The sequence below is a fragment of the Vidua macroura genome, chromosome 1 (genome assembly GCF_024509145.1).
Source record: "Vidua macroura isolate BioBank_ID:100142 chromosome 1, ASM2450914v1, whole genome shotgun sequence".
NCBI classification, from domain to species: Eukaryota; Metazoa; Chordata; class Aves; order Passeriformes; family Viduidae; genus Vidua; species Vidua macroura.
The window spans coordinates 131511407-131799764 of record NC_071571.1 but is presented as its reverse complement, the minus strand read 5'-3'; the positions used below and the strand labels follow the sequence as shown (position 1 = coordinate 131799764).

The following is a 288358-nucleotide window of genomic DNA, read 5'->3' as shown; positions in this document are numbered from 1 at the left end:
AGATTGTAACAAAAACTCAACAGCACCTCTGTTTATTTTATGTATTTGTTCTTGTTGAAGCTAAATCAATGTTATATCCCCATTGTTAGGAGTTATATCCCAATTGAAGAGAAAAGCTTGAAAGTGTTGAAGGTCGAGTTTGGATAAAGGCTCAAGTGTTTAGCATTTGTCCAATATTAAACTCGCAGAAAACAAACAAAAAAAAAACCAAAAAACCAAACAAAAAAAAAAAAAAAAAAAAAAAAAGAGTAGCAATATCTAAAGGGTCACCCCTTCTGTCCTTCCCCTGCTGGTCATGGGTTTCAGCAGTAATTCTGCCATAGAGCACGCGCTCCTCTCCCTGTGTCCTTTCCCCCTCTGCTAAGGACAGTGCTTTGCAAGGCTGGGATCTGTTTAGGATTCAGTAATCAACTCAGACCTTCTTGCCAGCAGCTCTAAAACCACACAGCCTTGAGTACCTCCTGCTGCCTTGTCTTGATAAGGTTTGCAAGCAAGGAGCAGGAGGCTTGCAAGGAACAGGTCTTGGGACATTTAAATGCTCCTGATGGAGCAGAGGAGGAGCTCCTAGAAGCTCCTATTTGTCCTGATTTCACTTTTTTTTTTTTTCTCTGAAGTAATTCTCTGTGTCTTACAGCGCTCCATCTCTTCTCTGGTACTGCACCATGAGAGTCTGACACAAGTACTGAAGCTCAGCTTCACCAAATGAGGCACATGTGATGCCTTTTCTCCTGCCTCCATGCAGGGAGTCAGCTTTGGGAGTGGCTCCCGCTCAGAGGATACCTGAGAGAAGATATGCTTCAGGCTGGATCAGCTCCAGCTGTACAGACCCTGGGGCAAGCAGAAGGGAGGAAGTGTAAACAACTGTCTTGCTGTAGAAGACCAGACAACATCACTCAGTTCTTTGGATAGTATCTCACATTAAAAGAATTGAGAAACTGCATCCATATTTCAATAAGACTCTGGTGTCATGTAGAGGATAGGTCTACAAGCATATAATGCATATCAACCCTTCTGTTCTGTATTTTCAAAGAAAAAGAAATCTGATCATTTGCCTCTTTTCTTCCATGATATCTGATTTTATAGATGTAATTTCTTTCTGTGGCTGAACCATTCTTTTTCAAACTCAGCTTCTTTGCACACATGAAATGTTTTTGATCTGATTATATTTACAGTAAAGGCAAATGCTAATTTAATATCTGTCACAAGATCTTGCAGGATTTCCCATGAGGTCTCATGATTGTCTATCAGCATGTAATTAAATAAGAGGGTCAAGTTAGTATCAGGTGTAAGTCCTAGGAAGGCAGTGATATTACATCAAGAAAGTGTTTCATCATATTGTATTCAACTCTTACTTTGCCTGACATCTTGTTATTTTAAAATTCTTTGGCTTTTTTTCTTTCCTTTTTCCAATCACCCATATGAAAGTATGTCACTTGTCACAGATTTCTTTGATATGCAGGGTGGTTTCAATTTGTTTTATTTATGTATTGGTTATCTGCTTATTTATAATTTCATCCCCAAACAGATTGATGCCTACTGCTCTCAGATTTGCACAGCAAGAGGCTTGCAATAGTATAACACATGGTGTTACAATAATGCCTAGAGCTTTAGCTAGGATTCATTACTTTTCATATGTTTCCTTGAACTTTTCCACAGAAGCCATACATTCATTCACAAAGGGAGGTTTTTTTTTTTTTTTTTTTTTGTTTCAACCATTCTCTCTTATGTCTGCCCACTCCATCAGGCTTCACCCCAGCCTGGGGTGAAAACCATCATAGGTTTTCTGGTTCTGCTTGTCATCTCTGGCATCTTCTCCATCAGTGTCCCCAGCTGTTGTGACTATCCCTGCTGGCAGCTGGACACAGACACTTAGAACAACTCAGTGCTGGCAGCCTCTGCAGCTTGAGCTCAGCCTTTTGTCTGCAGGGAGGGGCCATCTGCCCCACCCAATGCAGCTCCGTGCAGAGATACCTGCCCTGCAAGCCAGCTGCAGACAGAGTAAGTACATTGCAGTTGGACCTCTGCACAGGATGATGGTTCTGCAGAGAGGTGGGATGCTGGAGCCAAGCAAAAGGTGCTGCTAAAATGGTAGCATTTCTTTAAGAGCCTCTGCAAGAGGGCCAAGGTTTTTTTGGGTCTCTGTGTGCACTGTTGCAGCATGCTGTGTGGACAAGCTAAAGTGCTGGAGAGATTTCTTCTGCAAGAGTACATTGGTATGACACAGGTAGGTTTCTCCCATGATGGAGCTCTAAGGAGAGCCATAGGCAGCAGGCATTTAGCTGGCATGTACTGTGGCCTCATATTTCTAGCATGACTGTATCAGCAGTACAATAGCTTGTGGAAGAAGGGTAAAGATGAGTTTTCTCATCTTTGGGTTTTTATTCCATTGCAAATTTTCAGCCAAAAGTGATTTGGAAAGTGAGTATAATCTTGAAAATTAAGATTCCAGATCTGCTGAAAAAAAGGCAGCATCTGTGTGATCAAACCACAGTTTTCTATGTAAAAATATGCCAGTGGATCCCGAATCCTCACACAAAGTTATTTAGCCTGTCCCATGCTTCAATCCACTCTTGGAAAAATGGAAACTTCTCTGCTCCACAGCAAGGAGCTGTAGTCACAGCCTCCAAATATATTTCACATCCCCATGGCCCCTGGGAGCCCTCTTGGATCTTCTTCCTGCTGCATTCATCTCCATTCTGGCAGTGCCCTGAGCCCCTGCTGCCCTATCTTCCCTCCCTCTGCCCCCAAACCCATAACATTCTGACCCCTCTCCTTTCCCCATTCTCTTCCTTGCCTCTATAAAGCCAAGATTTACTTATCCCTCTCTTACTAATGGTTGCTTCATATGATCCCACCTTTGTCCAGAGCGGGTGCTTTCCTTTTATACTAGATGTGCTCTAATACATATTTCACTACAACATAACCAGTTTTTGCCTGCCAAAATCAGTTCCTATAACATAGATCTTTCCAACCAGCAGTCTGGCTGTCCTCCAGTGTGTCTGCAGGAAAGATATTCAAGGGAGAAGCTGAGGGAAGGAAGGCCTGGCAGAGGACCTAGGTTTTTCTCCTTTAAATAAAGCTGCAGAGAGCAGCGGTAGTAAGTCTGGTGTTCAAGATCCCCATAGACATTGTTAATGGGAAGAGAACTGGGAGCATCTATTGAAAAGTTTGAGAGAATTGTTAGAGAAATTAAGAGCAAGTCAGTGATTTGCATGGAGTATTTATTTTCTGGAATGGAAATTAAAGTTCTAATTGAGCATTTTATGTAATTAAAATCTTTTACATGGAAAAATGAAGTCTCTGCTACAGAGGTAATAGGAAGCACAAAAATACTTTGGATGTTCTAAAGATAGTGTAGATAATTAAATGTTCTCATGCGTCAGTTCTCTTTCCAATCTAGATTACTCACAGATCCTGCTGTGCACAATATGATTCTCCTACGAATTCCCATTTGTGATAAGTTGAGATAACCTCACTGTGTCATGGGTCTCTGTGCTTTTCTTTCTGTAAGTTGTATTCATTGGAGAGGCTGAGAGTCTCATGGTGCTGGGAGCTGCCCGAGTGAAGAGCAGGTACCTGCTTGAGAGCTTTCCTCAGCAGAGCACTTCACAACCTGTGGGATATCTGGAGAGTGGGGATGAGAACAGGGATGTATGGAGCCCAAAACCTTATCCTAGTGCTAATAACTGTGCCCAATGGGAAACAAACAAGTCTTCCAGACAATATGGGGGACAGAAAAAGATGACATTGTTGGGATTTTTTTACTGGTGCTGGTGCGTGAGAAAATACTGTGAGATGAAAGAGAACAGAAGAACCTCCTGAAGAGTTTCTAGATTGTTTCCACTTTGTCCAGCAATTCAGCTTTTCTTTAGATTCAAACATGAACATACCCTACTTGTCCTAATTGCAGGTTTGCATTTCCAGCATGATCCCCAAATAAGTGTACTGGAAACTCCTGATGGCCCACTTCTGAGCGGATTCTCTGGAGGCAGAAGGGACTCACACCTGTGTGAGAAACAAAACCTTACATGTTCAAGAGAGCATTTTTTTTCCTGGTATGTAAAATATTCTCACTTTTCCTCCCCCTGTTTCTCAAACTCATAGTAAATCACCTATTGTCAGACAAGTAAAAAAGTGAAAAATTCTCATTGAGAAGCAACGTTCAGTGTCCTCACCTTTTGAATTTACAGTTTCATTTTTTTTTTTTTCCTTGTATGCTTGAGCATCCTTGTGCAATTTTCATTTCTCTACACTCTGCTTTCTTTATTTCATGTATACAAATGCACGATTGTTGCAGAGGCCATCAGACAAACAAGGTGGTCCTTACTCAGTTAGAATCTCCATTGATTTCAATAAGCAATTTGATTAAGTGGAGAATATAGGATTTGACCCAGCCAATTTCACACAGATTAAGGGGAAAACATGCCTGAAATTGATTTATATGGAAGCAGCAAGCTCAAGTCCATTGGGCACTCATAGCCTGCAGATTAAATCCATGCTGTTTCAACAATAATATAGATTCATTAGGAGTACATGGTTCAGAAGCAGATTTGTCTTTGATAGATCTTTATAAGCTGCACAAGAAAGTTCTGCCTCTGAAAGCATTGCAATCTTTCTTGTCAGTGGGATGCAGGCTCACCAAGGTAATTGACACCACACTCTTGCCCAGCTCACTGCTGGATTAGGATAAATAATTACCCCTTTTGTGACAATTATTCTCTTTTTTCAGCACACAAACTTAATGCTGCTGCTGTCAATAGCACTATCACAAAATTGAATTATGTAGGGAAAGGCAGGACCTATGAAGGTGAGACATCTGAATTGGAGTTCAGTCCCATTTTGTTGAAGATATCATGCTGCCTAAACCTGTTCATACATTTATACAAATCTGTTTTATAATATACAGCAGAGACCACTCTGTACAGCTGCCTTCTTCTTTGAAAGCCGATTCAAAGAAGGAATCCCAGTATGACACTAATGCATAATCTTTCTTTGAAGCCTATGGAGTCAACCATCTCCTTACAGTCAATGCTTCCATGCTCTTGCTTACTTTAATATCTGCTGTCAACAGGGCACTGTAGCTTTGGTGAGAGCTGATTGGCATTCCCCTTGCACAAGGTCTCTGTGGAATACACCTCACATAGCCTATCTAACCTCCTGGCTAGGGACAAGCCCACACCGTGGACCTACACGGTGTAGCTCAGGAGCATATTCCCTGTAAACCTTCTCTCTCATCCTTGCAACAAGTGACAAATCAACTGCTCCCTTTGAAACAAGCGAAACAGTCATCCCTGACTCATGTAGCAAAGGCTTTATGGACACAAAAAGGAAGACCGTGATAAAAAAATCCTCTCAGTTGGAAAAGGCAGTTCTTATCTTCACTCCAGCAATTTTCAGCAAAATTTACGGTTTCTTTTATGTACCAAATCCTCTGTAAATGATTATATATACAAACATTGAAAATTTCCAGGTCCCAGAACACATAATATTTGCCACTTATAAAGCCTTTTTCATCTTCAAAGTACTCCTCAAGGACCAGCTAATGAATCCTCAAGTTATTCCTTTGAGGTTAAGTGATGGGCTCAAGGTCAAAGCTTGTATCAGTCTCAGAGCCAGGATTAGATATGAGCAGATTTTTGCCTCAGCATTCTTTACATAAGCCATGATCTTCATACGAGCAGTCACTCACCATTCCATAACAGAAATTCAGATATAAAAGCCTTACAAATTCTTTAAAAGAAACAAAATGGAAGTTGGGTGTTTCAGAAGTAATTTCTCATCTTTCCTCCAAATTATAACTACCCTCTGTGCTTTAAAAATAGCAGCCTGCCGTGTTTTGCAGTTTGGCAGGAATGCTTGCCCACCTGCTTTACCAGATGAGTCTGATTCTCAACAGCCTCTGCCTTTTTCTCCAGTCAAGCCATCCCCAGACCTACCTCCACATGATGATCCAGTCCCCTTCCTAGCCAGGTGCCAGCCCTAGTCCAGCACTACTTCTGCCCTGTTTCCACAGCATTAACAGTGTTCACTTGACCTCTGAACTAGATGTAGAGGAGAAAGTCTTATTAGAGAGATCCAAGAACAATATAATTACATCACTGAGTACTTTTTTATGGGTCGTGCAGAGTTAATTCAAAAAATCAGTGCAGACCGCTTATCAGTACTAATTTAACAATATATTTTCTTATCAGTAAAAATCTTGCCAAGATGTTTTTTTTTCCAGCACTAAGGCAAGTGGTGTGTAAATCAGTTTAAACATTAGAGAGGTTTAACTCCCTCAACACCTGGGCCTCATTGAAAAACAGCTCCAGTTGCACACTTCACTTTCCACTTGTGGCCTTGCAGAGATTACATAGTGTAATTTGAGTCACATGAACTCAGGAATGGAGTGCTCCCTCAATGGGTGCTCTCTCCCTGTCAGGAGGGTATCCCTGGGATCATCTATCCTGCCTGGGCAGCCTTGCAGAGCTGCACACAGCCTCTCCTACCCTCCTCTGTCTGCCTCTGTTTGCCTCCAGCTCTGCTTCATACGCAGAGGGTATGCAATCCCAGCACCCAGATGAAAATCTATCCCAGCAGCTGAGTGCTGGGTGACTCAGCCTAAATGAAAGACAAGATGGTTTTTTCCTTGTAGCCTGTGTGGAGTCACTCTGATAACATATGATTGCAATTTAAGTGGGTGGGGAGTAGGGGGGACAGAAGGGGACATCTTGCAGACAGCTTGAAATGTCCTAAAAGTTTCTGAAATAAATTCCACAGTCTCTTTTTGGCTCTTGTAAATGTTAGTCAGAGCCCAACATGTATTTATGATCCAAGGCTTACATTGCCCAGTTCACTCATATCTTCCAGATAGTGAACCAAAGCCACCTCACATTTTCTCTGTGGTGTCCTCCACTGGCAGCTTGAAACTGCTCAAGAGGTAATGAAATGAGCTTTTTTGAAAACCTGTGTGAGAAGAGTATTTTTGTTAGCCAGGGTAGAAGTACCCCAGGCAAATAAAAATAACCAGATGGTATGATACAAAAAATGGCAGCAATCCTGAGAAAGAGCAACCACTGTATAGGAATTTTCCCCATCTGCCCACCTAGTAGGCTGTACTCATGCAACTTCTTACTTTTTCTCTGTTTGAGTGAATCTGAAATGCTCTTTTCTGTGATTAACCCTCTTTGGAGAAAAGGGATTCTCCCTTTTCTCTTACATTCAGGATATTCTTATTTCAGTCCTATCCAGAAAAAAAAAAAAAAAAAAAAAAAGCATCAGAGTCCTCTACATTCATCCCATAATGTTTTTATCAAAGCACTATATCAAAGCAGAGATTAGCCCTACACCTCTCATGATTTTCAAGTCAAGTGCCAGCTGCTACTGTGTTTTGTGTGGGACCTGGTGCCCTGCATTGCATTTGGAAAACCAGGCTTTGCATCAGGCCCCTGGGGAACACTGGCTCAAATCTGGACTGGGGTGGGAGGGGCCAGCACCATGCTCTGGGACGGACTGACACAGCCCTAGGGGACATGGAAACCCTGTTCTAGGTCTCAACATGTTTGGCACTAGGTAACCCAGGTGTTTCTAGCATTTACAGTAGTCAGTTGGGACCTTCTGGATGTATTTCTGGATATAAACAGTTCAAGTCCTCCTCCCAGGTCCTTTTTTTAGACACTAAGTCCTGGTCCCAAAGACCATAAGTAGGAAAAATGTGAAGTTTTTGCATTCTCCATAAAGATGTCTAGCTGTCTTTTAAATTCATTCCACTTGTTTGCTTCAATATCTTCACCTAGCAATAATTTATTCCACTTACTACTTTTTGATTGAAATAGCTGTGCCTGAATTCCCCTTCCACTCTTAATTTCCTAGTTTTTAGACTGTCTCTTGTTTTTCCAGACTTCTCATCAGACTGAAGAGGTTATCTCATTCCAGTTGATCAAACCCTTGTACAAGTTTAATATTTCTTCAGATTTTCTTTTCTCTGATTTTTCTGACAAGAATAAATAGTTTCCTTTTGAAAAAATGTAGATTAAGTCTGATTATTCTTCCATCTCCAGAAAGGCAGAAAGCTTTGTGAGAAAGCAACCATGTCAAAATCTTGTATTTCAATCTTATGAGCACTTTATTTAGGAATACCAACAGTGTTTTAGGGATGATAAATCAAATGTTCTATATGGCAATTCTCATGTTTTTTTTACCTTGACAACTCTGGACTTTTTGAGCTGGCAGGGCAAGGTGTAGCTTTTTTCACTGCTGAAATTGTTCAAACAAATTCATGAATGACAGGGAATGATTTGGGAATAGTTATTTACTCATTGCAAAATATTTTTTTTCATGTTTGTCTCACAACCCTGCAAAAAGGTGCAGCATACAGCAGAAAATAGAAGGTTGTACATGGATGTGTTTGCAGGACTGTGTTTCACTGATTTCAGAAAGACCAGCTATAGTAACCACAGCTTTCAGAGACTTACCCATGAAGATATGTGATCAGCTTGGAGGAACAACTCATTGAATTTCTTTTGTTTCATTGGTGTCTCTCACTGAGCTTCCTATTTTCATCAAGATAGGTATTGCAATCTGAATAAAAGTTTTGGGCTAATGTCCCATGAAACTTACATGGCAGCTCCTGAGGCTGGAAGTTACTGTTTCAGCACCTTTGTGGAGTGTGGCACCTTGCCCAGCATTACTACTTTTTCTGAAGGATTTTTCATGCAGCCAGAATGGTCCAAGGTGTGGTTTGGAACTGATAGCTTCAGTTCAGGGGAACACAGGTTCCCCTTGTGTTCAGGGGAACACATGCCTCTAAAAGGAGATTTTCCAGTGGACTACAAAACCTGTGGACTGAGATGTGGCTCCTGCCTGGCTTTCATTTAATGGCTGAGTTCAAGTTCCTGAGCTGGAGAACAAGCAAATCAGTGGGGGAAAAAAACCCATTTAAAAATGTTTTGAGTGTGATGTTCTTCTCCTCTCAAATCTCTGCTTGTTATCCTGAACTGAACCTGCTCTTTAGAGACTGAGATCTGTCCCCATTGATTTTGTGCCAGGTAAGTATTGCAGGATTCCTCTTCTCCTCCCAGTAGCCTGACCATGGTGCCCCACACACCCGGCAGGATCCTGGGGAGACGCCCGGCCCTGCAATGGTGTCAAACCTCATGGCTGGTACCCAGGGGACACACAGGGGGAGAGACAAAAAGGAGTTGTAGACTGTGAAGATTGCCCTGCTGCAGGCCACAGGGCAGCGAACTGGTAACTTTGTTCTGTTGGATTGTCTCAGGATGATGTCCCACAAACACTGCCTCCTCCAGATGTTCACAGGTAACCTAGCAAATGTCATCATTTTACATCTGCATGTGCCTACTTTTCCTTACAAAATGTGACAGAGCTGATGGAAAGTGAAGAAAGCTGCTGAGGGAAAGAAGGTAGCCAAAATGCGTAATGAGGAAAGGAGGGTGGAAACACTTGAAACTGTCCTTGCCCATAGGGCCAGTCTTTGGAAAAGGAGATGAAGAAAGTGGCCAGAGGAGCACACACCAGCAAGCCTGATCCTGTGGCTCTGGAAGTCTGGCCATATTTTAGAGGGGGAGGCTGGAACTGTCCTCAAGTGGTATTCAGCTGTATTCCTGCTGCTAGTGCTGCCATGTTACTTTCTATGTATTTTTCTATGAGGTCCAGAGATAAAGGTATTAATATTAACATTAACAACAAAGAAAAAACTAGCATAATTTTCAATAAATATTTTATTCATAGTTTCCCATTAGTATCACTACAGATGGTAAAGCAGAACAGCATTTCTTTAAACATAAAGCAACCATTTCTTGCTAGCGGAAGACAGTGAAATTTCAGAGTACCAAGCTATTTTAATTAAATTTTCAGGGCTTGAGGATATAGCTAAATTAAAAGGGGAGAAAGGATTTAAGTAGGTAGTGGTTTGGTATCCAAAATACTGTGGGTTTTGTCGGGGAATGACTCTTCAGAATATAATTCTCTTTATCTTGACTGTTTATCAGTGTATCAGAGAAAGGAAAATAAGGTATTGTCAGTGCCAGATATGGAAATGAGAGCTCGGTGACTGAGTTTGCATCTCAATACATTGTTAGTTTGTCCTTCATAATGGGAGAATTCAGTACATCCTGAAAGGACACAGACTTTGAAAACTTTTTGTAAGATGCTCTTCCAAAGGCACAGAAATCCTTGAAAAATGTCACATATATATGTATATGTATATAACACACACACACACACATATATATAAACATATATATATAACACATATATAAATATATATAACATATATATATGTTTTATATATATATATGTTCAGGCTTAGAAAGAAAGAAAATATTTTCCCTCTTTCTTCTTGAATTTTCTGGTTCCTTCTTTATTTTTATAAAGAAGAAAGAACTCTTCTGTTGAAAGGAATCTTATAGCCTCCGGAAATATTTACTTAACTGCTTTGTTGTCAATAGATTGCAAAAAAGAGTGAACCACGAATATTTAACCACATAGGGATGTCCATGCCAGTTCAGATATTAATACCTGACTGAAAAAACCCCAGAAGATCAAAAAAAGGATGTTCTTTTTTCAAAGAAGAAAGTAAAGCAAGTGTGGACCAATAAGCATTAAAAAGAAGAGAGTTACTACTGAGTAAATAAAATAAAATGCCAAGAAACAAGTATTCCCTTTGAAAAAGAACATCAGAAGGAATAGAATTAGTGTTGAAAACATGCCTGACAATGCCCCAGTGACAGCAGGGAGGTGGTGATGGAGAGATGCCTGGTGCACCAGAAGCCAGTTACCCTTAAAACAGAACTTAATTGCTGTGCAGGACAGGCAAGATGTAGGAGCAGATTTTTCTGTTCCTTAGTGGCAGTGGTTTTGTCTAGTATTTCCATTTGTTTAGATTAGCACTCTGGGAAATAAGCAGTACACTGAATACTTTGTGGGGAGACATCATGGGCTCAATGCAAGATTTCAGCACTGAAAGAAAGGTTTTAACACCTACCAGGAATTATTAGCAGCAGAAGAAAAAAAAAAAAAAAAACGAAGAAGAAGTTTAAAAAAGTTAAAAACTAAGGCTTTTCTGTACCAAGATGCTTGTTAGAGGGATGCTATATCTATATCAGGGGTGCTACATATATATTAGAGATTATATATAAAAAAATCAGTAGTGAACATATGAAAAAGGGAATATCAGCGAGTCTGATTTTGGTTTGAGTTAGTTTGGTGAAAGTTTTTGAGCTAAGAAGATTTGATGAGGGAATAAAGCTGTCAATGCAGAACTATTTTGATGTGAAACATTTATATCTGGAACTGCTATTATGTTTCCCACAGCTGTTTTCCTAATGAAACTTTTCAGCTTGTGTTATGAAATACTACAAGAAACCAACCAAAGTTAAATAATTTAGGAAAAATTAGAAAATTTGGTAACAAAAGCAAATATTTCAGTTAATTTCACCAGTCCCCCAAAACACTGTTTCAGTTCAACTTAAGTAAAATATTTTTCTTCTTTTCTCTTTTTTTTTTTAATTTATACCATGAAACTTAAAAAGCCTCCAAATCCTATACCTTTAGCTGAATGTTTCTACAAGGTTTTTAAAAATATAGCTTGAAGAAAAATAGCCAGTGAATATGATCTCGAATAACTCCATGCCTGTGAAATGAGTTCACTGTGAAGTTGAACCACTATCCTCATAAAGCCATGCAGTAGTAGGGTCAGGTTGTCAACAGGGGGAAAAATGTATATCTCAAGCTACAAAAGACAAGATGAAAAATAAATAAAATAGATTCATAGATGGTGAAGGTGCAGATACAACACTGTGAATTAGCATACAATGCTAGTAAGAAGCTTGTGTTGATCCAATAAATTTTCAGACATCTAATACATGTAAATGTTAGAGCAACAAGAGAAAAGTTGAATCCTAAAACCAGAAATTAATTACCCAACTGATGAAACTCCTCCACTGCTCTGACCTACACAAACTTTCAAGCCTTCACAAGAATATAACAGATCGTCTCTGGGAAATGTACATTCCTGAAATCCAAAAAGAGTCCTGGTAGAAACCCAGACAAGAGCTGTAGACCACCATGCAGCCTGTGATGACCTCTCCTACCTCACAGGCATGGATGAGAAAGCAATTAACACTGGCACTCAACATAAGCTAATGAATAGGGGACTGTAGATGGGAAAAATACAGACACACAATATATTCCAAATCTGGCAAGGATGACCATTTTATTTGGCCAGGAGAGTGTCTGGTCAACAACTGGGACTATGTCTAGGGAGAGACATAGTCCCAGTTGTTTGAGCATGCCAGAGATGGATTGATGTAACCTGTCAAATGGTCGTGCGAAAATTGCCCCAAAGCTGTGGGTTTAAAATCAGAGAATCAGAGAATGTGCTTAGTTGTAAGGGACCCACAGGGATCACTGAGTCCAACTTCTGGCCTTGCACAGGATCACCCCAAGAGTCACACCATGTGCCTGAGAGCATTGTCCAAACACTTCTTGAACTCTGTCAGGCTGGTGCTGTGACCACTTCCCTGGGGAGGCTGTTCCAGTGTCCAGCCACCCTGTGGGTGAAAATCTCATTTTCCTAATATCCAACCTAAACCTCCTCTGACACAGCTTCCACTCCCTCAGGTCCTGTCACTGAGCACCACAGAGAGATCTGTGTCTGCCCTTCCTCTTCCTCTCCTCTTCCCCTCATGAGGAAAGAAAAGGAGGAAGTTGTAACTGCAGCGAGGTCTCCCTCAGTCTTCTCTTCCCCAGGCTGAACAGACCAGGTGCCCTCAGCCACTCCTCACATGGTGTCCCCTCAAGGCCATTCACCATCTTTATTGCCCTTCATTGCACAGTCACCAATACCTTTATGTCTCTCTTATATTGTGATGCCCAAAACTGCACACAATACTCAAGGTGAGGCTGCCCCAGCGCAGAGTAGAGCAGGACAATCCCCTCCCTTACCTGGCTGGTGATGCTGTGCCTGATGCCCCCCAGGACAGGGATGGCCCTCCTGGCTGCCAGGGCACTGCTGACTCATATCAACTTTCCACTGACCAGGACCCCCAGGTCCCTTTCTGTGGTGCCACTTTCCAGCCTCTCATTCCCCAGGATGTCTGTACATCCAGGATTGCCCCATTGCAGGTGCAGAATCCAACACATCTTTGTCAAACTTCATACAGTTAGTTAGTTAACAACCTCTGTAATTCATCAAAGTCACTTTGCAGGGCTTCTCTGTCCTTGAAGGATTCAACAGCTCCCAGTTCAGTATCATCTGCAAACTTAGTATCCCTTAAAGTCCTGCATCCAAGTTGGTAATGAAGATGTTGAAGAGAACTGGGCTGAGGATGGGGCCCTGCAGAACCCCACTAATGACAGGTCCCCAGGCTGGTGTCACCCCAGTCACTGTAACCCTTCCTGCCTGACCCCTGAGCCAGCTGTTCACCCATCGCACAATGTGTTTATCCAGCTGTGTGCTGGACATTTTCTCCAGAAGGATCCTGAGAGAGATGGTATCAAAAGCTTTATTGAAATCTAAAGAGATTACATGCAATGACTTCCCTTGATCAACTGAGTGGGTTACCTTGTCATAAAAGGAAAATAGGTTTGACAAGCAGAACCCTCCCCTCATGAAGCTGTGCTGGCTGTGCCAAACAACTGTACTGTCCTTCAGGTGTTTTTCATTACCTCCCAAAATAATCTTCTCCATAATTTTACCAGTTACTGAAGTGAGACTGACAGGCTTGCAATTTCCATCTTTATTGTCCTTCTTTTAAACTGGGACAAGATTAGCCATTTTCCAGTCAACTGGGAATGCTCAGTGCTTCTGACAGGCACTCTGATTTTGCATTGTGTGGGATGCTCTCAAGCTGTGAAGAACCAGCTGTTTCCCACCTGGGCAGGAGCTGGTCTTGGCAACCCCGGAAACAAGTGCAGTTGCTGATCCCATCACTCTGCTGACCCTTCTTTTAAGCTTTTCAGCCTCCTGCCTGAGGGAAAATGTGCACCCTCTGAGGCCAAGTTCAGGGATGTATAGTGTTTTGTGCTGATGTCTTGGGAGGATAGGAAAGAAACAAGTGTTAAGAAAAACTGAGGTTTGTTATCCAGAATTATTTTGTCTGTGTTTCACACAAGTCCTAACCTATCCTACTGAAAAAAACAAACACTGTAAACAGGCCATTAAAAAAAAAAAAGATACTTTAAAAGATTGTTCAGATGGCAATATCATACTGGAATTTGTACATAAACAAAGTACAGCTCTAGAGAAACTTAGAAATAGGGATGTCTTTCTTTTTAATAAAAGCAATCAGTATATCAGTAAATCACCTTTAATGGATTAAATTGAAAGCACAGGGAAATGCTTGACATAGCATTTTCCATTATGTACTAATTCTAAAGTCACATTATTCTTAAGAAGTAAAAAATGTGCTGCAATAAGAAGAGAAGCCCAACAGAAAAACAAACAAACAAACAAACTTGCAAAGCCAGATGGGCTGAAGGCATATTTTCAAATAAGTACAGGCAAGTTCAGACTGACAGGCACCGACCCATTGCTTGTGGGGTCTGTGACTTCAGCTTTTTGTTTTACTTCAATAGTTTAACTAGCTGCAAACTGCTTCAAACCTTAAGCTTTCACTAGGGAGTTGTAGTTCATTTTGTGAAACACACACACCAGTGCAATGTGGAACACCTCTGTAAACAGTCAGCATCTGGAAGAAGCATCACTAATGTAAAACTAGCCCTGAAGTTTCTAAACGGATCTAAGCTGAACTCTAGCTCTACCGAAGTCACAGATTTTTGTATTTGGGCTTTTATTCAATTGTTTACACTTAGCTGTACCAAGTAAAACTATTTTTATTGTCTCTATGTGAGGATTCACAGAGAAAAAAAATAACAAGTCTGTTATTTTGTAAGAGTTATTTACAGAAAAAATTTTAATATTTGACTGAAGAAGTTTTACTCCTTAAAAGTAATTGTTTGGAAAATCAAATCCATTCTTGGCTTTTGTGATGACAGCACAGAATCCACTGAGATCTTTGCCAAACTGCACGTGTATGTAATAGTCAAGGTTAGAGCTGTCTGGCACAGAGCAGGTACCCCAGTGTTTTACAGAGCACATCATCTGCACCATCTCCTCTGCAGCCTTTGTAACCACAGGCATTTCATGTACTCATCAGCCCATGCATTCTCCATTCAGCTCTGAAGCACATCTGGCACTCAGTGTGACAATGTGCCCCCTTCCACCGTGCCCTTGCCACCACTGCTGCCTGTCCCCTGGCTCCCACAGAGCCCAGCACCTGGCTGCCCTCCTTCTCTGGGCTGGGGAAAGGACATTGGGTGGGCTGATCTTCCCAGTCTGGAGGAGAAAATGCTGCAGGAGCTGCAGGAGAAGAAGTACCTGAGGTCTTTGGAACCGAAGCAGCATGCAGCCTGGACAGGCTCCTCTTCTCAGAGAGCAGAGCTTGGTCCCCAGCTCCTGAACAATGGCAAGAAACTGAGGGTGTTCGTGTTCACTCACACTGGGCCAAGATGTAACCCGTCATGCAGTGTGCTCCTTCTGGGCACCTCTACCCACTAAGAAAGAGGTGTTCATGGTCCTTTGAACTTAGCAGCACCCAACCATTTTTGCCAAATTATTTGCTATGGGGCAGTAGGCAGTGATGCCATCTTGCAGGTCCCTGGCATAGCTATAATACCAACCCCCTGAGAGGATCAGAGCAATTCCTTTGCTAGGAAGTGGTGATACTAACAGGATTCACAAGTCCATATTGTGTTCACATGGCTTTTATGGCTCTATCACCTTCAACATTCTGATGGCCCTTGTTGATCTCCATGAAACATTCATGGGTAGGATGGCTAGCAGTCACACACATTTCCCAGTTAGTTCTTAGTAACTCCTTGCCTTTATTCTAGAGCTTCCATAAAGTCCTAATCCCAGCATGGTTTTACACATGCCCTATTACTCTGGCTCACCAAGTGCTGAGACTCCTAACATGTGCTTCAGCTTTTCCATGTTCTCCTACAGCGACAGGGCAGACTGAGCATGCCAACAGCTGACTGTGTAAGGGAGGGCAGTCTGAGAGCCAGCAGCTTTACCACGGCCCATCATGTGTGAAGGGCAATGCTCGTTCTGCAGTGCCTGGCATATCAGCAGCAGGACCATGTCTTCCATGCTGTGTGTCTCCAGTGACACCCTACTCCTACCAGCCATGGGAGGGAAGGACGCAGTGGTGAGCTCTCTTCACCCTTGTTTTGGTGTTTATGAGGTCTCCATTGTCTGCACCACTCTGCAGCCTCTGCTCAGCAGGTTGGTCCATCTCTTCTTCACCTGGCATCATCATCTCCTTCCACATTGCCCCCCATTTAAAGAACTCCTTTGGGTTGGCAAGCCTGTTGACTGACCCTCAAAGTCCCTCATTCTCAAAGGGTTTTTAGAAAATAAATCCATGTAGTCAGCACCAGCTGTGCAACCAGTTGTTGAGCCACTGTGTCTATCTGCTCCTCAACACAGCCCCCAGCTCCTCTGTTAACCCTGGACTGAGTTACTGTGTGGCTGTAGACGTGCAGGTGGGGCAGGAGCATCCTCCTGGTGCCAGAGTCAGAGCTGCTCTCTTTCAGTAAATATTGGGTAATATAAAGATTACATCATTGGTGACATGGAAATCAGATTTGGATTCCCTGAGGGAGGGCCTGGACCCTTTTAAGAGGATCCATAAAAACCACGCTGCCAAGTAAATATGATGCTGCAGTAGGATCAAATGGACATAGCATTGCAAGGAGGCATCTTTTCCAGTCTGGACTTTACTCCTACATCCTCTCCTGAGGGTGCGTACTCTAGATCTTTCTCAGAGAAAATGAGTACGGTCACTTTGTAAACAGCTTTGAGGAAGAGGGATCTGAGTGTTTGGGAAGCCAGGACTTGCCTCCAGCCTTCTGTGGGTTATTTTGTTTCGCTTGGATTAATACAGCTTCAGAAATTCCGGCAGATTTGTTTCATGGTATGTATTTCCTGTATTGCCCAGTCCATACAATTTATTTCATTTAATTCTGAATTGCACAACTGAACCCAATATCCTGGTGTATGACCTACTGTGTCTGTAGAGCAGCTAATGCCCACTCTTCATGGGGCTTTAAAAATGTAACATCATAAAAACTGTAAGTGCTGCTGGCACCATTAGTAATACACAGATGAAGGTCAGAGCATCCTGTGGCAGGTCAAGCAAACATCCCTGGCTTGCTGACATGGGCATGCTCAGCATGGTTTGCTTGATCTAACTGAGTCTCTCAAAATACCATGCTCTTAGCCTCAGGCTTTAGGTTTCTTCTCCTTGCAATCAACCAAGCACTTGCCTCCAGCCTAACCCAGGTTAAGATAGTAGGGGCATAGGGTTAAATAAGGGATACATGAGGGTATAGCAGAAACGTGGGCAGGCCTGCATGCAAGGAGAATGCTGTCTGTCCTTCCCACACTCCGTGCAAAGGACAGAGCACCAAACACATCTCTTCACTGCACACCCCTATTTCTGCAGCTCAGGAAGCTTTTAGAGACAATCTTTGGGTTTTCTGCCCAAAATCCTTTAAGGATTTTGCTGAAATATCCTATTTCTTAACCATAAAATGAAAACAGAGTGTTGTTAAGGTAAATAAAATAAATGCTAGGAAATAATCAGGCATCACTATGAGGCATGCAGGAAATGAAATGGCATCTGTTCTTGGCACAATCAAGAGCTTCTAAAACATACAGTCAAACACTACCTAACACTGTGGCAGATTAACCCTATTTTATACATAGGCAACAATAGATTCAAAATTGCCCAAGCTGGTATATTTTGGTCTAGAAATCTGGGTTTGCTCCATTTTCCATTTATGCAATGATAAATCCAAATTAATGTGTACCAGGGAAAGGAAGACATGAAAGGAAAAAAAAGTGAGAAAATGCTTTCTTCTCTCCGATGTGACAAACCTAATGCAAAACCACAGGCATTGTCTTAGGACCGAATATACCTGGTGTATTGGCTTTCCTGGCTCTGAGCTGCAATCAGTGCCTATCTCATCTGAGAAAAACAGGATCCTTCCAAGCTATAAAAGAGGAGGTCTCTGAGCATGGGGATTGTGGCAGCCTCTAGCGTTCCATCCATAGCTCTCACAAGGACTGGTGCCCATATGAAAATTAGGAGCTTTCCTGTACGATGCATGCCTCCCTTGGAGCAGTGCTTAAAATACTTGTTCACAGTAGTTTCACTGTCTGAAGGCTTTCTTGCTTAGGCTTGCCTTTTTTTTTAAAATGAGGAGATACTTGTTCAAAACAAAAAAAAAAGTCCAAAGGTACAATTTTGATCTATTTTGGGTTCCTTCTTGCCTCCCCTGTCGCAGTTTTACCTTGCTGAAACTCTTCCTTTGGTGGAAGCAGCACATGATATTGGCTCAGAGAGTGGGTGGGAGCATCCCCCTGTGTGGTTGCTGCTGATTCACCCTCCTGAATCATCTACCAGTGGTGCTGCTCCTCTGCCTGTGGGAGTGATGCTGTGAGCATGGCTATCTTCATTTCAGTCTTCCTCCAGTGTGCATTTTCGGGGCCGGCACACCCTGAGTGACACAGGCTGCTCGGGGGCCTGGGAAACTGCTGCAGTTCTCAGCAGCGTGGCTCCAGAAGGGCAGTCGCATCATCTACCACCAACATCCTCCCACCAGCTCGCCTGTGAAATAGCTGGGAAGTTACCAAACACATCCAAGAAAGCCAGACAGTGAGGAGTCAAGCTTCCCACCCTGTGCTGCCTTTATGTTGCTTGAGGTCAATTATTATAAACTATCAATTTTTCAGGAATGCTATTAATTTAACTGCTGTGTAAACTGAGTTTCTGTTTCTCAGCAATTATAATGCACAAGATCTCAAGCAGTAGTAATGCCTGATTTTTTGTCTCCTTTTTCTTTTTTCCCCTCCCTTTCTTTCTAGAGTTAACAATTTCCAGCTGTGTATTCTTTGGATGTGTTTCCACACCAGCTCTTTCCATAATATCGAGCGGGCCCATTTCCAAATTCCTGATGTGCTATTTATTTACTCTGAAGCATCTGGACCCCGACATGGCCTTGTCACTGCAACGTGGCAAACTTGTGAAAAATCAGAATGGCAGCCAGTTAACAAGCTGTACTACACTGGCAAGTGGTGAGAACAGTTCAAAGGAGAGCGGAAGAGGGGGGCTGGTGGAGTGGAAATGAAAAAGGAGCAAATTTCATGTTTGGCTACACTGTGCTTTCTAAGGTTACAAATGACTAGTGGCACTCAAATTGGAAACTGGAGATTTTGCTCTTTTGTAAACAGAGCCCTAAAGACACTGAAGCTCAACAGAAGCCGCAAGGGTGGCTCTGAGATGTTAAACACCCTCTCCCCAGCTCCTGTGAAGAGCTTCAAGCTCAGGCATGATGCTGCAGGTCTTATGCAAGCTCATGCATCCTCTTAAAGATGCTTGAATAGACCACAGACCCTAGAATAAACTGAGAGAGGTATTTTAGATTTCCCTCTGAATTTCTCTGCTCAGGAAGGGGCCAGCAGAGGGATTTTCTACACCTGAGAGAAATATACCCAATGCTATCCTTCTCTAACAATCAAGTTCTGATTTTGTTTTCAAATTTGGGCTGTGAGGGGAAACATAAGCCTGCTTTGAAATGAAAACTGCAAGACTGCAGTGAAATAGATATACAGAGAGCTAAACTGCAGCACCTTGGTTAGGACTGAGGTCTTTGGCTTCCATTTAGCACAGTCTTCAAGCCAAGAACTTGCTTTGGGGTTACCGAGCTTTCAGCCATTATGTGGTCCAGGAGATTCTGCTGTTGAAGCAAGTGTCAGCATTTTTTTTAAGAAATAAAGTGAAAGTTGTATTTTAAAGACTGAAGAGTTCAAAGGCTGTTGAGGGCAGCAAGGGAGGACCACAAAGCACTGTGTTGCCTAGTTTAAGTTTAATCATGCAAATATTTGATCACCCAGACACAGAAATATTTCTCTATCTCTGTAGCTTGGCTGTCCTGTGTTCTGCCTATTGTTTACATTTTAGAGGTTATATATGATCCCACTTTAAAACTGAGGGAGAAGACCAGGCAGAAGAGATGAAAAAAATATTTAAGGAGTCTTACATGAAAACAGAAGAGATGGATGCAGGAAAAAGTGTTGATAGCACTGTTTTCTCTAAGCTAACAGTGTTCATTCCTGCATGTTAGAAGAAAGCAATATGTGACCCCTGTCACATGGCAAGACAAAATACCTTTCAGATCTGTTCTTCTTTCCATGGTCCATCACACTCTTTCAAGAGAATGTAAGTGAAGGAAGAGTAGCTATACATCCTTCTTGCAACATAGAAATCAATCTCCCTCAGGGTATTCCCTTTCCTGTGTCCGGTTTACCATTCATTTAGACAATAGGATATGCAGTAACAAAAAATTCCCAAGAACGGGAGCAGTTCCATCAAGAGCTGCTGGAAGGTAACGAATAACTTCATAGGAAATGTTTTTAGAATTTTATTCAGTGAGATTCTTCATCTTCAGATCTACCTTTTACAAAATTCTAGGGTAGCAATTTTGGTGCTAGTACATATGACAAAATTGCTGTCACTGAAAAGGTACATATAGAAGAGAAGACATAAGGCAAAGAAAGAATAGAAATAACTGGGCCACTACTGATTGTACATGTCCAAATGCAACATTAAGACACAGAAAATTTTGTCTGATTCCCCATGTTTGGGGATTTGGGATTTTTTACTTTAAAAAAAGTCATTCATCTGAATCAAAAACCATTTAGAAAGTGCCTAACTCATAAAACAGAGAGGAGAAAATTCAGATACTTCTGCTAAGCGGAGCTGATGCTGGGCCGAGCAGTTCCCATTCCCTGAGAGCTTGCTCAGTATCAGGCAAGTGCAGTCCTCTCTACTGAGCTGGGAACCAGTGTGTTGAGATTGTCTGTTGGCAAGGTGCAAGGAGAGGAAATGGTAGACGTAGTAGAGGTGATAATCCATTTAAAATTTTTTCAAGAAAAAAAGGCATTTTCCTAGCCATGAGTAGCAGAGGGTATGGAGGGTGGTTCCAGTCTCAGGTTCAGTCTGATCTGTTCCAAGTGTTGCTCTTTTCCATTATAAATACAAAGTAGAAAGCTTGCAGCCAATGTAACTGGAGACTCAAGCATAAGTACGTGTCTTTTTGCTCTTTCCTATGAGAAGGTGCCATATTCAGTCAATGGCTCCTACAGTGCCCCAACACCACCTGCCCATGTGCCACCTCCTGTAGGTCTCTGCTGCCCCCATCATGCAAATGTGGGGTCACTAATCCAAGTTGTGCACCGTGATGCCACGCCAGCCAGTGGCAGTGAGTACTGGTGCTCCCAGCCTCTCAGAACTGTTTACTCAGCAGCAAGATTAAAGTTCCTTGTCACCTCACTTCAGTATGACTATAATTTCCTGAGACCATAACATTACTGCAAAAATTAAACATGGTCTTTCCCTGAAAGCTTTAGGATACTTTGCAGAACAGCTTATCAAACTGCCTGCTCAATTCCCATGGGAAATGCAAGTATCACTTGTGGGATTGCTATACTTGGCCTTTAACTGTTACAGGACATCAGCTGTTTGGGTGTCCTTTCACTCTGACCTATTGCTGCATACAGTCGTATAGCACATCACATTATAAATAGCAAGAGACAATTATTGGTCTTTAAATCTTGAGAACTGAGCAATGCTCTGCAAAACTCATTTTGTTTTTGCCATTGGAAGGGCAATTCTGCATCAATGATCAGAGAATCACCAAGTTCGATTTTATTTAAAAGAAAAAGGGTTCTCAAAAGACAAGACCTCAGCTGAAGGTTTTGTAATCTAAGCAATTAAGCACAACCACTGCTGTTCACAACCAAAATGAGAGTTATTACTGATGACAGATTGGGCAAATATTTTATGCTGTGAGTGGTATCTATTTTGGACTGTCCACTGCATTTCTGATACATCTGATACACCATAAATTCTGAAGTCTGCTTTCAAAACAATGAACTAGAAGTACAGTGTTTCTGGGGCAGTGTGTTTTCTGCAGGTATCCCATACCACCTCTGAGTTTATTACTTCTCATGCTCTTTAGAAAATCACCCTAATAATTTCTGTTCTCTTTTTGAAAGTGAAATGATTGGCCATTACCAAACACCCAAATACACAGCAAATGTTAATCTGATTTAGAGCTGCACATATACGCTCTGCAGCTTAGTAGTCCTGCCATTATTCAGGGTCATCCCTCTACTGCAGCCAAAAGAGTAATGTCTCATTACATCAAACCATGCACATTGTGGCTGTTGGATGGACTCAGCTCAGTGATGTAATGCTGCAGGCACAGGCAATCATGAGATGCCCAGCAGTGGAAAATCTGCGTGGGGAGGTGTTGGGTTTGAGCTGTTACTGTGGTGGGTTGAAGGTGTCCATAATTCCTGCTCTTCCAGGAATATGTTCTCTAATGCCCTTTGCTCTCCAGGGAGCCTGTGTAATTGCTGTCCTTGTAGGACAACCCTTTCCAATGCCAGTGAAAGGGAATGGCTTTAAAAGCTCCACCAGGGATCCTGCCAACCCCAGGCTTCAAGGGAAAACCACTGCCCTTTCACAGGCCCTCTAGGATGTCAGGGCTGCCTGGTCTCTTGGGGAGCAATGTCGTCAGGGAGTCACCAAATGAAATGTGCATTTCCAGCAAGGCAGGATGATCCAGAAGATCAGAGACTGCTCACAGGGCAGAAGAGCAGAGACTGCTTTCAGCTTACCTGGTGTCTAAGCATGAACTGGTTTGAGGAAACCTGCCATTTCCTCTTGGGCATGCAGAAGAGCAATGCCTCTTGTTGCGACAGTCTTAATTTTCCTTTCATTGCCCATCCTGCAACTGCCACATACTCAGAAGCACCGCTTCCCTTTCCTAAAGTAAAAATTTTTTGTGCTGTTGAATTTTTTCTTTTTAAATTATGCCTCTTGGCCTTATGTCTACATTCTCCCTCCTCCTTCCAGAAACTTATAGTCTTATAGGCCATGTAAATTTTCCATAAATCAGTGGTCTTGTTATTTAAAAAAAAAAGATTGGGCAATTTTCAGTCTAGATTTTTAGGATACAGTAATATAAAATAAACTCATTAATTCTCATAAATTAGGATATTTTTCCTAAGCAAAAGTAGCTGCCACAATATACGTCATCTTCCTCTAAGTACTTTTCCTTTATTTTTTTTTCCAGAGTCTGTAGATATTAGAACCCAGCCAGCTTGTTTTGACATATTATTGGGAGCCACATTTACCCTGGAGTAATTCAGCTTAAGCAGAGGGAATTACAGGATACTGAAACTGGTCCCAGCATGTTAGATGGTTAAAATATTTCTGGTGTTGCTAGATTGTTATTGCTAGATCCCAGTGTATCTGCGTGGAAACGGCAATCCCGGGAGTGTGGCTGGCCTGAATGCCTTCGGGGTTTTTCCTGCTGCTCTGAGCTCATTAGTGGAAGAGGGAATTGAGGAAAAGTTTGTCGATCCCTTGACAAGAAAATGCAGAGCCAGTCTAATTTACGCTAATAAAAGTCTTGGTCTTCACAACCACTGATTACAGCTTCAGCTGGAGTGGAAAGATAATAAGAAGGTTCCTAGAATGTCTGCTGTAGATGAAGGGAAGTCACAAGACTAAGGTGTGTTCATGAAAGGCACAGGGTGACCTAAGGCATATAGAATTCATACTGAGGGTCTTTGGTTTTGCTACTACCTCTGCATTCAGGGAAAGAAGTCTTAGAGCTGAAGCACAAATGCATATGTTTTGCATGAAAAGCAGTAAAGATTTTGAATTCATGTGTTAAAAACACTTTCAATATTTATTAGCTCTGGACATTGATTGCTTAAAATTGATCCTATTTGGTGGTCCCAAGTCTAAATAATGATGTTACTATGCCAGCCCTACCTCTGTTATGTGAGTTGGACATTTTTTCCTGAGTAAGATATAAAGTACTGGATTCCCAAGCAAGAGAAAAGTGACTTTAATATATTTGTAATTCAGGCAAAACCAATTCCACTTTCACAGTTAAAGGATCTTATATCATGTCTGTTGAAGATGAGAGTTTAATGTAAGTTGTAAGTTACGTCTGACAATTTCTCAGAAGACAAACCAAAGCTATTTGGAAAACTGACATTCTCTCAGTGGAAATGTAAAGTGAAAAATGGCAAATGAAACATCTCTTTTTTCTTCAGGAAATTAAGAATGAATTCAAGTCAGGTGAAAAACATTTTGACTATAGGGGTTCCTTTATTTTTTCCTGAGCTGGAAGCGCTTCATGCTGTAAATGTTTAAAATTAAGCCATTGTTTTAAAAAAAAAATCCAAAGAAAATCTAAATGTTTTCACCTGAATTTGCATCTTCCAGTGGAAAAGATGAATAGATAATTATATTAAGAAAACTTTATATGCAAGAAATTTCAGCCAGCTGTAGGTGGAAGCCATAGTAGCTGCAAATAAGGGACATCTGGACTAATATGTGAAGTAGAGCTTGGGCTGGGCTTGCATGGAGCACTCTCCTCCAGCTGTCCATACTCCTTAACTCTCATGTTCAGCAGCTCCAGTTTTGGCCATGCCAACCAACAGGCTCTCTCCTGGCCCTTGCCCAGCCATGCCTCAGGGGACAGTGCCAAGCACCCCTGCCACAGCACCCCTGCCATGGGCTGGAGGGGGTAGAGCTCACTCACACAGCGAGCAGCGGCCCTTGGCCGCAGGACGGCCAGGTGGATCCAGACAGCTCCACTCAGAAGGACAGGCACAGCCCAAGGACTGCAGGGAGAGAAGAGGCTATCAGACAAAATTGGATATTGGAATTATACAAAATCAACCTGCAGGTTTCCTAGATTGACACCATTCAAGTGAGTTATTTTCATCAGAATGCTTGAGGGCAAACCACTAACACATTTCTTTCCTACAAGAGTTTTCCTGCTGGAGGTCCTCTGGAAAATGGACAAACAAAGAGGAGCCAGGCTGTGCATTCACCTTGCTGAATGTGGGGTGTTGGACTGGTTTATGGTGGTGTGTGCTCTGCCTGGGCCCAGCATGGAACTCTGGAGGGCTTTTTAGGACCTCTCTGTCCAGTGCTGAGGATGGTAATGACAGCAAAAGTGAAAGCTGAGCCATAAAAGCCGCTCCCTTTGTCAGCAGCTGTGTCCCTTATTTAGGTGGGATTTTGCGTTATTGGAGTGCAGGAGTCATTAAAACAGCTGCTGACCTGTGGAAAGAACTGGGCCAAGGATGGGAGAGGGACGAGAGAGGCCAAAGGAATATGCAGCTGCTGAGGAAGCATGGGGTGGTGCATGTGGTTGGGGAGACACACAGAGAAGAGGTCAGTCCTATGTGCTATTGCAAAGCCATTTTGCTCCTGCTGAGAAGGAAGGGGTTAAGGCAGTGGGCACGGCATGAGGAGAGGGTCCCTCCTAGGGCTGTCCCTCTCCATCTTTCACACCATCCCCTTTAGCTGACCCCACCACCCACTCAAGCAGGTAAAACCCAGGTCCATCTGAGATTCTCAAACTCCTGAGCTGCCACTGACCATTTTGGGGTGGGTCAGCAGGCTGGGTGCAGGGATGTTTGCACACCACTGCAGCCCTGCACACTGCCAGAGCAGTCTGCCACAGCTGCTGTGTGAGGAGCAGCACACTGCTCTCCTGCTCCCATTGATAGTGCTCTGCCTGCCGGCAGGCTCTTTCCTGGGGTGTTGAGAACTTTAGCCTGAAACATGAGGAGGCTATTTGTGGGGATGAACTTGAGAACAAAAAAACAGAAGCTGGTTCAATAATATAGCAGTTATCAAGGCACATTTGTACCTTCAAAGATATAAAAGGAAATTTTAAGCCATAAACTATCCTAAGGAGAAGTATCAGTATATTTTGTCTTTTATACTTCTCTTTGTCTTACTACATTTTCATCATTAAACTACAAGTGTGCACAGGAAATAGGCCTTTTTGTAAGAGATAATAATTTTTTGTTGTTTAGAAAGTCAAATACTGCTTTTGGATTAAATCTTAAGCAGGTGCCAGGGAAGCTCTTCCTAAAGCATTGTTGCTAAGTGTCATGGGAAGAGTGGAAGCTTCAGATAAGCCCTGCCTTAGCCTATTCTGGCAACAATTTAAATTTAAAGTATCACTCTGACTTGCAAGTTCTAATAATGTCAAATCAGATCTATTTATAAAATGAATTATTTATTTGATAGCCAGGAGATAACAGATGAAATACCTTAATCAGAATTACTTACTATATGTATAAAACGAAGTAATTATTAGTAGATTACAGCATAACATAAAACAATGCACTATATCAAGGTACCTGTAAAAAGAAATAGTTCTGATTAAGAGTGGAATGGAACTTACCATCAAAATGATGACAATGTATACAAATTCTGTCATTTATCCCCTGGGGAATAACTGTGAAGCATCATCCTTACTCATGGGAGAAATTCCACACATTTCCTGGAAAATGCATAGAAGGTTTCTGATTTGTGAAAGTTTGGTGTGGCTGTTATTGTTGTAAAGTGAGTGGATGTCAGTCAGAAACCCAGCTTATCTTGCCAGATCTCACTTCAACAGTAAGATGTTTACTGGCAGTTGGGAGATACCAGACCAGTGTTAACCCTGTGGCACCAAAATAATTAATTATAAGACAGATTGTCCTGTTTGAGTTGTCTGACCAGTTAGCAAACAACAGATAAGCTCTTGGTGGGGAGGGAGGGGGGTGAGGTGCCCTGCTACACTGACCTTGGTGACAAAACAGAGGAGTTGTGGACACAAGGATGTCAAGTGAATCCAGGAGATGTGTGGAGTTTTCTGCCAAAGGTATCTCCTACAGGCATTACTTCCCAAAGCTCACCCTTGTGAAGACACCCACTATTGGCAGAAGCTCAAACAACTCAGGACTGATGTTCAATTCTACCTGCAAATGAAGGAAGTGGAAGCACACATGTGAAATGCCAATGTATGCACACTGTGCTGAGGATTGGCTGTGATGCCTGGCACAGTGGGAGGGATATTGTTTGTTTTCACAGAAACACAGAATGTGCTGAGTTGGAAGGGACCCACAAGGATCATCAAGTCCAACTCCTGACCTTGCACAGGACCATTCCCCAGAGTCACACCATGTACCTCAGAGCATTGTCCAAGCACTTTTTGAACTCTGTCAGGCTTGGTGCTGTGGCCACTTCCCTGGGGAGCTGTTTCAGTGCCCAACCAACCTCTGGGTGAAGAATTTTTTCCTAGCTAAACCTCCCCTGACTTCAGGCCATTCTCTTGGGTTCTGTCACTGGCCACCACAGAGTGTCTGCTCCTCCTCTTCCCCTTATGAGGAAGTTGTAGACAGCAATGAGATCTCCCTCAGTCTCCTCTTCTCCAGGCTGAACAGGCCAAGTGACCTCAGCCACTCCCCACTCAGCTCCCCTCAAGGCCCTTCACCATCTTCGTGGCCTTCCACTGGGCCTTCTCTAACAGCTCTATGTCTTTCTTACATTGTGGTGCCCAAAACTGCACACAACACTCGAGGTGAGGCTGTCCCAGTGCAGAGCAGAGCAGGACAATCCTCTCCCTTGCCCAACTGGAGATGCTCTAGTCTTCATGGCTCACACAAAACTTCCTCTTCAGCCACTACGAGGCTCTTGCTTAGAGTTCATTAACTGTAGAGAGTAAAAAGAACAGACTGGCTAAGAAAAACAATCAATCCTTCATTCAGGAGAAGCAGAGGAAGAGATCAAGCTATGTGTACAGGCATGTTTGTGATTTGTTAGATGTAATAATATTTGCTACAACAAAAGGAAAAACACTGTCATCTTTTCAAAAGAGTGTTCTGCTAAGCATATAACACCTAGCAACTGGACACTGATTTCTCCCCACACCTTGAAACCCATCACTAGCTGGTTTTTCAGCTTTATCAACAGTTTTACCTGTTGCTAGGCAGAATTCATCTATTGCTGCTGAACCATGAACTTATATCAAGATTTGATTTGCCCTCCAATCTGAGTCCTGTAAATTATCTAATAACCCTCCTTTCCCATGTCTCAAATTAAATAGCAAGGAAAGTGTCTTTCTGTTTAAATTTTCATATTGTTCAGTATTGACTTAACACAGATAAGGCTCTCGGGTAAATTTGGGGAAATCAGCTGAGCAAAGATGTGCAAATTGTTTTTCTTGGAGAAGATAAGTGGTGAAAGATTGAAGCTATAAAGAAGCTGTACTGCTGATTATTGCCCGTATCACTGCAGAATAAAAATCTAACCAAGTAGCACGGGGCAGCATGTCAGACAGTATCTAACCACCTACAAGACATCGGCCTTTTAGCACCTGAGGAGCAGGGTGAAGTTTGCCATGCAGCTATTAGTAATCCCACCAGCCCAAGTGACATTGAAGGTAAAAGCTGGTGCTGTGAGCATGGTGTAATGTTGTCACATCCCACATGGGACACAAATATCTACTTGTACCACTGCTAGATAACAGAGCCAGGCTGCCAGACCTTCAGCTAGTCCTTGTGGGCAGCTCTGGAGAGGCAGGCAGGAGTGAAGTAGGCTGATTGGCACAGCAGTGGAGTCAGCATATAACAATCCATCTATGCTGCTATTTAAGACTGACAGAGTGCCATAGAGTGGTCAGACACAACAAGGGAGTGCCCTGTCCTGTGTGGCAACTCCAGGATGGAATCTCAAAGGCACCACTTCCTTGGGATGTTCCTGGTGCAGGAGGAGAGGACCTCTCTGTGGGCTTCCCCTCACCTCACAAGCTTCACTCTGCTCATGGGCAGGGAGAAGGAAGGAGAGTGCAGAGTAGGCTTCACACCAACCTGAGGAAGTGCCACCTTGCTCCTGGGGCCTGACACTGTCTACACTGTCTCCCCAAGTACTTTCAGAATTTTTATGGGTAAAGATGGACCCCACCATTACAGATAGCAACTGGAAGACCCTAATAGGTCTCACCAGGGTTTCAACTTGGCTGACAGACTCCAGAGTCCCTAGCTGTCAAAGGACAACCACGAGATTGCAAATTAGGGGCTATTTAGGCACTGTGAGGACATTTGTCCAAGCCCTGTCTATATTGCAGTTCCTAGTTCAATCTTTCCATTATGTGTCAGAGTCAAGTAGAAAGCTACCTCTGTTAACCAGCTTAGAGAAGGAATTTACAGCCAAAGGAGTCCTGGCTCCCTGTCAGCTTTACTCATGACACTAGATAAAGTTGTTTCTCATAAGTAGGACAGACAAAAATCATGCCTATTCAGCTCCTTTCCAGTCTCAGAACCCTCAGATTCAGCTCTTAATCAAAAGAAACATCACTTTTCTGAAGTTGTTACAGCCTTCTGTACAGGTTGCTGTGGTGTTCACATCCCTTGTGAGGAGCACATTATTCCTCCCCCTGCTCAGCCACTGCACCCATCTGCTTTGTTTAGCTGCTTTTCAACCTGGTCAGAAGTCACCAATTCCTTTTAACAGATGCCAAGAACAACTTCTTGAGCTGAGAAGGCTAACAGAAGATTTCCATTTCCCAGCACATGCAACTACCCTTTAATTACTGATCTGGGACATGACCATGGTTCCTGGAAACACCACATAGGCTTTGCAGGAAAGAGGTAGACTTGGGCAGGAGGGTTATTCCAGCAGGGACACCACTCCTTTGCAGGGGACCCCTTGAGTATCTGCAGTCAGTGAACATCATTTAGCTCTCTAGATGTGTCCTTTTAAACAGTTCTCTCTGTCTCAGATAAATGTCAGTAAACATATCATTTTTTAAAAATAAAGTAAGATTATAAAAATAGGCTTTTTTTTTTTTTGCTGTGAATGATACACATTTGTTTTCATTATTTAGAGAAATATGTTACCATTTATCTGTATTGCTGCCAGCATTCTGTGTCATCACACAAATAAAGCAGAAATAAATAGGTAGTTGACTCAAGAGAAAGATCAAGATTTTATTTATGCAGCATTCTACACGCAAGAAATAGCTTGCAATAATACAGAATTTGTTAATACACATCAGGAAAATTAAAGGAAGATTAGGTCTTTGGTAAGTATCAACATTTGGTAAGCCTAGATGTATTAGGCTATATGTCTGACACATAATCCTAGTAAATGAAATTGATTTACATCACTAGATAAATTGGAACTCCATAAAGTTGCTATTTTTAACTTCTGTAATAAATTTTATTCCATTTTAGAATTTGGTTACTTCTCTCAATTTTATTATGGATATTTGCTTTGCTGCAAATAGCATTTAGTGGCAAGGCTTATTACTAGGATTCTGTTTGCAAATGAATTCCAGTATTAGTGAAGCCCTGGGGGAAGTAAGGTGTTTGGAACATTTGAGAAATAGGATATTTGGATCATCAAGAGAGGAGGACTTCTATCAGCTCCTTCTTTCAGTTAAGTGTATGATCAGTTAGTATGATGCTGAGGTATAGGGATGCTCTTTGTGTAATCAAAATGCAGAGTACTGAGTACATATAAAGATTGCAGTATCCTTTCTTGGTCATTCAGCAGCCATGTACCATTGGACTATTTATGGTCACCAGCCGGCTTATTTTAAATTAGAAATGAGTGCACTAGAAGTCCTTTTGCTTAGAAATTCCAGTTTGAATTTTGGAATGAATAGGAGCCCCGCAATTTCCAGGGCCTGTGTTTATCAATCCAGATGTTAATGTAGCAAGTTGTCTGAGGTTAATGTCAGCAGACTGAGAAGTCACAAGGGTATCCCTTCATGTGCCTCACAAATTAGTTCTGAACTCCTCTTTCCACCCATACCCAAAAGCCAAGCGTCACTCAAGGGCCTCATAGTGAAGTGCAAGTGATAAAGCACAAAGTTGTTCTTCTTGGCTAGTGGCATTTAGGTTTACAGAAGATGTACAGAACTAACACAGACACATGTTAGCTGTACTAACCAGATGTTAGGAAGATTTGCAAGAAGCCTAAGCCTGAAGTAAAGATGTCAGAGATGTTTAGATCATGTTTGGTGTCAGGGCCTGCTTCATTCTAATGGGTTCACATAACACATCTCATACAGACAGAAACTCAAAAGATTTTGCCACCTGCCCGATAAGCTCAGCTGCAATGATGTATTTAACATCACCAGAAAGTGTCTATATTTACTGCAAGGGAGACCCTGAGGGTAATCTGAATTTTAAACTAATCTTTTTTTGTAAAGTGTTTCTGGTTAGACAGTAATTTGCACATTGGTTTGGCAGAAATCTTCACCAAGTAGAGCTGATCAATTTTGGTGCAGAAACAAGGCATGGAATTTTGAGTCACATCAGATTATCTTTCAGGGCAGTTAGAGATACTGACTTCCAGGCAGTGAGTTAAATGTGTTATTTTGCTATTCCCAGTTGAATAAAATAATGCAGCAGTATTTTAGAAACCAAAGCTATGCTTTAACAATATTTTGTATTTCTGGCACTGTGGGATACCAGGACACTACAGATTTTCCTTGGACAGCCGCTTTCAGCTTTCACAAAATACTTTACAAAAGCATTTAGAGCCAACAAATCTAGTATAATATAGGGTGTTTCCCTTCAAAAGTAAACCAATGCTTCATCTACATACTTTGACTTCAATTTAATAGCTCCTTTAAAATATATTTTTCACTTAAATCCCAGGCTAGGAGTCGGTACAAATCTTAAATGATCTAATAACACTGTTGATCTACCTTCTCATTGACATATTTTGTTTACTTTAATTATTTGAATCAGAGAATAACTACTCTCTTCAAAACACAAGAAAGGCATTTTCAAATTTAGTATCTATTTTTAAAAAACCTGTAACATCTATTACTGCATAGACACAAGTCAAGATGTTTTTAGTGGAGTAGCTCCCATGAATTTCTCCTGGTTTTCCACCCTCAAGACTCAAGTCTACAGTGAATTTCTTCCTTCTCTGTGAAATATGATGCTCTTCAGCCACTGTGCTCCTGGTACTATTTGAATTAGTTCTGACTCTCCAATGCAATTAGCCCGCAGGAATCAAAATGAAAAAGACAAACAAAATGAGTTTTGCCTCCCCTGCCTTCTTGTAAGCAAACCCAGGATTAAATTAATTACAAATTTAAATTAATTTTAATATTAAATTGAATTAATTACCTATTCTTGTAAAATGCTTCTTGCTTAGGGAAGACACTTAGATATCTGTCTTAAGTGACCCTTCTCCCTAAAAACAACAGGGGAGAAGTTGTTTCCCACTCAGACAAGGCTCATGGAAAAGGGAGCACTTTTTCAATCTTTTATTCCAGCATGATTTCTCATGCTGTAAAATTTAATTCTGTTCCAAAATTCACTACCCTTAAATTCCTCATTCAAGATGGAGATCTTGATACTAAAGTGTGCTGAGTTGACTTCTGCAAATGTTTTTAAAATAAACTCTGAACTGTGAGCTGAAGCTTTCTAGAGATCAGGTGATTTACTTCTCCACCACCACTGACTTTAACAAGATGTAGAACTTGGCCAAGACAGTTCACATGTACTGCAAGCTCTGCTGTTTCCATTAACCACAACCCAACATCTTTGCAGAAAGGGCTGTGCTCTGATTTGTTTGATTTTCTGACTCTGGGCCCACTGAAGAATCAGATGTCAGAGCTTAAAACCTGTTAAAATATATCTTGGTTTCAGAGCTTAAAAGCTGATTATCCATAACTCAGTATCTGAAAACACACTTTTTTAGCAGGAAAGAGAGGTCTGTAAAGATGACTGATGAATGATGAAAGGAATTCTATCTATATGGGTCAGATGCTTTCACAATCTCTAACTGCAATGTTCTCACCTCTGTGAGGTGGGGCGCTGAGGGCTCTGCTTTCTTACCCCGTCAGGGTAAGACTCTCACACTTAAGACTGGCACAGAGCATTAAAAAGATGGCTTTCTGCAGAAGCCTGTTGAACCAACACGCAGCTAAACAGGCCCAATGTATACTGACACAGGACTGTCCACAGCACTACACGACATCCTAGATGAGCAAACTCTTTCCAACTTGTTTCCACTGTTATTGCAACAACAGTGGTTGAAGTTCTGGCAGACAGGGATACATTTTTCCCTCTAGCAGCAACATTGTGTAATACAAGTCTTCTGGAGAATACTTGAAGGGTAGGACCAAAACAGAAGAAAACCCCACAAATAGTGGGCATGGAAAGAACTTTCCCCTCTGAGGCTGGAAGGGGTTGCTACAAAGCAGACCTTGGTGTTATCCTTTGGTAGATCATTTGATAAACCCTTCCACTTCTATTATGATGCTCAAGAGCCTGAATACAAAGTGGTCCTAGGCTTTCTTAGTGGTTATGCAGTTGTGTTAACTAGGAAATAATTTTGCACGATGACATGCAAAAATCCACCTTAATTTTATCATCACATGTCCACACTATGAAATGGATTTTGGCAGAAGGGATGTCTCAGGGATCCCAAAATGTCCTTTGCAGAATGGTTGCATCACAAGAACCTACACTCTGTGTTCAGGAGGGCCAGTTCCTAGGGTGGGTTGATCACCCACATCTGGGGTGCCAGGGGTACAGGACAGGGTAGGATTGCACAGGGCTGGTGCACCCACACCTCTCTGCACAGGCAGGGGATCCCACCCTCCCAGATGAGGAGGGGTGTGTGTACCCCCACAGCCTGGGAGGGGGTTGTGTGTGTGTGCATGTTTGCATCAGTTAGAGAAGGTAATTTAGAAAATTGTAGCTGCATGTTACCACTTGTGGCTGGACTGTGGTTATTTTTTTGTAGCTGATATTGATCTTGAATGTGTTGTTCAAGATTGCTAATTCATTACACATCATTAAAGAATCAATGCACCACTCCAACCCTGATTTGGCTTAAACTGTGTGAATTGATTGCGATTTGCTACTATGTTTAGTCAGTGAGAGCAACAACAAGCTGAATTTTGTCAAATCCTCCTCAAATTGTCTGGCTGGTGAACACTGAGAAGTTTCTGATGCATCCATGGGACCATGAGGGAGAGCACCATCTCTTTCCTCCAGCCTCAATCCTCCCTGCATGTGCCATTGCAACAGCACACCCTGAAGGCAGCACTGCAGGGTCTCACTACAAAAACACAGTTGATCCTCTGCACAGCCAAAATGTGGGCACTTCAGTCTGGGAGCAGTTGCCCGATTGCTGTGACAGCAATTAGCCCAAACACTGTTCTGCCAAAGTCACCTGTGATGACATCTTGTCCACCTTCCTTAGCCTCTCTTGATTTTTTCCATTTTGTTCCATTGTCCATTCTCTCCCATCCAGTGGAGCAGGACAGAGTGCCTGTCTGTGCCCCAGCAGAGCTGTGGCTGTGCCAGCAGCACTCTGTGTCCCCCAGCAGCACTCTGTGTCCCCCAGCAGCACTGTGTGTCCCCCAGCAGCACTCTGTGTGCCCCAGCAGCACTCTGTGTCCCCCAGCAGCACTCTGTGTGCCCCAGCAGCACTCTGTGTCCCCCAGCAGCACTGTGTGTCCCCCAGCAGCACTCTGTGTCCCCCAGCAGCACTCTGTGTGCCCCAGCAGCACTCTCTGTGCCCCAGCAGCACTCTGTGTCCCCCAGCAGCACTGTGTGTCCCCCAGCAGCACTCTCTGTGCCCCAGCAGCACTCTGTGTCCCCCAGCAGCACTCTCTGTGCCCCAGCAGCACTCTGTGTCCCCCAGCAGCACTCTGTGTGCCCCAGCAGCACTCTGTGTCCCCCAGCAGCACTCTGTGTGCCCCAGCAGCACTCTGTGTCCCCCAGCAGCACTCTCTGTGCCCCAGCAGCACTCTGTGTCCCCCAGCAGCACTCTGTGTGCCCCAGCAGCACTCTCTGTGCCCCAGCAGCACTCTCTGTGCCCCAGCAGCAATGCTGCAGATGGTTCATTTGGGACAGGGGGTGTGAATATCATCCCTACTGAGTGGTGCCTGCAGGGGGGATGCAAAGGAGTTCTCACTACAGCATCAGCATCCTGCACTGATGATAAGTTACCTGCAGTTGTTCTGCCCAGAGAAAGGGACCTTTTTATCCTATGTGCATGTATGCTTGGCAGCAACCATCTTACAGAGAAATGGGAAGCAGTTTAACTTTGATGGCTGATTTTAAGTTTTCCCACTCTACCCCATGAAAATACAGTTGGCAGCATATGTTCTCAGAGACCAGATTAGCACTGAATTCATTCAAGTCTCTCCACATGGGCAGGAAAAGGACTGGAGCTATTCTTACATTATTCATGACAAGCTTTGGCAACTCACTTGGTGTCAGCATTCACAGCTTCTGCTCTGTAGTACCTCCATTGTCCCACGTCTCCCATGTTCAGGCTCAGCACTTCCAACAGTAATAAAAGCATTTCAGGCTTCCAGTTCCATTATGAAAAGGCAGGATGAAAAGCACTAAGGCAGCCTGGACTCCAAAAGACAAAGAAGGCTTCTCCTCCATCTTTTTCTTTTGCTGATGATCCTGCACCTCCTTTTCCAGAATGCAGCTCATCCTTTTGGCAGGATAGGACATACTCTAACTTTTTCTTCACTTTTTACACTTTCTTTGTCAACTGCCATTAAGCAGTTGCCCTTTAACTTCTCTTGGGCAGGATCATGCAAGGAAAAAACTCAGGACAGGGGAAGGAATGGTGACTGAGACCTGGCAGCAGTAAGTGTGAATGCCCATTTCAAAAGTCTTTCACAGTCCTCAGTTTGTCAGTAACTCATTGTTATCCCAGATCATCTTCATTCACACCCACCGTGTATAATTCATGGATGTTACTCTTTCTGCTGACACATATATGACAATTGAAAGCTCCTCAGCTATGGAGGCATAATTCTACATCAATCTACCACCAGATGAATATGGAAGTTATTAAAAAAATTATTTATTTAGGAATGTCTTCCCTTGGCTTTCTGATACCAGCTGTATTCCTTTGAGAATAATGTGCAGGTTGACTTTTGCAGACAGGGCACATTTGTAGGCTGTCAGGAGGCTTTGGTTTCAGGTGAGATGTCCCTCTTTAGGAAAAAAGGTGTTTCCTTCTGTCTTTCCCACCTTCCCTCTGTTGGCTCTGCTGCTACGTTCATCTTCAGAGGATCTTTGTGAGGGCAATCTTCTCACTTCTCTTTTAATATCTCCTGGTCTTGAGTGATGGAGAAATATCCACACAAAATTGTATGGTTAACATTTTCAATAGCCACAAAGTAGCTGTAAAGGGCAGGTTCCCAGTGTGATGTGAGACTCCAGCATAATTTTTTAGATTATTTTGAAAGCATTTCCTTTTGTATCACAGAATTTTTCTCCAAAGCACATGATTGAATTGAACTTCAATGGCTTTTTCTGGATCCCTGTTCACCAGTTTTCCTTGTGCCACACTTGAGATGAAATAAAAGAGCTGAAGCTCCTTTAAAGTTGCAAAATGTTCTGTCTGAGATTGTTGCCCTGAGGTTTAGTGTGGAAGTAAGAAAAATGGAAAATAAAATTTTCCCTAAATCCCCACAGTCCTTTGAGCATTTGACTCTAATCCTCCTTACTCATAAGAAGTTTATTATTTGCTTAATGTTCCTCTTGCGCCCCTGAAAATAACAGAATTAAGAGGAACAGGATGATTAGTAGTCGCCTATGGAAATAATAAAGTGCACTGACAGCTCGTTCCCATCAGCACAGTGCTCAGGCCAGCTGCACAGGGAGCCCTGGGACAGGGATGCTGTAAAACCAGGAGCCCATGTCCAGCCTCACACCAAAGCTCACAGTGCAGTGATAGTGACCACTGTTGGAGACCTTGGCTCCAAATCGGACCTCAACCACACTCAACCTTTCTCATCATGGCCACAAGACTTCCAGGAGATCACCATTGCTTATTTTTGAGGAGGACCAAGGACACAAAGCCAGTGGTCCCTGAACAGAGGGCTCTAGGACCATTGGCTGTGAGGATCATTTTATTTCACTCACTGACAACTCTCCTCCAGTTTGTTCAATGGCTGTCTTAGGTCTTCATTGCAATGAAGCTAGTGGTCTGTGAAGGCAGCTGAAAACACATATTGCTTTCTTCTCTATGGCCACCAATTCCACCAGCAAGTGGAATCCAATTTTATATGTAGTGAATGTATCAGGGGGAAAAGCAAGAGCTAATAGTCTTTTATTCCTAACTGCTGTAATGCTGTTCTCTTTTTCCATATCCACTTGGAGAGAAAATTCAATTAAAACATCCTTTCCAATTTAGAAAATGATTAACATGTTAATGATTTTGCAGTTTTACAAAAGGGCAACAAGGAGAGAGAAAAGAGCTTAGCAAATCCAGCCATACTATGGTGATGAAGAGTGGGCACTGGGTTGTTTAGAAAAATCCCAGCCCTGCACCAGAGCTGCCTCCAACAGAACAGTCTCTTCCACCACCAAAGCACACCCAAACAGTGCTGGGATGGCAGGGAGGCCAGGAGGCAGATGCAGGTGAGAACAGAAAAGCATGGGGTAATTCTTATAGGCAGAGGGATAAGAAAAGCAAGCACAGTTATGTTAAACCCACAGCAGTTCAGGGAGCATCTTTCCTTCACACTGAGAAGGACAGAGATTTATTGCTCTGAATCCAGAGTCTCTGCCCTTGTTTGAAACCCATGTTAGGGCCGGGCTGCAATTTCTGGAAGCATTTTTGTGACACTTTACAGGCACAGCAGGACTCCAGCCCATTGCTGGGGGTGATAGTCCAGAGTGGACAGAGTGGAAGACTTGTTTCAGAGTACACCGACTGCATAAAAACAAGTAGGAAAAAAAGCACCATTCCAAAGACAAGTTACTGCACAGCTCCACAAAGTGCTCTGAGAGTGCCTGGTGGCCCCTTCAAGGTGACACCCTGTGAACCTGCAGTGTAAACAGGTGACAGATATCATCTCCTCCTGCATGATGGCTTTGCTCCTGCCACCCACAGCACCAAAGGGCCAGCAGTGACCTTGGGCACACCTCCATGGACAGTTACCCTGGTGGTCCTTCCAAAACATCAGGGGTTTCTCATATGCTCAAAGTACACAATGGCTAAGTAAATGATCAACGATTTCCTGATTTCGTAGAGAAAGGGTTTAAAAAATTTATTTATTTATTTACTCCTTGTTAAGTTTCCCCTTGAACACCAGTAGTGGCAGCTGTCTTTCAAAGGGTGAGCTGCCTTTTCAAAACTTTCTCCTTCACTAAATGCCCTTACTTGCACAGAAAAACATTACAGATTTGGAAATGGTGGGAGCTGGGTGTTTCCTTTTTTTTCCTGAAAGGAAATACAGTATTGTCAAACCTCAATCTAATGTCCCATTTATGCCTTCTACAGGGAAATTTAGGAGAGTAAAGCTGTCAACCAACAGCTGCTGATGAACGTCCCATACTTTGGAAGTGGGAGCAAATTGAGTGAGGATCTGCCTGTTGAAGTGCAAGAAAAAGAAAAGAAGGAAGGAAAGGAAAAAGAGAGGAAGAGATAAAAGAAAAAAAAAGAAAATAAAGAAAATTAAAAGAGAAGCTCCTGTAAAAAAAAAAATCAATCTGAAAAGCAAAGGTATTAGGATTCCTGCAGTGGCTAAGAATTCAGGATGTGCCTGCATGATGTTACTCATGATCATGGCAGCAGGACACATATTCTTGAGCATTGTTTTTGTAAGAGATGTGGGCAGAAAATCTGAGGGTCTTGACTGAACTTGCCTGGGATTTTATTTTGTCTGGTCTCTCCCTAGATTTATACAAGAGCATATTTGTACAAACCTTGGCACTTCACACTGCAGGCTACTAGTGAAAACTGGTCAATTTGGGGACCATCAAATGTAAATTAAATGGATAATTTTCTCTTGTTTAGGATTTTCTGTGAAAATGACCCACATATTTCTGATTGCAGTTTGCATAAATTGATGGCAGCTGACGGATTAGCCTAAAGGCCAGATTCAGCAAACTAAGCAAGACTGTAACGCTAAACCGTAACTGCTCTGTTAGGAGATGATATAATCCAGCAGCTTTTAAAAAACCCCAAGCTCTCCCCCTTTCACCCCGTGCCCCCTCCCAATTTGTAAGCTTTGTAAAATTGTCTCATTAGAGTATATTTTACAAGGACCTTTGGCAGCAGCATTGACTCGCAAGCTCGATTAATGTGACAGAGCATGACAATGGCTTCTCTCTGAAGTTTGCTGGACCCCACAGCTAGATCAGGACTGCACAGTTTATCTTAGGCAGATGCAGCTTCAGCACCAGCAAAACAGTTCAAAGAAGAGGGAGGTGACTCCAAAGCCACGGCTGTCTGAGAGTATTAATGGCAGCGCTTGGCTGCTCCAGCTTGCAAGCCTTCCTTCCGTGTCTCCAAAGGCTCTGCTTGGCATGGTTAAGGTTTTCCTGAAAGGCCTGACATGTTTCAAATGGAGCTTTTTCTTTTGGTTGAACAAATTGCTCAGGAAACAAAGATGACTTTTTCAACCTACTGGCTTCCAGAGTGTTGCTGAGGCTGCCTCCCCTTGTGCTGGAAGCACACAGAGGGATACAGCCCTTCCCCTGATGGGTGCATCCAGTGCTGGTGTGCAGATATGTTTGTTTTAGAGAGAAAACACATTTTGAGCAAAAGAGACTCAAAACTTGGAGATGCTTGGACAATCTGGGGAAGGAGGTCAGTATTTGGACTACTCCCTTGTAGAGAGCAAAGCACTTGGGTGTTGGGATGATGGACAACCCTGGCATACGAAGTCTTTCCTGGCTGTCCAAGATAACATCCCTGCCCTTCAGAAACCCCATGTAACTGGGATATTTCTCCCCAAAAGGGCAGACACAGGAAGGAAGAGCTGAAGAGGTCAATTTAACACCATTTAAACATGGAAAAGAGAGGTGTGCCTCCTCCCCACCAGCAGAACACCCTCTTTCCCCTTTCTCTACTAAAGGAGCTTTTCAGTTATGTAGTCCTTTGGCTGACAACATTTCTGAACAAGAAATAGCAGTGCATGCCTGGGCAATCCCCTGGGATTAATTCTGAACCACACATCTGCAGAGCATAGAGTAAAGTAGGAAAATAACTTCTGAATGTGTTGGGAATTCCCGTGGAAGCTGGAATAGCTCCACTGTGGGATTTTGAAGATGCCCCAGTTACCCCAGAGATGCAATGGCAGCCTGGCCACATTCTCCAGGTGTTTGCTGAAACAAGGAAACACCTGCCCTTTCCTGGTGTGCTCTGAGGGGCTGGTCTGATTCAGGACCAGGTCCCTCTGGTGCTGTTCAAATGAGCTGAGGTTACATAGATGGAAGAACTGCTGGGCCAAGGCTCAGGGATGGCTTAACCATGGAGCAGTAAAACAACAAGCAGAGTTGCATCTAAAGACGGAAGTTGTTTCTTCTGGCTTAAATTGCAAATGAAAATGTAGATGTTAGGTTCCTTGGGAAAATGCTTATTCTTCAAATGCTAGTGAACTCTCTGTAGTTCTAGTGAGCTTTCTGAATAAGTAATGAGAACAGAATGAAACAGAAGAGGTGTAGTTTAAAAAGAGGAATTTTCTGCCAGTAAAATATATGTGACAAATGCAAGTAAAACACAACTGAAGGGGAAATTTTTCACTATGAAAATTTTATATCAAAAGCAAATATATATCATTTCACTGGAAGAGGAGAACAAATTGTATTGGTCATAGTAGTGCTTTGTGAAATAACAGGTTGTATTGTTTATAGTTTATTCCAGGTAAAACCTTGAATCTTGAGTGAGAATTGACCTGGGCTCAGGTAGCTGTATTAAGCATTGCCCCTTCAGCTTAAAAAAGAAATACTCACATCAGATTTCCTCTCCTGTCCCAACATAACCTGATCTTTCCCTGGAAGCCTGTGCTGGCTGACAGACTTCAGGATCACTGGCATAACTCGCTCACGGTTTCTTGCTGGGAGCCAGTTCAGGGGCACACAAGGGTCTGGCATTTGTGTCAAGAGAGATAAAAGCTAGTTTGAATGATGTGAAATTGCAGGTGCTGCTCAGTCCTGCAATTCATAAGCTGAGCTGAATACTTTGACTGCCTTTCTCTGAGAACAGAGAGAAAAACGGGACAAGAGGTAATTGTGGTGTCATCTACCACAGCAATGTCACACAGGACTTTACCGTAATTTAAATCAGACTGATGTGAGGGACAGTGCTATCTTGGATTTACTGAAGTGGGTGAACGTGGGAAACCTCTGAGAGATTCCTGTAGCACTCTGCTTCACATGAATGCTTTCCTTAGAACAGGATAAACCTTCCCCTTTCTCTGACATATCATTCAGTAGAAAAACAGTCCAAACAAAACCAGCAAAGCTCCCCTCCCAAAACAAATGCCTCTCCTCTCATTGAATGGTATTTGAAAAGGGCAAAATCTTTAAATAACGAAGACAGACATCCTTCCCTTCCACCTCTTTCAGCACCCAGCAAGGCAAAGCAACCAAAGGAGCTGCTGGCCCCCTGCTGCCCTGTGTGCTGCAGGAGCCAGGAGATGCAGGGCCTCAGTGCTGTGTGGTACAGCCAGCAAGGCCACACACTGAACTCTGCAGATAAATATTGAACAGCTGTGGGTTCAGGCAGCATCATTCACCCTGCACAGTAACGGAGGCAGGGATCCAGGAAGAGGCTGCCTGTAGATGTAATGCACATAGGATGCTGCAGATGTGGAAAGAGAGAAGCTGTGGGTCCCAGTATCATCTTCTGCCTTTCCTTGATTCAGATGTTTGTCTTTTACCCTTAAAGTGCTCTGTATGTGATCTGATAACATAAAAGTTCTCTCTGGTATATCTTTGTCACTTTTAAAATAGAACATAGCACTGCTGAAAGCCCCAGTTTCATCACTGCCATTTCACATTGATATGCCGCATTTTCCTTTCTGAGCTGTGGGACCACTCTGTCCGAGCTTGTGCTGATTTCCAGACCTTATCCTATTGCATGAACCTCTGAACTAATCCTGTCCTTACCTGCTCAATATGGAAGGTCTGGACAGAGCTTTTAAGTGCCTTATTCCTTCATGTGCAAATGTTGCACTGAATGGCTCAAGCCATTTGCAAACTCCAGCTGTGGATGGGGTATGCTGGCACCACTAGGGCAAGCAAAGAGCAAAACAAACTAGGGATGGGGAAACCTTCAATCTACACTTTCCCTTTCCTGCTAGCACTTCTGCCAGTATCAGAAAGGAAATGGGCCAAAGCCTGATGATTTTTAATGTGAATGAGGCACTTTGATATTGCTGGAGAGGGAGCTGATCAGACAAGCTCAGCTATTCTTAATTCTGGCAACAACAAAGCTGAATGTTATCGACCTCTGCCTCAGGCGAGGGCAGCTTAGATCAAGCAGGAAACTAAATGTTGATGTTTCAGAGATTTCTTAGCTCTGAGGTACTCTAACACGCTGAGATATTTGTGCCACAGAATTAGACTCAATGCACTTGCTATTTTCTCACACTGTGTGAACTCCCACAAGGAGTTCCCGTGAATGCCTGCCTGAAAGCAGGCAGGGGGTGGCTGATGCTGTAACTGTCTTGAAAAGGTTGCATTGCTTTTTTACTGAATTAGTGTTAAAAGCCCAAATATGAGCTTTTTGTGGGATGCTTCAGTGAAATTAGATGTTAGAAGACATGTAAATGTATATATGCCAGGGCAGAAGCTAACTCAATCTGTCATTTATGAGCAGGCAACAGTATCACTCTGTCATCTCTGCATTGTGTCGAGTCACTGTGTGAGCCCTGAGCTGGAGTTTGGGGTTGCCAGTGAGCACAGGTCTATTTAAAGTCACTTAGGACAGCAGCTGAACAAAGGATTAATATGAGTCTGACAAAAATCATGTGTGAAAATGTATTTATTCTGTCAGAATTCATGAGTGGTAGCTATTGCTCCATTCAAGCTGAATGATAGCATTCAGCTTTCGCACTTACTCATCCTGACAGCTAACAAGATAAACATGTCAGCATGTGATTTGCCAAATATTTTCTTGTGGAATTCAGGCAGGAGTTGCCAACAGAGCTGGCTTTTAGGTGGAAGGATCAAGACATTTGAATATACACACACATGCACCATGCACAGCCAGCAAAACCCACACCCAACCTGTGAGGGACATTTCTACCACAGCAGCCAATGCCCACTGTAGCTTTGCCCACCACAACACTCTCTCCTGACCCTATAGTAAATCTCCAAAAGTCCTGTTTTTGTGGCAGAGGATAATGGCTGGGGTAAGATCAGATATTGATGCAAGTTCAACAGTTGCAGGAGCTGGGCAGTGACCATCAGGCCTTGGTATCAGTAGATGCAAAGGGCAGCACTGGCAACCCCCAAATGGGCTTTACCTTTCAGTGCAGGGTAATTCTTCCTGGAGATTGAGCTTGTGACCTTTAGCATAGTGAGTTTTATTTACAGATTGGAAAATGGCAGTGTGTCCTTTAAGATGAAAGGAATCAAAACACAAGGGAAAAAGAAAGATTTTGCAGAAGCAAAAGATCTGACTGGAGAACTATTTAGAGAAGTCTGTATAAACAGACCCGTTAGGCTGATATCTCACATTTTAGCCACGGCTTTTTGATGCCTTAAACTGGATAATGAAGGGATTTTTAGGCTTTGGACTCTCCGGTGTATCTGTCGTTTAATAATACCACACCTATTTATTTCCTCATGCATTTCCAGCTAACTCCAGTAGAAGTTTTCTCTGCCTTCCCTGTTTTATGTTCTTTCTCTGTCCTCTTACTGCTTACCAGCAGATAACAGCAACTGCTCTAACATTTTTTGTCTTTAAGATGCCCAAAAGCATTTTGCAGCCTCCTGGCCTCACCCAGAGGTCGCTTCCCATCTACGAAAGAGGATTAACTGCTATGTTGCTAATTATGGTCCCTGTGTGGTCAGTAGGGATCATGTCACACCACAGAAATGAATCCAGGCTCAGCCAGAGGCAGGTGGCTGTCGCAGAGATGTCCCTGCCAGCCAACAATTATGTATTATACCAAAGAAGAACTAGGAGGATAAATTATTATTTACTTAATCCTCAACTGTTCTCAAAGGTTGCAACCACTTCCGATTGTAAATGACCAACCCACCTTTCAGGCAGCCCAATACAGCCACCATTTTTATTGTTCACAGAACAGTGAAGGTCCCTGGCATCCCAGACATGAAATATAGTGTGGCTTTCTACCAGCAGTAAAGACTTGAGCCTCATAGCTCTGCTTTGAGGCATCTCTAGTGGAGGAAGGAGGGGCTGCACAGGAGAGGATGGAGCAGAAGAGAACACAGATCTGCTGGCCACCTGGCTGAGCTCCCCACCTGCATCTATCTCCAGTGCCTCACCCTTATTTCCCCATCAATATGTCAAGAAAAGATGAGATATCTGGGTGCTAAAATAGGTAGTGAAATAAAAATTTAATCTGTCGATATAGATTTCCTAGTTCCCAGAAATTCTTCATCAGCATTCTAGTGCAAGTTGCCTTTCAAAGGAGCTCACCCTCTGCAGAAATTGTAACAGTCCTAAGAAAACAGAGGGCTCTTGTTTCTCACTTGTACAGCTTCTCTCCAACCCATGATGTGTCCCACCCATCCTTTCAAGTGTTCACCACCCTACCCCAAAGCCACATCCCACACCCTGGCCCAGCTTTGCTGTGGCTGTGCTTCAAGGGTGTCTCTGCAGTGCCCCAGGGGCCAAACCAAGCACATTGTTTTCACCATGCTCCTGAGGGTTATGACAGGCTCTGCCTTTTCAGCCTCCCCTTTGCCTGCTGCCTGCAAGAAAAGAGCCCCTTCCATCACGACACAGGAGGCCCAGATGCTTGCTCCAGAGAAGCAATATGTGAGCTACCTCTGTGGAATTACGCCTGTACCACAAAAGGTAGGAGATGGCCAGCTCTGCTAGGTTGCCCACCTGGTCTTGATTGTGATTAAACAGAAGACAGAATGCAGACATATCCCAACAGCAGCTAGGTTTGCAGATGGACCATCCTTCTGTCATCTCTGGCTCCTGTTGAGATAGACTGGCCTTCCTTTCCCATTCTTCTGATTAACTCAAATGCCGATAAACTCCAGTGGTGACATACAACAAACAAAAAGAGCTGTCTCATCTCAAAACCAAGCATAATTAACTTGATCTTCAGTGCATGCTCAGAACAGGTGATCTCCTCTCAAAATTCCATATTTGCTCTTCTCTGGTGGACAGAATGGCCTCTGTGGGTGGCAGTAGGTTTTGGACAATTGGCATGTCCTTGCTCTACAGGTCTCGTCTTCCAGACTTCTGGTGATACAGCACTGGTGAAGCCAACATGCTGAGGAGAGAGAGGCATCTCTCATCTCCTCTTGGCCTGCTGCCAGCTGGAGAGGGCTGAGAGCTGAAACCTCAGCAGCATCTTTGGTTAGTCAATGACAACTGAAGGCTTGAGGTATGACATTATTTTGTACAGTGCAGACATTTGGGCAGACCTGCGGGAACATAAGGACAAATTCAGGCAGTGACGCGAGAGGGGTACGGATGGAGGCTGTCACCCGAGAGAGCACTAAAACTGCCTTTAAGGTCCAGGTGGAGAGGGGTGCTGCTGAGGTCCTGCTTCCACTTCACATGCCAGGAGAGACACGGGAGGGAGAGCACTGAGAAGGGTTTTTTAGGGAGGTTGGGGGCTTGGTGGTACCCAGAAGGGGCAGAGTGGACCCTGCATGCCCTCAACTGGATACAGTCTAGCTCAGCCCTCTAGGCGCAATCCCTGCTCATAAATTTACACCTGAGTTTTCTAGAACTTGGATACAAGACATCTATTTCCCAGGGCAGCTGTAGCTGAAAGCTTTGCCTCTGCTGGTGGCAGTGGTGGTGACACAAGCCTTTCTGAGGCAAAGAGGTTGTGCTCAGCACCTTTGAAGAGGATGGGAAGGCAGCTTGTGTCCCTTTCCTGTTTCACCTTTAGGATAAATCAACACTCTGGCATTTGATTTGATCTAATCATATTTCTAAAGGAATTTAGACAAGTAGGTTGTTTTCCTGAGTTAAACCTGAAAAGGGTTATAATATAAACCCTTATACCAGAAATATACCAGATATACAAGAGATGCATAAGCTGCGATGGGGATCTCTGGAAATACACCATGATGTGTACAAAGGGCACAGGCTCCTGTAAAAATCCAGGAATTAGCTTGTACCAGCATGGTCTTGGTACGACTTGAGGGTGCAGGTGTTTAGTCCCAGGACAGCTCAGCTGGGTGCAGTCTCTGCCCCAGTGTCTGCCCAGAGAGGGAATCCAAGGGAAAGAGGAGGAGAGGCTGGGCAGAGCGTTTTGACAGCAGTTTGGGATATCTTTCACCCAGTTAAAATAGACAGTGAATTGGATACTGAGCAAAGTTAACAGGAATAGCTTGAAGTTTGTTGCTGCTCAGGCACTGGAGAACCAGCCACGAGCTCCAGCTGCTCTCTGCTCAGATCCACCCCTCAGCTGAAGATACCTGGTAATTACAGGCTGCAAACAAGCAGCACACGATGACAAACAGGGAAAAGTATAGCCTATCAGGAGTAACTCAAGTCACAACTACAAATGATTGAAATGTAGTTTAAAATTCAGAGATTTGCTGTAATTCTAAATGTATTGGTAATGTACTATACTGTATTTGTAATTTTACTGTAACATAATTTAATACTAGGCTATTTTTCAATATTTCAAGACACTGTCAAAAGGGTGAGCTAAATAAAGGAAAAAAGTATAATGGAAAAATTCAAAGAAATGTAACATCTGAAAAAAAAAATCCCACTTACCAGTATATGTTAAAAAAAAAGGTCTGAAAAGGAATTTGTGAGTTGTCTCCTGAATAATATATTATAATGATATAATAATACATATTCTATATAATATATAATATATTTATTATTATTATTATTATTATTATTATTATTATTATTATTATTATTATTATTATATAGCTTAGATAATATCGAGGAGTTTTACTTTCCAACTTTCTCTTCTACTTCCTCATTATTTGAAAAGTTAGTGAGGGGAATAAAAAAGTGTGGAATCTCACAGACCAAAGATTTATGCTGTCGTCTTCAGTGTCAGAAAAAAGATGGGGGGGGAGAAAGGAAATTATATACCCCATTTAAGTGTCAAATGTGGAAACACACAAATGTTTGTTTTGGGGCATTCCCTTTCCCTTCCAAACATTAGAGGAAAATGAATTTTCTTCACAAATCCTTCTTTGGGGAAAAAAATAAAATTATTCATGCAGAAAACTTCCACTGGGTCCAGTTGTAACATCTTTGCTATTTGAACTGGTATGTAATCAAACTGCATTCTTACATCCATTTATGGATATTTATGTTATATAGAGTATGCAGCTTTGAACTGATCCATTTACATATAAGAATATGAGCTGATATCAGGTTAATTAATATTCCATTATCTTGTAGGGATATTTCACTAACAGACCATTTCAAAAAAGGGAGTATCTTGACAAATGAAACTAGAACTGGATCTTGCTGAAATTACAAATTGAAAAGGATTCATATGGGTGGAAAGTAACACAGCCCAGGAAGAGGAGATGATGAACCTCTACAATGCATGAAAATAGAGCTATTTTGCTGAAAGTCATTCCACAGCAATTTCTCTTTATAGGCATGTACTGTGTAAGTCAGGAAGTACACAGTGTGAAGCTTGCACTGCAATTTATTTTCACTCATTTCCAAAAGAGTGTTTATATCAATGGCATTTTAGATTTCTAGTCAGTATTTCTTGTGTGTTAGTTAAATAAAAAAAAAAAAGAATCCCAACAACAAGCAGCTAGTGGACATTCAACTATAGTTTCAGCTCTCAGCCTGTCTCAGCACCAGGCCTGATGTTAAGGCTAGGGTAAGGTCCCACTGGTCAATGAAATGTTTGTCCAAGTGACAAAACCAGGCTGGCTCTGGAGGTCAGGTGCATCAAATCTGCTCACTTAGAGGTTTGGCCAATTGCATTTGCAACTCCTGTTTGGATCAGGGGTTGCCTGACAGAGCAAGCACACAAAACAAAGGCCCAGGATGATAATTTGTGTTTTCTTGCTTTCACAACGTCAGTACTGCTAGTTCTGGATTTCCTGCATGGCTTTTATATATATCCACATACTTGCTGTACCAGGGAAGAGACTTACTGGTGACTCACAGGTTTCTACCTGAATTACAGCTTATTAAAATAATTAGGACTTGCAGTTTAACTCTAATTTTGAGTGCAGCTGTGGGAAGGAGATGAAAGGATGAAAGTTTATTGTTTCAAATTACTTTAACTTTCAGTGAATTTTGGTAGGAGTGCTATGAAAATACATGACTGGGTTAATTCTGCCAATATTTTTAATACCTCCCTAATGGAATTAATATGTTAGAGCTGTGGAAGACAAACAAACAACCAAACAGACAATGTTGTCAAAAGTTGGAGAGGGTAAGTGGGGACAAAAACCTTTACCAGGTCACCATGCACAGTCAGCATTCCTGACTGTGGAATAAGCCATAGCCAGTCAACCAAAAATATTCACTCTGTACACCAGATTCCAGCTAACTTCCAACATTTGACGTTATTAACACACTCTGGGTGCATTAATTAATTTACTTAATTATAATTAATACTGCTTATTCCTCCTTTGAAGAATATGGCATTCATTTGGCAGTTCCTGCCTAGATATGGGTGCATGCATTTTGATACATCTCCAATAGGATCTTCCTGTATTTCCAGCTGCTATACAGGCCAAGCAAATTTCTGCAGTATGTTCAGTTCTGCTGTACATTCAGTTCAGTTCTGCAGTTCTACTTCTTGAATGAATTAAAACCTCAAAATTGTTCTCAAACGTGTAGGCCATCCAAAAACTGAGACAAATTTGAAAACATCTGTATTCTGGGAGATTGCAATAAGGAAAGCTTCTTTGCTTAAGACTTGTAGTGATAGCTGTCAATGCAATAATTCTTAGATGATGCAGGGAGATATAGGCCTCTCTTGGTAAAGGGCAACTGGAGGCATCTGCTCTATTCTTTAGCTGAAGTGCTGTAAAAGAAACTGAAAGAAATCAAAATACTGCAATTTTTGCAGCATCTATCACCCAGTATAAGAAGAAGAAAAAATCAAGGATTTTCTTATTAAACACTCTGATCAGCTGTCATTTGCAGCCTGTTTTTTTTTTTTTTCCCCACTGGCAGTGACTTATTGTCCTTTGAGCTGATGCTTTTATGTCCCTTGATAACTTTGATATAAGAAAAAGCCAAACAGAATTTAGAAAGGAAATTCTCTTCTTCTCATTTGTATGTGAAAACCCATCCAAATGTGACGCTGGTCCAGCTGAACAGGACTGCTGCTGAAGGCTCTGCTGTGCTCTGTGGCTGGTTCTGCTCACATGGGGAGGAACAAAGACAGAAAGGCTCTTAAAGCACAGCTCTATTTACCTGAAAACAGAAATCTGTAGCTGGGAGGACTAAATGAACCAGATGAATAAACTCATTTCCATCTCCCTATTTGGACTCCTTTTCACAGCACTGTCCCCACCAGTTTGCTTCTTCCAAGAACTTCTCTGTCTGCATGGTACACTGCCTTTTACACTTGGAAAAAAGTCTGCTAGTTCAATCAAAACATCTGCTACATACTTTCAACTGCTTTCGTCCTATACATTAAAAGAAGCATAACCTTATTTTTTATTTGCTAACAAAACACTGGGGCTCGACTTTAATTTAAAAGCAATTAGTAAATTCTCAGATTATGTGATCTGATTTTTTTTAGACTTCACAGCCCCTCTTAAGTAACTGTAAGTCAGGAATGTGCCTCCAGACATATCCTTTATACATCTAATGACTTTTCTCATAGGATCAAAAACATTATATTCTTTGTAATATTAATTTGCAAGCAAAATCTGTGTTTTCCATTTAATATGTTTGATATAAACCCCCACATATTACAACATCATCTTAAAAGTACACAGTACTTTAATATACACTTTGTTAACACTGGTTTAACAGAACTAAATCGGTTTCCCTCTACGTGGTTCTCTGTAATCACCCCTTCTCCCAGCCTGCTGTGACCTGTGAAATACTTTCACACCCAGATCTTTTTATTCCAGTGGCAAATAAGCTTTATTTCTTTTAATATCATAAGAGTTGTCCTTGAAGATCATGTGTAACTGCTTTCCCATTAAAAAAACCAAAACAGTAAACAAAGATTAACCTGAAGTATGTGTTTCTACTCACTTCCCTCTCTCTCTGTACAAAATTGCAGAGGGTTGAGTCCTCTACCAATGCTGGAGAAGAAACAATGCCAAGGAATAATTTCCAGATTATAAAAAAGTAGATTGAGGTTGTCTCTCACATGAGTGCACTTTGCACTATTGCTTTACCAGCTGATCTGTCACAGTGTTGACACAGGTTATCTCAGGACTAGGGGAAGGACCCACTGCTGTCACTACACCCTCATGTGGAGCCAAAGCAGCAGCAGCAGCAGCAGCAGCAGCAGTTTTCCTCCTGGAAGACAAGTTCCCTGTCCAGAAGCACAAAAAATCCTATTTAGCAGCCCTTGTACCTTACGGCAGTCTGCCCTCAGCGCAAACAACATTTGCACACTTTCTGTGGGCTCTTGGAGAGTTTCCACTTCCAGCAATCAAGTAGGAGAGTGCAAATGCCAAACCCCTGTCTCACCATAGCTGTAGCATCCAACAGGTCACTTGGATGCTGTTGAAGTCCTGCATGCCTGGGCAACACACTTGGAAATGATCCTCTCAGAGAAATAATGTTGGAATCAACTCTTTTTGTTTCAGAAACAGCCTAGGCCATGGGCATGTACCACCAGTGGTCCTTTCTCAATGCTACCAGGGACAGTTTTGGAAGCCTTTTTGCCATAGTACAGCTGTTCCACCCTTATCAGACAGGGTTTGCTGATCAAACACGAGCACACCTGCCCACAAATGGGCAGCCAGTGCCAGGGACCATGAACACAGGTAGCAGCAAGGAACCTTAAGGGGCTTATCAGGAATAGAAATCTCACACTAACTTAAAATTTGCAGTGCAAATAAGTGCAAGATCTTGGGCAAACACGGTTTTCACTGATGTAAGCTAATCTAATTCACTTAGGTTTCAATTTCAGAGAAGTTAGTATACTTTTATACCACTTTCTGTAAGTCGGTGTAGCTTTGAGTGTTGCACTCTCTTGGTGCAAGATCCTGTGTTTAGAAGATCTAATAGAGAGTGTATTTGAATTTTGTCCTGAGTGGAGCCAGCCTACCTGTGTGCATTCAAGATCTATGTCTGAATTTATTACATTTCCAGGTTAATGTACTCTATAAAAGACATTGTAGGGTCTTCTCTATAAAACATGAAAGCATATTGAATGTAACTGACTTAGTACCTTAACTTCTATTTCATTACCAGGTTTCCTAACTCCTACGCCTTTCCATGAAACCAGGTATACCTGTAGTAACAACCTACAGTCACTGAGGGACTTTATGGTTGTTCTACCATATCTTCTTCATGAAGCCAAGAGAAACAGCACACTTGTCTATAGGGAAGTCCCAAGGGACAGACTCATCTCTGCTTTTTAAAAAAATTTCATATTTAATTTCTTATTCCAAGACATGGTCAGGATTAAAGAAGTGCTTGCAGGCTGTCACCATCCAAATCCAAAGGAATCAAGATGCTGGGGAAAAACATACAAAACCCTCTGGAAAAAGAAACTTCAAGAGCCTTGCCAAGTGCTAGTGAAACCAACACCAGAACAAAGCACCACAAAGCTGCATAAATATGTTATGGTTTATATCAAATGTTCAGAAGGCTTTACTGTAAGATGGGGATGGAGAGGAGTCTCTTGATAGAAACAGCTTCAACCTTAGAGGTTGTCTGTGTTTAAAGGTGAATAAATAGCTGTTTGAAAGAGGAAAGAAAAGTATTTTGGAGTCTTAAAATACATTTGTGTTGTCTTTGTTGTTGTTGTGTTAAATCCTTGTTTGGTTTGAGGTCTTGTTGAGCTTTGGTAGTCAGGTCTAGGAAATGGGGACAGGTTGGAAATAAAGACTTTTAACAATACAATGAAAAACAATCTGCAGTGCATTCACAGGAGTGCTTGTCTTTGTGCCAGGCCCAGTTCTTTCATTTCACATATTACAAAGGAGAGATAGTGGTGGGCTTTTCTCAAGACCAAATGAAACAATCTTTCCCTCTGCAGCCAGTTAGGGAGAAAATGCAGCTTTTTGTGAAGGGGTGCCAATAATATAGTTACTTTGAAGGAACGATTTTCAATTTCTTGTGAAAACTCTGGTTTTGAAGAAATTAGCGTGTTATAACACATTGATTTTCTTCACAGAAGTTTTGATCATCTTTTTCCCCAGACACAAAGTGATCATGATGTGAGTGCTTGAACACTTTCAGGGATGCGAGTCTGCATTATAGTACTTCTGATTTAATGACTTTCCACTGGCTTCCAGGAAACTGATGTGTTGATTTAGAAGTTCTTTTTATTAACTGCCATTAAGAGATTTTCAGAGGACTTGATACATTAGAGCTCTCTGAGATTTTTTCTGTTTATTAACTAAACCAGTATTTAAAATGCAGACTGGCTGGCTATTTAAATTGACCTGAATTTATAGATCATCACAACATTAAGGGGAAATTTGTTATAAGACATATCTTCAGGCAAATTCAGTGGTGAGAAAATATACACCTCCCTTTTTGTCTCATGGAACCACACTTTCCTTTGCCAGGAAATGTCTTACTTTATCTGTGCAGAATCTTTGCTTCAATCGTGTACAAAAATGTGCAATCATCTTCTTCTAAATATTAAAGTGTAAAAACAATTTTTGGTGAGATTCTATTCCTGTTGTTTACATTAATATATTAGAGAGCAACCTATGGCATTAGACAGCAATGTTACACACATAAAAGCCCTTTGCAGGGAAGGTAGGCATGTTTGGGTGTTTCAGAACATCCTTTATAAAGGAAGGTGAAACATGAATGCCCTTTGGCTTTTGGAAGGCTTCTCTGAATGTGATGTTGGGATACTGAATTTGCAGTGACGTAACAAAGGCAAATAGCACAGCACAGCAATTGACTGACAAGCCTTGCCTACACTCTCCACCCAGCAGTTATCCTTTCACCTGTATTCCGAGGCTGCTGCTGAGCTTCCACAGAGGCATCGACCTCAAAAGGTTGGGGAAAAAGCAAAACACTTGAGTTTGCTTTCTTTATTTCTTCAGTTAGGAATCCTTGTATGTAATACAAATAATCAACATCTGTGGTTGTATGAACATAATTTTCTCCAAGAAGACATATTCAAGGGTAAGTTTTTTGGGCATGAAATTTGTGCAAACGCATTGAATGCCAGTGCTATCAAGCTACAAGCTCCAATGAAGTTTGTAGAGAAGATTCATTGCAAAGAAAACTTGCTCAGGGGAAATCATGGGATGACCATTAGTTTCCAACTTTAAAGTAAGCTTTGATGAGACACAGCATTGACTGCATGAGACAATCCTCAGCAAAAGGAAAAGGGTGAAAAGCCCTGCTACAGCAGTGGTACACACTGCAGTTTCCAACCACAGCTTCACCCAACAATTCTTTTGTATCAGGGACTGTTGTTCCAAATTTCTCTTGAACCAGAATTCTAATAAAAGTGCACTGAGATCAGCCAGTTTTCACCTTCTTGGGTGGTGAAAGATAATGAACATTTCTACACATTTCTTCCATCCAGCTGGTCCAGGTTTGCTTTAAACCTCCAAGCCTGCCATCAGCATGGCCTACCTCTTGGTCCTGTAACAACACCTGAGACAACTACAGGGTTTCCTGGATTATGAATTTCATATTTTTATATAGATGTACTGAATACAGGCATTTTTATCTTCAGCTTCTCATTTCTTTTTTTCCATCTACCATAATATTTAAGTGATTCAGGTACTTGGCACTACATTACCTTCCTTGGGCATAGTAAGACTTTCTCATCCTCCCATTTGCACTTCTTGCCATTTTAGCCTATGCATCCCATTTCCCTAGAGATGTTTAGTTTTCTTCCATTCTAAATACAAGACAAGAATTTATTTTTAATTCCTGGAACAGCAGTATCTCAAACATACTGTATACAATGGCTGTTCCTACTTTTTAAATCACTATTTTTGCTAACATTAGTGGCTGTAATAAGAGTGAGTCCTCCCTGCTCTGATTTATTTCAGCTTTATTTATTTCAGATGTGTGGATTGTGAGCATGTATATTACTGGATTGTGAATATGTATATTACTAGGGACAGAAATTGAAACTGACTTTAACAAAAATGTATTTGGAAAAAATATTTGGGGGCAATGGGTATTTTAAAGACAGCTTGGTTTCAAAGTTCTTTCACTTAAAGTGCAAAGAAGAACTGTTTTATACAGCTAAGTGCTGTTGCAATTTCCTTTACCAAAGAGATGCCGTTTAAACCATGTATCAAATCTAGAGCCAGAGCTGACAGATGAGAAAGTGAATAATTTATATATTGTGCAGTTTGAAGACCAAGTTATCAGTAAACTGTCTTCTTTAAGCCACTGGCATTACTTCAAATTTACACCCTAATTTATACCCCAAGAAGTCTTCAGTGTTAATAATTGTATCCACTAACCAAAATTGAGAGGATAGCACATGAATTTGTAATAAACTGAACATGGAGGGGAATCCTCTGACATTTCACTAGCTTCCAACTGTTTCATGAGGGATGACTCCTAATTACTTGTACTAAAGGCTCAGTAAGTATCAGCTACAGAAGCAGAATCTGTGTGATTTGTGTAGATTTCTGTTCAGGATAATGAAGAGGGGTGGGATGTTTCCTGTTGAATTTTGTCTCAGTTGATTCCAGTAGGGCAGATTTCCCATAGCCCTAAGTGAAAGTGAATTTGAATTAAGAATGAATTAGACACTCTCTTAAAATTACTTTGCACTTAATATTAACTCTTGCTCTTTGAGAAAAAACTCCAACAAACTCAACACTTACACAAGTTTGGAATATATTGCCTGTTTTCAGACTCATGATATTACCATACAAGACAGTTTTTGTACAAGTCTTTTCTAGTTTTTCCCCATAATGTTATTTTCTAGACGTCTCTTTGCAGAACTTTGAAGGGAAGCAGCTACAATTTTATCTGCAGAGAGTTTTTTAATTAACAGAAAACATCCCCAAAATCCAAGGTTTCGTTGATCTTGAGGTCAAAAATCCACCAAATTTTGATGTCTTTTCCACTCCAAATTGTGAATCAGTCACAGTGAAGATGGACCACAATTGTATTCATATTTCAGCCAAGCTGCAATGTTATTCATCAGAAAGGTTAATTCACCTATGGAGCATAAATTAGAAAATCCCCAAATCTCAGCTGGTTTTGTCTGTGAGTGAATTTAAAAGACATCTCATTAGAACAAAACAGTGGCCCACACTTCTGGCTGCATCCAGGCTAGGAAATAGATGTTTTTGGGGGGGTTTCAGTGTGTAACAAATTAAGTCCACGCAGAAGGCATACCTTTAGGGTGTGCCAAGACCACCCAGCAAGATGGTTACCACAGCAGAATTAGAACTTGGGAGTTCCTGGTTTATTGTCTTAAGTTAAAACCACTAAACTGAGCTTATTCAAAGGGGGGAAAAAAAGTGGCCAGAAAGTAAACTTTTACAACATGGTAGTAAAGTTGGAACTTGTTAGAATATTTGAGATTAATAGGAGGATTTTTGTCAAAATCAGGCTAACTTTGGGAAAATGAAAATGTCTAATATAACTGCTTTCTCTGTTAAACTCTGCAGAAAACCGCAACACCATATGCTCACATTTGCAAATATTTTTGAAGAAATTCCTACTGAGTTGACCAATGCTTATCTGGAGCTTCAATCTTTGTTTCTTGATATTTTAAGCCAGTGTAAATCAAAGGACCCCTGGGAACTCTTTTTATAGTTATTTTAAGCTAAGGTGATTTTTTTTTCCCATAGAGGAATCTAAAAGTATAAGTTAAAAAACCCCAGGTACTAATTTTACTTTTGTCAGTTTATTACAATAAAGTGACACCAGTCTTCCAAAGCTTTAGTTTGTCACCAGAATGTTTCTGCAAATACTATAAGCCACTTACACTTCTGTTTTAAAGGATCACTCGCTACTGTGTGAATAAACACTATGCAATAAGCAATGTTGCTACATTTGTGATTTCCCTGAAGTTTGCCAAATTCTGATGTCTCATATAATCTTACGCCTCAAACTGACTGAGTAGCAGCCAGTCTAACTGTTGCAGAATCACAGAGCAGTAATATTCTCCCCCTCCATCACTTCACAGATGAGGGAGGGAGGAATAAATTTTTTGTTGACACCTAATAGAGCACACACAGCAAATGTTTACTCAGCTCTTCTGCTTTGAAGATATTGTCAAGCACTCTGCTGACAGCCATTACTGTTCCTGCTTGTTTAGACACAGCTCTGAAATGCAGAGATATGGAACATGAAAAGTATTAGACTTCGGTGATTCCACAGTGTGATGACAATGTTGTATATTACAAACACATTTCAAATCCAAGTCAAAAAGATATACAAGTACTGCAGCTTGGGAGGCAAAGAAGACCACAAGCTCTTCCTGAACTTTGAGAATTTGGAGAGCAAAAAAAAGTACTTACGTCCAAATGGTCCACAAGTATGAAAACTCCCCTCATTCTAGTTCTATGGGAGCATGGATGCACAGGTCCTCTGCATCCAGGGGATGAGCAGAAAGATTCTCTACGACAATCCCACATTCTTGGTATAGAAAAAGGTCAACCACACCCCTGGACTCTTGTCAGTGATCTTCAGTTCTCCTTCCTCCAAGTGAAGCCTGGAGGGATCACACATCCTACAGAACCACACGGGCTCAGAGGGTGGCTGAGCCACCAACAGCTGGTTCATTAGTTGCTTGTCATATGAAGATGTGGTGGCAAGAACAGCTGTGCCACACACTTCTTGCAGAACATTCCTAATAAATGCTTCTGGCCCTCACCCCATAAATTCAGGTTCTGGGAATATGGCACCCCCAGTGTTATCAAATATGCAGGGATGGACAACTCCCTAACCAGAGGGTCTCTGGAGGGGCAGCCTCTACTGACGCCAGCAAGCACTGTTGGAATTTTGTTCAACAGGGAAAGCTATGCAAATCCTCTCTAATTTCTCCTATGAGTTCTATGCAAGCACACTATGTGGAACACCTGAAATGAGATTTTGCTGTATTGAAAGTAAAAGTTTATACTTCTTTCTATCACATCTATCACATGTTTCCTTCTAACAACTTGGAAATTAATCCTCTCTTCATATTTAAAAGTTAGTTCTTGTTGATAAATGTTGACTTAAGTTACATTTTTCGTAACTTAGGCTGTGGTTTAATACATGTGGTACTTATACAGAGACTACTGAATTACTTCATTTATTATCTTCTCATACCTATAAAGAGACTACTGTTTGTGAGAAGAAAGAAGAGTGTTCCAACAACTGCACATGCTGAAACTTAAGTTCAGCTGTTAACAAACTAAAGGCATTTGTGCATTAACCCCCCCCCCACAGTTTCATTGTTTTAGAAAGGTCTAACAAGACCAACATTTTAAGCAATTTCTTCTGCTGCTCATACTTATCCTTCCAATAGGCTTGCTACATAGCCAGGGCAGTCCTGCTTGGAGGGTCAGCAATACCAAAGCCAAGCTGAATTCCCAATAGAGCTGCATCCTGTTTACATTGAGAAAAAGGAATATAGGAATTCACAATGTGAATAATGTGTGTTTGCATCTCAGCATTTCATGTTTAGGCTTCAGGCTACGTTACAGAGGCTTAAAATACCTTCTATGCAGGACTCAGCACTGGGAATCACTGCTGAAGACAATCAAGCATTTTCATGTGGGTATTTATAGCTTTCTCTACTTCTACAATGAACAATTTGGAGGGGTAAAGCATTAACATTTAACTTTCCATGGTTAAATGTCTCACAACTCCCTTTCTAGCAATTCCTCTTGTTAAACTCATCTTCCTGATGAGCTAAAGCTCAATAATAGCCATGGAAAGATCAGCACGACACTTCATTAAAAGCTATAAATATTTTGTTATCTGCTCTTGAATAATCATTAGCCTCTGCATTATGTCTCATATTAAAATTTGTGAAACCTTTCTGTCCCAGTGACAGAAATTTAAAGCAAAATAAAAAATGAAGAAGTGTAAAAGAATTGTGAAATTTGCTTCTAAGTACGAGCAATTATATGAATTCTCTGCAGCTGTATTACTGACATAATATCTCTAGAAGAAGCAAATATATATAGACAATTTAGAATAAGCAAAATATATTGCATAATCATACTCACAAAGCTGAAGCTGACATATTCCAGAGATTATAACTTGAGTCACAAAGAACCTCAGTGAAATCAGTTTTGAAGACTTTCCCAATAGTTCAGTCTGCATACATTGCCTATAACCAGTGGAAAGTGTCATTTTTGCACAAAATTTTACACTTCAGCTTCAAAGTTTTCTCAGTGGTATAAAAAGAAAGTAGCAACTCATTTATGGGCAGCACAGATTGGCTGAAGCAGAAACTAAACTATACTTAGCTTTAGGACTGACTGGCTGCATGACTGTTGGGAAATCATTTAACCTATTCCCTTTTCCCAAACTGCCCCAGTGTGTGGCCCCTGATTCTGTGAAATATTTAGTATATGTGTGACAGTTCAATGTAGTGAAATTATACATATAGATGGCATTTTGTGAGATCATTTTGCACACATAATTGTCCCACATCATTCCCAGATGCAAAGTTCCACTGATTTAAAATTGATATGCCTGATGTCCAAAGTCTATTTTGAAATGGCAGTATCTGAAGGAGGAATATTTCATTTTGTTTTTCATGTCAAATAGTGAATGCAAATAATGTGAATAATGCAAGTATTGCAAATGCAATCAGTAATTACTAAAAGACACATTCTACAGGTGAACTCTCATGTAGCTGGAAGGTATTAACGTTTTATTCCTCTCCTCCAGCTGAACCTCACCTCTGCTATGAAAGCAGATTTTACTTGCAGCATGTCTTTTAACACAGTGTTGTTAAATCAGGCTATACCACCAGCACCAAACACCACTACCAACATTTAACAGTGGAACTGAGGGAGCTTTAGGTAGTGTTCCCCAACTCACACAGCAAAGCAGAGTCAAACATTGGTACTTAAAACCACAGTTCCTGAGTCAGTATAACCTTGCTCTTTTTGTGGCTTTTGTGGTCCCTCTTCCAGATATTCCCTCTTTAGGTTTCATAAGCCTGATTTTCACATAGTTATGGAGACAACCACGACTGGTGATAAAAATTCACTGCATTGATCACAAAGCTCTGTCTGCCAGTAACAGAAGTCAGTGATAATGGCAAATGTTGGCCCTGGTGGAGCTCTCTACTGTGTGCTTATGTGCAATTGAGTCATCTCAATTGCATTGCACAGTTCCTGAACCCTAATGCACAAAATACAGAGATTTTTTCAGTCAGTTAGTCATTCCTAATATCTATGACAAAGTGCAAGGGCTGAGAAATAAAGGAAAATATGAAAAACCCTCCAGAAGACATAAACTTAACATATACTACAGGAGGTTGATCTGTCCTGCAGTGAAATCAAACTGCAAGCTGGACACAGAGTTGGATATAAGGTCATCATCAAGGCCCCTCCTCCAAGTGCAAACACGATTATCAAGAAGAGAGGCATCTGAAACCTTAAACAGGTGCTAGCATAATGTACTTATTAACATTTGCAACTGCAAATCACAGGCCCACAGCTGGCCATACCTTTGTGCAAAAAAAGCTGGAGTTTCCAGAAATAACGACCATTAAAAAGTCCACAGTGTGTGTGGGCAGTGCTTCCATGTATTTGCAGTAGACAGAAGACTACAAAAGGTGTAATTTCCTTTCTATTATACATATCTATTATATCTATTCCTTTTTGTTATATATGATCAGTGTCTCCTAACATTTAGTGCAAAAGAAGGGAAAAAATCTCTCCCAGAATGTCTTGAGTTTTCCCATTCAAGAGCTGCAATGCATCATTAACTTCTATGCAGAAAACATTGTTCACTCCAACCAGCAATTAGTGGCAACATTTCTATCCTGTGCAGTGATGAGATTTTTATGCTAATCATTACACAGCAGTAAATTAATCATTTGGGCACATTTAGATGGTATGTATATTTCATGAGACAGATATAGATATCAAGATCAGTTTGATATTTACTTATGGTAAATGGAAGTGTCTCAAATTGCTATGGGGGAAGCATACTAACTAAATACACAGCCAAGGATGTTTGTAATGGAGGAGCAGAATCAGCACTGCTTCAACTCTCTCTCTGTTTTTAATTATTTTAAGGGAGCTAAAAGTCTAGAACAGAATCATTCAAAGAGACAGTGAAATGTCAGTATTGTCTTGGCACAATGAAGAACAAAAGCAAACCTACCCTACAATTCTTCTTTTATTACCTGGTAAAATTACTTACATTACATTATGCAGTATTGAAAACAGATTTTTCATCAGCATTTGTACTATAGTCTAGTCAGGTAAATGAATTATGTATTGGCCTCAGACCTCTGTAACTATGTCTAAAAGCTTTGAGTTGTAGCTGAAAGGAAGACTACCCAGAGGCCTCCCTTCTCAGCAGATGCAAGAGATTTATAATACCTTGAGGAAAATTACTATTTGAAATTTAAATTTTTGACATCTATTTAAATGCTAGTGCTGATTTTTCAGCTCTCACCTCACAGATCTTTGCAGGGAAAACCTCAAATGTTTATTGGAGGGAAATATACCCATGTTCCCCTTGACCTAGAATATTATCAAATTACTTATCATAAGCACAGATTTATGGCAGGTGACCCTCACAATAATAGTAATATAAATAATGTCCTAAGCTACTACTTTCTCAATTAAAAGTTGAGAAAGATTCTCAAAGACTAATGGCATGTGAGTGGAAGGAAAAGTTATGTTGGCCTACCTGGATCACCTCAGAAGTGCTCTTGAGTTGAAAATTGACCAAGTGATCCATGTTTAATGGCCACTAATTGGAATAACATAATTGCTACACTGAGCAGTGGTAAAGATAAGCTCTTGCACAGATGGTGCAAAAACCCACTGGGAAAGAAAAGAAATTTATTAGCATCTCCTCATTTATGGAAAGTTTTGAGAGAGGTACATCTGAACAGGCAGATTACCAGGAGAGTACTGTGAACAGATGAATTTTTAGGTCTGAGAACTAATACACATCAGAAAAAATAGACTGAATCAGAGACGATGTCTTATTTTAATGAAATCTGGTTTTACAAGTAAAAAAAAAAAATTTGCTTTTCAATTTCAAAAATCAAATATTTTTATTTTCATTATTTCTATAAAAATAACATGGTAGTTTTGATTTTTGAACATTTTTTTTTCCAAAATCAGTGCTTCTCTCTAGAGCTGTGTATCTGAACCTGACATGAAGGTTACATTTTCTTCAGGGGCATCATGGTCTTAATTTTTACAGTCTATCTTACATAGTTGTGTTCCTTTTAGCCTGGGAATGGTTAATTTTCTTACTCAGGAGCTGACAAGCACATCTTGACATGTGCTGTGGTGCCATGTGCATACTTGTAGTGTTATTCTCCTCTCTGCAGAGGAGTATTCTTGACTCCAGAGATTTTCCGTTTGACTTGAGGCAACGGAGAAAAACACAAATAAACACCATTTCCAAGAGAGCACAGGTTAAGATTTGCAACAATATAGGTAACGTCACACAACACCCTTCTGAATTTCTGATGTACAAAGCCTCATACCCTGAGGGAAAACAATATGGAACAATAATCCAGGAAACAGCCAGTCACATTGTGTGAAGGACAAAAGGCTGGATTTGGAGACAGCTGAGGATCTGTCAGTGGTGAGCACCTCCAAGTATGCTCTTGTCAAGCAAAAAGAAACACAGGCATCACGCCTTGAAAGCAGAGGAAATCTTTGCTAACTTTATTTCAACATTATTTCTTTAAAAAGACAAGAGCAGCGTATCTCCAGGCAGCTTTTATGCTCTTAAAATGATTTGGAAGGAATATTGAAATAGTTAATAACTTTGATGGAAAACAGCTATAATGACAGTAAACAGATACCATGATTATGAATTCTATAAAAATGAATTGCTCATGATTCAGCTATTGCTCAACAGCAGAACTGATTAACAGCACTAGGGACTGCCTGCTATTTGGTATAATGCTCCACGTTTGTAACATTAGTTGTTTGGTGCTGACTACATTGCAGCAGTTATTCACACACTAAGTTTGCTTGTTGTAAAATTTAAAATCACAAACAAGGATCACGTCACAAGGAAATGAGCAGAAATCATGTGCCTTAAAATATTCCCCAAGACCGGTTATGCCTGAAACTCATCTCAATATTCATAATCTCAGTAAAGCATGTAAAAACCCCAACCCCCAAGTCAACAAAGCATATAAGAATCAAATTCCCAGGTTAATCCCTCCATCAAAGTAAATTTGTACCAGCATCCTCTAACCCAGCTTCAGCATGGGAGACCATCCCTGCAAGCGAGGGGCAGCTAGGAATGGCTTCAGAATTCTGAATCAAAATCTGCTCTTACATTTTCTTTGGATATCAGCTGGCAAGTATTGAAGGTCACAAATCACAGCTGTGTGTTGTTTCTGAAACATGGCATTTTGTAGAAAAACTGCCACACGAAATTCTCTGCCTGTCACAATGGTGAGTCTTCCATGAGAAAGAAAAAGACACACATGACTTTCCATGAGGAGATGCCCAAAAAAACACAGGAAAGCTGGGAATCCTCTGTTGGCTTTATATCCTCTGTGTCCTGGTTTATCTGAGTCTTTGGTGAACCTCTCATAAGACCTAAAAATGGACCTGACTGAAGCTATTATATTATTTTAGCATTTTGACTATAATTTGACCATTCTACGATATATTACCATTAAAAAAGACAAGATTATTTTGCCCTATAACCTGAAAACTTCTAGAAACTACAGTACTGCCTTAAAACAGTGAAAAGAAAGAGCTGTTTAGCTAATAGTACATAATTCCAATGCACAGAATGAAAGACAGAAACAAAATCAGTAAACGTGTACACAAAATCAATACACTATTCTGATGCAAAAAAATTTATTTGGTATATTTTTCCTTCTGCACAAGATCACTGTGCATTCAAATGGTTATTACATCATAGTCAAAGAGGTATCATATCTTCATCTGAAATATAAGAACTACTTAAAGGAATACATTTAAGTGAAAATCATAAATGGAAGAGACCAAAACAGCAAAAAGAAGCAGGAATGCATAAAAGAGAGTGTGTTTTGAGGAAAACAGATATAATAATAAAGCAGAAAACCAAGGGTAGCAGAATTTATTACAGCTACAATCCACATACATTAGTGGACTTGCAATCTTTACTGAAGAATAGAAATCTTCTTTCTTGCTGTTTTATTACCTTGGCAACATATCCTCCATGTCAGCAATTACATAGGAGACAACAGTCCAAACAGCAGCACAGAGATTCATCTGGTTTGGATCCTGAACTGTCATCGTGTCCCCTTGAGAATGATGAAACCAGAAGTATTTATTGTTGTCATTATACAAGCTGGCACCTACAGAGAAAAATGGGCAAAGTTCCATTATAGGAATACAAATATTTAAAGAGGAATATAAACTTTAATCTGTTTCTTGGCTGTTAATGATTAAAGCCACATGCAACTGTATAAAATTCATAATACATTTGAAATAAAATAACTGTACAGAGCCATACCATGTGCAGTTTGTAGGTTTTAGGTTAATTGCCTTGTGTGAGCATGAGACAGCAAAAATTCACACTGGGGAAAAGCCAAGCTTCCCCTGGGAGACTCGTTTCCTCAGCAACAGTATGCATCCATTTTCTTCTGGAACGAACAGAGTTCAAGCAGGAAAATCCCTACAGTAACTCCACCGCAGCGCTTCCCCTGTTCTCCACTGATGAGTTACAACTGATTTATGAATTCTTTCCTTGCTCTTACTTGTGTTGAGGAACACTTAGGAATTTGCTTCTGCTTTTGAGCCCCTCTATATCACAAGGATGTGTTGTTCCAGAACAAATTTCCAGATAATCTGGGGTATCCCAGGTAGCCCAGGACTACATTTCTCTTACAGTCAGGAGTCCTCATCAGCTGGGCCAGAAGCAAGTTGAGTGAAATCACAATTCTTTCCATTCAGGAACAACTGATTCCCTCTGGGACCACATAGGCAGGGAAAGGACTACTTTTCCCCAAGCCAGGTGGGTTCAGGGAGCACAAATAAAGCTTGCAAGGCCTCTCTCAAAGCCAAGATGAGCTGTAGAAACTGACACCCAACTAGGAGCTGCAGCAGAGATGCTGGCAGAGGATTATTATCCTGGCTATTCTCTGCTCCAGTACCCATTGACCCTCTCTAACTCCCTATTCCCTTGAATCTCCTTCTTTCCTAATTCATTATCTCTGCCTCCCCTCCAGTTTTATCAGCCTCCATCAGCTTTGTCATAATGTCAACAATAATTCCAACATTAACAGAATTCCACATCAAATTTTGATAATCAGTAAATTGGATATTTTCCCCCACCACACTCATTCACTGCTTGCAATTCCTTTGCCTTGATTCCTTTATCCTGCTCCCTGACCAGAGCTAGGAGGTGCACAGCTCCCTGGGAAGGACTCACTTAGCAGAAGACCCACTCCTTTCTTGATTAACAAACCCAGAGAACTGTGTGAATTCACAAGTAAGAGCTATGGGCTCCAGGCAGAAACACAGACTGGGGATAGTCCTGCCATGCCAAGTAAGAAGGAAAAAAACCCAGGACTGTTTGACTATAAAGATGACATACATAAATTATTGATATATTTATTTACATGCAGTAGAAATCAGTATCAGATGACGATAAACTCATGTGTGCTTGTAAGACCTACTGTTACGATTTTTCTTGGTTTTCCTGAGATGCCTGAAGCCTTTGAAGAGAACGAAAGCAAAATTTCCCACAGCACAACGGTACATTCCTATAATACATATCTTTTGATCACTGAAACAATCATTCAGAACAGAGTCCAGCTCTCCCTGTGGGTAACAGGCATGTTTCTCTTGCTGTCATGGAGACTGACTTGGTTGGCTCAGTTGACTGCTATTTTAGAGAGATGGAATAGAAAGTTAATGCATTTCAATTCCATCCAAGGTGAAGATCCTTTCATAAGACACATGATAAGCAGAAAGACCAAATGCTACAGCATAAGGTTATACAGTATTGTGACTGATTTCATTTTAAGAAGCTCATCTTGTTCTTAAATGACCTGTTTGCTCCTGACTTGAAGCATTGCAATCCCACAGAAGTCACTGGGTAGGTTACAGGTGCTGAATTATGTTCTAATAATTTTAGCATTAAATTTATGTCAAGTCATAGTCACTTTTAAAATTTTCTTCTGAATCCTCTTAAATATATGCAATCATAAAAGGATTGAACAATGATAAATTCTTTAACTGATGGACTTCTGCACTACAGACACATTAACACAAGTTAAGCTGTAGAGGCAACTCCATTGCTGGTTTTGAACAATTCTGTAAGACTCAAGACAAAAATTGCCCAGATTTTATAGTAGAAATTTCACTAATCAGAGTAACTATGGATTTATAGAATGATGTTTCATTCCTGTGAGTGGAACAAAAACTAACACACTTTGCTTTGTCATGTTTAACTCTCTGAAACACTGGAAAATATTTTTTTTTCTCTGAATTTATTTTATAAATCAGAAAATTGCCAACTTTGACATCAAGCAATTGCTGTGCAAGAAAATCAAAAGGTTTTCAAACTGGCCATGCTGTCTCTGTCATGTTGTGGGCTAGCATTGAAGCCAGTGACCTGCAAACATCTTGAGACACTAAGGAAAAGACCCTAAGAAAGCAGTTTTATCCTGTGTAATTAGAAACTAAAGTGAAAATTCATGTTCTTGGCTTTGAGCACAAGAAGAGTTTACAGCTGAGGGCCTCACCGAAACCTCTGGACACGAAGCACTCTGGGGCACAGATATGACTGCAAGCAATTTTCATTGCAAGGAAGTCTCCTGCTTCACACTTGAGACTCCTCCATGCTGGTGTCAGCTGCCTGCAGACATTTCTGCTGCCAGAGGTTGCCAGGCTGCAGTGAGACACTGACGAGTGCCCCCTCACCAGTAAATGCATCCAGGGCTGAGAGCAGCCCTTGCAGATGCCCATGAAGAGGGAAGTTCTGCAGGGCCCTGCAGACTGCAGTCAGGCTGGGTTACCTCAATAAAGTCCATGGGGACCTTCAGCCTCTTTTCTAAAAATCTAACAGAAGAAGCAATGCTGTGAGCATAATTTGGTGGTGTTGTTGTTATGTAACATTTGTCTCAGGAACAACAGTCAATAATAAATGGGGGCTTATTTTTACCAAGCTAGGAGTCAAGTAACAGAGATGAGGAGCCATGGCTCACAGACCTATAAATTATTCACCCATGTCCATGCTAGCCACCTAGAAAGGGAACAGCATACAGCCTTGAAAGAGTCCATAAGCTTTAATTAAGTACTTAAAAACCCTCAGTTGGGTGGTGTTATGTAGGTGTGTACCACATATCTAAGTCTGATTTCCAGGTGGAACCAATGCTTGAAAACTAAACCAAGAGATGGGCTAGGTGCTACACTGTCACATTTCATGCACTTTGCTCTTATTCCTGCATTTGCAGAGCAGTCATAAAGAAAAAAAGGCAATGTTTGCCAAACAACCCTTTTTAATTGTCCTTTTTCAGTCTGTTAACTTTTACAGTGATGCAAGTCACATGAGGAACACTGCTAACCAAAAAGGGGACCAGTGAGGAAATGCTTCTAGCTGGATATAATATGTGCTGTGGCATGAAAAGAGGGAAAGTTAAAAACTGCTGCCAAAAATGCCATACGTATTACTTGAATGCATCAAAGATACTGGAAATTAAAAACTGAAGAAAATAAATCATTTAGAGCATCAATAAATAATGCAAAGATAATTCATAGCACCATTACAAGGTGACAGAAAACGCTCTTTAGCACAACTTAGTTACCTAATTTAATGCATGATACTGCATCAGCAGCTATCAAGTGCTACTGGTGATCCCCCAGGGTCAAACTCTAGGACAAACTGCCCAGAGAGGCTGCAGAGCTTCCATCTTTTGAGATATTCAAAGCCTGACAGAACATGGTCCTCAGCAACCTGGTGCAGCTGACCCTGCTTAAGCAGGGGAGTTGGACTAAGCAAGCTTAAGGGGTGCCTGCCAAACTCAGCCATCCTGTGTCACTCTAACCCATGGTGCCTTGGGTCTTTCAGACATCTCTCAGAATTCACACAACATTAAAACAAATTCTTCAGTTCAAGTTCATTCCTGTCTTGAACTCATTTGATGAGCTCTCTGCATAAACAGCTATGTCATACTTGGTTTGATGCACTGCATAAGGCAGGTAAAAGCAGCTGCTTTGGTAATTCATACTGACCATGTGTTTTTAGTAATCAGCTATGTAAGACTGTCTTGATGAAAATACATACACATATTGAGGAATTCTGAAAAACAGTCCATTCCTTCTAGCTTCTGATCTCAGCATGAAATGCCCAATGCAAACACTCAGCAGCTGATGATAAGGACATATCAAACACCAATTCTTCACACATTAATAAAATGACAAAGGTCTTATTGCCAGCTTAAGAAGATGAGATGCTGCTATTGAGGTAAAAGGATGCATGAACCACAAAAAGAATGATGGGCATGTCAATGATGACCACTGCCTCTTCTCACGCTCTGTCAGGCACTACTGCCTTCATAAGCACTGCTGTCATAAGTCATAACTAGAATGAAACTCTATTGCCAGATATTTAAGTACTCAAATTACTGTCATTTGTGCAAAAAAAAAAAAAAAAAAAAAAAAAGACTGAAAAAGCAGATAAGGATTATCAGAATGAATACAAAGGCAGTTTCCATAAAACTGTGTTCCATAAACCACAGGTATCTTCAAGGGGGAATGCAGTAACTTCAGAGTAATTTTACATCTTAAAACATTTTGCATTACACTCCTCCCTACAGTTTCTTTCTTTTCTTTTTATACCCCAAACAGCATTCAATTGCCAAAGGAAGTCACATGTGAGTTGTGGAGTCAGTACATGTTTGCTACAGAGTCCCACCAATAGCTTCCCAGTTGCCTTTGCTTTCAAGTAAACTTCACAGCTATGTATGCTATGAATCTTTCAGATAAAATGGGAAAATCCCCACTGTTTCTATAACCTCTCTTGGGTGTCCTGGGTCTTCAGTATTACAGCTAGATCTCTGGGACACTGACCTCTGCATGAACGTTGCCTTATACAGTGAAGTTAATATGCTAATGATTTATAAAAAAGTGTGTAACTTTTCCAGGTTTCATTTTATATCAGTCCCTAGAGGACCTGACAGAACTGCCACTCCATTATTTTATGTGGTATATACACACCTCTCCAAAGAGAAAAGACTCCAGCTCAGAACACACACTCTAAACGGACAAGAGGGACTGAAGGATGAAAGGGGCATGCAGAGATGAAACAACAGATTCATTTTCTCACAGCAGCTGAGAAAGGAATAGATGCCAGACATCTGAGCTGAGGCCAGTGTCCTGTTGAGTAAGCTGTACTACCTCCTAAGAGCAAAGTTGGAAATGCCTTACTTAACAAGGCATAATTTGCTCAATGTTTCCGAAAGTTTACAAATAGAAAGGGGTTATAAGGGTTATAACACACGCTTCACTTGCATCTTCCAAGTACCTGTTTGAGCTTCACCTTCGTGTCAAGACAAATTTACATGCAATCAAAGGTATTGATTGCTTCAAGTAAGATGTCAAGATATCAGATGCCTGATATGAAACCTTATTTTTATTTCTGCAGTGATTTCCCTGGCTATAAAAGATGGATTCCTTTTTTTTCCTATTTATTAAATACTGCTTTTGTTTCCTGCTTTTTCTTTAAGAAACAGGAGAAATGCTTTTACTTAATTTTCAAGTTTATTCTAATCTCAGACCTTTTTCATGCCAATGACACTATTCAGGAATGTACTAAAAGTCTATAATGCCTTAAAAATAAAGCAAATCCTGACAAAATATACTTTTTCTTTTCTTTTACATCATGTACTCAAATATAATGAAATAAGAGGCAAAGGGACATATCACAATCTCCTATGCAGTTAAAAACTGGTATGCACCAGGAAAGCATAAACACAGAAGTTAAGAGCCTTCTATTCCTCACACACAGTAATAGAATCAATAGCCTCTCCTTTCTCATAACTGGAGCATTTCTGTCTCACACATGTTGAAAGGTCAAAACTTCAGGGCAGAAGTAAGAAGACACACGGCTTTTCCTTCAAAGGAGATGTGCCAAAGACCTACAAAAGGAAAAACAGATGAAAGAAAGGAAGAGGAACAATTTCTTATTTTATTTTTATTTTCATTTTGTGCCTTTCTAAAACCCAGCAAAATCACAAATCTCAAGTGGTCAGGGAGTAAATCTGCTGCAATGGCAGCTGCGTTTAGGATGGGCTGGCTGGAATGCTCCATTGGTACCTCAACATCTCTTTTGCTGCAAGCCCTGTAGAGTGCTTGACTGCTTGTTTTAGGTGTTGGACAGATTGTTTAGTGTGCTGTCCTTGCCTAACCTCAGTCTGCAGAACTACTATTGTAATGAAAACCCAATTATTGTGGGCATCTCTTGCATGTATTTTGGTGGTCATATTAACCTCTTCCTTTGTGGGATAACCTGTAGCTGACAGCTGGCTTTAATGCCAATTATTTCATTATCCATTTTCAAGTCAGCAGAGGCAATGGAGAATGCTAATGCTGTTTAGTGGGGCACTGACAGCATTAGTTTTCTTGTCACTTAGTCTCAAATGATAAAATTACAGGCTAAGTTGCTTGAATTTCATGGCTACCAACACTGAAATAGTTTCCAGTACAGAGCTTATAAATAACATCAGAAGTCCTGCTGTTTCACCTCCTGAGTCACTCTCTCTAAAGTCTTTAAAATTCATGATTCAAACAACAAGACAGAGGGAAAGCTTTCAGGTGGTTGTTTCAGTGACTAATTAAATGAGGCTACAGTATAAGGGAGACAATATGAAGTTTGCATTACTTCTTGTTTTGCTTAATGCATTTCAGAATGAATCCTGTGGATACACTAAACGGACTAAATTACAGCTCAGGATTATCACAGTTACTTTTGCAATGCATTAACCTTTCACTTAGTGCATCAGAGGACCAGTGACAGCGGGGTATCCAACCTAAACTTGCATGAAATGCTGTGAAATGAGGTGCCAGGGAAGGAAGCAGTTCTACTTCATAGAGCACAGGCTGACTAGACTCTAAAATAATATCCTAAACAGCCCTTGACTGGGAAAAAACCCACAAAACCCCAAACAAATCTTCAACAGTAAAAAGCACTGGAAGTTCTTCCTCCATTCATCCAACCTCTGTCTTAAATTGTCACGGTTCTTTTTTTAATAAAAAAGAGAGAAGGGTAAGTCTCCCTAGCTGGTGCTGCCTAAACAAGACCCATTGCAGGTTCACTCTCTGGGATGGAGAGATCCTCCACAGGCCCACTCATCACTAACTTTTGGACCTGTTTACACTTCTGCTCACAGCTCCCTGTGGCAATGCATGGTGTGCCTGAGCACTTCCTGTGGGTTCAGTACAGTTCTCACTTAGTGAGCTGTAGCACCAGCACCCTCCATTTTTTCATTCAGCTTTCTACCACTGGTGGCTTAATACAGTTTAATCACACCTAACTCAGCTGCTTTTTCCAAGCTGAAAAATCCTCCTCTTGCAGAAACTATTCAGTATCTCTGAGGATGCAGGCTTCTGGTGACTCTTCTCCCTTTCCTAACTGTGTTTCACCATTCTTGAGACGAGAAGCCCAGTACTGCCTGCAAACAGCAGCATGTGAATGGACTCGTGACTACAGCACACCATGACACATCTCCTAAGGATGCTTTCTGCTTTTTCTCCCTTCCTTCCTCAGCTGCATGAAACAGTGTTTTTCACCTTCCCTGGGTATTGACTTGACACTTTCAAACAATTACCCACAGATTCCCAGATCATTCTTCTTGAAGATAACATAGATCCTGTGGCTCTGTATCCATAGTTCCTATACTGCATCACTCTGCATTTATTGACACAAAAATGTCACTGCTTGTTGTATTCTTTAGCTATTTTCTACTATAATATTACTGTCACATTTTCACAGTCAGTTTTAGTTTTGATATGAAATATTTGAAGCAAACTTTGCTAACTTGCTATTCTCGCTGTTCACTTCCTTTGCAGCTAATATGGAGTTTTGTGAACATCCAAAGTGACAAAAAAAAAAAAAAAAAAAAAGAAAAGAAAAAAAAAGAAAAAAAAAAAAAAGAAGAAGAGTGACTGGGCAGCCTAATGAAGACTTTCTCCATTAAGAAGACTGACAATTTATTTCTACCTTTTAAAAATCAGATATTTACCACAAAGGAGGTAAACCTCTCACCTCACAGTATCTTCTTCCTCTATAGTCTTTGTCTAGGGGCTTTTGAAGACTCAGCTATACTTCACTGACCAGATCCAGCTACAAAAATGGTTAAAAACTTCTGAAAATGCCTTGTTAGACTGGTGAGGCATGACTTCTTTCTTCCAACATGGACTCTTGAATTACTTTTGTATTTTGTGTTCTGTCTCTGTGACCACCCTGGCTAACTAAAACACAGATCCCTGTTTAGGAGATTGCCTACTTACAGCATATAAATTCAGAAGGATTATGTACCTTTATTATATACCTGTTTATGTTTGTAGATAGTGTGTATATTTTAATATAATTTACTTAATTTGTGATTTCTTTAAAACTATGTATATAACTATGTATGTTATGCAGAAACTACTTAAAAAGTTGATAGTTGTAAAAATGATTGTTGGATTTATAAATCCCTTGTATTTTGCATTCTCTTTCAAACACTCTAAGTGGAATGAAAGTCACTGCAAAATCAGCAGTTTCTCTAATTTAGAATTCTTTTTCATGTGTTTGTTTATGTCTCAGCTCAGTAAAGCAGTTAAATATTGAGAATGTGATTTATTTTAATGCCATTAAGCTTTAAATGTCACACAAAAGGGTCAGGTGAATACTGGGACCCATTTGAACCATCTTTTCCTGATCAAATGCATTTCTGTGTTTCTATACACTCTGTATAACTGCACCATGTAGCTGACATTATAAGGTTGCTTATAAACCCAAACTATTGAAGCACTTTCTTCAATGTTCTCCGCTAGCCAAAGAGCCTCCTGCTAACACCCAGGGCTAGACCCTTGTTCCACCCTGTTCCAACAACTTCCAAAATCACCCCAGAAATGTTGTGGAAAGAGACACCCCCTAGACTGTTTAAAAGTCACATATGGGAAGAGAGAACCATGAAAATGACCCATTTGTCAAGATTTTGAGTAGCATTTCTGTTTGCAGTAATTGTCTGCATTCATTTGCATTTTCAATCCATTCAAGAAGCTTCCTTGTATTTTACAAGAAATGGAGCTATTTCCTAAACCAAACTCACAAACCAGTTTAAAGCAAGCCTTTAGGCCTGCTTTTCCAGGGGATGCTGGAGACAGAGAGGAAACACACAGGTTCTCATTTGCTGTAGCCTTCGCTTCTAGATATGATTACAGCTGGATGCTTAATCACAAAGCTCCTGTAGGAGCCTTCCTACCAAGTAGTCCACTACTAGAAATGCCAATGGTGATAGGACCCAACCAAGCAGAGCTCCCTTCTGCCCAGATGGTGGTGAAAAGAGCCCTTTAATGAGCATTCTTCTGCTTAAATAATTATGAAAAAAAATCCCAAACCACAAAACCAGTCACCTAATTAAAGTAAAACACATCCTAAGCACCCTACAAGTCTGTTGTATTTTATATCACAGAAATCAAAACTGCATTTCTTCAACCACACCCACAGGATGAGCAATGGTTTCATTGTCTGTATTTTTGCACCCCACTGAGACTATCAAACTATTCAAGTTCATGGTGGATTTTAGATGTAGGATCATTATACAAAACTGGAAGAATATACTATGCCTACAACAATAAAATATCCTTTAACATATCTGTGGTTACTTGCGTAATGCATACTTGAGTTTTAAACTAGTAAGTTATTTCATAACATGTTAGATGCTCCAGATATTGGTGTTGAAATATCTTTTTCATTTGATCTCCAAACCAGCGTATATTTAGCTAGTTCATTAGTAACAGAAATGCTGAGAAGTGCTTGAAACAAAGTTCAAAGCTTATTGCAAGATTCAGGACTATCCAAATGCGGGAGTTTTCAGTCTTTAGGGTTGGGGTTCAGAAAGCCACAAAAGCCTACAGGTCCAGGGACCTGTAAGAACCCTACTTTCTGGGGTTGCAGAAGGCATGTGAAATGGAGCATAGCACTGCACCAACACTGCTCCCTTCACACCTTTCTTAGCTGGCCCACCCATAATGCAGGGCACCTCAGCTGCAAGCAATGATTGGGATTAGGGTTCAGAGAACCCCAAAAAACCTTTCTGCTCTAGTCTAAAATCATGTTATCCAATGGGTGATGAACATAAACTAGGAGGAATGATTATTTATTCAATATTTTAAGCAACAGATTGCATATTTTTGTCAGTAAAACTACAAAAGAACAACACACACAAAAAAAGAAAGCTAAAAATAATTAAGGTAAAGTGAAGACACCTGCTGCAACACTGTTCTTCACAATCTCAAAATCTCTCTGTTTTAATGTTCCATGAAATTACATGGGGCTTCATTAGGAAAAGAAAGGTGAAAATTAAAGAATTTCTGTCCTTTAAAGTAAGGAAGTAGAGAAATTGCTCACACCTAATCTGACTCTGCAGTGTATCACTACTTGTATGTGGGCTCTGGCTAATCCACAGAGCAGAACTAATCCTAGAAGAAGACAAAGCAAATAAAGCAATGACCCTAACTAGCACAACTCTTCCAGCCTGTGAATTTGAGTTGCTGTGATAGCTATCTTGCCACAGAGCAAATGCACTTGTCAAAATGCTATTATATTAAGAGCAAAAAGAAAAAAAAAAAAAGCATATAAGCTCAGTAAGAACACTAAGAGAAACTGACAATTAATTTTAAGTTGAAAGTTTAACCTGTTTGCTTTTGCTGAATGATCCTCAGTCACATCAGTAAATGCAAATAGCATTTGTCTTAAACGCAGGCTTACTGCATTCTATGTTCTACTATGCTGCTTTCTTATGAAGTTTACTTTACTTTGGTTTCGTTCAAATTAAACCTATATGGTTGAAGGTCTCATTTAAAACATGGAAAGCAAAGACTGATTGGGTGAAAGTGTACAGAAATAGAACAAGGCACTATTGAGTCCAGCTGCCATGAGTGCCAAGCTGTTGAGTACATCTTTGAAAATCCTCCTCCATCACAATCATAATTTTGCACAAATCAGGGACCAATATATATTTTTTCTTCATTTGTTAATAAGAACCTGCAAAGGCCTATTTAAAATTATATACTTTTACAGAAATTTTTAAGCAACTCCAAAAGACACGTTTTACATATGATGCAACAAATGCAGATAATTTGATAACAGTGACCAAACTCTACACACTAAAAAGCAAATACACCTCTATTAGTTTAAATACTACCCACCAATCTTCTGATCTATTATGTCTATGCTAAAACTTAAAGCAACGTTTATAGCTGTATAAATGGAAATAATTTCAAATTGGATTTAGTCAAAGAAATCAAGCACAAACACACTCTTCTAAAATTGTTTACGTTGCCACATTCAAATACCACCTATAGACTAGTGCAAAGGGACAAAAAGACCCAGTGATGATGATTGTTAGCAGCCCAAAGCAAAATTATTATCAAATGATTAGAATTATTTTAATAGAGAGAAGCTATAATTTAATACATTCATTTAAAAAACCCTTAATCTCTGCATTGCTATGCTTGCTTTCCACAGGACAAAGACATGCTCCCCAAATGCAAGTTTTCATCACCAGAATACCATTATACTATTGGTTCCTTGGTTCCTTTCAAATATATAAATTGAAGACTCTTTTTACAGAGTATATACATAAAAATAAATATTAACTTATATATATATATACATATATATCTACCAACCTACACATAATTAAAAACCTTTCAGGAGCCAAATGCACACTTGCAAAACAGAATGGCATGCTATATTTTCAAAGGACTGCAACAAATACTCAGTCAAACTGGGATTATAAACCTTACCTAAAAATAATCTGAATGAAAAATTTTTACACTCTGGACAATATTTATTTCACTTTGACATCCTCCCTTTACTTTTACATCCTCACTTTAAAACTAACAGGCATCTGATAGTAAAAAAAAAAAAAAAAAAAAAAAAAGACAGGAGGATTTTTCTTGCTTTAAGGGCCATCGTTGCAAAATAATTGTGCATGCTTATTGGTTGAATAGATTCCATTTCCCACTTCTAAAAGAGAAAGAAAAAAAGAAGAAAAACTGGTTCGTCTCATTAGTCCTGGGTAGTCTAACCTTAGCCTTAGCTATTATCAGATTCGTCAGAAAAGGTGAAGAAAAAGCACAACTTTTTGGAAATGCAGCCACTGAAATTAGAAAGCATTCAGTGAAGAAGAGAATATTTGCCCTGTCACATATTCCTTTCAGGGTCAAAAAGCACACAAGTGAGAATTTTAGTAACTCATTCCAGGTAAGTACAGTCAAGCTGTTTCCAGGCTGACAGGCTGCCATTACATCTCACCACTGCCAGCAGGGTTCACTGCTGTGACTCTAAAGGTGGCTCTAGGTTTGGAAAAATAGGGTGTAGTAGAGAAGTCAACAATAACTAGTTAATAATTAGATTCTTGTGCTGTGTATCGAGAGCCCAAGGCTTATGTGGAATTAGATGAGGCACCTGGAGTGTCTTTACCACTGTCTATTTCAGCAAATGGAGTGGCCAAATATTCAATCCTTGAAACAGCAGAAGAGCAACCACACTTTTCCCTATCTCAATGAATTTAAAACACAATGCAAATCAAAAGAAAAAAATAAGGATCTGAAAAAAGTCAACAAAAGGCAAGGAATAATGCTATTGCCGATAGGAACATGGATTCAGCATTTACAATTTTTTTTTTTTCCCTGCAAAAATGATGCTCTACACCTAAAACTGGGGGGCAGATGTTTTTGCCCAGGTAAATGTAATGAGGACTGGAGCCAAGGGCCAAGCCACAACTCGCAGAGCTCAGGGAGGTGAAACCAAAAGAGGTCTGGCTGGGGAGGACTGACACAAGCCATGGGCAAAGCAGTGATCCTGCCCATTTCCACAGATGCAGGAGACCTGGCTCAGCAAGCAGGAGATCTCATACCTGTTAAATTGTTACAGTGTTTCTTAGAACTCTCTTAGCTCAGGCTCCAGGAACCACAGGCAGTCCCTTCCCTCTTGCTCTCTAATTAGACACCTGAAGTAATTATTCGAATTAAGAGGTAATGAAATTGTCACTGGGTTGAGAATACTGAATGAAAAAGTTTTTAATCTCAGATAATGTTGTCAAAAACAGAGGACTATGTCTCAAAAACATTATACCCTTAACAAATTTCCTGGCAGCTATTTGTCTGACTGAAAGAGAGAAGCTGCATGGAAAATATACAGAAAGCAAATGACATTTTTAACTGTGCAGTGATCCCTTCTTCCCCCCAAGCATTCTGAAATAAAAGACATAAATGCTGAGTGCTTGGAGGCTTCAACAGCATCTAATGCATGTGCTTTTAATGATGACTACACAAGAATATCTGCCCTAAAATGTAGCCAGCAGTGTTGGCGGACAAGAAAAGTACCCACAGTAATTAGGAACTATAGGAAGAAGCAGGCAGACTAATTAAGCTTGCACAATGCTTCCCGTTTAGCAAATCTTAGGGATTTAAAATTAAAGATATAATTTGGGCTGTTTTCAAGATTAAGATGTTTAAAACTTGTTGATTAGTTTTAGCTGCACAACGAAATCTGTTTCTTAGTTGAAGTCAGAAGGGCTAAAATTGTTCAGGCCAAGAAAACAAGCTGCTGCAGTAGGATGTTGAAGCCCTGAAGTGATCAGCCTGTGATCCTCACAGTGCAACTCAGCAAGAGAGTGAGAGCTGCCTTGTCCAACCCAATCTCTTTCATGTTGTTGGTGGTTCCAAGCTCAAGAGAAATGGTGACTGGAGCACTAATACCAATTTCAAGGCTGGCAGTGGCAGTTCTTTGCAAATATCTTAGGAACCTCCTGCATGGGGAAAAAAACCCACCCCAAGAACTAATCAAGGCTTTGCCAAAACAAGGAATTTTGGCTATTAGTGATCATCTATTTCTGCAACCTTTGAACAGTGACAACAAAATGAGGGATCAGAATAGAGTGTGTGAGTGCACAGAGCACCCCACAAGACTGTGCCTCTTTCTCCAGCAGCTGCTACAGATGGAAGCGCCTGGGTCAGGCTGCAAGATGCATCAGTCAATGCCTGGGTGCAATAAAAATCACAACTGCCCAGTCTTCAGCAATGTTTGTCTACAGACTTCCTTCAGTGACACCTGTAGCACATACAGCAGCCCTTAATTCTGCTCGGCAATATGAATGAAAAGACAATTGGTTAACAAGTGTCTTTTAGTATTTTTTAAATATGTTTCAAACCCATATAGGTTATCTCAGAGTCTCTGTAATTTGGAAATGAAGGGCTGCTGCTGCAATGTCTCATCTGCCCACAGATTCAGCTAGCACTTTTAGAGCACAGAACAGAAATAATGCACAAGGAGTCAATAACAGTAATTGTAACATTAACACTTCCTGCTTGTCTCTGGCTTAAATCTGAAAATCAACTAAAAGATGCTTTTGTTTAAGAGTAGTTATTGTAGAAAGCTGAAAGTCCAAGACCTTCCACAGCTCTACACCTGTCATTTCACTTTGCCTCTTACACTTTTCCTTTCCCATCTGCCATACACTGCCTTTCTGCTTGAACCAAGCAGGAAGATGCAGGCACCCAGCTGCAGCATGAGAGCATTGGATTTACATTATACAAAGGCTCAAAGGAAAGACTTCATCACAATTTACATGTAGCTCTTTAACTAATTCATCTAACACTTTAAGTAATTCACAGAACATTCCTGCACCTAAAAAGGTACTGAGTGTAATATTTATTGTCAGCCTGGTTACCCAGTTATTTAGCAGTGCTTAGACTCTATGCAGACTAGCACTACACAGAACAGAAAACCAGATGAACTGGGGAAAACCTCAAAGATTCAGTCAGCCTATTTCTCTCTCTCTGGTAGAAGACAGTGTTTCGAGAAAAAAATGGGGTCTCATCCTTCAGTACATCTGTCCAGCCATCAACAGATTAAGGACTTTCTGAGTAGGAGCTTGCCTTCATATCTCTGTGGTGGGCAGCCTTTGCTGGACCTTTCTCCCATGCAGTATTCCATCCTCATTAAATGTATGTTTGATCTTGATCTTCAAAATATCTTGTGATGCTGATTTCCTCCATTCAGTTATATCCTGTCCAGAGAAGTGTGTCTTCAAGCTGGTTAGCAATGATGCTCTGATCCTCTGGTTATACTAAAAGGTGAATAGTTACTCTCCACCATATAATAGTGCTGCTTTTATATATATATATATCTCATATAGTTTTACTTTTTTTTTTCTCCCCAGAGATTATAATCATTTAGTTAGTGGATTCTACCTTAAATGAAATGGTCAATCTGATAAAACCTGGAACTAGCCTGGTTCCTGTCTGCAGTCTAGACAGCAGCTTGTATAGGATAAAGATGGGTTTCCTTTGACTAAACTAATAATTTGTAACCTATATTATCTTGCTGCAGTGATACATGATGCAAAAACTGCAGCTTCCTGGAATCCATAGGAGAGGCAGACCATGAAAGGCAGAACTAGGAAGCAATGGGCTTTCCATTCTGTAGCAAATAACACAATTCTGCTTTTCTCTTTTCCCAACTCAAATGCAAATAAAAGGCACACAAAACTTTTCTCATAAAGTGAAATAAAACAGCAAAAACAGATACCCCAATCATGTGTATTTTCTTGACTCAATACATACATGAAATAAAATCTTAAAAATTCATATTTATCATTACTCTATATTTTATCTAAATGCTTAATCTTAGGGAAATAGTCCCAATTCTGTTATTTTCTATTCTAATTTCATCAAAATAGATCTTGTTTATATAAATGAACACACCTCAGTATCTTTTTGCTTGAACAAAAAAGCGAATCTACTGAGTGAAACTACTTCTGCAATGCATTCTATCTGTGAAGAAGCCCCAAAACACACACCTAGGATCAATGCCTTTAATGTCAGGAACCAAAGCTCTGTGATCTCCAGATGTTACCAGATGTTACCAGAATATAGGATGGTCCAGAACCTTGGTGTACATAATGGCTCCCTTTGAACTAACCTTCTGATCCTATAAAATATGTATAAAAGCTCAAAGTTCTGTTAATCACTAAGGACACCAGAACTGAAAAAGGAAATTATGTATATTGGAAGGTTGATCTAAATGGCATGAAAAATATACTCAGAGAGTAAAAAATGGAAGGATCTTTAGATAGGGGCATCATATGGGTCTAAGATTATTTTCTATTTTCATTATAGACCAAAGCAATGGAGTAAAATCTTCCTACACTATGAGATGGCACTTACCAGGGACATGCGGCAGTGGCATGGAGAGCATGATGAGAATTTGTTAAGGGATGTTCACCAATGAGATACTTGAAAAGACAACTCAGGATAATGATCAAGAGGTGCAAGCATAAACTACTACACCAAGGAAGGAAAAAATCAACTTCACATAAAAACCTGCTGCAAGTGGAAAGAAGTAACCATGTCTTTGGGTTCACAATGAAAAGAAATGAGAGTTAAAGCTCTTAAATTGCAGCAGGAATAGGTTAGATAGGAGAAAAACCTTATTAAGCACTAAGAATAGCAATGGGACAGGCCATCTGGTCTATAATGTTTCCATTACAGTAAGTTTTCAAGTTCAGCTTAAACAAATGTGAAAGAAATGACAGAGACATTGGGCAAGACCATGCTGGCATCAAGAATATTTAGAGGTTCTCTAGAAACCTCCTTCCCAGCTCTGTGGCTCTTTGAAATCTCATCTTTCATGGCTTTCTGAAATAGCTGCTGAACAGACTATAGATCTTCTTTTTCTGGCAACTGGCTTGACCCATGGCTTCAGCCAAGTTTGGCCTGCAAGGCAGAGGGAAATTCAGGATCACTATTCCAAGTGAACCCTGCAAAGAGCAAGTAGACACAAAATTTCTGGAGTAACCTTGCTCTATTTTATGAACAAGAGCTTTACATCAGAAAAATGTCCCAGTTCTAAATATTTCACATTAACTGCAATTAATATGTGTGTGGAAAACAGTGCTAGAAGTTATTCCTCTAGCAGTTATCCATTTAAGGAATGTAAGGCAAAAAAAAAATCTTGAAAGTCACTTCTGTGACTTCAGTGATAGCTTTGGTTTTTGTTTCTTCACATGTCTCTGATCAGAGATGGACAATTGAGCACTGTCCTTTCTCAGCCAGCTCCCATCAACTCCCATTGTGCTTTGGTTGTTGTTGCTGTGGGTTTGCATTCGGGAGGAAACAGGCAGGCAATTGAGACAATCCTTGTTTAGGTAAAACCACCCTGCTTTAGAATTCTTCATAATAACTTTTGTACTCAGCGGATTTAAGTTTTTCTGTCTTCTATCTCTGATTAACAACTCTAAGTTGTTTTCAGTATCTTTCAGGAGGTGAGGTACTTGTGCATATCCCCAAAGGAAGTTGAGATAGCTGTAAAATACCACCGCTCTAAATTCCCGTGTCTTTGCTTGTAGGATAGAATATCTACCCATTGAGAAATCAAGCTGCTCAACTTCTTTCTCTTCCACAATGCCACATTAATGGTTTTCAACTGCTTCCAATTTTAAATCCATAAACATTTTCTAACACAGATTATCCCAACTGACAACAACTGGATAATCAAGCCCACTGACAACAAACTTGTGCTCTTAGTAGGAGATGAGGTTGTACATTTTTAGGAGTAATCCACAATCCCTCAGGAGTCTGGAGAGCAGAGTCTGAAAATCCCTCGCTCTCTTTACTTCAGCATTCTTTAAAAATAACAGCAACAACTACAAAAATTCTTCTGTCCCAGAAAGTCATTGCTTGTGTTTAATGTAATTAATAGAACTGAACTGCAAAAGGAAAAGTGCCTTTTTTCTGGTGGATTTCCAAGGCCCGACATGACAATTGAGACAGAGCTCTGTCATAAGGACTGAAAACAGCTGAGAGCTGTGAACAGACTGGCCCTGATGTAGTAAATCTTAATTAGGTTTTCTGCCTCTTTGCATGACGAATTCCAATAAACTGCTTCTCTTGTTGAGATTCATGCTTTGTTCTTGCAGACATATTTGTTTATGTGCCCCTAAAATACATATATAGGAAGCTTATGCTTCCACCTAGGCTGCTCTTTTCTTTACACTCATTGACAACATTTGCTCAGGTGAAGCTCTTGTGCTAAATAGCTGCATGGTCTGATGATTCCAGCAAAAGATGGACCAGCTTAATTAGGAAGGTAATGATGACTCCTTCCTCTTTATTGCACCCTATAAACAGAAGGTAACTCACAAGCAGCTCTTGGGTAACTGCTATCATTAGGGAAACTGAGGAACTATAAATTTGTCAGTGATTATGGCAGATGATGTCAGAGACAGAACAATAACCCTGTACCTTCTCTCCTATGCAGCCCTTGATCCTTTCTTGAGGATTTGCCAATACAAAATACAAATGTATATTCAGTTTCTTTCACACTTAAGTATTTTTTTGTGGTCTTAATCGACCATATCTGAATTGACTGAAATTGTTACATTAAAAAACATATAATATCACTGGAAAGGGATTTCTGGGAAAAATAAATTGGTATTCAATAAATTGTGCTCTTCAGAAATTCATTAGCACCATAGGCCCAATCTGTAGAATGAGTTTTGAAGACAAACACTTAGAAAGGTTCCAATTCTGTGGTTTATAAATGTTAACAATGTCCTGGAAAAGCTGCCACTGGAATAATTTTGAACCTGCTCTTTTGAGGAAAATGTCTTTATAAATTATTTCTGAGTTTTGTACTCACTCAGTTTGGACTACTATCAAAAGCATTCTTCAAAGATCTCAGACATTTACACCTAAAATGTCACCTGCAAATGAAAGTGTGTTGTGTTTGCTGCTTCAGGAAGGAACAAGTTTTCTGATTAATATATAAAACTCTGTCACTAAAAGTATTCAGATCCTGAATCAAAATCATACTTGGTTCAAATCTCCAGTGTGCTCTGCACAGTCAGCTGAGATGTTTCTACAGCCTCCTTTCCATGTAAAACTTGTGGAACTTTGGGGAGAAAACTGCTGTTGAAGTGCTATATTATTTGCTATATTAGCTATAATAAGCAATGAAAGAATACTAAGAAAGTAATTTCTGTAGCTTAAAATTAAAAACTCTCAGGTCTCTGCATGGCAGAAGAATTGGAAAGACAGGTGAAGAGGCACTGCTCATGGTATAGCAAAATGAAGTTAGGGATTACTTAGCCAAATAGGGCAAATAAAAATCAGTGTTGCTGAACGCATTGCTTGGGGGAGCTGGCCAATGCCACTGGGAAGTTGATATCTATCATCTAGGAAAAGTTGTGGCAATTAGGGGAAGAACCCAATGATTGAAAAAAGGCAAATGTTATGCCTGTTATAAAATCCAAAGCAGCAAGATCCAGCATCATGTCCAGAGGCGGCCACTAAGTTGATTGGAGGGATGGAACATCTCTCCTATCCTTTCACCTCTAAAGGCTGAAAGAATTGGGATTGTTCAGCCTGGAATAGAGAAACCTTTGGGGTGACAAAATAGTGGCCTTCCAGTACCTGAATGTAGCCTACAAAAAAGATGGAGTGGGACTTTTTACTAGAGCATGTAGTGAGAGGACAAGGGGGAACAGATTCAAACTGAAATTAAGTCTAGATTAGATGTTGGGAAGCAATTCTTTATTGTGAGGGTGGTGAAGCACTGGCACAGACTGCCCAGAGAAGTTGTGGATGCCCCATCCCTGGAAGTGTTCCAGGGCTCAGAGCAACCTGACCTTGTAAGAAGTGTCCCTGACCACGGCATAAGGGTTGAAACTAGATGATCTTTGAGGTCCTTTTCAACACAAACCATTCTATAATCCTGTAATGATTCTATGAACTATAAACTAGAAAAACTCAGTTCCCAGGAATATTATGGACTGGAGGAGTGGAATAAAGTGGGTGGAAAACAGCCTGGATGTCTGGGCCCAAAGGGTTGCCATCGACAGTTTGAGGTGGCCGGTTATGAGTGGTGTGACACTCAGGGGTCCCTGCCAGGTCATCACCCTTTGCATTCGCAGCAACGATCCAGATGACAGGGGTGGCCTGTGTCTTCCTAAAATCTATGAAAGGAGCAGGTGTGTATGCTGGAATGCAGAGTTGCTGCTCAGAGAGCTCAAAATCCAGAAGTGGCCTGACATGGACTTCAGAAAACTTGTCAAAGACAAAACCAAAGTCCTGTATTGGAAGAGGACAAACCATGGCCACAGAACTGGAGGGATGTGCACCAGCAGTACTGCAGAACAGGAGCTGCTGTGCAAGAGGCAACAGCAAAACCTTGTGGCGATGAGGTAATGTAGGGGCCTCTTTGGAAACAGGGCAGCCAACGGGTCCAAGGAAGTGATATTTTCTGAATATTACACTGGTTGCGACTCCAGAACAAGAAAGGTGCGAACAAACTGGCCAGAGGAGACTTAATCACCCTGGCTGGCTGATCAGCTTGTTTTCATCATTCTTCATCATTCCAATATAGCAATTACATCAGCTGTGTTCTGATGTAGTTTTAAACTTGACTCCAAACCAATGGAAACCTTAAATAGTTGAGGATGAAGCAAGCCCTGAAGAATCCTATTAGAAACACTCATCATATGATTTCATATAGGAAAGTACTTGGAGAGCTGCAAGCCAGACCTTAATACATTTAACTTCTGTCCCTCCCATCAAGAGTAGTATATATGTGGTCTTCCTGGAATGCTACTGAATGCTTTATTTTTATTCAGCTTTTAATACTGATGCCATTACAATTTGTTTTCCAGGAATGAAATCTATGAATCCACAGATATTTTGCTGTTGTTACTAACAACCATTGTAGGTCATTATACATCTGGTAAGAAGTCTCACAACGTTTCCATACTATCAATGTGTCTTATTTTTCATACAGTTAAATTTCTAAATGCAAAAAAAAAAAATAAATAATTTGTGGAGAGAATCTTATGTTACTTCCTCACTTTTTTCCATTGGCAAACATCTCCAAATTCCATACAGAACTCCGACTAAATTCTCTTTTTTTATTATTATTTTTTCTTTCTGTTTACTTCATTATTTGCATAAGCTTCACCAAAGCCAAGGACAGTTCTAGGAATAAGGCTTGACTGACTTGTACTTCCGAAATGACTATTTAACATGTTAACACTGAGCTCTGTGTGTTAATGTGGAACACTTGTTTTTTTAGGATCAACAAATGGCAAATACTTCCATCTGAAAAAGAATATTCCCACCCACAGAAACAGAATTCAGCTTTCCTAAGCAGCAAACAATAGAGAATTAAGATGTCTCTCAGAGGCACAGCCAGAATAAAAACAACCACACCCCACATTCGAATGAGATCCTCAGTTGGATATTTTCAATGTTTCTTTTCTGAGACAAAGTATATTCTGATACTAAAAGGTGAACCAGAGAAGCAAATTTATTGATATTTTTTGAGATGTTTAGGAACTGCATAAGCTTCCAGGAAGAACCTATTTATTAAAAGGGTCATTTATGCCAATCCATCTTATGTAGGTTTTTGAAGAGTAATCATCTAAAAGGAAACGAAAGAAGAAATATAAACTTAGTGATATTCAAAGGAAGAAGAGTGACAAAATAAGAGAAAGAAGTACACTAGCCAAGAAGTGCAAGAACCATTAGAATTTATGATTTTATTTTAAACAACCCAATTTAAATTTTCATTACTAGATTCATTACTAAATTAATTATTAATACTTATATAATATTAGTACAGGGTTGAAAGCACTGGAACAGTTTCACTTCTAGGATCCTAAAAGCAATCAGAATGTCACTGTTTCAAACTAATTTATGGTAACATTAGTACAAGATTATTTTAAAGCTGCCTTGCCGAAGTTTATTAAAAAAAAAATTTTAAGAGCCACGGAATACCAGCTACTTAACCCATGCACTGTAATTCTTTACTTGTGACCACCAAGAAAACTTTGCCAAATAAAATGCATCACAGATACTGAAGAGAATACCTAGAAATAAAATAAGAAATTCAGCAATGTGTTTAGAAGTTCAGCAATGTGTGATAGCATTTTGCAATATTTTTGGTTTCACAGTTCAAATTTCCTCTGGGATCGGCAAGTTAATGATAGTTCTATTTTTGTAACTGTAATTAATATTATCTAAATGTTGTACAAATGAAACACGAGAGTTTATGATGTTCAAAAATCTAGTCTGAAAGGGGTGAGGCTTAAATGAGAAAGAAGCATTTCATTATGAAAATGCTTGTAATATTTACTGGCAGATTCATAGTTACTTAAAGGCCAGCAAAACCCATTACCATCAGACGTTCTGAGTAACACACAGCAGAGAATTTCTATCTACTGCATCAAGCCCATCTCTCCTGTTTGAATTACCCTGTACTTTTTGAAGGACATTTAAGTCTTGTTTTACACATTCAAAATGACAGAGAATTCACCAAGTTTGCAACGTTCTTCTAGAGCTCGCTAACGTTATTGGAAGAAGGGGTTTGCTTTCAACCACTTTGACTTTGTTTAGACTCAAATAGCCTGAATTGCTAATGAGAAATATAATACAAAAGCCCTCTTAAAACTACCAGGAAAATTTGCATTCAGGCACTGTGCCTAATTGCCCGACTCCATCCTTCTCACCAAGAGTATTATCCAGATGTATTTTTGCATGGTCTGTGTCTAGTCTATGCAAAACAAAAAATCCCTTGCAAAGCTAATGCTTCCTGTTAATGATTAGATGTAGACAATACTCCATTGTGCCAAAACAAGACTAGTCCAAGCAGAGCAAAGGTGGAAGGAACTGTAAAGTATTGTCAAATTTGTCTGGTAGTCTAATAGCACAACTTATAAGAAAACATCATAAGTTACAAACTATTCCTTTCATTAAATGATTATTCACAAAGACTTTATTAATTTTATTAAAAATAAAAAAGGTCATATGAAAGGCTAATATAACTGAGATATTATGTTAAACTATGTGCCTTTTAAGGAATTGACCTTCATAAAAAGTTGCAGCATATTAAATTTATTTAATTACTCCAGAGTAATTCTAATTTCTAAAGCCCATTTTATTGCAACAATGATAAATTAGAGAATAGATGAATTATTTTACAGATTAATACACACAGTTCTTTCTGCAATCAAGATTTTAAATGGGTCTAATAGCCTCAGCACTTACAGTAGGTTCCTAAAGTGCCAAGCAATTATAATTGTTCTCTTAGCATACTGGTTTAATTTAATACCACCCAAGTTGCAAATGATTTGGCTTTTGCAGTGGAACACACTCATTCACCATGATGATAAATATGAATTTATGAATAATAAAATAAGATATCTAAAAGGAAAGGAGTGCTGGAAAAAGCAGTACCATATTGCTAATTATCAGACAAAAGTTCTGGTATATCTCAGACTTACTGAGATCAAGACTGAGGCAAGACATGCATGTACACCATGTACACCTCATTTCCACATACAAATAGTAGTTATGTTGGCACTGTGCTCAACAGACGTCCAGAGCAGTGGGAACTTAGCAAATATAAAAATGTAGCACCTATGGAGTACCTAAAATTACCTAGGTACTTATCATACTGTCCGAAAAGTTTAGTTCTGTGAGTAGTGTCCAGGAGTTTTGTCCAGCTTTTTGCTTCTTGAGGAGACATTTGCCTTGAGTTTGTCACTTTGTCAAATACCTGGAGCCCAATATGTGATTTCCTGCGCTAAATATCTCAAATTGCAAGTGACACAAATGCTACCTAGTAAAGGGAAGTTTAATGCCTACTGTTCACTCCCTTCCCTCATGTTGTAGGAAGGTTTTTGTCAAGTGCAACACCCCTTACCCCTGCAGCATCAAGTCCAAGGCTTTTCAGCATTGGCTTATGAAGCCCTAGACTGTACATCTGATATTTCTTCTGGGTTTATTCTTTTGGAAATAAAGAGAAGCTTAGAAACTGGATCCAAAGAGCCTGCCCAAGCCTGTGGGCAGTACAAAACAGGTAATCTGACAGGCAGCATTTCAAGCATCGCAGTGGAGAATCACTTCCAAACAGTGACACAGCCAAGAATGAACAGAGGTTATTCACTTACAATTTGGGAAAAAGAGTTTGCTCACTTTTTCACGTCCAGCTGGCAACCTCAAGTCAAGGAGTTTTCCTGTTATGCTGCTTTCTCAGACATGTCCCTGGCTGACACTGAGCAGAGGAGCAGGCTTGGCACCAGCATGCCAGCAGGCTTGCACCTGAGCCTGGTGCTATGGGGAAGATGGGGACAGGGGCAAGAGAGGGCAGCATGCTCCAGAAAAGGAGTAGATTTAACCTCTTACATAATACAAAAGGAAATAATCCAAGTCAAAATCTGGCATCTCAGGCCAAAATACAGCATATTTTAGATGAAGGTAATAAAAAAGCACTATGAAAATATAAAAATGAGAGAAATTATATATTATAGTCTTTATTTGCCACACCTGAATGACTAATAGATTGGGTAAGCAATTAATTTTTGATTTCTGAAGAAACATTAAAATTAAGTGGACTACTGGTTTATTAATTTCTGAAAGAACAATTCTTCCTCTTATGCAGTGTAACAAAAAAATCAAGTCACTGTGGAGACAGAGAAACACAGCCAACCATCAAGGTTCAAAGTGACAGTGTAAAAGGAGTTTCACCTTTAGGCCACTGGTTGATTTTTAAAAGAGCAATTGAAACCTGACTTTGGGGAGTTGTTTGATGTCCTGGGTCAGCTTGATCTCAAACACAGCTCAGTTCCTAACAAAGTGTTCCCATCATAAGCACTGCAGCAACAGATAACCACCCTGACAAGCAGAAAGGAGCATCCTTGAACCAGCTTTCCTGGAAATAATGTGTCACAAAAGCCATTCTTCTGCAAATATACGAAAGCACCCATTTTCATCTTCCCAAACACCTAAAGCTGAAGTTATGTTTACTGGATCCTGTAATGCAAATAAAAACACTTCATCCCCCTTCTCAGATTCTGAAGGCTGGCAGGGAAAGCGGATCCAGACCCAGGGCTGTTACCTTAGGAACTGCTCTAAATCACATTTAAAGCATTTTGGTCATCATCAAGTATCTGTGATCATCAGACACTTCACTTTTTCAACAAGAATATCCTAGCACTGGTTTAGCAGGGCTTGCTTAATTGCTTTTTAGCCCTTTCAGACACTGAGGAAAGCTGTTGTGAAAAAGTATGTTAACAAACCAAACAAATAAAGCCAACCAACCTATCTTCCCACCTATATCTGCAAATTCTAGCCAAACTTAATTTGGGATTTAGTGTTGCAAAGGAACAGCTTTATGTGCCACTATCTGGATATATCCCTAATAAAAAAAAATATGGAATTGAACACTTTAAAAGAAAGATGAGGGAGATAATCGCATAATTATTAAATGAGCAGTCTTAGAATCAATGGTCATCTCAAACTGTAAAACCACATCATAAAATACAACACCACAACCTCCCCCCTTCTTCTGATTTATGCTTTATGAAAAAGCAAAACAAATGTTATACAAATATTTTCAGTAGCTGAAAACTGGCTATCAGTACAAAACTACAACTACAGGCATTCCTCACTGCTGGGCTGAACTGTTCTCAAAACAATCCAATGTAAAGGCCACTGACAAATATTTCTAACATTCTGCAGTCACAAAGAACCAGAGCACTGTGTTTGGTGCAGATCACATTGCTTGTGCTTTAGAGGTATAATTTAGGCTTCAGTCTATGGTTTGCTAAGGACTGTGAACTCATGGCCTCTCTCATCCTAAAATCTCAGAATAATCACTGCTGTTAGTAGCATTTCATTGCATGTCCATCAAAACTAAACATGCTCAAAATAGCAGAGATTAAGAAGCTACAGTCTCTTTGCCTATCTCAGCTATGAACAGTTCTGAAAAATACATGTAGTGTTGCCCTCTGTGGATCTTTCAGACCAAAAGATGTAGGAGGAGGAGAATATTAATAGCATCTAATAAGGTGAATCCTGGAATCTATTTCACACAGAAAAGAGAAAATATGTCAGAAACCATTCTTATTGTTCAAGAAGTACACCATATTTTCTCTCCCTGTTGCAGAAACAAAGTCACCAGTATAGTTTCAAGAAAATATTTTTTTAAAAATTGATGAAGTGTCAACACTTGACTGCTTGTTTAAATTGAACGTAATTATAAAAGCTGTTACAGAGTGTTCAATTTGTTTCAATGTTATTATATATCATAAAGGCTCATTCAAGCAGGGAGAATACTGCAGACAAGGCATGAAGATTAGAAGATGTCTTAGACTTCTCCCTGGAACAGCATGAAATACAATCTAAAGCAGCCAAAATTCTTTTAGTGGAGCTAATTTCTTTTCACTGCGGCTTTATGAAGAAAAGAATTAGTGTTCCTTTATGCTGCAAGAACACTTTGCTATGTGCTTAACAGGAAGTTAAATGAACCAAAGCTACAGATAGAAAAAAAAAAAAAATCCACCATCAATTAATGTGACAAATTCTTAATAGGAAAACAAATCAGATTCATTTAAAAACTGAGGTCTTGGTTCCGCTTTATTCATGTTTTCCCAGGGTTGAGCTTATATTCCCAAGGTTTATATTTTTCATAGTTTATGCTTTCTGAGGAGTACAGATGTCCATGGGAGATGGCTTTTTCCTGCATTGCTCCTGCTGAGTGGCCCAAAGACTAATCAGGAGGACCATGGCACGCTATAGCTGCTTATGCTCCAGGTGCACCACAGCTGATGAGAAGTGGTGTGCAAGAGCTCAATATTCACCACCATCACAAGCACCACTCACATTATCAACTGAAAACAAGGCATTTAAATGCTAATTTTTTCTGTCTTCTTCCATAATTTGTCACATTCAGATGGGAAGCACAAGGCAAGTCCCCAAGGACCCCCTGGAATGCTCCCAGCACCTTACCTAGGAAATAATTCTGATACCTTTGCATTTTCTAAATATAGGCTGAGTGGTGACTACAACACAGATATGTTGGTCTGAAATTCTAACAGACATATTTTTCACAGGCACTTCCAGGCTGTGGAGGATAATGCATGGCCATAGCCTCTCAGTAATGCTTACAGTCTCTCAAATCAACTCAGCACACCATTGTCACAGCTGCATGAGATGGTACTGAACCGATTCCACTTCACCCAAAGAGCAGGACAGAAGCTGAATTCCTAACTGTTTAATAATATCCATTCATCCATACTTCTTGCCCAGTATAGATATTTTGGTTTCAAAATTAGATATCCATACATTTATTGAAGCAGTCAACTTTATGGTATCTCTGTATACCCTAACTGAGTGAGAAGTGAGGGGATCTGACCATAAATAAGAATAATATATTCCATTATTCACTCTCTTCCACAAGGTAAAAAACATCAGTAAATTAAATATTAAAAGATTCTAAGTGTATAGTAGCAAGTAGTAAAACTAGCATAAGAAATGAGCCAGCCTACTTAGCCATAAAACACAGGAGAAAAAGAACCTTAAAATTTAAAACTGATCATAACTTTTTTAACACCACTGTTATGAAACTTTTCTTTCTACTATTGTTCAAGTGGAAATTCACTAAGGCTTCACTCAGGCTGGCTCCGGTTGGGATTCTTGTGCTCTGAAAGCCTCTGTGCCAGTGTGGGGGTCTCCTGCATAGGGGTGCTGCCAGTGGTGGATCTCTCTCACAGCTTACAAGTTTCTTTGCCAACAAGCTGCTCCTCACTTGGAGCCAGATCAATCCTCAAAATGAACCCCTAAACTACTTCAAACTTTTCAGAATTTTACCCCTTTATCACACCTTAATGACTCATAGCTTAAATGTCACATCTCAAAAACATTGTTTCTCCAACATATAAAACAGAGATAAAAAGCCCTGAATTTCAAAGTAAAACTAGTAATAATTTTAAAATATTTCTTCTGTATTGGAGAATTCCCCTCTGCCTTGGTTTACTATTTATAAACCACCAGTCTGGGATTAATTATTATAAATCCTTAAAGCCGAAAAGAAGATTTTAGGCATTTTATTCTACATATAATCTGTACCATTATTAAACTGCAGCTCAAATGCACTTTATGTTGGTCACCTTTTAAAATTTATACATTTTACCTATAGTAAATTTTACTCCCTGGCAGAAAGAATTTCTTAATACTTTGAAAATATCAGACCACCCATGTGATGTGGCAGTGCTCAGTGGGAGCAGTGCCCCTGCCAGGCTCCAGGGACACTCACCAGGCACCCCGTCTCTCATCCAGTAAGCAATGTCTGTTCCATCTGCGGTGTCATAAACATCTGTAGCATTGATGGGCTGCAGCAGAGTCATGATCTCTTTCACGATGTCCCGGGCTTCAGCACTGCCAGAAAAACCCAGTCCAGATGGCTTGAAGGTGCCCTCATCAGACTCCATAACGATATCAAAATTGGAGATATTTTCCTAAACATGTAAGAAAAGAAGATATTGTGCTGTGGTTGTTATTTTAGCTGGTATCATATACTGGATTCTAGATGTCATTGTGAGCATACCACAACAAATTTGTTTTCAGAAGCAGAGAAATGCTTCCTGTGAAAATGTGTACGTAAGCATAAATGAAGGGACCTATCTTTCTGTATGGAAATGGCTGAAACAATTCAAATTATATTGAGGCACCAATATTCTGTAGGACCCACAACATGACTGGTCTGCTGTTCTCAAATACTTGCTTTCAGACTTCTGAAGTGCCACCTAGAAAGGTAAGCCATCACCACCTTATTGCAGTTTTCATTTGCATTTCATTTCATCCCTTTCTTCTCAGACTTGAGACTCTGGAATTCTGTTGCAATGGAGAGGGTATGAGGTCCTTTGGCTTTAAAATTAGAGGCATCCAAAGCCTTCATAGACTGTGAGGAACAGTCTATTTAAAAGCCAGCTGCTGCCTGTTCAGAAACAAGTTATTTTCAATATAGCATATAGACAATTCTGACCGATTGAAGGATTGAAATGCCAAGGTTTTCCCCCAGACCTGAAGGAATAATATCTATTTTAAGGAAAATTTGTGCTTCCAAGGTAAATCCTCACAAGAAACATGAAAGGTAAGATTTTGTGTACAAGTAGCATAATAATATTTGCTTTTAGTGTGTATTTGGAAGAATCTTTTAAGCTAAAAGAATAAAAATTAGCAATTTATTTACTTATCATATTTTCTTAGATTGCTCGGTTACAAAGGTCTAATTGGAATTAAATACATAGGAATTTTACATGAATGAAGATCTCATTAAAAAATGAGATCTGGAGAGGCACATAACTTTTTAGAGAGAGTTTATGCTCAGGTCAGGCAGAACAAAAGCTATACTTCAGACCTCCTTGAATGTGACTAAGAGAACCTACTGCAGGTTTTACTCCTATGCCCAGATCTCACGCCTGAATTTTATGGCTGCCATGGGTTATTTATTACAAGGAAATCATTACAAGGGATATGTGATAGCAGCAACTAACAGATCCATGTCACTACCAGCATATATAAGCTTACAGTTCAGTAAACAATTCTTTTACATTTTTCTGTATATAAACCAAAATATGTAATACAGGTGGCTGTAAATAATTCACATAAGCGTTCACATATCCTTTATAGAATTTGCTAAGAACTATTTAATACTTTCCCAAAACTTTTTTCTTTTGAGTGAAACAATTCTAACAGAGCAGAGCTATTGTATCCACCCATTTAACTACTGGAAATCAATGTGCAAATAACCAGTCTTGTCACCTCATTGGCAATCACCATTTTTAGACAGTGAAAAATATCTTCAGTTTGTGAAAGATTAAATGTAAATAATTAGGCTACATATAGTGTGTAGGACTATCATCAAATGCTATCCTGACGTTATGAGCTTCAATATGAATCATGACTTACAGACTGTCTGAATACAGTGGGAGAGAAGCAGGCCAAGAAAAGCACACTGCAGGCTAAAACAGACCAGTGATGCTCCACAGATACAACAGAAAGTATGTCTCAAAATGTAAATCTTCTTTATCATATGCCCAAGGAGGAAGACTTAATAAAGACAACACACATTTCAGTGTGCTGCTGAATTTCCAGTGAAAGCTAACTTTAGTATAGTGAGCCCTACATAAATATGATGCTATGGTACTCAGCTTCTTCGGTTGAGTTTCCAAAGCAGGATTTCTGTCCATTTTTAGAGTAGCTGAAATGAGGAAAGCAATATGTCCAGGGGAAGGGCAGTGAAGTGAGAAGAGTGAGCATGGGAACAACATGGACACCTAAAAGAAATCTCTCTTATCACTCAAAACAACAGAATCCCTAAGTACAAGAAATTCATAAACTGCTACTATTGCAGAATTGCTGTGCTCTTCAGTTGTGTTTTCTCACATAAATGTTTGCATGTGATTTTAATATGAAATTGAGTAAACAAACCACCCACAATACATTACACCATATTGTTGTTCTGTAAGAAAGCTATTCAGTTCTGAGAATGTGCTGGAGAGGCATGAAAACAGGACACCCTAGGAAGAGAAACTGACTTCACTGAGGAACAAAAAAGAAACAGGTCACAGCTACTTGGAATATTATGTGTCCTTGAGAAAGCTTTTTCCCTATTTGGTCCACTAGAAGATAGGATTACTTATAAAACTACTCACCATCAAATTTGAAAGTTGCAGTCTTAAAAAAAGTTAGATTGGTTTCCCTGTTCCCATTTTTGTACATCTACATTGGCATTTCTACATACACAGAGAGGAACACATGCTGGAAAACATGCTTAAAATATACTGCTTAAAAATAGTGAAGATGCTTTGTCATCATTTGCCATCTATGATGCAGGAATAACTGCCATTAACAAAGTGAGGTGAAACCATACATTCCCCTTGACTAATTCAAAGGAACCAACAAACCAGAAAGATTTAAAAAAATAATTGCAGGTTCAGCTGCTTCCTTCAGTCATTCTCCTAGTGAATGTACCATCTAAATAAGCATTTTAAACTCAGCATGTAATTTTTTTCAGAAAGTAATCTCATCTGCTGCATCTTGATATTGTGCCACTTCTCTTGGTATGTACCAGAAAATTAAAACTTCTCTGTGTAACCTGCTGCCTAATTCTCTGAACATCAAAAGAGACTTTTATCCTTTGCCTTCTTATGACTCGGTTGCAGAGGAGGTCATCTGTCTTTATTATCTCACCTTTAGCTCTTCAATTGAATTTTTAAATGAAACATTACAATAAAGACTGCATGGGAAAATTGGCTCTCTATAGCTTGCTATTCTCATTGAATATACAATTAGGCACAATCCTTACCAATGCTTCTCCTATTTTAAGTTTTTAATTTTAATTCATTTTATTTCTGTTTTATTTATAAACAATCTATTTTTCCTGCAAAACTAAGCAGAACTAAAAATATAAGTACTTTTCATCTCTAAGGCAAAAACCTGATAACATGAAATCACAGAATCACAGAATGGACAAGGTTGGAAAGGAGCACAGAGGATCATCTGGTCCAACCTCCCTGCTCAAGCAGGGCCATCCCAGAGCACATGGCACAGGATTGTGTCCAGATGCTTCTGGAATATCTCTAGTGAAGGAGACTCCACAGCCTCTCTTAGAAATCTGTTCCACGACACCTGCACAAGTAAAGAAGTTCTTCCCCATGTTCAGGTGGAACTTCCTGTGCATCAGTTTTTGCCCATTGCCTCTTGTCCTATTCCTTGGCACCACTGAGAAGAGCCTGGCTCTATCCTCTTGATACCCTCCCTTCACATACTTACAGACACTTATGAGATCCTTTCTCAGTTGTCTTCTCACATTATCTTTTTCACCCTCTGTGTGCTCCAGGAGCTTCACATCTCTCTTGTACTGTGGAGCCCAGAACTAGATGCTGTGTTCCAGTTGTAGCCTCACCAGGTCTGCATAGAAGGGCAGGATCACCTCCCTCAACCTACTGCCAGTGCTCATCCTAGTGCAGCCCAGGATACCTTTGGCCTTCTTAGAGCACATTGTTAGCTCATGGACAGCTTGCTGTCTATCAGGTCCCTCAGGTCCTTCTCCATGAAGCTCTTTTCCAGCAGGTTGGTTCCCAGCCTGTACTGGTACATGGTGCAGGACCCTGCCTTCACCTTTGTTGAATTTCAGATTGTTCTTCTCTGGAATCTCTCCAGCCTTCCAAGGCCATTCTGAAGGGCTGCACAGCATCTGGGGTATCGGCCGCTCCTCCCAGCTTTGTGTTGTCAGGGAACTTGCTGAGGAGGCCTCTGCCCCTTCACCCAAGTTATTGATGAAAAGTTAAACAATAGTGGGACCAGTACTGAACCTTGGGGGACACCACCTGTGACAGGCCTCCAAACAGACCCTGTGCCACTGATTACTGTCCCACCCTCTGGGGTCTGTCATTTAGCTTGTAATTACAGTAAACTCTTTCCACTAAGAAAGCAAACCCTTGTAATATATATGACTGGTACGTCTGTTGGTAGGAAACATCTTTCTTCTAGGCTAGTCACTGGCAATCTTAAGCAGGTATACCTCACAGTAGTTACTTATTCAGTCAAAATCCCAATTGTTAATTCTTACAAGATGTTAAACTAGACTGCAACATCTCATGACTAATCCACTGAGTCACAGATGGCAATCCCTCTTACTCACCTTAAGCAGGGACCTGAAAGTTTAATGCAGGGAACAACTATCCTAAAAGCCTTCAGTACTTTGGGGCTGCTTAAAATAGAGTATTACTTGTCCAACAGCTCATTTACTGGTTTTCTTTTTTTTGTTTCACTGAGAAGAATCACCACTTTACAGGAAAAATACCAAAGTCTGTAATGACAAAGCACTTGACTAATGGTACATTTGTTCCAGTGATAAAGAACATCAGTTAATCTGACATTGTGTTTTCAGCTTTCTGTTATTGATTTACACTTAACTTTAAGAAACAACAGCACTTGTATTCCAGTATTTGTCCCAGAGCAGTCGGGAAACAAGTATAGCATGGCAACCATGTTGTAGAATTCACAGGGAAGTGGTGGTCATCCCACTTGCAGTACTAAAAAAAGGTTTAAATCAGCATCCAGATTTTTTAGGCTGGCAACTAAGACTACAGGAAAGACAAGAAAAAACCCTGGAAATGCCTAAGTGCATGTGACAGCTAGAAAAGAAAAAAAAAAGCAAAATAAATAACATCCTCTAAGTATTCAATAATATATAAACATGATGTAGTGTAATTTTGAGTTGCTGTTTAGTATGAAGGTAATTTAATGAAGCAAAACAGGATAAATTGAAACTAGAGCAAAAACACCACAACAGCTGTTAGGAAGAAGAGATATGCCAGCATCAAGGCATAATAAGCACCAGCCACAAGTGTGATCATACCATTTACACTCTTTTTGAATGAAGACAGGGAAAATCGGGAACACTGTGAGTTATTCATTTTTGTAAATTATCCCATCATTAAATGGGAGAAAGCTGATGTAAAGCTTAAGATTTAGAAGAACAATTTTTCCTAGATGACAAGGTACGAAAAAGGCTCATCCTTTTGTTACAAGATAAAATATTCTTCTGCCACATTTTATGGGAAAGCAGTATGTAAAAAAGTCTACAGGTTTAGGAGTTTGTCCTGTAGGACAGTTACAAGTTCTGACCTCTGAGAAGCCAATGACAAAAGTCCCAGTAACTTCAACAGCCCTGGAGCAATTTGGTCAGGTACTTATTAGCACTTCACTCTGTAAAACCATGCTACTGCCACGTCTTGCTTTGTACAATACTGCGACTGTTTCCTCTACGATGATTTGCCAGCACTCGCAGAGATGACCTGGGATGTAAGTTCCCTGGGATGATAGACAAGAGAAAGCAGAGAGCTCTGAACATGGCAGCAGGCTGAGTAAGGTATGCCTGAAGTCTTGTCTTGGGAGGTTTTTTTCTTTGACAAATGGGCATATCAAAGAGAAGTTCTCTTCCTGGAAAACATTCCATAACTTTAGACCTTTTACTGCTCAAATGCAAAGGTATCAAAACAATGTCTATGGCTCTGAATGACTATTCCCACCACTGTCCTTTTTTGATAAGATTTAGGTTTTCACTAGAAAATAGGCAGCAATGCCAAAATTAAAAATTGTGGTTTACATCTTTGTTTGAAAGATGTAAACCACATTACTCTTTCAGGAAGCAAATGAGTATTTCTGCGACTTTAAATAAAAGATAAGTGAAAACAAATTTGCATCACCTTAGAAATCATCACAGCACATACATAATTTTGTACATCTTTCACAGCTGCAGGGAGTTTTGATAGGAGGAAGCCAACTTTCTTACAACTGAACATCCCAATGGACAAAGGACTTGTGGATGGGTGAATCTGCCTGAAGCATGTGCTGGAAGCAGTGATCCTCAGAAGATTCTCTATCAGAATCTATACCAGACTCAACTGGCAGCTCTGCTGAGAGAAAGAGAAGAAAGATGCACAGACAAAGAAGATTGCAAGATGCACATGGAAGGTTTGCTTGAGAGAAAAAAAGAAAGATGCACAGAGAAAAGTTTTTCTAACACTAGACATGTATGAATTTTATCTACATGGAATGAAGATTAGATATCCGGGAGACACACTGATTAGATATCCGGGAGACACACTGTCATGACTGATTTGGGGTCTTCCATCATTCAGGCAGTGTAAGGAATAAACTTGGATTTGTGTTTTAGCAAAATCTGTATTTCTCTGCAGCTTTCACAAGAAAGTTTATTCCTAAATACTAGGGAATTAGGAATTCCCACGGACCTAGAACTGGTGTAAAAGATAATACTGTAGCTATGCAATCCTTACTGTGCTTAATACAATCAGTGGTGCTACTGCTTATTGTGATGCTGGAGAACACAATGTGATTACTTTCTTTCTTTCCCTTTGCAAATGGACATTTCATTCTTTCTGCATTTCTTTCCCTTTGCAATGAAAGGAATCAACAGGACATCAGCGACCTAAAAATGCAGCAGTAATTTTACATAATTTTTGATTACGGAGAATATTGCCTGAGGAAAGTCAAAAGGCTAACAGTCAACACATTTTCCTGGCATAAAAAAATTCCCAATTAAGTCCTTTATATGCTTGATTCAAATCAGATAAAAATTCATGTCTTCCATTTCACCAGAATACTTGGTACTTCAGGATCTAAAGTCTTCTGAAAACTATGGTTTTAAGGAGACAATATTTTCTGGAGAAGAATAATTTCACCTGAAAGTATCAGTATTTTTTTGATATTTGCTTCTTAGAGAAAGCAACTCATTAGCAAATCACAGTAGAAATCTTGTGTGATCATCAACGAAGTGTACTTAAACTAGCATGAAATATATACCAGCATTTCAGAAAGTCCTGTTTTCAGCAGACACAGTTTGAGCAAAATGTCAGATCTTGGTAATAAATACAAAAAAAGAAGCCATAGTAAACACTGGTGATTTAATTTTTTAAATGTAGTTAAACCTTTACTAAAAAGTTAAAATACTGTATGGTATTTGCACCAAAAATTGAGGTAAGTACTGTAAATATCATTAATATAAGAATACCAACATTCAGAAATATTGAGAATGCCTTCTGTAATGGGGTTTGAATTGAATTAATAATATATTAATGTCTCCAGTGATCACAACCGAGTTACTAAAGTAAATTTGAACGTGGCCTAGGATCTCGTGGTCTTCTCATTAGAAAATATATTTGCTTTCCCAAGAGATTGTACGCAATACTTCTATTCCAAAATAAATATTATCAGTCATTCATAGTCCCTTAATTCAGCTGGGTAAATAACTGTAACCTTGTTTCATGGTACACAGACCTTTCACAGAATCTAGTCCAAAGCAATGAAAAGGAGGGCAGAAACTTAATTACATATATTTCTTTCTCCCTTCATGAAGACAGCATAAGAGTAAACACACAAAAATCTTAACTCTGGCTGAGGGCACTTAGGTATCATTAGTAAAGGTCGTAGCAGAATCTGTACTGAAGAGTTGCATCATGAGGCCTTCTAGAATTATGTTCCATTAGTTCTTCAATTTGACTTGTGTGAGAAAGTAGTGTTGTGATGTTTCATGATTCTGAAGCTGTTTGCTGTATTGTCTGTACAGAAAAGCCCTACTCAGCAATTGGGTCACACAACACTAAGCACTGGAAGAGGACTTCAGATGTAGTGTCAAACTCCAAGCTCTGCAGTCTGATTTGAACTTAAATCCTTTAATTTCACTGCTCTTTATCAAGATAAGTATCTTTAACATTAAGGAAAATCAACTATTTTTCTAGTTGGGGATTAAATTTAATTATTGGCTGACAGCTAAAAGCAGTGAGCACTTCAACAAGAATCTCCTTGGAAAGCAACGCTGCTGGTAGTTCCCCTGAGAGGCTTCTACCCCATGATCAAGACTGAGCAGGTGCTCTGGTGGTGTCCTGTTGGGTGGCAGGTACCCTTGCACTAATGGAGGCACTGAAACTGCTGGAATATACAGGGCTTTCAACTCTTGGAAATGGCTTAGAAAAACATGCAAAGAAAACAATGGACAAGGACCATGTGATGCTCCCCAGAAAAATATTTGATAAACCAAAAGCATGGTTGTGTGAGTAATGTATGTCTGTATTTCTGTATGTATGTATGTATGTATGTAATGTCTGAACTTCACCTGACTGCAGTTAGGCAAATATGCTTTTCCTAAGCACATATTTACTGAATACTATCAGAAACAGGAGACAGCACTAGACTGTCTAGAGCACTAGAGCTTTTGATCAACAAATATGGCAGCTCTTACATTCTCATAAAGCTCTGAACAGCTTTTAATATTTTTTCACTAGTTTTAATAATCAGAAATTATAATACTGGGATCTAGAGAAAAACTTGAGTATTATAAATAATGCTGTTACACAGGGATACATGTTAATTATTGGCACCATAGTAAAACCACTATGCTGCTATCTCAGTTGTTTCTGCAGTAACTTATTCACTTTCTAGCAGTGACAACCTACAATGATGGATGAGGAAGAAGGACCTGAACTTAAACTGAAAGAAATAATAAATAAGTGACAAAAATAAGAGCATCTGTACTTGTCCAGTACTATATTGTCTTCATTTCTTCTCCCTTGCCACATTTCCACTGACATGAGGAGGTAATTTACTATGCCAAGGAAATCCATGTCTGCCTGTGCTGAATTACTGCATTCATATTTCTACTTGTTTGTAGCGAACTAAACTCATAAGTCCATCTATGTAGATGACTCATACAGGCTGTCTTTCATTTTACAAGGCATCTTTAAATACCACTCTTATTTAACTTGTACTCATTACCATCAGCAAGCAATGTGTGTGCCATACTATCCTAATTGCCAGAAATTTGAGCAAGTAAATCATTAAAAGGTTAAGTTATTTTTCATGCTAAATTTAATGTACAGTATTAATCAACTTTATTCCATTATTATGAGTAATGCAACGTCCTATAGTCAAATCGATTTATAATTATGCCAGATCACATGGCAGGGGGGAAACAAGAACAACAAACAACAGACGGATGTCATTTCTGCTTAAATTCTCCATGTAAATTACAAACTGTTAAGTCAGACAGGGCTTTCTTTGCAGAGCACAACATCCAGATGGAATCTCACCAGCAGAGCAAGAACTGAGACACATCTTTGTCTCAACATTTTAAAAGCAAAGTAACCAAATATTTTGCAAGCAACACCCAGCCTGCTTTGTATTTCCCTATTTGATCCTTAGGTCTGCTTTTTGGTGTTATTTCTGAATAAAAATCTTTGAGACAGCAGTGAAACAAAGCCATTTTGGCAAAAGATAAGACATGATGAGACAATTTCATGTGTTGCTGACATCACTACCATAGGATGGATCTTATTGTCTAACATGGACATCTACAGAGGTAAATCTTCAGATACATTTCTGATGAGTGGTGTGCACAGAGCATCCTTCCAGCTCCTCCAAAATGCAGTTCTGTACATAAGAAGCATCTCTTTCATGTGCTACTTATTCCAGAATATTTTATTCTAGTTTAATCCTGATGAATATCAGAGTACCAGTGGTAAATCCAGAGTCCTTAACATATACTAAACTGCAACCTGTCGCCTCCCTGAAGCTGAGAAAGCAAGCTTTTGGGTACCTCTTCCAAAATAAATGACAGAGCTGAGTTATCCCTGTAATTTGGAGATACAAGGAGGTACAACATTATGCATGGGTAGTTAAATACACTTCTTAGCAATATGAAACTAGTTAGTGGGAAATATTTGATTGTTCATCAATTAGTCAGAAAACTCTAACTGCTCTAAACCTATCTCTGACAACTCCATTGCAGGTGCAAGTTGATCTAACTTGGTTCATCACAATGAATTTGATTCAAAGTGAGGTTCCCATTTATTTGTTCTGATAGGTTGCTTAGCATTAAAAATGCTCTTAAGAATTGCTTGCAAGTCTGCTATCATGCTGTTGCAGAAAAGGTAACTTCCTAGACACATCTGCATTCACCTTGTCTCCGCCTTATACTACGAAGTTATACTACTTAATTAGGGAGAAGAATAAAATATTACTTTAGGATAGTTATACAGGTATAAACTATTCTGTATATTCTATTATACAGGTATAATTATGCAAGCATAATTTTTCCGTGGAGAAAACACCCAAACACACACATATTCCAAAGACTCATCTCCACAACAGTTTTGGCAACTGCACTTTATCTCATGATGCATTTTGAAACGGCAGCTGTTGGCAGGAGAGATAGATGTTATATTTTTATCCTCACAGCCGTAAGTCATAGAGTTTGTGTGTTCTTTGCATCACCAGAAATCAACATTTTAGGATGTTCCAGATCCCACAAAACTTACAATTGGTAAGTACATTATAGACTACACACTATCAAGATCAGGTAGAAAATACTTTTCTTTGTATTATTTCATGTTTTACATTGTAAAATATTATGGGAAAATGCAATGAAGCAGAAATACATAAGGCAAACAAAATTTATTTATATTGCAAACATATGTGGACCATTCATCATTCATTCTCAGAAGGCTAGCTATGTTTGAAAGCTATGGCAGATATCATGAAATATCTGTTTCAGAACACTTTTCTGACAAAGTATCTTAGGTCAAGCGGAACACACACATGTGTGGTTGCATGGCTTATTGTTAAATGTAAGATTAGGTTTACATTTATGATTAAACCCAGAAAATATACTTTCAGGCAGAACTGGAATCACCGGTTTTGGTGAACTATTAAGCTGAACATCTTGACAAAAATAGTAGTCAAGTCATAAGACTGGGGAGAAAAGTGCTGTCAAGAAAATGGTGAAAAGACATATTTACCTTGTGCAACTGATAGTATTGCTTGGCACCTACTCCTCCTTGCTCCTCTCCTGTCCATAGCACCAAGCGCAGTGTCCTTTTTGGACGAAGTCCTAAAACACAGGTTTTAATATTATTTTTTAGTATTAAATACAGATATATTTTGAGTATTTTTTGCATTGGTCTCCAGCCTCCAATGGATGAAAATCCTGAATGTCCACAAACCAAACACAACCTATATCAAGTGTGGGTTTTTCTGTGAAAGATTGGGGTGTGGGGAGAGAGCCCACATGAGGAAGAAGTGAGCAGGTGAGGTGCTGCTCCCAGTTGCAGTAGCACAAGAGAAGTATATTTCAGGGATTTGTCATGGTTAATTTATTGCAATTAATTGAAAATGAGCTGCTGGATTTTTATGAGAAATGTTTATCCATTTCAAGAGCTGAGGGGCTATGAATATTATTTTGCTTTTTATCAGAGAAATGAAAAGCAGCAATCTGTACTTTGGAATCTGAAAGAGTCAGCTGCTAAATGTATGCACAACTTTCTGAAACAAGGCGAACATGAAGCCATTTTCTATTTTGTTATGGTAGCTCAATCAGAAAGATAAGTTCTCAAATAAATTTTGAAGCCATTTTTGCCATGGCAGAACTGATCAGATAGAAGGTGCTTCCCTCTATTTATTTGGTTGTTTCTATTCATAAATTAATACATTGAGAGAATGTATTAACTGTTCTCTGTGCAGGGGAATGCTAATTATGTTAGAGAAAAAAAAAAGAAAAAACATGAGAAGATTATCACAAGTGATAAAGTACCACACACACTTTTGTGCTGAAGAGAAATAATATCAGTATCACTGCCAAAACTTATTTCCTAACTGCCAATAGACTTGACCTTCATTAATTTTTTTCTTTTGACACAATGAACATGATATAAACATTTCTTCTTGAAACTACATGCTAGCAATCCTCAGAACTGAAGGCAGAATATAGAAAGTATACCCCAAATCTGAATAAAAGAGCTTGGATTTTCCAGTATTTCATAAAGAAGGGCAAACAAGTTAAAGGTGTGTTTTCTGAATGTTGATCTGTTGACTGTAAACAGAAAGGTTGTCAAACTTCATTACTTTAAAGACAACCTACTGCACACCTCCCAGTGGATTCCCTGCTCTCCTAAATCACAACAGTAAAGGATTAGCCTCCTTTACTTTTCAAATTAGTCAGATGGCTTATGAGGTAAAATTGAGATAATAAAATAGCTCTCAGTTTGAAGTCAGAAAGATTTAAGCTCAAAATAACCCAAAATGTGTCAGCAACTTGGTTAGAAGAGAGAGCTGTGAAAAGAAAAAGTGCTAGTATAAAACATAGAGGCCAGTGCTGTGGTATGGTTCCAGCAGCATTGCAGTTTAAATGGAAAAAGGAAGTTTATTTGTCATATCACAAAATGCAAAGTGAAGGCCAATCTCCAGCCCACCCCACCAAGCCTGTGAGCGTAGCTTTGGTAGGAAATGCTTAAGACAGGGAAGCAGCATCTTCTGGCACCTCCCAGGAAAAAATCAAGGTGCTTTAGTCTGCCACTGCTGCCCTAAGGGGGACTTGGGCCAGTGATCAGAGGGTCCTCATGGTTGGCTCAGATGGGCTGTAGCCTCAGCTCCTGCTCTCCAGGGGCTGGGATGATCTCAGCTCATTTGTGGAACAGACATTTGAGAGTCTTATGGCCCCCTCCCTGCCCATCATTGCATCTCTCCATTGAAGCTGGGGAAATAAAATAGCCCTGCTGAGCTTTGGTCTTTCCAGTCTGGGACGTGGTGTATCAGCTCATGGATTCCTGTCAGCAAATTCATTTGTGTGTTCTACTGAAATTAAATGGGCAACTTTTAAAAAATAAAAATACATAAGCTATGGAGGTAGTTACTTTAAATACAAAGTCTACAGAGGAAAATTTAATTTTCTCGTTATCTTAATCTGAAAGCGATAAGTATTTATCTACCTGGTATTAAAAACAGAGCTAATCTGACCAAAGAACAGCAAACAAATCCAGTATTCAGAAGTAAAATTGCTAAGAATATTCTCAATGCATGTTTTTATTAGAAAAAAAACCGAAGTACTATATTCAAGTTACAAAAGTTTTTCAAAGTAAGTTTAACTACTTTGGTTTCCTTCTTAATAACTACTGGTTCCTAAGCAAGGTATCATCTTCACAAAATCAGAAGTCTTTCAGATTGCAGTCTAAATATGTACTGAAAAGACATAAAATAGCAATTGGTCTAAAAGACTATATTTTCTGATGAGTGCAACATATAGAGGGGTGGGTAGGCAATTTTAAAATGAAGGAAAACTGTTACACAAACAAAATTGCACCTCTTTCCTTGTTATCTGAATAAATGATTTATTACATAGAATTAAAAATAAAGAGACTATCAGAAGAAAAAAACCTAGAGAAGAATTTCCAAATCTCCAATATTTTAGAAAAATGTATTATCTTTTTTTTCTCCCTTCTACCTTGCCCTTGACTGAAATAAAATCATAGTTTACCACAAAGGTGCATTTTGGTGATCAGTTTCTATATCCTTATGGTTTATCTCAAGCATAAAAGATACTATGGGCATGTGGAATCACAAGTTAAAGAATGAAATAAAAACATCAATATGGTCGATCTGTGACTAAAGATACATCTGTAGCAAGCACAGCAGGACACCTACTCTATTACACTCTCAGTGTTGGAGTGGCTGCTGTCCTTTCCTTCTCCTTGGGTACCACAAACACTTCTGTCATACCAATGTGCAGGTCTTATTTACTCTTTTTTCTGCTTGTTTTAAATCATCATAGATTGCTCACATTCACAGATAGCAGCAACACCTGAATTTTATGTCCTACATGTCTTGCTCATGCTTGACAGAATTGAGACATTCCCACACAGCAAAACTGAAATGTAACATTTTGTACATGCAGAGACAAATTATAATGGCCTGTCACATGTAAAGCAAAAAACAAAAAAAAAAAAACAAAAAAAACCAAAACAAACCAAACCAACCAAACAAACAAAAAACACCAAAAACACCCCCCCCCAAAAAAAACCCAAAAAAACCACCACCAAAAAAAAACCAACCCACTTCATTCTCAATATAGCCCACAAGTCAGGAAGGAGAACTTGAATCATCTTTTTAGAATCAAAATTGAGATCAGTACTATAACTGCAAAATTTCCTTCAGTAACTATTTTCCTACTTTATAAACATAAATCCTTACTGATGGGGAGGATCACAAAGATAAAATATTTTCTAAGAAGACAGTGTGTAGATGGTTAACAGGCTTCTTCAATGTCATTTCAAGACTGACCAGCTTACAAAAACATAAAAAGCATTCCACCTTTGTAAAAATAGAAATTTTCCCTGCAAATCAAGGCACTGGGATCACACACAAGCAAATCAAATAGGTGTTCAACTTATATGAGGCATACAAGCAAACTGCAAATGGATGTGAGTAGATTAACAGGGGTCAACCTCAGCTCACCCCTCACAGCTGCTTGCTCACTCCCCCACCAATGGGACAAGGAGAAAATCAGGAGGATAAGAGCTAAAAAACTCGTGTATTGAGATAAAGACAATATAATAGGGAAAGCAAAAGCTGTACACACAAGCAAAGCAAAACAAGGAAGTGATGCATTCCCAAGACCCTGCATAAATGGCCTAGAAAAGCCTTGATCTGAGCATAAAGTAGAATAAACTGCACTGCCAATTGAGGGAGGTGATTCTGCCCCTCTACTTGCCCTGGTGAGACCTCACCTGGAGTACTGCAACCAGCTCTGAAGTCCTCAGCCCAGAGAAGACATGGGCATGTTTAAGCGGGTCCAGGGGAGGGTCACAAAGATGATCAGATGGATGGAACTTCTCTCCTATGAGGAAAGGCTGAGACTAGAGAAGGCTCCACGGAGACCTTAGAGGAGCCTTCCAGTAACTGAAAGGAATCAACAGGAAATGGGGACAGACTTTTTAGCAGGGCCTGTGGCAATAAGGACAAGGAACAATGGTTTTAAACTAAAGGAGGGTAGATTCAATTAGATCTAAGGAAGATACATTTTCTACAGTGAGGACAGTGAAACTGCGTCACAGGTTGCCCAGAGAAATTGTAGATGCCCCATGCCTGGAGAAATTCAAGGTCAGATACAACAGGGCTCTTAGCAACCTGATCAAGTTGAAGCAGTTCCTGCTCATTACTGGGGGTTGGACTAAATTACCTTTAATGATTTTTTTCAAGCCAAACTATTCTCTATATTCTCTTACTTCTAATACACCCTAAGTCACTAATGTATTTGCTTTAGGAGTTACTAGGGAGAGGTATATACAGATATATCATCCTCAAGCATTGTCCTCTGCTGCACTGAACATACATAAGCTATGGCCTTTTCTGCATTTTTACCCTGTGGCTTGGAATTTCTTTAAAACACAAAATTATTTATAAGTATTTATACAAAATCATCAAGATACATAATGATGTTGCTGACATTCTTTAAATTCTTATTACACTCCCTACCTTTTTCAAGTTTGGAGCTGATTAGACATAGGAGATTTACTGAGTGTCGTTAATTGAGATATTTCTATCATGCCTGCACTTCTCATAAAATACCTGGAACTTCCATTTCTGCCACAGCATAAAATAAAAATAAAACCAGTACTCTACATTTTGCTAAAAAAAAATAAGAACTCATCATCAAAAACAGTGGTACAATCTGCTAATACCTGATTTATGTATCCTGTAGTATGGGCAAGGAAGAGAAAAAGCTCTTACTGCTAGAAACATGTTTCCCTGCCCAATTTCAAAGAATATGCATACAGAAATAAACTGTAATCAATAGGATGATAGTAATAATACAGTTAATTGAAGACTTTTCCTCTGAAGACCTAGAAGAAATCTCCATTCTAAACCAGAAGGACTTTGGCTTTCACTCTTAAAAACACAGTCCTCTACAGTTTAAACAACTGATCTCACTACGTGTGCAGAAAAGTGCCCGTGTACTCATTTATTTAAGAATAAATTGTTTTTTTAATTGAGTGACAAATAATGATTTCACAGAGAAAATCATAGAATCATAGGGACATTTCACTAGGTCAGTTTTTCTCAGAGCTCCATCCAGCCTGGCCTTAAACACTTGCAGAGACAGGGCAATAGCAACTTCTCTGTGCAACCTGTGCCAGTGCCTCACCACCTTTACCACCTCATCCAAGGAATTTGGATTCCTTCCAAATATCTAATCTAAACCTCCTCTCTAAGTTTGAAGCCATTGCCCCTTTCCCTGTCACTACATGCTCTACTAAATAGACTCTCCTCATCTTTCTTGTGCGCTTCCTTCAGGTACTGGAAGGCCACAATCAGGTCATCCCTAAGCCTTCTCTTCTCCAGGCTGAACAATTGCAATTCTCTCAGCCTTTCCTCATAGGAGAGGTGCTCTGTTCTTGTAATCATCTTCATGGCCCTCCTCTGCACTCATCCCAGCAGGTCCACATCCTTCTTATCCTGGGTCCTCAGAGCTGGATGCAGCACAGGTGGGGTCTCACAAGGGGAGACCAGAGAGGCAGAATCCTTGCTCTCACCCTACTGGCCACGTTGTTTTGGATGCAGCCCAGGATGTATTTGGCTTTCTGGGCTATAAGTGCACATTGCCGGGTCATGTCCACCGTCTCACCAATCAGTACCCTCAAGTTCTTCTTTGTAGAGCTTCAAAGTTAAAAGCTTCCAAAAACAAGGCAGAAAACAGCTGAAAAAAAATCCTTTTAGTACTACTTAAACCTTGATTATAACATATTTCTAATTCTCTAGTGAAGCTCAAATTAGACATGGGAAATAGCTTTTAGCCTTGGAAACTGTCTTTCTTTTCTTTTTAAACCAGTCTAATGCAGTGCAATCTCCTTGATTTTTGTCTGTTGATAGCTTCTTTTTGTGGCACTGAGGACAAAGCACTGCAAAAAAATAGCACTGGAAAGCAAGTAAACCTCAGAGAATCGAAAGTCTGGAGTGAAGAGAGATGAGGTCTGGAGCAGAAGAGATGAAGCATTGCAGGAAGAAGACAGAAAATGGTCAGGTCTGGGGCTGGGGAGGGGGAAATCAAAGTGGAGCGATGAGCCAAGCCGGATACTGCAGCTCAGATACTGCAGCTCAGTCTCGCCTAGGGCTGTCAGCTTGCTCAGAAATATGTTTTGGGGGTTGAGAGGACACGACTGCCACTGGCACAGACTGTGAGCAGCTGTTTGGACAGATTCTTCAAAAAGGGCACAGGGGCCAGGCAGTGTCCAAGGTGAGTCAGCCTAGGGAAAGAATTGATTTGCAGAGCACCAGCAGCCTTAACAGCAGTGCGGCAAGATGCTGAGATTACACAAGCAATTTTCTTTTCCTGTTTTTAGGGAGGCTGATGATCTTATGAGAGAAGGGTAGATTTGCAGAAGAGTGGAGAAGGGAGATGCAAGAGGTTTTAGATAGATTTATTTTTAAAAAGCAATGCAATATCCAAGAGGAAATGTCAAGGAAGGAGCTGGGTATACAAGACCGGAGGGGAAATCAGTGAATGATCTGCAAGTCTAGTAACTAAAAATAACATGGATTAAGCCTTTTGACTGGGGATGCGAGGGAGAGAAGAGAGAAGCCAAGCCCAGAGCCTGGTGCTTATGGGCTGCAAGTCAGGCAGCAACAGTGCCAGAGAGAAGGTTTCTCTGTGGACACCCTCCTGCCACCTGGCAGCACACCTGAGGGGCACTTCAGAGGAAAAGTACTGCCAAATGTGCTTGTCTGCACATGGGGTTTTAAACGAAGAACTGTTTCGTGTAGTGTCATGAAGCCATTACAAGTCATGTACCAAAAAAAAAAGCGGGAAAAAGAAAAAAAGGAGAAGAAAAGTAAACACAAACTTGCCTGCGTAAAAAAGCCAAGCGCAGAGTCAGCAGAGAACTCCTCCACCCCATGCCTTGCTCTGGTCCTGTAAATGTGTTCTCCAAGTCCCACAAAAGGAAGAAGACACTGTCCACCCTTAAAACACACTTTATTCCTCTTCAGGAACACATTCTTCCTTAAAGGTATTTGTGATCTCATCAAATTGTGGAGCAGAACAGGCAATGTGGGACCCACTCCCACACTCTCTGGGATTACAAATATCAGACATGGTTTGATCTTAATGAGAGGTGGGTCTGTATTCTGCCTCAGCTGCCCTGCTCTTTGGATTAGAAAAACAAATCTGTTAGGCTATTCTGAGAGCTGATGAGTCAGAAAATGAAGCAGACACACTTCTGTCTCCATACTGAAAACTTATACCTTAAAAAAAAAGGACAGTAAGGACAAGATGCCCCGTACTTCATTTGGGAAGGAGTTCAGCACTTCACCATGTCAACCATGTTAGAGGCTTGAAAAACAAAACCAGTAACACACAACAGCTAGCACTGTCAGGTTTCTAAGATTTTTATAGATAATCAAAGCTCAGATTTTTTCTTGAATTTTCTGGGTAAATTAAAGCTTGCATAGAAGCAGCAGTCTACAAGACAGAGAGCAAAATTGCTATGGAGGGCTGTATATCTAAATTTACCACCAGATTAGCAACCTTTTATGTTTGCACTTGCCTCTCTGCTAGGTGAACACAGTATGAAAATTGAAGATTTAAGTATTGTTAAATATGCACTCAACCAAATGTTAAAACGAAGGAATAAATGCATTTGTAGTGTAACAGCATATGCAGATATTTCATACCAAGAAGATTTAATAGAATTGAAAACATGAAGGTCAGAATAATACACTCAGCCTTGGGAAAGTGAAAATAATGTAAGAACAAGAAGTTAATATCAGGCATATTTGATTAAAGAAAAAAACCCAGGAACTGTAAAAGTAGTCATTTAATTATGTTTCACAACATATCTCCTAGACAGCAAACAATTACACCACCACAAGAAATTCAGAAAAGTGTTTAACAAAATATTTTGCAAGCACCTTAAAATTGCATTTATATGACTTCAATTGAACTGGCAGAAAAGGAATTACTCTGGTAATCATATTTTTAATAAAACATATCTTTAGTCCTCCTATATTAGCCAGTGAATTTGGACTGAAGAAATGTAACTTCACACAAAGACTACAGAGAACTGTACAAAAATCTGTCTAATGGTTTTCCAGTTGCATTAGTCATGGGTATAATTCAGATGAGAACCTTACAATTTCAATTTAAAATAAGTTTTAAGGGGGGAAGACTGTCTAATCAACTCCTTATGAGTAATAATAACTCAGTACCTTAAAATTTTTACATGCATTGTTTTAAAAACATTTCTGTAGTTTTCTGTATCTTTTTCCTATAAAGCAGTAATTTGGTCGTGCCAGATCCATGTCTATAGGAAATCTGATTTATGAAGCCCCAGTTCAGCTTAATGCTGGCAAGTAGGCAAAGAAGAGAAATGGCACCTATCATCTATCACCATACATTTCTCCCTTTTTCATGTTTCATCACCGTCTAGGAATGCAGGAAAGCTGTGTAAAAGGTGTGATGACTGGGATTAGATTTTGTCAACAATCATTCTTCCTTCATCAAGCTACTCTAGCAGCTATCTAGCTCTATCACCATCCTACCCTGGCTGTGAAAGAGCAAAATGTTCCCTGTTCATCTACTTGACTGCTGGTATTCCCTGGCTCTGGCAGCTCCCCACAGCAAGTGTTTTCTTACATGGAAGAACAGGACACTCAGAAGCACTTTGAGGCACCTTCCAAGCAGACACTTCCTGGTCTGAGGCAGCATCCAGACATGACTGACCATGGGCTCAATGCACAACACAACAGCACGAGCAGGGAACTGTGCACTCTGCATCACAGCCCACCACTGTGGTGGTCTTTGGAGTGTAGCCTTTCCTGGAGTCTGCACCGACTACTTCGGTGGAAGCAGGGCAGATAGCATTCACTGGCAACTCCTTGCATTGGCTGCAGTTAAAGTAATTGAAGAGAAAAAGGTTGTCATTTGACAAATTCACAGCTCAGCCATTGACTTCTGAAGATGTCTCCAGATTGAGCAGTAGCTCGTGGACAGGTATGCACCTCTGGGCTTGGCAGGGCACCAAGAGCTGGCTAGCAATGAAGCAAGAGAGACCCAAACACAGTCAGGAAAGGGTAGAAAACACATTTCTTGAACAAGGAAAGAGAGCTTGTGGGTAAATGTTGCTGAAAGAAACCTGGGATGTGAACAGAGAACCTGTTCACTGTTTGATTCCTCCTGTGCTAGCAGAGATGGGACTCTGAAAATAAACTAGACTGTAGTGTCAAGTAACATACTGATCAGTTTCTATTCTCAACGGGAAAAAAATTGATTCCAGATGTTTAAATGAAAAAAAAAAAAAAAAGACATAACAATTATAATTTTTCAAGTTTTTGAGAAGAAAGCACTGAAATTCATCTACCAAAATCAACTGGATTTCTAACACCAGTAGGCTCCCTACTGCTGTTAGGAGACTTAAAATACTATATTTGGAAACCTGACACTGCCATACAACCAGCTTCTATAGATCTTTCTCTATTATTGTCATTATTCAGTTCCTTCAAGCTTCCCTTAGGGATGGAAGGCCCACATTTCCAGCACTAGAGGTGGCTTTGGCAGGGCTGGAGGAAGGCAGAACACCTGCAGCCTCAGCTGGGAAATGCCCCTCAGCCAAGCAATGTGGGAGCACAGCTGGATTAGGAGCAAAGGGGCAGCACCAGAAAAAGCTCTGAAACCACTGGATACATACTAGCTGCTTCTTGCTCAAATACCCTGTACAGAAGCATAACTCCTTAGCAAGAAGAGCTGCAGACTTGAAATGTTGGGAAAGGAGGACAAATATCTCCTTCACAGAAACTGACAACCAACATCCAAAGCAAGATCAAGTTCTGCAAACTGTCCAACCAAAGACAAAATATGGCAGCAAAATAAATTTTGTGGGATTATATGGTGATGTTCTATGTGTAGCTGATTATTTAGTCTTTTATGTCACCCGGAAAAGCAGCTTCTTTTGTAAACCTTGTGTGAGAGACGGACACGAGAAGCTGTGTTTCAAACGACAGCATTTTGGCACTAATCGGACCAACACGAAAATGCTGAGGCAAATGACATTGGCCAGCTCCAGAGATGCTCTTTTCTGCACATAAACTAACAAACTAACAAAAGTTTAGAATTATAAATGGAACCTGAAAACAAGTTGGGTTTGAGATTTCTAGGCTGTAATTAGCAACACAGCTGTTCTGTAAAACTAGAAAACTGCAATTTGCTTGAGTGCTGTCTCTCCTACAGCTTCCAAAGGCCCTCATCACACTACACTGCACCTTATGCAACACCCCATGGATTCTCTCAGCTTACTGATGGGAACCTGTTAGCCTTTCCTCTCTAAACACCTCCAGTGTCTTCCCATCATCTCCTAATTACCCCAAATAATGCTCTCAATACTGCCATGGAGATATTTGCAATCTATCACACAGAGTTTGCAGACAAATTAAAAGGAAAGAGACTGGTGATTACCACAGTGCTACATGTGCTCTGGTAACCAGGTGTTTGCCATCTTTAAGAAAGCAATAAAAATGCCTTCTTCCTGCCTCTCCTCAGGTGGGACATAAATGCACTTGCCCATCTCTCCTCAGTCACTCATTTGAAGAGTATATCAGAACTTCCTTTTCTAAATATTTTTATGCCTCCATCAAAATTAGTTAAAATAGATCAAAAGATTGAAGCCTGCAGAGGGCTGGGCAGGGCAGCTGCTGCTGCCAGACATCGCAGAAGACAAACTGCACATTGCACAAGTTTACTGCCACGGAAACTCTGCCTGCAAGTGTAGAAGGGGAATTTCTTAAGCATCAGAAATCCTCAGCTAATCACAACAGCCTTGGCTTCCCTGAAGGAAAGGGAGTTTACCAGTTCAGACCAGTTCACAAACTGCCTCAGCAACTCCAAAAATGTCTTTATTCCCAGTAAACGGAATAAGGAGTAATAACTAGCTAAAATGTTCATGTTTCTTCACAAAAACAATTTCTGTGGAAACCTTTCCAGTTCTTCCTCTTTTAAGCACATCAGCCATGAAGCAGCTTGCCACAGATTTTGCCTATCAGTGGCATATGTAAGCTTCAAGAATTTAATTCATGCTTTTCTTTCCTTTGTGCTTCATTAAACTTCATTATTAAGGGTGAGAAAAGACCCCTTTAAACACCAATAGTCAATATGACCATTAGTTAGTGATTTTTTCTGAGATTAGCTACCAGCAAAACAAGCAGCCATGAGAGTTTAGCTGATACAGAGCACTTGATATGGATGCACTAAGGAAAATGCTTCTTTTTACTTTGGTCAGGACGTGTCTACAGCCAGCATGGGCACCAACAGGTGCACAGGCTGGTACTGACGTTTAATTATACGCTGCTGAAGGGGATGTTTTGAGAGTGAAGTTGCAACTGCACAGGAAACATAGCAAGATTCACCTTGTTGAAATGTAGCCATGTAGAAGTTGAAATTTGCTCTGAATTTGTTGCCTGTGCTTCCTCCCTGAAGAAGAATGAGAGGGAATGGCACCACCAGCAGGTACCCCCTTCCCATCACCCCACTGTGGAAGACGAGCAGAGAGCTATTACAGCTGTTAGATGCAAAGTATTCAGACAGACTGAAACGTTCCACTTGTTAGCTCTTCTACTTTCCAGAGTTAACTGAATGGTTATAACTTTAAACAGTGTTCAAAAACTACAGCAGATCACAATCGGCCCTGTACTTTTAAGGTACTACTCTTCTGAAATGTATACATGGGATTTTACGTCAATAAAATACTTTCATTCCACTCTCTGCTAATATAATGCAAAACAGTTTCAATTCAGTCTGACTTTCATGTAGTTGCCTTTCCCTCAAAAAGAAACAAAATTCATATGAAGTCAAAATGGAAATGAAAAAAAAAATGCTACCAAATATTTGAAGTCTTGAAGACTAAGTCCAGATTGCAGTGGACTGGTATATGTCCTTGTAGGGAGCGCGTAATTATTATGATGTCTGAAAATCTAGAAAACCCAAAACCAAAACAAAACTAAAAGAAAAAAATATACCAATATGGCACAGAAATTGCCACCTCAATTAAAAAAAATAAAAGCTAACACTGAATATTCTGGAAATATGAGCAAGTATAAAGGCCAATACATTAAGTAGCTGATTTACTTAGAAATAAAAGCAAGAACTATTAAAAAATTTACTGGAGGCAAGACAACAAAACATGGTACTGCTTAAATAAAATCAGACCATCTTAAACCATAATTTTAATGATTTTTCAATTAATTTCATGTATTTGGTCCTAAGCCAATAGCTATTAAATGGTTTTGGGAGGAGGCTATGTTCAAAGTCTGGAATTGCATTTAAACTATAATATTCTTCAAGTATTACATGAAATTTTCAGAATCCAAATTAACAGGCATAATTTGTGTCTTGTCCATAAGCCATGTCCAAGGGTCACAGTGATATCATGATGAAATTCTATTAGACCATCACTGAAAACCCTGCTTTAATAGTGTAATAGTATTTTGCTTTCATTAACACAAAGGACCATGGTAGAGGTAGTGGAGTTATTTCTTACTACACAATATAAGTTAATATTCTAGAAATCATATTTCAGAATGCTCATTTCAGCTTGAGGATCATATCACCACAGCTGTAAGACCAGTTATACTCTCGTAAATACTGACATAGTTTTATGGCTACACAATGCACCATGGCTTTAAGACTCCCTGGACACAGTAAAAAATTTCTACACATGCATAGAGTCAACTGAGTTGTCTTATCTCCATTTCAAATGTATTTGGTGGACTAGTGTGAGACTAAATTTATCAGGGTCCAAAATAACATCAAAGTAAGTCTCCACAGTGCAAAACACAATGTTCATTCAAAACACAATCTATGGAACTGATTTTAAATAAAAGTCATTAATTTGTTTCTCATACAATCTTCACATCTTTTTATTTTGCTGACCTTTTTTTTTTCCTTTTCTTTCTTTTTTTATGTCAGATTTTAAATGCTTAAGATATTAAATCTGCATTAACCAATCTACTATGGAATGCCCCTTGGTTACCTACAGCTATGAAGACCCAGAAGCCCTCTCCCAGCCTTGTGCTCCTGCAGAACACTGGTACAAAGAGAAGAGCATAACACAACAGCTGCCCAGAACAGAGGGCATCAGCAAAGGCTCCAGCACTTCCCAGCTGAGAGAACAGCATGTCACCACAGGTTGCACAGCAAACACATAGGCTACTACCAGAGGAAATCAAATATTTAAACAAGAAGAAAGTGATGCATTTCAGTCATGCATGAAGGGAAACCCAGTGAATAAAAATTATACAATGCCACCATTAACTTGCCCTTAAGAAACACACAACAGTTTATTTTGAATGGAATAGAGTACCAAACACAACAGAATAACTTTCTTTTCCTTGAACGTGGAGGAAACACAGCCAATTCTTCCAAGCATAAAAAAAAAAAAAAATTAAAAAACACTACAAGAAGGAGTACACTTGTATTCTTAGTAGAAGAATCCTAATTAGTTTGCTTTTAAAAGACCAAAAATTTAAACAGACACACTTTGTTTTAGCTACAGATTGATAATCCAATCATTCCAAAACTGGGAAATTGAGAGATTAGAGGTTCAAACAATGCAAAATAAAGGAATAGGAACTCACAGGGATGTCTAATGTTCATGACTGCAGTATGCAAGCAGCTAATCACATGACAGAGCTTGTCTAAAAGAGCTCTTCAAGAAAGACTGAGATTGTTCAAGTGCACAAATCCTTTCACTGGTAAGCAGGGAAAGATATTTTATTGTTTAAAGGCTGCCAGGGCAGGAGCAGCAGCTGATTTTAATTTCTAATGAATACGCTGGGCATTCCTCTTGACCACAGGTTACATTTGTGGAAAAAGGGAATAAGGAGGAAAAATAGATTCCATTTGATGAAGGAGGAAAAGCATCCTTGGATATCAACTCAACAATCTAAAAAGTCTGTTTCAAACTAGATTTGAGGGATATAGTGACAAAATTAATATCTGTGCTCAGGGACATGGATAAAATAGAAAATCCAGTTTAGACATCATACAAAATGTCCTGGAAATGTAATGCATTAAAAATATTTTAAAATTAAAGACTTACCCAGATCCTTAATGAGTGATAATGCTTCCCATGATATAAATGCTCCACCACCATCATCCATAGCTCCCTGCCCAACGTCCCAGCTGTCCAGATGTCCACTGACCAATACAACCTGGAAAAGCAGTTATGAGAAAACATATCTGCATGAAAACATTGAATCAGAAAATTCTGTTTAGCATTTAAGCATTTAAATGATTTTGTCACAAAGTTGGCATTTTAGTTTAGAACGGGAGAAAAGAAATATTTCAAATAAAATTAAAAATTGTTCTCTAGTTGCTGAATATTAATCTGGGATTCTACTACTTTAAACCACTGTCTAAGTGAAACTAGATAAGCTGTGAGAAATGTTTAAATGAAAGGTCTTATCTCATACATTATGAAAGTGCATACTTTCCAGAGATGCAGGACTACTACACTGCTGACTGGTGACATTTTCTTTCATATTCCATCTGTTTAAGCCCTTAGGCATAAATTTGATTAATCCTATTTTTGGGTGCATAAGGAAAAAATATTAACTTAGACTGAAGCACTCCCAGAGGTTTTTGTTTTATTATATATCTATGGTACTTGTCACAGAGGACCTCTAATTTATTACAGGATCCCCTATGTGCTAATTTATTACAGGATCCCCTATGTGCTACAATGACAAGATATTTTATAGTTCATTAATCATAAGGATATTTTAAAACATGGTAGCAAGTCCCAGATGGGTTTTCTGCAAAGAAAATTTTATGACTACAGTATGGGCATCTCCAGAAACATCTACTTGCAGATCTGAACCCTTCAAATATTGACAAGTAGCATCAGACAAATACCACCAGTGTGACAGTTCCCCAGCTAGGCCTTGAGCTAAAGGGTTGATGGATCTATGGTTACAAGGGAAAGGTCAAGGAGGGACAAAGACTCTGAGCCAAGCAGGCAGTGTGGTAAAATGGTGCAACAGCAGAAAACCAAGAGCAGGATGTGTTCAACCTATGACAATTCAGAGTAAGAAAAAACTGAAGGAGACCCTGGAGCATCCAGGGTCAGAACTGGCCATACACAAAAGGATGCTTCTCACTCTCTGGTTAGCTGATATCAAACAAGTCTCAGAGCTGTAGGATCCAGAAAAATGTAAAAAATATTAATTCTTTCTGCCACCTTCTTCTCCCTAAGGGATAAGGATCTCCTGGCATATCATCTTATCTACCATTCATCACTGGACAACTAGTCTAGCACCGTAAATGAGAACATAATGTGTTTTTCCTGTTATAACTCCTGGAGGGCAAGAGTCTAGGCTGTAAAGTATGCAGTAAGCATTGCAAGGAAGTAACTTGGAGCCCAAACATGAAGATCTCTATTTTCTTCTTCATGTCAGATAAATCTAAGTATGTTTTCACTGGCTATTAAAATTAATGGACTATCATGGCAAAATAAAAAGTATCAAGTACTCATCATACATCAATGTTTTTTCATCTAACCAAGCACACACTCCGGTAACATAACTGAAATACCCATGGTATTAAACAAAGGCCATGAGAAAGTAATAATCATACCCATTGAACTGCCATGGGTCCAACCAGAATGTACCAAACCCCTTTAAATTTAGAAAATAGACTGTGAGATCTTTATAAATGTGTGTGTTACAAGAAACAGAACAGTCATGCCTTAGAAGCAGAAAAAGCTTGTGATCAAAATGTGAAGAACAGCTTACTCTTTCCTTCTCACGTCTCAACTCCCTTTTCTGGTTATCCAGCATTAACATGTGTTTGCTTTCCAGCACAGACTCATTTTCTTGGTAGAAAATAGACATGCTGCAATCTTTATTCCAAAACGTCCCCTCCTTCAAAAGTGCTTAAACTTGGATGGATGGCCCCTCTGTAGAAGCCTCAGAATTTCTCAGGGGTATTCCTGTGATTTTGTGATTTAATGTCATGACCCTCAAAGGGCCAACAGGAAAGATTGCAAACAGCATATTTTCCAAGGACACTGCCCTTCAGTAGAAGTACTTAATAGCAACATAGCTTGAAACCAGATCATCTGAGAAAAGCAATACCAGTTTTGGAGGTAGAAATGTTCCCAAAATGAGAGCAGAGAAGAGAAATGCTCACTGTGGCTGTTCTTTTTGCTTTCTTCTATGGGAGGACTATGCACATGTTCACACTTGCTGGTAGTGAGGGCAATGCATGAATGAATTCCGCTCTGTGTTCGCTCCTGGTTGTGCAGCCCCACTGCAACCTGTCTATGCAGGAGAGAGCTCAAACACCACCACACTTTGCAGCCAGCTGATGCAGACTCAGTACAGTCCACTCAATAAGGAATCCACAAATAATAATAATTTTTTAAAAAGAACAGAAAAGGCTCTGAGTGAAAACCCAATTGTCTGTGGTATAAAGGACGTCTATCTCAGCTTCAAAATCACCATGTGGTTTCTTTGTTCTTAAAGCAAAAATTGGTTTTAAGAAAATAACTATTTTGTCTCCTGGGAAACAGAGCTTCAGGATGAAATGAATTATTTAGAACAAGTTTGTAAACTCATTGAGAGACAACCAAGTTCACAATAGGATGCCTTTTCTTTAGCAGTGAAAGAATACATCACTAATGCTGTTCCCTGGGAGCAATCTCAACAGTGTCTGAGAGGGAATTACTACTAATTTCTGTGGAACAACACATATTGCAACAGCAGGAAATTCTGAATCAGAAAAAGGTGGTGTAATCTCATTTGGAGTTACAGACTCCAATTGTAAAGCTTCTTCACCAACTCCAGAACATTACACCAAAACAGATCAAGGTTCAAGTGGATTGAGAAAGTCAGTTAATTTTATGGATGAACTTCAACTTAAATTTACTGAAGCTGTTGCCAAGAGCAATTACATAAATACAAACATTGTACCTCTATGTGAAAGTTTCTTCAAAACAGTTGTTTTTTTCAAACTATCATGTTTTTGTAGCAGCTACTGAATGTTTCACTGATCATGCTGATAGCCATAGACGTTCTTAAAATAAGACACAGTTATAAAATAACAAAACCCACTGTGTTTATTTTGATCTTTAAGTAGATGGAATGTGTCTCAGCAATGAATGGAAATATTACTGAAATTCAGTTTAAACCACTATATTCTTTAAAGTAATATTATAAAATAATAGCATTATAATACTCTGTATAGATGGGCTAGTAACAAAGGCAGTTAAAGCTATCAAGGACGTATGATTATTGCATTTTCCACATTGCTTTCAAAGCTGTTATGTGATTCTCAACTCCAAATCTACACAGACATTAATAATTTATACAAAACAACCCTATAGAAATGCCAGAAGAACACAAGCACTGCACTGCAAAGCAATGCTTGTAAGTATCTGTAAGTATATGTACTTGTTTTAAATATGCAGAGAAACCACAAACAACTGTACAGGACAGTACAAATATAGCAATACATATTTGCTAAATTGACTAAAAATAAATTTGGAATAAGACAGCTTGCATGTAACCTTACAACTTTCTTATTCTATTTCCTTCTGCATCAGCATGATCATCTCTATAGGATGCCTTTAGGTCATATGCAGCATTTCAATCAAGCATATTGAAATATTAAAAAAAAATTCTAAACACAAGAAAATTAGGAAGAGGAACCACACATTCACATACATGTGCATATGTCATCCTTTTCTAAGCAGGATGGTTTATGCCACTAAAAAATAATCTCCCATACCATATGTAGTCACACAGACCAATTGCATTTGTCATGCAACTTCATAAAATGCAGGTGAACTACCTTCTGCTTGACTAAAAGGAATTTTAAGAAATGCCTATCCCATTTTTAGTTAAACTCAAAGCAAAGGCTTCTTTATATGCAACCTTAGAGATCATAAATATTAAACATTAGGAAAGAACTCTAAGCAATATTTATAATCACTTAATCTAGAATAACATTTGTACTAAGTTTTGAAAACCACCATGCAGAATTATTTCATGTACCTGAGACAGATGTATATCAGGTAATGCAAGAGTAATGGAAGAATAATTAAGCCATCATTCATCTTTGCCCTTCATGGATGAAGAAGGCTTTATGGATGGAGGTTTGGGTTCACAGAATAGGGTCTTTATTTATAGGAATCTGCCTATCAACACATTTCTCTTAAAAAAGCATGCTAATAACTTTTATTATGCAAAACACTGAAAAATATTTTTCTTTACATCTTCCTCCAGCAGACAGTGAAGATAAGGAGCACCTTAACGTACAAGAGGACAGAAAACTTAAACAAGTATTACATACACAAATAATCACAGAACCACAGAATCATGGAATCACAGAACCAATTAGTTTGGAAAAGACCTTTGAGATCACCAAGTTCAACCTATGGCCAAATTCAACCTTGTCAACTAGACCATGACACTAAATGCCACATACAGTCTTTTCTTAGGCACCTCCAGGGACAGTAACTCCACCACCTCCCTGAAGAAGCCCATTCCAATGTCCAATCACACCTTCTGTGTGTGAAAGGAAAAAACTTCTTCCTAACGTCCAACCTAAATATCCCCCTGTGCAGCAGACTGTGTTATATTGTTGTTGCTGGTTGCCTGGGAGAAGAGACAGAGCCTTACCTGCCTACACCCTCCTTTCAGGCCACTGTAGAGAATAAGGGCTCCCTCAAACCTCCCCTTCTCCAGGCTAAACAACCCCAGATCCCTCAGCCACTCATCATGGGACTTGTGCTCCAGACCCTTTACCAGCCTTGTTATTCTTCTCTGGACATGCTCCAGCACCTCAACATCCTCCCTAAACTGAGGGGCCCAGAACCGGACACAGCACTCAAGGTGTGGCCTCAGCAGTGCCCAGTACAGGGGAAGAACGACTTCCCTGGTCCTGTTGGCCACACTTCTGCTGATACAGGCCAGGATGCCCTTGGCTGCCTTGGCCACCTGGGCACTCACTGGCTCATGCTCAGCCTGTTGTCAGTCAGTACCCCCAGGTTCCTTCCTGCCTGGCCCCTGTCCAGCCACTCTGTCCCCAGCTGGTAGTGCTGCATGGGGTATGACCAAGAACTAAACAGGATATTAGAACCAGATCAAGCAGCTTTAGTCACGACACATTCAAATCCCAAGCATCTGTATGCCAAAACAACAAGCTTAAACAGTGAAATCCTCTAGACTGTAACTCGAGTTCTTTTCAACTCTTCATGTACATTTTCAGTTAAATAATGCTAGAAGTTACTTGTTTCCTCAGGCAACAAAGGTTTACAGTGTTCTCATCCAGTTCACGATTACCTGGAAACCCATGAAAAACATTTCTATTCAAATTGTTGTGGTTCGCTTTCTCCAGTTTGCTTCCAAGTAAGTCCATCTGAAATTCTAAGTACCAAGACAAGGTCTTACATTATTTAACTAGATATTTTCCTTGCATGAACCCCCTGCCAGTGCCAGTATTTGTGCAATACTAACCTTAAACGTATAAACAGCATATAAAATTGATTTGTCTTTGGACCAAAATCAGAGGATAACAGAAGTCAGATAAGAATTAGGATCCCCTATTTAATCCAATTTAAAAATTGCCTATAATTTCTCCCCTTCCCCAGATACTCATTACTCATTTTTATTCTCACAAACACTCCACAATTTCCTATTCTCTCCAGTCCCAACAAAATTTATGGCACTAAATAAACCATGACTAAAAAACTCAATCCCAGCTTCTCAGACAGAGGAGACCAGCACCAAATTCAGGCCTGTGCTCCTAAGCATAAGGGAGTACACTTTTAGTAATTTACACATTTGGATAGCATTACAGCTATGAACAACCAGATGGCTTCAGTTTATAAGGACTTAGAGATTTTCTTCATTTCACTGTGTTAACAGCACGAGAATAAAAGAAAAAAGAAAGGCAGCATATCATGTACCTAACTAGTGGGCAAATAAAACAGCTGGCAGGACTAAATTTAAGCCCATCATGCTTAACTTGCTTTCAAAACTATGATTAAATAAAGTCTTCATATACACAGATTTGCAAATATAGAGTAGTAAATATGGCATGGTAATTTTAGGATGCATTAGTATCATCCACAGTAGTAGCTTCCAAATATATTTGGGAAAATGGCAACACCAAGCAACATGCATTTCTACTCCTTACCCACACAGCAAAGCTGGCACCGGTATTCGCAGCATCCTTCCTTAAAGTACTTCTTAATCTGCAGACTATATTTCCTTTCCCCCTTCTTATGGGGGGAAAGGAAATATATAGATTTTTTTGCCCTGACTCATTCTCTTCCCACTCCACCTCAAACCTTTCTCTCTTCAAGTCACACAGCAAAACAAATGCAAATTACGAGTTATCAACTCTTCCTACTTGGTATTTTGTGTCCAGGCAAACCAACATTCCTCAAGTTTTAAAATATTTATAATAGTTATTTAATTTGTATCATGCAGCAAGGTTCTGTAAATCAGTCCCTTGGCTTTTCCACCAAAGGCCCTCTGAAAGCTAAACAATCTGAATCTGTAATCCTCTGTGCTGTAGCACCACACTGACTGCAGCAAACACATCACACATCATCTTCCATTCTGGAATCCAACCCAGCTCTTCCAACAGTAGGATAAATACTTGATGAAAACTTCTCAAGCACTGCATTATAAAGATAGCTCTTTAAACAGTTCTTGCTGGGACACTGTGTTTCGTATACATTATCATTATTCAAGCTCAGCATTACAATATTTGAGGAAGACAGGATGACAAAGCTGAGTGCCCATCAACAACACAAAGCACTGAGTACTGTAACATAGTACATATGGCATGGGATTAGAGTTAAACTAACATGCAAAGTAAGATATACACATAATGCATATATTTGAATATAAACTCTCCTGTATTTTAAGATGTGTGGGGCTTTGCTACCAGAAGAAAAATACTTTGTCCAGTAATGCTTAAACACAAGCCTACTCTATTGTGTTTAATTTTATCAACTTCAACAGTTAAATTCAAGCATAGAGCTGTATCAGAGATATTCAGTTGTAAAAAAACCCCATAATTTATTAAAACTCTTTATGACAATCTACTCTGGCCATTCCCCAAATAGTTGTTTTGGGCTACAAAGAATTGTGTGTTTATGTACTTGCCTTTAAGAAAACACTTACTGCCCCCAGTTAAACTGCAATTAGATTAAATCATGCCCTACATGTAAATCAGGCACATTACCACATTTAGTGAATTTTATTTTGTATATATAAGGACATTTCTTCAAATTAGTTTTTAGCTTTGGTGTCCAAATATATGACTCCACTGTACAGCTCCTTTTATTAGATTTTATGCACATTAGGAATGGTTTTTAAATAATCAGACTAGCTGTCTCAACTAATTTATAGTCCTAAAGATATAGTGAAGTTCAGAAGGAAAAAAAAAAGATTAAAACAACAACTGTCTTTTCTACTTAATATGCAGTGTATTAAGACTTAATTTCCAGGCTTCTGATTAAATGACAGATCTGCACATGAAACAGAAGTGACTCACTTAGTTACACAAGAATCCAACCCTATTATTGCTAAAAATCTGATTAACCTCCAAAGAGCCCCTGTGTCATAACATACAGTAAACTCTTTAAAGTTGAGTCTCTGCTTTGTAGAAGTGATTGAAACTAAAGTGTTCTTGGAAAGTACTGCAATCAAACCTTCCTGTTTGAAGTGAATCTCAAAACCACTGAGTAGTTAATAACTACTAGTAGTAAATGAGCTGGTATCATTTATACTATGTATGACAGTGAAGAAGAAAATTAGTCTGAAAATAAATTATAACTGATAAGGGAACTGTAGTGAAGGTAACAAGACATATAAACTATATGAGCATTCAAAAGATAACCAAGTATTGAAATGACTACCATTTTCATATTAAATGTTGGATTTTAAGACTTAGCATTTCCATATTTAAGTCATCCAGCATCTTTTATTTCCTATTTCCTGAGCTGTAACATTTCAGAAATAATACCACTTTTCATAGTACTCTATTTTGAAAATAAGGATTTTAAATTCCATATTTCAACCGACTTCTAGAGGTTTTAACAGGAAAAATTATAACAGTAATGCCCTCTAAACAAAATTAGGTATCACTGAAATATCACTCACCTTTGTATAAAGAAGATGTTGTAGCAGCTTTTTTTCTAGTTCAAATATCAGCAAAGAATCTCTGCAATACCCCTGTAGGAAAGCTAAAATGGCATCTGAGTTGATGTGAAAAGAGAAGCTCTCTTTTTTCCACACTTGTCAAAGGAAGACTTCCCTTATACATATAGTAAATAATTTTTATGATCTAGAGTATTTATATTTATATATTTTTCACTTTAGGGATATAAAGGATTCTATATTATTGCAGATCTAGCAACATCCCCAAATGTTCTATCTTTAAAATTCCCTTTTTCAGATATCAAAACTAATCTCAGCTAAAATAAACACTAATGTCCAATGCTACTTTTTGAAGCATTTACAAAGCCTACTTGTACACAGTGATACTAGGCATTACTAGCAAGCTTCCCTTTTAAAACTGTAAAAATAATAGATTTTTCTCCAGAAAAAATAACAAATATTGTTTCCTCTCAAGAACACTACAGGACCTCTTAATAAATAAGAACCTTGCCTCACTAGCACTGCTTTAGAGCATTGTGATGATCTAAAATGTCCTGAAAGCCATCCTGAGTAGCTATCTCTCAACTGCCCTCAAGAAAATAGACTTTACACATCTCCCAAGAAGAATGCTGATGGAAGCAAGTCAAAACAAACCTTAATGGCTGTAGGAACAGCAGAGCACTGTAAGAGACGAGGCTTAAAAACTAGCACTTATGTCCCCATGCCAGACAGCAGGCATTGGAGAAAACTCGAGGTTGGAACTTCTGATTGTGCATTGATTTCTGATTGTGCATTGACTTCTGATTGTGCATTGACTTCCACATCCTGCCTGCAGCAGGATCAACTTGTATCTGATCAGTTAGAGTTTTCTCCAGTCAAGTTTTGAAATTTCTCACATAAAAAATCCTATCACTTCTCTGGAAAAACTGTTTCAGTGTTTACCCTGAGGAAAATATTTTTTTCTAATACCCCTTATAACACAAGCTTTTTAAAAAATGTGCCCTACTGGGCCATTATGGCAGCATTCAAAGTCAAACTGGATTTTGAATGCTGTCAGCTGACAAGCCTGCCCTGTGAGCCACACCTCCAGATGCTTTTATTATTCATCACCACCAACTGAACACAATGGAAATGAAATTTTTGCATCTTACCACACTGTGGTCCCTCACCATTACACATACTAAAAGGAGTGCTGATAATGTAATCTGTTCTCCCAGAAGTGTCCCACTTCTACAGTCACAATGACTTATCAGAACTAGCAATGCCTCTTGTCCTTGTTTCTTTATAGTGGATAGTGGCTCCAGGCCTTTCTGCTGTGATAGCAAAGACTTCCTCCTCGCACATGTTCACAGTCTGTGAAAGACTTTTCTGATCCTTCCCTCTTACTCCACAAATCCTCACATAGGTTAGGTTCTTGCCATTTCCTCCATGCCCAAAGGATTTCATTGTCTAGTATACTAAAACACTCAATTAGTCTTTCATTTGATTACTATAACCCTTTTTTTTTAATGGCTCATCCTACATTCCTGCACAAGTTTTCTCAGAATTTTGCTGAGATTATCCTCTTATTAGTTACAGGGGTTTTTATAAGATTCTCATTATTCATTACTGATTTTTTTTAATCTGCATGTAACATTTTTTCTTTCCTATACACATTGTTTCTAAGCTGTACAATAAATGTCTCAATGCAGCACTAACTTCAGGCATTCCCAGAACTGCAGGAAACCACCGTGGAATAAATCCATGAGGAAGATGCTCTGTTAGACTTCGTAATTATGAACAAGGAAGAACTGATTGGGAATTCAGTGAAGGTCTGCAGTAAACATAAAATGGTGGGACTCAGGATCCTGAGAAGAAGAGGAAAGGCAAATGGCAGGATGTGAGCTCTGGGCTTGGGGAAAGGAATGTTTAGCCTGTTCAAGGACCTGTTTGTAAGAATCCTATGGGAGACAGAGCTGGAGAGAGAAAAGAGTCCAGGAGAGCTGGCTGCTTTTCAAAGATCATGCTGGGGACCAGCTGGAAAGCAGCTTGGCAGAGAAAGGAGCTCTGGGTCCTGGTGGACAACTAATTGACCATGAGCCAGCAGTGTGCCTGCACCATAAACAAGGCCAATGGCACCCAAGCTGCATCAGGGAGAGTGCTGCTTGCAGGTTAAGGAGGTTAAAAAAACAAAAGCAGGTTAAACAGGTTAAAAAACAAAAACTCTTCAACAACATCTTTTCAGTGTTAGAGAATTATGGCATTACTTTCTGGCCATGTTGTTCTGGCTAAGATGTGCAATAGAAATAATTTCATCCACACATTGCCCAGGTTGTGCAGTGAAGAACATTCCATCACACATGGTTCTTTACTAGATTTTTCACATATTTATACATACAAACCCAAAGCAATTCTTTGGTTCAATGTTCATTGGTCCCAAATTACACTGTTCTTAATATTTGGGTTCCTATTATTGATCCCTTCGCCTTTGATGATAATTTGGTCCTCATTCTTTGGTGCTTTTATCGATTTTTTCCCAGACCAAGTGTCTCCAACACACCAGGGGATGATGTTCAAGGGTAATCTTTGTTAAGGGTCACTTATTTCTTGTGCATCTTCTGGCAGCTCCCAGTCCATTGAGGTATTAAGCTCATCAGGCCTCACCCAGGGAAGGGAGTCTTTGGAAAAGAAACTTCAATACCCTTCACCCTGAGCAAAGAGGAACAAACTTCTGACTGAAGTTAGTTAAAAAAAAATTAAAATTGTATCATTTCCAACAAAGGGGACAGAGAGCTGGGATTGGAGAAGAGAAGGCTTCAGGATCTCAACAAAGTGTATAGATTCTTCATGGCAGATGTAAAGAAGAGGGAGACAGACTCTTGTCAGTAGTGCCCACTTACAGAACAGGAGGCACCATGCAGAAACTGAAATAGAAGAAATTCCGCTTAAAAATAAGAAAAAAGCATTTTTGGCTACAAGGGTTGTAGAACATTGAAACCTCTGTCCAGAGAGTCTGTGGGGTCTCTGTCCTTGAAGATGTACAAGACCCAAGCCCTACACAACCAGCTCCAGTTGACATGGCTTTGAGCACAGGGTCAGGCTATGTGATCTCCAGAGGTCACTTTTTGTAATTATGACGCTGAATCCCGGAAGACTAATTCATATTTTCTTCTGGATCTATATATAATTCACATTTCTTTTGGCTCAGAAAATTTCATTGGAGATACAAAAAGCAGAACACAACTTGGGAATCAATTCTACCAAAGCCCACTATGTCCTTCAAGATCCAGACAGATAAAGTAAAACTGTAATCTTCAATATAGTATTTCACCAGCACAAGACAAAAGACCTCTTTTCTACTTAGGGTAGTGAAAATCATGGTAAAAATTAAAGTTGGTATGAAATCCATTTTATTAAATAATTTGCAATTAATTTCTAAAAGTCTTATGAAGTGATTAATGAATCCACAGAAACAGAACATTATTTGGCTTGCAACATGAAAGAAAATATCTTACACTGACCATAAAAATAATTACTTTATATATTGTATGAAACATGTCTTCAAAGTATCAACATAACTTTCAAATTATAAGTCTTCTTTCACCAAAAGTAGTCCCTTCAGTTTCTTTTTGTTTCTGATTGTTAAAACAGCACTTCTACTGAAGCTTGTGGACTTAAAAAAATAATTATTTCTCACTTCTACATTCAAATTAGTTCATTATATTGTATTGATCTCTTTGTTGGTAAAATGGGACTAAGCAACTGTTTTTATGTAGGAATAGAGTGAAGATTGACATTTATTCTTATATTTATGACAGCTTCCATGGAAAATACTAAGAAATAGACTTGAAACCCCTGTCTTATGTAGAAATTATTGGAACTGTATGTCTTCACACAAGCAAGAATTCAGTCCACAATTTCTAGTACCTACCAAAGTCACATTCACAAAGACACAGCTAAGCACTTGCAAGTAACACTAGCAGATTTCCCTACTCAATTCCATTAGTGTATCTCAAAAAAACAGAGTTTTGATACAAAGCAACAGCACATACTACATGTCTATCTGTCCCTAATTTCTTTGTTTATATACTCTTGTGAAACTTAAAGTATGTTTGACACAAGTTTTCACCAAGATAGACAAGAGGCTGATTTTCAAACTCAAACAATGTCTGCAAAAGACCAGATGAGACAACTGTTGTCAGGATGATTTCCAGGGTGGAATTTCTGCTCTAAGTTAAAAGAGATTTGCTTTATTGGAAGCAGTAACTCAAAGGCTCTGGAATGCATTTGGAGTGCAGGGGACTTTGGTAAACCTAAGTGCAAAATATAGATGTGGCAAAGCAGGAAAAAAGAGTGCCAATATGCACTCCAGGATGCTTGGCCTACTCCAAGGCTGAAAGACAGTTCAAGTGCATTAGTTGCCTGGGCTCTCTATGTCTGCTGCCTGTTAGCATCTTTTAATGCATGAACAGATGTGTCCAGAGAAGGGCAACAGAGCTGCTGAAGGGTCTGGAGCAGAAGTCTTATGAGGCGCAGCTGAGGGAACTAGGGTAGTTTAGCCTGGAGAAAAAGCAGCTCCGGGGAAACATTATCAGTCTCTACAACTACCCAAAAGGAGGTTGTAGCCAGGTGGAGGTTGGCCTCCTCTCCCAGGCAGTAGTAATAGGACAAGAAAAACAGCTTCACCTCGTGCCAGGGGAGATTCAGACTGGATAGTAAGAAAATTTTATTCACCAAAAGGGTTGTCAAGCACTGAAACATGTTATCCAGGGAACTGGTGGAATCAGCATCCATGGATGTATTTAAAAGGAATGTAGATGTGCCTCGGGACATGGTTCAGTGGTGGACTTGGCAATACCAGGTAAATAGTTGGACTCAAAGATACTGAAAGTGTTTCCAACCTAAATGATTCTATGATTTGATAATTCTATGCCAGACACAAACCAATGCTTTCCCAACACAGAATGGAAAGCAGATGGATAACTTAGAGCCCTGCAGAAATGTGAAAAACAAGTCAACTGCACTAAGAGAAAGGGAGGAGATACACAGGTTCCTTGTTCTACTCTTTTCCAAAATCACAGTGTGATTACCACAGATGGGGGACCACAAAATGGAAGTTATCTCACTTGGAATTGGTTCAGCATATGTGAAACATTTGATATTCATTAGAAGGAATATGTAGAGTGATTACAGCATTTCCCCAAAAAGTGGGAAAGCTGTCCTCATGGTCACACTCTGGGATCAAACTGAGCTGTGCTTTGTACATGGACTCCACCTCCTTCCTCTCTATCAGGTGCCTAAGGAATGGCTGCAGGTTGGTATCATCTTTGACATTTTCAGAGGCACAAATTTCTTCATGTCCTCTATAGCATGAGCTTGTGAACTTTTTGGGCTTGTGAATTTTTTTTTCCCCATATCCAGCTACAGAGAGGAAATCAGAAAGAAGAACATCCGAAACACCCGCTAGATCCAGGTTATACAGACAGGTTTGTGTGATGTGGGTTTCCGTCTACTTGGACTTAACATCAAATTTATGTCCCTAGGCCACTTAAAATCTGTCAGTACTAACTAATACTCCTGTCACTTCACCTTAGATTTAAATCCCTGACCTTCATCTGAAAGGTGGTGTGTCTCATTGCCAATGTCACCTCCCTGCAGTTTCTCTTCCTATGGCTGCAAGCTGAAATAACTTATTTATCTAACTATCCCTGTACTCCCCAGTTTCACACATGACAGAGGAAGGTGTGCTTACAGAAATTCTGACATCTACATAGCACTGGCTAACCAGATGGCAAGCACCACAAACTGCTATTAGACATTAGTCTATCCTCTAAGATAAGTATCAAAAAGACCCTACATTCAGTCAGTCTCCACAATCCTGACATTGAATGCAATAAAATAGATATTTAATGAAACCTTTTGTCATACTAAAATTATTACTGCTGTTCTATTTGTACTTCATATCTCCTTGTGTTGGAATGAATTTAATTTCTCCTTCAGGCACTGTTCTCAGAGGCTCCTATTCTAATTTTATTAGGTTTTGCATCTCTAACTTTCAAAATTAAACTCAATGGTTATCAGAGTAGTACCCAAAACTGATTATATGTCCTGAATTAATAAGCTTGAAAGGCATGTTTAGTTGAGATTTTATCAGGCTGTACCTGCTTAAATATTTTAATAGTTGAATGTTAAAAGAAACTTATTCTATCCTTTAAATAAACTTCTGGCAAGATTGCTCAGAGAGAAATAGAGATGAAAAGAACAAGATTCTCCTAATGCATCCACTCCAGTTCTTGTTATCAGACATAACTGCGTGAAAAATCTGGTTAGTAGTTTTTATTATTTGAGTGGATTCAGCTATTTTTATTTCTCCCTATTAGTGTTAATAACACAACAATTTCAGAATAACTGACAGGAATCTGTAGCTATCTCTGAACTTTTCTCCTCCCACTGATGTCTTACACAGTTTACTACTCACTTTCCAAGCCATTCTTGGATGCTTCATACCTGTTGAAAGAAAAAAATATGTTTGAATGTCTGGCCAGCATTTCTTTTGTCCATCATGTTCTTCTCAAGAGACTGAAGTCTTCAGGAGACAGTTCAGTTTTTACCACATAAGACAGGGACAGACCAAAGGGAATGTGAGTCACCAATTTGTTCAAAGGTGACGACATTGCAATTATGGCTTTTAAAAAATGTCGATACCAAGGTAAGGTCAGAACAGCAATGAAACTTAAACATTTATTTAATTGATCTTCAAGAGTAAGTAAAAGTATTCACCTGGATTTTGCATTCTACAAATGAAACAAAATGCAAATTAACTTGTTCTATTACTAGGAATGAAAAAAGGACAAAATGATTCTGCTAGCGGGTGCAACTCCTGCCATAGTGAAATATGTGTCAAATATCCTTTTGGAAAAAGCTACTCCAAAAAACGGATCCTCTGCAATTCCAACATCCCCAAAACACATAAGTTGCATGATTACTTTCTGAAGCTACCTACATTCATAAAACTCAGACTGTAGCTGCAGATTTCACTTAAGTAATTAACTTCTACTCTTCCCAGCCACAGGACATTCAATACTAATCTATCCTAATTACACCATTGTAATTGCAGCAGAGACATACATAAGGAAGATAGACACAGAACTGAAATATTTCTAGGACTTTGCCTACAAACTTTGCAATTTAACAACCAACCTTACACTTCCTATTCCACAACTGATTCAGTTATTATACATGTTCCAATAAACACGCTTTTCAAAAAATGCTTACTAATATTTAATTTTTTTATAAATACACAAGGAAAGAAGTTAGTAGAGACTGTAAAGAAGTCAAATGAGGTAAAGAGAAAGCTGCAGATAAAAAGTTTCCAGGATTCTGCAGAAAGGGTTGACTCTGATTCAAGTATGTCAAAAGAACACGACTTGTTGCCAGTATCATCAAAACAGCATAGGTTTGAGGTGAAGAGATTGATATAACTGCTCCCTGGGAACAGATATGTCTGTTGCTGGTGTTGTTGCAACATGTTCTTTGTTCTATGCATATCACCAGTGAAAGTACAAATGAGTACACACATGAACATCTACAAAAAAAGTGTGCTAGACTTCCACAACAATGATCTCTACTGAGCTACAGCAGATTCTTGTACTAAGGACACAATATCTTCAAATTGTCCCAAGGAAACACTGAGAAATAAAACCAGGATGGAAAACCAGGCTATAAATATGTTAGAGAAAAACTTTTAAGTGGTTATGAGAGACCTGAGTTTCCTCTGGAAAGAACAACAAAGCACAATAAAAGCTCAAGGTACACTGAACAAAAACTGTACTGGCAAAGGGTGGGTATTAAACAGACTTTTCATGTAATAACAAAAGTTTCACTAGAGAATGCCAAAGAGTTTCCATCACCAGATTATCTTGGCAACACCACACACCATCCACGTGTGATGTGCCCCTGGGGAAGGCAGTGCGGGGATGCCGTGGGAAACCGCGGTCGTTTAGAACAGGGTATTCCTCCAGAGTTTTCTGCTTCCCCATGCAGATGAGCACATGTCTATCACTTGTCAGTTCATGTTTGTCATCTCCCCAAGTTCTAGAAAGTTCCCTGTTCTCGTTACTCCCATTGGTTCTCTATGTAGACCACTCCTTCCCTTCTCCCTCATTGGCTCAGTTTATGTCACCCCATCCCTTCTCCTCCCCTGCACCCTTTTCCCATTGGGCAATTTGTACCCCAGCCACTCCTCTCCCTCCCCCATTATATACCCTGGCCCCTCTTTCCCCGGTCGCTCTTGTAGCCTGCTTCCCCTGCGTGTGGTTGCCTCCCAGCTTCTACTGCTGCCTCCTTTGTCCTTCGATTTACCCTTAATAAACCCACGTGGATTACAGCAGAGCAAGAGTCCTCCTGTCTATTGGTGGAGCTATATTATTCTATCTGGGCACCTGTTGATCAGCCAGCAGTGGGTCACCCTGCAGGACTCGGTCTGGGGCAGTCCACACATCCTTACCATAGCTGCCATTACAGCATCTGGAGACCTTCCAGACGATATATCTTGATCATCAGTTGCACCTGTAGGTATACACTGGTTTCCAAAAGCCCAAGTACCTGGTTGTAACTGAAATTTCCCTCCCATCTTCCCCATTCCAAATTTTTAAACTTCAGGGTGGGATCTGGACCCCAGCACAGCTGACAGGAATGAGAGGTCAGTCTTCTTCAGTGGATCACTTTGGCTACCAAATCAAAAGAGAGAGCATTTATCTTCTAAAGAGGTTTCTTTCCTCTCCCACTACTCATCTCAGGCTGAATCAGAGTAACTTTAACTAAAAGACAGGAAAATGAATAATCAAATAAAGGACAGAGGGGAGAGGGCAACTTAAATTAGCAACCTGAGAGAATAAAAATGCAGAACTTCTATCACATTCCTGCAAAAATATTCCATCACTCAGTTTCAGTCTTTTATCCTGCCTCTCCAATATTCAGCTCAAATTTCCTCTCAGTTTATCCAGGCAAAGAGCCTATTTATTGACAACTCGACCACCGTGGAGGACACAGAGAAGAAAACCAGAAAACACTTCATAAAGCACTGTTCATATTTAGAACTTTGTAACAAGCCATACATCTTCAGCTAAGACGTGTGTGTATTCTAATCAGAAAATGTAACATTTCAATTATCCTTAAATGTCCCACAAGTTATTAAATTTTTAGCTTTCAGAATCTTATCTCAGATCATGAAAGACTCAAATCAACAACAACTTATATACAAAATGAGATGCACATGTTCTTCAATATGAGGAAATGCATGTAGATACAAAATACAACAGAGTGTTACAATATGAAAGTGCATTTCACATGACATTTGTAGCAAATTTCTTTTCTGAAGTAACATTTTGGAACCCAGAATTACATGAAAACCAGAGAACTACATTTTTCCTATACTTAAGGGGAAATATTGATGGTGGTATTATCTAGGCTAGTAATTGCAAATGTGATAAAGTAAAATGAAAAATTCAGCCTCAATGATTCTGCATTTTGTTTTTGCAGTGTTTGCCTTCCTCCTAAATCCAGGACACTATACACAACTTTTCATAAAAAAACAATTTACTAGAAGTTAAATCATATTTCTTGACTCCAGACTATTATAAATTTTAAAGGTATTTTCTTCATTACAATCAAACATAGCAAGAAAACTGTTTTTCCATTGGTCTCAGTAGGAGGGAAATTACTAAGTGTATTACTATCACATCAGGAGTATTTAACAGTGATCATATCTGGTTGAAATTCTATTGAACATATACCTGCATTTTGTTTAGAGATGGGAACAAAAGACCTTTTGAACACAAATGTTTTTAATCCAGACAGCACGTGATGGAAGAGACATTTAAAGAAATTAATATGTGAGCCAATTCTCCCTTCCACGTACTCTGTAGGGTCTGGAGTATATTCTGAGGGATGGGGGGAGTGGTTATGTGTGGTTTTGCTGGGGGTTTTTTGTTGGGTTGGGGGGGGTTGTTTGTTTTGTTTGCTTTGGTTTGGTTTTAGGTTGTTTTTTTTAAAACCTACAGCCAAGGACTATTTAATTTCACTTAGTTTCTCAGAATTCATCCCAAAACCTCAACAACTTCCATGGTGTTTCTTGACACGTCCGGCACCCCTACGTTTTCCCTTATTCATCCTATGACAGCGTAAAATTGCTTGCTGATTAAATAGCACTCTTTGCATGTTACACTAGTTTGGTGCAATATGGAGTTTGACCTGTTCCTAAAAAGCTCTTCCTTCTCAAAATGCAGATGCTTACCAAAATAGACTGCAAGTTTTGCCAGAGAAACATGAGTCTCTACAGAGAATAATTGCAAGCAACATTCTGTAGGTAGGAAGTCGATAAACAAAGAACATGGTCTGATGTTTGGGGTTTTTTTTCTGCAAGGGTCACATTCTATTAATTGGGTTGCAATTTTTTTTTATTATTGTTTGTATATACTTTAAAAATGTACTATTTTCAGTATCAGGGGCTTTGGCAGTGCATCCATTATAAATGAAAGTACTAGTTTGTTTCATTAGTTGGAACATGTTAAACACAGGCACAAAGAAACCATTTTGTATGCCTGGTGGTTTGATTGGAAGTTCCTCCTCTCCCAGTGCTTGCTGGAAGTATACATCTGACACTGAGTACTAGCCACACACCTAAATTGTGTGATGGATGGCATGTTAAATAACATCTCCTGCAGAAGAAAAAAAAAAAAACAAAAAACCAAATTTTGACAGATTTTTAAAAATAAACAAATAAAAGAATAAAGGCAGCAGAGGACAGTGCTAACAGATTAAAAAATAAAATTTGAGCAATAGATGTACAATAACCTCAAGCATTTTTCTTTTGACTAGCGTAGCTGAAGGTGGGAGCCCCTTAAATTTTATTAAAGGAAAAGTATATAGCACAAGTGGTGTACAATGCACTCAGGACATCAGCGCAAGTAATAACATTCATATCAACAGAGCAGGAAAGCAGAGAAGGAGACAGCTTTTTTACTCATGGCTTTTACAGAAGGGAGGTACAAGGAAACTCTGACCCTGTGTGAAAGCCTTTGAAGCTGTATATAAGCCTTCTCTACAGCAGCCAAGAAACAATTTGTTGGATCTTGTGTAAACACTTACAGCTAATGCACTTTAAATACAGTTTTGATTAGTCTGGCTGCACCCTTCTGAAACAAGCAATATTTATAGTATATATTATTTCTTTTGGTTTATATAATGTGTTCCATGCATCAATTTCTCATGTAAATAGCCAGCACTTAGGACCAATGTCTAGCAAATGTCCTCAAATTTTCAGTACTCTCATGATGTAACCCTTCTTAGACAGCAGAAAGTCAATTAATCTCTCTTTTCCCTGAGAGGTTTAGATGTGAATATAACCAGATCGCCTTGATCCCCAAGCTGGACAATGTGTCTTTAAAATAATTTTGTTGTAGCTTTCACATAATTCAGCAAAATGTACCAGTTTGGATAAGTCACTGTTAACATCACCCTAAAGGCAAAATAATTTGTCCTGTTAGATTTTACTACACCATGAAGTATTTGAAGGAGCTCTAAAAGCAGGTCCCTAAAATACATATTGGGAAAAGATGGATTATTTCAGAAGGTAGAAGTCATCATCTCCAGAGAACTGCTGTAAACCGTCCAGGCTAGTTTCAATTTCCATCAAAACAGAAGTGATCAAAACATTGGATGAGCAAGAGAAAAACATACTAAACTACACATTTTGAATACCAAAGCAGTATCAAAGATGTACAAGGCTGCAAATGCAAGGCCAGCAGAAGTTCAGCCAGTTCCAAAGTGTCTTACAAAGACAACTGCAATGACTGTGCTCCCAACAGCTGTGTAACTTCTGATACTGCCACCTTTGGCTCATTCACTATCGGCTACATAAATGGGCAATTATCAAATGTAAATCATCATTCTTTCACATGCTGCATATGCAGATATTCTAGAAAGTAATTTGTTTCTCTTTCATGCTTTTCTCCCAAACTTTCCAGTCCATGGAAACAATCATACACTAAATAAATGAAAACATCTCTATTAGTTCTGACATGCTTCCGTCATGTTCACTAAATGGAGATAAACCCAAACCACCGGCTGTAAGAAAAAGAGAAAAATCAGCTTTGAGAACAAGCAACAGTTCCCAACATCAAGCCTGATTTAATAACGACAGCCCACAATTCTGTTTGGACTGGGCATGTCTCAAGGCCTCTCCAGTAACAAGACATCTGGGCAAAGGGGATTTTTTCATACACTGGAATTTGTTATGCCTTTAAAGTAGAATTTAATTTAATAAGCAAGTGGAACTAACAAAAACACACTAAAAACTAGAGGTAGAAGAGATGGAATATGACATCAAACTTCTCTTTGTCAGTATTTTGCAGCATTTGAAACATTTAAACATAAACCAAGCAAACTCAGGGAGTTAAGTGATCAGCCATTCTGTAGACAGATAAATGTCATGATCAGGAATCTTTTCATGATATTCGATCTAATATTCCCTGCTTAGATTATCCCTAGCAATTATTCTTGTTATGTGCAGTCATTTTTCTTCTCTCCCACCAACCCACTTACAGAAACAATTATTCTACAATCATTTTTTCCTGTCATTTCCTATCCTATGCCTACATTTTGTGTTCTTTCCACTGAATTCCTTTAAAGTGATAAATACTATTCCTTTGCAGGCCTGAAAATTGGAAGCTAAAGATGGACTTCCAGATGAAGTCCCATCTAAGATACAAAGAATGGCAACAAATCCTTGCCATTTCATTATGTGGTGGTGTGGCAGCTCAAGTCAATTCAACGTCAGAAAACCTCTGTATTAGTCTGAGAAAAGAAGTAATGGAAAAGAACTACCTGTTCTTGAAAATGTTAGTAATAGAAATGGCTGAAAAATTACTACATTTGGAGAATTTAAATCTATATGCAACCATCAAGAACAAACTATCTGAAGAGGAGCAGATGAGAAGCACATGAGAAGGCCAGCTGGCAGACACCTCTAGGACCCAGAACAGCCTGCAAGAAATGCTGGCTTTTAGAATAGCTTTCCATTTCACAAGAGCTGAATAGTTAGAGATTGTCAAATATATTATCTGACATTTCTTATTTCTCTCCCTCTGTCAGGATTTTAAAAAACTGGGGTCTTCTGTCTCTTACTATCCTGTGAAGTCATTCTTTTTATTTCCCTGTGCACATACCATGATTCACACCTCCCTCCATCCCTTTCATTACCTCCCCTTTTGTAACCTCCTTTTTTCTGACAATCCTAATTCCACAGTTAAACATGACAGAGTAAAGGATTTCTCTTTCTACTGCCCAACCATGTCACTCCCCATGCCTCAAAATCCTCTTAGTGAGTTTAATCCCTCAGCTTCCCCCACTTTGTCAAACAGCCTTCTGTACTTGCTCTGAACTTCTGTAACTTTTATTTTAAAATCTGTTTTAAAAACTTCTAAACTTTTTACAAAGCAGTATTTTAATCGCTCCCTATGTGTCATCCACTTCTTGAATCGCTAGTTTCAGTGGTAAAATCTTTGGTAGGGTAACTACCCTATTATTCTGTTTAAGTGTCCTGAAAAGCTGGAATACTATGGACACAACTACAGCTATCTGCATACAGCAAAAATTAGGAGGGCAATCATATTCTTTGTTCTAGATGAGAACAAAGCTCAGTCTCCTTTTCTTATTACTGGACTGTAAATTTGGCAAGTACCAAATATTCCCACAGGGGGTAACTTCATAACTGTATCTGGATTTCAAGATTAAGAAAATGCACCCTAGACTTTTCAGGTCTGTAAAATTCTACCCTAGTACCACTACAAATGGTACCTTTTCAGCAACATCAACTAAAATCAAAGCAACAAACCCATTTCATGCATTTCTCTAGAACATCTAATTAGCTTCAGACTACCAGTTCTTATTGCAAGGTGCTCAGTGACCTGGACCTAAAAACTGACAAGGATGACAAAATGCTGCAGGCAGTGCTGTGTCACAGCTGCAGCTACTGTGGCAGAGGAACGAACAGAACAGTCAAGGTCACAGGTGGTGTCACCACCAACATTCAGTGTGGTGAAACACACTGTATTGGTTAAAATGCAACTAACTTCTGACTCCTTAAACAAGATTAAATTTGCACAAGTTAACAGGACCACTTTCAGAAAAAATACTTCCTCCAATAAAATGAGTTCAAGTGCCTGACCCAGCAAATGCAAAGAGGTTTTGGTTGTCACATTTGATTTTGAAGTAGCAATGAGTATAAAGCTTTTTTGTTATTTGCTGCTGTAACTAACACACTATAAACATTTATCATAATGAACAGGCAAATAAAGTGTCAATGTCACCTATGAGCTCTGTTCAAAGTATTTTCTGTTCCAAAAAAATTTGCATAAGCTAAAAAATATTCACTGCCAAGTGAATTTCCAAAAGATACAGTTTTGAATGAGAGAGAGAACACAGTAATTTCACATAGATACATTTATATCTTGTGTGTAGAGTCAGAGCTGGCATCCATCACATCTTTAACTTGCAGATTCTTCCCATCCTCTCCTTCAGGCCTGCTGTTGGATAAATATCAAATTTTCAAGTGTTTTCTCAAGAACATTTTACCCCATCTAATATAGCTATGGCAAGTGTTTAAACCTACTTTGAATCCTGCAGGACTCACGGTATTAATATTTTCCAGCTATAAACACTGTAATTTAGTTGAATGCGATTCCTCAATATTGCTTAAGTCTGTTTCCATTTCATCACATGTACAACTGATCTGATATTAATGATAAAATTATAAAGACATTTACCTGCTTTATCTCCTGAAATCTCTTTAGCAAAGATTATACAGTGGCAGCTCCTCATAAATTTCACTTGCCATTATACAGCCTATTTAACTAGTTCAATTGAGTGTTTCTTAAGTTCATAATCAAAGAATTAATGATGTGTAGCTCAACAGTGAGAATTCTGAGCTGGTAGCATTTATTGTATCAGCCCAATTTTTAACTACTTTAACAACGTTGAACCATAGTTCATTCCTATTCTCTTCCCCTAAGTCTCCTTAAGTAACTTTACAAACACAACCTGCTAAAGAAAGGTTGGAGATGAGGTGAAGTTTCCTCGTCCTCAGTGGTTATTTGTAAGGATATTTGCTAATAATTCTGAAGTAAAGTTATATTCCATCATAGTTCCTTTCAGATACTGAGAAAATTGAAAAACAAGATAAGGGTTTTTTTTCCCCCCAAAATGATTGTGCTTTGCCCACTTTATATCATGGCATCTACATTTCTGTCACTTTGTTTTAATTCTTTATAAACAATTTGTAGAAGCAGTGCAGTTCCCATGATCAGATTTTTAGATATAAGTATGATCTTTGCCCCCTGCTTAAGCCCTTCATTATACAAACTGTAATCTTCTCACCCAATTTTTAAAGCATGATTATTGTTCATTATAAGACTTAACAGAAAGAAGCCAGTATGGTTCAGATGATAAAGTTTCTGCATGGAGGGCACAGTGAAAGCTAAACCAGATTCTTCTGCTTGTTGTTTGCTTATAAAAATATCACACTTAATTAAGGGGCTTTTAAAAAATTTCTGACTGAGCAGATTATTGGCAAAAACAAATCAGGCACCAGTCAAAACAAATAATCCCTTTGATTTACTCCTCTGACGACTCTAACTGGTTGAGTGTAACTCATTCTTGAAAGAATTTTGCTCCCCAGATCCCACACTGTGAGTGGCTTTCAGCCCTGTTAACAAAGTGAAGTGGTCTCTGGTTTTCACAGGGAGGCTCAGTGATGTGGAGAACTTTGGCAGGGCTACAAAGGCTCAGCAGAATGGAGGCAGTCTAAACAGATACGGCTGTTTGGTTTCTGTGCCGGAACTGCTGAACACAGAAGTAAACTGTGTGAACTATGAACCCTGCTCGCTCGCTCCAAGTACCACCAAAAGCACAGCTCATGATAAAGTCTGCTTTCTACTGACAAAAACATGCTCAAAAATCACTTTAAACAACAGGCCTGTATAAATGTTAAGCATTCTGTACATACAAAAGAGCTTAGCTGAGATGGCTAAAAGCCTAGAGGAAACCTAACCTTGTGTGATGAGTACAAAGGACACAAACCAAGTTAGGAAAATAAACCACAGAATGCCTCGTGTTCTGCCTGGAAAATATGGCAGAACTGATATTCTAGCCTAGGCACGCCTAGTAAGAATCTTGAAACACTTGACCTACACCCTTGTCAGAGAAACTTTACACTTTAATTCTGCAAGGAAAAATAAATAAGGATGCTTTAAAACCATTGTGATGTTCCAGGTGTAAGACTGCCATGTTGCTTCCTCAGCATCTACCTCAGTTTTCCCAACTTCATGGAAATACTGTCAATACCATGGAATTCTAGGAAATAAAACTAGGGCAGACTGGGTATAACTACAGTGGTGCAAGTGGGTCTTGAGCAACTCCACTTGGCTTCATTCTCCCCACTGCTCAGCTTCACAGGGTGCAGGTTCCACTTCACTAAGTTCTTCCTACAGACTTGCTGTCACAGCACAACAAGGTAGGCAGGACCATACTACAAGCATTCCAATAGTAAAACCACATTGAAAAATAGAAGGGGATTTATTTCTCCAGCACAATCACTTGTGGCATCTTAGTAAATATAGTGCTCCACAATATTTGAATTCTGTATGATATTCCAAGTGTCCCCTGTCTAACCTACAGTAAAATTATTTATTCCATTAAAAAAGGGTGCATTAGCTAGTCAAGTACTGAAAGCACTGTTCAAAATATTTAATTTCTCTGTGAAAACCCTTTTTGTTGTTGCATGACTTTTTACTTATTTAGATGCAGCTAATTATTCACTCCAAGATACTAAACCAGTCATTCATTAATCACTCCATCTAGTCTAGGAACGGCTGGACAAAACACACTCAATAACAGTCACAAACTCTTTTATCCTTGAGAAATTTTCCTTGGATACACAGAAATCCATTTACAGTATGTAGAAATTAGCTAGTGAAAGGATTATTACAATTTCTTTTATCTTCAGAAGAGTTATGGTTTCTGAGTGCAGCCTCACTGGGAAGCTCTTTCACATACACTTTCAAACAAGACAATAAATCAAATTTATCAAATCTACTTTCAGTTACAGGATTTTCATCCTTGTAAGACATAGCAAAAAGCTGAAAACAGTGTCACACGTTTCAAAAGACATGTCTATACAGTTAAATATTGAGAATATGTTCAAGTAATGCAGAATTATGCTGAAAAGTACACTTACATGGCATGGGTAACCACTGAGACAGCAAATGGAGCAAAAATATGCCCTAAGAAAGAGCAAGTGAACCTGCTGGATTTGGTCATTGCACTTTATCCTTCAAACAGCTTCTTGAATAAATAGCTGTATAAGTCTTAATCAAAATGGAGATCCTAAATAAAATTTCAGATATTATATATAATTTAAAAAAATCTCTACTAAGAAGCTCAGATGGATTATAATTTCAAGGAAAAGTGAGTTGTTCTTATGTTATTGTTTTATAAGTATGTGCTCTGGTCCATTCCCAGCTCTGACAACATTCACTAAATATCTTCCTGATTAGATTGCCAAGAACAATGTAACCCCATACCCAAGTATGTCAGATATATATTATTTGTGCACTGTCACACCCAGAAACAAAGCATCTTACACAGCATAAATTTCTTCCAAAGTTCTCCAAGTCTTCTAGGAATAAGCAGGTTTTAGTGGATAAAAACATTCATATTGCAGCACAGAACATTTATTTCTAGCCAAAGATTTTTCTCAAAGTATGCAAGTCAGGCTGTAAAACAAAACTTTCAGCAAAAAAGAGGATTCAACATATGCTCCTTTTTTTTTTAAATACAAATAAATTTAGAAGACGTTTTCCTTGGTATCTAAGATCCCCTTCATGATTGTACCATGAATGTAAAAATAGAAATCTCTGAGTCCTCTTTTCCCTTTTCCTGAGACTAAGAAATAACTTAATTCACTCATATGACTGCTTGGTTGGGACATGGATGATGCCAGCAGAAGGGGAAGTTAAAATCCTGTGAATGATATGAAGTCTGATTTTTTTTTTTTTCCCCTTGGGAGAATCCACTTCATCAACTGTATTCATTTCTTCTGGTAGTTGTCTCCTACTGGCAGACAATCTAATTGTAGAAATTTTGACCAGTAAATTTAAAAATGGACACTGGAGTCATGTAGAGCATTAAAGTAGCAACATCAAATCTTGACTCTGTTCAGCAGAAAACTACTGAAGTCAGCAGTACACTGAGATGGGAGCTTAGCACACAGGCTGCTCCTATTTGGTATTTGCTGAATCTTTGAAAAGCTGTTTAACGTCCAGCAAAAGAAAGGGAGAAAGAAAAAAAAAAAAAAATACAAATCAGCATGAGTCATGGATCTGGCCTACTTTATCTTTGAGCAAACTAAGCTTAAGCCAGTGTTTACTAGCATCATGAATATTTGGGCATCTGCAAGGACTATGAAATCCAAGAGAATCCCCAGGCAAAGGAATGACTTCATCCAAGAGCAGAACTTGCATTCTTGGACTGGCAGCTTGGGTTTCTCTTTCTTGACTGGTCCTGTGTGTGAGCCCTTGCAGGGAGAGCTGCTCTGGGCTGTTTCCCACCATGGACATACATTTCTCTATATGAGGAAGTTCAAATGCCAGAATACCACCCAGTGTAGCTGTGATCGGTTGACATAGTAGTCATATACTGTTTGTCCTAAAATCTATTTCAAACAGACAAAACCATGCATGGGAATGTCTTCTAAAAAGTTTTGTTTATTTTTTTTCTGAAGAAACAGTGTTTACAGTTGGACATGCTGTATAGATACATGCTGTATCTCTATAGCAGAGAAAGTGAGGTCAAAGAAGGTTGCCTTTCTCTGGAACAAAAGGTCAATGAATGCCTTATTTCCTGAGCAATTTATTTCTACAGGCTTGGACCAACTTTTAGAAGTAACATTTCCTACAACAGCTTTGTCAGAAGGTGGTCCGTCATGCAAGAAAAGAATACCTACTGACTGTCAAGTTTTCATTCCATGTTTTTAGGTAGCATAGGCCCATAAAATTCAAGAGCAGTAAAGAAGAATCAAGATCTTAAATACAACCAAATAAAATTTACCAATATATTTACCAATTTACCATATCTTCAGTAGAAGACATAAGTACCAGGTTTGTGGGTTTCTCAGCATGTCTTTTTGTCCCATTAGAACTCTCCTCAGCCAAGTTCACCTTCACCTACCTGTTCCTCATTTCTGAACTGATCTCATCTAAACACCAGACCAATGAAATCTTGGTCCTATTACAGTTGAAATCCATGGTGAGGAAGAAAGAAAATGTAGACTTGTCTCATTGACATGTTATTGGTGCCTAAGTTTATGTTTTCTTAACAGTTCACCCCACAATTCTCTGAGGTTGCTGAAAAGCAGGAAGAGAGAGCTGAACAACAGGAGTTTCATCACCACTCATGGGGATTGCTTGAAAGAGGACTAGAAGCATTTTGACAGAGAGGTCAGGAAGCCATGAATGTTGTCTCTTTTTTGACCATTAACTTTGAAACACAGGCATCTTATCTTCTGACCTGGACACTGACCATGCCAATTCTAGAAGGCTAAATTCCACCAGACAAGCTTACAGCAGCCTTTGAGTAGTACCTCCATGGTTTTGCTTGTGAATGAGAGATTCAGACAGAATAGTAGTTGGCACATTCAGTTTCTTTGGAGTTACTTTAATGCGTAAATACCCAAAAGTAGAAACTTTTTTCTTAATACCTCTTTCCCCCATTTCCTTTCAAGGCATAAATTGGAAGTGAGTAGGACCTACAATCCCTTGTAGGTCATATTGAACTCGGACAGCAGTTAACATTTGTAATCAAAATACACAAAACTTCACTCATAATACTAGCACTGTATGGATTACATCAAGTGGTCAACTGCAGATGAAAAATCTCTTCAGCAACACCCAGTGAAAGCTCCCAGCCTCCAACTGCCTTTCCCCAGGACCTGGCCTTGCAAAGTCAGCATTCCCCAGGCCAAACCAGCTGGGGGAGTTGGGGAAAACACGTTCACCACATGTGCAGGCACTCAGCAGAGGAAGAGCAGAGCAGGCGCACAGTTAAAGCATCACAAAAATAAATAAGGATGACAGCAAGAAACACAACGGGTATTTCAGCACACCTCTTCATTCAAAAATGTGCTCCTGGCCCACAGAATGACCCCATTCATGGCTGAGCTGAGCCAAAGTGCCACAAGGGTCACAGTCTTGTGACCTGCACAACACTTCCTTCCTCTTCCCAAAACTGCAGCCTGCCTGCCAGCTGACTCATTTTGTCGGCCACCAATAAGGTTTCCATCATTTGGTACTCTGCAGGCCACAGTGTGAGAATCTGGCTGTAGCATACAGCTAAACAATTCCTGCATTTAATTTCAAACAAATGGGAGAAGGACGACAGACAATCCACACCACTTCAAAAAGGGACTGCAGTAAGCCAGATGGTGTGGATTACATCTTGGGGAAGGCTGCTGGTTTATGATGATAGGATGTGAGGCAAAGAGAGGTAGAAATCTGGCATCCCACCAATGCAATGCAGTGCAATATCTGCTATGTGAGTAGTGTTTTAGTGGTAAAAGTTGTAACTCAAGGTCCAAGACTGAAGCAGGAGATCACATAATGATATCTTGAATTCACATTTGCTTAGGATTTGTAAATTTGTGATAGTTGAATTACCTACAAAGTGGTTTCATTATTCACAATTAAATATTTTGTGTCATTTATTATGCCTGTGAAAAAAGTGATGTAGAATTATTTCATTCCTTTGTTCACAGTTTGAGTCAATTTTGCTATTTATGCTACCATTTCTCCCTTTTATTCTTTTCAAAAAGCATTAAAACAAAGAGTGAAAAGATCCTTTTTCCAAGGTTTAAAGAAGATTGTCAAAAACATTTTATATGTATCACATTTTAAAATATTGATCTTATTTATGAATACACACATTCAATCAATTCCAATTTCAACTGCAGAACAAAATCATTAAGCATGCATGTTTGTTAAACCTGTGCCAGAAATAATTTGATTTTCTTCTAGAGGCAAAGGTTTAATAAACACTGGAGAGAAAATGAAGAGAGCTCTGAAAAAATAGTAGTTCTTCACTGGACTGTCTAGAGAACCTTAGATAAATTGAGGTTTCTTAATTACTAATTCAGTAGGTCAGATTTAGAGCAATTGCACATTTTGATAATTGTTTCAGAAAAATAACTTCTGTGAAATATCATCTGACAGAGTTTCTATCTGCACCTGGTTCATCAACGAAAAAGGAGAGAAAGATGTCTTTTATTCTACACCACGAGAGATGCATGGTTTGAGTTACATGATAGAAAAGACACAACATTATCAGAGTCACTACAGTCATATCCCAAGTCTGCATTCATGTTTATGTTGCATCCATAAAGCAACATGCTGTATTCATTGAACACAACACAGATAATCCTTTGATCTCTGGTTCTGCTTGTTTCAACAGCCCAATTTTAAATTGGTATTAGCAATTATGATTCATATTACAATCAAATATGTGGTTTCAGATAAGGAAAAAGAAAAAAAAATAGGTTTTCTGCTTCAAAGATTCAAGAATAGATTATAAAGTGCTCAAAGAAGGAAAATGAAGTTATTGAAACCATGCTAGTATCATTTTGTACCAGCCTGAGAGAAGAAATCTTTATCTATTCCTAAAAAATATACATTTAAATGCAAATGAAGACAAAGAAGATCTGTTCAAACCACTAAAATTGTATTTATAGGAATTAATACCGTTTCTATGCCACTAGATTTTAACAGCTAAAATTACTGCAAGCTAGCTGCTTGTTCTTCAACATTTTAGTGGCTTTCAGAGATCATCTTAATTAAATGCCTTAAATGATCCTCAGTTAAGCAGGGGAACGTTTGGTTGGAATTTTCTTTTTGTTTTACCTTTAAACATACACAGCCTTTCCCAATTAAAGAAAAATTTCTTAGTAGAAACCAAAGATAGGAAGTCTCTGCTTTTCAACACAAACTTGTATTCCTTTACCCTTTACCAACATTGAATTCAATAGCAAATTATTTAATTTGACAGACATGCAAATTCTGTATTTTCCCAACTATGTATTACTGTCTGAAACTTAAACAACTAAGATTTGTGCTTTGTGATGTTGCAGAATTCTATGCTGAAAGGTCACTAAAAGATTTTTAAATGGGCTACACAGATAATTGGAAAACAAAGCCATCTCTTTCATGCAGAGGCTTTTGAAACAAACAGCAGCAATTACATCATGCCTGACCAGATGCTCTCTTAGGAACTTATGCACTCATGAAAGATTGTCTAGATGTCTCCACTTGTCTCTGTACAAACATGTTCTTCAAGTGTGACTCTTCAATTCCCCAAGTTGTGAATGCGTCTAAAGCATGCTTTCTTACAGGGCAGAGCACACCTTCCAAGGAAAAGCTGGATATAATCTCATCATACAATTTGTGCCATGCTTGCTAAATTGTAAGTACATTAGAACTGCTTTCAGTGAATAGGGGCAAGGATTTTGTATGAGGCACTTTGCCAGGGGCACATTGTACATTACATTTCTGCTTCCTAAAGATAAACAGATCCCATTTCATCCTGATGAGTATGAGTGATTCCTATGAATTTGCCAGGACTACTCTGAATTGCTGTTTTCTTTTTCAGAGTACTTAGTACTTTCATGTTTCTGACCCTGGCAACACCTGTAATCACATTCCCTCACCATGGTCCAGTCACCAGCAGATTCAAAAGGTCACAATGAAGTGTGACTGTGAACTTAGCTCAAGTTGTTCTTAATTCACTGAAAATCCTATTAGAGATTAAAGAAAATTGAAGTAATTTGTGTCCTAACCATTGCTGACTTGGAGCATTCTGAAAGCATTCTCAAGCATTCTGAAAGGCTTGCTGGGTATTTTGAAGGAGCAACAAGGGCTGTTATGTTGATCCCTAGAAGGACATTGTGTGCATAACAAAGTCCACAGACAAAAGAATATAAAGTTTATGTATTTTCATATAATCTAGAATATTATCCTTACCAATTTTGTTGAAATTTAACCAATCAAAGACATCTTATTTATATTTCTTTATATGTAGTTGTATCTCTTTCCTGAAACTAATAATTTAAATTAGTCTAGGCAATTTTAACTTAAACTGCCAGATTCATCAATGAAAGAGTAAATGTATCATACTTAGTGGATAAGGGTGCAATCCAATTATTTTGTTGAACTTATTTGAAGGAAATTACTGGAAAGTAATTAGCGAGAAAAGAACATCAGACTTGGGTTTGCTATAAATAGGGTTATTAACTATAGCCTATTTATATGCACAGCTGCAGTCTTCCAGGAGGACCCGCAGAACAACTTGCAGAACGTGCTAAGAGATGGTCAAATAAAGTATCATCTGAACATTAATTCCAGCTAAGTGAACAGATCCCTGGAGCACTTTAACATATAAACTAAGGTCAGTGGACTTCAGTCGGAAGTGAAGAATATAAATCCAAGACTTCAGGTTCACAATGCCAAGAAACAAAGTCATACAAGCAGAAGAGACCACAAGCTGTATTATCTGCTTGTAAGATAAGACAGAGAGGAACATACTTGACAACAGTTAAAGATACAGTTTTTCTTCCTTCACAAAGAATAATGTGACCTCAGGTCCTCTTCCTAATTATTTGAAAGGTGAAAGAAGAGGATGGAGGACATCACATTTCAGACCTAAGTAATTTTCTCTTAACAAGAAACTGGATGACTGAGATTTCCCATTTGGAATGGTAGAATATGCTCTACTCTGCCAAGCAGCATGCCACAGAAGGCAGTGTCCTGAAACTATCTTATGTATATATATACATACATCTTACAGCAACAAATTCCTTGACAGTGAAAGATTATTATTTCATGAAATACCTTCTCACACAAGCAGCATATTAAACTTGGCACACAAAGAGGATGAGAAAAATCTTTGTCCAGCTGACGTCACTGAAAGTAAAAACGAAGCACGATGATCATAAGGCCAGGTGCACAATTAAAAAAATAAAGCCCGCAATTACAGAAGTAATGCGACAACATTAATATAATACCCCACATTAAAATATTTAGAATACACAGAGAATTCTATCTCTATTTCCTTATATGCACACTAGGGCAAAAAAGCCCACTGATGTGGTGTAATTTCTAATGCAATATAGTTTTCCGACTATTTCATCTTACATCATGATATTATTCCATTCACCCTCTACCTGGTAATATCTGATTAAATGAGTTGGAATACAGGTTTTTTTCCTGTATACCAGGACATTGTAAACTGTTTTTGAGACTAATATTTCATAATGATGGTTGTAAATTCAAACACTGGGAAAGAATTCAGATGTCAAGGAATTATGTAACTACCAGAAGAATACACATTTTAGTATATTTTTGTTCAAATCTGTAAATTAGTCTATGGGACAAATGACAGATTAAAACCTTATGTGAAAAGCCAATGCAGACTGTGAGGAACATGCTTTTCAGCATGTACAAAGAAGCAAATCTACAAAGCCTGTAGTACAAAATACATTTTCTGTTAAAGACCGTGTAACATCCTTTTTTTCCTTTGCAACTTCAGTAAAAAAAAAAGGGATCTCAGTTCTAAACACATAAATCAGTTTACATTTGTGACAAATACTATTGAAAAGAGTCAAGAGGATTTTTGTCCAAAATTCCATTTACCTCTTACAATGAATTAGAATTATATTTGTGTAAAATGAAATTCTAGATAACTTACATATTATATAATGATATATTGCTATAAGTACTGACAACAATTGAGAAACTTTATGAACAAAACTCATTCTTTGATTTAAGATCTATGCCTGCCAGAGTCACAAAATCTTTAACATTTTAATAACAAGCATTTCTGACAGATTTTACTGGTATTATGTGTTTTATATGGTATTTTGCTTTGCCAAACCATAGTAAATATGTTCGTACCATTGCAACTACATTTACATTAATGCTAGAGTGTCAAATTTCGAGACCTTTAATGTCTCAGAAGCCTGGAGGCCTTCTTCTAGACCAAAGTATAAACTACATGACAATAGAAAAAGAATTTTTAAAAGCTTTTAAAAAGAAAAAGAACAAATGATAGTAACATTTTAAGCACGTACTTTGTTAGTAAACCAAGGTCTTGAGAACAATTCCATTAAAGACCACACCAATTGTGTCAGCTTATTGTTTACAACACCCCGCCCCAGACCCAGATCTCACGAAGCAGCAATGTGATGCCTAAAACCCTACAAGTCTACCCACAATTCAGGAGCTGGTTCCATGTTTCACCAGCTCTCTCTGTCCACCAAAACTATGAATTCTGCTACACATTCCACTGCATCCTTGAGTAACCATCTCAGTTGCTGCAATCACACAGTTCTTAGAGTAACAACTCTGCTGTCGGTATCTCAATGTGATTAGCAGACCAAGTTCTTTCACCTCAGTCTAAACCTGACCATTTCTAATTTCACTTCTTTTAGCATTTCTCCTTTCATTCCATCAACAATGTTAGCTCTGTCCACTAGGTAAAAATCTCACAGTCAGATCTTCCACCTTGGTCCTGCATGTGGGAATCTGAATCTGTGTTGAAGAGCCCTCAATATCCATTAAACTTGCATGGAAAATATGTACTTTTTAAACATGACATTAATGAAAAGATAAGGTCTTGGTAGTCCTCCTTTGGTTGTACAAGGTAAAGCACATAGTCTGCAGCTAACAAATACAAACATACAAGTACAGGTATTTGAAAACCCCTGTAGAAAACAGTTGTTTTGAGACTAACCCTTGAACTTGGCACTAGTCTTTCCGGCATCTACTTATTCATAATGAAAAGAAAAATATTGTTTCTTTTTTCCTTCCTCCTCAATATTGTGGTGTTTCTTACTTCAAGCCTCAGGCAAGTTTTACATCTGCCAAACCAGGACTACCCTTTAGACATTCTTGCATATCAGAATACAAGAAAGATGCAGTGTAATTTTAGAAGATAACTTTTACAATGTGGAGGAAAAGAGCTTTCACAATCATTTGTAAATCCTATGTGTATTTGTAAATTATTACTGAAATAAAATCCCACAGTATTTCTTTAAACTGCTGTGTGGGAGTAGAGACAAAAGAACGGATGGAAAGAAAAAATATTATAGCGTATCTGTTTATACTCACACCAACAAAAGGACTACAAAACTGCATGCTCTAATGAATTTGCTGGCCAACAGAACAAGCACTTTAAATGTTACTTTTTAATTTCTAGTGTCAGAATTTAGTTGGTTACAGTTTAGAACACAGTTAGAACACAGTTTAGAATACAGTTTAAAACACAATGAAACACTCTGAAAAGTAGTGCCCAGAGCAAAGGTCCAGCAAGTAGCTTTGGGCAGAAACCAGTCTAGATTCAAATAAAGAAAGGAGCTGGGGTGGCAGCCAGCTGTCATGTACAGGTGATATCTATGACCATGCTCAGGTGGAGGGCAGGAAGCTCACTGGCTAAACTTACATCAGGAGAATAAAAATGGAACATATATAGCAGGGTGACAGCATCATTCAAATCTTAAAAACTCCACTTGACTCTAGTGAGGAAGGTCACCTAGATGTCCTCATCCCTTGTCACTATCACCCTGGTGCTGCAGTGACCTAGGACATTACCAGTTTTATGCCAGTGAGCTGAGACTCTGAAGGTGCTGCTCCCTGTGGAGCAGGCATTGATGGTTACTACAGCTAATACATTTTTCCTTCATATTGCAATGGTTTATGTGCAGTGACAGCAACTGTGCCTCAGCTGGCAAGAGGAGAACCCTTTCCAAGAGTTGCTGGTTTGCCCAGACCTAGTGGAGCACATCACTTAGTCCTCCTCTGGTATCACCAACTGGGACACAGAGCAGCTTTGGGTGCTTTCAAGATCACCAGAGACTGCTACCACTCTGACCATCTCCCCCACTCTCACCTGCCCACATAGAGACATGCTCTGGTTATTTGGAAAACACATGAACTTCATAAAGGCCACAATACGTTGGTGAATCTGAACTGATTCCTTCAAGAAAAATTGTATCAGGAAAATAATTTTTTAAAATATCTAAGTTGTTTTGAATCTTTCTTCCACATATAAACATTCACTTGTTCCACCAGTATTTCAGACACCCAGCTCTAAGTAAGTAGAATGTTTTTCAACTGTTGCCACTAAACAACATCAACCCTGCATGTACAAACGAAATTTAAGCTATAGCTATTGCATAGCCAGATACTGAAGTTTCTAAAAACTCAATTACATTAGGGTGCATCAGCCATTTAATCAATAGGGAAACTATTGCCAAATTTTCCCTAGCAGAATCAAATGCTTTCAGTCAGCTCTTGGGTTTTAAATAAGTGATTCAAGTTTTAGAATATTTGCCATGATTTACACCACAAAATCCAGCATACACTTTAGTCTTAAAACCTGATTGGCCTTCTGCTAGTTAAAATAACTAAATAAACAAACAAATAAATAAATAAAATTATCATGTTACAAAGAAAGTATTTCCTCCATATCAGTTTCATATTAATTTGGCTGTTTTCATCATGACAAGACCTCTGGTTTAGAACAAATGAAAGCAATATTGCCACTCCCACAAGGCACAGGATAAAAGACAACCTCCATTTAATAGTACAAAAGCCAGCTATTAGTAAAACATACACACACAGAGGTACTACCTATTTCAGCAAATATCAACAAAAATACATCAAAGAAAATACATTTCCTAACAATGCCAATGTTCTTTTTTCACCCTTTCTCTTGTTTCATTTTTACCATTTGTTTTTCTACTTCTCTTGCCCATCAGTTCACTGTCATGAAGTAATGGGCTGGCACTCTCAAAACTTTCAAAACCAAATCTCTATAATAATCTTCTAATTCTTTCAAATTCACTTAATTTTTAGCAGCAACGGGGATCAGCTTACAGTCAAAGGAGAGAGGCTCACAGAATTGTATTTAGAAACCCTTCAACATTTTGGAATGAATAGCAAAACAATACACATGAAGAAAATGTGATAATGGAGCCATAACATGATGGCATCAGGCTCTTAAAATATTTCTCCTCAAAGCTCTATTGTATGCATGATTTACTTTGAGCATAGGGATATCTGGAAGCCACATCAAAGACCTAATGGATAGACATTTTGTTAACATATGTAGAACTGATGCCAGGCCATAAAACAACACTGCACTGAGTATTACACATCTTCAGAAAAGTCTGGTTGTTTTGTGTTGATTTTTTTCCTTGAGGTTGGGATGGATTTTTGGTCTACAAATTATTTCTTCCGTTATGTGCATGAATGCCTAACAGGCTCAGAAGCCTGGATAATTTTTATGTTCTCTTGTTCCCTGGATCTTTGCCCAGTATCACAAAATCTGAGACAGGGATGATCTTTGAAACTGGGAAAAGAAGAAGAATGAAAAAATAAATAAGCATCTATGTCCTTTGCAGAACAGGTTCTGTTACATCAATCACAGACTGGTAAATAACCTCACAATCTATGCTACTATATTAGCATCACTGTTTCTCAGGTCATCCCTAGGACTGATACTTTCAAAGTGCTGATCAAACTTTGCTTTAAGCCACAGTGAATTTTTCAATGGTCTTTCATGTCCTTGGTGTTCAAAATGGAGACAATTTTCAAATTGTACATACTGCAGATATGGCATTCCATAAAACCAGGAGGCCAAAAAGCTTTGTAAGAGTGAATTCCTGGAACAGCTCTCCAGGATTCTGAAAAGGCCACTTATAAGCTCCTCTGTTTCTGCTCTGAAGTATTTATCCTGGATCACAGAATAATGAGCAGCCATTAAATTTATGTACTTTGTAGGGCACTTAGGAAACAGTTTTTCCATCACTTAGTAACTGTAGGATAAGTAAAACAGCGCTGCACACCAAGAAACACACAGTACGAAAAGACACTGAAAGTCAAGATTGTAGAAGAGTTATAACTTTATCCACTTTGATACCTTTTCAGTTAATCACATATTTTGTGGTTCCATGTTTGGCACATTTGGTACATTGAAGCCAGATTAACAACAAACAGCTGCTATTTATAGCATTTCCCCAGAGATGGGAACGGTTGCTGCTGCACTTTAAGACCAATCATGTTACATCTGTATTAAAATGAGAAGATAAACATGTTTTACTGCCAACTCTGCCTGAATTTCAAATGAAAACCACATTAGTAAACTTGTGAATTTCTCAGTCAGTCAGTCTCCAGTGTCAGCTTACATAGTTTAAATAAAACATCTCACCAGCACACAATACAGCACAAAAGGATGCTAGCTGCATGGGCCTAGGTGCAAAAAGTTCTCAAATACTCCTCCAAGATAAAAGGCAGGAATGGACTGCAAATGTCTCTAACCTGCAATAGCCTGGACCTCAGCAGGTTCTGCTACCATACCTTTGTCATTTCAAAAACTCTTTGGCTCAGTTGTCAGCAGTCATACAGGCTTAAATATGTTAAGTCCCACAACCCACAGCTTTTCTACTCTCACTGCTGTCCTAAGCACCATGAGAATGGGATCCCAAGCTCAGAAAGGTTGCCAGGACATCAAGTCATAGCATGTTTGGTCCCACTGTTTCCCATTTGTTTATATGAAGAAAAGGTGGATCTTGAATTCATTATCTCATAGGCACAGGCTCAGCTCCTTTAGGCACCTACAGGTTAATCAGGCCTCAGCAGGCACTAAACAAGGACCTTAACTCTCACGAGGATGGTGGATGTCTCTGCTCTGACCACACACAATCTGATCACCTGCTGTGACATAGGAATTCCTGAGTCTTGTCTGGGGTGAACAGTCCTTTCCAAACTTAGAAGGAATAATACAATTATAAAGAGAACAGAGACACTGGTGAGACATGACAAAATCCATTTCCTTTTTCTGTTCAGATGCTTTCTACACCACCTGAAAACTTACTACTGCAAAGTTGCAGCTTGCTGTAGGTTTCACTTCTTTTTAGCTGGAACAATTGCTTACTGCCTGCTGGCCAGCCAAACAGAAAGGATAAAGCAGGAAGGAAACCTGAAGTATCAGTGGGTGAATTTTTCAGAATTACTTGCACATAGAGTACAGAGATGCCTCAAAAAGACACAGGACATCTGCGCTCATGTCACATCATCACCTCTGAAGATGAATGCAGCCCTGAGAGCTTGATGCTTCAAAAAGCAGTAGTAATAACATTTCTTTTACTGCTTTAGGTTACTTGGAAATGCAAATGTATTGAAGTTAAGCATAGGTACCTAAAATAAGGTTCACAACTCAAACAATTCTGAGTAGCCATTTTGATGATTTCAACATTTCTTGTGGCAGCAATGACTTTCAGAACACTAAGTCTAAAATACAGGAAACTTTTAAGAAAATATATTAAAATATGTCAACTACTATTTTTCTGTTTTCCTTAACATTTTTCTAGTTTTATCCCCCAAATCCCAATTGCTATATGCAAGAATACACATAAAGCACTTGGAGAAATGATTGAAAAAGGAGGAACAGCACTGGATATGATGCAAAAGTGGTCAAATTAAAAAAAAATTAACAAAACATAACAAAAAACAAAGCAAAACAAAGAATAACCCCCCAAAAAACTTTAAACCGGTACGAAAAAATTAAATTATTCTATCCTTTAATGTATTTTAATAATTAATATTGTTTGTAATATAAACTTGTCAGATATATTATTTCAGTTCATGGTGATCATTTTGATAAATATGTTGAAATCACATGGAATGAGTAAATGAATTATTTGTAAATCAAGTAGTATATTAAATCCTGGTCAATATATAGATTAACACAATTATACCTAAATGTGTAGTTACATCTTGAGCTGAATCACATTTCACCAGTCTTCACACACTTTCTTCAGTGTCCTACAGCAATCCTCATTTTCAACTACATTTCAGGGGTTTAAGTTACAATTTGCAGCAATACCTGTGACCAGTTATGTTTCACAGGTTTCAACCTAATTTTAAACTGTTTTCCTTTACACCTTTGTAGGAGCAATACCGCCCACTGTTGATTTCTATCCCAGAGTCGAGATCCAGATTTGGGTTTGTTTCAATTCAAAACTTAAACTGAAATTTTGGCCTATGGAAATGGCATCTTTCTATTCCCATGGATTTGTACTGCATTTTGAAACACTTTGGCATAGAGGGCCTTGTAAGAGTTTGGATCTGCAATGTATTTTATTGCCTAAATAGCGAGATGGTTCCCATTTTTACCAGAGTAACGCAATGGAATGAGCATGGTGAAGCACCCATTAAGGCTCCAACAGGAACTGAGTACTAAAAAACCAAAACATTCACTTGTTTTATTTTCCTGTTTCTTGGTTACATTTTTGAAGTGTGTCCACTACCACTCCCATTATCATCAGCAGGGGGCTTGTAAATAAGCCTTTACCCAGTGTTTAAAAAAATGAGCTTGTCAGTGGAAGTAGTGAAGAGATCCCAATCCACTTCATTACTTAAAGAAACAGAGCAGGACAGCAAAGTGAAAATCAAGTCCAGGCAAGCACCTTAACATATCTTTGAAGTCTACATTTGAACACTTCATAATTGAAATGTCAAATTTTGAAGTACACCAAACATAATTCAAGAAAGACAGCCTATTAACTGGTTAGAAACATTGTTAAAAATGCAGATTACATAAAATTAAATTAAATGCACCCTAATTACAAAGTTGGAACATTTAACTTGGTAAACATGTGTTTCACAAAGCTAGACTCACAGGTGATGTTATGTAAACCAATCAACCATCAGGGTAGTTACTCTTTCCCTGCCCAGTGATCAAGCTGCTGAAACTGTACACTCACTGAGGATCTCTGACACGACAAGCCAGAGCTACTGAACTGTCATCACAGAAAAGATAAAATCTCTTAAACAGATAAAATCTCTTGCCTGGTTTAAAGGTCAGAGATAGACATTCTTCTTCTCCATTGAAGCCATAAAAAGTACAGTGTTTAAAAAAGCATTGTGGCTCAGTAGGTACTCTAGCAGCAATTTCTAGTGCTGCTGTAATTGTGGCCACATCAACATTTTCACAATAAAACATACTGCCTGAAAGGTAATTCCATGTTTTAAGCTGACACAGAAGACTTTGTACCAGGCACAAATCCTTCAGCACCATGAATTTGGTTTGTATGATTTTTAGCTAAGAAGTCGGAAGAAAAGAGAAAGCAAGAAGAAAAGTCTTACAAATGGAAGACAGCAATGTAAAATTATGAAATGTTCAAACAGAATTGGTGGTGCAGACAGTTTATTCCAACCATACGTACCTGCTAAACATAGCCATGAAACCTGTTACCTGTAAACGATTGAAAAGCTAAGATGTCTAAAATATAGAAGAGCATGTGAATGAAAGTTACTTGTTTTAGGGATTTCTTCAAAAGGGATGATTTGTTTTTTTTATTGTTTCTTCCAAATTTTTAAAGAAAAAATGAGGGGTTTTTGTATATTTTCACCCACCTGATCTGGGTACTTGCTTCCAACTATCTCTGCCACAGTGTTAAAGGACAGAGAGTCTGGATAAGTCTTAGCTCCCATCCTCAGGTGCACAACAATCTTAGTGCCACGGAGAGACATTCGTGACATCATTTCAGCATCTTCCACAGTGATGCAAGCAGTGGGAATTTGGGGTACATCAGGCTGGTAACTCTGCCCCCCAGTATGTGGACTGTTAAAAAAACCAACAAAACACAGTGTTAACAACTCAGCTCTGTAATTTTTTTAGTGTTACTGTAGAATTATTAAAAAGAATGACCATCATGACCATCCCTGCCATACTCTCAAAAGGGACATAGCTACAATTTTTAATAAACCTTTTGACAAAATATATCAAGTGTTTTTACACTAATCAGAATATCTGACTGTTACTATTATATATGTCTAGAATTCTATTAATTGTCAGCTCTATTTAGGTCATTGCCATGCTTTGATATCACACTCCATTCACTCCTTTACCAGAAAGAAAAGCAATGAAAAGTCTAAATGAACAGGGAACAGGTTGCCATAAATGCTTTTTTTTTTCCTGTGCCAAGTAATGAAGTTAAAATTGACTATTAAATTTTAATTCTATTTTCCAAATAACAGAATTGCAGAACAGATGAGGTTGGCAGGAACCCCTGGAGATCATCTGGGCCAACCACCCTGCTTGAGGGGCCACCCAAAACCAGATGCCCAGAACCATGCATGAAAATCTTCACCTGTGAGCCTTCTCACAGCAGCAGACACACTTTTCTACAAATTTAAACGAACAATAAAAAATTTAAATTGGGTTATTTTTAAGTCTTCTAAACTGGAAAAAAAAAACACATTTAATTTCTGGAGGATATATGTTAAGGAGGAAATTAGAAAACTACTTTGTACAGCTATATATTACGTAAAATGTGAGAGATTATTCAGTTCTATTTATTGAGAAGAATAATCCTTTCTCAACAATAGCAAGTCATATTGTAATCAGTAACATAACCTGCAGAGTAGATATGCATAAATATTAATTTCACATGGAAATACTTGAAACATAGTACAGTTACAGAGGTCTTACAGGAGCTTCTTCAGAGATCTATTAAGTGACAACAGTTCAGGAAATTATTGCTCCCGATTGTTTACAGCTGAACCTCAATCAAAGGCCAGTGTCTCTTTCCATCGGCTTTGCAGGTCAGGTGACCCATGGCTCACCTTTGAAATAACATTTAACCTGAAACTCAGCATTTCCTGAGCCATGTAATACTCCCTGAGTGGGATAAACTCATGTAGACTTATAAGTTGAGATCTTTTTTTCTTTTTTTTTTTTTCCTTTATTTGTCAGAAAAAAAAAAAGGCACCCCTCATTCCCACTTTTAAACTGTGATAACTTGCTGCATATGTTTAATATTTCTTTGAGTGTTTGGGGATAAATCCAGCATGTTAACCAAAAGACTTTCCAAACAATGTAAAATAAACAGACTGAAAAAAAAAAAAAAGGAGAGATGACAGTTTCATGTACTAATGTTAAAAAACCCCAAACCCTACATTCAACAACTGAGCAGAAACTGTTTGTTTCTGGTTATTTTAAATGAATGTTTTTGCCTGTATCTTCTGGCAAGTTTGTCTTAATACTAACATCGTGTACATGCTGAATTGCTGTAATTCAAGTTTTATCACTGATTTCAAGGTCCTTGTTATTTCTCAGATGCTCAACAAAAGAAACCCCTAAAACTGTATTTGTTTCTCCAATTTAAGCATCAAGGATATTTATTGCAGCTGCTCCATCCTGATGTTCCACCACAATTGTGCATAAGGCTTCTGACAACTCACTATGATCCACACATGCCTACAGCTAGCCCAAAAAATAAACCTTGAAGTTACCTGGAAGTGCCATTTGTATACTTAAACTGCCACTCTGCCAAGATTACAAAGGTAAACCCTACTACCCAAATTAAGCCATATTGACATGGGCTGGCAGAGCCAGCAACAGCTCAGATGATACCAGGATCTGACAGGAATGGACAACTGCCCAAATTATTTCTACAAAAAGAGAAATGGACCCTAAGCATGACCAGTACAAAGACACAAAGCAATACCACAGTACTGTAGATTCCTAATGCTGCAAGATGAACTCGCATAGAGAACATTTGTGGCAGACAATAAGCATCTTGGGATGCACCTGATGAAAGTTTACAGGCATGCAAAACATTCCATAGAGTATATCATCTACATAACAAATTGTTTAATAAAGTGCTAAAGAGTACATAAAAAGAAAAAAAAATCTAAGCAAAGCAAATTAAGTGCCTTTTAAGAAGAGCTAACCAAGAACTGGAAGGGCTATTGGCCATATGGCAAGACCTGAGCAAGAACTAACAAAAAAGAAATTACTAGCAGACTCTGTGTAACAGATCGAGAGAAGCATTCCTGAGTTTGGCTCAAAACTGGGCAAACAGGATGTAGTTCGGTAAAATCAGGAGAAAGAATTTTTTGGGGGGCAGGGGAGGGCTGGGAAGCAGGGGGGATGACAAGAAAGGTGTTTTTTTTTTTCATTGACCCTGAACAAACATGATTTTGGAACTATTATTTCAAAGAAGAAGGATCTTATTTAAAAAAAAAAAAATCTCTCTTGCATTTACCATTCCTTGCACTTTGAAAAGAAAATAAAAGGAAAGCATCACATAATACCAGCTATAGAGATCACAAAGAACCCTGACTGAATCAGCATTCAACTTAAAAACATTGGTACCTACAGGTAAGCAAGGTGCACCTCTGGCATTTCCCACTAACACCTGGGAGTTACATTAGTGTCTGCTTCAAACACATACTCTCTGAAAACTGCTGTTATCCAACAAACCCTAAATTAATTCTGCTAAACTTTAAGGGCAGTTAGGCTTTTTAATATATGATACCCCAGTTCAATACCACAATTTGGTGTTCAGAAGAGATGGTAAGTAGTTTTTTATTTTTTATTTACTTAACAAAAGCACCTGTTTTGATTTTAGATCTACTGAATCACCTCTCATCCATATTTAAACTATTAATTGAAAGCATATTAATGTTACTACAAATTCAGAGTCATTTGGTCCTGACATTCTTGTTCAACAGCTGACAAAATTCAGATAAAGTGGTTGAGTTTTGCTTTTGATAAATCCCTAGATTTCACATCTTGGAAAGTATTTAAGAGAAGTGTCATGGTATGAATAAAAGCAGAGAAAAGGCTCAAAAAACCCCCCGCATTTTCTCTGTTAAAGGTACATGTAAAATGGCTAGTAAGAAGCAGATGTTGCTTGTATCTTACACTAAAGTGTAAAGGGAGAATAAAAAAATTCAAAAAGCAGATAGTTTCTCTTCTGAGTAAAACAATCAAATGTGGAGAAACTAAAAAATGTGGATGAAAAGATGTGCTGCTGGTGTCAGGTCAGTTCTAAATCTTCTTGCTGTGGTAGCTGACCTCTCATGCTCTATTACTTTGTTCCTGCACTTCCAACCCCTATTTCTAAGATAAGGTAAAATGCCCAGGGAAAAGTAAATTGTGTAAGAACCAGTGCTTCAAGCTAAACTGGATGCTCTGATAGAAAACAGATCTCAAGTTGAAGCCTTAGAAAACGATAGCAATCTCCTAAGGGGAGAAGTAAGCATGACATTACAAGAACTCTAACACAGCTAAAAGGAAAAATAACCCAACCAATCAAAACTTGATTATACAAAAGCTTAGAAAGATTTATTTCAGCCATAATGTGTATGCACATACCCTCAGTGCACCATTCTTCACATTAACCTAGAAAAGCAATCTTTTGGAGTTGGGAAATACAAAAGCAATGTTGTCTAAAAATTGCCAGTGTTGTCTAAGTTTGCTCATTCAGACAAACACAATGCAAGACTCCAATTACATATGTGACCACCTATTTTCTACAGGACACGTGTAAAATTCACTGTATGAGCCACATGTAAACCAAAAATTCATATCAGATCAGCTAGTTTGTTAATATTGACTTAAATCATAAAATACATTCCTGGGTAGAGCCATGACTACATTAATCACTAGTTATACCCACAGCAAGTCCACAGTCTTAACTCGGTAACAGGCTCACATCTTCCACATACTTTGCTTTTGTTTTTTCACTTATATATTCCACATATCACAGAAAATCCCCTCATCACATGCAAAGCTTTACATTTTAAAGGGGGTGATGGAACATACTGCAGCAAAACAGGAGGAAAACTACAGATCTTGTTCTCACCGTTATCTACAGAGAGGAACTATTCAGGCGTGCCGCACTCCTGTAACTTTCTCTGCATCACGAGCAGCATGGCAAAGCCTGAACTCCACGCAAGTAAATCCCCTTTTCCAGCACCACAAACTCCTTACAAAACAAAAGTTGCCCTTGTTTGCACTCCTGCTGTGCATGATCTTCCAAGACTCTCACCATTATCTGCATAGAGAGGTCAACTGTAATTGCAATTAGTCAAAATGTCAGAAGTATTGTTAATCTTCTCAGAAGAATTAGGTCGATAAAAATAAAATCAAGACTATTTCCCATTTACAACCACTTGGCAAAACCTAAAAGAAATAAATTCAGCCTAATTTTGTGTTTCTGTCATCATTTGTCCCAAGACTCACTTGCTTTGTTTGCTTCTTATATTGGATTTGTTGGTTCACAGTAAGTTGAAAAGATATCAAGACTGTCAAATTCAAAACCAAATAGGAATACACACAGAAAACTTTAAGAAACTGCAGAGTAAAAATACTATGTAAATATGGAATTAAATAGTATAAATAAATAATGGATTGTAGGAAAGGCTCCAGAAGCTACTAGCCTTACCAAGGAAAGTTCCCTTTGAAGAACACAGCATTATTCTCTTACCACATGGACTCCAATTAAATTAACATTTATAAAACTGCATTTAGTGACTGCTAGACACTCAATAAAATTAGGCTTTACCAAACAAGAATAATAGCTTTGCCATAATTACATATGTCCTAGGTTACAGACTATAACTTACACATACCTGTTTGTATTTCACTTTAATATTCAGTAACATAAGCACCAAGAGAATTCCTCAATAAGTACAGAATCTTTTAAAAATAGCATGGATTAGATATGGTTTGCCAAACAAGAAGCAGAAAACAACTCTGAATAGTAAAATGACCAAATAAAGTTCGATGCATTCTACCCTGGGATTATCCAACTGCTGGGAAAGTAGAACAGCTTTCCAAGAATCTGTAGAAAATGAAAGTTTACATCAGCTGCTCTTCAACTGAAAAAGAAACTTGCTGGATCTTACAGACATGAGGATGATCCTCCAGCAGCTGACATCTTGAGGGAACTATTTAAGTCATACACCTGTTTGGCCTTCTTCTGCTCAGTATGAATCGCCAAGCTCTGTCCTTCTGTTTACATCCCTGCCTTGTGAGAATGCAGCTGCCTGCTGCACGCCACAATAGGTGCATTAGGAGAGGGCTCCTGGAGTGAACACCACTGGCAACCCAAATTGCCAGCAGCTGCAAGGATTCTGGCTTCATAGGCTTTGTTTGTGATTTTTTTTTTGTTGAATTCCTAGCTTCTCAGCCTTGAGCACAAGTCTTATTTATATCTTCAGTGACCCCCTCAATCACCAGGGACCAATGCGCAAAGAGAACAAATTCTAAAAAGCTCACTGATAACAGATGTTATATTTTACACCTACAGGAAGGATATAAATAAATCCAAACAAACAAACAAAAAAGAAATCAAGACTCAAAACAACAACCCCCCCCCATTTTCTTTATTTGGAAAGCAGCAAACCAGACAAAGAAGCAACAGAAGGCTAGCAATACAAAAGCAAACTAAGAGCTAGAATACTGACCTGCTCTTCATACCATCTCCATTTAATGACATTTTCATTATTATAATTACCTCTTACATCAAAATTATCGAGCACAAATAGGTGTGAAGAGGCATTAGAGCTTTCAGGGTACCATATCAGTCCTTCAAGTCTCTGATTTATTAGAGATAGGGAGTAGCAGAAAGGGTCAAGCTCTCCCACACACAGGCATATACATACACAGCAGAAACGTAAGTCAGCCCTGGCACTGAACAGAATACATCATGGGGCAGCAGAGGGAGATCCCTCCTCCTTTCCAAGGATGGTCATGGTAAAGGGTAACACACAGCCAACACTCAGCTGAAGGAAAAGAGTAGGAATAGAGGATGTTTGTCTTACCACCATAAAACTTCTTCCTTTTAATCAGCTGACCCCTGAGGTAAATAGAGGCGAGCAAGGTCTGAAAGGAGACAGAAGGAAGTCTCAGATTCACAGAAGCCCATATGGATGGTGTTTTTCTTCTTTCCTTCCTTCTCCACGCAATACACCATTCAGAGCAGTCTGTTCTTTGGACACTGTCCTCCACAAAAACCAAATCAATCTTAAATTCATATGCATTTAGGAACATCTCCCTTCTACAAGCTGTGGCATGCAAACAAAGCCTCATGGAGATACACTTTTAAAGTGCAAAAAATAAGAGTATCAACAGGAATATAAACGTAGTCAAGGAAAAAGCCATAAGGTAGAAATGGCAGTGACAGAGGGTAAAAATGTTTCTCAAGTCAGCAGGAGACAAAACGTCTATGTACCAAAGGCAACTATGTGGATGGATTAAAGAGGAGAACTTTTAAAAATAAAAAAAAAAAACAACTAGGCAGTAGAATAACATAGTTATTATCATCTCAGATAATAAAATAAAATAAATAATAAAATTCCAAGAATAAAATAGAAGCGAGGGATTGGAGAAATCTAGTTATCTTTTCTTCTGTTTTTAAGTACAAGCTTTTCCACTGAAACACTTCCATTAACCTCAACAGAAGGGGGTGGGACAACAAGGGAGAAGATTTTAAAACCTAACTGGATATGAAAAGAAAGTGAAGGGACTGGCTGGATTCAATTTCAAGGAATGAGCAAAAAAAAGCCACTGCAAGACACTTGTCCAAGTGAGCCACAATATTTTCAGAAGAAAACTGAAACTCTGAACAATCTTCACTACATAAACGCTTCTTTCACTCCCATGGTTCTAATTACTATAGAATACTAAACGTCTTTTTGATGTTCTGTTAAACAATTTAATACTTTACCATTCAAATAAAAAGGAGAATAAAAAATATGTTGGTGAAAATAATACAGGGGAGAGTATCATTTATTTTTTCTCTCAACTGAGAAATTTTAGTACTGTCACTTGAAAGGGACTGCTTTAACTACACCTGATCATTATGTAAGCATAGTGGAGTTACTTAAATTATTTACTGGAAATTGTACTTGTTTCAAATCTAACTTGTCTATAAACAGATAGTGAATTTTACAGAACAAACTGAAATGTGTGCAATTCATAACTATTTATCAAAGAGTTTAAAACAATTGTTCCGTAAGTGCAGCCCAAAGATCACCTGCAGTTGGCAAAGCCGCCTTTGTACACCCAGCTCTCAAAGTGGGCTTTTAATAATTTAATCTACATGAAGCTAAATTTTCACTGGCTTGCAGCTGAATCTTGTGATGTAGCCCACACGCTGATTAATACCAGTATTAACAAAACTCCTGTTTTAAGGACAGTGCTTGCTCGCTGATCTAACCACAGAACTCTTCACCTGCAATGAACAGTTGATGGTTGATGTGACCCAGGATACACTGCAAATCACAGGGCAGCACTTCTTCCTGCCAGAGCTATGAAACTGTTGAGCAGCTTTGCTGCAAAAATGCTGCTAAAACAACTCCTCCTTGGAAGTTCATGATTTGAAATAGAACTGTCTAGGACCATCCTTATGAAACCATGACAGCTGGACTGTCCAGCATACAAGTTTTGCTCCCTGTTAACTTTTGTAATGGCCAGAAAAACTCATGTGGAGGTGGAAATAATAATGCATTCATGGCTAAAATTTCTGCTGCAAACATATTTGGACTAAAACTAAACAAAACTAAAAGCTTCAGATACCTTATGTGGGAGGTCCTAGAGGACTGAATGGAACTCTCAGGAAATTTCCATGGACAAACATCACCTACAAGGCTAATGCTTTCCAATGGTGTTCTCCAAATCCCTGTCATCTTATTGCAATTGCCTGGATTCTGGCATCCTTTCACTAACTGTTAAGCCAGTCCCTAAGTAAAGTCAAAATACTGGAGGAATAAAAAATACTACTCTATATGGGAAGGGTTAAAGGAATCCATCACTGATTGTCACTCAGAAGTACCATACAAAGATTTGCATGACTGAAACCTAATTTTAGACACTGAAAAACAGTTACACTTACAAAAACATAAGCTGCAGCTGCACTTGTTATTTCAAGTAGCTCTGCTGAAGTTTTCTCATGGGTCTGTCTATTCATGTTGCATTTCTGACAAGACTGAAATGTTAGCATTCTCTCAGACACTGCAGCACACCCTTTCTGTTTTCCTAGATTGTCAGCATTATAGACTTAGTAAAAGAAGAGGGGAAAAAAATCCCCACAGTTTTGTGGAGTTACAGCCTTGAATGGTCTCTCAGATGAACTTGACTGCCCAGGACTTTGGCTGCATGTGGACAGTGCTGAGTCCCTTCTCAAGGTCTTTGAGCTTGAGCACAAATGTTCATTCCTCTAATGCCCTTTATGGAGATACAAAGCATGTACTCAAGTTGCCTGGTCCCTTCACGTAATTTCTGGCACTGCAGTGTTCCCCCAACAGCAACTGCAATTTTCTCAAAACTCCAGACTGGGAGCCCTGAAAATTTTTCTTTCCTTCAATAGAGACTGGAGATAGAGATACTCAGAGGGAGACATAAACTGTCCTCAAAGAAGGATCACAAACTGCTTCCTGAGGAGGTGCGTGCAATACACAGATTACAGAAGAACAACTAAAACCTCCTTACATCTCTCCTGGGAATTCACTCTTTCCAAAACTCAGATTTCTGGCAAAATTACAATTGAATCCCAGAACCTGATTTCTAAAGTTCATGTTGTCCTTGAGGATATGGAACTGTTACTAAGAAAAAGCCTTTTACTTTTTTGAAATTACAGCTCATCATGCTCTTTTCAGTGGATTTAATTCTCTCCTGGTGAGTTAATACTGAATTGAACTCAAATCCTTTGAGTTACAGTCAACAAATTATTTTTAAACGTTTACATTTGAAAATACGATATTCCTGCATAATGAACTGTATTCTCTGCCATTCACCTCCTGCCAGAGCCTTCCCACAGATCTGAATCTCAATCTAGCAGAATTCAACAATCAACCTCATAAAAACCCCCATGGTTATACAATGGATTATTTATCAGCAGTAGTCACCCACTGTTACGTGGTGATACAACCATCACTTGGTTTTGGCATGTGCAAATTGTTGCAGAATCTACTACTGACTACTTAAGCACAGTTTAGAAGAGTTGACTTTTATTGTTGTCCTCTTTACAGTAATCAGTGTACAAATGCTATCCTAAATTAACATTCAAGAAATATTAATATTGTTTATAAACAGGGAATGAGAGATAATACTGTGACCTGCTCAAGATCCCACAGGGGCACATGGCAGAATGATGAATGGAACCTCAGAACGCCTGGGTTTAATTGAGTCACTTTATTACTCTCCCTCATCTGACAAAAATATCCTTTCGTTCTTCAGTGCACAACTGTCTAGAATCAATCTGGATTTTTCAGAGCTAAACAGTACTAAGTTTCAATATTTCTTGTTGAGGTGTTTTTGTGTGCTCACAGTCACAAGCAAATTAATGTGAAGAAATCCAAACAGAAATATGTCAGAAGTGATGTGGTTCCTCCTTTCTGTTCTTTATTCTTAGAAGAAAAGTTCTTATTTTACATTCACAATAGATTAAAAAGCCATGAAGTGCAGTCAAAGCTTAATCCTGCTTAATAATAATAATAATGAACAGAAGCAGATAAAAAACAGTCCCTCTCTGTTTCACAGGATATTTGCAGTATTCACATTAGACAGCCAAGGCAGAAGTACTGTGGATAGTGACCAGGAAATAAAGGCAAGGTGAAACAGTTTAGCAGAAGTCACAGACTACTCACCTAACCAGCTAAAGGAAACTATCTATAAATACCAAACAAAAGCCAGATTTGAAAAGCGAAGTTGGAAGAGAACAAAGTTACAGCTTTAGGTTTGTACCATCATCCTAAATATAGAAACAAAAGGAGAGAAAGTATAAGATGCCTGAAGGAGTGGACAACAGGCAAGTAATCAAAGCTGGCATCACTGGCAGAGCAGAGAGAGGAGCTGGCACCTCTCATTTAATAAACCAGATGGAGAAGGATTTCCACCATTTAGCTGTACCCTGGAGGCACTACAAAAGCATTAGTATTTGATGCAACAAGATGGACACAATAAGAGAAATGCAGGTGACTGATTGGATTTGAAGGGGAAAACAAATCTGGAGAAAAGGATTAAAGTAATTGAAATGGTTACACTTCTGAAGCACAATACATTGCTTCTATAGGGAAGAACTCATTTTTACTGTTGGCCATCAACACCAGTCTACATCTAGAAAACAATTCTAACAACAGCCGTGGAACAATTGGCTCTGACCTCCTAAAAACACAACTCAAAATTTGTGTGCCACAAACAAGGGCTTTCATCACACAAATAGGTCTAGCTAATCATACTTAAATGTCTGACATACACTGTAGTAAAGATAACAGCAGGGTGAGGCCATCCTATGGGAAGACAACATCTAATGAAAGAACGTAGAAATACCCTACGATATGGACAAGCCACAAGTAAGACTGTGGGAAGTGGAAGAAATAGCAGAAAGAAGGGGCCACCTGCCCTCCTAAAAAGCAGTGCAAGCACTCTTGTAAAGAGAAATCATAATATGTTGGAATAAGCCATACATATTTGATCACATGTTTAAGCAAACAAGGCAAAACAAAACGAGGAATTAGCATTTCCAAATCATCTGCATGTCTGGGGTGTTGACCAGAGAGATTAACTGTGTTAACAGTTGACTAGCAATCAAATATATTTTAAAATTGGCACCTATATTTGGTTGCTTGTTTGTTTTACATAAGTAAAAAAGCTATATATCGAAGTAAGATTTTATGTTGTATATATGCATATAAATCCAACCAAAGTCCCTGCAAAAACCTGTGCTCACTTTTGGAAATCAGCAGTAAACCTTGAAAAGAATGAAAGAGTACTTCAAGGGCTTTAGAGCAGATACAACATGTTCCTAAATAAAACTTCAATATATATATATAAGCTGAAATGGTTTTGCAATATGTAGATAAATTTTAGTAACATCATCAAATTAAGAATAATACCAAACAGATTCAGAAAAAGGATCTTGAGTAATACAGGCAGTAGAAACAATACTCAGTGGGAAAAAGGAACTGGAAAACCATGAAAAAATGAAAAAAGACATGAAAAAAAAATGGATAGGCAGGTGAATCTATGTAATAGACCTCTGTACAAGCTGTTACAGCATTGTCTGGACTAAAATTTAAAGTGAGGTGCTGTGTACCTTGAATGTAATCCCAGAATACATGAAGAAACAGAGGCTTTACCTTTTTTTTTTTTTTTTTAATGAAAAAAAGAGAATATTAGGTTAGGGCACCCCTAACACCAATTCTGTAGCATTCTGGCACAAACATTCTGGGACTATTTAATCTTTTCCAGTTGTCCAGGGCCAAATGCTCATGTGCTCTGGATATTAACACTCCAGATAAAGTGTCCACAGTTACTGCACTCTTACAGAAGAAACACAGAGAATTATAGAGAAACAAAATAACAGTCCACATACTTCTCAGATCTTATCAGCAGCTGAAAATAAATACACATAGTGAGAAACACATTCACTGGCACTGTATTAGTTGGATCCCTCTCTGTAATCGTTATCTGCCTTTGTGTTGTCAGGTTTTCCTTCAATCCTCCACAAATATGGTCACCACAGACTAGTGAGACCCTTGTTGCTGTAATCAAGGAAACCAGCTATTGTGAGGACATTAAAACCTGAAGTGATAGGTCAAGACATTATAATCATGTCAGAGTGTTCTGAACTTACTAACAGTTTTCATAGGCACCACAACTCATACAGACTCAGAAGAGGTTGGCAGCACTGAAGAAAGATGGAGCTGATTAGGGAGAAACAGGAAATCATGGGAAATTGCTGAAGTTCCTGGTACTCAACCCACAACAAGCACAGCTGTAACTCCTTATAGACAAGAAAGCCAAAACTTGGAAGTTTATACACTGAACATCTTTATATACATGAACCAGTAATGCAAAGATGGAATAAAACCTAATAACTTCAGAATACTACCAAACCTAATCAGTGGGTGCTCATGGTACTCAAACAAGATCAGAGTTAACTGTGACATGGGTGGCGATCCAGACCCCAGCTTAATGTATGACTCAGTAATGTTAGGAAAGTCCAGAAGACAAGAAAAAAAAAAAAAAAAAAAAAAAAAAGGAATTCTATATTGCTGAAGGTTTGCCTTGGGAAGTTATTGGTGAGGCAGCCAGGATTTCAATTGAGCTGTTATCCTCAGAGCATCTTTTTAGATAACGGATTCTATCAAAAGAGATCTTACTAGCCCTTACCTCTACCAAGTTAGAGGACATTGCTTGTATGACTAGACACTAAATGGATGAAACTCTTCACAATTACATGAACATATTCCTGAACAGGAGGAGTCAAAACTAGGAGGAGGTAGTGAAAGCTCTTGTTAGTCTCATCACCATTTTAGTGACTTTGTAAGAAAACAAATATGCCAGGTGTATGAAATTACACAGAGATTGCAGATGTCACATCAGGCCACATCTACTGGAAACAAAAAAAAAAACAACCAAAACCCAGTTATACAGTTCAAAGAAAAAAGAGGAAAAAAGTTTGGTAAAAGCCAAAGAGAGATTGGGACTGAAGAAATATATACAGATTTCTCACTATTTATGAAGTTACCTGAAATTTGATTCCCTAATCACTGTGCAAATAGCAAGAATCCATTGCACAATACAATAATCTCCTAAAACATAGGCTGCATGTCTTCTAATGACTTCTTCTAAGTCTCTTTTTGGCAGCTAGGCTTTGCCCAAAAGTGAGCATTAAAACTGCACTGCAGAATTCAGTCTGGCATATTGGCCTGAAGGGAATATAGGAAGCAAAGTAAAAATTAACAAATTGTCAGTCAACAAAATTTACAGACATCCTGGAGTCTGGAGTGCAGAGCAAATCCCACAGCACACCACCAATTCATATCTCTGAGGGCAGAAAGACAACACTCACGGTGCTGTAAAACATAACTAGAATCTTTCCACGAGCTCCCCAGACACTTAAAAAACATAGGCTGCTCTTATTTTCTCTTGTTAGACCCCAAATAAGGGTTTTATCCTTGCTTCCTGCTCTCCTGGTAGAACAGGAGACAATACTGCTGTATCCCATTGCCACAGGATATTGCTTTAGGACAATCTCCCATTGAGATCTTTCTTATGATCAATTCCTGTTCCTAGTCTAATCCAGTAAGTAAAAAGTGATCACAAATAATCAATGGCACTTCCTGATTTCTTCAGTCATGCTACATCACTACTCTTGCATCTCTACAATCATCACACTGCTTCCTGCTGCTCTTAGGCTTTGTGCATTCCTCAAGCCGGTGCAAAGCTTGGGGAATGGGAAGATGCTGCCTACTCAGCATGCCACCGCTTCCCCTCTATGGACAGCAGAATGGGTCACAAGAAAGATTCCTAAGATGACAGCAAAGAAATTGGTGTATATATATATATATATACACACATATATATATATATATTCATAGTGGAAGGAAGGGCAGAACAGGAGGGAAAGGAGCCTTCAGGGCTCAGGACACAATAGGAAGATCCAGTTTCAAAGACAAAACCTTCATTTTAAGGGCCAGGTGCATCTCTTCGCTATTAAAACCAAAACCAAACAACGAAACCAACCCACTAAACAAAAGCCAACCAAAAAGCAAAATAAATACTAGTAAAAGTACTGTATCATCCCAGAATTCAGAAAACATGGCAGGGCAAGAAAAGGAAACTGAATCTGTCACTACTGATGTGAATAAGCCCTTATTTTTCTTGGACATGGAGTTTTAGGGAAAGGAAGATTATCTCCTTAGCAAGCAATTCTTGTGTCTGGAACCAAAGGCAGCAGACCAAGCATTGGAAGAGGTGATGTGGTAAGAAGTCCCTGTGAAAGCACCTGAGAGCTGAAAAATTGCACTAATGCACACACATTGTCAGCAAGATTGAGAAGGGCATGACCTGTCTAAGAAGCCATAAGGAATACAATGGAAAACAATTTATATACAAAAAAGTATACATGACTATACATGGTAGGAGAAAATAAATTAAGTGAGATTACAGAAAGGGGAAATTAAGATAATGGAAATGAAAAAGACATGGTTTTCAAATTCACATACATTCCATGAGATGAGGTACTAGCCTTGTGCCATATGTAATGACAAGGATCATCAACGCAACCTCAGTCATAAATCTTGAGTTGCACCATGCCATTAATGACCTCAGCTTTCATCCAGACAAAGTTTTTGATTAGAGCTACTGGAGCTTCACAAGCTGATGGTGTGTCCTGGCCACCTGTAGCAAAGAAAAACTGAAGGAAAACACTTACTTCAGGTAAGTATAAGATGCTGAATTTAGTCCAAAAAGAAAAGAACTTGACCAAATATGTGTCCTTGTTAAGAGTCTCTAGATTGTGTCAAAGTACTACTTGGCCTATTTTGGCATTGTAATATGTTGCCTGTTGAATTTCTTGCATATCGGACAGATTGCTCTAAGCGTCTAAAAAACCATAATAATAGGGCTCTTGGCATTTACCCTGAGGATTCTTGGGAACTTCCTTTTTGAGTTCTCAGAAAAGCACTCAATTTTGCTTCTTTCTTGAGCCCTTAAAGGAGTTATTATTACAAGATACAGTGTTATGACATTATCTAATCTGTGGTTCTTGAAGAACAGAAGGATTTACTAAAAGTTTTAGATTCATACAAGTACATGTACAAGTACAAGTACACTGCAGAATAAATACTGCAATAGCTAAAGGACACCTTTTTATTTACAAAATGTTTCAAAAATGTACAGCTAGGAAACAAAAAACCCCAAAGACTTATGGCTAGCTTATCACAGTCAAATAATTTCAGGAGCCTTACAGCTAAACACTTCATTTTTCCTATCTTCTTTGATTATTTAATGAACAAAACAACTACTGTGAAAAAGCAAGCCTATTGTAACAGAAAATAATTTTGTCATCACTATTTCTTCAGTAACACTGCCTGTTGTAGCATGGGACTGGTCATCCAGATTACTGCTCAACTTCAACCATACCTTGTAAACTGAGTATTTTCACTGTAAAACACATCCACTATGAACTGGGAACACCCATTAGTTGGTTTTACACTACAGTAAGGGTATGTATCATTAATCTCAGCACAGTTAAGTTATTAAAGCAGAAAAAAAAAAGTACCCAGATTTCTACAAAAGGTCAAATATTATAGACATTGTTGAATTATTACAATAATACATGCTATTTGGGAAGGTTCATTAAAAATAGTTCTGTTACCCTTAACTCCTAAAACCTATGTTTAAATATATCACCACCAAATTGCCAGTGCTTCAGAAAGTTGTTACTGGGAAAAGGAGCCTACAAGAAAGATGGAGAGAAACTTTTTACAAGGGTCTGTAGTGGTAGTACAAGGGGGAATGGCTTCAAACTGATAGAAAGAATGGGTGCTGAAGTCTTCACAAAAGACTCACTGGATGCGGGTCTTCACTAATGATAGCAGAAATAGGATGTCAATGTCTTCAGGAATTACTAGGTCTGAAGAACCAACCAGAATGGCTGTGGCAATCTCTAGAAGAAATGGGTGTTAATGTCTTAGAAATGGGTCTTAATGTCTCTATGAAAATCAAGCCACCGAATTTGTTACAGAACCCAGACAATTAACTTCAGGGTAATAGGAGAAATGAGTCCATACGAATCTACTGCAGAGCCCACATGGTCTGAACTTCTGATGGATCTGCAAAACCCAGACATCCTTACAACCTTTAGGGGAAAATGACGATACATGTTTTTGGGGGAATATGTGGTAGGGCAGTTTGGGAAGGCCGTACCTTCATCAGTGTGGAAAGGAAGATGCCAACGTGTGGTTAGGAGTTTAGGATAAAAGGAGGCTGTGTCCTCCAAAACCTCAAGAGAAACCCCACGGGGGAATGGCCTAGTGAACTCTCTCCCTTCATTAGAATAAAGTTGCAGGATTGCTCTGCCTCCTTTATGGACGCTGACATTTCACAGCATGGCTTTTCTGAAAAAAACTTTAAGAGAATAGGTTTAGATTAGACATTAGGAACAAATCCTCCACTGTGATGGTGCTGAGGCACTGAAAAAGGTTGCCTAGAAAAGTTGTGGATGCTCCATCCCTGGCAGTGTTCAAGGCCAGGTTGGATGTGGCTTTGGGCAACTTGGTCCCTTACACCAATTAGCTATTAATTACAGTTACCTTCTCCTACATAAAAAACCCCACTCTTACATTCTCTTCTCAATAAAGAGAAGAGAAATAAAAAAAACAAGAGAATAATTTAACACAAGAGGCAGACAATGCCAAGAGACACAACAGCTGCATAACATTGCAATACCATGTAACTACTGTCATCTCTTCATAGGTCAAGGAAGACGTGGTTGCAAATTTTATTTCCTATTCACTTAGCAATGCTGTTCAAAATGAATGAATCAACTCCTTGAAACTCAACAGCAAATACTTGTCACCAGTGAGTGTCATGACTCCTTGTACAAACACATCAATAAGTTTTCCTGAGTATAATGATATTCATCCCTTCCTGCCCTTATTAAGAATTGGGACGCTTGTGTTTCATTACTCCACAGTTATACTACCACACCTTAAAGAAAAATAAACTATCCCCAGGCCAAAGATTCCCTTTATAATTTTGCCTTGACAATCTGGCAGCCACTTGCCATTTCTGGAACAAGGAACAGCCATCAAGTTACCAGCAAAAGAACAGTGATTTAACTCATGTTGTGATTTCACCAATTCCACCTTGTAAGTAAGCTGAAATAATGAGCCCTAATAAGCCCATCAAGGATGTTGATGACAGTACCTAGTTTTAACCTATCAATATTACTCATATTGCAAGATCACCTAGAAATCACACCACAAAGTTGGTTTACATTGTTCCAGCAAATAGTGTAACTAAATAACAATAAGCAGTCCCCTGTTGAAAAGCAGTTGAAAAATTTGAAAAACAAACAAACAAACAAACAAAACTCCTTAAACAAAGAAATGAAATAAAGAAATCTATCCACCAGACTTGATATAGTTTAGGAAAATTTGTGAAATTACACCTTTCATTTACCTGAAACTGGGATAGTGCAGTGTGAGAAGGAGGATACTTCCTTCTAAGATGTTTCCAGGATATTATGGAAAATTCCACAATCCCATTATCATTTATTCATATTACCAGTGAACATGTAAACACACAGGCCAAAGAAGTAAAGGCTCTGGTTAACAACGCAGCAGCATACAAACTGCAAAAATGCAAGGTTTACTTTCACAACATTTAGAAACCTTTTATTAGCTTTTTACCTTTCATCTCTCACCCTTCTAACACACTACTCCTGCAGCAAGGCAGTATTTCCCACCAGACAATTAAAAAGGCAAGTGACTTGAACAAAGAGTGCCCCAGGCACTGACAGGTAAGAAGCACCACATCCAGCACATGGTCCATCCAGCACATCACACTGCTAGGACAGACAAGGAGACACTACACTGATGATTAGAGGAAAACACAGGAGAATGAATGGAGATAAGAAAATCCATCCTGCTTATAGCAATACCTACTTGTTAAAAATAAGAGAAATAGATCTAGTAATCACTAAGTAATCAAAGGGAGGGACTGGACCTGAGTACCTTCTGTATTATAGAAAAAAATTCATTAACCAGTCCATTCCATATTAAAAAAAAACCTTAAGTGAAGGTAAATGAAGGGAGTACAGAAAGTACACTGTAAAAAAATGCTTCATGGCAGCATCTACATTTGAAATTACTTTTGGGAATGACACTTCTGCTCCCAGTATCAATACTTCTAAATAAATATGCATTTGGCATCTATTTCCATACAGTTTTCAAATTGCTGTAATGCCAGTTCCTTCAATCTCCACCTCTGTTTCCTCACCTCTAAGCATTTCATTCCATATTAAATGCATTTCCATAAATACTGTAGCAAACAGAAGATACAGTAACTTTCAATTGAACAATTCTGCATAGCACCGTAACTACAGACAGGACACAGATAATTTTCTGGTTTTCAGAAAATCAACACATTATAGATTACAATATTCTTTGATGATACCAGCTAAGGCTATTTCAAAACCATATATTTTTTTTGTAAAACTGTTTCTGAAACACATTCCACTATCTGTTCATCATTATGAGCTTTATTAGAAAATTCCAAGTATTAGAAAATACATTGTAAACATCACATTTGCTGGACACCAAGAAATACACTGGTAATAGTTTGGACAGTATCTGAATTCAAGCTCTTCATATTTCAGAAAGCATTTTTAACAGGTAATTTTGACTTCTTTAGGGCAATGTTGAGCATTTCCATGGTTCAACCCCAGCTGGCAACTAAGTACTGTGCAGCTGCTTGCTCATTATTTCCCTGAGTGTGATGGGAAGAAGGCTCAGAAAAAGAAATATAAAAACTCATGGGTTGAAGACTGTTAAGAACAGTTAAACAGTATGGGAAAAATCAGAGTGAAATATAATAATAAAAAGTATCATTTTAATTACAAAAAAAAAAAAAAAAAAAAAAAAAAAAAAACAAACAAACAAAAACCTAACAACAGCAAATAAGTAAATCCAAGAAGAACAAGTGGTGCATAATGCAATTGCTCACCACCCTCTGACTGATGCCCAGCCGGTTCCCAAGACGTGGTTGGCTCCTTCTAGCCAAGCTCCCCTCCTCCCTCCTCCCCCACGGTTTTCATACTTGAACATGACATCCTGTGGTGTGGAATATCCCTTTGGTCAGTGTAGGTCAGTTGTCCTAGCTGTGGTCCCTCACAGCTTCTTGTGCAGCTCCTCATTCACGGAGCATGAGACACTGGAAATCCTTGACTTAGGGTAAGCACTGCTTAGCAACAACCAAACCATCAGTGTGTTATCAATGCTTTTCTCATGCTGAATCCAAACCAGAGCACTGTACCAGTTGCTAAGAAGAAAATGAACTCTATCCCAGCTGAAACCAGGACAAGCTTATAAAAATGCTACCAAGCAACTACAGAGGCAGCAGAACTGTTCTCTGCGTGTGTTCCAATACAGTTAGTTGGCTTTACTGACTTTTCTGACTCTCTGAAGCATTACAAATGGAAAAGCTTGCACACTTCTCATATTGCTGACGTGTGACCACTCATGTTCTCTCTACAGAAGTGGATTCAAGCATGCCTCCAAATGCCTCCAAGTCACTTCCCAGTTCCAGCCTCAAGAAAGACCCAAACCTATATCATGCTTTCCACCAACCAGCCTGGACTTCTGCAGAAAGAAAACCTAGGAGCAGAGTTCAAAAAGAAACCATGGTGTTACCTAAACAGAACACAAGTCCAGGTTGTGTTGTGGCACACATTCGGGGACAGGTTAGCTACTGCCAATGACTCCTCTGTGGGTAAAGACATACTGGGAGGGCAACTAGGGGGAGGAATAAACAATCTGTATTGCTTTAAACATGTACTTGACTAAGAAATAATGTTAAAAAATATAGCACCTCTCTTGTATAAACTGGGTATCTTTCATATTGTCTTATGTAAATGATTTTATTAACAGAGCTCTACAGTTCAAGCAGTCAAGCTTTGTGTCTGGCATCACTTATGCCCTGCCAGTCCTGCTCAGGCTGCAGCTCAGGGACAGGATGGTGGGCAGGTAGATGGGCCTGTCCTGATCCAGTCCTCAGTCCAGCTCTGCTGCCTGGGCCTGCCTGACCAGAACTTCCATCAGAGCCAGCAGGCTCCTACACAAAGATCACTGCAGACATTAAGGTCACCAATAACACTTTAAGATTTCAGAAATACTGTGTTAAAGGACACTGTGCATCTGTCAGCCTTCCACTATATGGCTGAACCCTTCTCCATTTCCTCTCTATGCCTCAACTAGTCTTTTTCACAATAGATAAGCATTTAAGTGTAAGCTTTCAGAGTTGGAAAAACTCCCAGATAAAAAAGGAATTCTGTTACCAACCAAAACCAAAAATATATAATTTCAGTAACATAACACTACAGTGATAAACAAATAATGTACTAAGAAATCAAAATATATTTACATTTTTTAAAAAATCGTTATTTCCACATACCTTACTTAAAAAGCAGTGTGAGAATTACAAACCCTGCTGCTAAAGTGTTCTAAATTATGTTCAAACAGACTACTCCTTCATCTAGTACAAGTCAGTCTAATGCTAGGAAAATTAACAATACTTTGAAAACTGTAAATGTATATTCTAGTCAAACACATAAAATGACCAGTTCATATTATCACTGATAGCCTGTTGTCACCAAAGACATTTGGTTTTGGTTCAGAATATTTATGGCAGCCTTGAGCATGTAGAAAGTTCTTTAAAACAAATATTATACAAAACTTGGATCAAGAACAAAAAAAAAAAAAAAAAAAAAGAAAAGAAAACATTCTAAAAGAATGACAAAACACAGGGGAAAAGAACTTTTGTGAAGCCAATAGTTTCAAAACCAAACACCCACTCATAACTGGCATTGTTTAAGTCATGGAGAACAAAAATTCCTGCCCAGAAATCTCATGTCAGCTAACATTGAAATGTGAGTTGCAGGAAGAAAAGAGAAAAATGCTTACCTGTGAATAGAAAAAGAAGCAATAGACCTAATGAGGGATGCCACTGCTCCAACTTTAGCAGCTTCCACTGCTCCCTGTAACCTGTATTGCACAGTTTCACCATAACTGATGAAAGGTTCATTGTAGACGACAATCTTCCCCTTGGCCTCCTGAGCTCGTCTGTGCAGTTCATCAAATGAGGCCACAACTATGACTTCTGCTGTAATTCCTGAAAGAAAGCATTACAGTGGTTTTAGCAATGCTTTCCTATAGCTCTCCTATGGCCACTTCTAACAGACAGAAAAGCATGGACTGTACAGAACTCAGGAAATCAGCATTAGTTTTTTTCCTCAGAAAGAAAGACTATGTGAAATGCTTCCTCAGGGACCAGTACTAAATAGATGTGATAGAACCCTGATCAAGTACACACACCTCTGTAAACCATCCTATCAGTAGTATTAAAATGCAACTTGAAGGGTAAGAAGGATACATGGGGGAATTTTGCTCTCTGCATATGCTTTAATGCCTTATTGTAATCATTTATAGTACAAAAACATTTGCAAAAGCTGCCTATGGGATTAATTAAAAAAAGATAGTAATCATTTCATGGAAATGTTTTGATATGTTGCTAAACAACTTAGCTTAACATAAGACAGCTGGAAGCCCATATTTTTAGACTGTAACTCCTACAAAATTATTTTATCCATAAATGAAATTAAATTAAAGCTGTGCAGTGTCAACAAATTTTGCAATGTACTTATTAAAAAAAATAATAATAATACCATCTTCATATTTAAGTCAGGAGAATATAACAGTTCTATTGGATCTCTTTCTGGGAGTTTTTCCAGGAATCCACATTTCCCTGTTCATGATACAGAAAACACAAGTAGGTTCCTGTGCAGGACTATTCACACATGGTAAGTTAGATCCCACCCAGATCTTTGTTTTGAATAGTTGGAATAGTTTTAAATTGCTGTATTATCTTACTTGAAAAAACAAAGCATGTTATAGATAAGCCAGAGGATCCTTCTAACTTTTAAGGACATTAATTGAGGAACTATATTTCACAGCATGTGAGAAGTAATTCATTAAAATTGCTACAATGCTGAAAATTCAATTTTGTTGACTGGTTACAGAGATAAGTAAAGACTGCTTAACAACATGCAGTACTTTGCTTCTAAAGTACTTTGCTAAGTACTTTGCTTCTAAATATAGAAGTAATGGGTGTCCAAAATTTTAGTGTTGCACATTTCACGTAATAGTCACAAAATTCATCAATGGAAACTGAAACTAATAACAAATCCTCTAGCAAGGATTTGTCAGAATAAAGTGAAACTATCATGTTTTTAAGAATAAAATTATTCTCCTTGAAAAAGTCCTTTTCCAGTTGGTTGGTTGTTGATTTTTTGTGCGTGAAATAAGAATGATTTAGAGGATTTCAAAGACTTGTATTTAAAATCACAGTAAACGAGAAAGACTCTTAGAAAAATAGGAAGGTAATGTCTCCCAGCATCAGTGTGCCCAGGCTTGTGGCTTTCTTAAGATGAAACTACACTTCAAAACCTTAAAGAAACCATTCCACAGAAGTTTGATTTCATTAGAATGTACCATTAAGAGTTCAACAGACATTTACTGCTACAACAAAAGTGAGTTTTAGCTACAAAAATAACATAGTGTGAGAAGCATCAAAATTTTAAATATTCAGATTATTACCTTAACCTGGCAATGTTTTAGAGAGGAAAACCAAAGAATCACCTTCACATATTACTCATGCTGTTGCCAGGCAGGTGAGCATACTAGCAGACTCCAGCTGCTTGTAATTAATGGCAGGTTCAGCCACCTAGCTAAGGAACATCCCAGCAACAGGATAATTCTGGGTATGAAACCATGCAAGTGGAAATAAAGCCAGGTATCTGCAAAATTTCATTTTCCACTAGAGAAGTTGTGATCTCAGTAGGTTGATATTACTGCAATCTCTATTTCATATTCTCTCTCCCCAGTGCTCCACTTGGATCGTGCAGCAGGCACTGGAAGGACACATGTCTTGGTGACTGTTCATCAAGGGAAGCAAGGAGTTAACTCTTCTGGGCATGACTGCATACATGAACAAACACCAACTCTAAAAAGCTTTTTAAGAAAGCTACAGACAGCTAGTAAGTATCTATAATTCCTAAGAAATATGATGGTGAATTAAATTTATGGCCCTTCCTAGATGACAGGCATCAGGAGTCTGTACAGTGAGAATTACTGGAAATTTGTGCTAAGGGAAAGCTAAGGGAAAGAACACAGATTTGCAAATTCTAGCTTCGTATCTCTACCCTTGAATGTCCCCTAAGAAGCTAAATAAAGCCATCCTTTGATAAAATGAAAAAAACAAACGTTCTCTCTGCAAGTTTTACTTAATGGCAGCATGGTATACATAAAACATGAATTACAGTGCTATCCATAACAATGTAAAACTTCACTTTTGTGTAGCTTCTGACTAATTCAATTACTCATTTGCATTTTAGTGCCATTTTATACCGTTTCAAATTCTTCGACTGAAGTTACAAGAGCAATGTTTATCTTAAACAAATATGTGGACACACATACACAAACCACCCTTAAACCTTTTGTGAAAAACGAGAAAGAAAACAAAAACCCCAACAGTTTACCTGTTTAAGGAGAATGAGTTATTCCCTTTAGAAATTGGAAATGTCTCACCTTACTAAACCTTTAAACAAATTAATAGAAATCTACCCTAACATCTCCTACCAATTCAGAGCCTCATGGCTCTGCTTCCCATGTTGAAAGATATTGTCTCTTACACCTATTGGCTCTGAGTTACTGAACAGAATTCTTCAGAAACCCAGTGTAAGGAAGGAGACAGATTGCCTGCTTACTTAAGCAAGATATAAAGATTATAACACACACAGCCCAAGAGATGAATACAGAGTATTTGGGGAATTAGTGAAGTAAAAGGCATGAATCATAGAAAGCAGAATTACAAACATGATAAACTTGGCTGAATGTATAAAGCTGAAGACTATTTATTTGATCTCATTACATGAAACATATTGTTGGGTTGGGCGAGTGCGCAAAGGAATCTAGGTAGTACTATGGGCTTCCTCTCATGTCTCATATTAAACAGCAAATTGTACCCTATTCTTTCTGAGAATTAAGGTATAGGAAGGGTGTTCATGTTCATAAAAGCACCCATAAATCAGCTGTGTGTAACACTGCTGTATAGAAGAAGTCTGATTCCTGGCACAAACAAAATTCTGTCAGAAGAGTCGCCTCCTCACAGCTGTTTACCTGCCAGCAATGATGCAAGGAGCAGATTAGTTCGAAGGGGATTCCTCACAAGATAACTTCTCCCGAAGATTAACTGCAGCTAATACTTAAGTCATTTTAGTATCTAGAGATATGTATCTGTCTGTGTTATTAACAGGTTTCAGTGAAGAGAAAGAAAAAAAAAGGAAAATCCCTATTATCAGATTTTAGAAACTGGTGGATCTTTATTAAAACATCAATGAAATTTCATACAGAATACATTTTTATTTATCACTATCCCAAAAACACTCTATTCACAAACACACAGAAATTAATCAAGTTAGTTACAATCTATTACTATATTAAAAGGATTTAGTAAACCCAGAAGGAAATATTATTTGCATATTGTTTAATCTTATTGGACACCAATTTCCTTATTACTTAAGTATGGCCTTACTTTCTTCTTTTGTTCCCCGTCACATTTCTGTCATCCAGGTAACAGAATCAGTACCTTAGAGATCCAGTTACAAAGCCAAATGCAGTCATCATTAATTTGACAATAAATTCTTTTCAATAGCAGCAAGCAAACAACTCACTCCTGTGGACCTCCTAAACTTCATTTACTTCACACTAAAGTAAGAATTATGCTTTCTTCTACAAATCACACTATGGAACAGTGATGCTACTGATCCACCTGCACTGTAGCTGCCACTGTCAAATAAATAAGCTGATGGGCAAGGCAATTTTTGCTTAAAACAACTAAAATACAGTAATTCTAAGCCTAGACAAGATAAAGCTGGAAAAGAAGTATCATCACAAAAAGTCAACAACACATCTAATTGTTCTGACAACAGTGGAAATTTTGAAACTGGAGATGCATCTGAAACATGTCCTGGCCTCTGTAGTCATGAGAGCAAGAAGGAGACAGGATGTTACTTCCCTGTTCATCAGAACCAGGCATCAGGATATCGGAACAGGAAATCAAGACAGTTCTTCATGGTAGAGCAGGGGCAACAACACACCACAACCACAGTGCCTGACACCCATGTGTTGATTGCAGCCCTGCCTCACAGACCAGCCATGTCAGGCCACCCTCATGCCTCATCTCCTGCAATATCCCAGATTTCTCTGTTTCTACTTCAGCTCTCCCCACGAAGCTCATTTAGCCCAGAAGCTGCTGCATCAAGACACAGCAGTGTATCCTATGCTGACCCTGAACGCATGCAAGCAGTAGCCCCAAGCTTTTCTTACCTTAGTCTGGCTATTCCCATTGTCCTTCAGACTTGATCAACTCTCCAGATTAAAAGTAACATGCCCCTGTTTCTTTCAGACATAGCCCACAAGCACTGTCTTGTGCCTATTTGCAAGATAGCTTCTTTCACAGAGCCTAGAATTTTTTTGCATGGGTCATATGATACAAAGGCAAGTATGTATGTCTGGAGATAAGGTAGTTGTTGGGACAGGTCAAAGAAAAGAAGGTCTTGGGGAGTGGAGGGGAAAAAAATGAATATATTATTCAAAGATTAGATTAGGGACCTGGCATTAAATCCTTTTTTAAGTTCAACGTCCTCTAAAATAATTTTCCTCCTCAACTTCTAGCATACCTCTCTTAGAAACATGTTGCTTTCTAACACTCTCCAGGAATTCATTAATCTTTCCTGCAATGATCCACAAACTTCAACTAGATTTTTAGAAAAACAGACCCAAATTCTTTGTCTCTAATGACTTCATCCAAATAAGGCTTTGTGTCAGGCTGAAGCAAATGAAAGATTAATATCATCACTCCTTCTTTTTTATCACTCAAAAATGATTAGCAGGTACTGAAAATCTGAAATATTCTAACACTTAGAAACACATTTGCTCTGTCCATACATATAAATACGTACTAATATAATAATTAAAATATGAATAAAATACTAAATATTTTAAGGGAACTGTGAAATGAAGGAGAGGGTTTTGTCAGGAAGAAGGATTTTGTAAAATATGAACAATACTTCTATAAAATGTGACCTTCCTACTCTGTGGAACAGCAAAGAGAATTACTTCATGAAAATAAAATTGCATAGGACAGTTATAAAAAAGGATATGAAGCTATTCAGCTCTGATGCTTTGCACTGAGACTAAACATATTGTACTATTCCTTAAGAACACAGAGAAAATATACACTATATAATAGTTAAGTTTTTGACAAATAGGACTTAAAATTTCCAGCAAGTACTGGATCTCTTTCTAACAGTTTGGTTTCAATGACATGTAGCTTACTGTGCAGCACAAATCCTAGGAGAAAACGGGTTTGTCCCAACCCCCAGTACAAAGCCTTGGATGCCAAAAGAGTGGGGCAACAGGTTAGGATCTCCCAGGAGCAGCCCTGGACAGAGAACAGGTTTGCTATGCAATGTGTAGGGAGAATCAGACACCCAAAACCAAGATCCACAAAAATCAGTTTCTGAGAACACAGGTGCTCAAGGCAGGAAATGCTGAGGACAACCATTCTCTCCTTAATGAGTCAAAGGTGCCAGTCACAGCTGGCTATCCCTTGGGATGAAGGTAACGTTGCCATCCAGCTGTGTCTGCATTCCCCACACATGCAGAAAATCCTATTCAAATCTTGCCTTCAATAGCTTCAGCCTGGCCTTAACATCCTTGAGGTAACCACCCTCAACTCAGTGACACTGCAAAAGGACAAGACCAGAAAATTCACCACTGGCAATCCACACAGTTCACCTGAAGACTGGTTAAAGTAGCAACTGGAACCCATGTTCTCCCCAGACAGCATGTTCACCTCAAAACCATGCAGATACTTCTACTCCCTAAATCTTTGAAATGCTACTGCACTAACTATTAGCCCAGATGCTGGGCAACTGAACACCACAGTATCTGAAGTCCTTCACAGATGTCACCTTTTATGTTCCAGGAAAACCAGTAGCATAATTACCATACCATAAGCAGTGCTACTCTAAGTAACAATATACAATCCAGGTATGCAATACTAAGGCTCATGGTCTCAAGATGTCCATCAACAGCTCCTCACACATGAAAGAAGAGGAATCCAGTGATGAGAGGAGAGCTTTGCTGCACACTGGGCTCTCATGCCTACGACACTCTCCAACCCCTGTTCTCAGCACTGAACCCCTCATCAAAGGGGTACCCAAGTCCCTCCAGAAGCATCACTTTTCTTCCAGGAGATCAGTGGTCATCCAAGATGCTGGCAACTTAAGGGTAAATCCTCTGATACACATTGAAAATAACTTTTTTTTGTTGGCCTTTTGTTTATCTAGCTGAATTCCCTAATCCACTTCATCACTGAGATAAAAAAGAGGATGGTCAACACTGGGGACAAAATGCATCAACCAGTACTGGAGCCAGACCACTTCTTTCAGCAACACTCCTGATTTAATAAAATGGTGGATAGACAGCAACAGCCCACACCAAGAACTTCAAGACAACATGCATTATCCCCATTTTATACATAACAGGCTGGAACTACTTTCATGTTATCTAATTGCAAAGCTACTATCACCTTCTGTAAGAGCGCAGCTGGACCAAATGTTGACAGTTAAACAAAGAAAAGACCATGATTTGAACACAAAAACTAGGAAAAGGTCTGCCAGTGCATCATCTTCATATTTATATTATTTCAGTTTTTCTGCAACCAACAGTACATAAAAAAACAGTGAGTGTTCCTTTTTTTTAAGGAGACATTTCAGGGCAGGCGGCTCTGAAGTTGGTTCTGCTTGTCAGTATTTCTTTAAAATTAAAGGGAACTGTCACCCATCAGGGTAAAAAAAGTGCATTTTAAAACACATGCAAAAAAATGAACTCTTTGATACTTTATGGTCAAACATCTGCTAAACTACCACTTTCCTTCAATTACGGGATTCTCAAAGCCACAATTATATTTGGGGGATATAATCAGTACCACCAGAAATCAACACAGTCTCTCTCTCTCTCTATATATATATCTATGTTTTGCCAATGTTGAAACACTGAAAATGAGACAAGGACATTGACTAAATATGGTAAATCTCCAGTTTTCCAGCTCCCAAAACTGAGCCCTTTCTATCATTCAATCCTGTTTGCTACCTAGGAATCCACTTCTTCAAGGTGATGACTATTTTCAGGCCCTGCTGATTTCTGGAAATCCAGGTCACTCTGTTTCATGTTTCTTCTCTCCCTGTCACTAAAGTGGGCAGTGAAGTTACTCCCTTCTTGTAAAGAGATCAAAGGATGTGAAAACTTTCTCTTTGACCCAACATCTTCATATCTTGGAATACACTTGGAGAGGGAGAATGTTGGAGGTTTTTCCTCTTCAATAGAAAAATCTAACCTTTTCTGTGCTCTCCTTTTTTACTGTGTAAATCAGATGGAATCCATGAACTTGACACCTTGGCATATTTCCCAGTCACAAAGAAGAAAGTAGGATTTTATCCACAAGATCACAAGGTACTGAAAAGCCTCCTGCGCATTATCCAACTGTTCCATATCTGAGCCAAAGTGGGCAAATCTCATAAAATCAAATAAATGAGAAAAGCTCTGTGCACATCCCAATAGGGTTTCCATGCCACAGGCATGAGATAGAAAACCTGCAGGAAGAGACACTCCTGGTATCCTGGACTCAATGGACTGGCTTGGACTTCGTAGCTAAAAATACTGCTACTATTTAGGGCTTCCTGTTCCTGCCCTGAAGGATTGAGGATTTTTTCTACACTCGCACGGTGTATGCTGAAATGGAAAGTAACCAACCTCAGCATGTGCTCTAGCCATTGGGTCATTCTTAGGAAACACTGATTTGAATTTCCATGGACAGATGGGAAATTAAACCCTGAATTTCCAACATCCAAAGCTAGGTGTCCTGGTTTAGGGCAAATTTGGGAGGAAACCTCTAAATGGGGTCCCTCTAGATAGCAAATTCAAGTGGCCCCTCCTCCAGCTGGTTCAGGAAAAGATTTCCTTGGAGAAAAGTGGAAAAAAACTGTTTATTTAACAAGCAAAGTAATCACAAGCATAAAAAAGGAATAATATTAAACAATAAAACCTCTTGCTGTTCTGAAGAGATGGCAAATTCAGAAAGTCCTTGTCATGGGGTGCAACTTGGCTCGCTCAGTCTCTAATCAGTCCCTCCTGCACTGGAGAATGCTGTGTCCTGGGCCCTGGTGGGCCACAGGTGTGAGCTCCCAGTGTTTTTCTGGGTTTTCAGTCCAGAGGAGGTTTGAACAGTTCCAAGAAGAAGAAAAACCACAGTCCAGGGAACTTCTCTGCCTCAGCTAGCAAAAAAAAAAACCAAAAACAAAAAGCAAAGAAGAGCTCTCTTGCACTGTCTGTCCATGCTGCAGACAACACAGTCCAGGAGCAGGAATGCAGAGGAGTGAGTGCAGTTTCTGAAAACAAACTGTGCACTTCTTTTTCCCCTTCTTTGCTCTCAGAACCAGTCTTAAAGGTGCAGAACTCAATATCCAGCACAAACAGAACAGGCAATTTGGGATACAAGCATCAAGAAGTCACCCCAGGACACCTGGTTTCTAATTGCTGTTAGGCTCTTGCCATGTTAATGAAGAGCCCTCCAGAGCACTTGCTTGGGGTGCTGAGCTTCAAGAGGGGCTCTGAGAGAATCAAAGGCCACCAAGTTTTAAGCTTCTGCCAATGTCTCCTATTTTCTTAGCTTCTCGGGTCACAAGCCTGGAGCCAAATCATGGGAAGAGAGGAATACAGGACATAACTGAAACAATGAAAAAGCAAGAAATGGTCTCCTGTACCTCCTGCTGGGATGGGGGAGTCAGCCTCTCTCATCTTAACCCCATTCCTAGACCTTAAAATACAAGAAGTCCAACTCTGTCTCTAACAGGCATCAGTAGTGTCAAGGAAGGGATCTGTTTGGGCTGTACCAAGACAGTGGTTTGTAAACTGAGGGGTCTGAAACATATCCTGACAGGAATACTGACTTAAAATATGTACTAACTATCAAGCTAACAGCAAACAACTTCAGGAATCATCTGCACAGTCCACTTTAGAGGCAAAGAATCATCATAGAGCCAACATCTGAAGGATAGTCTTGAGCCTTTAAAACATCCCTCTGCCAAAGCTCAGCACAGCAGCAGTAGATCTCCCCAGTTTGATCCCATGTAACAACAGTGCTGTAACAACAGGATAACTGGCATCAGGCATCTCATATTGAGTTGCATTATGTTGATTACAGGAAGAGTCATACCCCCACAACTTCGTGGCTAGAACAAGATGTATCAGAACTGCCGATAATCCCTCAATGAGGGGAATTGATCAACTATTTCTGATGTCATTTAGGGCAGCCTCCTATCCCTTTTTCTTAGGAATAAGGCACTGTGACAATCCTCAGAAGTGATAAGGCAGTGGTTTTAATAATCTAACTATACATTTTTTTATTCCATGCTTGGTATGAGTGAGTTTTAGGACAGGCACTTTTCTCAACAGCAGGCCTTCCAATTCTCTTGCCCGCAGAGGCTGGTGACGAGCAGCTCTTACGAGACATTTCCGTCAGCCAGGAGGATGGTTCAGTGATCAGAAGAACAAGAGCCAAGTGCTCACCAGGGACCAGCTACCCCACACAACCTTCCCAAGCACAAAAACCTGTCACAGTTTGCACAGAGCAAGATGAGACCAGCAGAAATCAGAACAGGCACAAATGGTAGGAGAGTCAGATGGTAAGTAATTTAATCAAAATAATTCCATGAATTCTGAGAAATGACTCACTCTTTTGTGAGAGATCTCATTGCCATAAAGTCTTCTAGTACCAATACATATACCTCTTCAGAAACATGGCAGATAGAGGAAAGTAAAATTGTAGGAAAGAATAATGCTGGTTTTGAACCAGCACTGGATAACACAATCACATCTTTCAAGATATAGGATCTTTACAGATGAAAAAGAAGGACATAATTAGCCTGAGTATTTTTAACATGTAAATTCAGTATATCACTAAAAAAAAAGGCAAATCTAGGAGTAAAACCAGGCAAGTGCAAATAACTACACAAGTAAGAAAGAAGTGAAAAACAGACTTTTTGGGATGTAAAGATGTTTGCCAAAATTAAATTGCAGGTTCTTTTTTCAGGTTCAGCAACACTTGCTAAACACCAAAAAAGACCTTTTAATTTTAGCTTACTTTTTAGGAAGCTTGGAATAGGACTGGAAAGAATACAAAATAAGTTGTAGGCTTAAAATTTGCTCTAAATTTTTTCTTATCAAAGCACTAAATCTTGAACATATAATGGGACAAATAGTAATGATTTTAGTTGCTTTGCATTTTAGGCATGTGTTTACCTCAATATGACAGAACTATCTCAGATAAAATTCATAGCAGCAATTTTGCAAACCAAGTATAATTTATTCCAAGCATATCTGAAATTACCCAGTTTTATTTGTTGCATTTTGATGAGCTATATATTTTTTTCTAAACATTACAGTTTTATATGTTGTTTCACTTCAAATAGAAAGCTCGCCATCACAAAAATTTACAATTCATAAAAGAATTATGAGTATCATGTTACCTTTTATTTCCTAAACTGAATTTATTTTCTCATAAAGGAATACAAATGCTTTTGAAGTGGTCTAGGAATAAGTATTGTTTTTTATGGAGAGCAGTCACAGAAGAAGGTTCTCATCTGGCCTTTAAATAACAATCCTCAAAGCCTCACATCAATAAGTACAAATAGAAAATCTTATAAATCATTTTGTTTGTAGGCAATCTAATATTTTGGGGTTTAAAAGAGCAGGATCTTGTTAAGCACAGCTAATGGTTATTCTTGCTCCTTAGTAACATATCATACATGATTATCTAAAAGGCAACACACAGCTCAGTGACAGGTAAGTGACCAAGTGAGCATGTAAGCAATGTGAACAGTAAGTTCCAAGCTGAGCATGAGACAGGGAAGGACACACAGATACCGACTGCTATGTTTAGTGAGGGGCTTGAACGCTCCAAGTTCAGCTCCTTTTCCTGCTGTCTTGTTTTTTACTGGAGAGAAGGGCTGAGCCTGGCAAAATAGGGCACATGAAGAGAAGGAGATATCATGTGTCAACTTGGCACCCCATGGAGAACTTCTTTCCTACCAACCACAATGGAGGACCATAATATTTGCAAATGACGTTCAGCAGTGTTTAAAAAAAAGGGTATAAATTGAATGGAAAGTTCAGGAATCAACTCTAATTTTACAAGTCTGTTCAACCAAACTGTATTAATATAAACTGCACCAGTCACAACCATGCCATATAGAAAAGTCCCAGGAAAATAGCACCTTGTCTTGCAGGCCTATTACACCAAGAAGAAAACCACAGTTTGACCACTGAGAGAAGTTATTAGGGGTACAATACAGTTTGTGTTAAAAGGCAAGTCACATGTAATTCCAAAAGGAAGAGTTACCTTCTGGAGGAGTTGCAATACTGTTCCCAAGTCCCAAAATAGCAATGCTGTGATTCCTTGGTTCCAGCATCACTGCAAATTCTTCTCCTCTTTCCCAGTGTGGTACTTTCACAGGCTCTAGATGCACATTTTCCAGCCCATCTTTCTGTAGGGCACTGAACATATATTTGATGGCTGCCTCTAAGTTTTTTGAACCACTGAGTCTAGGTCCTATGGTATCAGCAAAAATGGCTAATCTATCATAGGATCTGTTCTGAGCCTTTCCATGAACAGCAAGATCAATAATAGCCTTAGCAATATTAGTATAGCCAGATATCTCATTTTTAATGTCTTCAAATGACTTCAAGGAACGTCCATCTCTTCTCAAAGATTTCCCAGCATACTGGTGTAGTAAATTCATGAGAAATATTACTAATAAGAGCTTCATTTTTTCTCCTTCTTTTCCACAGATGGCCTGTTGGAGAGGCAAAAAGAAAAAAAAAGTTTAAAAAATTATACACCTATCAGCAATACTTTTAGTTATTTGGATTGGCAGACAGAAATGAAATGAAAAGAAATTAGTTTATCATGAAAATGCTTTGATCAGAACTAGCAGGAAAGTAAGCTCAACTTGAAGACAGAGTTTTTGAAGAAAATGAAAAAGATACTCAGACCACTGGACACAATCTTTGTGGTCTTTAGAAATATCCTTGGAATGCTGCATCTCTTCAAGTAAACACATTATTCAATGAATCAAAACCCAGGGCTGCTCCCATGCAGGAGGAGTTTTGCATCTCCTTTCTCATAGGAGCAGGACTTTTCAGAAGTGCCAAATCAAATGTCTTTAGACAAAAACTTTTCTTATACCACTCATGAACAAAAGTTCTTCCTGATCTCCATCTTCATAATCAGAAAAGTACTTTCTATTGTACTAAAAATATTTAAGATTTAGATCCAATGCCTCCAGTGTCCTGGTTTTGGCTAAGATAGAGATAATTTTCTACTTAGTAAGTGATATGGTGCTCTGGTTTGGATTCAGTATGAGTATAAAATTGATAACACACTGATGTTTTGGTTGGTGCTAAGCAGTGCTTACCCTAAGTCAAGGACTTTGCAGTGTCTCATGCTCCGTGAATGAGGAGCTGCACAAGAAGCTGAGAGGGAGCACAGCCAGGACAACTGACCTACACTGACCAAAGGGATATTCCACACCAAGCTGAGTACACAAACTGGGGGGATGGACTAGAAGGGCCTAATCACTTCTCAGGGAAAGGCTGGGCATTGATCAGCAGGCGGTGAGCAACTGGATTGTGCACCACTTGTTTTTCTTGGCTTTAAAAAAAAATATTATCATTATTATGATAACATTTTACTTCTTTTCATCTACTAAACTGTTCTTATCTGAACCCACGAGTTTTTGTACCTGCATTGGTTTGGCATGGCCTGCTTTTTCACACTGGGGGGCCACGAAGATGTCTCCTCTGAGAAGCTGCTGGAAGCTTCCCACTATGTCCAGCAGAGTCAGCGGCTGATGGCTCTGAAGATGGACATGCTGCTGGCCAAAGCTGGGCCAAAGAGACAGGTTGGTAACGCCTCTGTGATCACATGCTTAAGAAGAAAATCCAAACAAAGTCACAAGTTTTTTGCTCCTAATCAGAGAAGGAAGTGAGAACATGTGAGGGAAACAACATGTCAACACCAAGGTCAGTGGAGAAGGAGGGGAGGAGGTGCTCCAGGCACTGGAGCCGAGATTGCTCTGCAGGCCATGGTGAGGACCAAGGTGAAGCAGCTGTGCCCCTGCAGCCCGTGGGGATCCGAGAGGGATGCAGAGATCCACCCACAGCCCGTGGGGATTATGAGGGATGCAGAGATCCACCCACAGCCTGTGGGGATCCACGGGGGATGCAGAGATCAACCCACAGCCCGTGGGGATCATGAGGGATGCAGAGATCCACCCACAGCCCGTGGGGATCCACGGGGGATGCAGAGATCCACCCGCAGCCCATGGGGATCCATGAGGGATGCAGAGATCCACCTGCAGCCCATGGGGATCCATGAGGGATGCAGAGATCCACCCGCAGCCTGTGGGGAGGTGCTCATGCCAGAGCGGGTGGATGCCTGGAGGAGGCTGTGATCCAGTGGAAGACCCAGTGGAGAGTGCAGGCCCCTGCTTCAGGCTGGAGCAGCCTGTCCTTGCAGGACTGCACCCCATGGAAAGAGACCCACACCACAGCAGTTTTGGGAGGACTGTGTGCTCGTGGGAGTGACTCATGCTGCAGCAGGTGAGGTTTGGCACTCTTGGGAGTGCACCCACGTCAGAGAAGTTCACGGAGAACTGTCTCCCATGGGAGGGACCCCACAGCCTCACAGGGGAAGGACTCCTCTCCCTGAGCAGCAGAAGAAAATCTCAGTGATGAACTGACCAAAACCCCCATATCCTGCCTCCCTGTGCTGTCTGTGGGAAGGGGCAACCCACAACATTTATGAGAGCTTCTGATCAGCTCCCAAAAAGGGGAGATAATCCACCAGGCATGCACCATAAGATGCCATCTGAAACAGCCACCAGGCATGCACCCATAAGATGCCATGTGAAACACTGGCTGTGCAATGCAGAAATAAGACACAGAAAGAGTTAAAGTACTAACCACATTTCTAGGATCCATGAAACATCAGAATTCAGAAACAAACAAATGAACTAAAACACCCCAATACCCACAAAAAACCACTCACACAATCATTTTGGAGTCACCAAGCCTATTTCATATGACAACCAACACAAACTGCCAGCATTCCATAGACCTTTATGAGTCTTTTCACAAACAGCAATTTAAACAATAGCTTTAGCAATAGAGGAATACTAAGGCATTCCTTAACTATTCAAATGTCCCCTAAGCTTGAGATCAAGGAAGTAATAAGTTCTTCACAGTGAAGCATCATTTTTGCAAAACGACAAAAAATCATTATTGATTTCATCTGTGAACAATAAATCTATCACAGAGATTTCTCTGAGACAGACAGGGCAAAGGTTTTACACAACCAGGAGCAGAAGATTTGGGTTATCTCAGGACACTGCCTGAGAACTGCAAAATGCCTTTTATAGTTGAGTTACTGTTTATTTGTGGTTATACTACACAGAGAGTATTGGTGTGTTTTTATTGCTATGCTCTGCACTTTCTTCATGTACTTTCCCTTAACCTGTTAATTACATACTCTTAGACATCCTCTTCTAGAGACATCAGTCATTTTCTCAGGATGACCACGCTTGTTCTCTGATTTTGCGAAGTTCATCACGCACAAAGAAGCCAGCAAGAAAATGGATAAGTGCTTAAGTGGATTAAGTTTTTGAAACTAAGCCTACAGACAATAATTCTGTAGATTTAGTTTCAAAAACTTAATGTTTGGAGATTTGTTTGTTTAAGGGTTTGCAAAATCTACCAGAAAAAGCAGATACACTTAGCTGTTACACAGAAGACACAGAGGGATTTTCTAAATAGCACTGGCCACCTCAAAGAGCCCCCAGCTACCAACTTCATGCATTTTTTTCAATGGACAGATGCAATTGCAGTTATCACATTTCCCTTAACTAAGAAATGCTTTCTTTGTTCTTCCTAGCCTCATTCAAAACCAGCAGCATCCTCACTCCAAAAGCTGCCCCAGGGGGTCTGCATTTAAGAGATATACTTCTTCCAGGAATTTCCCACTAAACGCTGGGAACAGACATGTTTCCACAACTTTTGTGGATGTAACATACTTCTGTGTTGCACAGCATTTCACTGCCTCCAGTGCATTGTAAGAGGAATATAACTGAATTCAAACCCTGGTTAAGAACAAAAAAAAGGAATGTAATTTATTGTGCTTTCCTTGAACACTCCAGCATAATCTGTTCAAAAGCAGCTATCTGAAATATTTCCCTGCTGGGTAAAATAACATCATACTCAGACTGCAATACAGGAATCACTGTACTGCTAGTCCAGGGAAAGAATCACACATCTGTTTTCCCAGTCTCTGCAACTTTATCACCCCAGTGAATCATCTAGCAAAGGAGATTACTTATTTTTCCACATCAAACTAGTTAAGACTCAGCAAATGAACCTCACTATGCCAACCAAATTAATGAAAAATAACAGGGCAGTCAAAATTGTTCAATGTGTTTCATTGTTCATGAAGCAGAAAGAGGGCATCCAGCCATAGTAGTACCTGGATCCATACAGAAGGGAAGGAATGCTCTGAATATAGTTCACAGAAAGAGAGGTTTTTCCCTGCAAAATCCTAGCAGAACATTTAAAAGGGAAAGTCTGGAGTGAGGAAGACCAATTTAGGTAGCACTTAAACCGTACATATCCATGGGGCCTCATGGGTTGCACCCAAAAATGTTGAGAGCTGGTGTCATTGTGAGGCCACTCTTGCCACGTCACTCCTGTCTTTGAGAAGGGCAAGAAATAAAATGAACTACAATAAGAACTATGGACCAGTCAACCTCACACCAAGCTCTGGCAAGCGGACAGGAGAAAAATCCTGAAAATTACTTCCACACATATGAAGGACAAGAAGGTGACTCAGAATACCATGATTTACAAAGGGGAAATTGCATAATCAACATGATCGCCATCTAGGACAAAATTACTGGCTTGGTAGATGAGGACAGAGCAGTGGATTTGTTTCCCTTTTACATTAGTAAGGCAGTTGACAGTCTCCATAAAGGTCTCAGGGAAGCTGATGAAGTACAGGCTGGATGAGCAGACGGTGAGGTGGATTGAAAAATCAACTGAACAACCAAGCTCAGAGGATTCTAAGTGACACCTTGTTGGCAGGTGGTAGCTAGTGGTGATCCCTAAAAGTCCATACCTGGTCCGGAACTCTTATAAAGCTCCATTAATAATCTGGATGCTTGGACAGAGTGTGGACTCTGATGATAGGAAGGTTGGGAGGAGTGGCTGTGTACTTGATGGCTGTATGAGGAGGCAGACAGGAACCTACAAAATTCAACAAGTCCTGCATCTGGGGAAGACTAACCCCCATGCACTAAGACAGGCTGGGCATACCCAGCTGGAAAGAAGTTGGCAGAGAATAAGTCAGCAAAACCTCATGTTGGCAAAGAGCAACAGCCTGATGGGCTGCACATCAGGAGTGTTGCCAGCAGGCAGAGGGATGTGATCTTTCCCCTCTAGTCAGCATTAGACAAGCCATACCTGGGTTATTTCTTCCTTCCTGGGCTTCCCAGTATGAGAGAGATGTAGACATGCTGGAGAGTGCAACAAAGGGCCACAAAGATGACTGAGGAACTGGAGTATCCAGTATCCCTATTAGGAGAGGCTGAGAGAGCTTTAACTTTTCAGTCTGGAGAAGATATTACTTTCTTCTCCAAAAGAAGAGGGAAGGATTCATCAGTGGATAGAAATACCTGATGGGAGGGAACAAAGACAGAGCCAGGCTCTTTTTCCAGTGGTACCCACCAACACAACAAGAGTCAATGGAAACAAACTGAAATACATGAAATTCCACCTGAACACAAGAATGCACCATTTTGGTTTTTTTGTTTTGTTTTTTTTAAGTGAGAGTAGTCAAACACTGGCAAACACTGACTCTTCCAGTCAAACACTGGAAGAGGTTGCCCAGAGAGGTTGTGAAGTGTCCGTTCAGGGACATATTCCAAACCTGTCTAGGCATGGGCCTGGACAACCTGATGCAACTGACCCTGCTTAAAAAGGCACTTTGGACTACAGCTCAAAAGATGTCTTTCAAACTAGATGTGTGATTTGGAGTATGAAAGGAGACCAGAGACACAAGCTGAAAGGCTTTTAAAAAATCAAGGGAGAAAGGTTCTAGGTATGTAGAAGAAAAAGATAAACTGAAGGCAAAAAATAAGTATTTTCCATCTCAAATTAGTATGAAAGAATGAAATGTACAGCACAATACAATACAAGTAGTGCAGAGGGTGTCAGAAGATACATTTATTAGTGGTTACTTTAAGGACACTTCTTATAGTCTCGCCAACTTGTCTGTACCTAACTGCTGTCTTTGATGCTAAAGTGCAAGCTCATTGGGATTTCCATCTTTTAATGGTGCCCTTATATAAAAGAAGAGCACATCCAAACTTTAATCAGGCTAACTGGCATTTCCACCATTAAAAACATTACAATATAAATTACCTAAATGTTACAGATGGAAAAGAATAAGAGGAGAGGAAAAAAGAATCAGATGAGAGATTGATTACTGTCTACAGCAATCAGATAACAGAAAGAGGAGCAGAGGGCATAAAACTAGGATAAACAAAACTAGAGCACTGCTTCTTCTCCAGTGTGGCAAGGTTTTCCCAAAACCCCAGTTGAAAATACAGACAAAAGGATACAGAAAGTTCACAGAAGTCATGGTTATGGGAAACGAGGAATGAAAACAATAAACTGAGGCTATTAACCACTTAATTGCTAGAGATCTGCTATATCTGCACAGTATCTATCAGTTTCCTAACCACCGTTTGATTTTCCTTCAGGGACTGGAGGAAATCTTGAAATCACACAGTGGTTTTGATGACATGAGAATAGACTGAAAAGCCCCAGGGTAACAAACTAACATGCTGCAGAGTGATGTCTGATACATTTAATAGCACTGGAAAAAAGTTTGTTGTGACAGCTGTGGAGTAGGATAGCTGGGAGGCTAGGTGAACTTGCAAAATGAGGCGGAGATTTCTGCCTAAAAATAAAGTCATAGAGTTCTTCCATCACTTATAAAGATAAGGAGGAGGGGTGGATGGGGGGGTGGGGGAAATACAAGCTTTATGATCTTGAAGAGTGAAGCAGACATTCCTCAAAGACTGCTTTTTCAGCATTGTAATAATTCCTCATCTGGAAGAACATTTGATCAGTTGGAAAATCTTGGGTTTGGGAACACACACAGTTGAAGCTATCATTTACATTACAAAGCCCTTAAAATCAGCCTTTTGAATTGTAAAACTAAGGTAAAGAAGAGTACAACACAACAAGGATATAAAGTTTTGGATAATGTTATTACTTGGACCAAAAAGTCTAAAATACCAAAGGAAACACCTGAGCTGTTTTACTTTTACCAACTTCAGAAGAACTATTTTGATTTTCTACAGCTGAAGATACATACTGAAATCCATGACCTATGACCATATAGGCTCTAGTAGTGATACTGACTTACGTACACATAATAGGAAGTGAAAAGTTTCAAGAACTCTATAAAGATTAAGACTGAGAAAGTCCAAACATTCCAGGAGACACTGCAGCCATAGCTCCCCATTTGGCAGAAGTTCATACCCTATTTATAGTCAGTATGGGGGAAGTACTACAGCTTAACATAGGAAGGAAGCAGCAAAAGGAGCCACTCTTCCCTCCTTCACCTCCAAGCCTCAGAATAGTAGTAACAGGCTACCTTGATATATTCTTATTCCATAGCTGCTGCTAAAATGGATGGCAATAATCCTGAAGAATCACACCATAATCATGTGCTGGATACTGTATCCAGCATACTGTATCCAAATTCTGTATCAGCAAAACCACAGAAATGATCAGCCAGCTACTTCTCTAAGAGTTGGTGTGGTCCAGACAAAAATTAAGAATAACAAAAAAACCCCACAAGCACTGAACAATGCCTCAGCCACACAATAGCTGATATTATTCTTCTTAATAAGCATGGAGTATATTATCTTTGCAGAAGCAAAAGACAGGATTCAGTGGGATTTTTAGATGAGAATTGAAGAGAACAGAAATACTTAATGAATGACAATGGAACAATGACACCAAAATACAGTGTTGTTCATATTACATTAAATGCCAAAATATACAGCTAAAGCAAACTGATAATGTTGAAAGACAACTGAGGGGAAGGGGAGGGAATAATTTTGGACAAATAAATCAACACATACAAGAATAGGGCCACAATTATACTACCTGGTATTTTTATGCTCAACTTCATTCAAATCCACTATTGGCCTTGTGTAAAAAGCAAGACAGGTATCTTGTACTGTTTCATAAAATTCATAAACTACTGAGACACAAACTCTTCAGAATTGCATATTTTTGTGTCAGCCTTTCCTACAGGTGAAAAGGGCTCCCTTTTCAAGGAAGCGACACAACCACAGAAATCTTCTCTCACAACCTCTTCAGTACTTATGCTTAAACTTCTTGCACTTAAATTCTAAGCTAAGTTTCTTTTTGAAAACATGTTCAACAAGACATCTTACATTCTGTGTTAAGTGAAATCATTCCCACAAATTGGATGTTAAATATTTTCCTTCTGAGTTTTTACTGAAAGACTAGCAGACTGCATCCAGCCAAATGATGAAACCTACCTCCCTACCAGGAGGAAGCCTATGACAGAAGGTATGAGCCATGAGCAAATGATCAATCCACACCTCTGGATAGCAAGAGCTGCTAAAATTGATGGACAGATATTGTAACAGGAGCAAACCAAGTTTTGTTAGCGACAGTCAGTACCAGGCCGTTACTGTCAAAGGTTGGTCTGCCTCTCCTGTGAAAGCCAAAAGGAATCCCACTGCCATGCATCTGGCACTTCCAAGTACTTCTTGATGTGCCTCCAAGCAGCATTCCAGAAGAAGGCTGTTCAGTCCTACAGAACACGTGTGTGCTCTAGATTTTTGCCAGAAAATCTAAATACTTTGAGTTTCTCCTTCCAACAATTAAATCTCAGTTTTAAAGGCACATTACACTACTAAGGGTCAGGACATTTGCCAAACTGAAGCACTGAATTAAGCACCTTACTTACTAATTATCTAATGTGTAACAGGAGTGCAAAAGACCAACTTTTCTACTGAATTTTAACAAAAATTGCACCAGATATTTGCAGCTACATATATATGATATGGCACCTCAAAATTAGGAACTTTTAAGTTAAATTCTTAGCATTTTCATATACGACAAGAATAATATGCATCTACAACTACCCATCTACAAAGCAGTTTTTGCTTTGCATATGGAACAAAATTTTTCATTTTATGTCAGCAGGTTCAGAGAAAAGTTATGCACATTAAACACCTTAAAGAAAAAGACAAAAAAAGAGCAATACCAACATTTTCAAAAGTATCCAACCATTTTAGCTACTTCACTTCATACATCTACAATCCCAGTGTACAAACTATAAGTAGCATCATAATTCCAAATTAAGTCAATAATCATTCAGCAATGCCGAATATAAGATATTTAAGAACATTAATAAACAAAATTTCCAGATTAAAATAAAGGTAACTTTTTTGAGTATTTCATTTGTCATATTTTTTCATACAGTCTTTCTCTACAGTCACAAGAAAAGTTCCTCATCCTGCTACAGTAAAAAGCAATCAACTGGTTTTGTGAAGCTCAGAAGTCTGCTCAACATATTGCTAGATTTGTTAAGAACTTTTACTTTAGCATTTCTCCTCCTTATTGTCAGATACACCTACTGAATCTTCCCTTTCCAAAGCAACAAAAATTTGCAAATGAAACTATACAAAGAAGTGAAGGATCAAGAATTGCTCATTACAGTTGACAGAAAAACTATGATGCAGACATTTCTTTACTTATATTAATGGAGGGAAAAGATATTCATTTCAATGAGATATATTATGAAGTATGTAATTTATGATTTCATCATGTTCACTAGAGCATAATACTGGTACTCAAATATCACACTGTATTCCAACATATCAACATCAGAAACAAGATGCTACAGTTCAGTGGCAATGTACAATTGCGGCCACCATCCAACTGCAGAATGCAATGAAATGTGAAAAAAAAAAAAAAAAAAGAAAGAAAAAATCTTAAAAAGCTTGAATGTAACAGACTGCTAGCAAGATAAATATACTTTACTTAAAAAGCTTGAGAGAAATCTGGGTTTTGGCCAATTTTGAGAAATAAATTAGCAAAACCAGACCTCTTTCTGATGTGGAAGGAAGCTCCAGCACCACTTTTTCATCAAAGCTACTCCCCAGTGCAGCACACATTTGATCATGAAGCACTACACTTACCATGCATAAGGCAGATCTGATTCTGTATTTAACTTCTAATTACTTTTTACTACCATTTAAAAGACAAAAATCATTTTGCTATTGCAGGATAAAAAAGCCATCTTAGGACAACTGACATCTATCAGTATTAATTTATTTTTAATTTTTTTTTTATTTTTATTTTGAGCAATGTTCAACACATCCCTGTTATCATCAGGGTCCCCCATGCTACTCACTGCACAGACATGCTGACAGACACATCTTACAACTACAGACAAAATGAACCAACAACTGGAAGAGGAGGGACCCAGAAGTGACACCTCCAAGTGCTTCAGTTGCCACATGAAAGACATTAGCATAACCTCTCAGCCCCTTTCTTCTGACACTACCAAGAGCAGATGATCAAAAGCTTGCTGCACTGAAGCAAATGGTCACGTTACAAAATGTCAACTGGCAATCAAAGTAAAAAAAAGAAAAAACAAACAAACAAAAAACAAACCACCAACAAAAATCACAAACAACCACCTCCCCCAAAATATGCCATAGAGTAAACACACTAATTGTATAGAGGGGAGAATGACAGAATGTGATTGACCCTCTCTGCAAATGTTAAGACATCTCCTTAACTTTGCACATGATTCTGATACTCCTCCTGAACAATAATACTCAGAGATTAGATTGTACCAAGAAAGTATGAGAAGAAACCAAACAGACAGCAGTTTCCTCTTAGATCTTAAATACTTCTGCACAGTTCAGATTGCATAAGGCAAAGCAAAGACACAGGTGCCAGCTCCCAGACTCCAAAGTACCTGCCTTTGAGAAAACCAACCCATCAGCACTGACAAGAAGGTTCACGTAAGTGACTGCACCTGAGCTCAGGAAGCATACAGGGACTTCAGCTAGAGTCCAGTGAGCCCACAGCTTCACTTCCATATCCCCATTGCTCCTCCTATTCCTTCTGCTGCTGCAGGTGACAGCCACAAACTCCTCCTGGCTTTGCTGGACAAGTTATGGCTGGTACGCAACAAAAAGTGAAACTATTTTGACACTCTTTAAATTTATATTTATATAAATGCTATAAAAATGAGCAGAGACCTCAGGGAATTAAGACATCTCTGGCTTTGGTTCTTCCTCCAAAATAGCCTTCTGCAAGCACAAGTTTTGGGAATATGGCCTTAAACTGTTTCTAGTCACAAGACCAACCACTGAGGAGACAAAAGCTTGAAGAAACAAAGCACTTGGCGCAGTCTGATTTAGCTATAAATGTTGGTTTTCAAACCCACACAATTGCTCTGTCATAACTACATCAAATTCAGAGGGTTTTATCCACAGCATGAAAAAAGCAACTATCAAACATCTGGGACTCTGACTGTTACTAGTGTGCGTTAAAAATGAAGCCTCTGCATCCTTCAGTAAATCCAGATGTTGCAAATGTCAGTCTCTTGATTAATTAAAAGCAATTCCAAGTTAAAATGGAACCAGCACTGGAGGATCATTTACACTTGGTTTCGATTTTATCACATACATCAGCTTGCAAGCAGAGGCAATTGATGAAAATAGAGTTCACATGAAGTTACTAATGCTCCTTCATTCAAAAGCATCTTTGACTTCTTCATGAGGTGCTGATCCTTTCAGGACGATGATTTCACCACGTGTGACTACACTTATGTTTTGGTTCTGTTCCCCTATGACAACTTTCCAGTTATTCCCTGAAACAGATCTGATGGCAACAATAACCCTACACCCCTTAATCCATGTTTACCAAAAAGTCATACTTATTGAGCACAAAATACTTAGATATAAACACCTTGAGAGAAAGTAAGGTCATCAAGAAGCCTACATTCCTCAACTTTACCATCTTATTTAATTCCTGGATTAAGGCCTTTTTTACAGCAGTTACCTTCTGCTTTCAGAAGAGCAGCTGAGTTTACACAGTTACCCACAGTTGCAGTGATGCTTGCAGCAAACAGCCCAGCTGTTATTGCACCACAGCTGAAAATGTTTTCCAGGGAAAATACTTAACTTTCATCCTTCCTATATCACTTGTCTGTAGGGACAGGCAATGTAAGACAGCATGTTTCATTTTGATCATTTTGGGAGGTAACATTAGACAGGTCCTTACTCTAATTTTTATTTATCTAATACACATCTGTTTTTCTTATTTAGAGTTCACATACTGATAAGCTCCCAACAGTTATTTTTATGTAAGGTTCCTATATGCTCCCATTCCTGTCTTCAGCTCTTCAATTGCTCTTGTTCTGGATTTTCAGGAAAGTCACTACAGAATCATAGAATGGTTTGGGTTGGAAGACATGTTCAAAGTCAGTCCAAGCCCCCTGCAACAAGCAGGGTCACCTTCAACTAGATCAGGTTGCTCAGAGCCAAACCCAACCTGACCTTGACTGTCCCCAGGAATGGGGCATCTACCACCTCTCTGGACAACCTGTGCTAGAATTTCATCACCCTCAGTATAAAAAATTTCTCCCTTACTTCTAGTCAAACTCTACTCTCTTTTAGTTTAAAACCATTACCCCTTGTCCTATCACAAGATGCCCTGTTAAAAAGTCTCTCTCCATATCTCTTATAAGCCTCTTTCATTGCCAGATTTCCTTGAACAGTCCAAACCTGTACAACTACCAAAGAGCCTAGTACAATCCATCTGTATTGGATACATTGCATTTGGCTATGCCAGGTCTTCTAACAACTGCAGAGTATACTAGAGAGCACTGCAAAGCAAAATATATCTGCTGACTTGGGTGGCATTGGTTGCTGGAGACAAGCACCATCTGCCCTCATTCAGTTACTCTCTGAAGGGCAGCCACAGACACATTCCTGCTTACTACCCCTCTTTCTGCAAGATTTCTTTTCAGCTATAAGACATAAGTCCAAAATGAAGCACAAATCACAGACTCTAGCTGATGGAGCAACCTGTAGTAAAATCAGTGTATCTGTATTTTACCAACTTGGACTGAATGGGACACAGATTTGGATCAGTAGCGGCTTAAGTACACCGAGATCCCAGATACAGTTGTTCTGCCCTTCAAATTGACATTCACTTGCACCAGAACCTTGTCCATTCGATCAGCAGCTGAGAACCAATCCACATAAAGCAATTTTGCTTTGTTTGCAGTAATTAGTAATGAGCATTAGTACTGGGAGGTTACTGCCAAAGAGACAATAAAGGAAGACTGCACTGCAGAAGTTCCTGTGTTCTGAGGAGCAGACAGCCCTGCTCTTTCACAGCCACCTGGGTGAGAATGGCTAACCAAAGGCCACTTGGGTGGCTGAGGTGGAAAACTCTGCAGCAGCTGCAGGTAAAATGGACATGGGCAGTAACTCAGAGCCTGCATAGAATTTTCCAAGCCTATTCCTGAGACTTTTTTCTACTGAAAACCCTCTAGAGATTCCTAACTCAACACCTATTTCAAGACAACCAAACTGAACAAGTAATTAAAACCAAGTTGACCTTGTTTTCCTTCTTGGGTATCTCACAGTGCATTGCTGAGGCAGAAATTGCTCTGTGTATTTTTCAACAGCACTGAACAGATTACCTGAGATTAATATTGCATTTGTCTGCTTTACCTAGTTGTCATAGGAGAAAATATTAATAGCCCACTGCAGTAATATACAGAATCATTCTTAAAGATTGATCATATGATCAATCTCAAATAAATTAGAAGCTTAAAATTCTTTCTGCTTCCAAAGCAATAAAGATTTTCATTAAACTAAAACTCCAAGAAGTGTTTCATAGTCTGCCACAAAAGAGGACTTGTGTTTTGTACAAGAGAACATGACCAGAGAGAGACCTAGAAGATCAGCCTTGTGATTCAGAACAGTATAAACCAACAGAATCAGAAACACTAATCTCAAAACATGTGCAGAGTAGAAGGGGAAACCATTTAAGACAAATCAAATTTAAGTTCTGGTCTGCAAATGTTACAGATAAAATAGTGGATGCTTTCCCAATGGAACCTATTGGCTCAGATCATATTTTAAGACCTCAAAAAAGAACATTTCTTTCTCAAATTACTATTGGCACGTGCATAATATTATATAAGCCCCTTTTTCTGGGGCTACTCGAAACACAAAATTCCTTTTGACTCACTTGCCTTAGGTAAATTGACAGTCAAGTGCCTCCTCTGAAAAAAAAACTAACAAAAAATTAAAGGCACAGTGTATCAATGTACATGCAGCAGATGAAAGCTAGAAAAATTCAGGGAGGACATTAGAGTGGTTTCATTCCCTTTCATACAGTGTATTCGAGCAGGAAATGTAATTTCACTACATTTAAGTAAAAGATCGGTCACCTTAATCAGCAACTTGAGAAAAAAAAAAAAGAAAGAAGAAAACCCAAACACATAGACAACAACAGATTTAAACCCAGAACTGTTTTCTCATATCAGTACTAAAACAGGGTTTAAGTGTGACAACAATTCTCAGTTGGACAAGATGATGAGTCTGTGGGGTCAGAAATCAGGCTGAGGCAAATCCTGAGCCTGTAGAAACTCTCACCGTTGTACTGAATGCAAGATGGTCACTCAGGCAAGTTTAAAATAATCTTAGTTGTTTATTACTCCTATGATGTAAGGAATGTCTATGATAGGTGACCTGAGATTAACCTCCTCTTACTATAACATAATGATCATTGATTTAAAATTTATCTTAGAGAATTTGACAAAATATATTTGATATATTTTCTTTTTTAAACAGCATTAGTATTCTCTTAAAGTGAGGTTGTAAGATCACAATCCTTTTGCCATACCTCTGTTTGCAATGTAGTACAATAAAACATTTTGCCAAAAGACATAAATTCTTAGAGATGTATTTTAATCTACATGTCTATTAATTAGACCCTTCTATCAAGTCTCTCTTAGCAGCAGCAGCACCAAAGGGATTTCTACATTTTTCTCTCATCCACTGTGGGGAAAATTCATAGAAGAGACTTATGTTAATTAGACCTAAAGAGACTGATAAAATATTACTATTATTAATACCAGTACAGAAAAAAAAAAAAGAAAGAATCCAAATGAGCCAGGTGTCTGAATATTCTTCATTAAATATAAAAAAATAGGTAGGTACGTAGGTAGATAGACAGACAGACAGATAAATTAAAAGCAAACTTCCCCACCATTGGTCCACTGTCTCTATCTCAATATCAGAAATCAAGTCTCTTGTAAGATCAAGGTACCCAAATTACCATTTTTTAAAAAAGGCTGACATTCTTTACAGGCTAACAAGGTTAAAATTTTTCTCAAGCTCACGTTTTTCTTACAATTTTCTCTTGTACTGTAAAACTGAAACAAAAAAGAGCAAAGCATTCTTCAAAGATTCTGGCAAAAATACTGACTTAATCGAGTAATTGGCATTTAAGAGATTACAAATCTGAGCTAAAACTTCACTACTGCCATCACAGTGAAAATATAAGTGACTTGGGGTCAGCTGAAGAAAGAATTTACATTTATTTCACTACTTTGAGATTATTGCAGACATTTGGTAACAAAAAAGTAAAAGATTACTGCAATGCAGTTTTTGACAGATAATATTTCCTGTCGAGACAGAACAGAAAGAACTGTAGAGCTTCAAGATTGTAATCATTTTGTACATTTCTACCCACAAAGTACTTCTTTAGGCAAAATATTTCACCCCTGCAGCTGCTACCTCTTAGATGTACTGCCACCCTTCATCTTCATCCTCCCACAATCGGGAAGAAAGGAAGAAATGACAAGACAAAGTTTCCAACCTTAAAACAAGAAAGTTTTATACAATATAGCAAGAATAGATAAAAGAATCCCATGTGCATTATGAGTTTCTGCAATTATATCAAGATATTTTAAGTTGCTTCCTTTCTCAAATCAGCATTAAAGACACACAGGCATTTGCAAAACTGCGTCATAAAACAAATACAGATTTATATGAGCTTTTGCTAACAGATGTCTCCCAACAGGGGTCAATGACAGGTTGTTCTTCCCCAGCCCAGATTTGCAATCTGCTCTTATCTGATTCAGTATCTTATTGTTTCGCCGTTCAAAAGAATTATATGTATTTTAAACACCAAGAAACAAGATCAGGTAAGACAAAGGCTTTGTATGAATCTCTGAAGCTGTGGTGGCTTTGATCCAAGTTTACCTGCACAGCCTTCATCTGAAAGACAGAAGTTTGAGTAAAGTAAAACTGACTGCAAGGGACAATAGATAGATGCTATTCAAGATAAGGTGGATATGTCTAAGGGAAATAGACAAAATTTACAAGGAAACAAGGGATGTAAGACCTCGCATGCATATGGCAGGCTTTGCGGGGTTTCTTTGAGGAAATAAGAGTTTGAGATTTTATTAAAAACAATAATCCAACAGAAGGAGCAGCAGATAAGAGTGGAAGGTGATTATAAGGCTGACATGAGAAAGATTTCTAATAAAAGCTTCCATCCCTGCAAAAAAATTAACCAGAACAAAATCAAGGCCAGCTTTTGTCACCCTAACTTAAATCTTATGAATTTTCACAAGCTAAAATAGAGAGATACATTACAGATAGGTGAAGATACAAGCAGTTATTCCATTTCCACACAAGGAATCTGCTTACAGCCATCCCAAGTATTGCTTTGTAAGATGAAACACTCGCACATTCCCCTTTAGTCAATAGATTACAACACTCCTACAACAGTTCTAGAGAACTACCTCCAGAAACAATTAGTAAAAACCAATCTAATTTTGAATAGAGCAAAAACAGAGCAAAAATTTGAAAATTAAGGCTCATTTAACAAGACATTAGGATTTTAGGTGCCTTTGTGCATGGCACTATCTAGGCACTTTTGGTGCTCATGCAGCACTTAGGAAAGTCAGGTCCTCAAAATATTGCAGTTTGGAGGAAAAAAACAAGTAATTAATACACAAACTGAATTCTTGTGTTTGTATCTTGAATTTGTTCTTTTGTAGTTTTGAGCACATGTACAACTTGGCAGATTTAACCACTATATTCAAAAGGTTTCTTTGCATCTAATGCTTCCTTAGTCAAATCTGATTCAGCCTACAGAACTTGTATGTTTTTCGTGTTTATTTATATGTTTTTTAAAATATTTTTATATACTATTTTCACAATACTTATATATTTTTTAGCTTTCAGTCAGTGACTGTTGTCAGCTTTGCTCACTTCAGGATCACAGCAGAGCATCATGCTTTGTCTAACACAGACTATTCATCCCCCAAGCACTGTGTGACTGCCAACTTTGAGTCCATATTTGTTTTTAAATTAAGAGGAACAAGTGGGTGAGCAAGGATTTTGTTTCACAAAATCACAAAATCAATTAGGCTGGAAAAGACCTCTGAGATCTCTGAGTCTCTGACCAAACACCACCACATCAACTAGACAAAGTGCCATGTCCAGACTTTCCTTAAACACCTCTGGGGATGGTAATTCCACCACTTCCTGGGCAGTCCATTCCAATGTCTAATCACTCTTTCTGTGACATTCCTCCAAATGTCCAACTTAAAACACCCTTGACACAGTTTAGGCTATGTTAACTTGTCCTGTTACTTATTACATGTGAAAAAAGACTGACCCCCATGTGGCTACAATCTCCTTTCAGGCAGTTGTAGAAAACGATAAGGTCCCCATGAGCCTTCTTTTCTCCAGGCTAAACACCCCCAGCTCCCTCAGCCGCTCCTCACAAGACTTGTGCTGCAGACCCTTCCCCAGCTCCGCCGCCCTCCTCTGCACACACTCCAGCCCCTCAATGTCTTTCTTGTACTGAGGAGCCCAGAACTGGATGCAGTACTTGATGTGCACCCTAATCAGTGCCGAGTCCAGGGGGACAACCACTGCCCTGGTCCTGCTGGCCACACTATTGCTGATACAGGCCAGGATGCCATTGGCTTTCTTGGCCACCTGGGCTCACTACTGGCTCACGTTCAGCCAGCGGTAGACAAGCACCTCCAGATCCTTTTCCGCTGTTGTCACGCGATGGAACCTCCATGCTCCCGAAATACGACCGTGCTGGTGTCAGTCACCCCTCCAGCAAAGGGCGAGCAGCAGATACAGCGAGGCGGTCCCGACCCCCGCTGCCAGGCTGGGGGCTCCAGCCCACCGACCCGGCCAGGGCCGGCAGCACCGGGGCTGCGGCCCAGCGGGCGAAGGCCCCATTGCGGGAGGGATGGGGAAAGGCAGCACACGCTGCACGGCTCTAACGCAAGACAAGGAGCCGGGGCTGAGCCCAGCCGGGAGCCGGGAATGGCGGCGAAGTGCCCTCCTCCGGAGCAGAAGCCTCCCGAAAAAGCGCTACAGCCCGGCGGAGGAGCGCCGGCAGCCCGGGGGGATGCCCTGTGCGGAGGAGGGGGAGGAAAAGGAGGAGGATGAGGCGGTGGGCAGAGCAAGCACGCACCTTCCCTGCGCAGATCGGGCGGCGGCGCCGGCACAGCCCCGACCCCCGACCGGCCGCGGACGGGCAAGGAGGAGCCGCCGCAGGGTGGGAGGGGCCGGGCCGCTGCCCGGGACCCGCCGGCAGCCCCGGGCCCGGCGCCTCGTAGCCCGCCCCGAGGCCAGGCGGGCCCGGCCCGGCTGCTGCCGCCCAGCTCCGGGGGCCTGGAAAACATGATTCCTCACCACCGGGCTTCCCAGGGAGCTGAGGCCTTCCGTGCGAGGGGCCGTGAGGGTGGTGAGGCGTTGGACGAAGCTGCCTCCCAAAGAAGTTGTGGATGCCCCGTCCCTGGAAATACTCAACGCCAGCTGGGATGGGGCAGTGGGCAACGTGATCCACTGGAAGGTGTCCTTACCCATGGCAGGAGATTGGAACGAGACAGTTTTTAAGGCCTCTTCCAACCCAAACCATTTTATGATGCTGTGATGATTCTATAATTGAGCCTTTATAGGGAATGTGTGATACTGGTGCAAGAGCACATGGAAAATGGATGAAGCAGGAGGAGCCTTTCGTCCTGGCTGCACAGTGGCAGCGTCCTTCTCAGTATTTCAGAACATGGCAGTTCTTGCTTATGTAGTTCATTGATGTTTTCTGGCTGTCTAAGAGCCTTTCCTGCCTTCAGATTCCTGGGGAACTGAGGCAGGGCCACTGCTCCTCAGATGGTGGCCGCCTGCAGAAGTAACATTGCACTCATTTAAATAAAGGTGTGCTTATAAAACACTTAGGTAAATGAGTGCAATTTCTTCTGTAGATAAGATCTTAAAATACAAACATGGGTCTTAATCTGCAAACACTTGAATTAAAGCTCTCATTTTATTCTGTTTAAGTCAATGGGACTACCCAGGTGCTTAGAGGTAAGGGGTTTTAGGATCAAAGCCCTTGGTGCATTTCCAAAAAACTGCTCTAGCAGGAAGACATTGAAGAATTTCCCTCTAATATTCAACACTGTATTCCAGTATTAATGAACTTTCTGCCTCAGTGAAATGACTGTTACACTAATGAGCTTCATGGGTGTGTACCTTGAGGAGGGGTTTGAAACACATTATTATAAGATAATGGCTGTTCCTGCCAACCTGACTCCTCCACCTCTGTATTTGAGGTGACTCATTTGTATTTTTTCACTTGTACTTTTTCAGTACAGCATCTGAACAGTATGTTTTTGCAGCTGGAACTTTGTCCTCTGCAATACAGATCAGGGACCGCTCTGGTGGGATGAAACAACATATGTTGTAAACTGCCACAGTCCTTAAGAGTTTTGTTCCATTGAGGGTAACAAAACAACTGCTTCAACAAAACTGTTACACAAGGAAAAGGCTGTCAGATATCTTCCTGTCTGGCTCCTTCTTTGCTGCACATTCTGGATATTCTTTACATACAGTATCCTATAAGCCGTAAGCTTCCATCTAGTACTGTACCTCTGCAAAGAGATTATACAGTGATTAATGTGATAAATATATCACTGAAAGTCATGCAAGAAAATATTCTATCCTCAGAGTTTGGCTGTTACACCCACAACACCTTGAACTGCCAATGTACAGCCTTCCTTTTCACTTTCAGCAAGAGAGAACATAGGACATGTCTTCATGAACAAGCTTGTGTAGGACTGTACTTGCAGTATATACATTTAGGATTTTGTTCGATTCATGAGAGTGATTTCTTTTCATTTGCTGCCTTAACAATTAAATCACATCACCCAACTGGTTTCCCATTATTTTTTTCCTTAATTAGCTTCCTTTGTTAATCCTTCTATACCAAGAAGTTGAGAGTCAGGCCATCTTTTTTATCTCCTTCATCAAATACTCAGAAGGATGGAGGTACTTGTTGTAGCTGTCATTAATCCCAGGTTAGAGGGTAGAGAACTCACTGCTTTAGTCTTCTGCTGTCCTTGCCAGAGGAGTGACAAAAGCAAGTTAAGAGGCATAACAGCAAAACCTAGAGCTCCACCCCTCTTCAGCCAGCAACATGCACAAATCTGTTTACAGGTTTCAGACACATCAATACCCATTTAGCCTCGGGAAAGGTATTTCCCTTATACCCACCTCTTACATGATTTTCTCTATTTTGCTTTATTCACTAAATACATAGATTTGTTTACAACCTCAGGACTTTCAGATTGCTTGGTTTTCCCTACTCAGGACTGTAATTGTAAATCTGGGAGAGTCTGGAGCTGAGGAGTCTTGTGATCAGTTTCCCAACTTTATAGGCTACTATGCTGGACAAAATCCCAGCCCCACCATCCAGAAATCATCTTTGTTATCCACCTTGCATACTCTTGAACTCACAAAGACTATCAGGTGCTCGAAGGTCTCTGTATGGATGCATCTTTACAAGACTGCTGTGTTTATACTGCTAGAAACAGTGTCAGAGTCAAGAAATTATTAGTAAAGAAAGGGATTGGATATATATGAATGTCAATAATAATCAGAATTATCTGATTGTAACTTGGTGTTTCAAGGAATAAGCTGGTACCCAGCTTCTGGAAAGGGGAATTCAACCTAAAATGAGGACATATGACACTACTTACTGTTGGATTTTTTCACCTCCTGTTATACAGCATATGAAGCAAATGGTGGAGTGTGCTGTTAGGCACAAAACACTCACTGCCTGAGCAGCTCCTGAATATCCTCTGATGGAAATTGCTTGGTACGAGGTTTCTCCCTGCAAAGAAGGGGAAGTGGCATGATGCTTCTTTGCTGTGCTTTGGTTTTCCATTCCATTTAGACTGCATGGCTTTTGGAGCAAGAACTCCTTTGGTTGTCCTCCAAACTTTATTGAAGTCTCTAAAATGTGACGATATTAAAATAATAAGAAGAAATCACAAGCATATTCACATACTAATTATTATGCAAAGTAGGGAGGGGGAGGGAAGAAAGTATGAGATTCCTTTGAAAAGCTACCAGCACAGGACCAAATACAAAAGTGTTTGAAGTGGAAGCACACTGTACCAGACTGAAGAATTACCAGTATACCAGTTACACTTGTTTAGGGTTATGCTCTCAATTTTCATTTTATGACATTTATTTTCTTTAGTATAGCATTTTTTATTTTTTTTGACTCAGTCTCCTAAAAGTGTCCTCTAGGTCCACAATGGATTTTAGTACCACTACAAGATGTTTTCTTGTAAAGTTTTCTTTAAAGTTTTTCTCTGTTGCTTTGCACTGTAGGCAGGTAAAAATGGACTGCTAATTAATGCAAACTTCAGCTTTTATTTCCTCTTTTTTTTTATTTTTTCAGTTAAAGGAGCTGGAAAGAATTACTCATAAGTTTCAAAGAATAATTTTTCTTCAGTTCTTTGTAGAAGGAAGTATTTAAGCTTGATCCTGACTTATATGTCTCCATTTATGCAGCCTAGCAGCAAATAAATATATTCTAGTAATGCACAGAACGGGGTAAAAAAGCAGGGACATTGTGAAAGAAAAACAGCGAGCACCTCAAAACATGTATTTTTCTACACAGGTCTGTTCGCTTTTCTGCTGCTGTGTCAGAGACTTGCTTATTTCAGGTATCAAGATCATAGCATCAGGCGAGAACATCTGCCAACAGTGGTTTGGTAGGGAGTCCTTGCTTGGGATGCATTGTAGCTGCAGCCTGGCCAGTACAATGCAGGTTCACAGTCAGAAGTCAGCCTTAGTTGCCTCAAGTTTCTCTGCATTGCTGATATAAGCCAACAAAAGTTGATACAAGCCAACAAAATGAGCCTTCTCCTGCCAAAGTGAAGCCTCCTCTCTGAATAACACCAGCCAAAATAGCCAGCAGCAAAATGCCACTGTATGCCACTGCTCCTGGCAACTGCAAGCCCTTCTGCTGTTACAGCCTCTTGCAGCGAGACACACAGCATTTCCAAAAAGCCATGGTGAACATAAAAATGTCTGCAACTCATGACCCCACAAAAGTTCTGGCAGCAAAACTTGCTACTAAAGACACAGTCTGGCAGGGTGATTTCTCCTGCAGACTACTACATGTTTTCTTACCGGGGCAATGGGTTTGCCATTCCACAGACAGGATTTTGGTAAAAATTGGTGGAACATGTTCCCACTTGAATCTCCTTATAAAGTGTGTGACTTGTGCTGCCATGGAAGGAAAATAGAGCGTGGGCACCTGATATAAAACCAGACGTACAAGGAGCCCTGTTCATTCCTGCAGATTTTCAGTTTTCAGGTAGCAATTGGTCCAGCAGTATACAAAGGTATTTTAATGTCTGACATCAATTATCCCATATTTGCATTAAAAATACATTAATACTGCGCTAAAGAGCTTTCCTTACAATGCAGCAATTAAATTACAGTTTCTCTCAAGAACTCTCTTCCCTAGAGCTAGGTACCTTCATTCTTCTCAGTATTTTAGTGGGGATAAAACTCAGGTTCAAATTTCTCAAAATCCAAATTTGACTTATTCCATCCATATTTGTCCCAGACAAGTTTAAATCCATGGATAGTTTTAAAAATGCAGATAAAATACATGCTTTATTTCTGGACTTGGCCTGAATTGAACTTTATTGAACAGACCCCTGTGCCCATCACTGGAGGTGTTTAAGGCCAGGATGGGGCTCTGAGAACCTGGTCTAGTGGAAGAGGTCCCTACCTAGGGCAGGGGGGTTGGAACAGATAATCTTTAAGGTCCCTTCTAACCCAAATCATCCCATGATTCTATGAACACATAGTGTTCATACAGGATGTGAACATAAACATCTAACAGGCAGATGGGAGGCTGAGCAGAAGTGCGACTTCTCTCAGTAAGTTTCAGCCAGCCATTTTACTGGGAAGGGAAATGTTCTTGAGTGGCACATACTAGACAGATGGACAGAAACTCAATGCTAAAATAGCTTGTTATCATCTGAACAGGCCCAAAAGTGAGGGTACTTTATTTTGTGACAGGTTTTGAGCACGGACACAACTCAATGTATGGATTCATGCCTTGAGACCTACCTTCACCAATATCTCATTCTAGGTTTAACTACAAGACTCTGAACAGGCTATTCAAGTCACACATTAATCATTTAAACTTAAAAAAAAATGCGAGTCTGCAAGAGAGTAAATGTGTTACTTCCAAAACTAACTAAAATTTTGGAGTCCTGATCCTCTACGGTATATATTTAGAAGGTGGTGTGATTCCTATTCAGATTTGCAGTCTGTCTGACCATGGTTTGAAAGTTTTGATAAATATACTGAAAAGTGCAAAGTTTATAAACTGACAGATTGTCTAAAAGAACATATTGCTTCTTTAAGAACAGGTACAGCATTTCTTAGAAGAGCCAGAGGTGAACAAGTCTATGGAATTTCAGAATCTACATTAAAAGTCCTATTAGGAAAGGCTGAAGTAAAATTCCACTTGGCTTTTAGTGGCTGAAAGTGTGTGATAAAAAGCACAGACTGGATAGGAAAAATTTGATTTCTATTGCTAGAGCTGTTACAAAAATCAAACCATGAACTGGGAGAAGTCACATGGCTGGGCACCTGTAACTGATTTTTGAGATGATAAAAGAAAACTTAACTTTAGACACTTTGACAGCTCTTCTGTGGGTATAATTTATTTTCAGGGTTTTTTGTTTGTTTGTTTGTTTTTTTGTTTTTTGTTTTTTTTTTATAAAACCACTTAGAAGCTGAGAAAGAGGAAAGCTTGTACTTCTACTTCTGGTAAAAAAAGAAGACAAGATTGAGAGTTGCTGGTTCTAAAGTATTAACAGACATTGTGATTGGAATTACTCAATTCAGTAACTAGCAGAAATGCTTCTGTGTAATAAATAAGTTAAAATAATTGCACAATTTGCTTTATAGTAAAAAGTTTTGCTTATCTTTGTTCTGATAGACCTAAAGTATTTTATTTTATAAGAAATGCTAATTTCATGTATTCATAATGAATTCTCAATTTACATTGAAAAGCAAGTTGAAACAAATAAAAGCTATAGACTGAATTAGCTATTAAATAAATATTTACAATTTTAACATAATGGAAACACTAAAATATAAAAAAATGGAAGTTAAGCCTTGTAATGGTGTAAGTATGAAAATAGTCTGTACTACTGCAGAGTAAAATTTAGTGTAAAGATTAAATAAATTGTGTATTAACAAGCCATCTTGTTTACCAGCCAATAAAAATTAATTTTCTTTAGGAAAATATATGAGCAAATGCAAAACAGGGTGAAAGCTGATGATTTAAAGACAAGTTTCTAGCTGCTGGTTTGATTGTAGTCAATAATTTAAGCTTACAGTGATTCTCAGGGAAGGTTTTCCTGCGGAATGGAGCTCAGATCATGAAGATTCACTAGAACTGCTCCTGAAGTCTCGGCTCGCTAGCCTGGCAGTGAGGCAATGCAGCAAAGCAGGGTCCTTCATTCAGGCTTTTTGGTCTGAGCAGGAGTGAGCCATTCCCTCTGCCATCTGAGAGTTTTCCCAAGTCAGCATTAACTCATCTGGCACTGTGGGCTGGTCCAGAAGAAAGCACATGCTCTGCTTCTATTCCTTTCATAAGAGACTCTTGTGTTAGCTCTGTGGTATTGAAAATTATAGGGATGAATGATGAAAACTGCACTTTGGGCTGTTTTACATTCTTTCAGTACCATTTAGTGTGATGGTTGTTGACTTCTCCCTGCTGCTATACTTAGAAAGGGGAGTAGGAAGGAGATGAGTGTTAGTATTATGGGTTATGACACAAAAACATCAAAAAGAAAGTCTGTTCTCATTTCTCTTTGGTATCCTTTGGGGACCTGCAGTGTTTAGAAAAAGCTCCTATTCCACCACAGGAACGTAGGAAAATGGGTACCAAACTTTGTTTACACTCTAGTACTACATATGGCCATACAAGGTGGGTGGGTAACTAGGACACAGAGCTTTTTCCTCCACTGAGCTTAGTTTCCCACCACTAGATAAACTTCAAGTAGGTTGCCTGGTGAAATTATTGTTCCTTATACGTCAGCGTTGGATTAAACATAGAAAAATATCAGAAGCTTCCTCTCCATTCATCAAATAAAAATCCATGGGAAAAAAAACCTGTATAATGCCCCAGAAGAAATCTAAATTAATTAAAGTTACCCCCTACAGAGAACATGGGCTCTATTTATTTCCAACAAACTATTACAGGTTTTGCAACATTTTTCTGAAAGTTTTTCACAAACATTCCTACTTCCTCTCATTCCAGGCCAGGGCTGAACTGCCAGGATGGAGAAATTCTTTGGACCTGACCTTTAGGCATGAGACACAGAGGCGCTTAGGCCCAGTAAAACGACAGCATTTTACAGATCTATTACATCTGCAGATTTAAAGCTGCAATGTGAGTTAAAAAACTAAAGAGTTGTGCAAACTGTGCCACCAAAAGATGCATCAAAAGAGTCCAATGTAGTGAAAGCATGACGTCTTCCGAGCATGGGAAAGAAATGGAAAGTTGCTTCAATAGGCAACAGCATGTCTCAACTGCAAAGTCCCTGTTGCACATCTCATCCTTTTCTTCCCACCTCCCACGGACACAACCCAGAGCCTTCCATGTGCAGCGCAGCACCCCAGCCTCTGGCTCCTGTCAGCCTCCCATCACCTCGTGGTTGCACAGGGTCAAACCTGCAGGTCCTTCACCTGCTTTGCTGTAGCCAGAATTCCAGGGTAGAGCCACCAGCAGAAGCTGTGATTGGGAACATATCTGATGTGCTGGGAAGCTGTGTGCATCCAGGAGCGTCTCTCAGGGTATTACACCAGCACCTGCTCACTCTCCTGCCTATAGATTCTCTTTGTGAAGGACAATTTCAGTGCAATGGTAACAACTCAAGAAAACAAAATGCCTTGTAACTTTCAGTGGAAAACAGGAGCTGTCAGGACAGTTTCTCTTCCTGCCTTCTTTCCACTCACCCCCAATTAATGTCTGCAGTTCTAAAGGAGCCCTGTCCCCTCCCCCTCATTCCCACTATAAACTAAAACTCAAGATACTGCAGGTACACAGAGGGATTTTCAAATTTCCACCCACATAAGCAGCTACTTGGCACATCTGATGCACATGTGAAATTAGTTCACAGGGGCCAGGGCAGGCACCCACATCTCCATTTCTAGCTCTACTGAGCTTCAATTTTATCATTTATTTGATTTCAAAGCAAAAAATACATAACTTACTTAACTTCACAGAGGAAGAAACCTCAGCAAAACATCTTTCTTCCCCTGGCAGCGTTGGGTTACGGCTCCCCCACTCCCACCCACGCAGCTGAACCCAGTGCCTGGTCAGCCTGAGAGCTGTGAGGAAATCATATGCACATGTCAGCATCCCCTCTCCTGCTCCAGCCACAAACCATCCCAGAACCAGAAGACATGCCAGGAAATGGTGTACTAGCTGTGTCTTTTCTCAGGTGAACTGTACAGCAAAGCTGTGTTCGCTCAGCCTGATGAAAGTTTTGGAAAGGCAATACTCTAAAGGTTCCCAGCACGGAGTTTTCACACCAAAGTTCAGAGCTCTGGGATACACAGCCAAGAGCTTATGTGTAACAAAATTAATATTAATGCTCATTAAATGTGGACAACAAATATTTCCTTAATGGAAATTATGCCAGTCTGATAAAGCAAGTGCTATTAACAAATATAACTGATTGCAAGTCTAAAAAAAATTTGCTATATTATTTCCATCTATAAGAATAATAGTTTCCACAGAGAGCTTTCCTCCTTGGATTCCTCCTCCCTTCTCACTTGCTTACTTAAACAAAATAGATGAATACTCAGCATAATACCATCATCTGCCTCACTCCAATAGTTTTTATTTAATGTTTATCTGGATACTTGTTTCCTTACAAAAGTTTCCTGTATTCCATATGTTGCTGAAGAATAGTATCTGTCATTTAAGACTGCACTTCACAATCATTTCCATACATAGCTTTAAGTAAAAAAAAAAGGAACAACTAGTCAAAGTTACAAATATGCTAGTGTCTTGTTAGGAGATGCAAGAGAAAAAATTTTTATTTTAATTTATCCTATTTCAGTGAAGTGCAATGCTCAAAGTGAAGAAAAAACTAACTTTGCAGCTTGTAAACATGAGCTACAATTCACTAATAAAGCTGGCAAGCAGAGGAGCCATGTACTCAGCTTCTGAAGTTATTTTGCCATGAATAAAGCAGAGGCAAGAGCCTTCTTTCACATAAGCTTTACGCTAGTTGTATTTGGCTTCTTTTACTAAGAATCTAAGAGGAATTAACAATTTATAACCCAGGGTAAATCAAAGCAAAATGACATTTTGATAAACACTAGAGCTTATCAATCACAAGGAGACACTGTATCAGATTGCTGAGGAATTCCAGAGATGCTAGAGTGGTTCTGGCAGAGCAGAGCCAAGGGTCTCTAGGAAAAGCCACGGCTAGCTGAGGGCAGGTGGCGCAGCACCACAGCCTGGCACCGAGAGTGCCTGCTGCCCAGCAACATCCACGAGTAGCCAGAGTATTGCTAGAAACACATCCAGGAAGCAGAGAACAAAAGGGAAAGGAAACTGAAGACCAACTCGTGCTAGGAAGCCTCAGCATAAGAGACACACGTTGGGCTGCCAATTTCTTCTGAACAGCATTGCTGGGAGTCAAGTGTCTGCATCAGACTGGATTTCAGACTGATGAAAACTGAACTTATGTTTATAACCAAGATGATAGCTCTGTTAGAATTTTTCCCTAATAATAAGGTTTGGCACTGAAAACAGAAAGGCAAAGAGATCATGAGATGATAAATCCTATTAACACGCCTACTGCATGTTCAAAAGTTTCAGGTTTTTGTTAGGGAAGGTGGGAAGACTGCAACATTTCAGGTCTACATACACAGCTGAAGCATTAAACCTCTTCTGCATATAACAGAGTAGATAATGAATATGCAGGAAAAAAAAAGGCGAATGGTGAAATAAAGCTGAAAATTTACCTTTGCTTCTGTTTGTAAACAGATGCAGGAGGAACCAGACAAGCATAGTATTTGGTAGTCTGCATAATTACAACAGATGTCTATGTTGGATAAAGTGGCCTGTACAGCAGATACAGAGGCAGTCTAACATACATAAATAAAATCAAAACAGCTACTTATTATCAATTTGCTTATGAAGAAAGAGAAGACAGTTTATCTGGTGTTTAATATTTATAGCTCTACTTACAGCAATATTCATTGCACCCTTGAAAGAAATTCAGATCTACTACCTTAAGCAAAATGGGCTTCAAAAAACTAGATGTCAGACTATACAAATAAAGTATTAGTTTAGGCATAGTAGACTTTATTTTGGCACTTTAACAAATGCTTTATTTTACAGCAGTGGCACAGCATTTGCCAGAAATTTTCTTTTCTTGGCACAGTTATTTCAAGCAGTTATTTTACTAATTGAAGTTCACTAAATATTGCACAAGATATACCTGTTAAATTCTTACCCTGTTTTTACTTGCTGAACTTGTATGGCTTTGAAAAACTTGCCAGTTAAGTATAAGTAAAAAGCAATATATTAAATATTTTAGCACAGGATAGCATTTGTTGGTTCCTAAATGACCACTGAACTTGGGACAGCAACAAGTACAAGTTGCACAACTCTTATCTGAAGAGCTACCAGATCTTATTTACAATACATTGCCATTTCTAAAGAGCACTTCCGCTTGACATCCTGAATGCCTGTATTTTGGGAATCTCAAAAATAAAAAACTAGGAGGTCAACAGAGCAGAAGACGAAGCCATTTGTCTGTTACAAAGCATAATATAAGGAGGCAGACTGTCGCCTTCTCCCTGTGTCCCTCTATCCAGCACCTAAGGACTAAGCAACAGACACTTCTCTCTTCTACCTCGAATATTTCTTTCTTCTCTTATGAAGATATTCCACTTGTCTCAACTCTTCTGCTGGAGTCTGAGCAGAATAAACCAAAATTCTTCAAAAGGACAGGGAAAAAACAAACACGAGCAACAAATCAAAAACAAATACACACAGTAAATGAACTGGGGAACTCCTTTGAATTTTACAGTAGGGAAAACAACATTTGCAGGAAGAACAGGCCTGTGTCAACACTGCCATTAAGCATAATGCAAAAGTCGAATGTCTCACAGCTAATACACCAGATGCAAGACTTAAAACATTCCCACTTCTGTCTGCCACCTTAGCAATAAATCTGGTGTGAGGATCACCCTGATCAACAGCCTTTCCTTTTTGGTCTGGATTTTTAAGATCTACTAGATGTACTCTGTGACATTAAAACATAAGCAAACAGACATAAAATGAAAAAACATACAAAAGTATATCACAATAGAATTCTCAGTATTAGGCCACATGATTTATTCAGTAGTGTTTATGTTCCCAAATTACAATTATGTCTATCCATGTAAGACTACAAAAGTTACCATTAGAATTGTCTGTGCTTATAAAATACCAACATTTTCTTTTACTGTTATATACTCATTAACACCAGTCTGCAACGAGTCACGTGTAATCATAGGCACTTCAAAGGCTTTAAAGACGTTTACAACTTAAATGCATTTTTAAAGAACAAAAATTTAAACCTCTACTTGTACCTTCATATTGCAAATAATTAACAAATACAGTGGCCATAGAAATCTGCAGCAACTTCTCAAAATACTGTTAGAGTCTTTGGGTTTGCTTAGGTTTGTCAGTAGCTTACTACAAATCTTCCTTACAGGAGATTTGTTTAGTAAGAATACGACTATACAGTTTGTAGTAATAATCCAATTTTACACATTAATTTGCTGTTACAAATCTCACGGAAGCTACAGGTATGCTGAGAAACAATGGAAAGTGTAAAATTGATATTCTGACACTTAAATTTATACGAAGTGGAGGTTGAAGTTTACATAGCTGAAAAATTACATTTACACTAAAAGTTACTGTTATCTGAATTATCTGAAGACAAATTGCACCATGACAACTACAAAAAGGCATTTTTTGGAAACAGATAAATTAATGAAATAAAAACTAACTTGTAAGATCAATCTGAGACATGCTGACCAAAATTAAACAACTTTCATTGAGCCATAGGATAAAACAATAATTTTCATTATTTTATATTTATGCATAAAGTTTTAAAAATCATTCAGTGAACATCAATGGTTTTATAAAATAATGCTTTGCCACTGTTATTCACAGAACACTGCAAATGTTAAGGTTTAATTTTACATTTTTAAACGAATATGTGAAAAGTTTTAAATACAATGGGGTTTTATCATAAAGGTGCCATAACGGCTCTTTAATGAAAAAAAAAACTTCATTATTCTATGCAAAAGCTTTATTTAAAAAAGTTCAGTGATCTCATAAATAGAGACACTAAATAGGAATTTTATGCATAAAACTCCTTAGTTGGTGCCTTTTGATAAGCAGCACAGGATGGTTTACGTTCACCAAGGTCGTAACTGCCTTCATCCTTCTTTCTCATGCGATACACCAGCAGCAGGATAAGGAAGATTGCAAAAAGAAAACCAATAACTCCGCCAGCAATAACAGCTGTAATCAAAGAAACAGAGATTCACAATATGCCAGTAAAACAAGCACACTTCTTTTTCATCTCACACAATAAGTTTGCTATTATTTTCAAATTGCAGAAAAGGGCTCCCATTATGCAACTGTCTTCATTATTAGTATCCTGAAATATACTGTCAGAAAGCTTGTTTGCATTCATGAAGGCAATCATTTAAAATGACATTCCACTTACAAGTCAGAGATTCAACAACCCAGTTTTAAAAGAGTTATTAAAGTTTTTTTCAAAACCTTAACTAAGAAGACCACTAGTACTGCCAGAGCATAAAGCTGTCTTTCAAACTCATTTTTCAACAGTTACATTTTCAACATTAAAAGATTTTGTTACCCTAGCTAAGAAATGGGCTTTTACTTTTCTGTGTCAGTTTTCACTCTGACTCTACGCTGAAATAAACTTCCTGTTGATCAATAATAGGAGAGAACACTTCACACATTTATGAGTGTCAACTCCCAACCAGACTTCAAGAGGAAACCCACATGCTTCCAGTGATGTGGATTTAAGGTTATTTCACATTTTGATGCTCACAGGAAGATGTGGTCCAAAACTATGTGACTTTCAGGGCTCCCAACTCCCTTTCCAAATACATGGGGGGAAAGTATACCTATAAACATTGTCCTTAGGCCAAAAAAAATCTCACAAGTAGTGAAAACATTGATGGCCATTGTGCACTTCCCTGGGTTATGCATAGATATAGACCCTCTTTATCTTAAGGGATTTCTCTGCCCTAATGGATTGTGCCTCTCCGTCCCTTTCCATCCACCCATGAGCTCCTCCCAAGCAGCGTTCATCTGCACCAGAATGACCAGACAGCAATGTGCTCTTGGGAGGTGAGAAATACATTTCTTCATTACAAACATCAATCAAATTCCAACTCCTTTTCTAAGCTGTAAAAGCTCCAGATACTCAGCCGGCAATGTTCAACCTGTGGGTATCAAATCAATTAGCAACAGACTTCACTATTAAGTATTTCCCCAAGATGCCAAATTTATTCTCATCAAATCAACCACTGGCTACCCACTATGAATGTGCTTAGTACTAATGTGTTTAACAGTATGAATCTGACAAGAAAACTCAGATGTTGAGCTTGCATTATTTGATACAGATCCTCTCTGTTTTCTGTTTTATTTCTGGTGAGATAGACCTTGGCAAACACTGCCTCACCTGCCAGAACTTCTGTTCTCTGGAAGAGGTTTTCTGAATGCTTCTGAGTGAACACGTCAGTGTCATCCCCTGGCTCATCGCTCTTTTTCTTGGCATCCATCTCAGGCCTTTCCTCTTTATCAATTTCTTCAGGTGACTGTGACACAAAAAAGAAAACTTAGCATTGCTTACAGAGAGGGCAGACCAGAAGTTGGCACAGTCACTGCCTGCCGTGGGCAGTCACGTAGTTGTGGCTCCGCGCACATACTGCACAATACCAACACAACACATAGGAAGCTTTTAGAGCACAGAAAGCTGGTCTAGACATTGTAATTGGGTCTATTTGTTGTCATCATGTCAGAATTAAAAACACTGCCCATAAGTTTAAAACCTCTGAAAGTACATTTAGCAAACAGCTCTTAATATTCCCTGTGTTTATCAGAATAACAGCCTCTGAAAGAAATAAGAACTCTGAAAATAACAAATCAGATAATGTTATATGCAGAACATCTTTAAGAGTAACTTAGACAGTATCATCTATGGCGGTAGAAGAAAATACTAAAATACTAAACTGAACCTGCAGAGTGTTCAAACTACAGCCAAACCATACAGCATTCTCGTTTGAGAAGGAAAGTTTCACGAAGAATTTTTGAGTAACTCTTTGAGAAATATAAAAAATGTACAGCTCAGACTCAAAGGTATCATGATACATTATTTTACATCTCTCCTTTCATGTGAAATCCAGACGTTGCCATACAGACTTTCTAGTAGGAATGAAAACAAACAGCTCTGTAGTCATTTAGTAGGCTGTAGAAGTAAGTGAGGTTTAGGGGTGCTTTTTAATCCATATAAATAGAAGACTTAACATCAAACCATCAAGAATGTACAGTGGAATCATTTTAAATGGACTTGCTCTCCAGCCACGCACCTTTGTTTGTGCAGGCACCTTGGTCTGCATTTTCACTGTGGTGGTCTCAGCCCTGGATGCATCACTAGTTGTCAGTAACTTTGGAACTGTTCTGGATGTTGTTATCACTGCACTATCCTCATCTTCCTCGGCACCTGGAGACAAAATGTAACACTTCATTGACCTGTGAAATCCTTTCAGACAAATTACATTTTTTGTTATGACACCGCCAAGGTAGAGATGGTTGCACAGCCCACCCTCGGCAAGGGGCCTAGATGACAATGCCTACTAAGATAAAGATGTGCAAACAGTGTGCAAACAGTGCACCCAAACTGTCAGGGGGATACTTGCCCCAAGGGATCCCATGAAAAAGGAAGGGAGTGCATCAGCTGCTCTAAGTAGGAACCAGGAAATTACCATTACACTTTTCAAACAGAAGAACCCTTCCTGAAAAGAGGTATGAAAAAAGCTTTAACACTTGCAATAGGGGCAGAAAGTCTGCAGTGAAAGCAGCAGCCATCAGGCCTGTGTGACATGGGCAGACCCCAGTGCCATGGGTTCTGATGAGGTCCCACGGCATCAGGAGCCCTGCTGGAGCTTGGCAGTGCCACTCCCCACCCTCTGGTTACCCTCAGCAGCTACCTCCAGCTTTCCCAGAGCCACCGTGGATGGGACATTCCCAGAACACCCACCCTGGGGTGCAGAGTCTCCTCCTGGGTGTGGCAGGAGGTGCTGGTGGGGCTCCAGGCTCATATGGGGGTACCCAAGTCTCCAACAGCAAGGGTGTGTGGACAGAGGGTCCTGTACACTCAGATAAGGGGAGCTTACACACCCGTGGCCTGTGAGACGGGTGGCTGTGTGCACATGACACACACTGGATCAGTTACAGAAAGTGATTTAGAAATTTATAGTTGCTTGTTACCATTTTATAAATGGTAGTATTGTGGTTGTCTGTTGTACTGTTGATATTAAGCCTGAAGGTATAGTTCAACGACTGCTAGTTAATTACATACCATAAATAAATCAATACACTTCTTTATCCTTACTTAAACCATATGAACTGAACAGTTTTTGCCTGTCACATACTGCTTCAACAGAATTTCTCTTCTACAGCACATCTGTTGAATTCTAAAAACTAAGCAGTTTCTATCTACAGGAAGATTACTACTTCTTTATGTTTCAGTCACTAGGAATTCACATGGTTTTAAACTCCACATCATTCAGAAGCCCTTTTCTTTTGAACTGAGTAAGAGGACAAAAAACTCCCTAAAGATTACCTTAAATTTAATTTCCTCCACATTCAAAGCCCTGCTGAAGTATGAAGGCTCCTTTAGAATAAGGTAATGGACATGTCTAATAAATATCCTTTAGTGATAATGAAAGGAAGAAGACACAGGAAAGAGACTAAATTATTAGCAAGGCCTGAAAGAGGAAAAAAGAATTGACCCATTCTTGGACCACTCCTTAGGAATCTCAATGTGTTCTGCTCATTACAGGCACCGGTTACCCAAGTAACCCTTGGGTAATAAATCTAGCAAACGTGCATAAGAATAGTTCCTAACAAATAAAACGCTCCTAGAACAGAGTAGTATGAGTCACTCATTCCAAACTGATTTTTTCATTTGTTTTTTTAAAGAAAGAAGACAGGCTGAAAATATGAGCACAATAATGATGTTTTGAAGTCATGATCAAGAATTACATATATTTGGCATTTAAAAGAGGAGCCTTAACAAGACAACAACTAAAACAATCTCTGTATGGTAGAAAAGAAAATTTAGAATCATTAAAAAAAGACACTGGCACAGAATAGTACTGGGAAAAAAACTTTCAGAGATACCAAAATTACAACACAAGTTCTAGAATGAAGACCTCACAACAAGAATCAGGTATTTTCCTGAAATGCAACTCAAAGATCAAAAAATCAACATCCTGTTTCAAAACAGAGGTGTGGAAAGGCATCCAGCAGGAAAATTTTTCTGGCTCTGATTCAAGAGTTTTCTTTGAGAAATAATCGCTCACTGGATAGCTAAACCTACTTTATCTTCTGAAGTTCCTCCATATTACACAAAGCTTTCACAGGCAAGGAAATTAAAATTGATTATCAGATTAGAGATCTTATAAAACATATCTTCAGAGTACAAAAATGTATTTTCTTCTTTTCATGAAATGAAAAGTCCTACTTAATCACAACTGCTCCTCCAAATCCTTAAATGCCACCTTTGCTTCAGGCAATAGTTGTGTCTGCCAGATGTAATGGAGAGCATTACAGTCTGAATCTCTTTGGCTAAGAAGGATGCAGATCCACGTTCTCTCAAAAAATAGGCAACTAATCTAATCCCTGGATTAGTCACTAGATTTGCACCACAGGTACCCAGCTCTTCTTCCACACAGCCTCGGGGGAATTCTGACAATCCCTAAAAAGTTGAAGCAGCTATCATTTAGGCCTGATTTGGGTACTGGTTAAGACACATCCCCCATAGTTCCTGCCTTCTGATTAGCTTTATCTAAACAGGTCTCTGCTTGGCATGGAATAGATCTAAACAAGGAAAAGACACTTCCCTTGCTGAACTGACAGTAGTAGTATTTTTGGAATTACCTGTAAATAGGACTGAGAGACCAAAAAAAAACACTCACTAGTCCTCTCCAGAATACAACATCAACATTTCACACAGTATCATGTTCCCTAAAAAGCACAAAAACCAGCATCACCAAATCCAAATAAGATTGGAAAGAAAAAGCCTACAGTGTCCTGAGTACGACTTCCAAGTAGGTTGTTAAGAGGAATACTGTGAAACAGTTGGAGTATAAGAACTTACTTCTTCCTCTGGAAAATATCCCTGTTTCTATAGCTGGTTTCTGGATTTGGTCAGTTTGGGGTATGGTGCTGTCTATTCACTGCCTCAAGTCCCTCTTACTGAGGGCACCATAAAAACCCTGCAGTAATTAAACCCACAGCCATCTCTGTGGCAGAGCTGAAAGCTCTTGACCATCACACACCATCTTTTATCCACTGTAACTTCTTCAGGATGTCCAACTGCTGTCTTCAGAGTGGTCAAAATAGCTCTAAACTGTGCTGTAGTATTGGAAATACCTAATATAACCCTCAGTGACATGTCTATTAGCCACCCTTGGATGACAGGAATGTGAATACTTTTTAACACTCTTAGTGCTTGAGGAAACTTGTCAGGAAATCAAGATTGTGCCACCTTAGATTACTGCACAGAAGTAGAAATTACTGTATAGATAGTAGTATTTTTTGTAGAAAAAAGCCCACAGTAGTTAGCACTCTGACTTGCAAAGCAGGCAGTGATTAACACCTCCTATCAAAAAAATCCAATCACTTCACCCTATCTTTTGGCATCCTACTTGTCTGCTGCTGGGAATACCACCATCATAAGCAAATTTGTGATAAGGTGGGCACACACATAACCATCTCTTTCACACCCTTCATCTCTATCAGCAATGTGACACACACCAAAATTATATATTTTTAGCTGATTTATCTCACATCCATTCACTGAACAGTCCCCAAAGCAACCCTTAATCAACATAGTGTTAGGCACTCAGAGATGGCACTGTGAACATAATTCTATGCCCTGCCAGGGAACTGCAGCTGAAATAAATTGAGACAGGGCAAAGATGTCACATCTCTGACAGCTCTCACACAAGGAAGAAAAAAAACCAAGAAACCAACAAAATTTGGAGTATTAAAAGGAATAGTCCTAACTATACTGAAGTATAAGATTCTGTCCAGCACATCAAAAATACACTTTCAAACAGTATCATACTAGATTTCTATGTCAGAAGACCTGGAGAAGCAGGCAGTCAGTGTCATGAAGCATGCCTGGGGCTGGTTTAGCAGGTGGACAGAGGAAGTTCTTGCTCCAAGACAATCTGAAAAGCACTTATGAGTGGGACCATAGCAAATGGAAAATGAATCCTTGCTGTGTTGCCTGCACCATGGCAGGGGAAGCACACCATGAGAGGGGTGCCTGCTGGGCCTGCTGCCACGGATCACCCAGTGTCAGCGCTGGACCGTGCTGGCTCCCGGGCAGCACCTGGGAGAGCACCCGTGTCCCGCAGCTTCCCCAGCACCATGACCATGACACACGGTCCCCCAGCCACCCCCAGCCACATCACCCCTGTCCCTGAGCCCCACACCCTGCTGCCACAGGACTCCCAAACTGTCTGCTGGCCTTGGAGTGCAGCGTCAGCTTCCCTCTTGGTCAAGAGCCAAAGCAGATCTGCTCTTGTGTTTCTCGAAAAAGCTCCATCCCCAGCACAACTTTTCTCCCAGAACAGTCACAATGTCAGAATACACACAGTTCATCCTGAGCCAGTGTTCTCAACTCAAGCTGCTATTGACTGAGAAATGTTAGGCTGGGGAAGAGAAGAAGGGGAAGGAAAAATTTGCTTGATTTTCTGATATATATTACCATGAGTAATTTTAGAGAAGACACAAGAACAAGATAGAAAGTTTTTCAAAGAACTTGTAGGTAAATCTAACAGAGATGGTATCATTCCTTCACATAATGGGTAGCCATGCTGCTTAGCAGCTACTTTCATTTATCTCTAAGACCAAGGCTCTATTAAAATCTTTTATGCCAGATGAAAAAGTAGCAATAGTTGTAAAAGCATTTCAAGTTGTATATAGGCTGGAAAACTATTTCTACTTTTTATTATTATGTTACATAAAACACCAGTGCTAAAAAGAGTGATGATAGACTGAGGCATCTCCTTAGAAATGGAGACTACAAGAAGGAAACAATAAACAAATTAAATCACTATGGATATTCTACTGTTGATATAGGACAATCAGAAGGCAGGCATGGCTTCTCTGGAAATTCCTGACCCATGGATTCAGATTCAACACTTGGGCAAATGCACAACAGTAGCTGAATGTACACACACACACAAAAAAAAAAAAAAAGGCTGTGGTAGGGAAAGAAAAAACCAGAACACCATCACCTTTGCTACTCCTTACAAAAAGCCCTCAGCCAATTTCTAGTTTGAAATGTGTCATGCCTACAGTGACATTTGTCCATGTTAATGCTGTTTGAAGACCTGCAAGGGCATTAATGGTGGTGCTGACAATTCCTGTTTATCTCCATAGGCCTGGTGGCAGCTAACAATTTTCACAGCAAAGAAAGGAGTCAGCAATGTTGTCATCTTGGATCTGTTTGCTTGGACTATGATTGCTACATAGCAAGAAAACCACTCTTCAGTGGGAAGGCTCTTCCTGCTAGAAACATTACATTACTTCACTGAGTATAAAATAAAAGAGAGACTGACCACAATATGAGAAACACTGACCAATGGTACATCTGCAGGACACTTTCTACAGAAAACAGAGAGCAGTAAGTATAGCTGGAGTAGGGTGGAAAGGATGCTACTTTGCTTCCCTGAACTAAAGACCTTCTGCTTGGTTCAAAAATATTAGTTCTGGGTATACTCTTTGCAGGGGCATCCAGCTTGTCTCAGTCTACAAGGACACATTCTCTGTTTTCTTGCAGGAAAGAAACCGAGACTGCCAGAGAAAGCAGAAGTGCACTCTATCTTCCACCCATTGCTGAAGGCTGAGAACAGGAAAAGAAAGGAGAAAGACTGTTGGTGAAGTCTAGAGGTAGTTTATGTCTTTTTGGCTTCACTTTTATCACAGAATCACAGAATTGTTAGGCTTGGAAAGGATCTCTGGAGATCGTCCAGTCCAACCCCTCTCACAAGGCAGGGTAATCTATAGCAAATTACAAAGGAATGTGTCCATGTGGGATTTGAATGTCTCCAAGGAGGGACACTCTACCACCTCCCTGGGCAGCCTGTGCCAGTGCTCTTCTTCCTTCAGTGTCAAGAATTTCTTCCTCCTGTTGAGGTGTTCTAGTTTATGGCCATTGCTCCTTGTCCTGACACTGGGCAGCATTGAAAAGAGTCTGGTACTATCCTCTTGGCACCTGCCTTTGAGGTATAGTCACCTATAGTTGATGAGATCCCTTCTCAGGCCCAGCCCCCTCAGTCTCTCCTCAGATGCTCCAGACCCCTCATCATTTTGTGCCCCTTTGCTGACCCTCTCCTGTACTGAGGAGCACAGAACTGGACACAGCAGTCCAGATGTGGCCTCACTAGGGCCGAGCAGAGGGGCAGGATCACCTCCCTCGACCTGCTGGCCACACTTTTCCTGATGCACCCCAGGATACCACTGGCACTCCTGGCCACAGGGACACTGCTGGCTCATGGCCAGCTTGTCACCCACCAAAACTCCCTGGTCCTTCTCTACAGAGCTGGGTCAATCCCCAGCCTGTGGTGGTACTTGGAGTTATTCCTCCCTGGGTGCAGGATCCTACACTTCCTTTGTTGAATCCTGGGTTAATAAGATCTGAAGCCAGTTCTAGTGTAGCCTTTTTCACTTCAAAAGCAGGTCTTAATTTTGAATCTTCCACATTAGAAACAGCCAGACACCACAGAGGGATGGAAAAAAACTACACTAGACCATTCTTCATACAACTATTTATTGTCAACCTATTGCCTTTTCTGAAACTTACAAAGTCACCAGCATCTGAAGACACGACAGAATGGGATGCTGACTGAAAGCCCATTTTTCTGGAGATCAGAATAGCCCTTAGACAGTCCTGGGAACTGAATGAAATCACTGATTCATTAATGTATTTTTTTCAAATGAAGTATTAAATTTCTCCTCAAACAGGTCTACATCAAGGAGGTCCAGTTAAGCCTCTGATCACCCTGGGATGTTAAATTATCCCAACAGAGGACTCCTAAACACAGGACATCACCCAGGTATGAATGATGACGGGCCTGGATTTGCCTGGCAACACAATCTGCAGATATCTGCAGAAAAGAAAAACAAAAATCCATCTGAAATACCTCATGTGTACCTTACAGGCAACACAGACAATGCACCAGAAGAAGGGCTCATCCTTTGAAAGTACACAGATTATATATAAGCATCAAGACATAGTTTAAAAAAAAGTAGAATAACAAATATGTAGGTAACACACTGGGAAAATAAATGGGATTTCCACAACAGCTCAGCAAATACAACAAAAAGGAAATGTCTTTTCCAGAACTACCATAAAATCCTGCATTTAACTTTTAACATTTGGAGTCTCCAAGCAAGTCTAGAAGATACTCCTCAAAGAGACTTTCTAAGAGACATTATTAAGGAGGTTTCACCAACACTTTTTTTTTTGAACAATTTTGAGCTAGCTACATGTCTCTAATGAGTGTTTAAGTCTGAGAACTCAGTATGTTGTATTTAAGAATTTCTTTATTCTTTATATGGATGTAATTTCCTCAGAGAAAACTCAGTTTTGGCAGTATCTAGATTTCTAAATGTAAAAGAACAACAAGAAAAGAGGAATGGACACCATGTTTACATGAACCTGACTGCATATAAGAAAAAAAAAGAAAGTTGCTGCTATGTTTTCTTACAGAGTGCTAAATTAGTATTATGCCATGGGAGAACTAAGCCTTCTCTAATCCTTATTTTGAAACCCCAGGGAGATCTACACAGAAATCAGAGCGAATGGACAGACCCAGCAGAGAGAAAATAATGCAATGAAACGATGCAACTAAGGAGTAAGAGAAAAGAGCAGAAAGTTAATACTCAAAACCCAGACCACAGAGGTGCCCAGTGCCCAGCCAAGCACTCACAATATCCACTGGAAGTATCATTTCCAGCTTATAAAGCAAAACTGCACAGATTTCCCTCAAATAATTGCATTACTTCTTACACTTTGAAAAATCAATTTGTGACATGTTGTCTCACCTGAACCTGACCCAGAAGAATAATCATCATCATCAACTGGATAGACGCCTGATGCTTCTTCAACAGAGCTGTTGTCAAGGTATAAATCTTTATCAGAGGTCAATTCTGCTCTCTGGAAAACAGATAAGAGGGAATGGTTAAAAAGATACCAGTTCTCCAGCAGTCTCTTCATCTTCAGTTCTATTTTCTAAGTTGATGGTGGCAAACTGAAGTTTGTACTTTCAGTTTATGCCACACATTCATCTAAGTTGTTAAAGAAATTTGTAAAAAATTACAGCAGAGCAAAAAAAAAAAAAAAAATCCAAGGCTGCACAATGAAAACCACACTTCATCTCATTAAATGCATGAATGAATAAATAGGATTTGCAAATATACTCTGCAGAGCTTCTGTAACAAGAAGCAAATCCCAGGACTGAAGCCCTCTTTCAGGATCTCAAATATACAAAACTATAGACTGTCACATGAAGTCTGTTCATTTGATCTCAGATGAGAAGGAGCAAAAGCATGTATCAGAAACTATCTCAGAGTTTAATCAAGCCAATCCTCACTAAACTCTCTAATAGTAGTTAGAATGAACAACTACAAATGTTTCCAAGACAGTGCTATTGATTAAGGATTATGACATTTCCAGCCAGATCAAACAGCATCATGCTCCAATTCCTAAATGAACACATCTCTCCTAAAATTTAACTGCATCTTAAACAGGCTAAAAATCTGGTTTCTTGTGACTATCACCACATTTCTACATCTGCAGGTATTTCCCCATTAAAGAGAGATTCTTTTTAAACGAGCTCAAAATAGAACAAGGTATAAACCACCTTTTAAATTGACAATTCAGGCTTAGAAAGACTAAGAATTGTCTTCCTCTGCCTCAGCTTGCCCTTTCTTAACAGAGAATAAACAGAGCCAGTTATCCTGGATGGCTGAGAAGATAACCTGCCACTATTACTCCTATTACTTTAACCAGCACTTCTGTCAACGCCTGTTTGTCATGAATTTTGAAGAAAATATGAAAGTTATAAATGGAATTTCAAGTAAAAAAACCCTAAATAACAAAACGCTACACCAAAATTCATCATATAAGCACTCAAATTCTGCTGCTCTGAGTCCCAAAGTTTTCTGATTTACTTATTACTGCATGGCACTGATTGTCCCTTTTATTCCACCCAACATTCACCGTAACTTTCCTAAAGGAGTACCAAACTGTGAAGGGGATAAGTCCTGTATGCAAAGACTCCTCTCTGACTTCTCAATTACTGTTGAAGACATTTGTGATTTCTTTTGACGATTTTTTTTCTGGCAACGGATTCCTGTTTAAAGCTGCTTCACAGCAAAACGCTGTTCTTCAGTTTGATCGAAAATAAAAAATTATTCTTTATGAAAAGCAGAAAGGCCATCCTGATTATTAGTGTATTTCAGAGTAAAAGATCTTTGCATGGGGGGTACCTAACACCTCTCTGAACAGCTCTGAACTAAAACAGTATTAGCCCTGTAGTTCTCCTCTGCAGAGGAAAAGAAAACCTATGTGATTCTTGGTCAAAGTCTACTCTTATGGCCACTCTTACGTGGGGGATATATAGGGGGAAAAAAAGTGCCTTGTTATTAAAATAAGCTTAAAAAGACCTGCTCTGATTCTTCTGCTGTTAGTTCACATGGTCTGCCTGAAACTAGCTGCAGTCCAAAGCAGAAATTCAAGATGTTGTCTGGTCACTATCAAACAACTTAATTCCTTTAAAAGATGTCTCCAAGGGAAGTCATTAAGTACCTTAGTAGGTGTATAGGTGGTATTGTAATTAAGACACAGCTGAGACTGTTTCCGTATAGGAAAACAACTCCCTGTCACAGGACAAATATCCTGCCCTTGATCCAGCTGCCACAATGGACCAAGCCACTTCACCCTATTTTGCTTTCAGACACAATCATGGTACAAAACAGACCACTCCTCGATATCAGGCAGGAAAAAACAAAACTCTTTTAAAAGGACATGCAGGTGGTTGGCTGTCAGTATATAAAAGGCATACAATATCTAAAAGGTATCAGAGACAGTGAATGTTACCCAATGCTAAGCTGGGAAAAAAACCTGAATATCTACATGCAGGAATTTCCCAACAATCGAAGTTGCTTTTGGTAAGAAGCGAGGAACAGCCTAAGTTTGCAAAAGTAAGGGAATGAAAACTAGTCTTCATGAGAACAGAAGCATCACATAGCCATGCCCAGAATTTTTAGTGTTCAGTAAAAATATGAACTTATCAATAAATTTATTCCCTAGACCATTTCCAGCTTTTGTCTTTATCAGAAGCAAACTGTGTCAGGAGGATTCAAAAAAACAAACACCCACTTCTCCTTCCCCACTCAAACAACCACCCTGCTTTCTTGCTCTTTCCAGCCTCAGAGAACCCAGAAAAGACAGAAATGACTTGTGACAGTTCTTCTAACAACTTGGTTTCTGTAAGACAGATGAGCAGCTAACCCAACCCAGCCCAAGCTGCAAGTGCCTGGTCAGCCAGGCTCCCCACCATCATATTCACTCCCTTTCTTTCAATGAATTACGTCTCTTCAGCTGCCAAAAGCTTTCATTTCTCACTATGCTGAGATGTTCTCAGGATTTAAACCAGCTGAACACAGAGGAACAGAAATGCAAGAGAAGCCTGGGCAGCTCTCAGCAGGAATTTGAGCATCTGTCATATTTTACTCTGAGGATGCAAAGAATACAATGTGAAACATTATTTAATATCTAGTACTGTGGATGGCACAACTCCATCAGAATGAGCAAAGTATTGCCCACAGTCTTATAGAACCAGCACAGTATTTACTATAGGGAGAAATACATGGTTCAGTGACTTCCAAATGCATTCAGATCAACCATCAAGCTCCACCTAAGGAAGATGCTTTGCAGCCTCTGTGACCAGAGCCCCTTGCCACAGCTCAGCCTGTTTCAGTACAAATTATTCTTGTCTGGTGGAACTCAGGCAGGACACAAGCATCCTCTCAAATCAAAGGCAAAGGAAGCATATTCTAGCTTAAAAATCTCCAAGCATCTACACAGATAAATGCATTCACTGCACTGTCTTTGCAAGCTGGCTAAACTCAGGGTAGAAGCACCCTCTCTACACCCACAGCTTGCACCTTTTATCCCAGTTGCTCAGAAACACATAGATGCCTCAGGCCACTTGGAATTAAAACTGCCTTAAGGCTCAGAATAAGAAGAAAAGCCCAACAGTTAACAAAAAACCCCACAGCCATTAAAAAGAATTCTATGAAGATTAAGCTTAGAAAAATGAGAGCAAAATAATGAAAATAAAGTAATACCTTATGGTGTTAAGTCAGTACCAAGCACTGAAGCCATGATTTACAATTCTACATTAAGCTATGTTAAAATAAACTTGATTTAGTGTTTGCTCTAGAAATGTTTTCTCACTTGTCAGCTGGGAATCCACGGGGGTCCATGGACAACTTCCAGGATGTTCACAAAAGACAAGTTGGAAAAACAAATCTGTTGTCAGTAGGCTTGGACACAGAAAGGTCTGTACTAGCATTTCAATATATTTAGAGGAGGAAAAATAAAAAAAGTTAGCAAATTCTAGTTCCATAAAACTATTTTTAGGTATTATGAAGACCAAATATTTCAGTGACTACTTCCTGTGGCTAACAATTGAAATGAGAGCACTCATGTCACTTTTATGTAACAGCCTTATTTTCAGACCTATTAAAACGGCAGGAACACCAGGCAAGGATGTCTCTGTTATCAGCCCTTTAATCTGGCCCTGAAGCCACAAAACTGCTCGTTACCTTTTGATAGAGATTGCATTCTCCTCTATCATTGTTATCCCACTTACATTTTTATTCCAAGAATAAAATGCTGCAAAATCCTGTGACCTAAATACTTCACATGCTGCATGCCAATGATCACTGATTCCTTCCTGGTTATTGACTACACTGGCATAAATCTAAATCTCATGGAAGTAGTATAGATTAGCACCCATTAAGAACTAGATAAAAGATATTTCCATACCAATAATATGTTGAATTTCAAATCTAAATGTCTTTATTTTACTATATTTTACATTTACAGTAATTTTTAATTTAATAAACTGGAATCATCCAGGACATATTAAAAAAAACAACCAACCAAACAAACAAACAAAAAAACCCAACAAACCCCAAACCCCTCATTTTGACACTGAGAGAGGAAACAAAGCAAAAAAACCCTTTTTCCTTTCTCATAATCTCATAAAAGACATAAATCACTCATCAAAATTACAATGAGGAAAAACTGAAAACAATCATCAGACAATGGGAGGCTTGGAATGGATAGCATATTTCATTTGAAAAAAATACAAAGTGCCTTGTTATAGCCAATCCCATTTCCAGTGCTGCTATTACTGTCAGTCCTCCCATTCCATGGGGGTGGTTTAAAACATTAAAGACTTTTATGCCATGTGGATGAAGCCAGGAAAGCTGGTGTAAGCAGCAATGAAGGAGTAATGGCTGTCGTGGCTGTTGAAACTCAGACACTGGAGCAATGAGTAGCTGACACGTGGAAGGAAACACTTTATTATTTACAGATGAACTCAAATTTTTGTACTCTGTATTTGGTTATATGCATGGGACAGAGAATTTGAGGTTTGCAGCTGTGCTACTTAATGATACTTTGCCTCCCTTTTTCCCCAGATGGAATTCTTTTCGATATAACCCACTTAGTATGCAGAGAACCAGAGACTAATATTTTAAGAGTGATATTGTATTACAAATGTCTAAGCCAGAAGTCTCTGAAAACTTGCAAGCATTACAGCTGTTGATTAAGCAGAGTTCTTCCATGTAAGAAGGAGAAAGAAAACAGATTTTCTCTTCTATTAACCCACAGTGGAGTTTCATATACGCTTGTATAAAAGCATGCTCAGCTGGTGGGTCTGAGTTCGCCAAAGTGCTGTACTCTCCACATACTACATGTTTGGAAAGCTAACGATGTGAATTCATTCATCTAAAGCCTGAGAGTCATTGCAGAGGTTCCCACTGAAGGCTGGAGAAAAGGCAGTTGTGTGAAAAAGCTGTATTTCCCTCTAGGCTTCCTGCAAAAGGCACTATCATCTGCCACGCAACAGGATTTAGTCCTAACAGACCTCAGCACTGCTGACCTTGAAGCTGACAGGTGTCTTCCTATCATTGTTTGCCAGTTCTTTGCTTTCCTTCATCACACTAGGAAAGGTGAAACTGTCCCATTAAGAGTTTGTTAACCTTGTCCAGGAATGAGAGGCATGATTTTAAACAAAACAAAACAACAACAGAAGTACAAAACTTCAAAATCAGATTTCCACCTCAAAACATTAGGTTTTCCCAGAGAAACATGCCAACCAGAAGAGCATCCACTTTCCACTTTGCATTGTATTACTGGTTCTCAGAGATGAGCCTCTCCTGGCTCCTTCAGTCTGCAATTACCTATGCTGCCCACATGTATCCAGCTACAAACATGTAATTTTGATGGAGCATTTTATGTTACAAGGTACGTTTACCACTAATTGTCCTCATACAGATGTCTGCCTTTCCTTTCACTGGTATGCCCTACGGTTGGCCACAGTAGAAGAGAAGTAGTCCCCGTTATTTCCTTCCAAGGTGACATTGCCCACTTTTAAGGACTCACAGGACAAAGTCTTCCCAGCAAACCCCGCCTCAGGGTTTGCACTGTGCCAACCACAGTAGAGTTGTCAGTGGAAGTGCTGGTATGTATGGCTGTGGGATTTTCTAGGAAATAAGACACTAATAATTGGTGACGCCCTTTAAGCACAATATTCTAAGGACTCCCAACTTTTTTCCTTGGAGGAACCATCCTGCTTGCACAATGCTGATATTAGTGGAGCAGGTACTGGCTGCAGGAGAGCTGCCCTGCGCCACAGTCTGTGTCATTGCGATCACAGCCAAAATAGCCTTTCCGTAACAACAGGCCCCAGATTGAATTTTCCAAGTTTGAGAGCAAGGATTTTATATAGAAGACAATATCTGTATTCTCATTTCCCCCAAATCATTCTGACAGTTACCATGTCCTAGTTTTACATTGAAATGGCTTTAAACCCTTGACAATCCATGTGCCTGGCTCCACACCCAATGTGAAACCTTGCAATGGGAACTGCCTGGATTTGCAAAAGTCAGCCCCTCCTCCACTGCTGCCTTTGGCCAATTAAATAACAAGCCTTGACTGCCCTGACTCATTCTGGAGAGCTCGTTTCCACAGGTATTTTTTAAATCTTAGAGGACATTTGTTGTCCTTCCTCAGGTAGGAGTGGAAGAGCAAACTGGCTTTGTATGGGTGTCCCAACTAGTGTAGTGTTTGCCTCAAGCGATGGTGTTGGTGCCCGCAGTGGCGCTGTCATCCTGTACAGTGCAGAGCAGAGCCACTACTACGGCTGGAGCACCCGCCAGAAAGATTATTCACGCTCCTTGTACCTCATGTATAACTTCCTGATCCTGCACAAAACTATAGCTTTAGGCCTCCAATCTCTCACGACAGATAAAGAAAGGGTTTGACCGTTCATGGCTGTTGAGGAAAGGCAGAAAGCCCAAAATAAACACAAGTACTGCAAACTGCTTCTACTACTGCTAGTGTTCAACAATAGAGAAGTCGACCAGAAGAGCTGATTTACAGAGATTGCCTCATGTCAGAGCCAAGAGTCTAAATATGCTGGCTTTAAGGATGCACACAATCTGTTATGCCAGACTAATTACCAAAACAGAGGCGTGTTTGACAGGGATGGCATTAATAAAACAACTCTTGCTGGTGTCAGGAATTTCAGCAGTCTATGTCATGGCTCACACTGAAAAAAAACACACCACATCCAAGGAGACACCAACAAGCCACCACCATGTCAGCTACTGTTCACTTATGGCCATACACTGAAGAAATTACAGTGCTGCAGTTGATAGGTTTAAGTACACACTCTTCACAAAGCCACAGAAACTCATGTGCCTGTTTTCTAACAGTCATCTGTGCCTTTAGAAATATTCCCTAATGTGCAATTACATGCTGTATGGTACACTGTGTGGTAACAGAACTTCAAATGGTAACAGGAAATCTTGTTTAACTTTAAATGTTTTTTATCCCATTATAAAGACTCACAGATCTGTGCAGTGGGTCTTTGGTCTGCTTACAGCTTTGGAGCTGAAACTTGTCCTATCTTGAGGAGAAAGATAAATGTCTTCTGAAGTTCTGGACCGTTTGTGATAAATTCCAGTGGGGAAAACCTCTCTTTCCATTTATTTTCACAGTGTCTGATCTCCAGCTGTGTATCATTTATCTGCTAGATGCACAACAAAACAGAACTTTAGTCCTTACCCAGAAACTTTTGCCCATGGTGGGACACAGGTTGCTGTATAAAGATGCAGGAGGGAGATGAGCAAGAATAACAGTAAGACAAGGTGGAGTTTTCTGTCCTTACTCGAATACCAACAGCATGATCTGTGATGAAGGACAGATCAAACTTCCTCCACGGTCTATATACCAATTGCCCTACAGCCTGCCTAGGCTATTAAATAAGGCTCAAGCTCATGAGTAGTATTAAAGGACTGCTAACTGAATGAGACCATAGTTACACCACTCCAAAGATATATTCATCATCTACCCTGAGAAAGTTACCTGTATCTTCATTCAGATACAATTTTCTGCAAAAAACAACCCTTACCTCTGTAGATCTTTGCCATCACTACAATACACTGAAGAGCAGTTCTACACAGGTTACAGGTTAGGACCAAGAGACCTTCCAAATTCCATGACCACATAAAAACTTACTCCAACTTCAAAATGGTTACTTAGAAGTTATAGAGGGGCTCACCAAATCTGATGTCAATTGAGTCAAACAGTACTGCTGTGCTGCTTATGTGAACCCCACCTGATGTTCTCTAATTCCATACCATATGGTCTCTTCTTGTATGTGAAACCCAGAAATGAACACTGCAGTTGTCTCTTTCACCTTGAAAACCTCAAGACTGCTTAACAGTCAATCGAAGTACACATGAATTCAGTTTCCCATGTAGAAGAAGTAGTTTAGTATCAAAGTTTCTCTGGGTATCCCCAAATTACAAGATTCAAAGCCCTTCCAAGCTTTCACGCCAAGCCATCAATCAGTCCAAAGAACTGCCTCTGACGTAGGTACAATACAACAGGGAAACTATTTTAAAGGGGCTACAGCTAGATCAGCTTCCAAAGTGCTACTCCAGACTGAAATATTGAAGGGCAATATACAGGCAAAACAGCATCAGAAGCCAGCAATGTGCATCACAGATTGATTAATCTCAATTAGCACAGCAATTTCCTACACATTTTCCAAGAAGCATCCATTGGTTTCCCTAAAAATAGGATCAAAATCACCATGCAAATTGTTGTCACAGCTCAAAATGCTAATCAGTTTTTTAAGGACATGTCAGCCCATGTGCAGACAGGTTAAATTTAAGGTACAGCTATGACTGAGAAGCTAAATCCACTCCTTTGAAAATGCTGAATGAAGAGGTCAGCCTGTCTCTGAACCACCAGTCACAAGTCTGACAGTAACAGGAGAAGCAGGTAGCTTTTGGTGTAGAGGTCGTAACTGCAAGTACCTGCCCCAGTCAGTGCTTTTAAGTCTAATGCATACTGGCTCTTCCATGCACACCTCCTCTCTCCTTTCATGCTTTACTGATCCTTTTTGCTAATCAATCAGAAGAACTAACACTTACATTTCCCTCCCTCCTCCTGAGAGTGTGGATGAATGATTAAAGCTGCCAGGGTAACCTCTTTGGCATGCATGCCAATAACTCCCCACCTAATAGCCTTTCCCCTGCCTCACTGCCCTGGCCCACTGGTGATTACTGCAATCCCTTGAAGTGGTCAAATTGCAGGGCAGACCCCATGGAAACCTATTTGGAGTTGTTCTAGTTCATACCAAAGAATAATGTTTTTAATACAGATTGTTCTTTTTAAAGCCCTACAAAAGCAGCTGTAATCAATCGTAGTGGGAGCACTGCAAATCTCCAGCAGGTTTCAGAAGCCCCATATTGATTCCTTTCCAGTCCATGGATTTCAGCAAAATAACCCCACATGAGGAACTGAGAGTCAACTAACATGTAACCACTTAAATTAAGATGTCTTTGCCATTGGTAGCAAGAATTAGCAATAAACGGTCTCAATCAGTTACATTCCTTCTGCATAAATAGGAAAGTTATATATAAAACAACTATATTATTGTGGTTACATTAATCAGCAATTAAATACTGCTAGCAAATGTTATGTACAGCAACTGAAGTTTGTCAGAGATGAGGAGGAATCAGACTTCACGGTTCAAGGAGTGAGCATTTCCAGTTCTGTAATGCATAATCTGTTATTCATAGGGCCTTCATCATTTAACAACAAGGTCTGTGGCTACCTCAGTGGACACTCCTGTTTGTCACCTGCAGCCACCAGCACTCCTGGTGACATCCCACAAGCACAAAAATGATGACTGGTAGATCTACAATCTGCTTATCTTTCTAAAATTGTGTGCAGTTGTAGCAATTAGCTGCAGGAACGTCCCTCCCTCCCACAAATATGTGCAACCTATTTCAGAAGAGAAACTCCACTAAAGTAAGAGAAATCCTGGATTCTCTAGAACGGAGAGGAATGCCGGTGGTAGCACATTTATATCCCAGGCTTGCCAGATTCTTAGTTAAGGAAACTAGAGCTCAAATAAGCTGGAAGTATGCTTAAATGGAACACCTTTGTACCAGGTCTCTCAGGTCCACTGTAGTGAACCAGCTTTAGCAGACTGGGCACTCAACACAAGAACAATTAATCACTCTTTAAACAAATATACAAAAACACCCAAATCTTCAGGTGCTAGTAGAGAAGGTACTCCGCTCAAAAGTGGTACTGTATAATGGTGCAAAATGCAAACTGAACTGCAGATCAATGTGAATTTTGCATTAGCCAGAATATGCTGGATATGCTGACTTCCTTCTCCAGTCCAGGAAAACAATCACTTCATTTATTTAGGTAACTACTTCCAGCTTGTTAAGTGGTGGCTGGAAGCACAGAGGTAGAGGATTACCTTGTCCTAGGTCAAAAGCACTGGTAAATTCAAAACTTGGTTAAATTAGGCCACAGTCTCTGCTGCCAGATGGATAAATTGTATCACTGGTACTCTTTCCACTGGTATAGGCTTCTCAGACACCAACAGCAAACGCAGGCAACATTGAGACACCAGGCACATTCATGTGAGATACCTCTTTGTATCCTAGATCCCCAAACAGAAAGACAACAAAGATTATTTTATTGTTATTTCCAGGTGTCAGCTCATCTCACTGGTTTCCAAGATTAAATTGTTGGATTCAGCACTCTGATCCCATCTTACTTAACTGATTTTTTGCTACAAAGGCTTGATTTTCATATCCTCTTTGATGCCTACAAAGATAAGAAATGAGTTTACTTCACATGGGATAAAACACCATTCTAATAACTTCCACTATAAAAGCAGTTGAGTGAAATCAGAGATGGGTTGGCTTGTACAAGCCATGTGGCTTCAGAAGCAGTTTTCTGTCTGGTATGGTGCCCTTCAGGCACGACTCCTCTCCTTCCATCACCAGTGAGAAGGAACCGGTGCAGCACCGACACAAGCCCACCTGGCTCCCCAGCCAAAGACAGCACACAGGTTGTGCTGGGGGACACACAGCATCCTGCCAGCAATGCCAGACAAATTCCTAGCCAGCTGGGGCTGAGGCAAGAAAGAAGGATTTTCTCTCCTACCCTCCCTCTGTCTTTGACTTTCCTGACGGCTCTCTGGGGCTTGCAGTGCAGCATCAGACTGGACAAGGGAACCATGGGACAAATTCTTCTGAAGACATACACAGCTCAGAGCCGTGTTCAGAAACTAGATGGATATACTGAACAGAACCACTAAAAGAGAATTTTAACTGTATAGTTAGGAATTTCTCCCCACACGGTTGCCCATATCAACTGCACAGCAAGACAAACCAAGGCAGAGCCTTGGTGAGGCAATCTGCTGGGAACCTCCATACTGCACTTCCACACTGTAACAATTAACAAGCATTCTTATTCCTGAGAAGAAGCAGCAAATGTGTCTGCTCTTAAAAACCCCTACAAATGTAGATGGACATGGAAAGCATCAGGCTGAAACTGTGCTGTGAAAGGTACACTAAAATAAAAGGGCTACTCCACAAGCAGTGGAAGGGCTGACACTGGATTTCCTACACAGGTTCCCTTTCCTGCTTCTTTCCCTTGTGCTACTGCCTCCCTATGAGTTGTGCACATGGCAGAACATGGATTTAAAAACTCTGAAGATATAGGAATTTTTCAAAACTAAACTTTCAACTGGAATTACATAAGGGACCATTTTCAAACAGCACATAATTTTTTGGTTTAAGCATGGTTAAGAAAGATGTTGATTTAATTGAAGTTTTATTGACAACAATCTCTCCCAGTTCTCATAAGCAACTACTTTTAATAGAACTGAAATAAGCTTCATATTGATTACCTTCAGCTGATGTTTAAAAAATAATGCTATATAAAATGAGCACCAAAAGAATTAATACATTTGTAATGAAGGTAAGGATAAATTACACTGTATTTGACAAATCTACTTCCCTTGATTCAATGGAAAGCAAGCCAACTAAGTTGTTTGACAGCATTTTTAACAGTCATAGATCTGACTGAAGAGTAAAATACAACAAAGACTCTTTAACAGTATTAAGTATCTTCTAACAAAGAAGAATTCTATCTTTCTTTCCAGCATTCATACTTTAAATCAAGAGTTCTGCTGGAGGGAACAAAGATTTCTGTATTTCTACAGCCAAATCTCAAATCTTCATATATCTGTCCCAGCACCATCAATACAAGGTTAGCACCACTCTACAGTCTTCACTGCCTTATCAACCGTCTACAGCTTTTAAAAATCTATATGCCTACAAAACCTCCGGGAGCTGTTACACATTGGGGATTTCACAGCATTATTGACCTGAGCAGCCTCTTTATCCTCAGTAAGTTATTTTAAGCAACTTTCTGCCAGCAAGCAAGTCTCTTTGTTAGGCTTTGTCTGTACGATTGCTAATGCACTGCTTACAGTACAGCACAAAACAGGGAGCAACTAAGCAGAAACCAGAATGAGGTCTGTCAAATTCTCTTTTTATTTATTTTTTCCTCCACTTTCCTGTTATGTTTCTAATACCCTACAGATCACCAGCCTGCTGCCAGGAATTCTTCCTTGCACCTGAGCCACACCCTAAAGGGGGCAATGTGAATCCACAAGAGACAAGACAGACTGAATCCATGTGCTTTTGGGACCATGCTCTCTAACTTGCACACTTTCTTTTGCCTTGTTTGTATATATATATATATATATATATATATATATATATATATACACAGTGGAGAAACAGAACCTGGCAAGTGTATTTACCTACTGAGTAAGAAAATACATCACCTGGCTTGGGAAGTGAGGAAGAGAACAATAAAGAGAGGTACATTTCTCATACTTGGAACTCCCACCCTGAACACTCTGCTCAATTCTTAAGCCCCTTATCAGACAAAGGTCTCCAGCCTGAGGATAAGATTTCTTTGGCATGGTAGGAAAAGCAAATCTCAATCTGATACATATCTGCATACATCAAAAAGCAATCTCAAGGTCTTCCACAGGCTCGTGCCTGGAGGTGTCAACAGAGAAGGCCAGTGCTAGCACAGCAGTCTTCCTTGGATGTAACTTATGAACAGCCACAGTTGAGCAGTCACATCCATGCTGCTTCTACTTTTCTACCGACAAAAATATTTACGAGGCGATCCTCTTTGAGGGAGTAGCTCTTACTTGTACTTTTACTCTGAAGCTTTTTATCGTGAAAGCTTGTGTGCCCAGTGACCCACACTATCCCTTGCTGTCATCAGAACTACTAGGACCTAAGTTGTTTTAATCCGAGGGCACATCATAAAATCTACTAAACTGACAGCCCACACAGACACAGAGGAGATTTAGATTTGATGCCCTGTATCATACTTGAAGACTAGACTCTCAGCTGAGGACCAAGATACACAGTGGAAGCTGCCCAGGGGAGAAGGGTAAAAGAAAGAGATTTCTGTGTATTAGATCAACTTTCCTATTTCCTTGTTAAACCTGTACCTTGTAGAGAGAATGGAAAGAATGGACGTTCAAATTTTAAGTTATAAATTCTGTAATGCTTGCAAGTACCATAAAAACAGTTTTTAACCAATGTCCTATGTAAGTAACTAATTCAGCACTGGTATCTTTCTGCTACTTAACATGGTTAAAGCTTGGCAAAAATAGCAGACAAAACAAGAAAGTAACCTGTCGATCCTGTGTTATTCTAGATAAAGGGCAGACATATTCCAATTATCTGCACCTTATTTCCAACAGTTCTGCTTCAAAAATACAGCACATAATCAGCTCCATATAGCTGTCAATCAAATGGACGAACTCCCTTCAGTATTCTTTGCAGATATGTCTAAAGCAATTGCACTTTGCAAGGGTATCCCAAGATTAATAACAAAACTTTAATTCAAATCACACATTTTTCTCTGCAAGCAATAAAAAAGGTAGCTACACTGATGGCATTAGAAAGCCTCTTAGTTCCTGTTTCTGTTTGCTTCAGGAAAAGTGTCACTCAGCACTTAGAAATGGAACAAAGAAAAAGGGGTTTCATCAGTCTAAGTGTTATGGATGTCAGCTGCTTAACAGACCTGACCTTGCACAAACCTGCTCACCTCCCTGGATTCTATGAGCTTAAAAAAAATCCAAGGACAAAGAGGGAAGGTGTAAAAACTCTGCTTAGGGAGACCATACAGCAAGACATTCAGACCACTCCAAGACAATGCAGAATAGTTTTGCAACATTACTAGCACAAACATGCATATGTACATCTAAGAAAACAGAGGTCAAGAACTGCATTTCAAATTACAGCAATGCAACACAAAGCAACCTTTAAACAGAAGCATTTATACAGCTAGAAGTATAGAATGCTCATATAATGCTATTTTAGTAGAAAACGTACAGGAGTGATGAAGAATAAACCTGTCCTCACAGGGCAGGGCATGAAGTATGTAAATCAGGTTTCCTCATACACATACATGAGCAAATTAGATCAAGAAGTTATTGATAAATACAATTCTTCAAACAACACAAATGGAAGCAGCTTTTTATAGCAAGTTGAGGAAGAAGAACATAAGTAGGCAATTGCAACACGTTACATGATGGAAGGCAGCATTTGATTATTTGCTTTGACAAGACAGAAGAGATCAGAAGAACACTTTCCTATGCCTTTCTCAGGGACAACAACTGAAGAAGGGCAGACGATGACCAAGCAGCATTTGAGAACTGAGAATGTGAAGGTAACTTCTGCTGAAAATTAAAGTCATGTCATTTCATTCAACTTCATAATGACATGATAAACAAGGACCACTAGGCAGAGGAACAGAATAGCTACTGTTACTTGATAAAGGAGAGTCATCAACCCATTTCATTTAAGAAACATGAGTCTGTGCTGGACACATCCCACATAAAGTAATGATACTTATCCAGTGAAATACATAGCTGCACTTCACTTGCAGAAAAAATTGTCTTATCAAGATATGCTGACACCTCTCGAGTTTGCTGTGCTGAAACTGCTCATCTCACAGCCTGACAGAGCACAGCCCCCTCTGGAGACCAAAGCCCCAGCCCAGCTCCTGACAGGGACTGTTCTTCCTCCACTAATTACACGTGCACACACACAGGCCCACGCAGCAATCCCCTGGGAAGCCTCTAATAGGCTGGGAGAGCCGATTACTACTGAGGCTTACAGCTCAGATGTGTGCAACTGAAAGGCTTAACAAGCCTCCATTTCATTCTTTTTAAGTTAGTTTGAAGGGGGGAAAATGAATGGTTATGAAGAACATCACCAAAAAGTGTCATAAAACACAGCACAAAGCAGTGGGATAATGCCTCAGGTCTCACTTTCTGGAATGAGGTCCATGTCAGAAGCCTCAATGCCTCCCAGAAAGGCAGAACTTGCTCTTTATTTTCTCCCCAAACACCATGTCCTTCATGAGGTGGTTTACAATTTTAAAAAGAAAGACCAAGCCATGCTCTGCAGATCTAATATTATCAAAATCTGCTTTGGAGGTCACTCCCTTTTCTACGGCAGGCCTGCACTTTCTGCCCTGTAGAAAGGAGAGGAAAAGGTCCATCCCACCTTACCCCTGCCCACAGTACCAGCAGCTACTGGCCATACCACAGTAATGCTGCTACTGCTCCTCACATGCACCATCTCAAGCAGCCACCAGATTCAGGCAGGCAGCAAATGGCACCAGGAGCCAAAGGCGTCCCTTCAGGCAAGCTGCAGCCTGCTTTCACACAAAATTTCAGTAGCATTTTCTTCATTACTTCCCCAGCAGGGCCAGTTTGAAGTGGCACAACATTTGCATTCAGAGAGAAAAAAACTCATTTTGTCATCAGAAAGCTGTGGAGAGATTTCCAGCAAGCTATCTTCGGGCACATGCCCACTGGACACTAAATTGTCCCCACTTGCTTTGTGGCAGCTCCAACACAAGCCCAACAAGGCACTGGCCAGCCACCGGGACTTGCTTTTCTGAAACCCCATTTTGTGAAGATGGGAGAGGGCCGTGTTGTTCCCCTCTCTGTGCTCATTACAGCCACATTTCAGAGGTAACAAAAAATGGAAAGCACTTGGGTTGGGAACAGCCAAAAGCTGTCCTTTGGCACTTGCTGAAAAAAGGGATAAAAGTGGCACTTAAAAGATCTGACCACAAAACCTCAGTACATACAGACCGCATAGAGAGGGAGGGGTGCAACAGTACTGCTTTTTCTGTCTGTTCTCTTTTAAAATCAATACATGAGATTTAAATAAAGGTATAATTTAGAATACCTCACACCACTGCTCTATCTTACAGTATCTTAGGAAATTAACTTAATGTCCACTACTGATGTACAAACAAGATCTATAGTATCCTATATATCTTGGGATATCCCATTATCAATTTATAATCAGCCCTATCATCTATAAATTAAAGTTCATGTCACTGAAAGAGGTGCTAGAAGGAGCGAGCTTCTCCCTGACTTTCAAGCCTCCTCCACTGAATCACACAGCTGAAGGTTCCATTTTGTTGGAGAAGGCTGTCATTCACAACATTATGCAGCACTGAAGGAGCCAAACAGATTAAATGGACATCTGCATTTCCAATCTGCTATAAAAGTGGTTTAATACCAAGCAGTGTTTAAACAGTAAAACTGTCTGCAATTTCTGCTCTATAATCTGTGAGTAATCAATCAATTTCAATGCTGAGCTTCCATTACTGTTTCTCTGCAAGTAGATGGAAAAATTTCCAGGGCACATACTTCTTATTTATACCCCAACACTAAAGAGGAATTAAACACAGATTCAGTCTGCATTCACAGTGATCCTGGCACACGTCAAGTCTCAGGCTTGTATTTTCAAAGCAAAGCACAGAAAGTACCATGAAACATCCAGTTATGGCAGCTATTTGGCATTTTACTTCCCCTCTGAATGCACCACTGCAATAAATACCCTAAGGACTTGCCAAAACAAAACAGAGTAACCCATCAGAGCCCTCATCCTCCTACTCATTGAAACCTCAGCACCTCGGAGGAGAGGTGCTCAGAGAAAGCACAGGATGCAGCTGTGGTCCCATGACACCAATGGAGTCTGGCTGCTCCCAGCTTGGGAAGCCATCCCAAGCAACAGCATCAAACTCAACATCTTTCTCAGACTTGCTGCTTGATGTTGTAACGACTGTGGGATTATGACTGTGGTGCTGGGGATTCAAAGGCTTACTTCTTTTAACAATACAATCTGTGTTGACAAATTTTGCTTATAATATAAGTGTCCCTTGCTCTAGGGAGCTACACAGACACTATGCAGAAAAGCCATGCAGAGCAGCAACTGACCTCCCTGCTCAAGAAAACTGAAGGTGTTTACATTTAAAGAGAGGAAGACCAAGAAGGAGACACGGGCACTCTGACCCAGGTACAGGATTCAGGTTGGAGTGAGGCCAGAGCTAAAGACAGGTATCTCCCAGAGGCTCAGTGTAGCTTGTGACAGGGTCACACCTGGATTACACTGCTGCCTTAGCTGCATGTGAGCAGGCCCAGGCCATCCCTCCTATGCAAGAGATGGCTTCCAGAGTGGATTAATGCTCAGCTTTTCCACCTTCCTTAATTCTGTTGTGCACAGGTTGCTGCAGAGTTCTCTCTGACATGGTATATAAAACGTGACTAACATCACCGCCTGTTCAACCCTTTGATACCAAAAAGGTGACACCTTCACTCCTGCCCCAATGACAGGCTTCACATGACAGAGACCCTTGCTTTTAATGAAGTGGTCATACAGGTTGTCCCACACTGAAGTGAAACAGTTCTCCCTAACAGGGATATCAGTGGCTGAATTCACACGTCTCAGCTGATAACTTGTTTAAAAAGCACAGCCTGCCCCATGTATTTATTCATCAATAAATTCTGAGTGTTTAGCAAGAGCCCAGCGTGGTGTGCTGGACCAGGAGCTCAGAAGATGGGCACTGCTCCTCACTCAGCTCTGCTGTTGCCTGCAGTCACCAAACCTCAATGGTGTCTCCTACACGGGATGGGGGTTTCAGCCAGCTTCATGGGAAGTTCCACAGCCTGAAACGTAACATAAGCCCTGGATGAAACCTAATGTATTTTTCCAGTGTCATCTGCATCTACTCCTACTCGCTGTGTCCCTCTGCTTGGTACAGGGAGACAAAGGATCAAAGCAAGTCCTTGAAGAGTCACATACACATGCCTTTCCCTCTCAATACCTATGTACAATTAGGTTTAATCACTGCAGATAGAGTTCACTTGAAATTTTCAATCCACTGGCCTCATGCTGGTTTATCCAATTCAGAGCTTTGGCACTCTCAGATGAGACTGAGGAGGTAGAAAGACATAGTGACTGTATTTCAAGCACCTAATTTTACTTCTATGCAGAGCAGCTAAATTTAGGACTAAAAGGTCCTTTTACACACCAATGGAGAGAGGCATACTCCAGCAGGGTGTTCACAGTTCCGATTTTCTGTTTGACTTCAGACTCCTCAGTTAACAGTTGAACAGTCTTTTCAACACATGATAAGCAAGGGAGTCAAACTCTGACTGAATTAGCATGTATGACATCAGGTTCCAGTAGGTCTGAGTGAGTTTTGGAATAATGATAGAGAGGCACATTACAAAACCAGCAGATTATCTGCATCTTCCAAGGGAACAATTACTGTGACAGCAGCACATTTACAAGACCCTGAAAAAACCTCAGTATCTCAGAGACACCATGATATGTGCTGAAGAAAAACCCAAACCCCATGACTTGGGGCTCCAGACACATACTTGTGCAACTGATGGTTTCAGTAAGAGACCTCTGTTCATTTGCAATGACACAGTATAACCCAACCAAGTAGGTGACTTGTCCCTGGGCTGGAACAGCAAGTACTCATTTCTCTGGACAGTTTATAAGGAAGGGGAAAAATAGCAACCACAGCATAATTTCTAACTGCAGAGTTCTTCCAGCAAGAAGCAGCTGTATTTCTCTGGCCACGTATAACAGCAGTTATTCCAGTTATATAAGCACCTGGATGTCACTGTCATGAAACTAAATGTGCAGACTTGGCTGTATAGAAAACCAATTCTGCTGGATAATTAGCACAGCATTATATGCCAAAAAAACTTCTTCCAGGTAAACTTTTTACCTTTTCCTCTGCTTCTTGTTGTCACTTGTTGACAGATATTAAAATTATGTTGTTTCACACTTGGAGAACTATAACTCTCCTCCAGTTCTTAATTTTACTATGTACAGTCATGAAATCAATAGTAACACAGATCCATTCTAAACGCCATCCAGCATGTAGACGAGAAGGCACGCTGAAAATAATGCTTTAGAAACAAGATTTTTCATGTGCCACTTTGAGGAAAGGAAGCCAAAGGAGTAGCTGCATTGTGACACAGTCACTGAAATCCTCAAGACACACAACTATTCAGACTTATGCTATCCCAGAAGGATGTAATGGTTTGTAAAATCTACAGACTCTATTTTACTGTACCTTCTCATGCACAATGAGAATGAAGTATAATCTACTAAGGTTTAAAATTAAACGTCCTGTATCTATCATGCCATGGGACAGAAACCAGTCAAACCAGCTCAAAATTCACAGTTCTCTTCTATGTAAAAGAGCCTTGTATCAGTTACAGAATAGCAGAAAAGCTGACCTAAAGCCAACCTCTAAAAGGAAGTTGTGACTGTGTTAAAAAGTGCCTGAAGTTTCTTGTAATTATGCACACCTATTCTACCTGCAGACAATAAGAACTTACTCCTTCAGTGTAAGACAGCACTCCAGTTCCTATTCCTGTGCCACCTTCTTCACTTTAGACCCAGGCTATCGATAAATGCCCAGACAGTACGAAAATCCCCTAAGGATACCTGCATATAATGCATTTACAAACAACGGTGTCCTGGTCAGCACAGATGAAATTACCTTACAGTGGCTTAGAAAACCTTCCAAAAGGGACAAACTGTCCTAATGTAATAGGAGGCTGTGGGAACAAACAAGGCCAGAACAAAACAAGACAATTATACAAAAGCAACTTCCCAAAAAATCTGAGAGGCAATTACAGGATACTGGCGTGCTTCCTGGCCCCAAGCTGAAGTACCATCGCTGTTCATCAGCGACAGGGGAAAAGGAAAAGAGAAAAGCACAAACAAGCATGGAAAATTTAAAATCCATTCCTGGAGAGCCCAAGCTGCCCACAGGGCCAGGCTTGAAGTGGGGAATTCAGAGACAAATACTTTTAGGCAGGTATTTGTATTGAGCTCCATGACCAAAATCCTATTTAAATCACTGGAAATCTTGTAGTTGTGGCCAGGGGAGTCCTGTTGAGCTTCCTAAACACAGGCACCTAGCACTGCTTGAGATGCCTCAGGCACACTGTCGTGTTCCCAGTTCCTGCTTCAGATGGACAAGGGGCTCCTGCAGGTCCCACTGCACCTTCCAGGACTACAACTAGACCATGCAAACCTCCCAGTGCCAGAAGCTATCTCAAGTGTCACAAAAAGGTTTAAGATTATTTGTCTTCTGTGCCCCGTGCTGGGAGGGCTGGATTAGCAGGCAGAAGGAGGAGGCTGTCTCTGAACTGGGTACTGGTCTGTGGCATACAAGACAAAAGACCCTGCATGAAGTTGTGCAGATGTCTGAAACACTTCTGGAATGCTCAGCTTTGCAACATAAACAAAGTTCAGCTTATCACCACTCAGTGGCAGGACCCCTGCACTGTAAGGCAAGCTTTGGAGAGCCAAATCCCCACCTGCTCCTCACAGCAGCAAACATCCATCTAAGCTTCTGCATCCTGTGTGTGCAAGATGATGATACAGGATTACAAGACTTATGCTCAGATTTTTTTCCCCATCATGGTGTTTTTTTTAACTAAAAATGCAAGGCACAGGAAGTTTCCAAACTTTCAAAGCTAATTTAAGTAATCTGTTGCTTCAAGAAGTTAAAAGAACAGTAATGTCTTTGTAACACAAATCTATTAGACAATTTCTTTAACTAGTATAAAACCAAGAACCCAAATCTTTGCCCTCCTTCCCACAACTTCTGTTTACTTAAACCAGTTATCCTTGCTTCTGTTAGAATCTGCAAGAGAGCCCTGAGAATCTGCAGTATCTCCTGCACCAGTGAGGGGACACATCTGAGTTCTTCCAGTGGAGCTTTTCCATAGATCACTAAGTTCCCCTCATCCCCTGTTGCCTCCAACACATCCATGGCAGAGGCTGTGGGCATGCAGGCTGCTGCATCAGCCACAGCTTCTTGCAGAAGGAACAAGCCTCTTCCCCTTTGCCATAATGAAAAAAATGTTAGGAAAGACTTGAAGGCTGCAATCCCAAATTGGATCTTGCATAAAATAAGCAGCTGAAGACAGCAAAGAGAAGCGTTACCAGTTGCCTGAATTAAAATATCTGTACAATGGGAAACTCTTCTACTTGCAGAGTTTCCCACTGTACAGATCATTAGCCATACTTACACAAACATCAGCAAAAAAATCTTGGTGAATATCTCATTCTTTCTTTAAGGCCAGAAAGACAGGTCCAGGCAGAATTTGCCCAGACTGATGCCTTGTTACTGATGTTTCTGTCTTGGCTGGATTAAGCCAGAAACTGGCCAGACAGGGGAGTCGATAGCTCTCCCTTCCTCATCAAGGTAGTGATGAAAGCTCCAAATAAGGCTTCCAAAATAAATCCTACTATGACATTTTTAGGGCGTCGGCACACCCCAAAACCGCACAAACCAACAAGAGGGCTTTTGTTCTCTTGACTGAAGTCCAAGCATTTCAGAGCACTCCACTAAAGATCAACCAGAAAGGCTACCTATTTCCTTCCTTCCCAGGCTCTCAAAAACACTAGCAATGGTATTTTTCGTCAACCATAAATCAGGCTGTCTACTAACACACTGCAGCATGGTATGTAGAATTTAATTTGTACAGGCAGTCAAAAAAAAAAAAAAAAAAAGGGAAAAAAAAGTCTGTATACCATACCTCATTCACTTCTACTAAAAAAATAGACATTTTGCTTTATTGCAATAATTCCAAAAGGGATAAAAGGACAATTTTAGATTAAAAAAAACCCCAAAACCTATATATATATACACACACAAAAGAACCATTCAAAATCCCGTTCACGAAGCCCAGCCATCACCAGAAAAGGACAAGTCCCAGATTTTAATTCCTTTAGGTTTGAATCTGTGATTAAATTAAACATATGAGCAATTAACATTTGTGAAAGTATTATATAAGCTTTACTGCATATACAATTAGGAAGCCTGGACAGCTTCCTACAAAACAGCCATTCCCACAGGGGCTTTTAATTTCTTTTCAATACAAGTACCTCTTGTGATGAAAAAAAACAATACACAAACTCTTCACAATAGCCTGAGGATCACAGCACAGGCTGGGGTACATGGGAAGGAACAGAGGAATTTTTTTAATCTTTATTTAAAAATTTAGAAAACTTGCTATACTTGTAAATTTCTTTGAGTTTCCTATGAAGTGTGGCTGCTGCAATAATAGTCCAAGGTATCTAAAAGTTGCAAGCAAGCTGCTTGCTCTATGTTTTGTCCTTTATAGGCAGAAAACACATTCCAAGTTTAAACCTGCTCAGTGAACTCTATTATCTGGGCCTAAAATTTTTCCTGTGTAAAGCAAGACATCATCTAAATGTTTCTACTGTTTTCAAATACACAAGCAGGATTTGCTTGTTTGTGTCTTCCTGATATTGCCTTGAACCAGCAACATTAAATCAAATATCTCTTACTTAAGGAAGGAATGAGCATCATTTTCAAAATTGATCCAGCATAAGTACTACACACAAATTTAGACTGAGTTATTTGGGGTAACTTTCTCAAACAGCAAAATCTTAAGGCTGCTTCCAGCAACAGGAAAAAAATCACCTTCATTTTGTTGGAACTACTGACTGAGAGATGTCCCCTCTTCAGCACCTGTAATGAAACCCACTGTGCTGGTTTTGGCTGGGATAGAACTTGTTTTCTTCACAGTGGTTAGTATGGGACTGTGTTTTGAGTTGGTGCTGAACGCAGGGTTGACAATATAGCTCTACATTTTAAAGAATCTAGTTTTTGTTATTGCTGAGCAGGGCTTAAACACAGAGCCAAGGCCCTTTCTGCTTTTCATACTGCCACAGTGGCAGGGGGCTGGGGTTGTACGGGAGGCTGGGAGGAGACACAGCCAGGACAGGTGACCCAAACTGACCAGAGCTATTCCACAACATGACATCAGGGTCAGTAAATAAAGTGGGGAGAAGGAGGAAAAGGGAAATATTTGGAATGATGGAAATGCCATCCATTTGTCTTCCTAAGTCACCGTCACACCTGATGGGGCCCTGCTCTCCTGGGGATGGCTGCCCATAGGAAGTAGTGAATTAATTCCTCGTTTAGCTTTGCTTGTGTGCACAGCTTTTGCTTTCCCTATTAAACTGTCTTCATTTCAAGCCATGAATTTTCCAGCTTTTACCCTTCAGCTTCTCTTCTTTCCCTGATCTCACTTGGCAGTTGGTTGCTGGATGGGGTTAAACCATGACACCCCACTTTGTGTGTCCTGAATCCAAAGCACAGATAATATTACTGCCCTTGGACAGGTAGCCTTAAATTATGGGAACTTGTTCCTGACAAGCACTGACAAGAGGAAAAAAAAGGAAAGTTCAGGCTTTAGCATATTCCTCTAAGGCAATAGATTGTGGAAACACTGAAGCCAAACCTGAGGGATTTTTTTTTTTCCCTCAGAAATAATTAAATCACATGAGGAAAAAAAATAGAGCAGAGGTAGCATACAAACCTATCTTTTATATCAGACACTAATGGGAAAGAATACAAAACCAAATAAGTTTAGGAAAACATTAACCTTAATTACACTGTGAAAATCCATAGCTGGTAAAACAATCATCCACATCTAATACCTACTTATTATGTGCCTTAAGTAAAACTGAGTACGTAGCCCAAGAGAACCCCTGCTTAAAAATTAAACATATATAAACTGAAGCACAATAAGCCTCCACATTTTAAAGCCGTGCTCTTAAGAACAGTCATGAAACAACAGTTGTACTACAGCATCTCATCTGAGATTGTGTTTAGAAAGAGATGCCATTAGAGGAACAAATTATTAGAAGAGAATGCAGCAATTCCTGCCAAGCTGTTTGATAGAAACCAGGCACCTATATAACCTAATCTGAACAACTTCCCGTTACCAATACCACTTCCTAAAAGGAAGGCATTAAGGCTGAAGAGCTCTCACAGCAGCTACCACAATTCACTACACAGAGCAAAGCAATCTAGCAGAATTCCTTTTCTAAAAAGTAAAATGGTCATCCTGAGATGTCTTTCCAAATCAGAATTATTTAATGCTTCTTAACAGAGAAGGACTTGTAGCATACTATAGAATTTGCAAGTAATTTAGTTGTTTACTTTTTACAGGCACTCAAATGGGACTTGTTATCCAGCCCTCCTCCTTCTACCTTAGCTCTTGGTCATGCTGAAGGCAACAGTGCTGTCACTTATGGTTTAGATAAAGAGACCTCAGTGCTCACTCAGTGCTGTGGCGAGAAATACTCTTGAAACAGCGTGGATCTGTACTTCCATCTCTTTGCAATCTCATTGAAGACTACAGCTTTCTTTTACACAGTTGAAGTATCAAGTTCTAGCAAGGAGGCTGTAACACTGAGCTCTCAGTACTCACCTCTCTTGAAACTCAGATTACCAGGAAAAAAATGCTCCCCTCTTATTAGCCTTTTATAATGAAATAGCTATTCAGAGATTCCTGAAATACCTGCAATTCTTTTCATTCACTAGGAAGAAACTCATATAAAGCTTAATGAATTGCAGAAACATTATACGCTAACAAAGGCAAGATGCTTCAAGAAACAGGAGGAATGCTCATTCTGCATTGCACAACAATGAAAAAAATATAGAAAGAAGCAATGCTAAAAGAAGTATATTTTATAAAAAGTTCCCACAAAATATATATGGGGGATATAGAAAAAGAAAACGGATTTATAATACATACACTTACTAGAACTGAGTAGTTTGAATTATTGGAAGAGAATGAAAAATAGAAGACATGGGTAAAATATTGTTGTTTCCATATAAACCTGTAATAAACGATAAATTATACCTTCCTTGTCAAGCTCTTCAAAAGGCCAGTAAAGCAGAGTGAGCTGACATGCTAACAGAAATCCCTCACTACAGATTACACTGTACTCACACAACACTTTTTTTTTGGAGGTGTATTCCTATGGCATAATTGGGACGAGAGAGGTCCACAACTGAAGCTTCACTTGGAAAAGGCAAGGTGGAAAAACTTCCTCTGACTGTTTTGCTTTGCTTAGCATTATTCCAGCAGGTGTCTCAGACTCTAAAGGACAAATAGAGGTCATACCAACAGCTGGCACCAGGCAAGCCACCACACCAATACAATTTGGAAACCTGCTTCTCCAAGAGTCACACCAGAAGCATGGCTGCTGGAATTCCTCAAATAAAGCAGATCTACCAAAAACAAAAATCATTTTGCCACGTACCCTACACCAGTTACTTCTACTTCCAAGACACCACCCTCCCTGTGTTGCTGGTGAGGCAGCCTCAGGAGCAGCCCAGCCCTCCTTTGCCAAGGACAGACCCACCCATAGGAGCAGCAGGCATGGCAGTGACAAAAATTGAGAGACAAGAAAGGAAGGAAAGGATATACTAGGGCAGGTGAAATAAAGGGGTAATTCCCCAGTATAGCTTCTCTTCAATAGAGTACCTCAAATTTTACAGTAGCAAAAGCAACCTAGTAGCAAAGATGAATGATAAAAAGGTTGAGCAACTGCAAAAACAAAATATGATGAATCAAACAGTGACTGCAGAAAGGCAGCATTTCATTGCTAATACACCCCAAGAGGATAAATCGTGGTGAAAGTCCTATTACATGAAAATTCAGCCACCTGGGAATTCAAACAGTTAGCAGCCAGATCTTTTTTTAATAACATTCATCTGTCATCAGGCCTAACAGCAGAGAGGGAAGGATTTGACAAAGCCAAATCCTCTGAAACAGAGCAGGACTACAGGCTTCTGAAGTACAACCTTACTGCACTCACTCTGTGTGGGTGTGGGTGTGTGCCTACAAATCCTGCCAGCTCCCCAGACCAGGGGCAAAACAACCGGCTCCAGAGGAACACGCGAGTGAGCGCAGCTTCAAGCAAACCCTTGACTTCAATGAACTATAACTCATCTGTGCCTGATCTACATGGGACAAGGCACCAAAGCTTCTCTGGTAGGAAACAGGAGAACCAGAAATATCAACAACTTTCAGGGACAGTGACTATGTAAAAGCAGAATTAGGGTCTTAGTCCCTGTGTCACATGTGACACAGATTTGGAGGACCCACTCTGCAATGCTGCTGAGGTTCATGTGCACCAGTACCTACAGCTGGTGTGAGCTGGCCAACTCAATCCTAGACCAAAGTCTTCAGCTGCAGATTCCCAGATGCCACAGTGAGACTCCAGCCCTTGCAAACATCCACTGATCTTGCCCCAAAGAGTAACCTTAAGCAAGAGCAAGGCAGTGGCCATCCAAAAGCCTGGGCAGCAGTACCAGAGACAGGGGAGAGGCTGTGGGTTTATCCCTACATTGCTTAGTAGTTTGAGTTTGGGGCAGGGGTGAGGATCTGCAAAGAGAGAAGAGCAGACAATTGCTAGTTATCAAGAAAAGCATGACTGCTTTACAAATACTTAGCTAGGAGAGCTTGGAATGGAAAGTATTACGAACTGAAACGGGAATATGACACGTTTTAATTCAGTCACACACAGGAATGGCGAGTTAACAGAGTTACACAGCCAATCACAACCGCCGGTTTCCTTCATGGGAAGACAGAAGAAACTTCCTTTCTTCCAATGAAGATTTGTTAAGACTCACGAACTTCTGTCATTCTGATTTCCCCTCTCAAGGGCTGACCAAAGTAAATAAGCACTTGTACAGCACTTTCTTCTGGAGTTACTCATCTTGTCCAGTGAGATAATTCCATGTTCGTCTGCAGTGATCTGCATCCCCCATCTCCGCTGCATTCCTTAATTTTATTGCTGAACACAGCATGTAAACTGCCTTCAGTATAGAAAATTTACTTTTGATAGGAAGCAACAGTTCCCAGGACAAACTTGAAAGCAGCCAGCTGCCTGTTCTCTGCATTTTTCAGCTCCTCCTGCTCAGCCTGCTCCTCTCAACACAACTCTTTGTGACTTCAATTTACTTCCATCTTTTCACTGACACAACACTGAATAGAGCAACCAGTGCAGTGTTACTCTAAGTGGTCACACCACTCCATGCTTATACTGAATTTTGTACCATTCTCTCTTCCATCCAGAGCACTAAAATTGCTTATATTATTTTGTAAGTTCATAAATAAACTAAGCAGCAGACAACAGCATGCTCTGGCCTGTCTTGGATCAATCCAAAACTGTGAAAACACTTCATGGAGCAATTTAATAGACCCAACAAACCCTCCAAGGAACATATTTGGTCAGTTTTGGCCCTGTACCCTGCTATCACTTTTGGATTTTGCACCTGTGACTCTGAACTTGGACCTTTATCAGATGCCTGCACTCATGTCTCACTTTATGCACAACAAGAGTCCCACCAGGGACTCCATCTGGGCTTGCTCAATGTGCTTGACTTAGAAGCATGTGCTTTAAGTCATAGATTGCATCTGATTTGTTTGGGTTTTTTTTTTAATTTTTAATTCATGCTGAAATAAACTGCTCCGAAAAGACAAGTTCTCTTTATTTTTTCTTTTATTTACTTATTTACAACTCCAAAATACCTCAGGACACCATACAAGTAAGTGCTTGTACTTTAAACCGCTAAGATCTTTTTATTTAGCATCAACAATTGAGCAGTCCTAAAAATGAGATACACGCAAGAGAAACAAAAGAATAACATCTGGGATCCATCTAACCTGAAAATCACCACCAGCCTCGCCCAACAGTACCTACTGCACACATCCAGCATGAGGCCCAGCAGGAGCCACCTGTCACAACACAAAGGCCATCATAGTTACACAAAGTTTTATTTAAAGGTCAACAATCATCAGAAGCTGAAGAGATACAAGTGAGGTGATGGATCAACCAGTATTTAGTGTTATGCAACCAAAAGACTTTTCTTCAGCAGTATCTAGTCATAAATAGAGACTGGGATTTTCCTAAATCCCAGCAAAATAAAGACCAGCATCCAGCAGAGCAAAGCTTGTGCATTAATAGATGTGGACTCCAGCACAAGGAATCACTGTGATTTCAACCTCTCTCCCTTGATGACTGAAATCCTCAAGCATCCTAATTTATCTTGGCTTCTGTTACTGATGCCATGTGGCCAAGCCATGGCCCCGGCCCACAGGCAGTGCTTATCCCACATGGCCATCACATGCCAATGGCAGGGCCACCCAGACCCTGTGGCATGGGAGGAGGAAAGGCTCAGGGACCACGGAGCACTGTGGGGCTCCCAGCCACATGCCCAGCTCACCTGCTCAGCTCACCTGCTCCCCTGCAAGAACACAGCTGGCAGCAGAACCATGAGCCTCCAAGCCACCCCAGCCCTCCTCCACCTCTGTAAAGGTGACAAGGGGGCTTGGGGCATGAGCCCCAGGGGAAGCTGGTGGCAGGGCTCAGGCAAGAGGGCTGTCCACCCCACTGTGGGCACTGGGGATGTACCTGGGAAATTAGGATGGTCACAATTCTCTGAATGCCCTTTTGCCAGTTCAGACATCAACTTAATTTGGGGGTTAATTTCATTTAGCCACAACCATGAAACAGTCAATACTTATTTGCATCTATCAAAGTTATCAGTGGATACCAAGTATGACCAAAGCACTTTCCTTTCCCATATAAATGAATTTCTGCTAAATCTACATCCTGTGTGCACACAGAGATATAGCTACAGGAAAAATGGCTTGGAAGAAAAGTGAAGAGAGCTGTGAGCTTAGAAGGAACTTTTTTTTTTTTTTTTTAATAATCACTTTGGTGAAGTCTATTTAAAATAAATCTCTTTTGAAAGGCATTGTAGTGAAGTTCTGCGTGCTTGTCACCATACACTTTTACAGGACATACTTCAAAGCATTTCCTTTCTTTGCTGAGATGCCACCTAAACTTCGATCTTTTTCTGTCACGCCGTATTTATTTTTGTTGCTCACTGTTTATTCCTCTATAAATCAAAGTACTGGAGAAATAGATGTGCATGTATTTATTATCAAAACAACAGGTCAGCTATCTTTGTCATGCTTTCACTCTAAGAAAAACAACATCATTCCATATGCTGCTTCCTACCTGAGGTTATTCCATCCTTCAGTATCTTTAAGAAATAAAAGCTCTAGCTTTTTATTTTTTTTCTTTTTCCCCTCTGGAATAAAGTCTCCAAATCCTACAACACAAACTTCACTGAAGCCAATGGCATTTGCTCAGGTACAACCGACAGTAAAAGCAATACTAAGTATCCCAATGGAAATTAGCAAATGCTCCAGTAAATTTTGCTCAGGAGCAGATAAGATGAAAGATGCTATTAACATGAGCTACTTTATGCTGCACTGCTCTAATATTCAACACTGAGCACCATCTTGATCCCAATTCTTCAGTAATTAGACTAACACTGATGTGATGGAGGGGGAGAAACAAATACTGGTTTGTGGGAAAGAGGGAAGGAAGAAATAAAGTCATCATACAGCAGTATATAGCTTAAAAAACTGCTTTTTCCTATACAGATTCAGAACATAATCACGTTTTACAAAGCCTGAACCAACATATTTTCATCCAGAGGATACCAGAAAGTCAAAGCTTACTCATTTCTACAACTCTTCTCTTTGCATTCAACCAAGACATCATCAGGTTAGGTTTCCCCATAACTTAACTGGCTGCAAGGTTGACCTGTGATTCCCCAAAAGCAGAGGAGTTTCTGACTGCCCAGGTGACCCTGCCAGGCTGCCCATACCGTCCTTAGGGCACCTTTCTCACTGTGCACAAGACAGAAGAGTCTGGGGACAGGCACACACAACCACAGGCACCACGGCCCCAGTGCTGCTGTTCACCCACAGCGTGCTCAGGAAGGAGCCACTGCCGTTTGCTGCATTGCATGAATGCCTGCAAGCTACCAGATGAATTATGCATTTCGGATCACACCGGTTTCTATTTTCATGGTGCTGAGATGGCCAAGTGCAGCTGGAGGTCTGGACTCTATTTTTTTCCAAGCAGAAGACTTAAAATACTTCAAGCTTGCTGCCTGAGGGTGGGAAAGCAGCTTATGCTGTAAAACAAGAACCTTCTCACATTGTTATGAGAGGTTCTAATTTAATGTAACTGGGGTACAATTTTAAGCGGGTGGTTTGGTTTAAATATTAACTCTGGTGGTACATAAGGCTTTATTCAAAGGGCAAGTTCAGCTGCAAAGTGACAGTCACAGTTTACAAACTAAGTCTAATGCAGCAGAGAACTACCTTGTAATTAGGCCATTGAAAGTTACTTTTAATCCTCAAAGTTTCATATGCTGCAGTCTCTTTAAAAAAAAAAAAGAAATAAAACCTCACACAGAACACACTGACTGAAAAGGAAATTAATAAAATAAGAAGCACTGACTTTTTTATATAGTAAAAGTATATAACTAAATTTGTCTCCATAATCTGGGCAGATCATGCTGATGCTTGGAAATCCCTGAACTGCTGGGCAATTGTACATTTGTAAAAGTAAAGTCCCTACCTTGTTTTGACTCCTCAAGGCAAGTCTGCAGCAAACTGCCACTTAATGCATAAGCAAAATACCACTTACCAATCATTTCTTTTCAAAAGACCCAGCAACACATCCCAAGCTGTTGTTTGAGGCTAGATTGCTACACGTTTGCTGATCATGGTAAAATCAGTTCAAATTTTGGGGCTGATCTTTTCTTTTGCTTTGTCTGTACCTAGTCTGTTATTTTTTTAAGAAACAAACCAATACAATTCTGGGCAATTCCTTTCAGTTCCCCTTTGTTCTGCCTTATAAATGGAGTTTTGCCTTTGCCATCAAACAGCCATAACACATACATATGAATTACTCTTTTCCTGTCTTGTAGAAAATCCTGCCTGCTCCAGCCTGAACTCTGTATGCATTCATACATTCTGGATGTTCTGGAAATGGTACCTCTAGAACACCCAGACATCCTCTAACACTAAAGCTGAACAGCAATCCCAAAGAGACTAATGGTTCACTTCAGTACTGCTTTCCTACTTCCCTTTCCACAAAGACTCTCTGGTCCTAAAAAGACACCTATCAATTCTGGATGTTTAAGCTTCAGAGGTGAATCTACCGACATTTAAAAACACATTTTAAAAAGAAAAATGTGTTCAGAAACTCAGTTGTGTGATATGCATAATATTCACCTAAATTCATTAGTAAAACCCAAAGCACTGCTTGCGTAGATGATCCATTTCAATCCTCCCTGAGAAACAAATAAATTTATATCTCTAAAAGGATTTGTCTTGGAGAACTAGCCCCTTTCTGAGTGCTGGGAAGTGCCAGTACCCACATCTCCATCCAGACCCACTGACAAGCACTGAAAAGGGACATTCCAACAGCAAGCAAAAAGCAGCAGGTGGGAAAGACATTGCCTCATGTAGATCTGGGCAGGGAGGGCAGGGAGAGAGATGCCTTCCCAGCTGAAGCTGCCTCCTGGATAACCTCATTCATCAGGCATGAATGACTGATATTTAGCAGCTAATAAATATTTATTAGGTAAGAGCTAAGTAAGTTTTAATATCTCATTTAAAATATTAGCTAATTTTCACCATGTAAGTAAGAATTTATAACCATATGCACTGTAATGCATAGATTTCAACTTGGTTAATTCATATGTTGAAAGCCCTGAATAATAGATTTTCAAAGATAAAACTGATAAGATACAGGTAGTATACTTCTTACACGAGCATAACAAATTAGTAACTGATTTGCTGTTGCTGCAGAAGGAGCTAGAAATTCCTTAGATTATGCTTAAGTATTGCCATGACAGCCATATCAGTTTATATGCATTTCTCAGTTCAGACATTTGTGGTATTGTGGTATTGTGGTATTTTTTTCCATCCAAGCAATCAGCTCTAACTTGCCAGTCTGTCCCATTTCTTCTCTTCCTGAAGGTGGTCCTCTGTTTTCACAGAGGTACACAAGAACATCCCCATTTCCCTGGGTCATCCTCTGCAGTCCCACAAACAAATCCACCATCACCATCGCTCTCATCTCTCACATTACTTGCAACACTATCATGCTTCCCTGATGAAGGAAGGGTTTGGAGGAGGTGAGCAGCTCAGGGACTGGTGACAAGTCAGCTCTTTCACCTTCTGGCACATGTACTGGGAATGACAATGCCATGTACCTGTTCATTTTCCATCAGTGCTTGGCTCCTGGACAGAGTAGAGTGAGTAAATGACTGTAGTCACATCCTCCATGGAACAAAAACAAACAAACAAGCAAACAAAAAAAAACCCAACAAAAGTAGCAGGAATCAAAAGTTACAGTACATGGATTTTCTTCAAGATTTTCCCTTCTTTTCAGGGAAAGCTGCCTCTCTCCTATCTACTGTTGCAGCCACTTCCAAAACATGCATAATCTTCTGGAATGGCATTAATTAACAGTTGTGAGCAGTCACAGAATGGTTTCCAGCATGTAAAGTCACACCGTGGCTCTTATCCTTCCATGTGTCTCTCCATCTGACTTTCTCAGTGCCCTCTGTACACACAAGAGATCAGCAGCAGTAACACAGCATTACACTGTGGTAAGCACATTTCTCTCTCTCTCAGGATTTTTTATTGAGGTGCACAGAGAGAAATGAAAGAGAAAACAATTTTTATTTCTGTTCTTTGTTTTTCTCTTGTGGAATGTGTTTAGAGAATTGTTTACCCTGAGTGAGTGCTTGGTTGGATCATGGTGGATTGTTTGGTCCTGACAGCCAGTCGGATCCACCTGTGTCTGGGCTCTGGAGAACAAGGTCACAAGTTGTGAGTTAGTTAGATATGATAGTTAGAGAAAGTAGCATGCAATATTTAGTATCCTCTTTTATATAGCATATTAATGTATTATAACATAATTATAATAAAGAAATCATTCAGCCTTCTGAAATGGAGTTAGACATCATCATTCTTCCCATTGGGTTCGCCAACATCTACAACATTACACCATCTCCTCTAAAAAATCTTTAGCAGGGTTTGACACTTTTTATTAGTTGAGGGAAGATCTCTCCACATTGGAAATACAAACACACAAACCAGCTCTGTTAGCAGGAGTCAGCTGAGAGGTAAAAGTGAATAGAAGATGATACCTTTTTCTCACAGAAAGTGCTGAGACACCATCACTGGAGTTCCAGGCTACTTCCCCCCTAATTTATGCTAATTTTATTAGAAATCCAGCATATTTATTTACTATGCATCAATCCAGCCATTATCACAGAATTAAAAAGTAATTTGAAGTTAATGAAGTATGGAGGAAAAATACTTGGATTTGATATCTGTGGTATTTCCAAGACTGCCTGGAAGTGCAATCACAGTGAGGAGGGTATGACATAGTAACTACATATTTACTTGTTTGACCATTACGCTGCCAAGAGACACACTGTCCTTTTGGAAAATGTTATCCATTTCACAACTTTCCCAAAAATACACTTTCTTATGCTTTTCTGAACACCCTAGCATACAAACACAAGCATCAAAAATACAAGAAAACTAAGAGTCACAGACTGCCAAGTTTCTTAATCACAGGCTTCTTCTCCCAGCATTAGAAAAAAATAAATCCTACTGTACTTCGCATGCCAGTGTATTATTTTAAATAAGTAGAAGGCCTGAAAGAAAGTCTCTCTTCATTTCCCAAATCCTAAGAGAAAATGGAGGAGTTATTTTCAGAGCATGTACTCAATGACCATCCATGAAGCCTGTTCATTTTGGTCATCCTGCACCACACCTAATGAACACACTGCCTTCTTCTGATGCATCTTACATTGCCTGCAGGAGAGGATTAAAAATAATTACGGAAAAAGGAAAAAAAAAAAAGCCTTAAAAATCTTACTAAAACAACTCAAATTTCCTTGGTTTGTTCCTCCTCCATTGGAAGATGTCTTCTCATGCAATAAGTCAGACTTACAGTTTCAGATTCTGCTTACATTTTAAAGCAAAAAAGTTTCAAGAATTTGGATAACAGGGACATGTGGGGTCTCTGCTGCACAGGCAGGAACTTGGTACACCCCACCCATCCTCCTGCAAAGGTTAAATAGTTCCCCAGGAACGCCTGGATGCATCAGCGTTCTGCTGATGGGGAATTTGCTATTGGGGCACCTTGTACTCCAGATTTTCTATGAGCAAAAATTATGAAGTACAAAACTTGTTTGTCAGATCTTCATGCTCTCTCACTACTGAGCAGTTTCTCCACTTCAAAATTAATGTCTTCCAAGAGTCTCTGCAGAGCATAGGCTTCATTCAAGTTAGGTGTGAGTGAGAAAAGATAAAAGGATCAACTAGGTGCTTTGAAACAGCTCAACAGCTGAAACCCAGAAAACACTAAGTTCATGCTCTGCCAATAACTTAACTCTGATCCCTTTTCTTTGTCCTGACTGGAGTATCAGCACTGCTCAGTGCATACTCTAAACTCTGGAAACATTCGATGTAATTGACCACAAATGAAGTAACACAGATGTGCTTTTCCGTAAGCTGGAGTCTCTTTGGTCAGGGGAAAGTGGGTTTTCAGTCACACTGGCAGTGCAGAGGACCAGGAGGGCTGCATGGAGGGAGCAAGCAAGGAGTCTCCTGCTAACTCTGCAGCTGGAGGCTGCCCAGCTTCCCTCCTGTTACAGCTAGCTATTAAACTATACTCAGTGAAACTCCTTAGTGCACTTTTTCAGACCTGTGCGAGTCAAGTTTGACTCAAGATGATTTTCTCAGAGTCCTTTACTCCTCCTTCTTGCCTTTCCTAACCTGAGAGGGGATGTGGCAGTTGGATGTTACAGCTAAAGCTATGCTTTCTGTACAGTGCAGTTCAGCAATTAGAAGATTATTCTTGGCTTTATCCCCTGCAAATTTTAAGTCTCTTATTCCTGCTGTCTCTACAGATTCAGGCTTCCCAGTTCAATCTCCTGTCTTCTCATGGAGACCCTTCCTCAGTTGCCATAGAAAGGGTCCCTCTGCCTCAAAGGAAACCACAGCTTACGGCCCTCTCTGACTGATCTCAGAATAAGCCTCTGGCAGGCCAAACACGAATTCTTTTTGAAAGGGTGAATATTAAGAAAAGGCTTTGTACCAGATAATTATTCCCAAAACTTTACCCAGGACCAGCATATTCTAATAGTCTCATTTATCCCGTTCTTTCACATAAACTTCTTCCCTACCCAGGCCTGCCCTTCATTAATGGAAATAAACTGCCCCCAAACCTCAGCAAACTATTTTTGTGGGTTTGTTTTTTTTTTTTTTTTTTTCCTGTGGGTAAGACACCCACATGAGTTTTTGTTTTAAAAAAAAATAAACTGGTATTATTCAAAGGGAGGTTAAAATAGAACTCAGAGAGGACTCTCCTGAGCCTGCTCCTCAAACAAGGCTTCTCCTGTACAGCCCATCAAGGCTATTTCAAGAAGCACCTCCCATTTTTCACCCCTGAGTATGTCAAAGTGTGTCAGCTTAAGAAGCCAAAGAAAGAAATGGTTACTTAAGGGCAAGTGCAAATACCTTGAAGGGGTGGGAGTGAGCCAGGGTTGGGTTAACAGGTTGCTCACTGCACAGGGTATGGAGAGGTGTGCATCCACACAGCAGTTGCTGAGCCACAGATAATCCCAGCCCTCCCTGTGCCAGGCTCCATATCTCCAGAGGGAGCACAAGCACCTGGGGAGAAACCATTTCCCTCCCTGCACTGCAGGCCTTGAGCATGGTCATTAGTTCACGCACACCTTCGCACTCCTGGGGGAGCAACACTCAACATTTTCCCCTCTGGTATCCATGGAGAGAGATTAGCACTCCTGTATTTCATTAGCCAAGAGTACTAAGTAATCCACCAACTTGTGGAAAGAGTAAAAACACTGAGGTTAATGTATTTGGTGAGGCTCTGTTGAATGGTTGGGGTATTTTATTTCAGTATAGCATAAGGAAAGCAGCTGTCACCTTGATTATAGTGCCCTCAGTAATCTGACACTTCAGTTAGTCTCCCAACTTCAGACAGCTCCCCCTCCGTTTCAGTGAACACAGTTACTGATGACTTAAGCAGACAAATGGTGATTTACACAAAGTAAGTTTTGAAGTGAGGCTGTAGATCAGAGGAGGAGCAATTTGCACCCATCATTCCCATCCTTCCACAGTCAGAAGGGAGAACACGGGAGTCTTCCAAGAAAATCCGAAGAACAGAGAGAAATGCCAAGCTGCAACATTTGGCTCAACACACTCACTTTCCAAAAAGCAAAGGGGATGAGGGACGCAGTGCTCAAATGATCCATGTCTGCTTAAACGCTTGGTTTGCGTGCTCCAGTGCTGTCGAACGGACACAGCTGATGAGTCAAAGATGGAATTAGCATCCCTGATACAGCAACTCTTTTCCAGCCCAAACCAGTCACCTCCAGGCTTCTCCTTTAATTAAGGTCTGGCCAAGACATGTCAGCAGTCCAGCATCCCCTTCCTGCCAACAGCTCTGCCAATACGTTGGTCACTCACAACCAACTCCTCCCCACTCCCTCTTTTTCATTGCTGTGAGCTGAGTGAGCAGAAGGATTCCTGAGAGTGGGCAAAGGCCCAGAGCTGGCCCAGATTTTCATCTACCTTTTCTTCTGCTCTTGGATCTTGTACTTGCAACATGAGACTGAAGAGCAGTGCCAATGCTAACAGTTACCTTTTGTGCCTGATAGCACAAAAGCAGCAGGAGGGAAAGAAAAAATCAGTCTAATGAGGTTGGAAGCACAAGAGATTGCAAAGAAAAAGAGCAAATAAATAACTTAAGGTATAAATTACAGTTAAGTGCACTACAGTTACCATGTACTGTGCAGTATTGTTCAGAAATATCACCAGCACAAGTTAGAACACCCCACACACTGAACAAAAAGCAACACTTCTGGTAGGAAACTGGTAGTCTTACACCACCACTGTGGTGATAATGGCATGAGAAATTGCACAAGTGACAGGTCAGACAGAATTTAAAAGCCTTCAGTTTGTGTTGCTCTGTTAGTTTTTATCTTCTGACAGAAACAGTCTAACACGGACAATAACACAGAGCACTGCCCATCCCTGCAGTACACTCTATTTTGCCACTCTTGAAAAATAAACTTTTTTTCTCCCCATTTTCTTTTGAAGACAAAAGTCCATTAAGACATGTCTTACATCTGCTTTGATTTATCCAGAGGAAAGTCAAAGCACTTACACTTTATGCTTTAACTGATAAATTTACATAGCTCCATGGACAATGCCTTATAATTTAATCATTTATTTGCCTTGAAAAGAAAGCAAACTTTTATTTATAAGCTGCTTTACATTTTACAGGTTTTCACTAAAATAGAAGTTCAGCATAATATGAAGCCTTTACTCACAGGTACAGAGACAGCACTGAACTTCAATTAATCACAAAAAATAAAAAATTAATCCAGCAAATAAAAAGAAGCCTTAAAGAAAGCTAACTGACAACTGCAAAACACAGGAGGACATGTCTCTGATAAACTGAATGTCTTTTCTGTTAAGCTGAGCACTCTATTTACCACCTGGCCTGCAAGGGTTGCTTTTATTCAAAAGCTCTGCAGTAAAATACATGCACGTGTAGAGGATGAAGACTTTATCATTGAAAACTTCTGCAAGAAATTAGGGGAATGAGAAAGACTCACACACTTGTGCAGCAAAATTAGGTCAGGACGCCTTTGAACGGCTCCATTTGAAGGCTGTGCCAGACTTCACATCAAATACTTTTTAGTGCATTAGACCCAACGGCTTAAGAGATGAACTTCTATACTGCTGATAATTATTACTGGTATTATGCATTGCTGCTTCCCTTTCCACCTGTGGATAATTATAAATAGCCTAGATTTTCCAATCCCTGACATATGCCACTTGGTTAATAGCACTTCCAAAACCTATCCTTTATAACCACAGGTCACACATTTCAAATATGACAACCATGTAACTCTACAGAGATTGCTAAATCATGACTTACCCCACACATCCTCTTATCTAAATGTTCCCTGAATATACAGAGATGGCTAAATGGCATTAGCATCCCAGTAATTAATGATGTGAAGCTGCAAAGTGCCAAGCTAGTGATTCAAATGCCAACCTGCCTCTGCCCTCCTGTGCCTAGGTACAGCCCTGGACTGTGCAACCAGAGAGTATCACTGCCAATGGCTCCATCACCTCCTGATGGGGCTGGTGCTCTCCCCTCCATGCCAGTTCTTGCTCTTGATGGCCTTCAGGGCTATCTGCAAATAAAACACAGTCCAGTAGCCAAGCTGGGAAGGAAAAGGCCAAGGAAATGTCCCCAGACATATCAGGCAGTTAATTATACACCGCTTCCCTGCTCAGCTTTACTGTTCACACTCTGAGGAATAGGCAATGGAGCCCACCAGACCCATATCCAGTAATGTTTGTGCAAATTTTCATTAAAAAATCAATTTAAAACTAACCTACAACAATGCCCAAATCTCAAGACTATTACATCACATCATTCAGAATTTTAAGTCTTTAAAAATTCAGACTTTTCCTCAGGTTTTTTAAGCTCTTAAAATTCACAGCTGAATTCACTCTAGCAAGCTTGGTCCTTGGAAGGGTTGTTAAGATACACCGAAACATCCTACTCCAGTTTCCTACTGCTCCTTTTGCTCTCCTGTTAGGTGACACTACTAATTGTACAGCTGCTACAGCTAGCTGCCAGAGACTGCTCTAAGGAGGTTTCCCAATTAGATTAGCTGAATTGAAAAATGAGAGAGAGAGAGAGATTAGCTTTTTCTGTGCATCTCTAGGAAGCCATAGAGAAATCCCCAAAAATACTCTTGCTAATCCTCCCTTAGGACCCCTCATCTCTGATTACAAATACAGAAATGCCATGTGAGCAACTTTACTATGTGGGAACTGTGCCAGCTCTGACTGTCTGTACAGCAACAACCTTCATGACAAGTCATCCTACCTACTTTTTTTAAGAATGACAGTGTCTGCCACAAGTTCTCCTCAGTCCTCATCAGGCTCCTCAAGTCAAATACATTTACCCATGTAGACCAGAGGAGGCAAGCCTCAGATGTTAGGTGAAACTAGAAGAAATGGCAAAGAAGCAACACAGAGACTGTTGTCTGTACATTACAGAACCACCAATTTTCTTTCCCTACAGTAAGGGGATTTTTTGTCATAACCTAAAGCTTCCAAATTCTTTCAGTGCAGATAGAGAAGGTCAGAGGAAAAAACTCAGAAATTAAATACTGACTGGCACATGAAGTCAGCAAAATCACAAAATATTCAGAAACCCAGAAGACTTCTTTAACCCACAGACAACATTAAAGTATAAAGAAAAGTATAAGAAAATCTACATCACGATTAAGTTTATGCCACTAGGCAGAAGACCAATTCAAGGTGTCCACCAGAGGAGGCCTACATCAAGGTGCCAAGTCACCAGCTTTTGGTTAAACAGGAGAGAGATGGTCAAGCAACATTAGTGTAAGCACAAAACCCAAACCAGCCAAGCATAGAGCAAGTTTTTCAGACTGTGAATTATTGTAAGAACAAAAACAAAAGAGAAGAAAGGTAATTTCCCTTTTCTAATGCCCTACAGTTGCGAAACAGACAAGAAGTGGCATTTTCATGGCAGCAATACTGTTAAGAGTACTGTCTCAAACCATTTTGAATCAAATGCTCTGTGTTACCAGGAGCTCAGAAGTTCCCTCCATCAGGGAAAGTCAATGGCATGGGCACATGACTGCCTCTCCACTGTAGCAGAAAGGCTATTTATTACTGAGCCTGAGCCCCACCAAAGGCAGAGATCACCCCTGCAGACACAGCCGTGCTCTTCAACAGGGCACGGCTGGCTGGGCTGAACAGCCCAGAGAAAAACATCTGTAATAGGCAGTATGACCAGAGACAATGAGTTAACTAAACTTCAAGGTCCTGTCTCCTCCAGAACCTGCAGACTTTAAGGAGGCAAGTCTGTTTTTACCAGGTGGCCAGGGAACTTACTTTCTTCACCCTCAAACACTGCACAGTCAGACCATCAAGCAATACTGAAATGTCAAAACATTATCCAAACACAAATCATGAGTCTTCATTATTTAAGGCTGTGAAATAATGTATCTCTTTATAGTCAGTTATCAAACTTGTTCCTTCCAACACCTTCATGGCATTCCTCCCCTCTGCACACCAATGGATGCTCTGTGCTTCAGGAAGGACCACAGCTCCTACCTGAATTCAGAGCAAAAAACATCGCATGGTTTGCCAGAGGGCTTGGTCACTGCCAAACTCTCTGGAAATTTCTGGAGACATCTGTCATGCTTCCATGCAGCAGACAGACATGTCCACTGAAATATTTTGGTCAAAAGCCATAAAAAGGCAAATTCAGTTGCAACACAGAGAGAGAATTTCTGCTGAGCCAGGAGTCCATTCAGGTCACAGCAGCTCTAGTGGGACCTCCCAGCCTAGTCAGGTCGGGTACAGACCTATGCTAACCACTGTTCCCAGTTTTTCTCCTTAGACCCAAGTTTTTCCAACTCAGTCACATTTTTCAGTGATGACCATGCCTGTCCCCTTACCAGGGCTTTGAGGGCAGAGAAAAGGCTGTGCTGGAGAATCAAACCAAAAGCACCTATGGGAGCTACCAAGGATCAAATCATAAACATGGGGGAAAATTTATGAAACTGCTGTATTAAATTACAAGTAAAGCAACAAGAAAAAAAAATTAAAACAACACCTTTTGTTTAAGACTTTTCTTCCTGGTAAGTAAAGTCAGAGAGGCTGCCCCTTTCACACTAATTCAGGCCAAGAAAATTATTAACACAATTTTGAGAGAAATTTTGTTCTGTTTATTTAACTGGGAAGCATGTTCTCCAAGGCATTTCTTGTCCTGACACTTGAAAGACACACACACTACAGAATAAAAAAAATAAAATATATGTAAAATAGAGCTCCATATAGAATAAAGTTCTATATAAAACACATGAACACACAAGGTTTCAAAGACCTTTCAAGCTAGAACTCCAACATCTGGAGAGAGATCAGTGTTGAATGCTCTGTGGAAGACAGTCTCTGTGAACACATAATTTCAAAAGTAACCCAAGAGGTTTTATTTCATGACATCGTAGATATCACATAAAAAAAATAAAAATCAGCCTTCATGGATGAGAAATAATCCAAGAGCACATGTCTGGAAAATCATGAACAGCTTCACCAAAGACAAGAATTTAGAATATACACATGGCACTTTAATAACTTTTCCCGTCTATCTCCAGGACTAGCCATTTTTCTTGTTACACCACAGAGAAGGAGATTCGTGAGTTGCAGATGCTACATATGCTTAAGCTACCAATTATTCTAAAGCATTAATCTTCTAACTTTGGACACTGCCTCAGCAGTTCCTGAGAACTTTACACCTTCTCTCAATGACATTTACACAAGCCCGTAACTAACACAACCAAATTCCACACATGCTGTTCATGGATGCTCCTTCTTCTTGCTGGACAAACACTTTCCTTTGTGATTGCACTGCCACCACCAGCAAGTACCAAGTGCCTCTGAGCTCCTAAATGGGAGAAGATTCAGTCCACAGACAGGACAGGACCTAAAGGTTTTCCAATCTGCCTTCCACAAAAATTGTCAGAATCTTGCTTCTCAGCAGCATTATCTCATGCACATCCTTGCTGTAGGAATTATACATTATTATTTTTTTATTTTTATTATTATTATTATTATTATTTACAGGACTAAGACGTATCTGTTTTCATTTATGCAATGTCACAAATCTGTATTCAACGGAAGCTCAATTTCTGGCTGTCCCAAAGATGGTGTGTTTCCTTTACTGTGAACTACCTTCACCTTTCCGCTTTGCTTCCCTTGCAGGTCTTCATTTTGAATTATAACAACACCACTAACGTCACACCTCAGTGACTACGTATTAGAACATGGAACAGCACTTGAAAAGGATTTGAATGGAAAGCCTTTGTGGATGCTTTCACGTGGTAATCAGTTTAAGTGGCGTACTGATTCTGGACTCTCTGCATCCAGAGTAAGCACAAATAAATAACCTGGAAAAGGAAGAATCTGTCTCCTGGACATTGCTCATCTCCACAGCCTGCAATGTACACCATATATCCAAACCAATTTCTAGCCTTCTCCTGCAGACCCCAGTCTAAAAAGCAAACAGGATTCAGCTCTTAAAACCAAAAGATACCATGTGGGCGGGATTTGGCTGTACCTTTCAGGCACTGTGTCCAGCTAGCTACTCCTGCAGGTACTGAAGAATTAACACAGCTGGAATTAATACAGCTCAGCCCAGAGAAAGAGGAAAGCTTGCTTCTACTTGTATAGTTAATGGGAGGACAGAAGCAGACATACAAGAAGAGATCCTGTCAAAGGTGGGAGAGGGAAGACCTGGTTAGGTTATTCATTCATGTGGCAGCAAGTATGATATATTTTTTTGTTCTCTATTGAAGCATCCTTAGTCTTGAGGCTACACTGGTCGTGCACCCAACTGTTCCCTGGGAAGTACTTCATCTCCCAGTCTGTGTTACTTTAGCAGCACTCTTTCCTACATCTCTGTGAGAGTCAGTCCACTCAGTCCACACAGACAGTCACACTTCTGAAATACACTTCAAATAACAGGGATGGGTGACCTCACACTGATCTCAAAGGTGACAAGTGACTTCCATTATTGTGGAAGCACCTCTAGAGAAAATTATTCTTTATTATGGCTAATCAAATGGGAACAAAACATGTCTGACAACATAATATTTAAATACAGACAATATATTCTGGTTGTTAATCACAATGCTGGCTTCTGAACATTTTGATTCTGTGCCTCTGGATTATATATACAGGCTATTTGACATTCTGTAAGTCTCTTTGTCTCCTAACTATTAATAAAAGTACAATGTATTTATCTTCACCCTCACAACTCAAACACAGACAAACAGGTTTTTATTTGAACTTCCCCAAATCAATTCACCTTGGGAACAAAACAATTTAGCTGAGAAGGTAGATTTCTGGAGAAGTTGTTTATATATAAACTAAAAATAGTGATTTAAGATGGAGCGGCCAGGTCAGGCTTTAGTTAAGCACAGCTTATAGGTACTACACTCTAATAGCCTATCTATGGACAAGACCAATTTCTGCAGATTCATCACCACCCTATTAGTCATTATTTCACTTTAAATGAAACTCCTGCTTGAGACATCAACAAAAATAATTTGCTCAGCACAAATGCACTTGTTGCAAATGGCTGTTAAATGCTACATTTTCTCCCACTGCAATCAGTATTCCAGTACTTCTAAGGATTACACATATTCTGTTTTTCTGCCTAAATATCTAGTATGCTTTTGAAAGCATCCCCCAGGGCTGAGCTAATCAAGAAAACAACATACATACAGAGAACTGTCATTATTAGAGGGTCAAACACCAATGCAGTCTGTACTCCAGAGCTTGCAAATTATAGTTCAATGTGAGCAGGAGAAATAATGTTCCCAAATCACTGAATAGTGTCATGTAACCTATGAATAAATTACTAGTCCTGAAAAGATTATAGATAGCAATTTATTATCATCTTGTAAGCTTGAACTGAAGATAACCAAACAACAAGCTGTTCACAGAACAGCCTCCAGTAATTCTCTCATGCTTCCTACAACACCGATGGCAAAGTGACTTGAATGTGGACCAAATCACTTGCTCATGACTTGTTCATCCTCTCTCAAGTGCAGCAGCATAGAGAGCATCTTTATGATTCAGATTCAAGTAGGGTCTTATATGAGGCCTCAAATAAGCTTGCCTATCTCAAACACAACATTTATGTTAAAAATCATAGTCTGTCAAATCTATTCAGAAGACAAAAGAGCACTTCTCCATAACTAGACAAGAGCTCTTTGTTCAGCCATTGAGCCTTACTAAAGCCTGCAATTCTTTGACATAAGCAAGATGTTTAAATTGCTCAATAGCAAAAGTCAATTTGGTGAGAAAATATAATTAATAAATGCCATCCATATGCCTATGCTTGACATTTTATAAAGACAACTCGCCACAAAGAGCAGTGCAAATGCAGAACTCTGCAAATGACTGGCTCCTCTGCAGGCTCTTCTCCAAGCCCAAGAAGCACTGCCAAAATGCCACGTTCCCTACCAAGGATGGCAGGCAGCTCTCCACCATCCACCTCACCCTCCCAGACACATTAGATCATTGCTGCGTGTTTGACATGTGACTTCTCATAACCTGCACCCCTACAAGTCAAGAAATTAGGCCTTTATCTTGTCATCCTGTGATTACACTTAATTTAGGACTACAGAAACTTAGACCCATCCAATCTCCAAGCAAATTCCAGACTTACTGCACACTCTCCAAAGTCCACCATCTTTATTCCATTAGCTACAGGAACTGTCTCAAACCTACCACAGAGGTGTTATCTGCCCAAGAACCACAATCCCAGCACTCAGCTTCAAACCCTAAGATATTTGTCCTGACTTGTCCCTGAAGATGATGCTCTCATCTACTTCCTTGATAAGGATCTAGGAAAAAAATGCAGAGAAAACATCTCTGCACTTCAGGCCTCAATACTAAGTCAGTTCCAATGCAGACCTCAGGGCTAAGATATTACAAAGAGGAACTTCAGTGTTTCATCTGGGGTCAAGATTCATCTGTTCTTTAATTTTTAAACAATAATCTAACCTGAGACAGAAACCCATTTCCAGAAAGTGGCTCCTGAGAACACCCATCTAAGGGGTGGCTGTAATACCCTAGATTGGTGGCAAGCCCCAGAATTTCCAGTGCATGGCAGTGCAGGCAGAACCCAGAAGTTCAGTCAGAGCAAGGGAAGCAGACATAGCAGAATCCAGGTGTTGCCACACCACAAAAAGCAATGGATGAACAGTTATTAATTCTACAGTGAGAAGAAAAGGTACATGTGAGTTGGAGGTGGGTAGAAATAAATGAAGACTGAAAAGACTTCCTCCCTTCATTGGAACTTATTTGACAAAGCAAATATAACACAGACAGGAGAGACACACACAGCATATAAATCTAAATATCAGCTATTTCTTCAGCCCTTCTTTTCCTCTAATTACTATCTCTGAAGTCTAACTGCCTTTTTCAAAAAAACAGTCCTTCTCTCCAACACACTATCAATTTTCCAAATTCCAAAACCAAAGTAACCATTAGAAACAAATGTAGGAAAATTACAGCATCATGGTTCTCAAATACTAAATACTTTTGAAAAGTATACCAAATATCACCCTCGGATCATCTTCCAATGATTATATTTATGCCAACAACTCAGTGGTCAGATGCTTACACAAGAAACCAAAAGACCACTCATGTGATGCCCCAACGCTCTGTTTCACTGAAAGTCCCAAATCCAGCCCCACATTCATGATGGGAAGCAGTCTCCAGACTCCAGAAGCTTCCCGGGGAGAGATGGACTCAACCTTCTGTGAGGAGAGCAGCACCATAACACTGCAGTATGCAGCACAACCTGCTAGCCAGCAAAGTCTTGGGCGTGCAGAGAGGATCTGACTGTCACACAAGCTCTGGAAAACCATTTGTCCCACTGCTGCAAACTAGAACGAAACGGAAACGTTTATTAGCCTCTTCTGAATGGGAGCTGACAACTACAGCTGGATACTTGGCACTGCTCTCTGGTGCTATTAAAATCAGCAAAAGCTGGCTCCCAACATCATCAGGACTGGGCTCAGGGGCTCAACCTTTTAAAAGGTGCATCAGGCCTCTCACTCAGTTTTCCTTTTCTTTCCAACAGTTTTATGTCACTGTCTTTCCTTCTCTTATAAGCAAACCAAGAAACTTTCAAGGTAGCTAGAAAGCACATTTTTTGCCATTCAGCCAAGCCTGTGTGAATCCCCCATGTCTTTCGAGACCCACATAGGTTACCAGAACCCACTGTAATCTGACATCTCACTGCACACTGCGCTGATGGCAGCAAACCACTCCTTAAGCCCCAGCTGCAATCCACCAGCTTTGGTGTGGGTAACACTCGCCACCATGTGCAGGCTGGCACTAACAGGTTGGGCTCCCTCTCACGCTCTCCATCACAGCCCTGTCCCGAAGCAGCTGCTCCCCCGGGGGAGCTGGCATGGCACAGCAGAGCACAGCTGTGCTGCGACAGCCCACATCACGGCACACAAAGCACGCACCCAGCACTGACAAACCACTCCCGTCGTCGTTCGGTGGCAGGTCTCACTTCCAGGACATTCTTAACACAGTGCTAGAATCTCCTTGGCCCACCTCAATAAAAGTGTAGGTTGGTTATGCAGACCAAACACAGGGAATTCATTGCTTTAAGAAACAAAATCTGCTGCAGCTTTCTGCTCCTCTGCTCAGAAGACTCACGGATAATTTATTTCATCAGAAACAAGATTTTTACCTTATGGTTTTGTCTAAATAATAATAATAATAAATAGTAGAATCTAAAAACATGAAGAAATTTAGAGCTAAATCCATTTGATAGTGGTCTGGAGAGCTGGGAGGGTTTTTTTAAGCATCCATATAAAATTCCTCTTATGACAAGGACAGACTTCTGCAGTGAACACAGATTTGGCATCTGTCTTTTCCCAGAGACTGGTCTACAAAATCCTATCTTAAGGGACCATGAAGCTGCTGCCAGGCGCAGTTAAAGGAAAAAGAAGGGAGGTGAAAGAAAAGGAAAAAGACCAACCTCCTTTTACTTTTTCAGTCCCTCCACAACTTTCTGGCAGCAGTAAGGGTGCTGCAGCAGAGCCAGGCAGGCTCCCCCCACCTCGCTCTCCCCACTGTCCCCTGAACTGCACCGCATGGGATATGCCCCAAAAACCCACCTCACACTGCTACAGTCTGTTCATCCTAAGGCAAAAACCCATCAAACTTAATACTCTGCTAATTACTGTGGCAGTTTAATAGCTACTCCACCATCAGAGAACTTCATACTAACAGCATTTCTATAAAATTAAAGGATATTGTAGCTCATTAGCCAAGGGTGTTTCTGCAGCACAGTTATACTTAGCGGAAACAAAGGTCAGTGTTCTACCCAACCCTTTTTTAATCCGTTTTTAAGAAAGTGTTTTGCCATTGTACCCTTAGAAATCCCTAATGGTGAGCCAGATTTTATGAAGGCTGTGACTTGGCTAATTTATACAACAGCTAGAGAACTTCAAAAGTTAACCCAGGCTAGTGACGTTATTTAGTTCAGTGAAGCGGCTCATTTTAATTGGATTAAATTGTAATTTTTTTTTTTAATTTCATATTGAAACCTCAATTTATCATTTCCTAATATTTGCCCAAACACTGCATCACTGTCATTTGCATACCCCTTTCCCCAAGACAATCTCAGATCCACAGATGGAAAAGACCAAAACCCTCTGGCCGGTCCTCGCCGGCTCCTGCCACGAAAGGGTGGGAGGTTCGCCGGAGAGAGGCTTTCCCAGAGGTACAAATCCCAGCAACAGAGATAATTGCATTAAGCAGCGGGCCCGGTTAGCGAATACACTCTTGGCACGGAAAAAGTGTAAACAGCAGCATTATCCCGAGCACCTCGCGAGCTACATGGGGAAGGGCCGGCCGGGTGCGCAGCAGGCTCGGGCTCCGCGGAGCCGGCACCGGGGGCTGGCCGGGAGGCGCGCAAGGCGATCTGTCTGAGGGGTCTGGGAGGTCCTGAGCAGCGCAGCCAGGAGTTGCTGCCTTTTTTCTCTTTTTAGCCACGGGCCGTGAGGAGTGGATTTTGCAAGGGACGCTCCCGCCTCACCGCCCGTGAAGCCGGGGGAAGCGGCGATGTCCTCGGGCGGCCGCTCGGACACGGGGCTGCCCGGCGGCTCCCGGCGCTGGTGCGGGACGGGGTACAAGCCCCCGCTCCCGGACCCAGCCCCGCGCCGCGGCCCCTCGGGCGCCCCGCGGCCGCCGGGCAGCCGCCCCTCCTCCGGAGAGGCAGGGAGAGAGGCACCGGGGGGGCTCCGGGGCCGGCTGGCGGCTGGGTCATCGCGGCAAACTTCGGCCGAGGTTCGCTGGAGGGCGGCAGGGTGCTCCGCTGCGGTAGGGTGGTCCTCTCGGCTTCGTGGGGATGTTTGAGATTTTGTTGTTTTTTGGAGGTTTCTTCGGGTTTGTTTTTTTTTTGTTTTTTTTTTTTGCGGGGGGGGAAAGGGGGGTCTCTCTTTTCTTGGTGGGTAGGACGGAATGGTGCCTGCCATTTGCAGACCGCTCAACTATCAACAGATGCCCCCCCGAGCCAGCCCAGTGCCCCGCGGACGGCGATGCAACGGGGCAAGCCTCGGGCTGCGCGCCCCGCGCTTGGCTGCCGCAACCGAGGCGGCCGCCCTCGTCCCGTCCCGTCCCGTCCCCTCCCGTCCCGTCCCCTCTGCCCCGGCACTCACCGGCTGCCCGGAGGCGCAGGCCACGAAGCTGACGGTGAGCGCCAGCCACACGCCCCGCATTATTCCCGCGGAGCCGGCGCGGCGGCCGCCGGGGGCCGGGCACAAAGGAGAAACCGGGGCCGGCGGCGCTCGGCAGCGCCCGAGGGGCGCGGGGCAGGGCCGGTGGCGCCCCGGATCCGGCCCGCCGCGCTCCTGCCGCTGGGCTCCGCGCTCCGCTCTGGCGGGCCCGGTGCTCCGGCGCTGGGGCGCGCGGGCTGCAGGCTGCGCGCTGCCGGCTCCGCCGCCCTCCCTCCGCCCCGAGTGCGCGGCGGCGGCGCCGCGGCTCCCAGTTAAACCCCGCAGAAATTCCTGCAGGATTACAACACAGATTGGCAGCTCCCCCAGCCAGTGGAAAGAAGCAGCGCGCCGCCACCGCCGGCTCTCGCCCCTCGCAAATTCAAGCAACTTTCCCCCCCTCCCTCCTCCGCCCTCTCCTCCGCCCTCGTCTCCCCTCCCTCGTTCTCCCCCCCAGTGGAAAACATGAGCAGCGCCGCGGACCGACTGGACCGACTATGAGAAGGCTGGCCCCGTATAAAATCGGGGACTTGGAAAGGCTCCCCCTAAGCAAGAGAAATCCGGCCGCGGCCGCATGTTTTTAGCGCTGTGCTGCCGGGGTTCGCACAGCTGCTCCGCGCCACCCTCCCCGGGAAGCCTCGGTGGCAGCTCCAAGTGTCAGAAAAAAAAGCAAAATGGAGGGGTCAAAAATCACGGGAAGCGGGGCTATCCCGAAAATTCCAGCTCATTGTGAATCCCTTAGCTTTTTGCCTCAGGTTTCTTTTTTTTTTAGAGTTTTCGCCCCCAACAAGAATACTAGAAACTTTAAAGGGTGAGGGGCAACAAAGTCAGAAAGGGCTGCGATTAGTAGCTAGTTACATAGATCCAGAAGCTATGTCTTCAAAATAAATATTGCAGGAATTGACAGCACCAAGAATGTGTGCTCCAGAAGCCAAAACAAGAAGTCTTGCTACAACTAGTCCGTGGTATTTCTCAACTGGGGAAAATGGTGCTTTTGCAGAGCTCAGGAGCCTCAGCCCGATCCACTTGTATATGCCAGCATGTTTCCACCACTGAACGTGTACACACATGATACCAGTCATTGGACATGGAAAAGGAGCAATAACCAGGAAAGCAAAATATATCAGTCTCACTTGCAAACTACGACTGGTGATTTAAGTCAGAAGGTAGCAAACAGTGTTTTATAGCCTGAATCAAATTGGTCACAAGGACCATAATGGTCTCTTTTGTTTGAGCAAAATCTATCTCTCTCAGAGGACCCGGGTCCTGGAGAGGGCAAGAAAAGCCCAGGGAGAAACACTGGGGAGATGTTTTTTTCCCGGGCGGATGTTTTTCCATGCCCTTCACTTTGCTTACCCTGTGCTCTGTGAAGAACTTTGGCCAACAGGTTGGCCAACAGGTTGGCTTTGGCCCCAACCGCCTCCAGTTCCCAGTCTGGTTGCCTTCCTATCAAAATAGGCATGCCATGTAAGAAAATAAAATAATCTGGCACAAGCAATCTCTCACCCCACTCATCACTTTCCCAGCCTCTCCCAGGCAAACACATCCCTGGCGATCCCTGTGCAGTGTGGGCGCAATGGCTGAGTCTGTGCTGGGAAACGGCAGGACCCTTCTCCTCAGAGAGGGGGCTGGCCATGCCTGGGTTGCTCTGACTGTGTGCTCCCAGGAATGTGATTACTCTCAGCAGTTACCACACTTGCTACTTCTACATCCACCTTCTGGACATGCCATGTCATTGATTTTTTTAGGCTGCATTCCCCACTGCAATCCTACCAGATTTTCAGTGGTCTGCTCCTTGTTGGTGTCACACACACAGATTGTTTGATGTAGTCCTTATATTAAACAGATTGTTTAATATAATCTTTCTCCTTCAAAGTATGTTGCAAATACTTAAGACCTAATTCTGTGTATCCTCTTCCTTTGTAGGCAGCCAGATTTCAATTCAACTAAGAAACAATTTCAGCACTGTTTGATGTGGGTGAGTGAAGTACAGTGAAGCAAAGGGAGTAAAACTCCGCTTGGGCAAAATCTGTAGGACCTCACATAGGACCGCATGGGGTCTTTACAGGCAGCCCAGTGTGCAGGGAAGGGAGAGATGAAGAGGTTGCAACTTGCAACAGAAGAAACAGAAAAAGCATTCCTTAACAGTAGGAAAACAGAACGCCACATTTGAAAGAAATAACATAAAAGAGCAAATGTGAAGACAAAGATGCTGCATACGAGAAGCGTCCTAAGGGTCATCAGACACCAAGGGGCAGGTGATTTACTACATGAGGCTATTTCTTTTAGCATTCTTGAACATTTTTTTAGCATTCTTTAACAGTCATGTCTTTTAACTTACAAACCAAACTCAGCTTTACTTCCATGTTACAATGCATGATTATCAGGGTTTTACATACTTGGCAGAATCTATCACAGATCAAAATACCATCTGCAACAAGCAAAGAGAAGGCCTTCCTTAGGCAAAGATGATGGCAACAAATGGGCTCCTCATGGGCCAGCACTGTACTTTTGGGCAGTGCCCTTGAAGGATCTGTGGCTAAGACCTGCAAAACCTCCAGATCATTAAGCCTCTGTGGGGATGATGTCTGATACCAATATGAAGGTCGACACAACACATTAATGGTAGAAGGAGCAGAACTAAAGACCAGAAGCCAGACAGATGATTTGAAAAGATAGAAATGAGCATGAGGATTAAAAAATAGAAAACTATTAACCCTTGTATTTCACAGAAATTACAAAATATTGTCCTGTATCTCACTTACTCCCTCCCCACTCTCCTGAGTCTTCTGTCTGAGAGCACCATGCAGCATTAAGAGCATGTCCACATGTGGTCCCATGGAGAAGCAGCTGCAGGCCTGCGCATTTCTTACACAGACTGTCAGGCAGTGTTCACCGTGTTGCCTTTGTGTCACCCTGGCTCCCCCCAGCCCTCCAGGGCACAGACCACCCAGTCACCACACTAACATTGAGTCAAACCAGGCAGGAGTGGGATTCAGGTGAGATTAAGGGACAAACTTCACCAAAGGCCTTTTTTTTTTTTTTTTCCAAATATGTTATATGCTGGAAGGACGCAAAGATCTCAAGTGTAATGTGTGCTGTGGGGTTATCAATTGCAGAAGACTCAAATGTCCACCAAATTTGAAAATTCAGTTTTCAGTCTCTCCTAAGGGGAGAGTTACTGGAATTTTAGGGAAGAGTCATAGTTAGAAATACATGGGAACTGTGCAAAAAGCAAGTTGGGAAATCTTGGGAATAAGTTTCCAGCCTATGGCTGCCAAGGCACCATTGAGGATGAATGTGCATCACAATTTTCTGAGCGCTTCCCAAGCATTCATTTTTTCATGGCCAATCCTGCAGGTGACTTGCATAACCAGCAGGGCTAAGGAAAGAGATTTACCTGTGGAGGAGAGTTCCTAATCATGCCATTTCTCCATGAAGATTTGTTTGGTAATACAAGTTGTGGTTGAGAACATTTGACCAAAAGCACAGCCCTGGGCCTCACACTGCAGTGGGTGACAAGGTGGTGTTCACCAGAGCTGTTCATTATGTAAATGGCTGATTTGTTGTATTTGTTGTATTTGACTGGTTGTATTTGTGCCCAGGATGGGGTAGCCTTGGCATCACATTCAAAGATCATAAGAGGTTGTAAATTTTCTCAACTTATTCAAAGAGAGACTGAACCTGTGAAAAGGAAAAATACAGCTGACCTTAAATCTGTTTGAAACCACACTGACAATGACCTGAAAAAAACTTGGTAAAATATGTTGGTAGGACAGTTTAAAGAAATTTATTACCATATCCCCAAACTTCCAAATTTTATGCTTCTAATTTAAGAACAATAGAACTGCTCATCTCTTCTATAAAAATATTTTAAAGTAATATTCTTCTATCTAGTATTTTTAAATGCAGTTGTGTTCATTTTTGTAGTATAATCTGAATTCAGGGATGTGGTAAAATGGGACTGGTACTCATGGGGTCATTGAACCACAGGAGAGGTGCCAGCAATTTTTGGTAACACGTCAATGAATGATTCTTTTCTGTATCAGTTCTTAACAGTGTAATTACATGAACATGCATCCTTTCTCAACAGGCTCTTGTTCTAAAGGGTGGCTCTTCTGAGCATCCCCAAAATACCTTAGGACATGCTTGCTTCTCCTTGATCCAGAGGCCTCTTTTGCTATGCAGTTTCTGAATCACAGACATATGCAGGTTATTTAATATTTATGGTATCTATAGTTTTATTTGGGTTAGATATGAAGTTCAAAACATGTCTGCACAAAACCAGGCATCCCTGATAGCTGAAACAACAAGGCAGCAGGAGCTAAGGGCATTGCTGAGCAACCAATGCTTGTTGTGTCTGCTGTGGCACCTCTGGGGCTGCACAGCTGGACTGTATGGGGTTCATAATGATAGGCTTTATGTGAATGTAGCAGAAAGTCTGAGCATGGCCTGCAACAGCTGACAACAGAAACATGCAGCTGACAAAACTTTATTTTGTTCATTTTTCATAGACAAGTAGAGTGGTAGGGAGACATAATAAGAAAATAAAAGGCTGGCATTAAAGGCAGAGCACAAGCAGCAGCCTCCTACGAGATGGTGGGTTGGGTGAAACAGTCCAGAAGTAGCCTGCACATGGGACTGGTTTGTGTTTGTCACTCTGCAACAAAGGGAGTGAGTATCCACACAAAGAGCCGGAGATGTGCACCTGGGCTGGGGGCTTTGCTCCAATGGGGGATGCTCCAAGGGCGGATGTGCAGGGCAGCAGGGGGATATGGAGTCACCTGTGCTCACTGAGAATGGTGTTAGCCAGCTTTCCAGGAGAGCTTCTTTCAGAAAGTCCCAACCCCTACCTAGAGGGGAATGTCTGAACCAGTCATTAATGCAGATTCAAAGATGGCCTTTACACCTGGCATTAAAGTCCAGCTTTGGCAGCACTCCTGGAGTAGGGCTCATGCCCTGCCATTCAGCAACTCGCTGAATCTTTTAAAAGTAAATATCCCAAGTGCCCATGGTAAATATCCCATGCCCCAAGTGCCTTGCTGATTTAAGAATCTCTTTTCCAGGGTAGGTGCCTACCAAGAACCATAAGTAAAGTGAATGACACAATGCTGACAGCTAGAACTACTAAAAATTATAAAACTTGGCCAAAACCCACTTCTGTCCTGGGTTACAGAAGTTTTGTCTTTGGACATTAAATGCAGTAAGAGACTTAGTGTCACTTTGTGCTGGCCTCCTGAACAGGGTGAAATTTACCACTTTGACAATTCTAGCCAAGGCTATTGCACTTTTTTTTTTTTTCCAATTAGGACAAAATGTACCTTTAAAATAGAAAAGGTATTTCTTTATCTCTGAAAGTTCTATTTAGAGCCATGGCTCAGTATTTGCCTGAGACATTTGCCTACCTGAAAGTGTCTCATATGTGATGATCTCTGCAAATGAAATGTGTTGTTGATTTAGTTTATTATCACAAAAGATGATATCATAGTTAAGGTTTGTGTGCAGTACATCAGGAGAAAAATACAGAAGGGTTGAATTGAAATAGATTTTAATAGTGCAAGGTATACTGCTCAGTTAATGAAAGTCAGACATATATTTGGCTGCTGTTGCTAACTGAATAATACAAGTAATTACAGAAGCATCTATTCAATTCCTGATGAACATGAGTAATTTCCATTATCTTAAAATGTGTGGGAGTTATGAATTAGAGGTGCAGTGATTGCCCAACACTTTTTCATTATTATATCTTGTTGTCAGTTGCTTATACATTTGCCAAAGTTTAATGCAGCAAGCTGAAATTTCCTATACTGGGTATCAGCCTCCAGCTGACTTTGTTTGTTTCATTTTATTTTTGTTTTGCAAATTTTATCAAGAATGATTCATCTGTTTCCAAGAGCAAGGTTAGGAGAAAGTATGTTATTTTGTCTATAGTAATACACATTCCCTCCAAAATTTCCCTAAGAAGTTTTACCTCCATGCATGGAAAGAAAGCACAAAATTTTGGCAAAAGAAGTCAAACAAACACCAGAAATTTTCTTTTCAACACATTTAGGAAATTATTCCCAGCTTTGGACCATGTCTAAGCATTAATTTTTTTGCAGTTTGTACATGCTCAGTAGAGACTTGTTAAATTCTGACATCTCGGCCAGACATGTTCCAGCTCAGAGCTATAGAAATCTTTCTGTGCTTGGTCTCCAAATAAAAGGACTGTAGAATTCCCCTTGGCACTTGTGAGACAAGGTCTGCTGTGTATGCCTGTGCAACAAGTGGAATGAGAGGGGAATTTGGTTTACTCATGGAGGAATTAAGAGAGGTTCAGTGGTTGTAAGAGTTGGAGACTGAAGAAGAAGAAGAAGAGGGGGGATGTAGGGGGGATATGGGGAGGGAGAAGGACAGGAGTGAGGGTAAAGGAGACATTGGCACAGAGGGGCAAATGTCAGGACATCAGGCCCATGGTAGGTGATACCCATGGGGGCAGCAAGGGAGGAAAGCAGGACCATGCAGTGTCTGGGGTGGCTGGGAGCAGAAGGGAAGGATACAGTCCTGACCAAGACAAGATGATAACTTCCATCATTGAATAACTGCGTTCTCCTCCAGACCCTGAAATTACACTGCCAGACGTAAGGCACCATCTTCCTCTGCTGTTAGCAAATAGCAAAGGGAAGATGTCTGTCAGCCCCAATGCTCTTCATTGGCTGATCAGTATGAATAATAGGCTTTGTAGCGAGAGATAATGTTGTCAGTAAGATCCATGCAGCAGTAAGATCCATGCAGTACTTTGTTGCAGAAATTTAAGGCTATGGACACAGTGACACTCACGACTATAATTAAAGATGGTATCAAAAAGCATTAGTTGCAAGAACAACCTTAATTTTGATTTTTCTCAACTTCAAGCACTTTGTTTCGTAGCGTAAATGTTTTTATAGCAAAAATTTTCTTCATGTTGTTCTCAATATATAATGCCCAACATGTCCCACTGAACTAATTTCTGTTGCCTGGCCCTGGAAATCTGTACCCATATGAGTAATGCTTGCACACATGAAAAAATCACCAAAATTAGCTGACACCACTTTATCACCTCCTAGTTTAAGAGAGTAAACAGATCCTGAAGTACTTGCCCATTTAATTCACTGAGCATACTAAAGTTAGTCCAGATTTGTGTGTAATTAATGAAAGTATTTTAAAACAGTATCTGCTACCTCTTGCCTGCTCCTACTTTGTTGTTCAGATATAAACATATTTTAAATAAACATATATTCCAACAGCAAGTGAGCATCTGTCTATGTCAAGCCTTATCACAGCTATATGGTTTTTCGCATTTCTGTTTCTCTCTCTGTTTATGTTGCCTTTACCTTCTCAGGATGGAACTGGATCCACAGCCAAAAGAATGAAATAAAGATGTGTACAGGTTGTGCATGTTTCAGCATATTTATTCCAACTTCAGGATATACATCCTGTGAGCATCAAAACAAATTAGTCTACAGTACAAGGAGAGTCTATAGTCTGTCTGTTTTCAAGAGAAAATGCAGCTGGACTTTTCATGCTAGAGAAAAAGCTTAATTTTCCTGCAGCAAGCTTTTATTTTTTGAGTCTAATTGCAAACTCCTCAGGTATGTATAAAAAGCTGTTTATTAGGGGTGAAATGAAGTAATAACCACTGTCCCTCAGAGCTTGTAGAACAGTCTCCAGGGAAGTCTGGTACCGGGGTGAGAAGAACCACCACCTACTGCCATGAGATGGAGCAGTTTGGGGCTTCTCCTGGCTGGAGTATCCCTCATTTCAAGCTTCTTAAATCAGGGTAGTTAGTACACACGTTCTCAATAATGACCAGCTTTCTAAGATAGTAAAATGGCAATTATGCAGGGCTGCAAGCAAAGGATAGATTCTGAATGAGAGAAAATTAGTTCAAAGCATGTGATTAAATAGTGGTAGGCTTAAGGTCTTAATTCTCAACTCCCACTATGTGAAGCAGGAGTAACTCATTAGTAGTCAGTGAAGCTACAGAGATGTAAAAGAGCATTGCAGGAGAATCAGGCCATTGTTCTCTGCAAAACTCACTGATAAGATATTAATTACTAAAGAGAAAATGCCATCAAAGTATTTGAAATGCTTTGCAGAGTTCAGGAGACAAACTCATTAAATGCTATGTCATACAGGGAATTAGTTCCAAATTTGTGAATGTGGAGAAGGCAAATGCTGCACTACAGATAAATGAAAGATCATCTTGAAAGCCTTCTTCAGAAGACCACTTGTTTTTGGAGCGGGAGCCAACCCCACACATTACATCCAGAGATGTGAAACAATTCCAGATAAAATAAATCACCCTGAACCTTGGTCCATCTCACATACTGAATGCCAGCCAACTGCAATTGTTTAAGGTTTGTAGAAGTTCACTGGACTCTGTTTCCTGCCCAACCTGTGTCCCCTTCCTCCCCTCCACACATAGCTCTCATCTTAGGTCAAGTAAATCTTGGAAGCAGAAAAATTAAACATCATGTGGGGTCTTTCTAACTGAACACCCAGTTAAGGCACAAGAAATCTCTGGGGAAAATCCCACCTCCAGGGATATGATAAAATCTATGGTAAAATTTTCATTTGATCTCTCCAAGGACAAGATTTTATGCTTATCCTCAGGATAATCCTCAGATTGTTTTTCAGACCCTAATTGCTGAGATAGGGTGACCAAGGATTTGAAGATTCTGAAAAACCCTGAGGAGTTACCCCTCGATTAAATCCACCATGTGAGGAGATGAAGTGTATTAGTATACAAGAAGGAGCAGCAGAGGAGTTATGAAATGACCATGTCACAGGGCACAGTGCTGTGAGCCTCAGCCACCACTTGTGCTGTGTCCTGCTGGCAGACCCTGGATGCTGAGGTTCTCAGTCCAACATCATGGTTGTCTTGAAAGCACATTTCTCTCCCAGGCTATTTGCTCCAGGCGTGGGCAAAAGCCCTATGGCAAGATGCTGGGAGTGAGGCTTCTCAGGATCAAGATCCACATCTGGCTGTGTGATGCAACAAGTGAAGCAGGACAAGATGTACTTGCCACATGAGACAGGGGCAAGGTGAAGATGCCATGGTAATATGTCCCGAATATATAACCTGTGTGCAACACTGTCCTGGGATCTGATGGGGTGATTACATTCCTGTCATGAGATCTGTGTGGAGGACAGAGCCCTTTGAATGTCCCTTACATCCAGCTCTTTCTTGTCATTATTGTTCAAACCCAGCCACTCAAAGCAGAAGGTTCACACTCTGCCATTGACGTCATGATGTACTGATCACACTTTGGGACTGGTGGCGGGAGCTCAAAAGGATTATTCACAATCCCTCGAGCTGCCAAAGAGGCTGTCCACTGCAGAGCAGCAGGAGTGGTTCCCTGGCTCATGGGAAGATGCATCTGCCAGGACAGCAATGTCCTCAGCTGAGGGCCATGTCTGCCAGGACAGCTATGTCCTCAGCTGCAGGACTTGCCTTGTCATTGCCATCCAGTCCTGGGCACCTGCAGTCCAAATTTCTGAGTGACAACAAGCATAACAGGTATATAGCCATTGTCAAAGTGGTGATGAGAACACAGTTTTACTCCTTAAAAGAGAGCTAACTTGTGCATCGGCCAGCGACTGCTCTGATTATGTCTCTCAGTGAATGGTGCCGCTGCCTCACAGACATAATTTCCATCTTGAGTGGCACAGTGGAACTCTTGCCCTTCCCTTGCACTCTGGGATGGATGCTCTCCCGCTACCAGATAGTTCAGACTAATCTTTGAGTATCCATGGAGCAGTGCAGCTGCCAATCCTGTGGTATAATTCCAGGCAATTTTGCGG

At 39.9% G+C, this 288358-nt stretch overlaps 2 protein-coding genes and 1 long non-coding RNA gene across 3 annotated transcripts; 1 reads left to right on the top strand and 2 right to left on the bottom strand.

The window, feature by feature from the left end:
- Positions 1-62960: 62960 nt before the first annotated feature.
- CPQ (carboxypeptidase Q) lies at positions 62961-208458 on the bottom strand. Its single transcript, XM_053991471.1, has 8 exons — positions 208072-208458; positions 189761-190214; positions 178141-178348; positions 157285-157492; positions 116656-116767; positions 102541-102632; positions 91473-91674; positions 62961-63459 (listed from the first exon to the last, which is right to left on the bottom strand). The coding sequence occupies exons 2-8, from the start codon at positions 190185-190187 to the stop codon at positions 63299-63301; spliced, it is 1410 nt and encodes a 469-aa protein (XP_053847446.1). The 5' UTR covers positions 190188-190214; positions 208072-208458; the 3' UTR covers positions 62961-63298.
- Positions 91595-97828, top strand: LOC128815083 (uncharacterized). The gene is made up of 3 exons (XR_008439544.1): positions 91595-91682; positions 91901-91970; positions 97482-97828. It is a non-coding gene; the product is annotated as an uncharacterized LOC128815083 (long non-coding RNA).
- Positions 208459-218279: 9821 nt separating the features above from the next.
- SDC2 (syndecan 2) lies at positions 218280-278762 on the bottom strand. The gene is made up of 5 exons (XM_053984611.1): positions 278480-278762; positions 230386-230497; positions 222627-222760; positions 221720-221855; positions 218280-220524 (listed from the first exon to the last, which is right to left on the bottom strand). Exons 1-5 carry the CDS (start codon positions 278537-278539, stop codon positions 220361-220363), a joined length of 606 nt encoding a protein of 201 aa, XP_053840586.1. The 5' UTR covers positions 278540-278762; the 3' UTR covers positions 218280-220360.
- Positions 278763-288358: the final 9596 nt, after the last annotated feature.

Coding starts and splice junctions, on each gene's coding strand:
- SDC2 (XM_053984611.1), bottom strand. CDS start 278,539: ATGCGGGGCGTGTGGCTGGCGCTCACCGTCAGCTTCGTGGCCTGCGCC. Junction 222,761..230,385: donor TTCTTCTGGGTCAGGTTCAG/GTGAGACAACAT, acceptor TTTTGTCTCCAG/GTGCCGAGGAAGATGAGGAT. Junction 220,525..221,719: donor GAGAACAGAAGTTCTGGCAG/GTGAGGCAGTGT, acceptor CTTTGATTACAG/CTGTTATTGCTGGCGGAGTT.
- CPQ (XM_053991471.1), bottom strand. CDS start 190,187: ATGAAGCTCTTATTAGTAATATTTCTCATGAATTTACTACACCAGTAT. Junction 116,768..157,284: donor GAAGCAAGTACCCAGATCAG/GTGGGTGAAAAT, acceptor CTGCTTTTCCAG/GTTGTATTGGTCAGTGGACA. Junction 63,460..91,472: donor GATGAGAGACGGGGTGCCTG/GTGAGTGTCCCT, acceptor TTTTCTCTGTAG/GTGCCAGCTTGTATAATGAC.